This window comes from Bos indicus x Bos taurus, chromosome 14 (genome assembly GCF_003369695.1).
Source record: "Bos indicus x Bos taurus breed Angus x Brahman F1 hybrid chromosome 14, Bos_hybrid_MaternalHap_v2.0, whole genome shotgun sequence".
Classification (NCBI taxonomy): Eukaryota; Metazoa; Chordata; class Mammalia; order Artiodactyla; family Bovidae; genus Bos; species Bos indicus x Bos taurus.
Genome location: NC_040089.1, coordinates 41,999,297 through 42,252,138, shown reverse-complemented (window position 1 = coordinate 42,252,138; position 252,842 = coordinate 41,999,297). Strand labels below are relative to the sequence as shown.

At 37.2% G+C, this 252,842-nt stretch overlaps 2 protein-coding genes across 5 annotated transcripts; both read right to left on the bottom strand.

Moving 5' to 3' along the window:
* Window positions 1–9,416: 9,416 nt before the first annotated feature.
* Window positions 9,417–63,799, bottom strand: ZC2HC1A (zinc finger C2HC-type containing 1A). The gene is made up of 9 exons (XM_027561239.1): window positions 63,698–63,799; window positions 48,122–48,195; window positions 45,960–46,076; window positions 39,012–39,153; window positions 36,584–36,732; window positions 31,149–31,248; window positions 30,429–30,528; window positions 15,567–15,674; window positions 9,417–12,027 (listed from the first exon to the last, which is right to left on the bottom strand). Exons 1-9 carry the CDS (start codon window positions 63,711–63,713, stop codon window positions 11,862–11,864), a joined length of 972 nt encoding a protein of 323 aa, XP_027417040.1. The 5' UTR covers window positions 63,714–63,799; the 3' UTR covers window positions 9,417–11,861.
* A 48,750-nt stretch (window positions 63,800–112,549) lies between these two features.
* On the bottom strand, window positions 112,550–212,992 carry PKIA (cAMP-dependent protein kinase inhibitor alpha). Of its 4 annotated transcripts, XR_003514473.1 has the most exons (5): window positions 212,290–212,443; window positions 168,401–168,490; window positions 153,238–153,365; window positions 119,801–119,978; window positions 112,550–116,039 (listed from the first exon to the last, which is right to left on the bottom strand). XR_003514473.1 is itself a non-coding variant. In XM_027561238.1 (4 exons), exons 3-4 carry the CDS (start codon window positions 119,949–119,951, stop codon window positions 115,960–115,962), a joined length of 231 nt encoding a protein of 76 aa, XP_027417039.1. In that variant the 5' UTR covers window positions 119,952–119,978; window positions 153,238–153,365; window positions 212,290–212,482; the 3' UTR covers window positions 112,550–115,959. The 4 variants fall into 4 exon arrangements, 2 of the variants coding, with proteins under 2 accessions (XP_027417039.1, XP_027417038.1); XR_003514474.1 differs by lacking the exons at window positions 168,401–168,490; window positions 212,290–212,443 and adding an exon at window positions 212,599–212,992; XM_027561238.1 differs by lacking the exon at window positions 168,401–168,490 and having other exon boundaries at window positions 212,290–212,482.
* Window positions 212,993–252,842: the final 39,850 nt, after the last annotated feature.

Here is a 252,842-nt window from a genome sequence, read left to right as displayed (position 1 = left end):
CATAAAACATTTCACTTCAGTTTTCAAATTTGCTACTTTGAAGGCTATACAGTGGAATATTTCTCAGTCATAAAATGGAACAAATTTGAGTCAGTTGAACTGAGGTGGACAAACCTAGACCCTGTTACAAAGAGTGAAGTAAGTCCAAAAGAGAAAAACAAGTATTGTGTATTAATGCATATATATGGGATCTAGAAAAATGGTACTGATGAACCCATTTGCAGGGCAGGAAGAGTGTCGCAGATACAGAGATAGGACTTGAGGACACTGAGGGGAAAGGAAAGGGTGGGATGGGTTGAAAAACAGCACTGAAATTTATACATCACCATTTGTAAAGTGGGCTTTCCTTGTGGCTGGGCTTCCCTTGTGGCTCAGCTGGTAAAGAATCTGCCTGCCATGCAGGAGACCTGGGATCGATTCCTAGGTAGAGAAGATCCCCTGGAGAAGGGAAAGGCTACCCACTCCAGTATTCTGGCCTGGAGAATTCCATGGACTATATAGTTCACGGGGTCACAAAGATTGGACACGACTGAGCAACTTTCACTTTGACCTTCATATGTAAAATAGCTAGCTAGTGGGAAGTTACTGTGTAACTCAGGGAGCTCAGCCTGGTGCTCTGTGACGATTTAGAGAGGGTGTGCTGGGGGTGGGTTGGGAGGGAGGCTTAAGAGGAGGGGATATATGTATACTTATGGCTGATTCACACTGTTGTATAGCAGAAACCTACACAAAACAATTATCTTCCAATTAAAAAAATGTTTTAAATGAAGGCTATTACAAATATAATCAAATACTTTTTCTAAATATGTCAGCCATTCCCTGACATATCCACACCTGCTGTAAGGGAGTCTGTACCAGCCATGACTTCTGCTAAGTGTTCTTAGCCGTGTGAAGTCATGCCTCTCAACCCAACCAATGGGGCCCTCTAGGGCATCTGCCCAAAGTACAATTAATTGAGAGACTAACGATCTGTGATAAATGTCACACAGCTTGAGAAAATGAATTAGTTCAGGTACCCTGTTTCAAAAGTTTGAGCCACAATCTCAAATAAATTTACCCAAAGTAAGACTGAAATAGAATGTTTTAAGGTTTTATTAAGTTGAGCACTGGCAAATTGAAGGAATGGGGGAACAAACAGGTACACAGTAGTGAGTGAAGGAGATACACAATTAGAGAATGGACAGATGAGTAACAGAAGCATAGAGCCTGGCAGAGGTACCAACCCTTACAGCTTCCTCAGGACCTAAAGACGTTCCAGTTCTAATCCACATGCATCTTTTATTAATCCTCCATCCTTCTTTTCCTGGTGTCTTAGAAGGATCTCGTCTGTTATACTTGAAGGTTATATTGATGATGAATGAGAAAATAAGAATGAAAGGTAAGTTTATGAATATCAGGTACTATATTAGGAAGGGAAACTTAATGACTAGACCGTCCAGGTATGACTTAAATCAAATCCCTTATAATTATACAGTGGAAGTAACAAACAGATTCAAGGGATTATATCTGATAGAGTCCCTGGAAAACTATGGACAGAGGTTCATGACATTGTACAGGAGGCAGTGATCAAGACCATGCCCAAGAAAAAGAAATGCGAAAAGGCAAAATGGTTGTCAGAGGAGGCCTTACAAATAGCTGAGAAAAGAACAGAAGCAAAAGGCAAAGGAGAAAAGGAAACATATACCCATTTGAATGCAGAGTTCCAAAGAATAGCAAGGAGAGAAAAGAAAGCCTTCCTCAGTGATTAGTGCAAAAATATAGAGGAAAACAATAGAATGGGAAAGACGAGAGATCTCTTCAAGAAAATCAGAGATACCAAGGGAACATTTCATGCAAAGATGGGCACAATTATGGACAGAAATGGTATAGACTTAACAGAAGCAGAAGATTTTAAGAAGAGGTGGCAAGAATACACAGAAGAACTATAAAAAAAAGATCTTCATGACCCAGATAAACACAATGGTGTGATCACTCACCTAGATCACCTAGAGCCAGACAACCTGGAATGCGAAGTCAACTGGGCCCTAGGAAGCATCATTATGAACAGAGCCAGTGGAGATGATGGAATTCCAGTTGAGCTGTTTCAAATCCTAAAAGATGATGGATGCAGTGAAAGTGCTGCACTCAATATGCCAGCAAATCTGGAAAACCCAGCAGTGGCTGCAGGACTAGAAAAGGTCAGTTTTCATTCCAATCCCAAAAAAAGGCAATGTCAAAGAATGCTCAAACTACCACACAATTGCACTCATCTCACATGCTAGCAAAGTAATGCTCAAAATTCTCCAAGCCAGGCTTCAACAGTACGTGAACTGTGAACTTCCAGATTTCAAGCTGGATTTAGAAAAGGCAGAGGAACCAGAGATCAAATTGCCAACATCCGTTGGATGAAGAAAAAAAAAAAAAAAAGCAAGAGAGTTCCAGAAAACCATCTACTTCGGCTCTATTGACTACACAAAAGCCTTTGACTGTGTGGATCACAACAAGCTGTGGAAAATTCTTCAAGAGATGGGAATACCAGACCACCTGACCTGCCTCCTCAGAAATCTGTTTGCAGGTCAGGAAGCAACAGTTAGAACTGGACATGGAACAACAGACTGGCTCCAAATCAGGAAAGGAGTACATCAAGGCTGCATATTGTCACCCTGCTTATTTAACTTATATGCAGAGTACATCATGAGAAATGCCAGGCCAGATGAAGCACAAGCTGGAATTAAGACTGCCGGGAGAAATATGCAGATGACATCACCCTTATGGCAGAAAAGTGAAGAAGAACTAAAGAGCCTCTTGATGAAAGTGAAAGAGGAGAGTGAAAAAGTTGGCTTAAAACTCAACATTCAGAAAACTAAGATCATAGCATCCAGTCCCATCACTTCATGGCAAATAGATTAGGAAAAAATGGAAACAGTGACAGACTTTATTTTGGGGGGCTCCAAAATCAGTGCAGATGGTGACTGCAGACATGAAATTAAAAGACAGTTGTTCCTTGGAAGAAAAGCTATGATCAATCTAGACAGCATATGAAAAAGCAGAGACATTACTTTGATAAAGATTCATCTAGTCAAAGCTATGGTTTTTTCAGTAGTCATGTATGGATGTGACAGCTGGACTATAAAGCAAGCTGAGAGCCAAAGAATTGATATTTTTGAACTGTAGTGTTGGAGAAGAATCTTGAGAGTCCCTTGGACTGCAAGGAGATTCAACCAGTTTATCCTAAAGGAAGTCAGTCCTGAATATTCATTGGAGGGACTGATGTTGAAGCTGAAACTCCAATACTTTGGCCACCTGATGCAAAGAACTGACTCACTAGAAAAGACCCTGATGCTGGGAAAGATTGAAGGTGGAGCGAGATGGGGACGACAGAGGATAAGATGGTTGGATGGCATCACTGACTTGATGGATCTGAGTTTGAGTGAGCTCGGAGAGTTGGTGATGGACAAGGAAGCCTGGCGTGCTGAAGTCCATGGGGTCACAAAGAGTCTAATAAGACTGAGTGACTGAACTGTACTGAAACTTAATGACTAAGCTTTGCCTCCCCAAGTAGGAGAAAATAGTTGAGTCAATAAGGAAATCAGGCTTCAACTTTATAGGGAAGTCTTGCAAAATGAGGAAACTGCTCCTTCTGTGTTATACTCAGGTGGGGTTGGAAAGTTTCTGTTTGTTTCAACTGTAACTTGTATCAGGTAATTCTTTCCTGAAAGTGAAATGTTGCTGCTGCTGCTAAGTCGCTTCAGTCGTGTCCGACTCTGTGCGACCCCATAGACGGCAGCCCACCAGGCTTCCCGTCCCTGGGATTCTCCAGGCAAGAACACTAAGTGAACTTAAAAAAAGTTTATGTGACATTTTAGGGTAGAATGTGTAACAACTTTACCTTTTATTTCTAATTAACTTAAGGGCTGTGTGTACCTGCTGTTGCTTCAGTCTTGTTTGACTCTTTGCAACTCTATGGACTGTAGCCCACCAGGCTCTTATGTCCCTGGGATTCTCCAGGCAAGACTACTGGAGTGGATTGCCATGCCCTTCACCAGGGGATCTTCCCGACCCAGGGATCAAACTCACATCTGCCTGTGTCTCCTGCCCTGCAGGTGGATTCTTTACCCACTAAGCCCTCGGGAAAACCCACAGAACACCTATTCAGAGCCAAAGAACACACATTCAGATTATACGTTTAAGCCAGATCACATCACTCCCTATTCCTATAAGTAAGCCAAAACCATTTCTTAAAATTCAGTTTGTGATTATCTCACACCATAACTGGGATGAGGAAAGATGTCTTAACTCAATGTATTGAAGATTTCCTGCTGCAGAACATGGTTTTAAGCACTTTTCTGGATAAAAAATAAATAAATAAATAAAAGCATCATTCAACACTCATATTTTAATAATTCATTACCTTTACCAGAATTCAGTTTTCCACCCTTTCTTGCAGCTACAGAGTAGATATGTAACCTTGGAACTATGGGACAGACTGAGATTCTCAAACAAATAATGTGAGGAAGCAGATCCTGTAGTATGCATCTGTTTTGAGGATGGTGGTGAGACACTGGGCTTTGAAGGTAACTGTGACAGCGTCAAGAAGTGACACCCATTTTGCAAGACACGACCTGTTACTCTTTAACTCTGAACCAGTGACTATGCCAAGGGAAAAAGCAGGAAGAACACACTGATTCATGTGAAGAAGTCAAATGACATCAAATGGATTATTAAAATATGAGTGTTGAATGATGCTTTTTCAAAGGTAACTGGGATTCCTTCTTACTTTTTATGTTTATATACACAGTATCTGTGACAGCAGCCCTAGAGCCCAGAGCTTCTGATCTAAGTCCAAATGCTAAATGATTTAAAGTTGTTTTACTTTTAATTTTAAAGTCACATGTCCCCATGGTGGCTCTCTAGTTGACTGTTCTCCACTGAAGTAGTCTTTCATTATAATTTGGGCATTGTTTCTGGCTGAACAACTGCCTAACTTGATTAGCTGGCTCTTCCAGAAATTTCTGTGAATTATCCAGTAACTTTTAATAAATTCTTTTTTGCTTAAACTAAGTAGGCTGGGATCTGTTATTTGAACTCGAATCGTTTTCAATGGTAAAATTTAGTATGACTTTGTGCTTCCCCTTTACAATGCCAATACTAATGAGGAAAGTGCTTAAAACCAAATTCTGGCTAAGATTTGGAGGTAGTAGAATTCAGTAGAGAAAACTTACTAAACAGGGTTTTCAAAAGATGCTAGCCACAAACATGACAAATGACCCTTTGAGATAGTAAGAAAACTCAGATTTAAAATAGATCAAGACAATTTTTCACTACTAGATATGTTTTAAGCAGTGTTTAACTTCTAGTATTGTTCAAAGTTTAAAGTATCTAAGGCAGTAAGTGATAAGCCCCTCCTCACATAACAGCTTTCTGGTAACAGCATCAGTGACAAACAACCTTTCTAGTAACACCAGAGGGAGAACCATAACACTGTTTATCAAAACAAAGACCATGAGAAAACAGTGCCTCACCAAGAATACAGAGCTGATCTAGAACACATGTTGCTCATTCAAATGGTGCTTTGCTTTTGTCTATAATAAGAGACTGGAAAACAAACTTTTAGGTTTAAACTTTCACAGTGTTAATAGTTAATTGAATACCCATTTTTCAAAGGGAAATCACCCTTGAAGAATTAGTGTTCAAAATGAAAACTTTCTGATGTTTCCTGTATGGTCCATATGAGTTTTTTTTCCTTTTTAGAACTCCTAAGTTTGGGAAGATTAGTAAAAATGGAAATATATTATTAAAACTTTTTGTTTCTTAAACTATTCCTCTTGAATAAAATAACAAGAGGGAGAAATAAGATAACTTTGAAAAATCTTTAAAGTTTTACAGTATAATAAGTAAACATATATATATTTGCCCCTCAAAAATCAAAAGCAGAAAGACAAAAAAAAAAAACTCTAAAACATTTAGACCAAGTTTAATTCTTGTTTTAGCTCTAAATCAAAAATTCATTTGCATTTCTCAGACTTGTCAAAATTCTTCAAGTCATAGGTGGTAAACAGTTGAAGGGAGGGCTATATCAGAATATGAGTATTCAAGAAAATTCAAGAAAAATTATCTTATTAAAATTACATAGAGTTGACAGAAACCACTTTTAACAAAAGTATCACAGAAACTAGCTTAAATATATTATTAATAATTACTATTAATATAGGGCTGCCGCTGCTGCTGCTAAGTCACTTCAGTTGTGTCTGACTCCGTGTGACCCCATAGACGGCAGCCCACGAGGCTCCCCCGTCCCTGAATTTATTGAAAATCACTACCTCCTCTTCATTTGTTTTCTGACATTCACAAATGTAGTTAATATAGGGCTATCAACTACATTTCTGAATGTCAGAAAACAAATGAAGAGGAGGTAGTGATTTTCAATAAATTATCAAATGCGAGTGATTCTGAAAAACATAAACCTCTTCATTTTTTAAAGATTAAAAAGTATTAAAGTATTATATATTCATTTAAAAACTGGTAATACAAAAAATATAAAGAATATGTAACATAACTACTTAAGAGTAGAAATAAACATAATATAAAGAGGAATATAAATGCTTTAAAAGCCTTTTTATCTGTCTCATCTTCTATACAACTGCAATTGTATTTTACACACATTCACTATTTTAGGCTAGCTTTTTGTTCTAATAACAAAACATAACCTCACCATGCCATTAACAATTATTTGAAAAATGCTTTAACTTACTAAATTAATTTTTTTTCTAAATTAATTTTTATCACTACAAATAATAGTATTATTAAATGTGTTCTGCATAAATATTTTTCTTCAGATTATTTCTTCAAGAAGAAATACATTTTAGGAATAAAATTACTGGATTATGAGACATGTGTATTTTAAAGGCTTTTAAAGTAAATTTAGTCAACTTCTTCAAAAAGTATCATAAATTTGTATCTCCACCATCAGTGGATAAGGTCATTCATCTTAAAGCCCCAGGCAGTCTTCAAGTGTATTATAATTTAAGATTTTAAGACTGGTGATTCAATGAATGAAAATCAGTATTTCATTGTCAAATATACTCACCACTACTGGCAGCCTCCTATCCATAGTTGCAAATTCAAAACAGGCATAGAAACGGAGTCTTTGAGCAGAGAGACGTGAAACAAACAAACAACAACAAAAAAAAAAAACAGGACAGTGAAAGTGAAGAGTTCTATGAGATAAGACTGAACAATTGCAATTATCAGTGACTTTTACTCAATGATGATTTGTCCTCAGTCCTCAGGACAATCCAAGTAGTTCACTTTTCACAGCTCTGACAGCTCCCATTTTATAGACCCCACCATACACATATTCATTAGGACTGATGCGGAAGCTCCAATACTCTGGCCCCCTGATGCGACGAGCTAACTCATTAGAAAAGATCCTGATGCTGGGAAAGATTGAGAGCAGGAGAAGGGGATGAGATGGCTGGATGGCATCACTGACTCAATGGACATGAGTTTGAAGACTTAGAATGCACACTCATCATTCACATACCCTCTCTACCACTTCTCCCCACTAAAAGGTAGTGCAGCTCTTTATATTCCAGCAAGTTTTCTCCTAAGCACTGGGACAAGGTAAGGAGAAAAAAAATAGGAAATGGTGAACTGAATGACTTGTGATAAGAAACTTCAACACTTACAAATAATTTTGTTGGTATTTTTGTAATTAAGTTCTGTTAAATTCTTTCACAACATTGTAAGTCAACTATACTTCAATTAAAAATCCTTTGTTTTGTCCTAAACTGTAAGTATCTGTTTATATAATGACTTCTCCAAATAAATTATCAACTATAGGACAGGGACTAAATCACACCTTATGTACAACTCTTGATTCCCAGCATTTCATAGAATGAAGAATACAAAAATCATTCTTTAAAATGTTTATAAAGTTTTAGCTTTGTGCATCTAATATGATTCGGTCTAAGCACTTATTTAGCTCCTATATAAATTGATCTCATTTGCATTCATTAGATAAGGTTAGCTGATTGAAGGAAAACACCCACCTTAAGGATTATAACTTTAAGCTTCCCTGTCCTAGGATGAAATATTAAAGAAATAGTATAAGAATTATGTGGTAATGTGCATGAGTAATACGTTTGAGAAGCATAATTTTGCTAACAAAATTATGTGAGATGTTAATATGAAAGATTTTATCAAATATTGCCCAGCTGGTGCCCCAAAGGAGCTACACTATGTTTCTTAAAAACAAACAAAAAACACGTGGGCTATTAAAATCAGAGCAAAATATATAACAAAAAACTACATCTTATAAATCTCTGTCATTTCATGTCATCAAAAAAAACCTACTTATTACAGTTGTTCTTGTCGTTCAGTCGCTTAGTCTGTCCAATTCCCTGTGACGCCACGGACAGCAGCACACCAGGCTTCCCTGTCCTTCACCAAATCCCGGAGCTTGCTCAAACTCATGTCCACTGAGTTGGTGATGCCATCCAACCATCGCATTCTCTGTCATCCCCTTCTCCTCCTGCCTTCAATCTTTCTCAGCATCTTATTCCCGAGAGGCCATTACTAGAGGATAGCAATCTTAAATTATCTAAAAGCACCCTCTAGTGGCAAAAACGTAATTCACACGTAAAAGAAAAGTATAGAAATAAATGACTATTGTGACATTTAACTAAAATTTCTCTAAATGAAAATAAAAATGAATATGGCTCTTGTAAACTTTGTTTCAATGGTTCTCCACTACTATATTCAACAGAACAATCGTTGGACAAATCAATCTACTTTTAGTACTAAAAATACACTTAACCATTTTAAAACTAAAAATACACTTAACATATAAAATACATAGATGTGCAATGCTAATAAAGACATAAGAGCCCTGCTGACTTTCTGTAGCTATGTACGTATTCTATTATTTTCCATTCCCTGAGCTTCTACTCATGGTAGAAAGTATCCACCTTGAGCCTAAGGAAAATTGAGTACAAATTAAACATGTTTAATATTTTCACTACAGACAGCTATAGTTTAAAGCTTTTAATATGATGATCTAATTAAGTATTCATCACAAATACTTTTTGCCACTGAACTGTATATTACCTAATTAGAAATGTTCATAATGTTTCCTTATTAACCTCATTTCTCTAATGTTTTCAACTGCCAAATTTTATTGCCTAAAAAGAGAATTTCTATGCCTTAAAAATCTTGTGAAGAAACAGATTTATAATGCTTTGAAGTTATAAAACACTTCAAAATAAAACAGTAGTAACTCCTTTTAAAAGCTGACAGCACATAAAAAAACTGCCAGTGAAAACTCTTTCTCATTAAAAAAGTCTGTATTTTACTTTGAATATATTCTTATTATTTCAGTAGATTGCTATCTTTCTACCTGTGTCTGAAAAAAAGATACGACATCAATGAAAACCAAGTGGCATTTTTTTGCTTCATGTCTTTATTGAATAGGTTCAAAAATGAAGACATCATTTGTAATTTAAAAAAACAGAGTGAACAAGAGACAACAGCAGCCATACTACTCTTACTTTTCCAAGCTAATAACTTTCAGAATATTATATAAGCAATTTTTACAGTTTTAATTTAAGTTTAAATCATCTTTTCATTCTACCACACTGGAAAATACTTGTGAAAATAAATAAAAATAAAATAAATGATGCAGAGATCTAGGAAAATTTCTTAAAAACTGAACTATTGCACAACAAATCAACATGAAAATAATATATGCAAGTAATATAAAAATGCATTTAAATACACTGCATCGATATGTTTCATAATTCATTAATATATTTCACCTACTTACTGTTTGTAACAATCTCTGGGTTTTGGAATTAGATGATTTCTTACCAACTCATTTCCATATAGTACATTATAACATTTACTTGCTACAGTAAAATTCAGTGAGAAACAAACATGTGCCACTTTAAGATCACTTAGCTATTCCTTCCTTGGGCGGACAAAAATTACGTGATCTTTAAAAATATACTTGGAAGAAAATAGTGCTCAATTCTAGATAAAGCAAGAGTTTAAAGTTCTTTCTTTATATGGTTTCTAATAATTAGAACAGAAGAACATAAACAATTGAAATGGAACTCTGATATGTACATTATTCTCCTAAATTTATTAAAGCTATTCTAGTTGATGGAATAAGATGTAATATAGTTTTATTGAACTCTGACCCTTCCTTCTGGCCAATATGACTAAATAAAGGCAACCAGAAAAAAAATTATTGAAAGTCAGGAAAGGAACTATTATGTAAATCATAAATTTCCATTACCACTAAGTTATCCTCTGACCAAATGAAAAACACAAACAAAACAAAACAAAAAAACTAATGAATAAAATTATAAAGTTAAGTATAAATGAATTTCAGAGAAAGCTATAAGCCACAAATTTCTACCCTGATCCTCACAATTGATCAGAATCATAAACAAGAAGTTAGAAATTGCCTACAAATGATTTGCTGTACCTTTATAATAAGATCAAGGTTTGTTAGGTTTGATTCAACAGAAATAACTACTGAATTACTGAATTTGGCTGCACAAGCAACCAAAGGTATTTACTAGTAAATACAATGTTACACTGAAAGTGACAATGATTAAAAGCTGTATTTTAGTCAAAGTAAAGGTGAAAGTATAATTACATTTTTGTGAATGTTTAATTACATAATAAAGCAGCTATCCATTACAGCAATGCATTTTCAGAGGCTTTTTATTGTGAAGTAAATGGTGCTTCAGCACAAAACACTGGAAGAAAAACATGAGTAGGAAAAATTAAATATTAACATTCTCTTAACCTACCCATAAATACATATAACTATACTTCGAGTGACTAAAATTCAATTCTTTTTACCTGCATGCCCTGCACTAAGGATTAATTATCGAAGTTAATTGTTTATTAGGTGAGATGATCTGTTTTAAAATCCATTAATTTCTTCTAAATTCAAATACATAGATATAAATGCAAGACTTTGCAAGGAACTTTGTGCACCTTCTATTAAATAATTAACTTGCCAACTTTGCAAAAATGAAGTAGCAAACTACTCTTCAGACATGAGATAATGGGGAAAAAAGGACAAAAGTGAAATCTGAAGACAATCAGAAGTAGAAAGAATGTGTGGTAAACTAATACACACTGAGCAAAAAAAAAAAATCATTCAGTTATAACTAGAAAAAGAAACAGCTGTATTTTCAGATTTGTGTCTCTGAAAAGGGCACTGCATAATTATGTTTTAAAGAATTGAGTAAAAACCTCTATGGAATCAATAATACACTGAGTAAAGAGCAACATACACAATAGGGGTTTTTCCCTCTCTTTTTAAAAAATATTTATAAAATTAATTATTAAAGAGCTCTACAGGAAAACGACACAACTAATTGTAACTAAAATATTCTCTCAGTTTCAAAAGTTCAAGCATTCCATCCTACAATGATACTATCTGAAAATAGGTCAATAATAAAAATGTTTATTCTGATGTCCTGCTCAAAGTAATGATCATCTGAAAGCTTAGAGCGCTAACTAAGCATTAACGCTGGATTGTTTGTGGAAGTATAGTAATGGACTTTAACAACAGAAAAGGAATACCTAAGTTAAATGATTCCACCTAAAGTTATTTTCTGACTGATAAGTAGGTATGTCCTTGAATGGCACAGCTTAGGTTATCAGGTATTTATTATATACAGTATATGTACACTCACATATATACACACACATTACACAGCCAAAGAATTATGCTCCAAAAACTTGAAAAAAAGTATTTTGAGTAATTTTAGCACGAAATCACTAGAGGAAGTGCTCTAGATGTCCAAGCAGCAATAATCATAAAATTCAGGACTTAGCTTTTTCTTTTTTTTGGATTCTGTTCACAGAACCATTCTCCGAACACCACATTCACAGCAGAACTTTGCCCATTCTACAGGGTATTTAGTCCCACATTCATGGCAGAATTTTGGTAAGTGTCCCGCTGAATTTCCCTCAATGCCTTTAGTGTTTCCACCATTAAATGAAGAGATGTAGTCTCCATCTGGCCTGGAGAGGTACAGAGAGAAAGTAGAAACACAAAGTTCATGACAGTAATTTTCAATCTGTAAGCCTTGGGAAACAGAAAATAATACTATTAAGTATAACTAAAAGCTTCTTAATCTCATCATTAATGCTCTTGACGAACTGATGCTTTCGAACTGTGGTGCTACAGAAGCCTATTGAGAGTCCCTTGGGCAGCAAGGAGATCAAATCAGTCAATCCTAAAGGAAATCAACCCTAAATATTCATTTGAAGGATTGATGCTGAAGCTCAATACTTTGGCCACCTGATAAGAAGAGCTAACTCACTGGAAAAGACCCTGATGCTAGGAAAGACTGAGGGCAGAAGGCGAAAGGGGCAAAAGAGGATGAGATGTTTGGATGGCATCATCAACTCAATGGACATGAGTTTGAGCAAACTCCAGGAGAAACTAAACGACAGGGAAGTCTGGTGAGTTGCAGTGAATGGGGTCACAAAGAGTCGGACACGACTGAGCGATTGAATTGAACTTTTCCCTCTTGTATTGAGTTGTTTGGTTCTTCTGTAAAGATCTCTAATCTTTCTGTGATAATATACTGTCACTGTTAATGACTTCAATTCCCTGTCTTATTCCTTTATATACTTCAACCTGACTTATTTTATAAGTAATGTCTGAAGAATTTCAGTATCTTAAGTCTTGGGCACATGTGTTTGTTTTCTGCTGTCACTCATGACTGATTCCCTGTTTCTCTGTATGGCTTGAAATTTGTTTGTTTTGTTGTTCAGAATTGCAAGCTCATGTGTGTTCACCTGTGAGAATCAGGAGGCCTGGGTTTACAGCATTTCATAAGATGGTTCTTTCTGCTTTTGCTTTTCTAAGCTCCAAGGAAGCCCTTAAACCAAGAGTATCCAAGTTAAGAATTTATTAGAATATGCAGATGTTTTACTTTCAAACCTTAAACTCATATGAAGGCCCACCTATAGTTATGAATTATCAGTGGGAATTCACATCTCTCTGAGCCATGGCTAAGACAGACAAGTATCCTTGGACTCTCTTATTCCTGATTGTTTTTTTTTTCCCCCTAGTCCAGCTTTCACTCAAGAGATAACCCTCTGAATACTGTGAGAGAAGGGTTAACACAACCTTTCTCCTCTTCTGTGGACACAGTTGACCTTGGGATAACTTCTCAGCTCTGTTTAATAAAAACCCAACAGAGGCGAAATGCCAGCGGTGTTTCTAAGCAACAGTGTTTGCAAGCAGTTCACTGAAACTGGACATACCTGGAAGCTATGTCTATGATACTGCTATTATGAGATGCCGATTCCCTTTGGGAAAAAGGACTTCTACTTAAACTGACCCTATACCCACCTATGAGATCTTATTCTCTTACTGACCTGAGCTGTCAGTTGGATAGCTGAGGAAGACAAGCTTCAGGAATGCTGCAAAGCCTCCCATGAAAGAGAAAACACCCGATGCTGCCCTGCTATCCTCTCATATTTCTGAAAACAATCCCAGTGACAAATATAATATACAGTCATATAAGTGCCTCTGGCTGAGTCTAAGAAGAATCTTTGCTGAACCTCTCAAGAATCCTGGCTTAGAGCAAGAGGCATGGTGGGAAGGGTGAGGAAAAGTTGTTTTTAACACTATTTTGTATAAGTACCAGAAGTCAATTCCTCTCTCCCCAAATTACCTTAAAACCCAACTCTCTATATAGTGAAGACCACTGAAAACCTCAAAAGTAGCTGCAGTGTCACAGTTAATTTACCAAATTGATCTCTAACCTTCTTCGTATTTTTTTCTTTAGAAATTTCCTTTGTTTGTTGAGAACTAAGCTACATATTCAGAAATACATATATATTTTCTCTTTTATCCAGTATTTCCAGGTGTTCTATTTGGAAGGGTTGTCCAGGAAATGTAGTCTATCAGACTTTCAGAAAAATAAATCTCTGAGAATTCTCCATCTGTTTTGGTTATAAGTATTTTTGTCTAGGATGGAGGTTGAGTATTCAGGTGAGTAAGGCTTAGGGCTTCCTATCAGATATAAAGCTCTAAAAAAAAAAAAAAAAAAAAAAGAATATCCTAAACATTTTGTAATGTGATTTTTGCTCCTGCCTGTTAACACTTTGTCTATTCTTTGGAAAGATAAAATTATTCATTTATTCAAGCATATGTATTAAGTATTCCATTTTATAACAGAATGTTAATCTTATACTCAGCACTGATTCAAAGCACATGGTTCCACACATATAGAACACAGTATAGCCATAATCCAGGACTCTAAGAAACAGAGGTTCACTTCCTTATATGAATCAAAAATACGTATCAAAGCCTCAGGTGAGACAAACAATACTTATTAAAGAACCTAGCTGAAAAGACAGCAACTTATCAATTCCTCTATGGTTCTCGTCTTAAGCACAAGGATCACTCTTAAAACTTTCTAAATGGCAGACACCCAGACCCCACTCTCCATCTGGGAGAGACCTCCACCTGTTTGGTTTTGGAAAGCTCCATAGATGCTTCTTCTAATGGGCAAAACCAGGAGGGAGAGCTAGCATTTTAGATACTTAAAAATCTATTCCTGGATTAAATATGAATAATGAATGTCTGTACATATTATATACTTATAAAAAGCAGACAATATATATAGTTTCATATAACACAACCAATCACATTCAGTAGGATGTTAATTAATAAGTTAACCACTAAATTACACAGTGCTTCTATATGAGAAATCAGAGCAGAACTTCTAAGGTCTCAGGACTTGTTTTACTTTCTCAGAAAAAGTGAGTTATTTTTCTGTTTCAGACAACAAGAATCATGTAACTACTCTTCTATTCTCCTGTACTTTGGCTACTACAACAAAGTGTATACGCCACTTTGTGGCCCAGGGCTGGCCTATCTACAGGTCTCATGACACAAACTTTGTAAACTAACCCCACTCTTTTTCCACTTTATCTTTTAATTCTCATCTTTCTTTTTCCTATTTTTAATTTAAAAAACAATGTTGTATTTCACTATACATTCTGTACCTTTCCTTAAAACTTTATGGAATAAGTTGGGATACATATGAAAAATAAAATATTTATAACTGGAATGATTTCATTATATGTTGAAAAACAGAGCCAATGTCAAAGCTGTGCAAATACTGTGACATATTAGAAAGGGATGTACATGGATAATCACAATCTCATCAGAGGAATTTAAATGTAATAAAATGCTGCTGAAAATTATAGTAGCAGTAGTGTAAAAAGTCTATTATTCAATTTGAAGAGGTAAAAATAACCATGCTGCAGTTACAATTAAGACATAAAAAACACAAATGCATCCAGTGGTACTGAACAAACTGTATTTGAGTATTTACCATAAAAATTACATCTACAAGGTATAAGAAAATACTATTTACACTCAAAGCTAGGTCTTTATTGTATAACATTAAAGTCAAATTTAATCACACAGGAAAAATTAGATTTTCTATTAATAACCTGATAGAAATTTTTTACGTGGTCTTTGGAAAACAATGAATACCTATTTTTCGTTATTACAATATCAGAGCTAAACATACCTGGCCATGTAGCTATCACTGTATGTTTTTCTTTTGCTTGTAAGCACACCTGAGGCAGGATTTCGGGCCAAACTAGGTGGCGTGGAATTTCGAGGTTTGATGTTAGTCCTAGAAGACAGAAAAAGATGGCATGATGAAAAAAAACTACTGAATAGTAAGCATTTCTTTCACAAATTGTTTATTAGAATGATTAGAAAAATAATTAGAAGCTATAGAAAGGTAAACTCAAAAGATTAAAATCCAAATAATTATTTCACATCTGAAATCCTTAATATGAAGTATAAGCCAAAGCATTTTGCATTGACTAAGATTATCTTGATGGTACATAAAATCATTAAAAAATATATATATATATATATTCTTGACATGAAATTTATAAGTTAATATTTCAAATTTTTTAAAGTTTAAATATACAGTCCCCTCAAACTAGAGATAAGTCTTGTTGAGTGCCTAGAGTCAAATAATAATGTTAGATGTATAAGATGTGGTTAAAAATTTTGCTAACCATTTTTAAAGAATAATATTCCATTTATGAAAGCCTGTTCTTAGAAAAAGCAACTGGAATGAATTGGTTAATATACTCTTGCCTCTAAAGATTTTAATTTCACCAACTATACAACCTGGGCTATCTGTTACCAGTAAAGTGGCTGATCATACCTTTTTGAAAATTCCGGAATCAAAGAACGCTTATATATGAGGTAAAAATGGTAAAATGTATAGGCTTTGGAATTCAGATGAATCTGGATTCAAATCCCAACTGCCACTGAACAACTCTGGGTCTGGCAATCTGAGTCCAAGTACCCTCATGTATAACATGTGACCATCATCACTTATAGGAAGTCAGATATATAAAATGTAATTGATACTATATTTAGCATAGCGGAGGGTGATGATGGTATTACTACTATTAGTATTGCTACTACAAGTTAACACTTACATTAACAGTGCTTACTACATTTGATGTAGCTGCATTTTTTTTTTCCTGGCCACACCTCACAGCATGAGGGATCTTAGTTCTCCAACCAGGGATCGAATCCATGCCCCCTGCAGTGGAAGTGCAGAGTCCTAACCACTGGACCACGAGGGAATTCCTGTAGCTACATTTCTAATCACCTTCATATAAAATTTATTTAATCCTCATAATAATCCTATGAAGCAGTAAGGATTACTAATTCCATCTTGCAAAGGAGGCAACTGAGGCAAAGAGTAGTTAAGTAATTTCCCCATGGTGACAGATAAGTCATTGCAGAACTAGGTGTAAGATGTTCATTAGTGTTAGTTTCCTCCCTCTCTTTAGAAATTTAGTCAAATCTTTTCATTTCAGAGATAAGCAATACTGTGTTATATGATCAAGCAGAATCCTCTTTTCAAAAATGCCTTTGTATATTTTAAGTTCTCAAACTCTGGCAGAAATTCTTCCTTCTCTACTTATATAGCAAAGTTGGAGAGAGTCTCCCAAAATTTTAAACAGTTGTCTCCAAAATACATGCAGGGAGTAACAACATCTATTATTTTCCAAATGCCAGATATGATACCAGGTACTATACATACTTCACTTTCTTTAATCTTCACAAAAATCCCTGAAGATATTATTCCCATTTAAAGTTGAAAAAACTCACAGTCACAGAGATTAAGTGCAAAGCTATTACATGGCTGGGCTTCCCTGATAGCTCAGTTGGTAAAGAATGTGCCTGCAAAGCAGGAGACCCCAGTCTGATTTCTGGGTCAGGAACATCCACTTAAGAAGGGAGAGGCTACCCACTCCAGTATTCTTGGGGCTTCCCTTGTGGCTCAGTTGGTAAAGAATCCTCCTGTAATGCGGGAAACCTGGGTTCGATCCCTGCATTGGAAAGATCCTCTGAAGAAGGGAAAGGCAACCCACTTCAGTATTCTGGCCTGGAGAATTCCAAGGACTACAGTCCGTGGGGTCGCAAAGAGTCAGACATGACTGAGCAACTTTCACTCACAGTACATGGCCAGAGTGTTTGAATTTGAATTTATGTGGGTCTCATTCCAAATCTTATATTCAATATGCAATGATGTCATTCAAAGGGAGGCAACTTTGAATACTTAAACTATTTCTAAACTTTGACAAGAATCACCCTGGTGCATGTATGGGTTACCCTGCACCTCTTCAAATGGCCTTCAAACGCTCACTGCAAGTCCACCCACGAGGTGTATGCTACTCTACTTTCACATGGCCCCTCTAGGGATGTTGTAGAACTATCACATGCCTTTTTAGGAATTCAGTCTCTGAAAACTCCCTGCCAAATGGTGGCAATTCCTCCAAGTGAGAGTCACAGAGGAACAGGATGGACAGGGTTTTTGGTCAAGAACAAAAACTTGTTAGAAATACTATCACCTTCATATAATGTACACATGAGATATATACACAGTACAAACATACCCATGCATATACATATACAACTTCATATCAATAGTTATTCAAATAATTAGAAAATAATAAAAAAATAATAAAATATAAGTTATCAACAACAGCTGTCATTATTCAATGCCTATTGTGTATTTTTAGTAACATCTATAAGGTAGAACTGGAATGCCAAGAACCATTTTGATCAGTACTTAAAACGTGTTACTCCAGTCTCACACCGTCAACACATTTTTCTTCCTGGACAGAGTCTGAAAGTGCTACCTTATTATGTGTCCATTGATACAATCTGCCTGCTACAGTCCAATCCAATAATAAAAGAAGGTCTAACTTTGCAATTGCACTTCCTCTACCCCATTGCTAATCCCTGTTTCTCTGAGATCTGCTTTGGAGGGTACAGACAGCAGGAATAGTGCAAAGAAAAAAAGCTCAGTGCACAAATTCTTCCTTCTAGAATTTATCACTGTCTACTTAAAAACAACACATGATGGCTGCTAATGATGAAGACTTTTCCCATCTTTGTTTTATTATATATCTAGCTAAATGTATTATTATTTATGGATGAGAGACTGTTGTGGTAGACTTTGGTTTAAAGGTTAATTAGGTGAGCTCTATTAAGTAATTTAACTTATGAGACCCTCAGTTCATCATTTTAAGATGAGAGGGCAAGACCTGCTTTGGGGGCACAAACTTGTAAGCTTTGAAGACTTGTGCGGAGAGGTCCAAGACTGCCACTGCCACTCCTGCTTCTCCTCTCAGTCAGAGACGCCAGTACACAGAAGGGATGTGTTTACTTCCCTGTGTTATATATCTAACACAAAGACTGAGGATCCCTGGATTGAATGTTTTCTAAGATCTGTTCCCTGCTTTTTTATAATAATTTATCATCTACTTAACTAAAAGATATTCTAGCAATATTATATTTATATAATATATGATATAATATTCCCTATACATTTTTAAATAATATTACTCCTAAAAAATAGTTTCATAAAAATAACAATTATTAAGGTGACTCATTTCAACCCTCTGAAAATTAAAATTTAATTTAAAATTTAAATTTTATTCAATGAATGCTCTAAAAATAGACATAGAATAGAAATGCTCATCAAAAATCAGAGTGTTATAAATCCTAGAAGATTACTCAGCACTTCTTGGCTTAAAAATGATTAAAATAAAAAAATTTAAGTATAGAATATACAAATTTATAGTATTTCATTATATAAACCCTTTAAGGAAATAGCTGAAAAACAGTAACCAAACTGAGTTATACATACTTGCTTGTAAATGGGTAATAACTCATGTCTTCTGATGGCACTGATTTTGTATTGCTCTCATACAATCTTTGCATATGTCTTCTAGTTCCAAGTGGAGGGCCTAACTTGTCCATATTACTATTAAAATATATAAAGGTATACCCATAAGGAGAATGTTACTGTTTCTTTATATTCAAAAAAAATTTTAAGATATTATTCTGATTCATCAGAAATCCACCCCTCAAGCTCTTTCATAATTATCTAACTGCCAGGGTAAGGACTAATGTCAAAAAGAATCCTCAGATAGTTCATACAATATCCATTATTAAATATGAAAATCACATAGCAGGGCAATGGAATCAATTAAAAAAAAAAACTTAAGAAGGACAACAACTGTTTAAAATTTTTGAAGCTAGCAGTGAACTGGACATTATTATTCTAGTACATAAATACAGACAGGATGCTTGTTCTTAGGGAGCTCACAAATAATCTAATTGTCCCCTTCCCTGAATTCACAGAACTTTCCTATTTCTAAAATGTTTCAGAGAAACATTAAGCATGATCCTATGAAAACACTGATGGCAATTCTAAAAACTACATGAAAAAATTAGAAGTGGCCATGCCAACTAAAGCTAATATTTTCAACCAAAATTATAAAGGATTTTCAGCTACTGAATAACAAAAAACTGCAGGTTTACAGAGATTTCATTATTTTATATCAAACAAATGATATTATCGCCAATCAATATCCATTAAAAGTAGGGAGCAGGGAAAATTAAATTTGGAAACTAGGAGTACTACCTTCAGTGACTACTGAATGACACATCACTGCTTGATAACAAAGAGTTTTTTCAAGGGATTTTTGTTTACTCATTTAAATCCTGAGCACCCACTATGTATCAGGCACTGTGCTAAATTCTGGGAATACTGTGGTAAATAAGACAGACCTGATGCTTTGTTCTTATTACACAGTTTAGTGTCTCAAAACAATCTGGTCATCCCTCTAGATAATAAGGATCTCTACAGACAAACACATTTTATCCAGTTTCTCTTCCTTCAATATCCTATACACAGCAGGCATTTTGTTGTAAAAGTTGATATCAATACTCTGCGGACGGTGCTGCTTTACATTAGGTGTTTACATCACACTCAGTAAAACATTTTAAAGAATTTTTTAAATGCCTCCAATAAATATATTGTATATTTATTATATATAAAACAACAAAACTTCTAAAATTTGTAAGATTAACATTGTATGCATTTTATTTGTGAGCAATCAGTAGAAAATTAACCTATTTAGAATTTTAATTAATAAATCAGATTTTTCTTTAAATTATGTAAAAACAATCAAAGCACTATTGTTCCAAATAGTATTTTTCTTACAAAAGGTATCCGTGGATTTGGCAAAAGAAAAGATTTTACTTTCTTCCTCAGAAAAAAAAAGTTACTGAAATTAAAATTCAGAATTAAAATTTAGAAACATTTAAAACATGGATTCCTCTCATATGATAAGAACTACTAAAATCTAACAAATGATAAAACAAAGGAGGTGAGTGGAATCTAATAAAAATGTAAAGGGAATTCTCTACTGGGAATATTACATATCTTCTATACATGAAACGATTGCTAGTATTTTCAGATTTTAAAAATGTAATTTTGTAAAAGGCAGATTTCAATGATGATTTACTACCACATACCTGTGTTATGAAATTCAACTCAATCGGTTTGTCTACCCATGTATATGAATGTGTGTATATACACACCCAATTCAAATGCTACTTAGGCTGGTCTTCCCTGGTGGCTCAGATGGTAGAAGATCTGCCTGCAACGCAGGAGACCCAGGTCTAGGTCTACCTATGTACATGTATGTGTATCACAATTCAAATGTTACTGAGGCTAAATGTTAGTAAATGTTGTTATGAAGCTCAAATCACTTCATTCCACTGTAGATTTCTATTGTTATGCTATGTTATTTTTAAGGTCTAACTAAATAAATTTTAAATTCTCAGTGAAATCAAGGTTATATAAGTTTACACATAAATGTATTTTATATGATTTTAATAAATATAATCTTTATATAAATTAATTATAAGTGCTCTTACATATAAAATTTGGTTACATATTTGAAAAACCTTGAAATGATAGTCAATGTTAAGGTTTTACATAAATTTGAAATTTATCCTGAGACCTAATTAAAATGAAAGTAAACCATTTGGACATCAAAGTAAACCATGGACAAGACAACCAAATGAATGGGAGAAAATATTTGCAAATGTTATGACCAATAAGGGGTTAATATCCAAAATATATAAACAGATCATACAACTCAACATCAAAAGAGCAAAAGACCTGACTAGACATTTTTCCAAAGATGATATTTTCCAAAGCCAAAAGGCAAAGGAAAAGATGCTCATTGTAGTTAATCATCAGAGAAATGCAAATTAAAACCACAATGACCTACCAACTCACAACTGTCAAAAAGCTATCATCAAAAAGACCCAAATAACAAATGTTGGTGAGGATTTGGAGAAAAGGGAATCCTCTTATACTATTGGTGAAAATATAAATTGGTGCAATCATTGTGGAAAACTATATGGAGATTTCTCAAAAAACTAAAAATAAAATTACCACATGGCCCAGTAATTCCACTCCTAGTCATACATCTGAAAAAACATTAACTCAAAAAGATACACACATCCCAAGATTTATAGCAGCATCATTTACAATTGCCACGATAATGGAAGCAACCTAAGTGTCCATCAACAGATGAATGGATAAAGAAGATGAGGTATATATATATGTATGTACATACACACACGCATACAACCAAACAAATGGAAAGTGGAATACTACACAGCCATAAAAAGGGATGAAATTTTGCCATTTGCAACAACATGGATAGACATGAAGGGAAGTATGTCACTTAGAGAAAGACAAATACTATTACTAATAGTATTTGTATATAAATTACAAATACTAATACTATTACATCACATATGTGGAATCTAACAAATAAACTAATGAATGTAACAAAAAAGAAACTGACTGAAAGACAGTGGTTACCAGGGTAAAGAGGGAAGGAGAGAGAGGCAGTTTAGGGTGGGGCTTACAGAGGTTTAAACTACTATGTATAAAATAATTAGGCCATAAGTATATATTGTATAACACAAGAAATATATGCAAATATTCTAAGAATTATAAATGTATTATCACCTTTAAAAACTGTGAATACTGTACATCAACTATACATCAATAAAAAATTTAAAAAGTTAAAATTATCAGTTTACAACAAAAGATCTTTCAAATACTTAAATATTTTCCTTAACTGACTTGGATCCAGAACAGCTCTCATGTACCATTTTCACATTTATTTTAGTGAACAAGAATGCTTCTTTATCCACATTTCCTTTTCTATTAAACCATTTCTTTTCTGTCCCTTCCTTCCTCCCTTCAGTAGCATTAAAAATAAGTCAAAGTAGCAATAGGACTAAAGGGATATTTGGAAAGAAATTGAATTCTTTGCAAAAGTGGTGACATATTTTCAAAAGGAATTTAAAGTTTTAAACCCAACTGATTGCTCTTTGGTTGAAGTTTCTTCTCGATGTGTTTCTTGGTCTGCAAATCATCGATAACTGACTTACGGAAGTGAATAAAACAAGTAAAGGAAGCAGGAATTCTCTACTATACGTTTTGCCCTGCCCTCAGGGGTCTTCGATGTTTCAGATTATGAAAAACATCACCACTGGTGATTTTAATACTTAGTTTATACATCTATCTACATCTGGGGTTACTCTGATAATAAATTTTGGAAACGTACAATAAGAAATCTATTGTATTATGTGTTTTTATCTTATTTACAAAGTTTGACAATTGTAATTTCAGTGTGATAGTAATCATTACAGAACTATCAACATCAATGTTTTCAGAGTGCCTCTATGCTGTTTTTCTTTTAAAGGGTCCAATTCAGTAATGACAATGCTACACGAAAGGTAGCATTGTCTGAAAGATATTAAGGCAGGAATAAAGAAATCCATTTAGCAGTAGAATCACTGTTTCTGCTGTTCAAGAAAAGAAGGAACATATTTTAAAGCCAACCAAGCACATCTACACAGCATAAATTTGGTGTAGACTAGCAATCTGATATACAAAACAGAATTCCCATCTGATATACAAAACATAGAATTCCCATATGAAGTTCAAGAATCCATCCTTACATTGGTACTTAGATTTGGTCAGATTAACATGAAAGCATACTTCTAATCTGTTACTACTCTTTTAATTCAACCACAGAAATGTGTTTGAATGGATTAATGAAAGTTCAAAAAAATAAAAACCCTTTGGTTCACTGGACACTAATATACGGTCCAACTTCTTAGATAGTCCACATAACTTTAAAAATGGAATAAATGAAGAATCCTTAAAATCCCTACCTTCAAATTATAAATAAAATTCCTACTTACCCATTCTAAAACAGGGAGTGGCAAACTTTTCCTATAAAAAGCTAAAAAGTAAATATTTCAGACTTTGTAGGCTATACTCTCTGCCACACTTGACTCTGCCACTATAGCACGATTGCAGCCACAGACAATTCACCAGTGGCCATGTGCAGCCATGTTCCAATAAAAATAACTGTTGGGCAGGATTTGGCCCTCAGACCACAGTTCAAAAAGATCACCTGCTCTAAAACATCAAAATTCCATACTTGAGAGGATGCCAATTATTTTAAATTTTTAAAACTCTTAATGAAAGGCAGATTTCAATGATGATCTAAAATTTTACCATAAAGAGTTATGATCAAAATCACTATCTTATAGTCCAAGACAAAAAATACGTAACTTTTTGTCAAGCTGATACATTTATATAAATGATGGACCCAGGGTTTTTAAACGGACTATCTCTAGTTGTATGTAACTGCCATGATATGAATAGTATATCTAGAAAGGAAAAATGCTGTGGCAGACTTTCCAAATATTCATCGCTGAATGAGCGTTTTTGGCAACGCTGCAAATATTTGGCAACATATCCATCTATTTCTGAGTTGAGATAAACTTTAACCTAGGAAAGGTCCCTGTTTATTGTTGACACCATGAGAGTGAATTTTTAGGAAATAAATAAGCCACTCAGTCCTGTACACTATAACAGAGCAGAAGAGATAAAACAAAAAGATGACTTCTTAAATGATTTGGGGATAAATTTTACCAAGAGGTATTTTGTATCTATGTATACATCTATAGCTATGATGTTTCAAGGCACTCAAAGTTTCAAAGCCTTCCATACTTCTACTATTGGTTACACTCATTGATTAAATTCTATATAGATAACGTAGTATCTCAATTCCATGGCAAGCTGAGCTTCCTTAGTCTAATAGTTGAAATAATTTTTATCCACATAGGAAGCCAAACTGTGCAATTCTAGGTTGAGGCATTTCTAGACCAATAATGAAAGTCAGAGAAGTTCATAAAAATCTAAATAATGGTACACACAAACCACACACATCAAAAGACTGGCTTATAAGAAAAGCTTGTTTCCACTCATATAAATATATACTCAAAACCCAGGCATTCATTTCTCACTCCTGTTAACATAAAGCATGAGAAACCAATTTATTTTTTCACACACAAAAAAATGCTCCTTATCTGCATTGTTTCTCTAGTTTTACCACACATACTATATCCTATCTCCAAAGTAAACTTCTAGTTCTTAGAGTAATTGAACAGAAGTAAATCTCTGCAATTTGATACTTTAACTATTGAAAATTATCAGCTGAAATACCATTTGAGTTAGTAATTAACCATTAAGAAAACATAATTCTCTAGGTACAACTGTGTAAACTCTCTGACATAATTCAAGTATAGCAATATTTATTTAAAACTCTGGGTTTCATCATATTTCTAATATCTCTAGGAATAAAGAAAACTATTTTTGGCACAAGAAAAATTTTTCTATTAGGGTGTATTTTGCTTTAAAAAATTCTGTTAAAATCAGCTGACTCACAGGTTGTCTAGAATTAGCAAAAGAAAGTGAAAGTGAAAGTGAAGTCGTGTCTTTTTGCGACCCCATGGACTATAGTCTACCAGGCTCCTCTGTCCATGGGATTTTCCAGGCAAGAGTACTGGAATGGATTGCCATTTCCTTCTCCAGGGGATCTTCCCGACCCAGGGATTGAACCTGGGTCTCCTGCACTGTCGACAGATGCTTTATCATCTGAATTTTTCCAAGTAAAAAGATAAATTTTTCTATGGTGTGATTTTAATATATGCTAAATATTATAGATCACTGATAAATATGACTGCAGGCAAACACAACAAAGATTATACACAGCAGGCTTTAATAATTCCAAACCACTAAAATGACTCGTTTTACTAATCTCAAAAGACGCTCAACTTCTTGAACATTATAGCTAACCAGATGTCTTAATTCTGTCTTTACTCAATTTCGAATTATCTGTGTCAACAAAAATCATGATAATCATTTTTGTTGTTGTTCAGTCACTAAGTTATGTCTGACTCTTTGTGACCCCATGGACTGTAGCACACCAGGCTTCCCTGTCCTTCACTATCTTCTAGAGTTTGCTCAAATTCAGACCCACTGAGTCGGTGATGCCATCTAGCCATCTCATCCTCTGCTACCCTCTTCTCTTTTTGCCTTCAGTTTTTTAGTATGAAAAGACAAAAGAACAGTCATACAAACCTCAAGTAATTACAAGTACCAGAACCATGATTCTGTGATGTTGCAAAAAGTTGACAAATCAGGAACTGAACTTATTGATTCACTATTATTTCATATATTCACCAAAAATTTGTGTGTCTGTATGCCAAGTATTATACTACATTTTGTAGTTACATCTGTAAGCAAAGCAGACACAGAGCTTTGCCATCACAGATTTTATAATCTAGTAAGGGAAAGAGACAAACCATTACCTCAGTAATTCTAAAAAAGGAATGAGCTCTGTCACTAACTGGACAGCTATGAATGATTCTATTCAGTATAATAATCATATTACTATCAGTTAATACAGTAGTTATATTAACTTACAGTAATACAGTAATATATTGGTCAGAAGCATACATCACCACTCTCTTTCCAGCAGTTAGAAACAGTCCTTTAACACATAAGCATCATATATAGCATGGACAAATGAGATTTAAACAGTCATGCCTGACAGTTTAATATGGGACAAACAAAAATTTTTAAATCTTTATAGCATTACAGCAGTGCACAACTTGTAAAATTCTTGTGCCCAAAGTTTTTCATCATTAGTAAAAACATTTTCTCCTAAATATTAATAAATGTTCATCAGCTGTCAAGGTATAAGCGGAGTAAAAGTTGTCAGAGCAAGAAAGAGAAAACAGATAAGAACAAACTCAGGTAGCTACTAGTTAGGGGCAAAGTAGGATCTAGAAATATAGTATTTTAATCCAAAATCCAGTAACCCTTTTCATTTTACCAGCCAGCTTCACATGCCCTCTTAAAAAGAGTGTCAGTATAACTTAATACTGCCAACTGGTTAAGATTACCAGTATGATAGGAAAGGTACTAAAAAAATTACCAACCTATAATTCACAGTCAACCATAAATGAAACCTCCATTTATAAACTTAAAACATATTGATATTTCTATATTTACGTATCTAATGAGTCAACTCAGTAGAGCAGCTATAAAAAGAAAATCAGATCAGTTTTTTTTTAGCACTGGGAGATGAGAACCTTTTACTTTCAAACACCTGTTCTACTGATAACCTGTCTCTTTCTTAAGAATAAAGAGACACTGATGTATAGAACAGTCTTTTGGACTCTGTGGGAGAGGGAGAGGGTGGGATGATTTGGGAGAATGGCATTGAAATATGTATAATATCATATATGAAACGAGTCGCCAGTCCAGGTTTGATGCATTATACTGGATGCTTGGGGCTGGTGCACTGGGACGACCCAGAGGGATGGTATGGGGAGGGAGGAGGGAGGAGGGTTCAGGATGGGGAACACATGTATACCTGTGGCAGATTCATTTTGATATATGGCATAACCAATACAATATTGTAAAGTTAAATAAAATAAAATTAAAAAGAAAAAAAAAGAATAGCCTGTCTCTTCTTTTTGGAAGCATGACAAAAACAAAGAATTTAACTAATCAGATCTTGTTAGCTGATCTTGTTCTTTTTCTACAATGAAAATACAATAAATTATCTTTAGCTCTTAAACACTTTACATGTAGTCCAAATTAGGAAACAAAAGGCAATTACTCTCTATTGATAGATACCATCCTATATATTTCCTATATAAAAGCCAAACTAAGACTCTAGATCTGAAAATAACATGTGTCATGCTTCCTAAATCAACTTTATAAACACTATCTGTAAATACAAAGAATAAGGTTACATTCTAATAATCATATGGCCATCCCTTAGTTTTCTTGTTTATCAAAATGAAAAGTGAGTTTCTACTAGTATTCTATTGAAAGACTTCTATGAAAAACTGTAGTGTTATCAATGAATTTTCCCACATTAATTGCTGAAGGCTTAATAATGCTATTTTATTAAAAACTATAGAAACACACATAAAACTATAGAAACTACATAAAACTCTAATTTCTACATAAAATTATAGAAACATAAATAGCATTAAATTTTTATAGTTTGTATCAAAGTATACATGAAGTTTACACCAACCTCAGTTCAGTTTAGTTCAGTTACTCAGTCGTGTCTGACTCTGCGACCCCATGAATCACAGCACGCCAGGCCTCCCTGTCCATCACCAACTCCCGGAGTTCACTCAGACTCACGTCTATTGAGTCAGTGATGCCATCCAGCCATTTCATCCTCTGTTGTCCCCTTCTCCTCCTGCCCCCAATCCCTCCCAGCATCAGAGTCTCTTCCAATGAGTCAACTCTTCGCATGAGGTGGCCAAAGTACTGGAGTTTCAGCTTTAGCATTATTCCTTCCAAAGAAATCCCAGGACTGAACTCCTTTAGAATGGACTGGTTGGATCTCCTTGCAGTCCAAGGGACTCTCAAGAGTCTTCTCCAACACCACAATTCAAAAGCATCAATTCTTCGGCGCTCAGCTTTCTTCACAGTCCAACTCTCACATCCATACATGACCACTGGAAAAACCATAGCCTTGACTAGACAGACCTTTGTTGGGAAAGTAATGTCTCTGCTTTTCAATATGCTATCTAGGTTGGTCATAACTTTTCTTCCAAGGAGTAAGCGTCTTCTAATTTCATGGCTGCAGTCACCATCTGCAGTGATTTTGGAGCCCAGAAAAATAAAGTCTGACACTGTTTCCACTGTTTCCCCATCTATTTCCCATGAAGTGATGGGACCAGATGCCATGATCTTTGTTTTCTGAATGTTGAGCTTTAAGCCAATTTTTTCACTCTCCTCTTTCACTTTCATCAAGAGCCTTTTTAGTTCCTCTTCACTTTCTGCCATAAGGGTGGTGTCATCTGCATATCTGAGGTTACTGATATTTCTCCTGACAGTCTTGATTCCAGCTTGTGCTTCTTCCAGCCCAGCATTTCTCATGATGTACTCTGCATATAAGTGAAATAAGCAGGGTGACAATATACAGCCTTGACGTATTCCTTTTCCTATTTGGAACCAGTCTGTTGTTCCATGTCCAGTTCTAACTGTTGCTTCCTGACCTGCATACAGATTTCTCAAGAAGCAGGTCAGGTGGTCTGGTATTCCCATCTCTTGAAGAATTTTCCACAGTTTCTTGTGATCCACACAGTCAAAGGCTTTGGCATAGTCAATAAAGCAGAAAGAGATGGTTTTCTGGAACTCTCTTGCTTTTTCCATGATCCAGCGGATGTTGGCAATTTGATCTCTGGTTCCTCTGCCTTTTCTAAAACCAGCTTGAACATCTGGAAGTTCATGGTTCACGTATTGCTGAAGCCTGGCTTGGAGAATTTTGAGCATTACTTTACTAGCATGTGAGATGAATGCAATTGTGTGGTAGTTTGAGCATTTTTTGGCATTGCCTTTCTTTGGGATTGGAATGAAAACTGTCCTTTGCCAGTCCTGTGGCCACTGCTGAGTTTTCCAAATTTGCTGGCATATTGAGTGCAGCACTTTCACAGCATCATCTTTCAGGATTTGAAAGAGCTCAACTGGAATTCCATCACCTCCACTAGCTTTGTTCGTAGTGATGCTTTCTAAGGCCCACTTGACTTCACATTCTAGGATGTCTGGCTCTAGGTGAGTGATCACACCATCATGATTATCTTTGCCGTGAAAATCTTTTTTGTACAGTTCTTCTGTGTATTCCTGCCACCTCTTCTTAATATCTTCTGCTTCTGTTAGGTCCATACCATTTCTGTCCTTTATCGATCCCATCTTTGCATGAAATGTTCCCTTGGTATCTCTAATGTTCTTGAAGAGATCTCTAGTCTTTCCCATTCTGTTGTATTCCTCTATTTCTTTGCATTGATCGCTGAGGAAGGTTTTCTTGTCTCTTCGTGCTATTCTTTGGAACTCTGCATTCAGATGCTTACATCTTTCCTTTTCTCCTTTGCTTTACTTCTCCAATAACAGTAGGCTCATCTTTTTAAAATTTATATATATTTTATGACTGTATAGTATTGCTTTGTAGATTTTCACAATTTGATATTCAAACATAGCTACACATTATTTTTTTTTACATTATAATAAAACCATATGTAAAGAGACCGATGCTTATCACCAAAGAGAAGTCAATTTGTATCATGCTACCAACTCTTTGACAGCTGTGTGGCTTTGATCAAATTACTTTGCTTCTCTGATCCTCTCCTCCTATGGCAGCGGGGTGGTTTTAATAACAATAATGTTAAATATCTAGCACAGTGCCTGATACATGCTTAAAAAAAATTGTTAGTATAAAAGGTCTACTGTATTTTAAGCAATTTCCTTAGACTAGATTCTCAGAAGTAAAATTATGAAATGGAAAATATGAATGTTTAAGGCTCTTGATAAATGCCACCAGAACCTCTTCCAAATTGGTTATACTAATTTAGACTCTCAAGAGCATTATGTGAGCTCCTGATCAGCAATATATTAAAAGTCAAACTTAGAAAATTGAGATGAATGAAAAAGCCAACTGTGTGTGTGCTTGTGTGTACTAAGTCACTTCAGTTGTGTCCAACTCTGTGCGACCCCATGTTACCTAAACAAATAAAATCTTAGTATCAAGCATATATGAATATACATATCACTAAAAATATAAATTCTATGTAGACTTACCCTACATGAGGGGCTGGAATCCCTTTATGGGAGGGAGACAAGGTCTGAAGTTTGTTTCCCGAAGAGCTGCTAACTGAAGACACTTTACCTGAAGGAGCACCTTTTAATAAAAAAGGTATTAGTTTTAACAACACTCTGAAAAAGAAAAATCACATTAACCAGAGCATCTGACAAAACAATGCTTTCATGGCAATAAATCTTCATGGCAAAAAATCAAAATGAATTATCAAATCAAAAATTAAATAAAATTTTTATGGGACAACATACAGCATCCTTCATTTCTAATTTCTGTACTTCTTTCTTACAATTTACATACAAATGAAGGTACACTTCAGCAATCAAGATCTTCTTTAAACCATTAAATATTTGCCTATTAAAGATAATTATAAAGTTCAGACAGGTATAGGCAGAAACAAGGGAAAAAAATACTGTGGACAAAGAATCAAGAAAAGGACCTTGGTTGACTACTCTGAAGAGATGATATATCAGTAACTACCTTGAGGGCAGACATTTAGGCTAAAAAAGGACTACAGAACATCTAAAAGTAGAAGCTACTGAAAGTTACTCTATTTTTACCCAAAATAATTACTTATCTTCCACATCAACTCCTAATAAACCTAGTTTTAAATAATCCAAAACGGAATACTGTCTTCATTTTCTTCTCTACTGATTCTGATATTTAAAAAAAAAAAAATCAAGTTATTTGACAGATCTCATTACCTACAACAGTTTTGCTAGTGCCGCTTGGTTGGGGTAATCGTGATGATCCTGATGAGGTGGTCCCAGGAGAATTAAACTTCTTAAGTGCAGGCGGCTTATACTAAAATAATGAAAACACAATGTTTTATCAATATCACATTTTGATTATGGATTACAAACCAGTATTTCAAAAGCACACATTTCCTTCAATGAGTCAGATGTTTTACCACCTACTCAAATTACCCAAATTTAGAAAGAGCAGGTTAAAATATATCACCTTAAAGAGAAGTTTCCCAAGAAATGTTCCTTCTCTTAATTGGCATACTAAAATTTTGGCTCAGATGTCCTGCTGCTAAAATAGAGAGTAAGAGTAACTTTTCCCAGGTCAAAGAAAACAATAATGGATCAAATGGAAAAAAAATTCCTCAATGTTAAGATTTTAAATGCCAACCATATTATTAGAAAAAAGGTAAAACCGCCCAAAGATGCTCACTTGGTGGTACGGCTTTAAAGGTCAAGCTCTTTGTATGTTCCTTGGTATGGTTTTGTATTTCATATATATAATCCAGGCACATATCTTACTGATGAAAATTCCTAAGAGCACATAGAAACCTAAACAAGTTTGAAATAGCTGTCTAACGGATTACTGCCCCAATGTGAAAATAAAGAGCTAATTCTTCATTAACCTCACCAGAACATGTTCCATGAATGGGATATGGGCTGAGAAAAGATAACGGTATTTCAGCTTATCTCATTTATTCTCATTTTTTTCTCTATGGAGAAATATCACCATCAAGTTTGTTTTACTGTCTCTTATTTAAACAAAAATTGTCTCTGTTACTGAATATAAAAGCATCTCATTGATCACCCACTCCAATATCAAGAAGTAAACTTGCCCAGGGTTACACCCAACTTAACGGAACAGGAATTAAGACTCATACTGTCTTAGTACTAGCCCTGTACGCCAACTATAAGGTGATTATTGTGCTTGCCTGTGTACTTGAGCCCTACGCTTAGGACTTTATGAGAAAAACCGGTTTTAAGCCCAACTTTTAAAAATCAAATCATATTTATAACCTATTATCAGTATAAAATTTAAGATGCTCTGCTATTAAAAACTGCTGGCTAAGCACAAACATTAAAGTCACACATTGTAACTCTTCAAAATTCAGTACTTGACCTTTTACAAAAATAAATCTTGTAAAAGGGTCACACACACACACACAAATAACAAGCACATTTGACACTATAATGCCAGAAACTTCAATTTCTTAACCACTTGGCAACTAGAAAACCTTCAATAACTGTCCGTCAAATGAACAAAATGACTAGGAGACTTTGGAAATGTATATGGAGCCATATAAATATACTGTTTCTTGGAAAACCTGAGGTATTTCCTGTAGTATCAGTCTTTCTCATGAAAATATCAATACTACTGAATACATTAGGAAAGATTTTAAAACACTATGGAAAACAAGACCTAACAAAGACTTGTCAAAATATTAGAGGCATGCCTACTAAAAATATGGTCAATAAAATTGGATTAAGAAACAGGACTGGTGACTCATTTACATTTTGCTAATTATCAAAACAGAGAACAATATACAATGAGAGGTCAAGTATTAGGCAGGAAGAGCCCCAGCAGCATTATATACTGGGAATAAAGATTTTTATGTATATATTAGGAATCTCTATATTAACTTAATGGCTTATAAACAGAAAAAGGCAGAATCTCCTTCAAAAAGTGCTTTGTTTTTCTGCTCTGTATTAAACCGCCTATTATTTTACTCAGTTTTTTGGTCAGATTTTCTGAGATGATGAGAACCTAGCCCAACTGTATCTATCTCCTACAGTATTTCCTATTACTTTCAACCAGAACAAGTCAGGGTAGTTTCCTTACTGACTCCTCATACTACTCTGAATGCCTCTTGTTTAAAACATACTCATATATCTCTCAGTAACTGGCTGTTCCCCTGACCTAGATAATATGACTCCTTCCTTAATGAGCTGTATTTTATCTGTTCTACACATCAAGCTGAAATTCTACTGCTAGGCATTCAGGATGACTTTAGCAGCAACAGCAGCAGCAGCAGCAATGATTTCGCATAAATTCATTTTAATGATCAGAATAACAAAATCTATTTTTACAGTTATATCAATATGTGTTTCATTTACCATGTATTAAGGAGGTGATTATTTCATATGTTTTTATACAGATCACAAACCTAATACATTTCCTTGGTAAAATATTTATGTTCACAAAGACTTTTCATTTCTGATAAAATGGGAGAAGGTATATATTTATTTGGACCAGGGCAGCATTCAGCCCAAAGATGGGCACAATAAAGGATAAAAATGGTAGAGACCTAGTAGACGCTGAAGAGACCAAGAAGAGATGGAAAGAATACACGGAAGAACTGTATAAAAAAGATCTTAATGAACCAGATTACTATGATGGTGCGGTTAGTCACCCAGAGCCAGACATTCTGGAGTGTGAAGTCAAGTGGGCCTTTAGAACTGCTGTTAATAAAGCTAGTGGATACGATGAAATTCCAGCAGAACTATTCAAAACCGTAAAGGATGATACCATCAAGGTGTTGCATTCATTATGTCAGCAAATCTGGAAGACCCAGCAGTGGCCACAGAACTGGAAAAGGTTAATACTCATCCCACTTGGATGAGCTAACCACTGGACAATGACACTCATCTCCCATGCTAGTAAGGTCATGCTTAAAATCTTACACACTAAGCTTCAGCATTATATGAACCAAGAACTTCCAGATGTCCAGGCTGAGTTTAGGAAAGGAAGAAGAACTAGAGACCAAACTGCCAACATTCACTGGATTATCAAGAAAGCAAGGGAATTTCAGAAAAACATCTCTCTGTTCACTGACTACACTAAAGCCTTTGATTGTGTGAATCATGACAAACTGTGGAAAGCTCTTACAGATGGGAATACCAAACCATCTTATCTGTCTCCTGAGAAACCTGTATGCAGGTCAAGAAGCAACAGTTAGTACCCTGTGTGGATTGGTTCAAGATCGAGAAAGTACAACAGGGCTGTCTGCTGTCGCCCTGTTTGTTTAACCTACATCATGAAAAATGAGAAGTCATGAGAAATCCCAGGCTGGATGAGCTACAAGCTGGAAACCAACTAGACTTTAAGAAAAATATTTATAAAGCTATCACAGATAAAAATAACATCATGGTCTGGAGACTATAAATAAAGGCCAAAATTGATTTTATGTAAAATCAAAATAGTGACTACTTCATGGATGCTTGGGGCTGAGAGTGACAGAACATTGCATTCTGGGACTGAAATAGTGCAGTGAGGCTTTTGTAAGACTAAGAATAGTCTATTTCTCAATGTTCTTGTGGTTACACATGAATTTATGTGTTGTGCATTTTTTTCTGCATATAATTTACCAAAAAAAAAATAATGGGAAAACTATAAGAAAAAAGTCAGAATAAAAGTGTTGTAAAAGATAAGAGCTTAGAGACAAATATTTAAATATTAACTATGGTGATAATTTTTAAAATATATACATGTATACTTAATTTTCCATAGAGAATAGAAAGCCCTTTAATAATCAGAAAACATTATTAACAATTGAATGGCACATTTTCAGACTTAAAACTTCACTACTTTAAAAGTAGGGTAAGTAAGAATCAATCAGAATACTGAAAATTCCTAAACACAAAATATTTACTGTGTTGCTTGAAACTCATAAGGTAACTCAACCTAACCTAATCTGATACAGCATCTAAATTATGCATGGGTTATTTAATTTGTTCTTTTAAATAACAATATGTAATTTAGCATACATTAGATAACATTATTTGGTCTGCTATGTCTTCATGGGTCTATGTTAATACAACCATGCTTGAATTTGATAAAATTCCTAATGAAGAAGAATTATGAAAGCTTAAATGGTAGAACTTTTTCTTTACCTACAAGAACCTGATCTTTACTGTATTTGTAGTGGGCTGCAATAAGGCCAGATTACAGTTGATAAATATGATAAGGAAGCATTTAAGCATTTTTAGGAAAAGTATTCTACTTAGTTGACTAATATAGATCCAGTACTTGGTACAGTGTTACTCAAAAATGAGTGAACACAGATGAGAAAATATAGAATTAGACTGAAATAAATATATATGACTGAGCATGGAATCAGAACTGAAAATTTAAGGTGCAAACTAAAAACTACCTGGATTTTACATGTATGAATCATTTGGCACCACAGTGTTGAAATAAACTCATCTTATTATATGTCCTTTACTCTTCTATTTTATTCTTAAAGATCTTGTTGGGTGTTCTTAAACTGTTTAAAAGATATACTTTGTTTGCCATCTGTTTTGGAAATTCTTCAAAATGAGGTTTCCTTGCTGTTCTTTCCCCACAATGATGATGATAACAATCATATGCTCTATTTCCAAAAATATTTACAGAAATTCAATAGCAGGATTCTCTCAAGGAGGTCTCAATTGCAATGGGATCTTTTAATCCAATATTTTATTCATAAGTAACAAGATAAGTGAATTTGATTATTCCCATTTGCTAAATTTACAGTCCAAAAGAAAAGTTAACAAATGAAAGCTTTGTGAAACATAAAATTTGCTTACAGCAGAGTCTGGCAGGCTACAGTCCATGGGGTTGCAACACTCAGACACGACTTAGCGACTAAACCACCAGTAAACCACTACATAATACTGTCTAAGTTTTTATGTAACAATATACTTAAAGGAAAACAACAGTAGTGCAAAAATAAAGTACACATTACAAAATTCTCTTATGATTTATGGTTCTCTAACTGCTTTCACATACATCATTTCATTTGTTTCTCACAATAGTTACACAGATTACTTCACAGGTGAAGAAATAAAGGCTTACATATATATTAACGTCACTTTTGCCTAAAAGTTCAAAAGTAGAAGTCTGGATCTGAACCTATGCTTTCATTTCCTGAAATATGTTACTCACATATCACATGAAAATATTCATTATTCACATGATTTTCAAACATGAATTTTTACTGCCAATTTCTCACTCATCTAACCCCTCTGCTGCTGCTAAGTCACTTCAGTCACGTCCGACTCTGTGTGACCCCATAGACGGCAGCCCACCAGGCTCCCCCGTCCATGGGATTCTCCAGGCAAGAATACTGGAGTGGGTTGCCATTTCCTTCTCCATCTAACCCCTCTAGTTTCCTCTGAATCTGCCGTAGTGATTTTTAACCCTTTCTCCATTTTTCCCTAATACCTCTTTAAATCAAGTCTACTTCAAATTTTGTTCTCAAATAGCCATTCAAATTTCTTACTAAATCTTTGTAACATTAATATATAAATTTTAGCAGGTGAGAAAACTGTAGTTAAACGTTCTGTAAAGAACAAACACAAAACCGTGAACTTAAATCACCTTGTTATTTATTTGCAGGAATGATTACAAGGATTACCTGTGTCCGAGAGGTTGATTTTCCTTTGGTATCAGTAGAAAATTTGCCTTTATTACTAATACGTGCTGCCTGTTCTTTACAGAAATTTATATGTCTATCAGCTGCATTTTCATTAAATCTTCTCTGGCAATATGGACACTGAATATAGTCTAAAATAGAAAAAAGAAACAGATTAGTAACAAAATACTTGAAATTTCAGAGACATAAAGAATTATAAGTTTTATAAACAGTAACTTAAGACATATACACCCTGTTTGCGAAGCAAAAACTTTTTTCTTTATAACTACCCAACCTGACTTATCAGAACTTAGTAAAGACATTTAAGAAAAAAAGTCTGCTAGCACATGCTACATCACAATTTTCTTCCAGCTTAGAATCAAATTTGAGGGGTGAAAAACAATAAATCCTCACTACAAAAAAATAAGGAAAAATGTTAATTCATTTTTGCCTCTATAATACTATATGTTTTCATCATACATATCTTCATATCTTTTTTATATGGTAGACTAGGTTAAGTAGTAATAACACATTACATTAAAAATATACTTTAAAAATTGGGCTCATCTGTTAAAATCTTTAATTTTGGTTAGATGAAAGCTGTCAAGAAATAATGTAAAAGACTTTATACAGTTTTATTTTCTTTAGAGGTCCCAACAGATGGAACAAGTGATAAAAATATATCTCATTAACATAATTAATTCAAGTTTAAGAAACAGCAAATGCTTCAAAGATTAAATATGCTTCCCAAATGTAATGCACATTATAAACAAAATTTCTTATAAAATTAAATCTTAAAGTTATCCCAGAAAAAAACAAATTTTGTAGCAGTGTAAAAGATTTCAAATCTATGAGATATAGAGAAGAAATAAATATAACTTAGCAAGGTCACACAAAAAAAATCAATTTATTTCAAAAGGTTTACTTTTTGAGATGGAGTTTGCCTTTTAGAATTTACACTTATCTCAAGCTCAGAAATTTGTTCTGCTAACTATTGAAAGACATCTAAAACCTCTAATAACAAAGAAGTTGTTTTGTTAGGGCTAAGAGATAAAAAAATCTCTAAAGTTCAAATTATCCTGAAGAACTGCCACTCTCTCTCTCATTGACTTATGCAAACATGAGAAATATACCCATTTTGGTTCAATCAGATAAAATATACAAACACCTCTAAAACAAAGAGAGAATTCAGTTTCATGGGGAAAATTAAGGTAGAAATAGAAGAGACTCACACCCAGATAGAACATTTCAGAGTTACTCAAAGCATTAAAGTTAATTACTAAGACTCAAACAGGACTGGCCAACAAGGGCCCATGGGCCAAATCCAGCTTGCTTGCAACATGTTTTCATAAAATTTTATTGGAACACAGCCATTTACATATTTTCTGTGGCTGATTTCTACAAACAGTGGCAAAAAGGAGCAGCTGCAACAGAGACCTTATGGCTTTGGATTAACCTAAGCCCTTTATAGAAATTGCTTATCAACCTCTCTTCTACAATAAAATGTTATAAAGGATCATATCTAACTTTCCCTTTACTAACAAATTAATCCCAATCTAGAATACTAACACAATTTTAAAGCAGCTAACTTGCTATATTAAAATAAGTACTTCTTGAGGCTACTCTGTACCCAATGGCAATACGTCAATGGTGCTATTTTAAATCTTTCAGTATCTCAATTATCTCATATATGGTTGCCAGCATCTTGCCTTGCTTTTGGTAAGGATAAACAATCAACTTTTACCCACCAAATGAAGAAAATATAAAAATACATGAATTTAGGGCAAATTTAGTAGTATCTGTTTATATGGTGGTTATCCCACTAGAATAACACATTTTCAGAAGCAAATTATTTAATTCCCCTTTCTAGATGAGACAATACCAAAGAACTAAGCAATGTAACTATCTGAATCTTACTGAATGTCTACATTTCAATTGACAGTATGCATGATTGAAATGTTTTCCTGGAACATTTAATAGTTACTACAATAATTTTTAAATTATATTAAATACTAAATGGCCACCCACTCCTGTATTCTTGCCTGAAGAATCCAATGGACAGAGGAGCCTGGTGGGCTCTAGTTCATGTAGCTGGAAAGAGTTGGACACGACTAAGCGACTAACACTACACGACTACAATAATTCTTAAATTATATTAAATGCCTTACAAAAAGTACTGAGAGAAAAAGTTTAAATCAAAGTACTGACATAAAAATATAATGCATTTCATGTTGAATACTGCTATGTCTTCATAAGCCTAAATGCCTGGGCTATCACCATTATTTTATAGGAAACTTACCAAGATTATGTTTCATCAAGTTCAACTATTATAAATTAAATTCAATAATATCTTAAAATTTTTAAGAATTCTATCAATACTATCAATATTTTGTCCCCATATAAACACTTTCTGTCAAAATATGTCATATACCAGGATCATAAGACGGTGGAGGAGGTGGGGGAAGTTTGCCACCCTCTTTCAGCACTTGACCAAGGCCTTTAGCTGCTCTTATTGTGGCTATGAACTCTTCATGCTTTCTTCTCCAATTAGATGGCTTCTTTGGTGGTTCAGGCTGTAAACAAATTAAAAAAAAAAAAAAAAAAAAACTAGTTTTCAAAAACAGTTTTTAATATATTAAAACAAAACTCAAGAAAATATTTTAAATGTTCTCTTATCAGGAGTCCTTAAAATGATCTTCTTCCCAAAGTTATAATTTTAAAAAGAAACTTTAGGCAACTGTATTTATATGCAATTTTTAAATACAACTGTAAATTGTGTCAGCCACTGCTAAATTGCCTTCTGTCAGTGTTACAAACATTTAACCCACCACTCAGGATGTATTTCCCTATTTTCCCATAGTTTCTCCAACAATGTATGATAGTGAAATTTTGTTTTTTTTTTAACTGATGAGAGAAGTGAAAAACAGTTCTTTCTGTGGTTTTTAATTGGCTTTTTCCCTATAATGAGTGAAAACGAACATCTTTTTGTATCATCATGAATTATTTGTATTGCCTTTTCTGTGGTGTGTTTATAAAGCCTGGTCAACATATCTATTGGGTTACTGGCCTTTTTTCTGTTTTTAACAACTTCAAGTAGTTTTTTTTAATAGACTAGCCTCACCCTTCCGCCACAATATATCTCTTTTAACCTTGTCTAAGTGTCCTCTGATATGCAGAATTTTTATTTAAATGCAGTTTAACTTACTCTTTCTTTTACTGTCTTCATATCTGTAGTCACTTAGCAAGGTCCAACCTCACACCAAGGTAAAATAAAAATTTCCCATGTTTCTACCTAGTCCTTTCATGGTTTCATTTTTAAGATTTTTAAACTTTTTTTCATTTGGAATTTATCTTGATGTATGGAGTGACATATGGACTCAACTTTATTTTTTGTTTTCTAACATAGCTATGCAGCTGTCTCACCATCCTTTACTGACTTTTCTCCCTACTGAACGGAGACAACACCTTTATCATATTCTGTTTGGCATTTGGGCTTATTTCTGAACTGCCGCGTTCGAGATTCGCGGCAGTGTTCCACTGTTTCAACTGCATGTGTCAATACTCGTTTTTTAAATATTGAGATTTTATAATATTTTAATATGCAGTAAGGGCTTCCTTGGTGGCTCAGTGGTAAAGAACCCGCTTGCCAATGCAGGAGCCATAGGAGATGTGGGTTCAATCCCTGGATTGGGAAGATCCCCTGGAGAAGGAACAGAAACCCACTCCAGTATTCTTGCCTGGGAAATCCCATGGACAGAGAAGCCTGGCAGGCTACAGTTCATGAGGTTGCAGAAGAGCTGGACACAACTGAGCGACTAAACAACAAAGGTTAACTCTACTTTATTGTGCTTCTCTCTCAATCTTTTCTGGTTATTCTTACACGTGTATTTTTCCATTTGAGCTTTAGATTCAGCTTGTTTTTTTAAACTACATTTTAACTGGAAAAATTAAACATTACATTCATATACAACTTAAAATCTCTATTTAGCTGAGATTTACTTACCTAAGAATGTGATATATTTCCATTAGAAGACATGTTTGTTTGGGTCTTTCAGTAGTTTTTTAAAGTATTCTTTGTGAAAGTTTTCCACCTTTATTACTATAAGGTTTATTCCTAAACTGGAGAAGGAAATGGCAATCCACTCCAGTATTCTTGCCTGGAGGATTCCATGGACAGAGAAGCCTGGTGAGCCCCAGTCCTTGGGGTCACAAAGAGCCAGACACAGCTGAGTGACTAACACTAATTCCTAAATATTTTATATTTTGTGCTGTTCTTTCTTAAGAATCTTTTAATCATTTTTATATTTCAATGAGTTGTTTGTTGAAATATGAAACCTTTCTGCATATTAACATTACATCCCATTACAACAATAGCCTTTTACTTCTTTTTAATGACTCTATTATTAAAAGAACCACAAAGGAAACCCCTGGCCTAGATGCCTGCCTTTACTATTAAATACATGCGGACATTTAAGGAAGAAAAAGCATCAATCTTTTAAAAACTCTTTCAAAAAATAGAAAACAAGAAAATAACTTTCAAACTAGTCATTATGAAAGCAACGAAATTGATTACACAGACATTCCTGTTCTGCTTCTCTAAATCAACACGTGTCCAGGAGGCCTGCTGCTGCCATCTATACTCCCTCAATTCTTACACTAATCACTTCAAACACAGGACACTTTAAAGTGGCCCCCTCACCTTCAGAAAGAGTATTATCTTTTCCATTAGTGCTTTCTGAGAGCCTCTGCTCTGGACCTCTTCAAATCTCCGTGCCTCCTCCCTACTTCCTCCCTCCTGGCTTTTGTCCAATTTCAGACAGGCTCATTCCACTTTCAGCTCATTCCAAGTTCCTGCAGCTTACCCCAGTTCCTGCCTCTGCTGTGATAAACAAGGGATATGTACTTTCAGATAAGACCCTCATCTTTAAGGAGTCACCTTTCAGGGTGAGGAGACCCCCTCAACTGTAAGGTGGCAGGTTCTCAGATTCTAGGCCATGGGCTCCCCAGCAACTTCCTGCTCTTCTACTGTGGTAGTTTCTCCTGGATCTCAGTTTCTTTGGGCAGCTCTGAGATAACCTTGTGGCTCAGACAGTCAAGAAACTGCCTATAATGTGGGAGACCCAGGTTTGACCCCTGGGCTGTGAAGATCCCCTGGAGAAGGAATGGCTACAGACATGACAAAGCGACTTTGAGAGGAGAAAGAGACATACTTTGTTTGTAGTCCCTGGAGTCAGCCTGAATTTCTCCAAAAATGGGAGCACTGTGAGCACACCACGCGTGCTCAGTTGCAGCTAACTCTTGACCTCATGGACTGCTGCATGCCAAGCTGCTGTGTTCATGGGATTCTCCAGACAAAAATACTGGAGTGGGTTGCCACTTACTTCTCCAGGAGATCTTCCCAACCAGGGATGGAACCTACATCTCCTGCATCTATTGCACTGATAGGCGGACTCTTTACCACTGTGCCTGGGAAGCCCATACTATGATGTTTAAAATCTTCTAATACACTGTTTCTCCAATTAATATGCAGATGATTCATTCAAAGATTTTGTTAAAATGCAGATTCTAATTTATTATGTCTGGGAGGAACCTGAGATTCTGCATTTCTAACAAGTTTCCAAAACAGTGCTACTATTACTGCTCTATGGACAGCACTTTAAAGAGCAAGAAAATAAAACTACTTATCGTAAAGTAAGTTTTTACTTGGCTTTTTCTTAAAGATTAATTTTTTTAAGTATACAAACCTCCTCTTTAAAGAAATAACCTGGATGTCCATCTACAGATGGATGGATAAAGAAGCTGTGGTATATGTAAACAATGGAATATTACTCAGCCCCCCCAAAAAATAATGAATGTGAGTCAGTGGAATTGAGGTGGATGAACCTAAAGTCTGTTACACATGGAGTGAAGTCAGAAAAACAAACATCACTTATTAACACACATATGGGATCTAGAAAAATGGTTATTGATGAACGTACCTGCAGGGCAGGAACAGATAACAGACTTGTGGACACAGTAGGGGAAGAAGGGGGTGGGACGAATTGAGAGAGCAGCACTGACATATATACACTACCATGTGTAAACAGAGCTAGTGGGAAGCTGCTGTGTAACACAGGAAGCCCAGCCCTGTGGGGAGGGGAGACTCTAGAGTGAGGGGAGATATACACACACACACTATGCCTGATTTGTATTGTTGTATTGCAGAAACCAATACAACATTGTAAAGCAATTGTTCTCCAATTAAAAAACAAAATTACTGAGAGATCACGATGGATAAACTTAATGTAATTCCCTTAATAATTCCACAAGACAGATAACTACTATCACCATTTTACAGAAAACAGAAGCCAGGGGTAAATCTGGACAGTCTGACTGTTGAGCCAGCTTTCCAACTCACTACTTTATACTGCCTCCAAAGATTTAATTAGTTTATGTAGGCTAATTAAAGTTAACATAATCACATATCTGGCAGGTTACCAGGGAAAACTAAATAAAACCTTGTCCAAGCTTCTCCATCCTCCCCTTAAATATTCATAGACTGAAAAACAAAGATGAACTGACTTCTTTTTTATTATCAAAGGACTTTACTAGTATGATTAACTGTCCCATAGGGAAATGCTTTCCTGTATACAGTGGAAGTGAGAAATAGATTTAAGGGTCTAAATCTGATAGATAGAGTGCCTGATGAACTATGGAATGAGGTTCGTGACATTGTACAGGAGACAGGGATCAAGACCATTCCCATAGAAAAGAAATGCAAAAAGGAAAAATGGCTGTCGGGGGAGGCCGTACAAATAGCTGTGAAAAGAAGAGAAGCGAAAAGCAAAGGAGAAAAGGAAAGATATAAACATCTGAATGCAGAGTTCCAAAGAATAGCAAGAAGAGATAAGAAAGCCTTCTTCAGCGATCAATGCAAAGAAATAGAGGAAAACAACAGAATGGGAAAGACTAGGGATCTCTTAAAGAAAATCAGAGATACCAAAGGAATATTTCATGCAAAGATGAGCTCAATAAAGGACAGAAATGGTATGGACCTAACAGAAGCAGAAGATATTAAGAAGAGATGGCAAGAATACACAGAAGAACTGTACAAAAATGATCTTCACGACCCAGATAATCACGATGGTGTGATCACTGACCTAGAGCCAGACATCCTGGAATGTGAAGTCAAGTGGGCCTTAGAAAGCATCACTACGAACAAAGCTAGTGGAGGTGATGGAATTCCAGTTGAGCTCTTTCAAATCCTGAAAGATGATGCTGTGAAAGTGCTGCACTCAATATGCCAGCAAATTTAGAAAACTCAGCAGTGGCCACAGGGCTGGAAAAGGACAGTTTTCATTCCAATCCCAAAGAAAGGCAATGCCAAAGAATGCTCAAACTACAGCACAATTGCACTCATCTCACACTCTAGTAAAGTAATGCTCAAAATTCTCCAAGCCAGGCTTCAGCAATATGTGAACCGTGAACTTCCAGATGTTCAAGCTGGTTTTAGAAAAGGCAGAGGAACCAGAGATCAAATTGTGAACATCTGCTGGATCATGGAAAAAGCAAGAGAGTTCCAGAAAAACATCTATTTCTGCTTTATTGACTATGCCAAAGCCTTTGACTGTGTGGATCACAATAAACTGTGGAAGATTCTTCAAGAGATGGGAATACCAGACCACCTGATCTGCCTCTTGAGAAATTTGTATGCAGGTCAGGAAGCAACAGTTAGAACTGGACATGGAACAACAGACTGGTTCCAAATAGGAAAAGGAGTATGTCAAGGCTGTATATTGTCACCCTGTTTATTTAACTTATATGCAGAGTACATCATGAGAAACGCTGGACTGGAAGAAACACAAGCTGGAATCAAGATTGCCGGGAAAAATATCAATAACCTCAGATACGCAGATGACACCACCCTTACGGCAGAAAGTGAAGAGGAACTCAAAAGCCTCTTGATGAAAGTCAAAGTGGAGAGTGAAAAAGTTGGCTTAAAGCTCAACATTCAGAAAATGAAGATCATGGCATCCGGTCCCACCACTTCATGGGAAATAGATGGGGGAACAGTGGAAACAGTGTCAGACTTTATTTTTCTGGGCTCCAAAATCACTGCAGATGGTGACTGCAGCCATGAAATTAAGACGCTTACTCCTTGGAAGGAAAGTTATGACCAACCTAGATAGCATATTCAAAAGCAGAGACATTACTTTGCCAACAAAGGTCCGGCTAGTCAAGGCTATGGTTTTTCCAGTGGTCATGTATGGATGTGAGAGTTGGACTGTGAAGAAGGCTGAGCGCCGAAGAATTGATGCTTTTGAACTGTGGTGTTGGAGAAGACTCTTGAGAGTCCCTTGGACTGCAAGGAGATCCAACCAGTCCATTCTGAAGGAGTTCAGTCCTGGGATTTCTTTGGAAGGAATGATGCTAAAGCTGAAACTCCAGTACTTTGGCCACCTCATGCGAAGAGTTGACTCACTGGAAAAGACTCTGATGCTGGGAGGGATTGGGGGCAGGAGGAGAAGGGGACACCAGAGGATGAGATGGCTGGATGGCATCACTTACTCAATGGACGTGAGTCTGAGTGAACTCTGGGAGTTGGTGATGGATAGGGAGGCCTGGCGTGCTGCGATTCATGGGGTCGCAAAGAGTCAGACACGACTGAGTGACTGATCTGATCTGATCTGATCACTAGGAAAAGCTATTACTACTGAAAACAGTTTATTTCAAAAATATATAAATCAGGCCTCAAATTTTGACTACTACACTAAAATGACTCTCAAAAAAAAAGTCAAAGTATTTATGTGATTTATTCTTAGCAAATAAAATATCATGACAGGTGGTATTAAGGAGAGATTAGCTAACATAGGAGATCCCTTGCTTGGTTTCAAAGAAGTAAGCAAGCTGACAGTGGTCAATTTGTGGACAATTGAGCAATGGATAAAACTTCTCCCTGGAAGGCATACTAAGATCACAAATGCTGAAAAATCAATCAAGATAATACTTATTAGGCTAAAGCATTTGTAATTAACAGCTTTCCTTTTGTATACTATATGGATTATGCTACTAGTAACAGAGACATAAACTATAGCCAAAGTAATGAACAGTGAGTTACAATGAACATGTGTAGACTTTTCAATTATTTCCAGCCTATAGCTCAGGAACTGACTCTCCAATGCTACGAAAACCTCACTGTAGTTGGACAGTACTTTGGTACTTTTGGTACAGGAAAAGGGAGCTTTTGCTGAAATTCAAAATAAACAAGTTTATGATAACTTCTAAACTGAGAACATGACACAGAATTCTGCTTACTCTTCAATCTTAGCATAACAGATAATTATTTTTTTCATTACACATAGCAGCAAGGTTTATACTATTCAAAAGGTCATAGAATTACCCTAGGTTTAAGAGGTTTTACTGTTGGAATATCAGTTCCTTCAGCTCTTTGTCTGCTTGAATCAAAAGTCTTCCGTTTTTTAGTGGCAGTTTTCTGGCAAATAGGTCCATGTTTTTTCTGTTCAAATAAAGAAATACAACACATCATTTTCTTTTCTACAGAAAGACTATAAAATTTTAATTGTCATTAGAGACCAGTTTAAAACCTGAAGATAAATAATAATAAGGCATAAATAAGACATTGCTTAACTAAATAGCTAAATATATATATATATATATAAAACATGCTACAAGTCTTCTCACAACAAGAAAATATAAATATTCTCCCAAAATTTTATTGCAAGTTATTTCATATTCTCCTGGTTTTCACACTGCTAAGAATACGGAAGCTAATGCATGTAAGACACAGCCTTTTAAGTGGGGGCAAAAAAGTTATCTTTATTACTAAATACCTGAAAATAGATACTAGAAAAAGGAATGTAAATGGAAAATGTTTTAGCAATAGGATTACAAAAGCTAACATAATAATAATAGTTTGGCTTACTCTACTCAAGCTCACATAACAGTAGTTTGTTAAGACAGCACAAGACAAGGTGGTCGGTCATGTTTCTGTCTTTTCTCCACAATCATCTCTCCCCCTTTCTGAAACTCATTAAGGATTTTTCTTGTGCTATCTAGTCTATAGTCCATTCCTATAGTTCTTTTATATGTGTAATTTTTTAAAATTATGGTTTCCAACTCATTTAAAGCCATTACAATGGAAGCTCTCTTAATTGATCTCAAATTAACTGGATAAATCATAGTTCTCCTTCCCCTAAATAAAACATGTTGACTAACAACAGAGAGTATACTAAATGCACTTTTTTCTTTTCTGTTTTGATAAACAATGAACAAGTTGGAAATATTAAGCTTTATCTAGGAAAATAGGAAACAGAACCATTTGACTCCATGTTATAGAGCCTCTAATATTTTCAATACAAAATCAATACTCAATTGTTTTACATAGTTGTAAAACACACTTGTTTTCGGATTTCATTCTGACAAACGCAATAATTATAACTATTAGAACAAAATTTCTTATATATTGGAAAAAAAACATGGTTAACAGGCAACTTTCTAGAAATGGCTGTCCTCATATTGAGCAGTATATATCAAAAGAATGTAGCACCTACTCCAAAAACTGATATACAAACTGACAGTGATGATTTAAATATTAAATAAATGAGGGCCAAAAAAGATATACCACCCCCTACCCCCGTGAAAACTCAGCTTAAAGTTTTGAAAATGGTTTGAAAAACAGTGAATCAATGACAACAAAAAGTTACTTAAGTAAGTATGGAGAAGAAAGGATTAAAGAGCTGTTAAGAGAAGTCTGTAGTCAGGTGGCCATTTTGGATCAGTAATTCCTTCTCACTGCTTTAAAGAAAAACTGGAAATAGTAAGGATGTAAAATAAAATGTGACAGAACTCTAAACAGCAGAGCCATACTCAGAGAAAAATCTTCATTCTAAATGAAAATATTCATAAATACCTATTTATATTTGAAGTTAAAACAGAATATATGATATATTGATTTTTTTCTTATTCTCTATTTAGCTAGATATTTTATATTAACATAAGATGTGCTTCTATTTGTATTTGCATACAAATGTATTTGCATTCTAAAGAATGCATAATGTGTTTTAGGAACAGTTTTAATTAAAATACTTTTTCTTTGGGATATTTCAAAAATACATAAGAACTGATAAAATAGTATAATTAGCTCCATTTACTGATCCCCTGCCTCAATAATTACCAACATTTAAACAATCTTATTTCATCTATCTCAAGCCCCGGCTTTTTGTCCTGAGGTTTAAAGCAAATCCAAAACATCATATCCTTCTGCTTCTTTAAATACATTATTTTAAAGAGTATTTCTAAGAGTATTTTGTTTTGGTTTCATCAACAGCCACACAAGGGAAGGAATACTTTAATACCCTAACAGAGGAGTTTTAAAGACCAATCAATCTCTGAAGCAAAGAGAGTACTCTGCAAGAACGAATAGATGGAACTGGTACTCTTGAGCAAAGAACATTAGCCAGTATCTCTTTATATATCTTGCCACTGTTCTGAAGTATTAAACCACTAAAGCTCTATCAAACACCAAAGGAAAAAGGTACTCACCAATGCCACTGGAAAGAATGTTCTTCCACAAATCTTGCAAGGTAACAATTCTCCAACTTGGACACTTCCATTTTCTAGAACAGAAAAGAATGTAGTCAAAATATTCAATGGCTCTTACTGTTAAACGTCTAAATTTTAGTCTTTACTTAATTTCATATACAAGTGGTCTGCTGCTGCTTCCGAAAAACAGTTGTGTCCAACTTTGTGCGACCCCAGAGACGGCAGCCCACCAGGCTCCTCTGTCCCTGGGATTCTCCAGGCAAGAATACTGGAGTGGGCTGCCATTTCCTTCCCCAATGCATGCATGCAAAGTCGCTTCAGTTGTGTCCGACTCTGTGAGACCCTATGGACAGCAGCCCACCAGGCTCCTCCTCTGTCCACAGGATTCTCTAGGCAAGAATACTGGAGTGGGTTGCCAATTCCTTCTCCAATATAAGTAATCAGTTCTTGTGAAAATGTCTTTTGTTACTTTGAAATAAGCAACTTTACCAATTAAAATGCACAAGACTTAAAGTTATCAGTGGTCAAAAGGCAAATGCTGAACACAGAATTTGTAATTTAAAAATAAACAAACCGAAACTGCTGAAACTGGTTTTGTTCTACTTTAACCAAATCAATTTGTCATAGTCTCTTAATTAATTACAGGCTGTCTCTATTGTAAATTACTAAAGTTTAAAAACAAAATTTATCTGAAGATTAATGTATATTTATCTTCAAAGCATTAAAAAATAACATTGGTGGCTACAGTGGGCTAGAGAAGATGACTAGGAAAATCCTGAGTTTACCTCCTTCTGTGAGCACAACAAAATTTCAACTATTTACAGAGCGGCTATCATGAGAACCCGAAGACTAGCAGAAACAATCTTCCACAACTAAAGATAAAAGAAGGAACTCTAATGAGACGAGCAGGAGAGGTGGGGAACACGGTGCAGTCCAGACCCACACCCTCAGGTAGGCTACCCACCAACACAAGAATAATCACAACTGCAGAGGTTCTCCCCAGGGAGCAAGGGGTCCAAGCCCCACACTGGACTCCTCAATCCAGAGAGTCCTGCAATGGGAAGATGAGAGCCAATAATGTTTAGCTTTGAAGGTTGGGGGCTAACTTTCAAGGGATCTGAGGGCTGTAGGAAACAGAGACTCCATTGTTAAAGGACTCACACAAAATTTGCATGCTCCAAAACACAGGGCAGAAGCAGTCATTTTAAACTGTCTTGGGCAGGCACACATGCGCATCTTGGAGAGCCTCCCAGAGAGAAGCAGGCAATCAGGACTCAGTGGCAACCATATTTTAGAGCTCCCTCTAACAGGAGGAATGCTAATGCCAGCAAGAAACATTATGGAGTCCTGCTGCTGCTGCTGCTAAGTCACTTCAGTCATGTCCGAGGTGCCATTGCCTTCTCCCTTATGGAGTCCTACCTCTAGCTTATTAGTGCCAGGACCCAGCCCTGCCCACCTGTTACAGTCTGTTACAGTCCCAGGGACCCACAGGCCAAGCAGCTAACTGCAGGGACACAGCTTCACCCAACAGAAGGCTGACAGAGACCACCAGGTGCCTTGATTCCCCCAGCCTACCACGGACCCAGACCTATCACCAGAGAACCCAAGACCCAGCTCCACCCACCAGAGGGCTGGCACTAACTTCAGGACCTGGCCTGACCCACCAATGGGCAGGCATCAGCCACTGGACTCCCTTGGTCCCAAAGCTGCAGATCTGTGGGCTGACAGCATCTGTGAAAACCCTCCAGCCAGCCACATCAGGATCTACCCAGCTCTGCCCACCAGTGGACCAGCACTAGCCTTGTAAGCCCAGGGTACAGCCACCTCATAACCTGGGCCTACCACCGGCGGCAGTCTGCATCCACAAAGGCCAAGCCTACCAGTCAATTAGACCAGGGACCATCACTGCCAACTAGACCACTCAGAGCAATCAGCCCACCGTATCAGAAGGGCCTATGAGGGCACATAAGGGGCACTTCTGAAACATAAGGCTCTGGTGACTAGAATAGTGAGCTGCTGGGAGGCACAGAACCTTTCCTACAAAAGACCACTCCAACAAGATCAAGAAATGTAACCAACATACCAAATAAATAGAAATAAAAACAGCAAGTTAGGCAAAATGAGGAGACAGAGGAATATGTTTCAAACAAAGGAGGAAGATAAAACACCAGAAGAACTAAGGGAAGTAGAGCTAAGGAACTCATCCAGTAAAGAGTTTAACATAACAATCACAAAAATGCTCAAAGAACTTGGGAGAAGAATGGCAAAACACAGCAAGAAGTTTCAAAAAGAGTTAGAAAATACAAAGAAGAATGAAACAGAGCTGAAGATTGCAATTAAGTGACATAAAAACATACTGGAAGGAATCAACAGTAGATTAAGATGATATAGAGGACTGGAACAGCAAGATGAGAGACAGTAGTAGAAATCTCTCAAGCTGAACAGAAAGAATTTAAAAAATGAGAACAGTTTAAGATACTTTTGAGACAACATCAGGCACACTAACATTTGCATTATGGGAGTTCAAAAAGAAGTGAGGTGCAGAGAACATATCAGAAGACAAGATGGCTGAAAACTTTCCTAACCTGGGAAGGGAAACAGTCATCCAGGTTCAGGAGGCACAGAGAGTAGCCCCAAACAGAATCTACCCAAATGGACCACACCAGAAAACAGTGTAATTATAATGGCTAAAATTAAAGACAGAGTACTAAGAGCAGCAAGGGAAAAGTAAATAGTTACATACATGGGAATGTACATAAGATCATAAGTTGACTTTTCAGTAGAAATCCTGCAAAATAGAAGGGAATGTTCATGACACATTTAAAATGATGAAAGGAAAAAAAATCTACAACCAAAAATACTCTATTCAGCAAAGCTATCATTCAGGTTTGAAGAAAGATAAAAAGTTTTCCAGACAAGCAAAAGTTAAAAGGTTCAGTACCATGAAACTAGCTCCACAAGAAATGAAAATGGACTTCTCTAACCAAAAAACAAAAAGCCTCACCTAAAAATATTAAAGTCAGGGAAGGAAAAATCTCACTGGTAAAAGCAAATACACTGTAAAGGTGGCAGACCAACCACTAATAAAGCAAGTAGAAAGATTAAAAGACAGAATTAGTAATCTCTTCCATAGACAGAATAAGTAGTTGAGAAATATAAAAATCAAATTATCTAGAATATGATGTCAAAAACATTTAACATAGAAGGGGAATAAAAACGCAGGATTGTTAAAATACATTCAAACTAAAGAGGACATCACATCAACTTAAAATAGCCATAGACAGATTGCTATTGAAACCACAAACTGAAAAATCTATAACAGACAAAAACACAAAAAACTGACAGGAATCTAAACATAATACTCAAGTTATCAAATCACAAGGAAAGAGATCCAAAGAAGAAAACAAGACTAACAAACAAAACTACAAAATAAACCTGAAAACAATTTCAAAAATGTCAATGAATACATACCTATCAACAATTACTTTAAATGTACATAGACATAGAGTGCTATAATCAAAAGACACAGAGTAGCTCAATGGAAACAAAAACAAGACATTATATATGCTGCTTAAGAGACTCAATCAAGATCTAAAGGAAAACATAGACTGAAAGTGAAGGGATGGACAAAGGTATTCCACACATACAGAAATTTATTAAAAAAACCTAAGCAGTAGACTTATATCAGACAAAACATACTTTAAACCACTGTCTGTAACAAAAGACCAAGTAGGACATTATCTAACAAAGAGATCAATCCAAGAAGCTATAACAATTGTAAATATATATGCACTCAACAGATACACCTAAATGCATAAAGTAAATATTAACAAACAAACAAGCAAAAAAGAAATGGACAATAACACAAATAACAGTAGGGGACTTTAACAAAAACTAACCTACATCAATGAACGTATCATTCAGAGAAAATTCATAAGGAAACACTGGCCTTAAACCAAATGGTCTTAACATATATAGAATATTATATCCAAAAGCATCAGAATATACTTTTCAAGTGCGCATAAACATTCACAAACCACGTAACAAGTGGTTGTTTTGTGGTAGACCACAAACCAAGTCTCCATGAATTTAAGAAGACTGAAATCATATCAAGAAACTTCATGCTGAGACCAGGAATCAACTACAAGGGAAAAAACTGTCCCAAAACACCACAAATATATATAACTAAACAACTAATGGGTCACTGAAAAAATCCCAAAGTAAAAAAATATCTGGAGACAAATGAAAACAAAAAACACAATGATCCAAAATTTATACTTGCAGCAAAAGCAGTTCTAAGAGGGAAGTTTATAGCAATACAAACTTATCTCAGGAAATAGGAAAAATTTCAAATAAACAACATAATCTTACACCTAAAGGAACTAGAGAAAGAAAAACAAAACTCAAAAATTAGCTGAAAAGAAATCATAAAGAAAATAGAACTAAATAAGAGACTAAAAATGATTTAAAAAATCAATTAAAATACAAGCTGGTTCTTTTAAAAGATAAAAAAAAATTGATAAAACTTCAGCAAGTCTCATCAAGAAAAAAAGAGGGCTCAAATTTAAAAAAAAAATAGAAATGGAAGTGGAGACGTTATACTTAACACTGTCTCGACAAAAACTATGGAATCAATACCACCATGCTCTGTGGGAAAAAAAGAAAAACCTTCTGCTCCCTTAGCTCTGCTAGAAGCTGGAGGGTGCTAGGCCCCTGTGTAGTAGTGCATAGAATTCTAGCTTTTTTCCTCCTTTCTCTGTATATTGGGCTCAGAGATTACACTGTGTCTCTATGTGAATATGGACAGTTAGCATTTACCAACATGTATCTGTCTACTTTCTCTTGTTTAAAAAAAGAAAAAAAAACTTAAAAAAATGGGGTTATAGAAGGTCAGCAAAGGGTGGGTTTGAGATGTTTGGGTGGGTTAAGTGGGCATTTTGACAACATGGCTTCTTCTTTGGCATGTTTAATTGTGATGTTTAACGGACATCCTTGCAGTTTAAGATGACACTTTTAAAATAAAATTCTCTCCTAATGAAAAAAAAAAAAAAGAGAGAGAGAGATTACCATGAACAGTTAAATGCCAATAAAATGGACAACTTAGAATATATGGACAAATATAATATCCCAAGACTGAATCAGTGTTCATACTGAAATCTTGTCACCTGTGACAAAATGGATGAGCCTAGAGGGTACTATGCTAAGTAAAATAAGACAAAGACAAATTCTGTATACTTTCACTTAGATGCGGAATCTAAAAAACAAAACAAATGAACAAACTTACAAAACAAACATAGTCATAGACACAAAAAACAAATAGATGGTTTCGGGGGTGGGGGGTGGTGAGGTGGGGCGGGAAATAGGTGAGAGAAATTAAAGCATACAAACTCTTAAGTTACAAAATAAATCAGTCACAGGTATGAAATGTACAGTATGGGAGATACGGTCGGTAATACTGTAATATCTTGCATGATGACAGACGGTAACTAAACTTACCATGGTGATCATTTTGAAATGTAGAGAAGCATCAAATCACTATACTCTTGCACCAGGAACAGAAATAGTTTTATAGTCTTTATACTTCCCAGTACTTTATACTTCCCAAAGAAACTCATAGAAAAAGAGATCAGATGCATGGTTACCAGAACTGAGGACGAAGGAAGGTGGGAAGCTGGATGAAGGTCATCAGAAAGTATAAATCTCCAGTCATAAGTAAGTACTAGGGATGTAATGGATAATATGATAAAGATAATTAACAGTTCTATATTGTATACCAAATTTAAGAGATTGGATCCTGGGAGTTTCTCACCAGAAGAAAAAAAAAACTTGTTCTTTTCCTTTTATTTTGTATCTATGTAAGACGAGAGATGTTCACTAAATTTACTGTGGTAATCATTTTATGATGTATGTAAGTCAAATCATTATCCTGTATCCCTTATACAAGTGCTCTATGTCAATTACATAAACAAAACTGGAAGGAAAATAAGATGAAAACAGATGCTACAATTTGGATGATGAAGCCATTCTGGGGATGGATAGTGATGATGGCTGCACAGCAATGTGAATGTACTTAATACAACTCAGTTGTACACTTAAAAACGGTTAAAACTGTAAATTTTATGTTATGTCTAGTTTTCCACAATATAATGGTTTTAAACTAAAAAAAAAAAAAAAAAATAGGAAGAAATAATAGTGAAGATTAGTGAGGTGGCTTCCTAATATGATTAGGGAGTCTCGAATAAAAAGAATGTTGTCCCTACCAACCACAGAAGTATTATGCTTTAAGGAAAAGATCACCTAGTTACTATGCATTATGTGAATTGTTGATTTTTTCATACACATAATATTAAGATTCACTGGACCAGCAGATTGAGATAATCTGACATTAATGAATCTGACACAATTCATTAAATAAAGAAGTTTCTGCAATTTTCACAAAATCAAGTTACCCTAATGCATCTTTCATGAACTTTCACACTACAAATTTCATCATAGACACACATACACACTCACTGCATTCTTTGGAATCTACAAAACTAAGTCAATTTGTCATTTTATTTTCTAGCCAAATACCACACCTAAATTTACTTCTATACCTGTAATTTTCATTAAGATGACATAGTATCCTTATCATATTTTCTGCTGAATACATTGGGAAAGGAATACATCAAGGTTGTATATTGTCACCATGCTTATTTAACTTACATGCAGTCTACAGTCTACGTTTAACTTATATGTTTCGTATTTACATCATGCGAAACACCGGGCTGGATGAAGCACAAGCTGGAATCAAGATTGCCAGGAGAAATATCAATAACCTCAAATACACAGATGACACCACCCTTATGGCAGAAAGCAAAGAAGAACTAAAGAGCCTCTTGATGAAAGTGAAAGAGGAGAGTGAAAAAGCTGGGTTAAAACTCAACATTCAAAAAACTAAGATCATGGCATCTGCTTCCATCATTTCATGGCAAACAGATGGGCAAACAATGGAAACACTGATAGACTTTATTTTGGGGGGCTCCAAAACACTGCAGATGGTGACTATAGCCATGAAATTAAAAGATGCTTGCTCCTTGGAAGAAAAGCTATGGCCAACCTAGACAGCATATTAAAAAGCAGAGACATTACTTTGCCAACAAAGATCCATCTAGTCAAAGCTATGGTTTTTCCAGTAGTCAGGTATGGATGTGAAAGTTGGACCATAAAGAAAGCTGAGCGCTGAAGAACTGATGCTTTTGAACTGTAGTGTTGGAGAAGACTCTTGGAGATTCCCTTGGACAGCAAGGAAATTAAACCAGTCAATCATAAAGGAAATCAGTCCTGAATATTCATTGCAAGGACTGATGCTGAAGCTGAAACGCCAATACTCTAGCCACCTGATGCAAATAACTGACTCACTGGTAAAAAACCCTGATGCTGGGAAAGACTTGAAGGCGGGAGAAGAAGGGGACGGCAGGGGATAAGACAGTTGGATGGCATCACCAAGTCGATGGACGACATGAGTCTGAGCAAACTCCAAGAGCTGGTGATGGACAGGGAAGCCTGGTGTGCTGCAGTCCATGGGGTTGCAAAGAGTCAGGCATGACTGAGAGACTGAACTGATTTTACTGATGGTTAAAACTTTTATCAGAAAACTACTATCTTTTAGAAGTGACAAACTCATGATAAAATTACAGTTATTGACTTCATATATATGTTGTTGCAAGGCATTTATTGAGTCCACAGAAAACTTATCAGGAGAATCAAAACAGACATTGGTGGGAACACAATCAAACAGTAACAGAAGAATGCTTTGTTCTTGCATACTCCAGGTGTCCCTCTGCCCTATTTCAGTGGCAGAGAGTAACTATTTGTCATTTCAGGTGGAAGTCAATGCCTGGATGGTGGCAGTTAAGCTGTGAACAGTACAAAAGCATAGCTAAGCTTTGCCTGATTTGTCCTTTCCAATACCAAAGACTAGGTTATTTAGGGATATCAAAGCAACTTCATTTATCTGGATCACTTAATTCCATTAATTATCCAGAAAGCTGAGGCAGTTGCTGGCAGCTGAATCCATTAGATACATGAAGATCAGAATGTCTTCATAATGACTGTCAAAGTGATACCACATACTACTTGCCTATTTATAGTTTTCATGTCTTCCTTCAAATTCCAAACAGTGATTTAAAAAGGTATCAATATAAAATGCTGAATAGTACCACATGTTACTTGCTTCAAAGTATATTTTAGTATTTCCTTGTTAAATAGATAACAAAACAAAATCTTTTGAAAATTAACTGTTAAGAAAAATCAGTTAACACGTGGAAATAATGTGAGTGCCTACTTGAGTCCCTACTACTTGCCAAGCATGTACCAAGCAATAGTGACACAAGGGTAGAGACATACAATCACTGCTTGATAAAGCCAACAGTCTACACGCTTTACTTCTCTGGTTCTGTATCTAAGAACCAAATCCTCTTCCATTTTTTCTTTTTTTAATACAAAAGCTTAAAACTTAATATAACAGCAACAAGAATACTACCATAAAATCAACTCCTGGGATTAATTCCTACAAGTCATCAAACATGTTCAAATTGTATTTAAAGAAAAAGAAAATTATTATCACCAAAGGCATAAAAAAGAGGAAATACCATTACAGAGAAAACATTTTAAATTATTTCCAAAAACAAGAAAAAATTAAAAGTCATTACGTTATTCAAAATAAATAGATATATAAATTTAGTTTTCTCTTATACAGCATAGCCCTATAATCCACAAAGTATGTCACGTGTGTTGGCATCAACATCCCCTGGAAAGAATGTCTACAACAGGTCATGATAAGCAGCTTAGGCTTTAGTCATGAAGCCACTGCTGCTGCTGCTACTGCTAAGTCACTTCAGTCGTGTCTGACTCTGTGTGACCCCATAGATGGCAGCCCACCAGGCTCCCCTGTCCCTGGGATTCTCCAGGCAAGAACACTGGAGCAAGAACACGAAGCCACAATTTGTCCTAATGGCAATGTTCTAATATTCTTTACAACAGAAAAAGCACTGGACTCTGTCTCATATTATCTAAGTCAAGTCTCAGCTCTGTCACTTAGAACTATGACTTGCTGGGCAAGATAGTAAACCTCTCTAAGGTTCACAATTCCTCTTATATAAAATAAGGATATTAGATTAAATGACCTAGGAGCACCCCTTCTAACTCTAATACACCATAATAAATAAAGCATATTTAATAAAATCTACCTTAAAAGTATATGGATAATAAGACACCTCCCTTACTGATGTTATATTTAAAAAAGAAAGTTGGTCATAAATAAGAATGATTAAACCGACTGACCAACTGCAAGATGTCGAGGAAGTGACTTCCACTTGTCTATACACAGAATTGAGAATCTGCGAGGACCTTGAGCAAAGAACATGTCTCTCTCCTTGTTGGAAAAGTTTTCACTAAATGAACTATAAGAAAATGTATGAGTAGTCACATAGGTAGCCTCAAGTTTAATATCTGTTAAATGAAGATAATATCTGCTCAATCTACCTTAAAATTCAAGAGGATCAACTGAGATGTTATACATAAAAATGCTTCACAAGCAATAAAATAAAAAATACTACTCTCCAGGGCATGAGGCAAACTCTACTACTCTCTCCTGAGTGGCAAAAGCTGTATGGTTGAGGCTGTTTGCTATCCACTTGAAACTATCATAACACTGTTAATCAGCGATACTCCAATATAAATGTTAGGAAAAAAAGATCTCAATAAACCTCTCTTTTGAAGCACATGGCAGCTGTTTTCCTACTTTCCCCCTACAACCCTTTTTTAAAATTGAATTACTTCCAGGTCAATGATCTCTAATATCTCGTAAGCTATTCGTCTTTCAGCTCATCCTAGATTTCAATATTTCACAGTCACCCTTAACCTACTCAGCACACAGTCTTCACCCTTCCTTCACTTTAGTGACCTGCACTCCAGGAAAAACAACCACTGCTAAAACAACTTAGAAAGCTCCACCTCTGGACTCTTAAAATACACAAGAGCTCTAACGACAGGCTTCTACAATCTACCTCTTGGTCACTTTCTTGATCTCAGAGTGACTTGCATTTTCTTGATAAGCCATTCCTAGCGGTACTTCCATTCCTATCCATTCTGAACTTGACTAGTCATTTCCACTACTTCTACCAATCACCCTCAAATCCTTTGCTTATGGTTAAATGTTTGGAAAATGCTAAACAAATAGGTTTTCTTAGAGTAGAACTTACTCAGTCTTGAGAGAGAAGAGATTTAGTATGCGTTATTTCCCCAACAGAAATCCTTTCTGTGCCTAGAAGTTATTTAGGACCAATATCCTGAGTAGCATATTTTTTGAAACACTGGCTTACATTTACTAACTCCTCTCTACCTTTCATTCACTCCCAATCTGAAATACAGGCAAGCTTTATCAGGACTAAACACTGTATTAAAATAGACACGTATGTTGATTCAACAAGTACTTATTGAGCACCTACCATGAGACAGGAACTGTTCTAGCAATTAGGCAAACCAAATGAAATTCAGTATGAAATGGATGAAAACAGGATGAAATATGAAAATAGGATGAAAAGAGGGATGAAATTAGGCAAACAAGATGAATCAAAGACCCTGATCTTACCAAGCTTCTACTCTTTGGGGGGGGGGGGGGGAATCACTTTTTTTCACTACCTGACATTTTATATATTTACCTGTTTATACGGGCTTGGTTCAGATGGTAAAGAATCACCTGCAATGTGGGAGACACAGGTTCCATTCTTGGGTCAGGAAGATCCCCTGGAGAAGGGAATGGCTACCCACTCCAGTATTCTTGCCTGGAGAATCCCAAGAACAGAGGAGCCTGGCAGGCTACAGTCCATGAGGTCGCAAAGAGTCAGATACGACTGAGCCACTAACACTGTTTATAAAATGTTTTTTAGTGAAAAGCACAGTGCAACGACAGAAAAACAGAACAGAGTAAAGAGAGAGAAGACAGTCATAATATTATGTGCGTGTCTGGGAAGCAGATACGATCAGGTAGTTTCTTCAATAAGGAGACAAAGACCTTAAGAGACAGAAGCAACTGATTACCATTAATCTGTTAATTGTCAAACTGAAATGCCTCTTGAATCCTCACCTTACTTGACCTTCCTATATCATAAGACTCTGCTGACCAATCCCTTCTACCTTTAAAGCCCTTTCTCTCTTAGCGTCAGTGATATTTCTTTCTCCTAAGTCCAAGTGTTTCGGATTTCATAAGCCAGCAGGGTTGCAACTGGTTAGTACCTAGGTCTCTAAGAATACCAAGTGCTACAGGCTTTTTCCAGCATACTCAGTAAATATTCATTCTCCCCTCTTCCCTTTCTTGACAACTTTTAAGCCTTTTTAAAGACTGCCCCCTACTCTAGTTTCCTTTCCTGCTCAACCTTAAAGCATCAGTTCCCCCCAAGTTTTTTTCTTCATCTTGTTAAATATAGCTTCGCTGAGCAAACATACCTATTTTCTGTCACTAATAAGCTAATGACTACTAAAAACTCCAGATAGATATTTACAGGCAGCTATAAAACTTTTCCACCAGATATGCCCCGAGTACTATACAAATACAACATTTCTAAAGCCAAAATCATTACCTCATCTTCCAAACTTGTCCTTCTCTTGGTTAAAGATAGTATTACGTTTTAGTCCAAGCTACAAAACTGCTTTATCCTTGATTCCTCTTCCCTCCCACATCCAGCAGTTCTATTTCATCTCTCCATCACCGAAATTTCTCTACCTATCTCCCCTTTTTAATTTCTGCTGCTTTTGCCTTAGTTCAAATCTTTATCACATATACACATTTCCAGCCTCTCCCTTCTCCAGTCTATTCTGCTGCCACAATTATGTAGTGAGATTGCCCACAACCCCTTCCAAGTCTGCTATGTTTTACCTACACTGAACTACTCTTAAGGTTCTAGCACACTTCCTGGGATTTTTATCCATCCAATAAACAAACACTAAAGGGGGTCTCCTATGTACTAGGCAGTTTGCCAAATGCTTAATATATGTTACATCATTTAATACTTAATATAGTTCAGGTAGATTGGAGTGTATTAGCTCCAAAGCTAAAAAGAAACAAAGTAAGGATCCAAGCACACATCTGTCCAATACATTGGCTATTAAAATAATATGGCATCAAAGTCAGTACCCCCCCCCAAAAAAAATGAATCGAGATAAATTAGTAAAGATGATGAATTAATTATCAGTTAAACCAGTGCTTAGATTAGGGGAAAACGAACAAAAACCCCTAAAGGGACAGCGTGGCTTTCTTCAACTACATCAAGAGCTACATTAGAAAAGAGCAATCAAACTTTAATCAAGTTTTAGAGGGCAATACCCTAAGGCCTACTAATTTTAGCAGTCCAAAAGAGGACTAGGCAGGAAGATCTGTCACAATTGTTAATAATGACTTATCAACATATTATGAAAGGAATGACAATACATACGGATAAAACCTGCTTAGGGTTTGTCCTCTCTCCATTTTACAGATGAAAAGCTTAAAAGAGATTGAACTTTTCCAGGTCTAGAACTACTTTTATTTCCTTTAGACATACCTATAGTGCATGGTGGTGGTTTAGTCGCTAAGTTGTGTCAGACTCTTGAGACCCCATGGACTGTAGCCTGCCAGGCTCCTCTGTCTATGTAATTCTCCAAGCATAATACTGGAGTGAGTAGCTGTTCCCTTCCCCATGGGATCTTCCCAACCCAGGGATCAAACCCAGGTCTCCTTCATTGCATCTGGATTCTCTACCATCTGAACCACCCGGGAAGACCAAGAATACTGGAGTGGGTAGCCTATACCTTCTCCAGGGGATCTTCCCAACTCAGGGATCGGACTGGGGTCTTCTGCATTGCAGGCAGATTCTTTACTAGCTGAGTTACCAGGGAAGCCCCAAGAATATGATAATCTTCAATAAAATTTTTCAGGAGTCCATATGTTTTCTGATTTTACAATCAAGTTTAGTCTTCTAACTGGCTTCAATAAAAAACATGGGTTTAATTCCTTTTAATTTAATGCCAAGCAATAGTGTATTTGCTCAATTACTATGGTAAAGAATCCTTCTGCAATGCAGGAGACTGGGGTTTGATCCCTGGGTCGGGAAGATCCCCTGGAGAAGGCAATGGCAATCCACTCCAGTACTCTTGCCTGAAGAATTTCTTAGACAGAGCCTGGCAGGTTACGGTCCATGGGGTCGCAAAGAGTCAGACATGTCTGAGTAACTAACCACACAAGCACACATGGTATGTATTAAGCAAATTCTCAAAGATTTTCTACTGAATACTGCAATATGAGGTTCATTAGACACCTTTGATATGCTAGATTTTAATTTCCAACAGGGAAAAACTCTATCTTTCACTGTACCAATGTATCACTGTTTATTAAACAAAGTCACAGAGGAATGAATTAATGAATTCCTCATTAAGACTCAAAGTTCTTCTTTATAAAGTATGACTCAACAAGGGCTAAATTTTTAAAAGGAGGAGGAGAAAAAGAAAGGCACTAACTTCAAGAAAAGTCTCTGAGAGCTTTTATTTTATTAAAATAAAAATTTTTATTACCATTTGAAATTACCAATATTCAACTGTTTTGCCCTAGAAAAAGAATAATTTCATACATTGTAACCTAATTCATTATAATTAACACACAACATTGTTAATGACAGCAACTTAATTTTGTTAAAAAAAATTAAATGAGTAAAGAAGTACTGTTTAACATGAAACATCACAAGCTGGACTCCTAAAACAAACACCCATGATAACATAACATATTACAGCAGAATTCATGTTTTTCTTCACCCATGTAATTGAGTATCATAATAGGTTTTCATTGTATTTTAAAAGCATTCGTGGTAAGATTTCAAAAGTAATATCAGCACTGCTAAAACATAAGAATCACTAAAATGTAGGCTCAGTGAGAAGAGCGCTTTGACTTTTTATTTTTTCCTGCATCCCCAGGGCCTCTCATGGACAAAGTCATTTATCTAACAAATATTTAATGAACACCTACTTTGTGTCAGACATTGTTTTAGATGCTTAGCATAAACAAATGAAAAGTCAGATGAAGATCTTTGCCTCAATTACAAATGCTAAATAAAATAATAGAAAAATAAAGCTTCAGAAAAACCATTCTAAAGCACTGTATGTGTATTAAAATAACTTCATGAGAAATGCAGGACTCATGATCCTATGCTAAAATACCATATGTTTGAAAATTCATTAAAAAAAAAATAAGCTGTCTCCAGGAGTTCTCTAAACAAAAACACCTGAGTAAGGAATATCATTACAATTCCTACTTCATGGAAACTTTTGAGTGATCTGCCTAAAATAAATTAGCAAAGAACAAGAACTTCATTTGTTATAGTACACTGCAGCTGCACACAAATAGAAAATCATCACAGGTCTCGATTATCTATGATCCTCAAGGTGGTTAGTATGAGAGCATCACCTAGGAGCAAGAGCATGAAATAATATCATATTCATTACTGTATTTGCTTTTTGGTGAGACTAGGTCACTGCAGAAAGTTATCAGTTATTACTTTTCTTTTCATAACACAACTTAAAATAATTTACTCTCCAGCATACAACAATACACAGAGCTCAATGCCTCTGTTTATTAATTCCACCTGAATCTATGTAAATTAAGAGGAGGAAAAAAAGCTAAATCATTGCAACAGTATCCCTCCGTTGTGTTAGGGTTATTCTTCTTCAGAAGGATTAAGCACAATTTGAAAAGGAATCTTGAAACCGCTGTTGCTAATGCTGTTTTCTTTTTTTTCTTTGTTGTCTTTAAGCGAATGCTGTATTACACCAGGATAACACAGGTAAAGAGAACAGACAAGTGAAAAGAATTGGGAACAAAGCAAAACCTGGCGTCCTGCTACAGCACAAAGATAAACCCAAAGATAAAGAATCAATGTTGGCTTTTCCTTACAGAGTTCTCTTGAATAAACCCTTAAACCCTTCTGTTAACCTATTGTCCTGGCTCTAAAACTGGCCAGTGACACTTCCTCGGGAGATGCTCTCGGCACCCTTCCCATAAAAGATGCTGCAGAAATGGAAAAACGGTTACCTAGGGAAACCAAGGAAAGTGGCCAAGGAAAGTATCAGCAGTTCAAGGCTGGAGACACACCCCGGGGCTCCAGCAAAGGCTGGCGGTAGGGAGGCGGCAGACATGAATGGAGAGTCCACTTTGCAAGGAAAATAAAATTTGGTCAGAGGCTGTTATTACCAATAGGACACTCAGGTAGTGAGGCAGACCAGAAAATGGTAGGAAGGGATTTGCAGGCGTTTACCAGAGGCAGATCAGGCTCGTGGGGTAGGGCGGGGGAGCGCATCAGGTATAAACCGTTTGAGGAGGGGCAGCCTAAGGATCATCAGCTCGACAGTGTCTGGGGCTGCAGAGAGCCCAATCATCCCAGCCTCAGAAGGAGCGGCGGGGTCCACCGCTATGGAATCTGCCCTTGCCTCCCCGGTACGGAGGTCCAGGGTAGACCCTTCCCCCGCCACCCGACCCCCAGGCGCCCCGCCCACATCCTTTCTTCTCCTCACCTTCCAGTCCCTCCATTGCGCCAACGCTTCGAGACCCACCAGACTCCTTGAGCTGCACCCGCCACCGCCGCCGCCGCCCAGCTCCGGCTGTAGCAACCCGGCCGCGCCTCCCACCTGCTAATATTCCGAGCTCCCATTGGTCCGGCGCGGGAGGGGCGGGGAGTTACGAGGGGGCGGGGCCTCGAGGTGGCCCGCCTCCTGCCGCCGTTGCGCGGAGGCAGCCCACGTCCGCGCTTCAGTAGCGCTTCTCCGGTGAGTCTGCACCGCATTCGGTTGTATCTTGCCGCCGTACGGCGGCCTTTGTTCGACTCTCGCCTTGTTTTTCTCACGTCTTAGCCTTTTGTTTAGAATATCTCAGCACCTCAGGGTTCCCATCAGCAGTCCCTCAATCAAGTGCAATTCTGAATTGCCATCTATCCCTCTCTGAGGACTTGAAGCAAACACGCAAACAAACCCCGCGTCTTACACACTCTTGAGCAGCACCCTCTCCATTCCCCGCTGTGTAGTCACATTTCACCGGAGTGTATTTCCTAAACTTTTCTCTGCACACACGGATATGTGAGTCTTCGGACCGTTTTCCTACAGAAATCGTACTTTCTATCTGGAATTGTAGAACTGAGATTTCTCTCGGCCCTCAGAAACAATTTCCTCAGCAGAAAAGCTTGGGCGGAAAATTAAAGTGAAACCCAGAGCTGCCTTCCTCTTCGGCTACTTTTGGCCTTCCCGGGCCCCAGACTTGGAACTAAAGTAGTCGGTCGGCGCCCCAACTGAGGAGGTACATAAAACTAGGTTTGATCAGGGAGTTTAGGGGCGAAACTAATCTATATATGACAGATGGAAGCCTGTTTCTGTCAAAACCTCTTGGGATGAAGGTAACTGCAAAACTAGCTAAAACCTCTGCTTAACAATCTAACACATTTCCCCAGAACTAAATGTCTTTGAAAATTTGATTTAGCGGTAATAAGCCATCTCATTGGCTAACTCTAGTATAAGTCTTGGCAATTTGTCAGTATTAGTGTAATTTCCGTAACAAATCTTACATGCTGCTGCTGAGTCGCTTCAGTCGTATCTGACTCTGTGCGGCCCCATAGACGGCAGCCCACCAGGCTCCTCCGTCCCTGGGATTCTCCAGGCAAGAACACTGGAGTAGGTTGCCATTTCCTTCTCCAATGCATGAAAGTGAAGTCGCTCAGTCGTGTCTGACTCTTAGCGACCCCATGGACTGGAGGCTACCAGGCTTCTCCGTCCATGGGATTTTCCAGGCAAGAGTACTGGAGTTGGGTGCCATTGCCTTCTCCTTCTCCTATTACTCCGTTCAGTTGCAAAATGTTGACATCATATCTAAAGTTTGTCTGCTTATAAAAGTATGTAACTTACAAACCAGAAGCCTTTATGAAGCAAAAGTTCTATTCTCCATCCAAGAATGCCTTATAATGGAGTAATCTGAGTACATGGGGCTTCCCAGGTGGTGCTAGTGGTAAAGAACCCAACTGCCAAGCAGGAGACATAAGAGACTCTGATTCGATCCCTGGGTCTGGAAGATCTCTTGGAGCAGGGCACCGCAACCCACTCCAGTATTCATGCCTGGAGAATCCCATGGACAGAGGAGCCTGGCAGGCTACAGTCCATAGGGTGGTGTGGGAAATTAACAAGATGGTGCCAGTTAGGCTCTCTCGCCCCATGTTCTCAGGGCCTTCTCACCCATGTTCTATAAACAATGGTTTTGCATGATTATGTAACAGCCAAAATCACATATAGCACTGCGCGTTTGCTTCAGGAGGTACTCACTTTGGGCTACTTTGTGTGGTGGGCCTGTGCGAGCTTCAACATGAAAGCCCTGGTTGCTGCTGCACTGGGGCTACATTGGAGAAACGTCATGGTTATGTTACATGAGGTTATGTTATGACTCTGTTATGGCTTCATTATGGTTATGTTGTGGCTGTTGCTATGGCTGCTGAGTCAGCCAGCAGAGAGACTGTGATATGGCTACCATGCCAGACAGGCGAGAATAAACCTGTCTGCAGTTCCATGGCTCCTCGAGTCTCCTTCCAGCCTCAGCTGGCCCCTTGCCTACCCTGGGTTCAGCAAACAGTGCAAACAGTGTGAACAGAGAGACAACCAGTGCAGGAACAGGATCAGCAATACAGGTGGCAAAGAGTTGGACACAGCTGAAGCAACTTAGCACGCAGACACGGACAAGCACCTGAGGACTACACCATCTCTTTTGGGGAAGGTGATTTTAGTATGTGTGAATGTGGTGCAGTCTATCTCTGATATGGACTCTTGAGACATGCCTGTCTCAACTCCTCCCCTCCCCCTAGTTCTGCTCTGGTTCTTTGATTCCTCTGAGATTTGAGATCCTAGGCCTAATTGGCCAGCTCACAGCCTTGCCTGCCATTTAGTCACCGGGGAGTGAGTGGGGAAAGGTCCTTTGGCGCTGCTAAGACTAAAGTTAGAATCGGGAGGGGTGGGGGATGGGAGTGCTTTAAACGAGCACTAAAAAGGAAAAACCACCATTGGAAAAAGCCCCAAAATAGAGAAAAAACTTACTTACTTTACAAATCACAAGTTCTTGAACTGAAGTCAAGTCACAAATGGAATTGGCTGATACACACCCTATTGGGTATAACTGCTACAGTAACAACAATACAGTAACAACATCTGCTACAGTAAAAACAATAATAATGGTAATAGTAATGATTTTGAAAAATTATATCAGGCATGTTTTAGGTCCTTTTCATATAGACACTTATCTAATCTTCAAAACAACTCTACAAAGTAGATATAATTTTCATCTTTTAGAATCCTTGAATTTCTAGAAGTCTCAGAGATGAAATTTTTGCTAATATTTATGCTCTTAGTGAATGGTGAAAGTGAAAGTTGCTCAGTCGTGTCTGACTCTTTGTGACCCCATGGAATTCTCCAGACCAAAATACTGGAATGGGTAGCCATTACCTTCTCCACCAGATCCTCCCGACCCAGAAATAGAACCAGATTCTCCTGCATTGCAGGCAGATTCTTTACCAGCTGAGCTACATTAACTTGGATTTAAATTCTAGTCTGTCTGATTCCACCTGTAATGGATGATTTCATGACTCCTCACCTCCTCCTCATCTTGCTTTCTAATTACTTAAATGTAAATTCAGATAATTCAGATTGGTTATTCAAGGTGTATTTGTGTAGGTATAGCTACTGTGAATCTTAACTCTCTAAAATGTGCCTGCCAATCTTTAGGAGTAATGTTCTCTCAACACTCTTATCTACCCTGGCTTCTTCAGCTTTCCCTGGTTTTGACCCCTGGGTGAAGAAGACAATTTCTTATCTGCCTTTCCTTCCTCTGCCCCCTACGTGCCTGGCCCAAAATTCTCTTTGGTCTTAATGCACTCTTCTGGCTTTTCTTTTTCTTGATCTACTCCATTTTTCTGTGACATATTCATTTAACAAATATTTGTTGAGTACCTACTGTGCTTCAGGCCCTTTTCATTTCGAGCCAGTCATTAAAATGAACAAAGCTCAGTCTCTCCTCTATGTTCCAAATCTTTTATCATTCATAATTTTTTTTATCTTGCCAGTGATCTTTTAAGCTAATGATAACATTCATAGAGGAGTGTGAATTAAAGGTCTTCCCATATCCCTATCATAAAAAAAAGAAAACAAAGGTTCAGAGATGTTTACTGACTCTATCCAGATTACAAAACTACTAAGTAGCTGAAATAGATACTGCACCCTTGTCTGATTACATCATATCCCTGATTCTTTCCACTTCACATTACTTTCCCTTCAACCACCATTCCCCGGAGTCCATCCACATCTCATTTGCACCTTCCAAAGAGCTGAGCAAGCTACATATATCTTCTTGTTTCAAATCTCCAACTTCCTGTTGGATCTTACACAAAGATCAATTCCCCTTTCAGAGATATCCTTTGGCCCTCATTCAAATCCTTTTCAGAATACAGCTGAATGAGATTCTGAATCTCAATTTATATACCCACTGACCCACCACAATTTAATAAATAAAAATTTATTTATACATTTAGCAACCATAACAAAAATGATAATTTTCATCAAAAACAAAAGGGACGTATTTTTTCTTAAATCTGGGGAGAAATGACTAGATTAAAGAACCATATTCTGAGTTAGCTCTTATTAGTTTATTTAGTTTTATTTTTAGACTGAAGTAAAACAAAAAGTTTTATGTGTTCAGGGACATAGTTATAGTACTGAACAAGAAAACATTAAGAAAAGGAGAAAAGAAGATCCTAAGGCAGACTTTATTGCCTTCATTGATTGGAGGGTTACTCCATTCACAGTGTGAAAGTGATTATTCTACTTCTTTCTCCTCTAGTTCTATAAAGAACTCCATTTCTTTCAGGATTCTCTGCTCTCCTCCACTTTCAAAACTAATTCCTAGCTGCAAAAGAATGAATTTTTTTAAACCTTCAATTATGATCACATCTCTCCATCTCCGGCCACCATCATTCCAAATCTGAAATTAAAATCTATTAATTCAAATTCATATTGAGATACTCCTACATGTGTAACACTGTTCTAGGCACAACAGGGAGCTCCGAAGAAGTCTCTTTGGTTTCCAGGAAGATAACATCTAGTAGAGGAAGCCTAAGCAAGACATAATACAGAGCAATAGAGGACAATATATTCAATGGACTATTAAGTTGAGGTCCAACTTATAAAAGTAATTGGTTCTAAATAAACATTCATTTAGAGATTCGCCTATGCTACTATATAAAACACTAGTTTATTGCTTCCAAGTGCTGAAATGTATTTTACCGAATACATATACCACATTTTATTTATTCCTTCCAGCAGTGATAGGCACCCAGCTTCCTCTAACTTGCAGTTACAATGAACATCTTTGTGACTGTCCCCTTATGAACCTGGGATCAAGTTCCTCTGGGATGCATCCCTGGAATAGTGGATTGCTGGATCACCTTCATTTCCAGTAAGTATGCCCAGATTGTTCTTTGCAATGTCTGTACCCAGTGTATCCTGCCACCAGCACTGTTTAAAGAGTACCCATCTTCCTGTGTCTATTTAATACTGGCTTAGGTCTAATTTTTGCCAGTCTACTGAGAATCAAGAATTGGGAATCTCGTCATATATTTGTAATTCATATATTTGTAATTGTATTCATATATTTATAATTGTATTCATATATTTGTAATTGTATTCATATAGTTGTAACACAAATATTTGTCTTACAAATATATGAATATTATACAATTATATAAATATATGAATAATTTGTATTCATATATTTGTAATTCATATTTGATTTTCAAGGAATTGTCTAATTTAATCACTGTTTTATGAGGTTTCCCTGGTGGCTCAGTGGTAAGGAATCCACATGTCAATGCAGGAGACAAGGGTTCAAGTCCTGGTCAGGAAGATCCTCTGGAATGGGAAATGGCAACCCAGTCCAGTATTCTTGCCTGGGAAAGCCCATGGACAGAGGAGCCTGGTAGGTTACAGTGCATGAGCTCACAAAGAGTTGGACATGACTTATTCACTGAGCATGCACACATGCATCCCTATTTTATGTTGTGATTCTCATCTTTTTGTTACGGATTTGTAAGTTTCTTAGTATATTTTAGATTTTAAGCTCTTGCTAATTTTGATTAGTTCAAAAATATTTTTCTAGGTTGTCAAATATTGGATATCTTTGTCTATGATGCCTGTCATTTGAATAGAAATCCTTAACTTTAATTTTGTCAAGTCCATCAATATATTTGCTTTATGAAATGTGCGCTTGAGGTTTTATGCAAGTTCTCTTCACCTCTAGATTATGAGGGTATTTGTTTACATGATTTTCTGAGTGTAGCCAAACCTAATCCTAAGAAAATGGAGACAATTTAAATTCAGAGTAGAGACGACAACAACATTTTTTTCTAGTGTCTTAAGTTATGAGGTAACTCTAAAAATTCAAATAGGAACCAATGCCCAGAACATTTTGAGACTTTGTGAATTTCAGCTTTATCCAGTTTTGCCCTTTGTTGCCAGGAAAGCAAAGTATTTTTAGATGCTCCTTTTCCCACCTAAAGGAAGAAAAACAGAAGAAAAAGAAAAATATTGAGTCCTTTCCCCCTTGCTTTATTATTAATCATAGCAGCTTCTCACAACTTTTAAAGCAGTTTCCTTTAAGTGTTGTAAAGTATTACAAATAAATATTATATAATGATGATGATGATGTCAGAATATTTATACTAAGAACAAAGAAGGAAAATTTTTAAATCACCTAAATGAATACCTTGGCACTCCTTTACGATTTTAAAAGCTTTATGGCTCTGTTTCTTAAAACAATTATTAGATCCTCTAGTTTCCGCAGCTGCCTTTTAATAGAAACAACTATTTACGAATTCACCCTATAAAAACATGCTAATTATTAATATAATTGATCACTTGGTTTTGCCTTAAGAATTAACAGGTAAAAGTAAAAAACTAAAGCTCTAATTTTCATTAACAAGTGGATACACTTGTTATTAGAATTATCTGCCTTTAACTATTTATACAAATGCCCACTTGTGCAGACCTATCTTTCTAGAAAAGTTGCTTTTTACAGTTTTACAATGAAAGTACATTATTCTGTTTACTTACTTTTTCCTTAGAATGCATTTCAAAAGTATAAGTTGAGTATATTGTTGACCTAATTTTATCGTATAAATCCAACAATTGTTTGCTTGCTGTTTCCAAGAAACAGAATTGCTTAAGCCTATTCCGACAGAGGATGAGATGGCTGGATGGCATCACTGACTCGATGGACGTGAGTCTCAGTGAGCTCCGGGAGTTGGTGATGGACAGGGAGGCCTGGCGTGCTGCGATTCATGGGGTCGCAAAGAGTCGGACACGACTGAGCAACTGATCTGATCTGATTCACATTTATGTTTCTTAGCAGCTGACAGATAATCAACAAAACAGAAATAAGAATCTCTTCTGGTTCTGTTTTCAAAACATAATAAAACTTATATAAGAAAGAGAAATTCCATATAACAAGATATTAGTATTCATAGGAATTTAATTTTTATAGATTAAGGAGAAGCCGTTTTCAGAGCATTTGAATTATGTAAAAGACTATATAGATGTTAGTAAGTCTGACTTGAGGAGTCAGAAAGCCCTGAACACCTTTGCAGTGCTTCTGTTCTTTTTATGAACACCACTGGCCCTTTGTACTAAAGGTTATTGTTGCCCTGTTCTTAGATTCCCTTTATACCGGAAGGTATACCCAGCCCCACTTGTTAATTATGTTGGCTGATAACCCATGGCTACTTTCTTCCCCTGAGAGGCTATGGTCTCACCATTAGGGAGGCAGCCCACAGCCAGTGACTGACTGACTCTGGGGTAACACAAGTTAACCTTTGACTCAAGGTGGGCAGAGAGTATTTATTTAATACACAATGGTTATAGTTAATATGAAGACCATATGAAAACCATTTCCCATATAGTTTCATGTGATCCTCATAACCTGCCTTATCCTTTTGATTTTCATTTCAAAGAAATGGAGAGTCAACTAGAGTAAGTGACCTTTTAAAATTTATAGTGAGCAAGTGGCAGGTCATGGTGATTCTTGCTGTTTAGTCGTTGTCATGTCCGACTGTTTGAGACCCCATGGACTGCAGCCTACCAGGCTCCTCTATCCATAGGATTTTCCAGGCAAGAATACTGGAGTAGGTTGCCATTTCCTTCTCCAAGGGATCTCCCTGACCCATGGATTGAACCTGCATCTCCTGCATTGCAAGCAGATTCTTTACTACTGAGCCACCAGGTAAGTGTCAGGATTAGAATATGTAAATAGATTTTCTAACTTGAGATACATGACTGTAGCATAACTGCTTTTTCTAAGTAAGGACACTAAGTCTGATGAGAATGACAAAAGGGAAAGCACTAGATTTATGTTCTCTCTCAGATCACGAAAGAGAGGACTGATAAACTGTCCATGGAATGAAATAAGTGGAAGTCATCTGAATTATTCTTTATTTTCTTCAATGACAGGATCCATGTGTGATGGTTAGTTTAATGTGTCAATTTGGCGAGGTCAAGTATTATTCTAGATGTACTACGAAGGTGTTTTCTGGATGAAATTAACATTTAAATTGGTGATTTTTTAGTAAAGCAAATTGCCCTCCATAATTGCCCTCTGACTCAAAGAACATGAATTTGAGCAGACTCTGGGAAACAAAGAAGGACAGGGTAGCCTGGACTGCTGCAGTTCATGGGGTTGCAAAGAGTTGGACAGGACTTAGCAACAACAGCTCCATAATGAGGGTGGGCTTCAATCCCATCAGTTGAAAGTTTACCTTCCCTTAGAAGGAATCTGGCAGCAGAGTGCCGTTGGATCCAACCTGTAATTCTACCCTGGGTCTCCAGCCTAAAAGGACCTAAAAATTTTAAACTTGCCAAGCTTGTGCAATAAAGGACCTAAAAATTTTAAACTTGCCAAGCTTGTGCAATCACAGGAGCCAGTTACTTAAAATCAATCAGTCTCTATCTCTTTCTCCCTTTCTATAGATATAGATATAATCCTATTGGCTCTGTTCTCTGGAGAACCCTAATTAATATACTAGGCTTGCCCAAGTAGTTGAGTAATCAACACCTGGAAAGCAGCAAAGTAAAACCAAAAATACGCTCTGAAAGAATTCAAACCTTTATATAACCCTGACTCAATTCAGATATCCCACTGACAGCTTCCAAATGTCAGAGTTCTCCTTTGTTCCTATCCTCTTTTCAGAGGTAGATGCTTCTCTTTGTGTCTCAATTTGGACACCATAGAAAGAGGCAAACTGTGGCCCAAATATCAGAAAATAAATCTATAAAATATCTTAACAATCTCCCACAACAATCTTACTCTAAAAATAACCCAGAAAGGTTTATTAAAAGACTGCCCAACATGGATGGTTAGTTAACTAAACCATGGACTAGAACCCAGGTCTTCTGACTTCTGGTCCTTTGCCCTTTGTGTCTCTTTATATACAAATTTTTACATACTGCAGTTCTAGACATTGTAAGAATAAAAGCCTGTGACTTCAAGGAACTTAAATTCTATTTCACTGAGCAAGAACCTATGAAGGCTATAGTAATAATAATAATATATGGCAAATAGCAAATAACATATTGGATATAATCTAGGGATAAATGAAGTCTATAGAAAATAAGAACTAGTCAAAGTAGACAGCTTATTTCAGGCTGAGTTTCCAGGGAAAGATTAATGAAGAATTCTAGGTACTAAGATGATGCTGTGAAAGTGCTGCATTCAATATGCCAGCAAATTTGGAAAACTTAGCAATGGCCACAGGACTGGAAAAGATCAGTTTTTATTCCAATCCCAAAGAAAGGCAATGCCAAAGAACACTCAAACTGCTGCACAATTCTTCTCATCTCACATGCTAGTAAAGCGATGCTTAAAATTCTCCAGGCTTCAACAATACGTGAACTATGAACTTCTAGATGCTCAAGCTGGATTTAGAAAAGGCAGAGAAACCAGAGATCAAATTGTCAACATCCGTTGGATCATCAAAAAGGTAAGAGAGTTCCAGAGAAACATCTATTTCTGCTTTATTGACTATGCAAAAGCCTTTGACTGTGTGGATCACAACAAACTCTGGAAAATTGTTCAAGAGATGGGAATACCAGACCACCTGATCTGCCTCTTGAGAAATCTATATGCATGTCAGGAAGCAACAGTTAGAACTGGACATGGAACAACAGACTGGTTCCAAATAGGGAAAGGAGTATGTATATTGTCACCCTGCTTATTTAACTTATATGCAGAATACATCATGAGAAACGCTGGGCTGGAGGAAGCACAAGCTGAAATCAAGATTTCTGGGAGAAATAACAATAACCTCAGATATACAGATGACACCACCCGTTTGGCAGAAAGTGAAGAAGAACTAAAGAGTCTCTTGATGAAAGTGAAAGAGGAGAGTGAAAAAGCTGGCTTAAAACTCAACATTCAGAAAACTAAAATAATGGCATCTGGTCCCATCACTTCATGGCAAATAGATGGGGAAACAGTGGAAACAGTGACAGACTTTTATTTTCTTAGACTTCAAAATCACTGCAGATGGTGACTATAGCCATGAAATTAAAAAATGCTTGCTTGCTTGGAAGAAAAGTTATGACCAACCTAGACAGCATATTAAAAAGTGGAGACATTACTTTGCCAACAAAGTTCTGTCTAGTCAAAGCTATGGTTTTTCCAGTAGTCATGTATGGATCTGAGAGTTGGACTACAAAGAAAGCTGAGTGCTGAAGAATTGATGCTTTTGAACTGTGGTGTTGGAGAAGACTCTTGAAAGTCCCTTGGACCGAAAGGAGATCCAAGCAGTCCATCCTAAAGGAAATCACTCCTGAATATTCATTGGAAGGACTGATGCTGAAACTGCAATACTTTGGCCACCTGATGCAAAGAGCTGACTCATTGGAAAAGACCCTGATGCTGGGAAAGATTGAGGGCAGGAGGAGAAGGGGACAACAGAGGATGAGATGGTTGGATGGCATCACCGACTCAATATGAATTTGAGTAAACTCCAGGAGTTGGTGATGGAAGGGGAGGCCTGGCGTGCTGCAGTCCATGGGGTCACTAAGCGTCAGACACATCTGAGCGACTGAACTGAACTGAACTGAGGTACTAAGAATTAAAGTCCTACAGAAGTTTACAATCTAGATGAGGCAGTAATATATTTTTTTTAATGCTAGGGTTATATGCTTACATACAGAATATGTGCTATGCTAGAATTAAAAATTTAGGTCAAAAAGGCAGAGGAGTTATAGGAAGAGAATATTCCTATGGTTTGGAATTGGAAAATGGATCGTAGTAAATGTATTTTGTATTTGTTCTTTTAAGATGGGTAGGATTATGACAGGTATTTTGGGTAGGCAGTTGATTGCAGGATGAGCCAAGGTCATAAAAGCAGGAATGACAATACAAGTTCAGGGGAGAGTGAGAACCTGTTGAGGATGGAAAATTTATTAGACAAGTATTTACTGAGCATTTATTAATATTATATGTAGGAAACTTAAATTGAGCCCAGATTACAGAGGATCATGAGTGCTAGGGTCTCAGATTAAAATTTACTTCATAGACAGTGAAGAATCTTCAGCCTTGATGATTTTTGAGCAGGATTAAATATTTTTTAAAGTGTAATTTAAGATGACTATATCTGGTAAAGACAGTGAGCAAGATGATCTCTTGGAAGGACACTGAAATGACCTAAGCGTAATATGATAATGGTTCCACATATTGCTGGTAACAGTGTTGGTAGATTCAAGGATGTGGTTTTATGACATTTGATATTATCACTCTATAGGACACAAGTTTATGAATCTTCCCTCTTCCATTATTCCAGCCACCACTGGGCTACCTTAAGTAGACTATACATGAAAAATAGTAGCAAAATATAAAACAAAGTGTCACTTTATTATTACCTGGGCTAATGTCCAATAACTCCATTGTAGAGCTATAATAAAGCTTTGTGGGACTCTATAGTATAAGTATTATGTCAGTCATCTCAGGCTGCTGCAACCAAATACCATAATCTTCTCACAGTTTTGGAGGCTGGAGTTTGAGATTGGGATAGCTGGAGAATTCAGGTGAAGACACTTTTCATGGCTGACAAATGCCAGCTTCTTGCTGTGTAAGAACACAGCAGAAAGAAAAAGATCTCTCTATTCCTCTTCTTAGAAGGCCACCAATAATATTGGGGTAGGGCCCCACACTTAGGACTTCATTTAACCATAATTGCCTCCTACATCCAAAATATAGTTACACTGTGGGGTTCAGGCTCAATACATGAATTTGGGGATGAGAGAGAGACACAATTCAGTCTATAGCAGCATATTTTCCAACGTGCTACTTAATATTAAAAAATAAAATGTGACATACAGTATGTATGGCACTGTAAACTCCATGACTTTCTAATAGTAAAGGTTAATGCCAACTGAGAAGAAATAAACTGAATCACATGATCTCTTTATCAGATACTAAGATATATTTTGATCCTTCAGGAAACTTTCTCCTAAAATTGAATTATAAAAGCACTTTATAGTAGGACATGAGAACAAAACTCAAATCAGAAAATAAAGATAACTAGTTTGGAGGATTAGAAGAATAAAAATTCTAATGAAAGAAAAGGGAAATTGGCAAAGATGTTAATTGGAAACAAAAATATACATTTGTTAATTTATAATGATGAGAAGTTTTACAAAATGAAAAATAAAACTAAATATGACATTTTCTATAATATACAAGATGTATTTGTCAAAGTAAACTTCAGTTTGTATTGCTGTTTAGAAAGGAATTGTTAAAGTCATTGAATTTTTTGCAGATGTTTCTGTGGCAAGATATGAAATCGTAAAAGTGTTGGTACTTATTAACTAACAAGTCAAACCATGTGTATTTGGGAGTTTATAGAATAAAGATAATGAGGTCTTACTGAGTTAATTATCACAAGATTGGTGGGTAAATTTCATCACCTTTTTAAAACATAAGATTCAACCTTAACGCACATTAAAATGCAGACTTCCAAAAATACCCTAGTAGTAACAATGTAGCTAAGACATTTAAAGTAAAGTAAAATATATTTCAAAATTTAAAATGAAGTTTAAATACTTACAGATGAATCTTAGAAATGCAAAAATGAAAAGAGGAATTTAATTTTTTTATAATTTTTAAAATTTGTTTCCTTTACACATGATTTAACATCTTCACAGCAAATACTTTATAGCATTTCCTTAGAGATCAAAACAGGAAGAAATTTCAAAATTACTTCTTGTGCCCTAACTGAATAATGAGCACTTTGCTCAGGAATTCTGTGAAATCTGGCTAAAAACTGCAGCAGCATCACAGTGTTTACTACACAGCTTTAGAAAAGAATTGATTTATTCAAGGTCATTCTTTCCTTTGGAAGTTTACTTAAATTGAATTTTTTTTTTCTTTTTTTGTGGGAAGGCCAAGACTATTGCCAATTTATAGAATGTATATTTTCTTGGTCATATTGACTTTATGGACCTAGTTCTGCTGAAATTAACTTTATCCTTGGTACTTTGTGGAAGTCAGACTCTTTCCTTTAAATCGCTGTATTCCATTCCCATTCCAAACATCTGCACGTATAATATGGTAGATTTCGCACAGTGGTAAAGAATCTGCTTGCCAATGCAGAGGATGTGGGTTCAATCCCTGGGTCGGGAAGATTGCCTGGAGTAGGAAATGGCCACCCACTCCAGTATTCTTGCTTGGAAAATTCCATGGACAAAGGAGTCTGTCGGGCTACAGTCACAGATTCAGACATGACTGAGCACATATACATAGTCTTAAGAATAATGCACTGAATTTATCTCTAATTTATCCCTCTTCCCCCACTTGGTAATCTCGTTCATTTTCTACATCTATGAGTCTGTTTCTCTTTTGTAAATAAGTTCATTTGTATCCTTTTTTTTTTTTTTAGATTCCACAAATTTGTCTTTCTCTGGCTTTCTTAGTATAATAATTTGAGTTTGGCATTAAAATACACACATTACTATATATAAACTAGATAACCAAAATGGACCTACTGTGTAGCACAGGGAGATATACTCAACATCTTGTAATAATAACCTATAATAGAAGAGAATGTTTAAAAAATAAACATTTATATATATGAATAACTGAATTACTTTACTGTATACCTGAACTTCTTTACAACATTATAAATCAAGTATACTATAATAAATTCTTTTTAATTTTCATAAGCACTAAAAAAGAAAATAATACTGAAATCACAAGGTTTTGTTAGAAAATTTAGAAACTAAAATATTAAAGGTATAGTTGAAGAGTCTTCTCCAAGTCTCTCCAATTTAGATATACAGTAGCTATTAAAGTTTGGTTTTTAAATAACAGTTTTTAGCAAACTTACTAAACAAGCTGGAATCAAAATTTCTGGGATAAATAACAATAACCTCAGATATACAGATGACACCACCCTTATGGCAGAAAGTGAAGAGGAACTGAAGAGTCTCTTGATGAAAGTGAAAGAGGAGAGTGAAAAAGCTGGCTTAAAACTCAACATTCAGAAAACTAAGATCATGGCATCTGGTCCCATCACTTCATGGCAAATAGATGGGGAAACAATGGAAACAGTGACAAGCTTTATTTGGGGATAGGGGCTCCAAAATCACTGAAGATGGTGATTGCAGCCATGAAATTAAAAGACACTCGTTCCTTGGCAGAAAAGCTATGATCAACATAGACATCATATTAAAAAGCAGAGACATTACTTTACCAACAAAGGTCTGTCTAGTCAAAGCTATGGTTTTTCCAGTAGTCATGTATGGATGTGAGAGTTGGACTATAAGGAAAGCTAAGTGCAGAAGAATTGATGCTTTTGAACTGTGGTGTTGGAGAAGACTCTTGAAAGTCCCTTGGACTGCAAGGAGATCCAACCAGTCCATCCTAAAGGAGATCAGTCTTGGGTGTTCATTGGAAGGACTGATGCTGAAACTCCAGTACTTTGGCCACCTGATGCAAAGAACCGACTCATTGGAAAAGTCCCTGATGCTGGGAAAGATTGAAGGCAGGGCAAGAAGGGGACGACAGAGGATGAGATGGTTCGATGGCATTACTGATATGATGGACATGAGTTGAGCAAGCTCTAGGAGTTCCTGATGGACAGAAAAGCCTGGTGTGCTGTAATCCATGGGGTTGCAAGAGTCAGACACGATTGAGGGACTAAACTGAGTGACTAAACAAGTGAAATTAAAACAGATATCTGAGCCACATTGTAAATTAATAGCATTTTTATCATTGGAAATTTCTATTTTAAATAAAATAATTAATTTCTTCAAATTTTAAAAACAAAAGGATAAGTATCTACTCTTTATAGTTTAGATGTACATCTGGGTATAACCTTCAAAATATCCAAATGATCTATAAGACATTTTACCTTTCAGTGTAATTATTCACTCTTAAACAGCAGTGTCATCACCTACCTAGACATTTTACATTAACTTATAGGAATATGCAATATAAAATTGAATGAAATATAATACATTGTTTTCTAAGTAAAAGGATAAACACAGGAGAAGACACAATAATATGGCAAAGTTTAATATATTTTATGAGTTGCAGGACACTTAAAATGTATAAATTGATAGGATTAGATATGAATATTACTGAAATAATAGGACTTAGGAAAACTTATAAGAGAATTAGGTTAAATGTTTTCTCTATGGAAAGACAGGTTGAATTCACTTTTTTCTCTTCTTTACATTGTCTTTACTATTTCTCAGTTTCTTAAGGCAGAAATTTTATTTGGCTGCTCACTAGATACCAACTTTCAATGGAACTTTGTACTGATATTAAAGAGCATTATTTGAAAGCTCAGAAGGTAATAAAGTCAGTGACCGTTTATGGATAATATTTTCTGGCTGACACTCAACGTGTCAGAGTTGAGTATTTACAATAGAGATTACATGGCCTGACCAGCCTAAAATATTTACTACCTCGCTCTTGAAGAAAAAGTTTGCCTATCTACTCCTGCACCACAAACCTGGATTTGTACCTTTGTTTCCTTGAAAAATACATCAAGTTCCTCTAAGCCACTCATTTCACACTTACAAGATATGGATAATAGTAGCTAACTCATGAATTATCATGCAGATTGAATGTGGAAGTTTAGGTAAAGCACTTAGTACACAGTAAAGTGAAAGTGAAGTCACGAAGTCGCTCAGTCGTGTCCGACTCTTTGTGAGCCCATGGACTGTAGCCTACCAGGCTCCTCCGTTCCTGGGATTTTCCAGGGAAGGATAGTAGAGTGGGTTGCCATTTCCTTCTCCAGGGGATCTTCCCGACCCAGGGATCGAACCCCAGTCTCTTGTGTTGTAGACAGACGCTTTACTGTCTAAGCCACCACTTCCTAGTATCTTATTAATCCTAGTGTTAATAAGTGTTGGCTGAAATTATGAACTTGAATCAAGGCACACTTTGTTCTGTATTATCTCATAGATTTGTTTATAGATACTTCAGTTGTTAGCCAACACAGTTCATAATCTTCACTAATGTTTTAAGTAATAAGTTGTTAACTTAAATGGAATGTCTTAAAACAAAAAAATTCATATTCATTCATAAAATTTAATATATCATACATGGTCATCTCTCTTACCATGTAGCTTTATTCTGATTTAATACATTTTGAAGAGCCTCTAATACTGATTAAGATAGAGTAAGGATAGTCCACCCTGACTTTGTCACTGAATGCAACCAAAAGCTCTGGACTGAAGGCATGGAACATCTATCTGACGACTAAGAAAACTTTATGGCTGCCAGGAAGAGTAAAAAAGAAAGGTACTACTTGGAGTATGCTTGAAGTATGAACAACTTGGTGGTGGGTTTCCTGGTTTCATTTTTGTTTTTTCACTTTCTGACCTGAAGCTGAAGGAGCCCAAATATCAGCAGAGCATACCAGCATGGTCCAAAAAAATAGCAAAGAGAAGTATTATTTTTCTGGTTTGAGAGGTGAGAAGGGGAAACTATCATGAAATAGGATAGAGAGGGTAGGGACACTTTTTCTGTCTTAATCTTGCCTTCAGGTGAGCCCCAGTCCTAAAACTACAGCCCGTGGGGGCAGGGCAGTAGCAGGGGCCTGGAAAGCACTTATACCTCTCAAGGAGGAGAATTCTGATCTCTGACTAGAGGGACTGTGGTTGAAAGAGTGTGAAGAGAATCTTTATTGCTTTTGTGTTTTTTCCTCTCTATCCACCTGCCACCAGTTTAGCCACCAGAAATGGATGGTAGAATGGAGAGATTAAAGTTCAAAATTACTCAACATAAAAAACACAGGACATTTTGAGAAATTATAAGGAAAATGTCACTCAACAGACACCAACTCTGAAAGGAACTAGATGCTGAAAATAATTGAAGACTTTAAAGCAGCTAACCATGTCCCAAGAAATAAGGGAAAGTACTATTGAAAAAGAAACAATAGAAAATCACAGGAGAGAAATAGAAGCTATAAAAAAGAGTCAAATGGACATTTTAGAAGAGAGAAGCAAAATAAATCATAATGAAACCACTGAAAATCTTACAGGAAATCCACTTTAAATAGAATGATTGTTAGTTTAAAAGTAAAAGGATGGGAAAAGGTAAACCAGCAAACACTAATCACAAAAAACTTGAGTATTATATTGACAACAAGCAAAGTAGACTTCACAGCAAGGAAAAGTACAAGAAATTGAGTGTCATTACATAATTATTTAAAGGGTCAGTTCATCAAGAACACATGATAATTAGATTATGTAACTAATAGAAGCACTTCAAAATGCATGAAACAAATATTAATAAACTGAAAGGAAAATAGATATATTAAAAATTAGGGTTGGAGATTTCAACTTCTGTTAATTTCACAGACCAGATAGACAAAACAGTCATCAAGAATGCTAACGAGCAATCAGCTGGAACTAATTGACATTTGTAGATACTCCATTCAAGAATAGCTGCTGCTGCTGCTGCTAAGTCACTTCAGTCGTGTCCGACTCTGTGTGACCCCATAGATGGCAGCCCACCAGGCTCCCCAGTCCCTGGGATTCTCCAGGCAGGAACACCGGAGTGGGTTGCCATTTCCTTCTCCGATGCATGAATGTGAAAAGTGAAAGGGAAGTCGCTCAGTTGTGTCTGACCCTCAGTGACCCCATGGACTGTAGCCTTCCAGGCTCCTCTGTCCATGGGATTTTCCAGGCAAGAGTACTGGAGTGGGGTGCCATTGCCTTCTCTGTCAAGAATAGCAGATATAATAATTCTTTTCAGGATAAATGGAGTATTTACTATAATAGATGATAACATTAAAAATCTTGAAAGAATTAAAGAAATCAAAGCATATCTTTGCCTTAAAGAGATTAAAGTAGAAATTAACTTTTTAAAGTTATATGGAAAATCCCCCAATACCTGGAAATTAAATAATATATTTCTGAATAGCCCATGGGGCAAAAGCAAAATCAAGCCATGATGAAATACCACTACACAATCTTGCTGCTGCTGCTGCTGCTAAGTCGCTTCAGTCGTGTCCGACTCTGTGCAACCCCACAGATGGAAGCCCACCAGGCTTCCCCGTCCATGGGATTCTCCAGGCAAGAACAACTGGAGTGGGTTGCCATTGCCCTCTCCAATGCATGAAAGTGAAAAATGAAAGTGACGTTGCTCCATCATATCCGACTCTAGCGACCCCATGGACTGCAGCCTACCAGGCTCCTCTGTCCATGGGATTTTCCAGGCAAAAGTACTGGAGTGGGGTGCCATCGCCTTCTCCAACACAATCTTACATATTCCTTGGAATGGCTAAAACGTAAACTAACAGAAAGACAATACTAAGGACGGGAATGGAAACAGAGCAAGTGGAAAGTCTCCTATTTTGTTGATCTAAATGTAAAGTGCTCTAGTAACTCTGAAAAAGGTTAGGCAGTAACTTATAATATTGAATATGAATTTAACCATTTGACCCTAGCAATCCCACTCCTAAGTATTTGTTCTAGATAAATAAAAAACTTTGTTCATATAAAATCCTACACATGAATTTTCTAGCAGTTTTATTCATAATTTCCAAATGCTGGAAAGAAGTTTTTGACAGAATATATAAGCAAACTGCTCATACAACAATAAAATGGAATATTATTCAGCAATATAAAAGAACAACAATTGTTACAACATGAATAGCTCAACATTAACAACTCAATAACATGAACGCACTCAAAGGCATTATGCTGAGTGAAAGAAGTCAGTTTCAAAAGGTTTTATTCTATTTAGTTCATTTATATTACATAGAGGAGCTAATTCTACAGAAACAGAAAACATATTAGTGGTTGCTCTGCAGTAAGAGTGAGGGGGAAGAGTGTATAACTATAAAGGAGTGGCAAAAGGGAGTATTTTGTGGTGATGGAGATGTTCTGTATGGTGGTTACATGAATCTTTCAGTTCAGTTCAGTCGCTCAGTCGTGTCCGATTCTTTGCAACCCCATGAATGACAGCACGCCAGGCCTCCCTGTCCATCACCAACTCCCAGAGTTCACTCAAACTCACATCCATTGAGTCAGTGATGCCATCCAGCCATCTCATCCTCTGTCGTCCCCTTCTCCTCCTCCCCCCAATCCCTCCAGGCATCAGGGTCTTTTCAAATGAGTCAACTCTTCACATGAGGTGGCCAAAGTATTGGAGTTTCAGCTTCAGCATCAGTCCTTCCAATGAACACCCAGGACTGATCTCCTTTAGGATGGACTGGTCGGATCTCCTTGCAATCCAAGGGACTCTCAAGAGTCTTCTCCAACACCACAGTTCAAAAGCATCAATTCTTCGGTGCTCAGCTTTCTTCACAGTCCAACTCTCACATCCATACGTGACCACTGGAAAAACCATTGCCTTGACTAGATGGACCTTTGTTGGCAAAGTAATGTCTCTGCTTTTCAATATGCTATCTAGGTTGGTCATAATTTCCTTCCAAGGAGTAAGTGCCTTTTAATTGGCTGCAATCACCATCTGCAGTGATTTTGGAGCCCCAAAAATAAAGTCTGATGCTGTTTCCAGTTTCCCCATCTATTTCCCATGAAGTGATGGAACCAGATGCCATGATCTTAGCTTTCTGAATATTGAACTTTAAGCCAACTTTTTCAGTCTCCTCTTTCACTTTCATCAAGAGGCTTTTTAGTTCCTCTTCACTTTCTGCCATAAGGGTGGTGTCATCTGCATATCTGAGATTATTGATATTTCTCCTGGAAATCTTGATTCCAGCTTGTGCTTCTTCCAGCTCAGTGTTTCTCATGATGTACTCTGCATATAACTTAAATAAGCAGAGTGAAAATATACAGCCTTGATGTACTCCTTTTCCTACTTGGAACCAGTCTGTTGTTCCATGTCCAGTTCTAACTGTTGCTTCCTGACCTGAATATAAGTTTCTCAAGAGGCAGGTCAGGTGGTCTGGTATTCCCATCTCTTTCAGAATTTTCCACAGTTTATTGTGATCCACACAGTCAAAGGCTTTGGCATAGTCAATAAAGCAGAAATAGATGTTTTTCTGGAACTCTCTTGCTTTTTCCATGAATCTTTATGTGTGTTAAAAACCAAAGAACTGTACACTAAACAAAAAAGAAAAATGTTTGACTGCATGTATATTTTTAAAAATTGTGACAGTTGCAATTTCTTTATTTACTTCATTAATTAGAGAGTAACAATTAATAACTAGGAAGCAGGCAGAGGTTAGGTCCAAGATGAACTTGTTGCTTCTTCTAGCAGTGTAACAGACCTAGTTGTTGACCATTTGACAAAATGTTGGAATAAGAATTCATTTTTAAATGTTTGAAGGAACAAAATTATGTGAATAACTTCTTGATAATAACTTGATAACATTTTTATTTCTAGTGGTTACATTTGGGGTCTCTTGTTACTTAGGCTCTTCTATTACAACTCAAATATTTTATAAAAATTTTTAGTAAAAATTTTGTTATAAAAGCAAGATTCTTCTGGAGTAATCCAGACTTGACTTTTAAGAAGTGTTTGCCAAGATGTTCAACATCAGTGATCTTGTTCCTTTTGAATTCCAGTAAATCTAATCCAAGTTGAATTACTAATTAACTATGTAATTCTTGAGTAAATCGTTGAACAAACTCTGCCCTCAGTTTCTTCTTTCAAAAAACAAGAATTTTATGTTAAGTATAGGATCCACACCATCCAAAGACATCACATTTTGTGATCCTAGTAGTATTCTGTAGCCATTTATGAAAGGAATAACTCTGGGTAGGTTCTTGGTCCATCCAAAAACATCTTGTCAAAGGCTTACCTAGCCACAGTTTGATTTCTTGCTACACTGGGCAGTACAATGCTAAACTCAAGTATTATTAATAATACCTTAAGGCTGAGCCAAATTCCTAAGGTTGGGTTCAAGGAAGTGAAAAGTGAAAGTTACTCAGTCTTGTCTGATTCTTTGCAATCCATGGACTGTAACCCGCCAGGCTCCTCTGTCTATGGAATTCTCCAGGCAAGAATACTGGAGTGGGCAGCCATTCCCATCTCTCCCAAGTGTGGTGAAGAGTAAATCACATAATACGTGAACATATCTAACAGAATGCCTGGCCCATACTAATTTATAATTATTAGATTCATGTAAACATCAATTTCTATTTTTTCTTGAAGTTAATGAGAATTCAGAGTAGTTGTCTATATTTTTAGCACACAGGACTGAAAAGCATAACGTCGTAGGTTCATTAGGAAACACATTTACCACCATTTCTACACTTGTGAGAGGAGGGGACAGGACAAATATAAAAGAGACACTGATGTATAGAACAGTCTTATGGACTCTGTTGCAGAGGGAGAGGGTGGGAAGATTTGGGAGAATGGCATTGAAACATGTATAATATCATGTATGAAACGAGTTGCCAGTCCAGGTTCGATGCACGATACTGGATGCTTGGGGCTAGTGCACTGGGACGACCCGGAGGGATGGTATGGGGAGGGAGGAGGGAGGAGGGTTCAGGATGGAGAACACATGTATACCTGTGGCGGATTCATTTTGACATTTGGCAAAACTAATACAATTTGTAAAGTTTAAAAATAAAATAAAATTAAAAAAAAAGAAAAATTGAAAAAAAAAAGAAATGTGATAGAACTGAGAGAGAGAGAAAAAAAAAAACAGTTGAGGAAATCAATACCTTAAACTGTGAAAGTTAAATCACAATTTCACCTGTTGTGTGTCACCAACAGCAAACATAAAAATATAACCAAAGAAAATCTAGGAGCACCTTGAATACTCAACTGTCACTGACACTTCAATTAGATCATCTTTCAGTTGCAAAGATTATCACCCCTCATGTCACTGAGTCCAAGCTTGTATTGCTCACCACGAAACAGGCCAGTAAACTGAGCCAAGTTTCTGGAAAAAGGATTAGTGACTTTATTCCAAAATCCAGCAGAGGAGATGGTGGGTTAGGATCCAGAAGAACCACCTTATCAGGGTTAGAAATCTTTTATACTGAAAGGGGAGAGGCTGTAACTAGTTGTTGCAACTTTTTGGTGCTGGTCAAACCCTGGAGGAGATGTGGTCATACTTTGCAAGAGCAGCTGTCTGCATAGGCCTGGTCATGACGACATTCCTGTTAACAGAGAAAAATGTTATTCTCTCTTCTGCAGCTTCTTATCTCTGTAAGAATGAAGTGTTATACTTCAAAGGTCAAACTGGGAGGCAGAGCCTTGAGATAAGGCTGTATGTTTCAGGCTATAGGCAACATTCTTTTACAAAGGTATAGACCAGCATGACTAAGGACAGGCAATAGAGCACAGAGATTGGAGCTAAAGTATTCCATCCAATACGGGGTCAGATTTGTTCTTCTCTGCTACAGAGGGTACACACACTTCTTACCTAAATCATTCAGTTTTCCAGCTGTAATCATCTATATATTCTTTCTTGGTAACTATGGTGATTTGAAAGGAAGTCCTTCCATATCAATTTCCTATGGCTGCTGTAAGTATATTACAAACTAGCTGGCTTAAAAAACCAGAAATTTAATTTCCTCCCCGCTTTCCCCTCTCCTCCTGTCCTGTCTCCCCCCATCAGCTACTCTAATTCATTCTCATCTTCCAGGATAGAGACCATAGTTTTGTATTTTATTTTAATCTATCATTGACTGCAGCATAGAGCCAGAACTTAAGTGTAGGTTTATAATCATTACAATTCTATTTTATGATCCCAGAAATTTTGTTGAGTTCAGTTGTGCAAAGTCCTTGAAACGGTGTATTTTGAAGAACCTGAATGGGAGAATTTGAAAGCTAAGGGAGGAATAAATTATCTATATCAGCGGTCCCCAACCTTTTTGGCACCAGGGACCTGTTTTGTGGGAAACAGTTCTTCCGTGGACCAGGGAGTAGAGAATGGTTTTGTGATTTTTCAAACGTGTTACCTTTACTGTGCACTTTATTTCTATTACTATTACATCAGCTCCATCTCAGATTATCAGGCATTAGATCCTGGAAGTGGGGACCCCTGATCTATATGATATATAGGAGAGGAGGGATGATTTATAACAGGAATTAATCAGTCTGTGAGACAATACTAGGAACACTGAGAAAATGATGCATTTTGTCCAACTTGTTCATCAAGATGCAGAGCTTCTCACATAATAGTAATTCTACATTTATTGAGTCAGAGCTCTGTGCCAAGGATGGTGCTTAATGTGTCATACAGTGTGTCTCAGCTAATCCACTGAGCAATCCCATGAGAGAGAAACTCTTTATTCTCCCAACTGTGGTTTAAAGAAGTTAACTAGTTTTTCCAGGTCACACAATTAGCAAGTGGCAGAGCTTGATTTCAAAGCCCAGTGGTTTGACTCCAGAAGCATACCCTGTCTGGAAAATTAGAGGATAGCATTGGCTTGCTTATTTATAACAGCCTGTTTCCATGATTCAAAGACTGGGAGAATTGACTGATAAGTACTTTTATTTTTTTTAAACATTTCTCTTTCTGTTGTCCTTGATTTAAATATTCATTCTATTTCTGTAAATAAAAGGCTTTTTTATTGCATAGTTGCCTATTGTTTCAGAAATGTCAATAGATAATTTAATCTATATTTTCCCAAATTTCTTTTTAATAACTTTAGACCTTTGAGATTCAAAACTACTACAACTGCTTCTTTGTAAATAAAAGCATAATTTATCTATATGTGATTGCATGTGTGTTCAGTCACTAAGTCATGTCTGACGCTTTGCAACCCCATGGATGTAGCCTGCCAGCCTTCCCTGTCTATGGGGTTTTCCAGGCAAGAATATTGGAATGGTTTGCCATTTCCTTCTCCAGAGAATTTTCCCAACATAGGGATTGAGTCCATGTCTCCTGGGTCTCCTGCATTGGCAGGCTATTTCTTTACCACTGAGTCATGTGAAAAGCCCTCAATATGTGAATGTTAATATATAATTAAAGTTTCTCAAGATGAAATTCAGTCAAAATTAGAATAAAACAAAAATTCATTTGTGCACTGACCAGTTGATTTTCTTAAAGCAGACGGTTTATTATAGTTTATTATACTTAACATAGGGCTTTCTAGGTGGCTCAGTGGTAATGAGTACACCTACCAAGCTGGAGATGTGGGTTCGAATCCTGGCTTAGGAAGAGCCCCTGGAGAAGGAAATGCCAACCCACTCCAATATTCTTGCCTGGGAAATTCCATGAACAGAGGAGCCTGGTGGGCCACAGTCCATGGGGTTGCAGAGGACTTGAACATGACTTAGCGACTGAACAATAACAACAAAAATCTTCATGTTAGCACATAAATTTTGAAATGCTAGAAAATGTTCCTAAGCCTCATTGTTTTCATGTTAACATTTTTATTTCCAAACTTGTGGTTAATTTATGTAATGCATAAACCTAGAGTGAATGAAAAATCCACTTCTGGTGGAATAAACAATTCATGGTTCACATTTGACCCGATGCAGATTTTAAGATGATTGCAACTGTTTAATCAAATGCTTTAAGACTAAACAAAATAGGGTTTTGAAAGTATTTAAACTTCTTGTGACTAATTTTATTGGATTCAGCTTTGTTCAAACATTTCTAGTAGCTTGGAAGGAAAATCTTCAGGAACACCAATAAATTAATTCATAGTGAAACATTTATACGACGTTCAGTTCAGTTCAGTTGAGTCGCTCAGTTGTGTCCGACTCTTGTTATATAAATAATGTTAGCAACCAGAACAAGCAAAGAAAAGGAAATGATGTTTGATCTCCCTCTAGTGGTTTTGCATCAGAGTTTAGCTAGCAGAAAATGCACTAGCATATTGTTGTTAGTGGCTAAGTCCTATCTGACTCCTTGAGACCCCGGGACTGCAGCATGTCAGGCTCTGCTGTCCTTAACTATCTCCCAGAGTTTGCTCAAATTCATGTCCATTAAGTCAGTGATGCTATCTAGTCATGTCATCCTCTGTTGTTCCCTTCTCCTTTTGCTTTCAATCTTTCCCAGCATCAGGGTGTTTTCCAATGAATTGGCTCTTTGCCTCAGGTGGTCAAAGGACTGGAGTTTCAGCTTCAGCATCAGTCTTTCCAATGAATATTCAGTGTCGATTTCCTTTAGTATTGACTGGTTTGATCTCCTTGCAGTCCAAGGGATTCTTAAGAGTCTTCTCCAGCACCACAGTTCAAAAGCATCAGTTCTTTGGCACTCAGCCTTCTTTATAGTCCAGCTCTCATATCCATACATGACTACTGGAAAAACCATAGCTTTGGCCAAATGGATTTTTGTCATCAAAATGATATCTCTTCTTTTTAATATGCTTTATAGATGTTTCATAGCTTTTTATTTTTTAACTTTGTGGCTGTGGTCACCGTCCACAATGGTTTTGAAGCCCAAGAAAATAAAATCTGTCACTGTTTTCACTAATATGGGAACTACACAAAAAGAAATTATATTTATTTATATATATATATATATATATATATATATATGTATATATAGGCTTCCTTGGTGGCTCAGTGGTAAAGAGTCAGTTTGGCAATGCAGGAAATGTGGGTTGGATACTGCATTGATGCTTTTGAACTGTGGTGGTAGAGAAGACCCTTGAGAGTTCCTTGGACTGAAGGAGATCAAACCAGTCAATCCTAAAGGAAATCAGTCCTGAATATTCATTGGAAGGACTGATGATGAAACTCCAATGCTTTGGTCACCTGATGCGAAGACCTGACTCATTGGAAAAGTTCTTGAAGCTAAGAAAGATTGAAGGCAGGAGGAGAAGGGGACAACAGAGGATGAGATGGTTGGATGGCATCACCAACTCGATGGACATGAATTTGAGCAAGCTCTGGGAGTTGGTGATGGACAGGGAAGCCTGGCGTGCTTCAGTCCATAGGGTGGCAAAGAGTCAGACACGATTGAGTGACTGAACAACAACCACCATCATACACATGGGGCTTCCTAGGTGGTGCAGTGATACAGAACCAGCCTACCAATGCAGGAGACTTAGGAGACACAGGTTGGATCCCTGGGTTGGGAAGACCCCCTGGAGAAAGAAATGGCAACCGACTCCACTGTTCTTGCCTAAAAAATTCCATAGACAGAGGAGCCTGGTGGGCTACAGTCCATGAGGTTGCAAAGAGCCAGACACAACTGAGCAACTGAGCATGCATGCACAGGACAGGTATATATCTATATGTGTGTACATTTAAAATATATATATATATAGAGAGAGAGAGAGCACACAGTATGTTAAGAGATTTTTCTTTCCAGCAGAAAGAATACAAAATCAGATTTTACGGTTGCTGCCTTCAAAGGAACTTACAATTTGGAAGATGGATGTATACACAAATACACAAAGTAATAAACAAACTTTGTTTATGCTAACAGTGGGAAGATGTTTATGCTAAGCAAAAAATATGCTAACAGTGGGAAGATGAGGGAAGAGAGAAGAGTTTCAGTGGGGATGTTTTTTCCTAATTTGCTTTAAGCCATCAAAGAAAGATATATCTACTACAAAAATATGAATTGTTCACAAATAAGGAATAGATATCAATGGATATCATATTGGTTTCCTGTTGCCAAAACTATTGCACTAATATGGCATGTTTAACTGTCCTTCCTGGATTCCATCTAATAGGGCCTGAGTCTGTTGTGGAGACACAGTAGGGCATTGAGTTGAAGAAACGATAGCAACAGATGCTGCTAAATATAAACCTGATGCTTTAGCAACCATTATACCAAGGGTAGAAGTAGCTGTTTAATTCCTTTCTGTGGAGCATTTGAATGTGCAGGGGGCCATTCACAGTTGATAACTTTGGGAGAAAGAATTAATCTCTGTTCGTTTGTTCTCCTCTTAGATTCAATATTCAAGGCGGCTATGAGGACCAAGTACAGAGACATTTTAACGCATATTGGCCTCTCCTGCTTCCTTACTTTTAAAATTATCCACTTGTAACACTCTTATTTTTTTAAAGTTGTCCTTGATATTTCATTTTAGCCTAATTTTATCTGCATACTTGTGGAGACTAAGAAGGAGAACTCTCCCCATAATTGTCTAGCAATACTTGCTGTATGGATCTTTTTATAGTCTACTAAAATTTATAGTCTACATAACTTGCTAAATATTTAATCCATGATAGTTTCCGAGCAGTGTGACAGGGTACTTTCAACCATAATTGAAATCAAAATAATTGCCTCAAACCTTCAATATTATTTTATCCCATATCCTCAGAATCAGTAAATCTTTTGAGGCAACTGTAGATAAGAGTTTATTTCCTAGGGAGATTGTTCTCCATGGACATGTAACTGAAACTTTATAACTAAACCCTATATTATTCTCAATCATAAGCTTTTTGTTATTTTTTATGAAATAAATGTGGTCATTCTCAACCAAAATTAGGAAAGAATAATAATTCTGTTATTCTTTAAGTTGCTTTCTATCCCCAAAGCAAATAGCCTATTCTAATAGGCAAAGTGGGACTAAATGGGCCATTTGGTGTCTTGCTTCACAAAGACAATTGCAAGACAGCCAGGAGACAAATTTAAATGCTGTTAAGAATAGCAGGAAGTATTTTGGTTCTAAGCAGGATAGCACCACTTGGGGTTTTGTTAAGTACACAAGACTAGTCGGATCGAGTGTGTGGATTTTTTGTGTGAATGGAAACAACTCCTGTCTGTCCTAGTTCTTCACTGGAATGCTGACATGTGCAGTGCTTGAAAATGCAGATCATTTCATTGGAATCAGTCAGAGTTTACCCTGGCACTTGAAAAGAAGCTATTCAATAGTACAGGAGCGTCCATTTTCATTTTAACAGACGGCATATAATAACATTCAGAAATGTGAGATTTTCTGGTTCTGTCGCTTTTATGGTGACATAAGTACAGTGTGGTAGATAAAGAGAAAAAAGCATGGTTAGCTATTATATTTCTCAAACCTGACAGAAGTGGTAGACAGAATAATTAGGAAATGGAATCCTGTATTAAAATTCTAGAATGTAGAGGATTTATGAATCTTAGATTAAAACTCTGCATGTATTTCACTAGTACTCCACAAATTTGAACCTTTCAAAGTCTATGTGGATTTGGGTCTTTCAAGTACTTTTAATTCTCTTTATATTGGCTGTCATGGGCACAGTGAAAAATGCAGTGAAAAATGGAGGTATAATTGGCAGTTAAGAATAAAAATGTATTGAGCACTGTTGACTGAAGAAAAGGCACAACCTAAAAGTTGAGAATTAATGTTTTGTTCAGTGGACTTACTGAGCACTTAAGCCTCTCAGATAGCTTGGAAGGACTGTTCTGAAGAGGTAAGTGAGGAGCCAGGATATATAAGAGTTTTTGAAAAAAAGAAAACAGATGATTGCTAATTAGTACACTCTGACATAAATCACAGCAAGATTCTCTCTGACCGCCCCCCAGATTAATGGAAATAAAAGCAAAGTAAACAAATGGGACGTAATAAAACTTAAAAGCTTTTGCACAGCAAAGGAAACTATAAACAAGATGAAAAGACAATCCTCTGAATGGGAGAAAATAATTGCAAAGGAAGCAACTAACAAAGGATTAATCTCCAAAATATATAAGCAGCTCATACAGCTCAATATCAGAAAGACAAAATCCAGTCAAAAAAAATGGGAGGAGACCTGAACAAATATTTCTCCAAAGAAGACAGACAGATGGCCAAATAAACATGTTCAAATCAAAACTACAATGAGGCTTATCACCTCACACCAATCAGAATGGCCATCATCAAAAAAATCTGCAAACAATAAATGCTGGAGAGTGTGTGGAGATAAAAGAACCCTCCTGCACTGTTGGTGGGAATGTAAATGGATAGAGCCATTATAGAAAACAGTATGGGTGGGAGGGGGGTCCATGATAAGGAACACATGTAAACCCATGGCTGATTCATATCAATGTATGGCAAAAACCACTACAATACTGTAAAGTAATTAGCCTCCAACTAAAATAAATTAAAAAAAAAAAAAGAAAACAGTATGAAGATTCCATAAGAAAATAGGACTAAATCTACCATATGGCCCAGGTGGTGCTGGGGGTAAAGAACCTACCTGCCAAAGCAGGAGACGGAAGAGATGCCAGTTCCATCTCTGGGTTGGAAAGATCCCCTGGAGAAAGAAATTGCAACCCTCTCCAGCGTTCTTGCTTGGAGAATCTCACAAACAGAGGAACCTGGCAGGTTACAGTCCATGGGGTCCCAAGGAGTTGGACATGACAGAAGCAATTTAGCACACACGCACACACACACACACCATATGACCCAGGAATCCCACTATGGGAAAACCAAAATTCTAAAAGATGCATGTACCCCAGTGTTCATTGCTGCAATATTTACAATAGGACACAGAAGCAACCTAGATGTCTATTAACACATGAATGGATACAGAAGACATGGCACGCATATACAATAGAATATTACTCAGCCGTAAAAAGGAAGGGGTTTGAGTCAGTTGTAGTGAGTTGGATGAACCTGGAGCCTCTTACACAGAGTGAAGCATGTCAAAAGAGAAAAACGAGTATCCTATATTAATGCATATACATATGGAATCTAGAAAAATGGCACTGGTGAACCTAGTAGAGAACAAACTTGTGGACACAGCGAGGGAAGGAGAGGGTAGAATGAACTGAGAAAGTAGCGTTGACATATGTACACTATCATGTGTAAAATAGATAGCTAGTGGGATTGCTGTATAACACAGGGAGTCCAACCTGGTGCTCTGTGACGACCCAGAGGAGTGGGATGGGTGGGAGGGGGGAGGCTGCAGAAGGAGGGGCTATATATATAACTGTGACCTATTTTTATTGTTGTACAGCAGAAAACCAACACAACATTGTAAAGCAATTTTCCACCAATTAAAACATTAAAGAACAGATTACCACTAATTAAAGAAAACCATATGCATCAAGTTAATGAATTTAGTGCTTTTCTGTGTGAGATGGTGAGATGCAAGAGTCTGAGTTTATTGAAATTAATCTTCTGATATGCACCTTAACTTTCTCGGGCCAGGTTCCTGTTTTTCTCCATCCTGAATCCCCTCAGGGTGCACCTCTGGGGGTGGCTTCAGAGGCTGATGGCTTGGTGGCAGGCAGCCTGTTTTTCTCCATTCTCAATTCCCCCCAGGGTGTGCCACAAGGGGCAACTGGGTTGATGGCTTGATCATCCACAGTTTATTGAAATGGCTGGTGACATTCTTTGTTCACAACACACAGGAAGTGTCAAACAGTTTGTATTCAGTAGGTTAGGGTTAAAGTCAATGATACTAAGTAGAATTGTGCACTTGAGAATCCTGTTAGGGAAAGAAGTCGTTTGAACGTTGGAGTCATGGGTATTGGTGGTCAGAGCAGTCCTTTCAGTTTCACCATTCTATTTGGTTTTATCTGAATCTCTAGTTTGTTGTTTTTGTTTTGTTTTATTTAGATTTTGTATGTTTCACTTATGTCTCGGGCTAGCTTTCCAGGAAAGAAATACTGTATTTAATATGTTGAGAAAATGCATTCTTTCTGACCTCATATTAACTTTCAGAGGAACTTATTCAGAGGGCCTGTGTACAAGGAACATTGCCCAATGTATTCATCTGTGATTTTGGGTAAAAGCTGAGAAATATTTTTTCTTGTGGGTGATTTCTTATATTGTTCTCTCAGTGCTGAGAATTTAAAGACAAATCATAACTCTGAGAAGGTATGTTTTTTTTAATGGGAAATTGAGTAACTTGGTTTGAGTCTGTTGCATATTGAGTATTTAATTTCATACCCAGTCCAAGCTTTTTAGGTCACAATGAGGGACTATTTCAGGAAAGCCATGAAACAACCTTTCCTCTATGGCTTATTTTCAAGGAGGCCTTTATCAAATGTTAAATTGTAATTCATTATTATTTATGTCTTGTGAAATTGAAACACCAATATTCTTTAGAGCTTGAAATGGGATTTTTGGTTTTTCAGAACAAACACCCCTGAAAAATATTGAAAGTATTAGAAAAATAAATACTAACATAGAATTATGTATCTAATGAAATTATCCTTCAAAAAATCAATGACAAATTAAGACTTTCTCAGAAAAACAGTAGCTGAAGGAATTCAGAGGGAAGGAAAATGATAAAGGACAAAAACTTGGATCTACATAAAGAAAGGAAGAACATGAGAAAGAGAAGGAATAAATGATGGTAAAACAAAAGCTTTTCTTATTCTTAATAAGATTTATTTCCTTTTACTTATTTTTATTTATTTAACAAGTAAATGTATTTATATTATCTTTTACTTATATTCTTATTAAGAATTATTTTATTTTTCTTATTTTTAATGATAACTTCAAGTGATAATAGCAACAATTTTGGATATGAATAAATTTAGCATATGAATAAAAGAAATGAATGACAACAATATTATAAGGGAGAGAAGAATTATAAATACTCAGTTATACATAATTTAGACTTTATTAAAAATAAAAACTTCTGCTCTATGAAAGACACTGTTTAAAAAAGGAAAAGAAGCCACATATTGGGGAAAATATTTGCAAAACACCTATCTTACAAAGGACTTCTGTCCCAAATATAGAAAGGAGTCTTGAAAACAAAAAATAGGAAACAAACAACCCAACTAGAAAGGGGGCAATAAATCTGAATAGATACCTCACCAAAGAAGACATACAGATGTTAAATTAGCATATAAAATGTACTCAAAATTGTCATTAGGGAATTGCAACTTATAAGGAAGCTGAGAAAGTACTACACACCTATTAGAATGACAGCATTTCTAAAAACTTATAATACCAAATGCTGATGAGGACCCAGAACACCAGGAACTCTCATTCATTTCTGGTGGGAAGACAAAATGTTAACAACCACTTTGAAAGACAGCTTTCTTACAAAGCTAAATATAGTGTTTATATAATCTAGTGATTATGCTTTTAGTTGTCTACCAAAGGTGAAAATTTTTGTCCACACAAAGACCTTCATAAAAATATTTACAAGAGTTTCACTCATGATTGCCTAACCTGGAAGCCACCAAGATGACCTCTAATAAGTGAGTGGATGAACAAACTCTGGCTACAATGCCATATTACTCAGCTATAAAAAGAAATGAGCTATTAAGTCATGAAAAGACATGGATAACTGCAGAGTGCTTAAATGCATATTGCTAAATGAACACAGCCAGTCTGAAAAGGCTTTGAACTATAATATACAATTTCAGTTATATGTCATTCTGGAAAAGGCAAAATTATAGATATAGTAAAAACTTCAATGGCTGTTTGGAGTTCAGGGGCTGGGGACTTGAATAGGTGAAGCACAGGTGATTTTTAGAGTGGCTAAATTACTGTATACAATATTGCAATACTGAATATATAGCATTATACATTTGTAAAAACAGAACTTTACAGCCCGAAGATTGAAGTTTAATGTATGCAAATTTAAAAAATCATTACAAATTTAGGAGACTACAGTGGCAATGTGCATATTTAGCACCCAGATCTTAGTTTCTAATCCTCTTCTCCCATAAAACAGCCAGGGATTCTTGGAGAAATGACAGATTTTTGAGACGGGGCAGGAAATACACAAACTATCCCTAAATCATCTTGAAATTCCAGAAAGGAAGAAAGACCTCAAAAAAACTCCACATTGAGAAATTAAGTCAAAGAGGCACAGGAGACAATAGAGAGAATCCATGGTGACCAAAGCTGGAAACTGGCTTCCCAGGTGGCTCAAAGGTAAAGAATCCACATGCCAATGCAGGAGACCCTGGTTTGATCCCTGGGTCAGGAAGACCCCCAGGAGGAGGAAATGGCAACTCACTTCAGTATTCTTGCCTGGATAAACCCATGGACAGAGGAACCTGGCAGACTACAATCTATGTTATACAGTCCATAGTCGCAGAGCATTGGACACATCTGAGCACCCATACATGCGTGAATTACATATCAAATTATTTAGAATATAACCCAAAATATAAGATAAATATATATGACCCATGAATATGGAATAAATAAATGCATGAGGGAAAAGAGACAAATTTCCATGCAGAATCCCAAGTGAATTATAGACACTCCAGCCCTTAAAGGAGTGGATATATCACTCGCCACTCCTTCGCGTGGGCTTGTACATGATGATCACACATCTTCTTTCTAAATATCACACATCTTCTTTCTAAAGGGTACAGCATAGAGATGGGAAAGAATAAGAATAACTTTTCAAAGAAGAAACCTGACAGAACTTCTGCCTGGAAATCAAAGTCGACATCAACATGACATCAAATATGTGGCATATGTTGATACGATGTGATGAAAATGGCACTTCACCTTTATGATCTTCTCTCTCAAAACCCAGAACCTGAGTCTAACCCCGAGAAAAACGTCAGAGACAAATTTCAACTAAGGGATATTTTACAAAATACCTGACCAGTACTCATTAAAATTAAATCATTTAAAAGAAGGATAAGTCTAAAAAAATCTAGAAGTGCCTCAGGAGATCTGACAATGTGTATACATAATGTGATATCCTGAATAAAATCCCAGAATAGAGAAATGACATTAGGTAAAAACCAGGAAATCTGAATAAATATATAAACTGTAGTCCTTAATAATGTATCAATATTTGTTAATTTGAACAAATGTATCATAATAGTGTAAGATCCGACAGAAGATGAGATTGTTGGATGGCATCACTGACTCAATGGACATGAGTTTGAACAAGCTCTGCGAGGTGGTGAAGGACAGGGAAGCCTGGCATGCTGCAATCCATGGGGTCTCAAACAGTCAGACATGACTGAGTGACTGAACAACAACAATCGAAATAGTGTAAGATGTTAGTAATAGGGTTTGAAACTGTGCCGGTTTTGGACAGGGACTCTCTGTACTGTCAGCTCAATCTACAAATTTAAAGCTATTCTAAATAATTAAAAAGGAACTTTAAGAGACTTCTCAAAATTATAATATATGGACCTTTTATGAATTCAGATTCAAACTAACAATAGAGTCATTTTATGACTCCCCATGTTTCCCCAGGTACAGGGACCTCCATTGCTTGAGATTGTTCTTGCCATGGTCCTGCCCTGCCTCATGGGCTAGACCATGTGCAAGATGGTCTTTATTTTTCCCTTTTAAATAAAACACCAGTCAGATACCTTTTTATCCCCTTCTTATTCTTCTAGGCTTGGAAGACCCAGAGAGGTCAGGATCTCATCCTTAGGTAGAGGGAGGGGTGGTGGATAGCATCACAAGAAACTAGCCTGAAAATCAGGCTCAGCCAGTCCAAGCACGTGGCCTCCCATCTGGGGAGGGCCCACGTCCCACTCCCACATGTCTGGGCACCTGCCCTGGGCTGAGACCAGGCTGCTCCAGGGGCCTCTTGAGCCCTCACCTGCCATAAAGCAACCCAGGTTGACTACAGCCCACATATAAAGCCACAGGCTAAGGCCCGTGGAGTTCTTTTTAAGAAGCAGATTTAACCATTTTCATAGTTGGTCCCTGGAGGTATGCAGAGTGCCCGCTTGCCTTTTCTAGACCCACAGCTTATCTTAGTCGTTTGTGGTTTCCATGTCATCCTTCATAGAAACAGTCCAGTCCAGCATCCTCAACATTTGCCCTCTTCCAGCTGCCTCATCACAGCACTTCAGCCTCCCTGCTGCCCAGGCACGCCATTTCCAAGGAAGGGGCAGTCTCCTGCAGCCCATCTTCTCTGTGACTGTCTTAGGTGATGCGAAGCCCCCTCCACCTTTTGACCCCACAACTTCCTATCCCCATCCTGCTTCAGGGTCTGAAGTCTGGGAACTTCTTTGTTTCTTTGTTATTTATGACCTTGTTTAAAGAAAATAAATATCTCCCAACCATTTAAAAAAAAAAAAAGTGGAGTAGTGACAATTTGATAATAAGACATTATTCTTTTTCTTTAGTTGTAATAATGCTACAGTAATAATATATAAAACAATTTTTTGTTAGAAATGCAAACTGAAGTATTTAAAATGAAGTATTAAGTGAAGTATTTAAAATTTATTAAAATGAAAGTATTAAAATGAAGTATTTAAAATGAAGACAATATGATGTCTGAATCTTCCTCAAAGTAATCCCATTGGGTTTTAGAGTCTGGGAATGTAGATGAGACTAGATTCCCCAAGAACTGATAATGTTGAAGCTGGATAATGACTAGATAGGAGTTCATCATACTACTTCTTACTTGATATATGTTTAAATATTTCTATTAACATTTTTAAAATTAAAATGTGAGTTCAGTTCAGTCGCTCAGTCATGTCCAACTCTTTGCAACCCCATGGACTGCAGCACGCCAAGCCTCCCTGTCCATCACCAACTCCCTCATCTATACTCCCAGACTCTAAAATTAAAATGTATATTAAAGTATACTAAAGAGCTGTCATGATAAATGAAAGTTGTCCTTATATGTCAAGTGTATTATTTCTTCTCATGAATTCATTGTTTCTTTAACTGTATAAGAGGACGTTCTTCAATGGAAATGCAATCCTTTTATATTTCAAAACAATAGTTTAAAAGACAAACAAATTTCACTAGTGTTTAACAAAATATTTTACATACAGACTTCCCTGGTGGCTCAGATGGTAAAGCGTCTGCCTACAATGTGGGAGACCCAGGTTCGATCCCTGGGTCAGGAAGATCCCTTGGAGGATGAAATGGCAACCCACTCCAGTAGTCTTGCCTGGAAAATCCCATGGACGGAGAAGCATGGTAGGTTACAGTCCAGTCTTTTAAAACAGTAGTTTAAAAGACAAACAAATTTCACTAGTGTTTAACAAAATATTTTACATACAAGTAAGTTTAGTAATTTGGATTCAGTTAACTTATTATGTTTATTACTTATGCTTAAAATGATATGCATTCGATTCTTTCCCTTTTGCAGACCAGCACTAATCAAAGGAATACTGTGAGATATATAGAATAAATTATAAATATTTTCTTTACCAACTAAACCCTCATATTGCAAAAAAAAAAAAAAACATGATTTAGGAGTCTAATTGCTGCTACTGCTGCTAAGTCGCTTCAGTCGTGTCCGACTCTGTGCGACCCCATAGACGGCAGCCCACCAGGCTCCCCCATCCCTGGGATTCTCCAGGCAAGAACACTGGAGTGGGTTGCCATTTCCTTCTCCAATGCATGAAAGAGAAAAGTGAAAGTGAAGTCGCTCAGTCATGCCAACTCTTAGCGACCCCATGGGCTGCAGCCCACCAGGCTCCTCCATCCATGGGATTTTCTAGGCAAGACTACTGGAATGGGATACCATTGCCTTCTCCAAGGAGTCTAATTAGTCTTGAGTTAATTTATATAACAATTTCAAAGTTACAGAATTTTACAGATTAATTTTAGCTGCAAAGATTGTCAATTGAAACATGTTCCTTCTAGTCAAAAAACATTTTGTATCATAAGCTTATAAATATTTAAGTTAATTATTTATTAGTTAAATGTTAGTGACATGACATGCAACATATTTCACTATTATTTCTACTGAGGAAACACTTCAAAATTTGACTCAGCTTTTGATAAATCCTGGTTTTAAATCACCTCAGTAAATTTTTATTTTGACCAACCTCCTGCATTTCTTACATATAATTTTAGTAAGCAATGCTATGTTCCTGTCAAGGCATGTTTGATATTTCCCAAAGGTTTTATTTTATTGCCAAGTGAAGCAACTTAACCAAACAAAGAAGCATACCTTTCTGTGGCCATATCTGATTGACAAAAGAGACCTTACTGCAGGAAAATACATATAAAGAATACTCCATAAAGATTATTCCATTTGGCCAAAGGCAAACCATACTGTAACAGGGCTGTGAGGCTTAAGGGAAGATATTTGTGATAAATGTATTAGAATTACCTGGTAAACATTTCTGTTTGATCAAAACTGGTTTCCTGAGGACTTGAGTTTATGTGCATATGTTTATAACCTACAAGCCAATGGAGTGAAAAGGGGGAACTGTGTTTCACGGTGCCCTGGGAAGGCACTCATGTCCTTGGCTGCCACTGCTGACTTTTTCCCTTCTTGGTACCAAGCTGACCTACCATTGCTTTCCAGAATGAGTAGCCTTTTAAGCAAAATTCTAAAACAAAATCTCTTTGTTGTGTTTTAAGAAACACAGGCTATTTTTTCTTTTAGAACCGCAAATGGCCACCAGGAGGCAGAAATCTATTACTTATCATTTATCGATATTTACAGAAATATGATATAGACAGAAATAAAAATATAGTTGTTTTATTTTACACTTGAGATTTATGAGTGATGATTTAATTATTGTTAAATAACTTGATTTTCCTATCTGAGGAACATGCTTTATTTAACAAAAATATTTATTCAAGGACAATTATGGAAAATATTTGACTAATCAAAATGTCTATTATATAGAGTTTACTTAGGATAAAGAGGAGAATTCGTTTTATTTAAAAATTATTAACAGTGATAACATTTTAAAAGTCAGCTCTTCTGGTTTAGTAAATAGCTTCATAATCCCTATATATGCTAGCTGTGATTTTGAGGGCTTCAGGCCTATTTTGTTTTTAAATCAATGAAAAATACTTCTTTGGTATGTATGAATAAAACGTTGAGTATTAATCATGCAGAAAATACTGTATGCTGGAAATAGGTATGTATTAAAGATAGCTTTCATGACATATCTGACTAGAGGAAGAAGAGTCTCCAAGGGAGAATTTTTGGGGTAGTGTCTCATCTATCTTTAGGTCGGTGGTCCCCAATGTTTTTGGCACCAGGACTGGTCTCACAGAAGATGATTTTTCCACAGACCGGGGTGAGGGGAATGGTTTTAGGGTGACTCAAGTGCGTTATGTTTATTGATCATTTTATTCCTATCATTATTATCTTGTAAAATATAATGAAATAATTATACAACTCACATAATGCAGAATCAGTAGGAGCCCTAAGCTTGCTTTCCTGCAACTAGATGGTCCCATCTGGGGGTGATGGGAGAGTGATGGGGAGCAACTATAGACAGCAAGGACGCTTCCCTCACTTGCCCGTCACTTGCCTTCTGCTGTCAGGTTCATAACAGGTCACAGACCAGTGCCGGAGGTTGGTCACCTCTGCTTCAGAGGGTCTCATGAGTAATGGGTAGACCTGGAGATCTAGGATTGAAGTTAACCAGACTGAAAAGAAGAAACCTTCCTTTAATAAGCCAATTAATCTATACTCTCTCTGTTTTTCCTCTTTTTGATTTCCTTGGTGTTTATCAGACTCTTTGCCTGGCCTCAGCTTTACTAAGGGAAACAAAGAGAAAGGAATTTTGTCTGTACTTAAATTAGAAGGCAAAGAATAAAACATCTTTCAGAGGTGCCAATAAGAAATTAACATCATCAAATGACTGAGCCTGTCCAGTGATTCCCCCTGTCCTCCCAAGGCCATTCCCTGAGGGCTTTGTGCTTTATTGCATTATGAGTATGAATGTCCCCTATCTATGACACTGTGAAACTTCAAATGTATCAGTTATAAGAAAAAGTTAGAGCTGAACTTAAACTGACCCTAAGGCAGTCCTGAAGTGATTTTCCTCCCTCTTTTTCTCTTTCCTCCCAATTCAAATTTTGCTTCTCAAAATTTGACTTTCCTGCATTAGAGTACATATTCTAAGTATTTCATTTGCTAGGAAATGGCAACCCACTCCAGTACTCTTGCCTGGAAAATCCCATGGACGGAGGAGCCTGGCGGGCTGCAGTCCATGGGGTCACAAAGAGTCGGACACGACTGAGCAACTTCACTTCACTTCAAGCTTCATATGGTTGGAGATTATCCCTATGGTTGAACCATTGTATAGTTAGCATCCTGAAAGAATCTGATGTGTAGAAGGAACTTATTCATACTTGTTCAAATAGTAAATAAGTAAAACCTCTGTGCCATTGAGTAGGACTGCTTGTAAAGAAGTGTAAGCTGTTAGACTATTCTCTCTGAGTTATCTTAGACTATAAATACATATTTCATAAAACAACACAACAATGTTAATAGCTAATATTTATATTGAATTGAAGGCATTGTTTTCAGAACTTTAAGTGTATTAACTAATCTTTCAACTTTCCCATTATCTATTATTATTCGACATCCTTAAGAGATGCTATATCACTTCCTTTTGCTGACAAAAAACTGGTACTCAGAGTAGATAATTAAATTGGGCAAAATTATACATTTTGTCAATAAGAAGAAGCCTAAGTTCTGGGTACATGATATGAAAATCAATCTCTCCTAAGTATATTTGCCAACTGTTTCCTAGAATTATCAGTCATTTGGAGTCCAACTGAATGGATAGATGAAAAAAATCAAGGTATCTCTCTGATAGTTGGGCAACTTGTGAAATTTCTGATTTCTGGTGGTGATGGAAGTTGGTATCCTCTACTATCATCTCTCCCATAGTTGGTAAATGAGTCATTGGAAATCTGTAGTGATAGAGGTAAAAATTGGGGCTTTCCAGGTGGCTTAGACAGTGAAGAATCTGCCTGTAATGCAGGAGACCAGTTTCGATCCCTGGGTTGGGTAGATCCCCCGGAGGAGGGCATGGGAACCCACTCCATCCAGTATTCTTGCCTGGAGAATCCCCATGTACAAAGAAGTCCATGGGGTCACAAAGAGTCAGACACAACTGAGTGACTACGCACAGAGGTGAAAATTACTCTTGCCACCGGTGTCATTTATGCGTTCTTCCTCTCCACTTTCCATTATGCCCCTGTTCCTCCCCAGGGCTTGCGTTGGTGCGTGTGTGCTAAGTCCCTTCAGTCCTGTCTGACTCTTTGAGACACTGTGGACTGCCAGGCTCCTCTGTCCATGGGATTCTCCAGGCAAGAATGCTGGAGTGGGTTGCCACACCCTCCTCCAGGGGATCTTCCCCACCCCGGGATCGAACCCGCGTATCTTATGCCTCCTACATTAGCAGGCAGGTTCTATTACCACTAGAGCCACCTGGAAAGCCCCTGTCCCTCCCCAAAACGTAGGGCTTATTTCCATACTTCCGGCAAACTTCAGGTTGATCCTAGAAGCTTAGGTTTGGAGCTCTTTTCCTTTTTTTTTTTTTTTTTTTGTTTCTCCCATAAAAAGTTAGGTAGTAGCTGAGGAGTGCAGAAAGTGCTAGACAGAGGGATTGAGGGAAAGAAGTATCTGGAGTTGGAAGAATGGAAAATGGCAAGCAATTAACTTGGTATTCTTGAGGATTATAAGAATCATGAAGTGATAAAACAGAGGAAAGTAGTGATAGGTGAGTGGGAGGAGAGGAATGTGGAGAGACACAATGTAAGTGAAGAAGCTTAAGTGAGAAACTGGTGGAATGAGGCAGGTTGCCGAGTAGGATGGAGTCAAAGAGGAAGACAGTTGTATTAGGATATTGTCAGATTGAATATGAAGCGGGGAACAGATGGTCATGTTTTCCTATTTTCAGCTGCAAGTGCTGTCTTTGCAAAGTCAGACTCATTCAAAATATTCTTGTATGGGCTGGAAGTACAACAAGGCACTGTTCTGAGAACAGGGAGAAAAAAAACCCAACACTGTGAAGCAATTGTGATTCCAACAAGTGGCAGGCAGAATACTGTTGGGTGTTTAACACACTGAGAAGTTGTTTACTCAGAATTCACTGTAGCATGGGCCTCAGGGATGCAGTTTGCTTTCTTTGCTCAGGTTGGCTGGAGTTAGGAAATGTCTTAATTAATGTGTTTTCCTTGATTAAGCCAATGAAGGAACACCTGTGGAGGACACAAATTTTGGATTTTCTTAGAAATGTATTTTACATCTCTTGAATCTGCAAGAAGAGCAATGACTAGGAAAAACAAATGCAGTTTCCAAGGAATTGAATTTATTGGGCCAGAGACTGTGTTTGGTAATGAGAAGGGCTGGAGCAAAAGTCTGGGGAATTAAGTACCGAGGAAAAGGGTGTAAGCCTGGGTGGTGGTGGTTTAGTCATTAAATCATGTGACCCCATAGACTGTAGCCCTCCAGACTCCTCTGTCCATGGGATTCTCCAGGCAAGAATACTGGAGTGGGTTGCCAATTCCTTCTCCAGGGGATCTTCCCTGGATCGAACCCACATCTCCTGCATTGCAGGCAGATTCTTTACCAACTTAGCTATGAGGGAAGCCCTGTAAGCCTGGGACTTCTATTAAAACCTGTTCAGGAGGAAATTGAAATTAGTGTTACAGGCTTCACAGAATTTCCATTTGATCTGTTGATGATTAGGGTGGTGAAAGGTGAAGCTCAGGTGAGAAAATAGGTGGATCATCTTCATATATATATGCTGTTGGTTTAGTCACCAAGTCATATCTAACTCTTGCAACCCTGTGAACTGGAGCCTGCCAGGCTCCTCTGTCCATGGAGGTCTCCAGGCCAGAACACTGAAGTGGGTAGCCGTTCCCTTCTCCAGGGGATCTTCCCAACCCAGGGACTGAATCACGGTCTCCCACGTTGCAGGTAGATTCTTTACCAGCTGAGCCATCAGGGAAGCCCTTTATATGTATATACACCTATATTGGAGAAGGAAATGGCAATCCACTCCAGTATTCTTGCCTGGAGAATCCCATAGACAGAGGAACCTGGCTGGCTAAAGTCCACAGGGTGTCAAAGAGTCAGACACGACTGAAGCAACTTAGCATACCCCTATATATACATATAGCTATATACCCCTGTGTCCCCAAAGTGAACCCTTTCTCTTTTTAATCCTTGAAAAGGAAAATAGAGTATATGATTTGTGATGTGACAATATGGAAGTCAGACCACTTGAAATGTAGCTAGCCTGATTTGAGATATGTGTGTAAAGCAGACACTGGATTTTGAAGAATTGGCACCAAAACAAAGCAAAAAAAGAATGTATCACTGATTTTTATATTGACTAGATATTAATGGACATTTTAAAAATATTGATATATTGGGTCATTTTACTGCTTTCTTTTCATTTTAATTTGGCTACTAGAAAATGTAAAAAAATTGCATTTTGGCTTGCATTATTTTTCTACTAGACAGCACTTGTAGAGTTGGAAAAGCATGGGAAATGTCAGAGAAGATGGACATAGATTTCAGTCTTGGCTTTACAACACAAATGCTACGTGATCTTGGACAAGCCACCTGACTTCTCTGAGCCTTACGCTGGTCATTCGTAGGAGAGAGATTACTCACTTCAAAGAGGTCATGAGAAATGGGGTTCATGTAATCAAACATGCAGTGCATGTTCAGAACATGATAGTTATTATTGCCCTGAGAGAAGATCGAGTCTTCTTCCCCCATACATGATGCTAAAAGACATTTCTCCCTTGTACTTGCACCACATGTTGTCAGCTGAGAGGTATGGAGTCTATAAAACTGAAGGGTACTTCAGGGCACGAGCAGAAACATGGATAAAGGACAGTGGCAGCTGCTTTCCTGGGCGGGATCCTGTCTATGCCTGGTTGCACGCATCTCTCCTGCTTCTCATTTTTCCTCTGACGTCTGTTTCTTTCAGCTGTTGGATTCTTAACCTTGATGTAAGTCCTTGTGTCTGTTTTTATCTTGAAACTCTAAGCCTGCCTGTAAAAACTTAACTCTAACTTTCAGAATTCTTCTGTTTCTATGGTAGGCACTTCGGCATGGACCCCAGCTGTATCTTGGGGTCTTTGTGCCGGGGACACATGCTGATGCCCACACTCTTCCCTATGAGCGATTTCTTGGAGCTGGTCTGAGTTCTCTGTGACTTTCATCAGCTCCTGGGTTTCCCCGGTTTCCTTTCTGGGGGTCTCAGATTTCTACTCCTGCATCTGTCTAAATATGTCTCCTCAGAGTATGCTCTAGCTAATTTGGATAGTTTTTAAAAATACATATGATGGCATATTTTTTTACCTATGGACCTCTGTTTCTGTCATTTTGTTTCCTATGTAAAAGGTCTAATCTCTCTCTCTTCAATACATAGATATATTTTAAAAAATCATTCCAGTGCTTCACTTGATCTTTCCTGTTGAGTGACATTTCTCCCTAAGAATCTATATGGGATGTTCCATGTTCATCTACTATTTGCTCATTATACTTAGATATTTATTACAAATATATATGTACTTGTCTTACCATTACAATTAAATGAGTACATGTCAATAAAACTTAGGGTATCATGTGGCCCTCTCTTTGTGTGGAGGCACATTCAAAAGAAGTCTCATCTGAAACACAGAAATGATTAAAAGGTATTCCCAATATTTACATTTATCTCTTTGAAAATAGTAAAGGATAGCTAATTAATTGCTATTATAGCTAATAGCCTATAAAATTGCTTTTTTTCTGTCTTTTGTCCACATTACACTGATACAACTCTCTTTTTCTCTTCACTGAAGCCTCTTGTCAAACCCCCCAAACTTCTAGAAACCTAGTTTCACAGCTTTTTCTAATTCTCTATTTCTTAGCTTTTTATTATACAAATTGACTTAAACATGTTAGCTGGATAACTTAGTTGTTTGTTCTTTTCTTTGGTCTGCTTCAATCGTTAACTCAATAAAGAACAATTATGGTATGGATTCTTCATAAATTTTCTTTTTCCTCTTATCATCACTTTAACCTGTGTCTAGGTCTATTCTCCCACTTTTGTTACAAAGGCCTGAGAGTCAGCTGAGCAAAAAGCAGCTTCTCATTAGACAGTGGAAACAGAAGGAAAATTCTTCCAATGAGGAATGGAGTCATGATGGGGAAGTCTGGGAATGCTGATAGAAAAAAACATGGTCACCATTGTATATTCAGTTTCACTGATCAAGATTTTAAAAATTTCTTAAAAGTCTTTAAAAATTTTCACTCCTTACAGCATCAAATGCAGAGACTTAAACTTACTAAAAGCTCAATAAATATTTCCTAAATAAATTTGACGACTTACTGCATTTTATTTAGGGCCATCTGGGAAGGCAGGTTCTGTTTAAGTTGTCACTCCCTAGCTATAGCTATTTTTACATAGCTTTTATGCTCTTAAAATTCACAGTTATATATTGTTTTATGGATTTCAAAGAGCATGCAGAGTAAAAGAAAACTTAGAAATTTAATGGGACAGTCATAATAGTCACACCATCCTACTCAAGTGAAATGTGTAAAATGAATCATGGCAGCCAAAGTGCAAACATGTGTTCTGTTAAAAATTACCTACACCATTACCTTGGCCATTTTTATTTGTTTCACAGTCAAAAAAGTACAGGATACTTCTTTAGTCCTTTTAGGTTTCCAGTGTTAATTTGATTACTACTACTTTTCTGTTTTTTTTTCAAATGATACAATATTTGGGGAAAATAACTTAAGGTTATATATATGTGTATATATGGGCTTCCCAGGTGGCTCAGTTGTAATGAAGCCACCTGCCAGTACAAGATATGTGGGTTCCATCCCTGGGTGGGGAAGATCCCTTGAAGTAGGAAATGGCAACACACTCGAGTATTCTTGCTGGGAAATCCCATGGACAGAGGAGCCTGGTGGGCTACAGTCCCTGGAATTGCAAAGAGTCATACACAGTTGAGTGACTGAGCATGTACCCATATGCATATATATAAATATATGTATGTATCAATGTGCTTTTTTCTTGAGTATACACAAACATGTTTCTTATATTATTTCCCACTTTTTTCTATGGAGTTCTGCCATTAAAATTCATCATATTCTTATCAGAACTCCTATTTTGTTAGGCTATTAGTCTATATTAGAGTACACTTCTGTAAAGCATATTCTTAGAAATTCCAATGCACTCTTGTTCAAAGCCCACGAACATCTCCCCAGAGATCTTCCTCTCTGGCTAATGTGTTGCCTAGGTCTGGAGACTAAGATACAACCTCCTTTTCTGGGTAATCTCAATTCCACAAACTGAAGGAAATTCATACTACAGAATGCCAATAAATACCTTTACCAAGATAATTGCTTAGCTAAATGACACACTTTGACTTGCTCATTTATTTGTACATTGTACTATATTAAACAGCTCATCTATCTAAGTTATATCAAATCTCCGTGTGTATGTGTGTATGCAGCATAATTTGGGAATGAAATCTTAAAAGTTTATTGCACTGATTAGGTGATAGAAATCAAATGTTTATTTTCTGCAGTGCAATTTTATGCAACTTTTACTATTTTCAAACATTAACTTTATCTCTGAACTGAATTTTTCTCTCATAGATCTGTGTGGAAATGTGTCTCAACTATAGTGTGAGCTTCAGGAGGGCAGACATTTATTCTAATTATTTGTTGAGTATCTAATAGACAATGAAGATACAAACATTAATAAAAGAGGGCTGCTGCCCTCAAGGAGTTCATATTCTAGTTTGAGAGATACGTATGAAAACAAATAGCTGTGGTTTAGTGAGATATGTTTCCAGACCAAGTGTTAGGGGAGCAAAATACATAGAATAGTAAGTTTCCTAGGGCTTGGGAATGGGGAAGCAAGTCCAAAAGTCTCTTAAAAAAGGGTGAAGTTAGGCTAGTCTGAAAGATCAATGAGAATTTGCTAACAAGCATGAAGAACATCTTAGGGATAGGAAAAACAGCTAATATAGACCAAGGAGTTATATAAAGATAAAATATGGTACTTATACCAAAAAAAGTGTTGGGTGGCTAAATTGAAAGATTTGTCAAATTAGAGGAGGGAAACCGTGTGACTTTTTTATTAGAAAGATACTTCTGGTTGTAAGATGGTTAGAAAGAGTGTCAGACAAGGCAGGCCATTGCTTAGACATACTTGATAGGAAATGATTTAAAGCATTAAAGTGTAGACAAAAGGAAGTGGGCAGTTTCAAGAGGTAGTTAAAATTGGATGGACTGAAAAAAAAATTAGAGGAAGAAGAGTTAAGAGATGTTTTGAGAATTTTGATGTAAGGTTGATGGGAAACCAGTAGCACTATTATATGGGATCTGTAACACAGGAAGTCAGGTAAGGGAATGGTGTCATATCCTGGAGTTAGTGTTGTAATGTTGAATTTTAAGATGCTTTTGGAAAACCCATGTTAAGCTATCCAATAAGTCAGGTAATTAGGAGTGACCTCTGGGCCAGTGATGAGGACATGGGAATCATCATGGCTAATATGGTAACTAATGATGTTGGAGTGGAAGAGGAGTGTAGAGTGGGGTTCAGTTCAGTTCAGTTCAGTCGCTCAGTCGTGTCCGACTCTGCGACCCCATGAATTGCAGCACGCCAGGCCTCCCTGTCCATCACCAATTCCCGGAGTTCACCTAAACTCATGTCCATCCAGTGGGGTTAGGTAAGAGGAATAAAGATGGAATTCTAGGGAGGTAGTGGGGACATAGAAAATAAAAGAACTCATCAAGGAGAGTGTGGAGTTGCCAAAGAGAAAAGGACAAAAGATAACAAACTAAATACTCCTGGGGAAAAAAAGGAAGGCAAATGAGACATCTTAAAAAAAACACACACACACACAATGGTGAATAAGATTAAATTCCATAGGGTTGGCTAATAACATGTACATGAACTATCCATTATATTTAACCATTTGGATTGATATATTTGTTCAGGAGGTCTAATTCAGAGGACTAGGATGGGACTGGGTACAAAGATGTTAAGTGTTTTTGCATGTATGTGACTGCTGTTGGAGGAACTGGTAATATCACTGACAGTCATCCCAGGGTATAATGAAACAGAGAACTCCAAAACATCGCAGTGCCCATCTCTGGATGCGTGAGCCCCGGGTTAGTGCCTACAAGTAACAATCACCCCTATGAAGAAATGGACACCGTAGGATCAGAGGATGTAGCTGAGAAACATGGAGAGAATATTGTCAGAGAGAAAAGACACGTACATATGAAGATATGAACCTGGTGGACAAAACAGACTTTTTCTTGGGATATGTAGATTTTATCCTCAAGAAGACTTGTATTATATAGCTATACTGTACCATGCTAATATCAATCAAAATTATAAAATCATTAATTTTCATTTTAGGTGAAGCTTGAGACATCTATAACAACATCACTTTTTAATTTTCACTGTCCAGGGCTTCTTTGACCATTACCGAGAGGTCAGATGTCATTAGTAATGAAAAAAAAAAAATGAGCTGGAAGTCAAACTGCAGGAGAATAAGAAATGAGGAGAAGCATGAAAACAGGGAATGTAGATTGTTATTTTAGGAAGCAAGCAGTGAAGGAAAGAGAACTTGAGAACCTGAGCACATTTGTGGAAAAGGGTAAAGTCGGTGAAAAGGATAACTAACAGACCTCCTGTTAAGGTCGAAAGAAAGAAAATGGTTTTAAAACTTCAGATGAAGGAATAATCTTAGCAAATGGTAAACTTCCTCTGTTCCCAGGGACAGGAAAAAAGAGCTGTGCAGCACTCTGTCTAAACTGAGGTTGCAAACAATGAACAAACATTGTTATAAACTTTTCAGTCATCTAGAAGACAAGCAGAGAGAAGGGAGATGGTTTGGTTGTGGTGGATTGGACAGGAGAGAGAGACTAAGACAAGAAAGCAAGGGAAATTGAAAACATTGAAGAGAAAGATTGCCAGGGATTCCAGGCTAAGAGTTGCTGACAAAATATCTATCTTGATATGATCAGAAAGTAGATGTGGTACGAATTAGAAAGATAATGAGTGATAGTCAGATCCTTGTTAATTACAACTTTACAATGAGAGATGGCCAGGACCCCAAAACCCCATATCCTGGACTGCTGCTGCTGCTAAGTTGCTTCAGTCGTGTCCAACTCTGTGCGACCCCATAGACGGCAGCCCACCAGGCTCCTCTGTCCATGGGATTTTACAGGCAAGAGTACTGGAGTGGGGTGCCATTGCCTTCTCCGATATCCTGGACTATGCTATGCTATGCTAAGTCACTTCAGTCGTGTCCGACTGTGTGTGACCCCATAGATGGCAGCCACCAGACTACCCCGTCCCTGGGATTCTCCAGGCAAGAACACTGGAGTGGGTTGCCATTTCCTTCTCCAATGCATGAAAGTGAAAAGTGAAAGCGAAGTCGCTCAGTCATATCTGACTCTTAGCGACCCCATGGACTACAGCCTACCAGGCTCCTCTATCCATGGAATTTTCCAGGCAAAAGTACTGGACTAGACAGATGCAAAACATTTACAAGAGACACGAGAGACTAACACAAACCGGTTGCATTGTTTGCTAGTATTTTGTCCCAAATTCCTATGTAGTTATTTTATCCTGGTGACCTGAGTAAGAAGAACTTAAAGATACACACCCTTTACTGCCTTTGGCTTATATCTTTGCCTGAATTCAGGCTGAGTGCTATTTGGTGCTTGTTTTCTCCTAAGTCCTGCCCTGGTCTCTGTATGTGGGAAAAATACTTTGAAAAGAAAGCAACACTAAGATAAGAGTTATACTTTTTGCTCTTCTATCCTGTTATCCATAATATAGTAAAACCCTATGTGTCTGTGAGCATTCTTTCTTCCTTCTTGTTGATTCATTTTAGTTTTTCAGTGAACAGGGTGGGTTCATCAGAAAACCTTGAACTTCTTCTAGATAAGTGGTTCTTAAAGTGTGGAGGTGGGGGTGGGAGGGAAGGAAAAAGATACGAAACTCTCACAGGGAATGTTTCCAAGGAGAAGAAGGTATTTGTGCATAAATGTATCTGCATGTGTGCAGAGAGGAGGGAGCCCTGTAAAAACTTAAAGAAGATTCTGAAAAACATCTGTGTTTATTTTGATTGAAAACCACTGTCCTGCAGGTGAGCAAGTAAGAAGACAGCAGTGCTGTTGGAGTTCAGTATTTGGAGAGGTGGGATGTCTCTGATAGGTGATGAAGTCCAGGAAGTGGGCTACCAGCATGGGATGCAGGTGAACGTTATTGGCGTAGAGGCCAGGAAAAGTGGGGCTGGAATGCTGGGTACGTCCGCCATAGGATGACTGAGCTTTGGCCTTCTCCTCTGTCACCCGCAGCACTTTCCGGAGCATCGTGTACATAATGTGTGTTCAATAAATACTCTTAATAGACTGCGTACATTTCAGAAAAATGTATTATTTTTAATATCAAGTATGTGAGCATGCAACATCGCTAAATACAAAAGTCATACAAGCTCACAAATGACTTCAGAGACTGCCACTCATAATTAAAGAACAGTTTAGGGCCTATTAAGACATCATAAACATAGTTCCTTTCCTGTTTTCACTTGATGATTAGACATTTCCACCCTATTACTAGTGACTTCAGTCAGAAACCACTGCCTGCAGTTACATTTCTTTACCTCTTATTGCTTCTCCAGAGAGAACAATATCATTTATGTTCTAAACCAGTGCATTTCCACTGTGTCTGAGTAAGACACAGGTGTAGAGCATTTACTGTGCACAGCTCTAGGGGTGCTACCTAAAAATTGGAGGTTTCCTGCCTCTTATCTGCTGAAAAACATTTCTATGAATTTATGATATCAATATGTCAGCACAGGATGCTTAAAACTGACAAAGGGTAAATTTGAAAAGTTTACACCTGTTGCACATCAGTTGAAAACCTGAAATTTTCACATTTCTAGTTAAACAAAATGAGTAGCATGGAACATAAAAAATCTACACCATGCTAAGTTAGCAGACTTTATTTCAGAAAAAATGTCTTTTGGGAAGAATAACTCAAAAAATGTTTTAATTAAATTTATTATTATTTTTTAAAAATACAATTGCTATTCACATCTATGTTATTGCTCATCTAGGTAACCTTGAGAAAAACAAATGCCTTTTCAGGACTATTTCCTCTTCTAAAATATGAAGATGGATCTGGTCCACCCCTAAAAGTTCCCTTCCAGATAAATATGCTCTGTAACTGGCTTCAGATTTATGGCATGTGTAGTAGAAAACTCTCAGGAGTTAAACACAGATTCAATTTTTATTTCATCATTTATTAGCTTTTTAAGCTTGTAAAACTTATACCTTATTCAATCTTAATTTCCTGATTTGTGAAATGGAATAATAGTACCTCTTTAACTGAATTGTTTGAGGATTAAATGGGAGAATATGTGCTGTGAAGTGAATAGCATAAAATCAGTTGGTTAACAGGCATTCAATGTGTATTATCAGATCAATGTCTTAGTTTTCTACTCTTTCCTTCTTTCCCTATTCTTTCCTTAAAGTATCAATTCCATGTATATTATTGACTTTCAAGTAAAAGATATTATGGTAAAACTTGGAAGATCATATGAACTTTTGCTGAGCAACGTTTTAGGATGTGAATCTTTTGGTAATTTTATGGCTTGGGAATATAGGGGTTTTTTTCTGGGTTTGAATATAGCATACAAAGTAGCAGTAAGAGGTCAAAAATAATTCAAAAGCTCCATATGACTTCACAATTTAGCAACTATAGATATTCAAAGACAAGCATGATACCACATGCATTAATAATAATATATCACACAGGAATAGAAATCCTCCACATATACTCAGCACTAGTCCTAAACTCTACAAAATCACATGAAATCAATTTTGGAATTCCACAATTTTAAGGATGGAGAGAACTTTACCTACATTCACAAAAAATCTATGAGTATAATAAATAAGGATACTGTAAAAGTGATTGTATGGGTTGAATGTGTTAAATGGACTACCAGAAATTGTCTACAATAGCTTCAGGAGCTTCTTTTTCCACTTGTGAGTGTAAAATAGGTGGATGTGCTTGAATATTAACTGGATATTTTGGATCCTATTGGGTTAAGCAGAAGGAAGTACTCTAAAATTTAATCTTTCCTATTTTCTCAAAGACTTACACTGTTAATTTTTTTTTACTATATGCTTGAGGACCAAGTGATATCCATGTCCCTATCCCACTCATTCAGAAAGTACTGTAGAGAGAGATGAGGGCAAACTTACCTTGCATCCTTCATGTAACTACAAAGGAGGGCTGAGTTCCTGGTGTATCCAGGTAGATTACCCATTGAAAAGCTGCTTAAACTATTTCATATGGAATGGTATCTAAGACCTTGAGGACAGTTAAGTGGGTCTTTATTGTAAAGGTCTTCCTTTTGCCTGCTATGTGTCCAGTAATTCATGAGCCATTGGCATATCACTGGTGCCTTATTTATTACCACTGAGAAATGATTGCATAATACTGACCAGAGGGATTACACAGCTCATAGAAACTTTCCATTTAAGAAACACGATGTCAAAACACAGCAGAGGCCATCAACAGTATTAATAAGGATTTTGTCAGCTTCTAATGATGATTATTATTGTATCAGAATGCAATTCACACTAATTATTAGTAAAAGTTTACAAACATTAAAAAGTGCATAATAACATTTGGATCTGATAGGGCTGAAAAAAGACATGAAAAATACAACACAAGGGCTTTACTTTTGTGATTGGTGTCCACATGATTGCAAGGTCATTTTCTCCATGTTTTTCAGCTCCATGGAGATAAGCTGTCCTCCAAATGTTAGTAGTATCATACAGCACTGTAAGAAATTTGATTCCAGAGAAGAAAATATTTCCAGTGCTTAGTATTATTTTCTATTCTCGTTCCCATATCCCCAGTTCTCAAAAATTCTCACAATTTGAAATAAAAATATTAGTCAGAAAAAGTTCTCCATTTGGGAATAAGACAAAATTTGCAGACTGAACTCTGGTCTGTGCAGACACCAAACAGACTGAATTCAGGTAATATTCACATTAATGGATATTTTCAAATGCTGTATAATAAGCAAAGGAGTCCTGATGAATCTGTTAGACTTAATTCATCAGCAGTGAATTGAGGGGACAGATTGTTTTAAAAAAAAGTGTGTCCTATCTTGTGTACACCACCACGCTATGGAGCAGAATTTTTAGGCAGCCCTTTAAAAAATGAGTGGTATAAAAATTCACAGTAATGTGCATCATTTTTGTTTTTCATAAGCAATCGGAGAAGGGGGGCAGTGCTGAGCATCTATATTGTACAATACAAAACAGTGTAAATAACAAAGCAGGAACACACAGATACATAATGCTAAAAACAGTACTTTCTGGATGGTTCTTTTACTGGGTGAATACTCAGGCCAGAGATATTTAAACTCTGGGGTTCAACCAACCCTTTGCTATTAGACACAATTAAATCCTCTGACATTGTGAGGGGCCAGATGCTACAGGAAGAATCATCATCTAGATCACTGCTACTCTCTACAAGCATTTCATCATATGGTCAGGTGAAAGGATCCATACAAAAATGACATCCAAACACAAGCCACATGATTTCAACCATTGCTAATGCCAGAGGTAGAGAAAAGTCTGTCTGCAGCCACAGCCTCTGCCCCCACTTTTAACAGAACAAGCAGGTTCCTGCAAAGCAGTACAGCCATTTTCTTCTTCCCCTTTTCACTCTTGGACATAAATGCATTCCAGCCAGGCCTGGAGATTGGAGACATCGTCAGGTGTTGAAGAAGGTCAAAGTGGAGTGTTAACTTTCAGATTTTGCTGCTTCTCCCTGGGCTTCCCCACTTTGTTCTGTTGAATTTCGCTGTGCATCTTCTTCCCCTTCTGTTAGAGACATAAACAAGGATAAAGGCAAAATAAAAATGACTGCTTTTATTTACTGACTCTCAACATACCTTTTTGGAAATTTTAGAAATCCTCTATTCTGAAATCCTCATACAAAGTACATTTTCTTAGTAATCAACGCCCCATTAAGAAAACGGCTTATGACTTCCCATAGGACTTAGCCACTGGTGGCTCAGTGGCTAAGACTCCGTGCTCCCAATGCAGGGGGCTCGGGTTCAATTCCTGGTCCAATCCCTGGGCATGTGGCAACTAAAGATCCCACATGCCTCAATTAAGACCTGGCACAGCCAAAATATACAAATAAATAAATAAATATTAAAAAGAAAGAAAACAGCTTAAATGTTTTCAGTGCCAGTGCTAAGCCGCTTCAGTCATGTCCAACTGCGATCCCATGGACTGTAGTCCACAATCCTCCTCTGTCCATGGATTCTCCAGGCAAGAATACCGGAGTGGGTTGCCATACCCTCCTCCAGGGGATCTTCCCAACCCAGGGATTGAACCCATTTCTCTTAGGTCTCCTGGATTAGCAGGCAAGTTCTTTACCACTAGCGCCACCTCAGAACCCCTAAATGTTTCAAGGGCAGACTAATTCTGGTTCTGGGAGAGCGTGGCTCAAAAAGGCAAAAAATAACTGAGTTTTTAAAGTGATTAGTGATGCTCTATGCTTTTGATAAATAGCTGGGAAATCTCATGGCGAGGTCATGGCATGGCACTTGTAATTTCGCTGGTTACAGAAATCAAATGTGTCTTTAGGCAGAAATAAGAAGTGGGGAACAAGCTTACCTTTTGATGCTTGACTGTCTTATTTTAAGAAATATTTTAAAATTGTGTTTTATATTATTTTGAACACATGATGATAACCTAGCTGACTTTTCAGAGGTTTAATTAATTTAAATTAAAAACAACAGTGGAAGGACATCATGTCAGGTGGTTACCCCCTAGTTGCATAGTTATGATGGCCTCTGGCCTGCCCTGATGGAACTTATGTACAAATCCAATAAAACCACCTTCATAATTGCACCCTTAGCAACAATCTAAACACCAAAATGAAAAAATGCTTTCTCCTCATATTGGGTTACCTTAATGGGTGCAAGCTGCAGGCAATTCTTGATTCAAAGATTTAAATATTTACACGTGTTTACTAAGTAACCATGGCTTAGCAGACAAAATATTTGGAGGTCTTGCAAATTTTTACTAAGAATTTATTAGCCTAACTCAAATTCATAGAGGTAAGTAGGCTGTCCATTATTTAGCTGGAAACATTGAGGGCAATTTCTCCTTTATGCTTAACAAGTACATATAAGACACCTCACCATACACCATACTTTGTGCTGTGCCTAGTCACTCAGTCGTGTACGACTCTTTGCAACCTCATTAGCCCGCCATGCTCCTCTATTCATGGCATTCTCTGGACAAGAATACTGGAGTGGGTAACCATTCCCTTCTCCAAGGGATCTTCTGACCCAGGGATGGAACCCAGTCTTCTGAATTGCAGGTGGCTTCTCTCTACTGTCTGAGGCACCAGGGAAGCCCACACCATACTTTAGGGAAATTTAAAGCAGTTTTTCCACATAAAAATCATATTCTGTTCTAAAGGAGTTTCAAAAATATGACACATTATATAGAATGTTCATGTACTATTTTCATTATTAGAGCAATGAGGAAGCCCCCAAGGTATGCAGATAGCCGAACCTGAGATGTGTAGATTATCATATGAAATAAGAACTTGATAAACAGGAGAAGCTCTTGGCAACCAAAAGAAAGAAGTCATATTAGGGAGGATGCAAGACAGTAGAATATTAAAGATGAAAGTGACTGCATAAATACAAGAGGAGGATCTTGACTCCATGGGGCTTGGGGCTTTCTGGGTATCCAGGGACACTTCTCAGGGCTCAGCATAATGCTGCAGACACAGAGCTGTGGCTAAATAGATGCTTGTTAACAAATCAAGATAAACATGAGACAATAATATTGTTGAACACAAACTTAAAAAGAAGCCGAAATATTCAGGAACTACAGAGGAAGTCCCATACTATTCTCAGCTAGTGTTATTTAATTTGTCACCGTACAATTGTCATTTTTTAAATATTTTAGACTTTTGGTCATAGTTGTTATTTTTAGGTCTTTGTATTTAGAATAACAAAGTCAGTGCTATTTATACTTTGCCTTAATCTGGACTTTGTGATTTTTAAGAGAAACAAAATTCTTTCAGAGCCCACTGAATTGCAGTTAACATGTAGAAATATTTTAACATCTGGAAGCATAAAGATTTCTGAGTTATTTTAAATTATTAATATTCAATTATAGTATATTAACATCAAATACAAATGTATTTATGTATATAAAATTTCGATTTATTTAAATTTTAACATAATGTATATTGAGACTATAATCTCTGGTATAAGAAAGGTCTTGTGGCTAATGGGTCTTAATTTCAGTGAAAACAACAACAAAAATAAATTAAACTACACTATGAATAAAAATATCCTCATGTTAAGAGTGGCTAAATTAATGTAGATTATTTAAAATAGAATATTTATATAGAATACAAATTTAATGAAAAAGATTAACAAATTCTCAAAGATTGATGGAAAAAATATATCTACTTCTTTATGCCACCAAATTGGAATGATTCCTTACAGGCTTTCTCAGAGTTAGCAGTTACTTTTAAAAATTAACTCCCAGTAGTAAAGATAGAGAAACAATGAAAACTAAAATATACTTCAGTCTGTGTGCTCCATAGAAGTGATTGTTATGGTTTTATTTTCAACCTGAATTTGAAAAGACCAAGGTATAACTTGCTGACCTGTAATCACTGAATAAAGTTCTGTCCCTAAGCATTTTAAGATAATATTGCCGAGCTATTTCATTCATATGTGTATATTCTGACTCAGTTTTCCAATACTATAACTGGAAGGCTTTGCATAAAAATTCTAATAGCATAGAGGTTACAACAACAATATCAAGTTGTTATCATGAGTCAGAAATTGATCAGTGGTTCCCTAATCATGAACTGCATTTTACTTTAAAAGATTTTTTGCACATTTTTTTTTTTTCAGAGAAATACATTCAGCGTTGATACTTGCAAAAGCTATGGATGGAAGAACTATCAGGGGATTCAAAAGTATTTTGACATGTCAAACTTGTTTTACTTTTTCATTGGTAAAGTTAGATTTGGTGGGTAGGACTTTGGGGCCCGATAATATGACAGCTTTTCAAACTCAGTCTATGATTCAAGGAAAACTAAAAGAACTTCTTACCTAAAACTTGTTTATGTAACCAACTATTTTACTTCCATTCTCAACAAAAATGGTCCTGGAGACCCTTTTATTTTGAAATGGTTCTTGAAATTGAGGTCTGTCAGACTCACCTGTGAATCTTGTTAAACATCTATGTTGTTAAATGTTAGAGGTGGCCAGTATTGTCCTAGCTCCAGCTTTGTTAAATGTTCTTCATAAGATATTTAAGAGCTTTTATAGAGATGAGGATTTTTTTAAAAACTCATGTGTTTCATTGATTGCATTAGTAAAATCAGATTAAGGCCTCTGCATCTGTGTAAGAAACTGTATAGCAGAGTGGGCGTGATTAAGAGATTAGTACCTGCCTCTTACCTTACCTTATATATAAAACTGTTTATGACTCTATTAGGTTACTTCCAAAGGTGTTTTTTTTTCATGCCTTAATCCTGCTTAGTGAAATGCTGCAAATCACTCCATTTTCACAGACGTCAAACAACTCACCTGTCTTGTTGATATCAAGACCTGCTAATTTCAAGGCTAATTCATTGCTGTTGCCACTTGCAGAGGAAACCAGGATATCATGTATTGCATTTCTTCTACCCGTTCTTCCTGAAGCAATAAAATCTGCATATGTAGTTTCCACATCAGTCATTGCTAACAAATATCCACATAGCAGGGGCTACAAAAAGAGAAAAATTGATAGGTAAATGTAATGGTGGACAATGGTAAACACTTAATAAAAACACTTGTTAAATTATTGGCCTATAATATGAATGTGAAATAACTGTCTTGCTTACATGTCTACAAATCAAGTAATACTTTGGTTACTGATAGTCAGGGAACGTTTTCTGTGAAGAGCCTGATAGTAACTATTCTAGGTGTGGAGAGTACATAGTCTTTATCCAACTACTCAACTCTGTAGTTGTAATGCAAAAGCAGCCAGAAAGAATACATTAAATAAAAGTAATAAACAAACTGTATTTATATAAATAGGCATACGGCCAGATTTGGCCTGCATGCCATAGTTTGTGCCGCTGGAGTAGGAAACAGCAACCCACTCCAGTATTCTTGCCTGGAAAATCCCATGGAAAGTGGAACTTGGTGTGCTACAGTCCATGGGGTCACAAACAGTTGGATACACTGAGCAACTGAGCACACAGTTTGTGGACACCTGGTTTAGATCATAAAATTCTCCTTCTCTAACATCATTTTAGTCAGTCTTCAGCCCCAGAGAGGAGAACTTGAGATCAGTAGCATACTAAGGTGGTGGGAGTGGAAGGGAAGGGTTCCATCCTAGAGGTAAGTAGTAAGCAAGGGTGTTGCTTGCAGAGAATCTAAGAGCAATAACAAGACTGGCCAAAATCCAGTTTGCTTTTTATTATCACCAGGCACCAGCAATGCTAAACTACACCAATGATCAAATACTTCTCCCACTCAGTACAGGAGGATAGCTCCCTCGTTGCCCCCTTGGTAAGCCGTTCCTTGAGAAGAAGAATAATCTTTCTTGATCGAATCTTTGAAACAAAACCTTCAAATTTAAAAAGGAGTCAATGAAAGTGAGTTTTCCCAAACAGACATGGTAACACACATACTTAAATATTTAATGAAGGAATATTTTCAAAGTAGAATATGAGATACATGTAATTACAAAAGATCACCAATGTTAAGTCTTTAAGTTCATTTTCTATGTTAAAAACCCATATCTTTTCCTGAAGGTCAATGGCAGATGAATATTAAGATATGAATAATGAATTTCTGTTGGATTGATTTTGTTTAAACAGAATTTTAAAATAACACGATTTCTCTCCTACTCCTAGAGATTCAAAGTACATTTGATGACAGTTTAAAAATGCATAACCAATAATCAAGAGAAAGGAAATTTTTCAAAATATATGAAATGCAGAAGAAGCTAAAATTGTGGAACCCATCATGGACATGCTGAAATAAATAAATGTCACTTTGAAATAAATAGATGCCATTTACAGTGCAGTTCGGGATGGTAGTCAAGCACCTTCCTTAAGACTTAGTTCTTCTTCCGGTGTGTAACTAGAGAGCTATTAATTTAATCTGGGGAAATCTCTCCTGTAAGAGCAAGCTGAAAGAGGAAAAAGGGAAGAGCATAATGCAAGCTTTGAAATAGGCAATATATGAATACTGCACATTTTACTGTGACTATATTATGGATAACATTGGTTTCCAATCACTTGACTATATTTACCATTCTTCTTTATGCCAATGTGATTTAATGGAGATTTAATAAAATCTCCAAATGCTTCTCAGAAGATCCTAGGTTTAGTCCTGGCTTTGCCATTGGGTCATGGACTGATAGTAAAAAAAAAAAAATCACTTGACCTTCTGGCCTTCCATTTTCTAATAAGTAAAGCAGGACAGCTGGATGACATAATCATTAGTGACACTTGAAGTGAGAATTTAAAAAAAAATGATCATTCAAAACTCTATCATTTATAGAATCTTGAATTTGGAATTCCCTTCTGTGACCATTACCATGTTTTTTTTTTTCTTTTCCCCTTACTCTCAATGAAAGCGCAGTGTGGATCAACTGCCCGCCACTTCATGCAGTGTCTTATTAGCATCAAGAACTGCCTTTGCTCTACTGTCACCCTGACGTTCCTAAACATCACCCGGAAAACAGCACGGTGCACTTTCCTTGATCTCATTACTTGATGACTGAGTGTTACCAGAAAAAGCCACAAAATTGTGCCAATTGGCTCAACTAAACATTTTTTACTCAATTATTTGTATATGAGTTGTGCAGAAATTCTTTTGTTTCACTGTGGTTGACTCTTCACTATGCTGCTCTCTGTGGGAAGCATTTCAAACCCTTTCTACTCCACACAACCAGATACTACCTGCCTTAAGAGATGACTCTGAATCTTTCTTCTTGGAAAAGATTAGAATATCTGTTACAAGTTCTCTTAATTTTTTTCCTATCTCAAATATACTTCTCTGCAAATCACTATTTTTTTTTTCTAGATAAACTAGCTGCTTTCTTTTTTAAGGCATGCTACTGATTCTATGAGGAGAAGGCAATGGCACCCCACTCCAGTACTCTTGCCTGGAAAACCCCATGGATGGAGGAGCCTGGTAAGCTGCAGTCCATGGGGTCTAAGTCGGACACACCTGAGCAACTTCACTTTCACTTTTCACTTCCATGCTTTGGAGAAGGAAATGGCAACCCACTCCAGTGTTCTTGCCTGGAGAATCCCAGGGACGGGGGAACCTGGTGGGCTGCCGTCTATGGGGTCACACAGAGTCGGACACGACTAAAGTGACTTAGCAGCAACTGGTTCTATGAAAGTAAAAGATGTTTGCTCCTTGGAAGGAAAGCTATGACAAACCTAGACAGCATATCAAAAAGGAGAGACATCACTTTGCTGACAAAGATCTGTATAGTCAAGCTATGGTTTTTCTGGTAGTCATGTACAGATGTAAAAGTTGGAACATAAACAAGTTGAGCACTAAAGAATGGATACTTTCAAATGGTGATGCTGGAGAACTCTTGAGAGTCCCTTGAACTTCAGGGAGACAAAACAAGTCAATCCTAAAGGAAATCAAACCTGAATAGTCATTGGAAGGACTGATTCTGAAGCTAAAGCTCCAATACTTTGGCCACCTGATGTGAAAAACTGACTCATTGGAAAAGACCCTGATGCTGGGAAAGATTGAAGACAGGAGAGGAGGGCAACAGAGCATGACATGGCTGGATGGCATCACTGACTCGAGGCTCATGAATTTGAGTAAACTCCAGGAGACAGTGGAGGACAGAGGAACCTGGAGTGCTACGGTCCATGGAGTCACAGAGGCAGACACGACTTAGCGACTGAACAACAATGACAAATTGTTTCTATTTCTTATTACCTCCAATAGGACCTTGCTGAATCCATCCCCTACACCCCCACCCTCGGTAATTTGTGTCTTTTTTCTCCTCTGGATTTCTTCTTTGAGTTTATAAGCATGTTCAAGTGTTACCTTACTTAAAAAACTGAACCAACCATTCAACTCAATACCCTTTCCTCAACCTTCATACATCTCTGCACTACCTTCTCTTTCCTTCATCAAACTTATCAGAAGGGTTCGGCTACTTTTATTTTCTCATTTTTCTTGACCCAACCTTTAGAATTTTTCTGTTCCACTGGCCTTTGTATAGGATTATTATTATTATTTTTTTTTTTACAGAGACTACTTTCTTACAGATCACTAAATGATCTGTATTAACATTAAATAACTGCTTCAAGGTTCTTGTGAGGGTCCATCCTGTTTGAGCTCTCTGTGACATGATACTGCTAGTTACATTCTCCTCAAAACTCTCCCCTAGCACAAATTAAAAGGTATAGGGGCAAAATAGGAATCAGATGTATCTGTATTTGAGTCTAGAGTTTCCATTTACTTGTTATGTCATGTCTAATCCCTCTGTACTCAGTTCTTTATTTATAGATATGATAATATACTTAGTTCCCATGATGATCATGAAAATTTACTTGGATTATGTATCTCAAGAGCCTAACACAGTGTTTGGCACATGGTGGAAAAGTACTGATTAAAAAAGAAAAAAACAACAGCTGTCACTTACTTAGCTTTCATACTGTCCTGGTTCCATCCCATTTGACTTTTGTATTCTTTACAGATTTCCCTTTCTAGGGTCATCTTTAGAAATAAGGGCACATTTTGTGGAGATTTAGAATCAGTCATTGACCTTGTTTACTTACTGACTTGAATAACTCATCTAATTTCAATGCTTCTAATTTCTCACTATGGATAATACAAAAGTATGCATCTTAAAAAAAAAAAAAGTATGCATCTTCTATATAGAATGTTCTCCCAAGCTCCTCACACACATGAGGAACTGGCTGCTGAATAGGGACTTCCACTTGGTTTTGCAAACATTTCAAATTCAATAAGAAAAAGTTAGACAATAATAAAACACACAAATAGAGAAAATCTGCTTCATTAATACCCCATGTTGACCATGTGCTATGCTGTGCTTAGTTGCTCAGTCATGTCTGACTTTTTGCTACCCCAATTTTTTAGTTATTTCTTTACTTAATATCCATGTCTAATCATTTGCCAAGTCATGTTGGTTTTTATTTGATGTCACTTATAATTATTCTCTGTAAAACATAAGAAAAACTCTCACCAGGATTAGTGCTGAGTTTTCCCATAACCTGGGAAGAACCCACTTCTGGTGCATTAACTTTAACCACTCACTCTCACACTTTGTATGTTACAGAATAATACATTTATCTTCCCAGATCTTCTCTGATGGTGCATTTGTTCAAGTCTGTTAGTCTGCTTGTTTTTTGGGGTGGGGGAGAGGGCAGCATGCATGGTCTTAATCATCCTGACCAGGAATTGAACCCATGCCCCCTGCATTGGGAGCATAATCTTAACCACTGGACCACCAGGGAAATCCCCAAACTTGCCTATTGAAATGGATTTAGCCATCAAAATTCAGCCAAATCCCATCTTCTCTTTGTTTTCTTTCCCCTATCTCATCAGTTAGTATTCCCATGGGCCCTGATTTGTGCCTGTTTAAGAGCCATGAAATTAAAAGATGCTTACTCCTTGGAAGGAAAGTTATGACCAACCTAGACAGCATACTGAAAAGTAGAGATGTTACTTTGCCAAAAAAGGTCCGTCTAGTCAAGGCTATGGTTTTTCCAGTGGTCATGTATGGATGTGAGAGTTGGACTGTGAAGAAAGCTGAGCGCCAAAGAATTGATGCTTTTGAACTGTGGTGTTGGAGAAGACTCTTGAGAGTCTCTTGGACTGCAAGGAGATCCAACCAGTCCATTCTGAAGGAGATCAGCCCTGGGATTTCTTTGGAAGGAATGATGCTAAAGCTGAAACTCCAGTACTTTGGCCACCTCATGCGAAGAGTTGACTCATTGGAAAAGACTCTGATGTTGGGAAGGATTGGGGGCAGGAGGAGAAGGGGACGACAGAGGATGAGATGACTGGATGGCCTCACCGACTCAATGGACGTGAGTCTGAGTGAACTCTGGGAGTTGGTGATGGACAGGGAGGCCTGGTGTGCTGCGATTCATGGGGTCGCAAAGAGTCAGACACGACTGAACGACTGAACTGAACTGAAGAGCACTAAAATTCTAACTAGCATTATGGTTGATTCACCTTCTAGACATATCACAAGTTCTGACACGACAGGAACTGCATTTTGTTAATATTTTAACTGCAAAGTATTCCTAGTAGAGCCGTTAGCACATTATAAGTGCTGAATAAAAGTATGTTGAAAAGAACGAATAATGAAGAAGAAATATATTGATAACCTTTCATCAGTAGCCACAGAGCACATCCCTACTCCTGATGGAACCTAGGTCTTCTGCACTGCAGGCAGATTCTTTACTGTCTGAGCTACCAGGGAAGCCCTACACTAAATTACCAAATTCTAAAACTCTGGAAAGTTTTATAGATGAAAAATCTGAAGACCAGAGAGTTCAAGTTATCTGCCAATTTTCACATAATTAATTGTTTGGAATGAAGGTCTGCAAATTCCCAGTCCACTCTTTCTGTTCTACAAGGTTGCTTGTCTATGGGTAAGCTACGAATTTGGATAGTTTTTGACCTTGAAGTAATTCAGTACCATTAAATATAACAATATTTTCATTACTTACTTAACCACCATTAACAAACATAGTACTTAGTTTCTATGTTACTTTAAAGATGTATAATTGGATATCTTTACAGATATCTTTCTATGGTCGTGTTTTGAAATAAGGACACATGCTGTGGAAATTAAGAATCAGTCATTGATCTTCTTATATCCAGAAAATATATCTGATAAAAAGAGTTACAGGAATAAGTTAATCTCACATCCATTGTTATTGTCTTTCATTCTGAGTCTCCTTATGACTTTTTAAAACATAGGCTTTAAAAGTAGCACAACCGCTATTATTTCTCATCTAATAACAGTGCTATGAAACAGGCAAAAAATCTTTTTTTTAATTGATCAAAGTAAGTTTCAGGGATGTTAAGTGACTGCTAAATGGAGCACAGAACTATGGCTTAAACCTAGGTCTGTGAGTTTTGCATAAAAAGTATTGTATTCTGCAATAAAGTTCCTTGTTTTTTGTCATTATCATTTTTTCAAATATGCTGCTGCTGCTAAGTCGCTTCAGTCGTGTCCGACTCTGTGCGACCCCATAGATGGCAGCCCACCAGGCTCCCCCGTCCCTGGGATTCTCCAAGCAAGAATACTGGAGTGGGTTGCCATTTACTTCTCCAAAGCATGAAAGTGAAAGTGAAATTGAAGTCGCTCAGTCGTGTCCGACTCTTAGCGACCCCATGATGCACCCTACCAGGCTCCTCCATCCATGGGATTTAAATATAGACTGTCATAGTAATACTCATGTATGTAGGAGTTTACTTCTAATTCACATTTCTGGTAACAGATTTAACAAGATTTGAAATATCAGAGCGAGACACAAAAAAGTGGTGACATTTTCCATGAGAAGATATGAATTAAAAGGTGTACTATGCTATGATATATATATCTGGGGATGTTAATTCCTAGGGATGGTGGTAATTCTACTTGTAAAAGGGGAGCCAATGACTTAATTTGAATTTTCATTATGGTACTCCTAAAAAAAACGAGCTCATGGAAGAAGAAACAGGGTTATGAGAGATGTATTGATACATGTATATTGTGTTCACATTTGAAATGTGTATGCCTAGTTCTCAATTGGATTGAGTAAAGACAATAATGAGAATTTTAAGAGAGTACTTCTGTAAACTTTTCTTCTCCTTAAGCATTTATGAAATATATTTGCTAGACTGATGTGCATCCAATTATAAACCTCAGAAACTAAGTACTTGGGCATTCAATTATGGCACCCATTATAATCATTAATATAATAGTTATTATTGTAAAGTAGTATACCACTCTTCTTACATTTTCTTACTCTAGACAATAAACTTATTTTTCACTAAAAAAACAACAGCTGACAAATAATGCGTATGTAAATACATGAAGGAAGAATGTAATTACATTTTGAAATAAGCTATATAGATGCTAGAAACTAGATCTTTTTTTTCCTCTCTCCATGATTACACTTCCTTAGTGAGTTTCCATTAGGTGCTCAAAACAGTAATTTTTACATGCATAGCAGCTATCTTTCCACATCCAACTAAACATTTAGACACAGCTCTTAAATTTATTGAAATGACTACCAGAGACTGGAAATAACTTTTACAGCATTATAATCACTGTATAATGACTTCTTGCTTGCTTAGACATTCTGGGGAAACTGTTGCCAAATGTTTTGTCTGACAGATATTCACCCAAAAATGACAACAAAAAATATTTAATAAGTGTCTGCTGCTGGTAGAAGTTTAACAGAGTAGCAATGAGCACATATTCTGGCCTTATATAAAATAAACTTGGAAAAAAATTTGGAAAATTTACCAAAGGTGGGCCTTGATTCTTCATTAGACCTTCCTGTTTATGTTGCTATAATTAGAATTTTCTAGACATGACAAAATTGTAGTATTTTTGTCATGTCTAGAAAAGATAATATTCTTTTATTTAATATCTATAAAAATATAATATGCTTTTTTCTAGTTATACACAAGAGATATTTATACTAATATCCAAAGTCTGATTAGAGAAAGGAAAAGACATTTTATTATTTAAGTATTGTACTGTTTAAAATTAGATTAAATTTTAAAGCATGTCTCTAAATATTGATATCTAAAAATTCAATCAAAACTCATGACTAAAAAATAATCTTGTTTTCTTAAAAAAGTCTCACTCTCCCTTTTTAACAAAGCAAACAGTATATTGGTATTCTAAATTTTATTTTGTCTAATGGATTTCTAAAGTGAGATTATTCACATTGGACTTTCCCTTATTCATGCCCTTTATCCTTTTAAATATCATTTACACAAATTGAGAGAATAAACCAGAAGATTTCACCCTACTGGAATTTATAGATTTAAATAGATTGTACTTACGTCTCCTATATTAAACAAATTAAAGCGTCCACACAGATGTATCCTAAGAGAAGTTGGGTCTATGAAGCTGCTTAAATGATTTTTATAGTGACATTGAGTCATGAGCCAAATGGTGACTGGATAACATGCTAATTTTACTCCTGTAAATGGGGACACATGAAATGAGACTCACAGACTTGGAAGAAAGAATGGAGAGAATGTCATCACAGGCATTGAAGTCTTCTAATATAAATGGTATGATTGCTTTTAAAACAGAAGGAAAATACTTCCTATTTATCATTTATAAATGCAATTCCATGACTTCCCAATTGTTACTTTATAAAATAATGTTAAAATTGTTAAAAGTCCTTGAGTAGTTTACTATGTGCTTAGGGCTTGGGCTATACATTAGTGTTTCTGAAACATTTTGGCCTCAGATATCCATTATATTCTCAAAAATTATTGAGACTGCCAATGAGATTTTGTATATATGGTTACATCTATCAATATTTACTATATGAGAAATTAAGACTGAAAATTTTAAATATTTATTAATTGACTTAAAATATAAATAACAAGCCCATTACATGTTTCCACAAATAATATATTTTTAGTGAAATAAAATATATTTTCCAAAGCCAGAAAAAAAGTGAAAAGAATGGCATTATTTTACATTTTGAAATTCTCTGGCTTAGTTTCGCAAATGTCTGGCTTAATAAAAGACATCTGGTTTCTCATATCTGGTTCTGCATTCAATCTGTCTCAATATGTTGTTTTAGTTGAAGTATATGAAGAAAATCTGGCATCACACAGATTTCTTAGTTGGAAAAGTGAGGAGAACTTTAATAGCTTTTTCGGATAATTGTCGATATTTAAATTTTGAAATGGGGAATCTAAAAACCATATCAATATGCTTCCCATACTGCTTTATTAAAATCTATTGTCTACTTTGCACTTTAAATGGATCTTTTGACCACATATGTTTTAAAAAATATCATTTGGAAAAATATTGGTTCACTGGGTTACGCAAAATTTCCAAATGGTACCATAGATCATTATACAATATTTCATTTGTTAGTAATGCCATCTATCTCAGCAGAAAAGTTTTTAAGAATTGGGAAACTGACAAGTTCACAGGAGCAGCTAACACATTTTCTAAAATTGTAATTTTTGTTTGAAAGCTCAGCCTTTATCATTGGCAACAGATACAGTGGGATTTTGCCTCTTTTGAAGTGACAAGTTCACTCTGTTCATTTTCAAGAAAGTCTCTGCCAAATACCCAAGTTTGAAAATCCACAGTTTGCTTGTCAGGTCTTTCAAGTAAAAATGGTGATTCATGAGAAAAGTTGCAAATTCAGCTCTTGACCCAAGCAGTCATACAAATACGTAAGACAGCCATGTGGTTGGTACCTGCTTTAGTGATGCACCAGTTCATCACATGGAATATTAAGAAGACCTCTACTCAAGGGTGGCGATTGTATATATTTTTAATATATTAATATATCTTTACTGTTAGATCATGTACATTCTTAGGTAAATCTTGCATTTTAAAAATACTAACTCTTGAGTGTGTGGTGGTGAAGAATACCAGGCTTACTAGCAGAGTTTGCTGCTGCTGACTTGATTCATGCTAAGGTGTCAGCAGTTTTCCCCACTTTGGTTCTGCACCATTACTGCAAACGAACATCAGTTAGTTAAGTGAAAAAGGCAAATAGCATCAGTATTAGTATGAAAATTATTTTGAACTTGTGAATCCACTGGAAATATTTCAGGGAATGACCTAAAGGGTTTGTGGGACATGCAGGAGTTGGGGGACCAAATTTTGAGTACTGCTGATCTACACAGTCACAGAAAGCTGTCCAACCAACACTACAGAGAAGGGAACCCTTTAGTAAAGAACTTCACTAAGCAAGTTTTTTGATTCCTAAAACATTTTGGAAATATCAGCTATTTCCATGCTAAGCACTATCATTTTTTCTTTTCCTGTATAAGGTATTACTTATTTATCTAATTCATGCTTACGAAGAATCTAGTAACTTTTTCTAAAAACAACCGCCCAGTTTCACATATCAGAGGGTTTCAAAATAAGTCTCAGGAGCTTAGAACAGGGTGCCAGAACTTAAGGCTACTTTAATTCCCCCTTTTTCTTGAACTGGTTTATTTCCTGGTGACACTTTGGAGTGAGTGACAGTAAAGAAATCAAGAACAGCACTCTATTAATAGCAACAATTTGAAAATTTCCACAAAAGCCTCCTCTGCTAAAGCACAATTATAATTCCTGCACTAGATTATGATACTGCATGCTCTGGAATACCATTTACTATAATGGGACCCTTATTGTTATTAGAGTTTGGATAGTGTCCTATCAAAAGTACACTTTAAAAAAGTAATCTTGTATACTAAGTTATAACACACAATAATGCTGACACATATTAATGCTGCCAAGTCAAACCCTCTTTTATTCTAAATCCAAGGCACTGACTTTTTTTTAATGACAAAGTATTGGCAGAATGAATTTTGCCTAACATGAGGAAAAAACAGCTAGTCTTTGATGGTTTTTCACAGTAACTTTTTGATTAATACTACTAGAAATAATAACCCATCTACGTTTGTCGGGGGGAGTTCTTTATATTGTCCCTGATCTTCAGTGTATAATACAAATTCTCAAGTTCAAGAATTTCCAACATTTGATACTAATGATTATTCTGTTTTTCCTTTATTCATCATCTCTGATCTCCCAGTCATGTGATAATTGTGATCCTTATGCCTTCATTTAAGATTATATTTCCTTAAATGACATGGGCATATCTTCATATTGTTTTTGTAAATTCATGACCTAGTTCATTGTATTATTACTTCTCTCTTCCTTCAGCCAGATTCAAATCCTTTTTGTTTTCTTTCCACAGTACCTAACAAAAAAACTTTGTAATGAGAAATCCGAGCCTAAAAGTGTTACAAAGCCAGAAACACAGGCTACCTTGCTTGAGGAAACATTTACAGTATCTAATTAGGCAACAAGTGACCTCAAAGCTACTCATGAATTTCTTTGCTCCTTTCTAGCTGACCTGTTTACCATCCTTAAAAACAACAATTTATTGTTTTGCACTTCTTAAGTCTTATTTCATCTTCTTACTCTCCATAGAAAACCTTGCCTATTGACTTTATAGAGAATGTCAAGGTCATCCTACATAAATTCCTTCAGTTTCTCTTTCTATATCATCACAACTACCATCTCTTTATCTGAGTCCTTTTGCCAACATGAATACTCGACTAGTGCCCCTATTATTGTTCCTTCAATCCTCCCGTGCCCCCCTGCCTTTTCTCTCCTTCTCCAATGCCTATAAAATCACTTACATTTTACCTGTTATAAAATATATTTCATCTTTTAACTCTGTATGTTCTTACAACACTCACCTTTTACTTGCATTTATTCGCAAACTAATCTTCCTGCATCCTTTACATTAGCAGTACCCAACATGTTTGGCACCTTTTTGCTTTTGTGGAAGACAATTTTTCCACAGACCAGTTTGGGGTTTAGGGGGAGAGATGGTTTCGGATGATTCAAGCACATAACAATTACTATGCACTTTATTTCTATTATTATTACATTGTAATATATAATGAAAGAATTATAAAACTCATCATAATGCAGAATCAGTGGTAGCCCTGAGCTTGTTTTTCTACAGGTAGACTGTCCCATCTGTGGGTGACAGGAGACAGTGATACCTAAAGCATATTGCTTGTGTCCAGTCTACTCCATAATCTCGTTTTGGTTACCGTCACTTTGGTAACACGAGCCTTGGGGAGGGGCTGTGCAGCCTGGTTCCAAATAGGTCACAGACTGCTACTAGTTTGTGGCCTGGGGGTTGAGAATCTCTTCTTTACATTGCTTTATTTTAATTCCTCTGAAGTTTAACTTACATATCTATCAATTTACCAGAACTAATCACAAAATTACAGATTAATCACAAAATTCAATGGGCTTTTCATAATAATCATCTATATTAAATTACATATAACATTTTACATTGTTATTCCTCTCTCCTTGAAACCTCTTTCTCCCTTGGCTCTGATTGTGATTGCACTCTTGATTCCCTCATAGTCTCCTTATATTTCTTCTTGCTCTTTCCCTCCCTTATCTATTAAGTGAAAGTGAAGTCGCTCAGTTGTTTCCAACTCTTTGTGACCCCATGGACTATAGCCTACCAGGCTCCTCAGTCCCTGGGATTTTCCAGGCAAGAGTATTGGAGTGGGTTGCCCTTTTCCTTCTCCAAGGGATCTTCCCGACCCAGGGATAGAACCTGGGTCTCCCGCATTGTAGGCAGACGCTTTACTGTCTGAGCTACCAGGGAAGTTCTTCTCTTTTTTGTTCTTTATATTCTGTTTGGTAATTCCATTTGTCCCAATTGTCTTAATTTTCAACTGTGTATAGATGGCTATGAAATCTATAATTTGGGGGCAAGATAATTTTTTGAAGCGTAGCTTGGGAATTTTTACTGCCTATTGGATATTGACCCATGGATGTCCTTAAAAACTCAAATTCATTAAGTTCAAGTGGAATTGCTTTGCTACATCTCTACCTCTACTCCCAAAGCTATTTATTATGTTTATCATTTTGGCTCAGACTGTAAAGAATCTGCTTGCAATGCAGGAAACCCAGGTTCAGTCCCTGGGTTTGGGAAGATTCCCTGAAGAAGAGAATGTCAACCCACTCCAGTATTCTGGCTTAGAAAATTCCACAGACAGAGGAGCCTGGTGGGTTACAGTCCATAGTATCACAAAGAGTTGGACATGACTGAGCGACTGAATTGAACTGAACTTCCATCTCACTAGTTCTTCCCATTCAATCAATTCCCAAACCTCCTTAATTCTATCTATTCAGTGTTTCTTACATATTCTTCATTTCCATTCTTTCTCTGGTCACTCCCTTTATCTTCTCTCTCAACTACTGCAATTACAGGCTAACTACTTAGTTATCTAAACTTATTCTTCTCCAACTTACCCTTTACACTATCACCGGAATTAACTTTCTAAAACATAAAATACTCAAAAATCTTCAGCGGTTCCTATGCTATGCTATGCTAAGTCACTTCAGTTGTGTCCGACTCTGTGCGACCCCATAGACGGCAGCCCACCAGGCTCCCCTGTCCCTGGGATTCTCCAGGCAAGAACACTGGAGTGGGTTGCCGTTTCCTTCTCCAGTGCATGAAAGTGAAAAGTGAAAGCGAAGTCGCTCAGTCGTGTCCAACTCTTAGCGACCCCATGGACTGCAGCCTACCAGGCTCCTACATCCATGGGATTTTCCAGGCAAGAGTACTGGAGTGGAGTGCCATTGCTTTCTCCGTTAGTGGTTCCTAGGAACCCACAAAATATCGTTTTAGGTTTTTTGCATGGCCTTCTGAAATTTGAAGCCAGCCTAATTTACTTGCTTTGTTCTCCTATACTCTCTCTCCCAAGCATACAAAGTTAGATCGCAGTAAACACTTGCAATATCTCTGGTGTTCTCTTCCTGGTCTTCTCAAGCTATCTTCTCAACCTGGAGTGACCTTCTCTCCCAATGACAAAATCCTCCTCATCTTTCAAGCCTAGTTTATCAGCCACACCACCTCCCCATCTCCAGGTATTATGTAATGAATATTTTTATTATAATATTTATTTGCCTATGGACTGAAGTAACCACACACACATGGAAGCATTAATTTTCTTCATGGTGCTCTTCTTCTTATATATTCTTTGACCTCTGAGTCCTTTGAGTTCCTCAGAATGCTTGGCACAAGATTTTGTATATTGTTCTTACATCTGCCAAAAGTATATTGTAGATTTATTTTTAATTATCTTACTCTAGATCTTAATTGTTAAGGTAAATTTGTCAAGGTTATACCATTGTCAGTGGTAAAAGCAGCTCAGAAAGCACGTTTCTTTATTCGTATTTATTTCATTTTCTTGTCTCACAGTACTTTTCATCAATATAAAGAGATGAACTATTATTTCCTCTAATACACGTCTTCTTCTGTGTATCCTTAATTATGACAAGATTCTTAAAAATAAGAGTGGCAAAAAGCACTCCAGAATTCCAACTAATCTATTCTATTTCACTTTATGGAAGGCTACTTCTTTTTACATTATTTTATATAAAATATATGTGACTAAGTAAATTAATACATGGAATAATTTGTTCTGTCCTTTTGTTAAGGTTTTTGACATCATTTAATATTTCAATGGGTTTATAATTCATTTATTAGCTGATCTTTGAGACATCCCTGCTGAGACAGTCAATTAGCTGAAGAAGTACTGCCAGTTGGCAAGTGACAAGTAATATTACTTGTACATTACAGATGAAGAAACTAAAGCGGAGAGAGGTTAGTCGACTTGTCCGTATCTTAGACAGTGAGTGGTAGTACTGATGTCAGAACAGGGCCCTGGAGTTATTCACATCAAAACCACAAAAGCATCAACAGCCTGGTGCTGGTGCTGTTCTTTATTATATAATACTCTCTAAAGCCTTTGTTTAATCTCCTTTTCTGGCTCTTTATGAGTCCAAAGAGGAAATATACTTTTAAAATCTGTACCTTCTCATTAAACTAAGACTATTTTTCTCCATTAAATAAATATTTAGCTTTGGAAAGGATGTTTGAACATCAACATATTTCTTCTCAAAATAACTCATTATTAACTTTTCCATCTGATCAAATCACTCTCAGTAATATTGTCTGTTCTGTTCCAAGTTGTAACTATGACCATAACAAAACAGTTATTGTTTACTAATTATTTATCAATAATAATAACAAAAATATCAAGTATTTGCCAGAAAGGTCACAAGACATTTATGCAAATTGCATAAATTTATCAACAAGTATATCAAATAGGAATGCTCATTATCTCAGTTTTAAAGATAGAATAATAAAGGTTTAGAAACACTGTTATGAAACTGATAGGTGACTTAACCAGTTACAAAACCAACTGACATTTTCCAACATTCATTTTGGAACATACTGTACTTAATTTTTTATTGATGGCTTGCCATCAGCATTTATTTTAAATATGTAAGCAGTTCACATACTGTGTTGAGACTAACTATGTAGGGTGATATTTTATTGACATCCCTACAGAACCCGACTTTTTAATATTATGATTTCTTGATTTCTATATTTTTTCTGCAAACATTTTGCATTCCCACTTCCACATATCTGGTCTACTTATCCATGTGATGGTCTTTATCTTCAGACATCTTGCTGTCGTGGCTATTCAGCGCTGTGACAGTAAAAGCACATTCACTAGGGAACAGGAGTTTGAGAAGGACTTAGAAAATTGACACCTGAAAAATGGCTCTGAAATATGAATAAAAATCTACAAAACTGTGATAAAAACTTGTTTAATTGATATTTCCAACTAATATTACTACAACTCATCAATGGTAATGTTACTTAACTTTCATATAGTTATCTATAATTATACTGAATATGGGATTTGGTCACCTTTAATAGAAATAAGGATGATTTTTCGTTTGTGTTGGAGTATAGCAGATTGACAACGTTGTGATAGTTTCAGGTGAACAATGAAAGAACTCAGCGATACATACACAAGTATCCACTCTCCCTCAAACTCCTCTCCCACCCAGGTCGCTTCATAACCCTAAGCAGAGTTCCATGTGCTATATAGTATGTCCTTGCTGGTTATCCATTTAAAATACAGCAGTGTGTACATGTCCATCTGAGACTCCCTAACTATCCTTCCCCATACAGTACCCCACCCCCAGCAACCATAAGTTCATTCTCTTAAGTCTTTGAGTCTCTTAATGTTTTTAAAGTTCATTTGTATCATCTCTTTTTAGATTCCGGGATATCATATTGCTCCTTCTCTGTCTTACTTCACTCAGTATGATAGGCTCTAGATCTATCCATGTTGCTGCTAATGGCATTATTTCATTATATTCTTTTTAATGGCTAATATTACATTATGGCAATGGCACCCCACTCCAGTACTCTTGCCTGGAAAATTCCATGGATGGAGGAGCCTGGAAGGCTGCAGTCCATGGGGTCGCTGAGGGTCGGACACGACTGAGCGACTTCACTTTCACTTTCGTGCATTGGAGAAGGAAATGACAACCCACTCCAGTGTTCTTGCCTGGAGAATCCCAGGGACGGGGGGCCCTCGTGGGCTGCCGTCTATGGGGTTGCACAGAGTCGGACACGACTAAAGCGACTTAGCAGCAGCAGCAGTGTGTGTGCGCATGCGTGTGTGTGTGTGATATCTTCTTATCCATTCCTCTGTTGATGGGCATTTAGGTTGATTCCATGCCTTGGCTATTGTAAGCAGTGTGGCAATGAATACTGAGGTGCATTTATCCTTTGGGACCATGTTTTTCTCCAGCATATTTTAAATCATTTATAACATTTAGGGTGAAGCTTCTAAAAGTGCAATTACCTAGGACTGAGAAAGGTTTAAAAATGGCCCTGCACGCACTGAAATAGAAGTGACTTCACTAGGATGCTGAGGCAGAGATGCTGGCCCTTGAGAGTGACAGAGCAGGTATGCATTGGAGAGAGCGTTCCCATATAGGAAAGTCAGGGATTCTTATTGAGTGGGGAGCATGAAGGCAGGGAACTCTATAATGAGAATCCTAGGGTTGCTTCCAAATTTCTTATTTGATAAATGACAGTATAGTATTCTTTGGTGAATACTGAAGTTGCCTGCCAATGCAGGAGGCTCAAGAGACAAGGGTTTGATCCTTGGGTTGTGAAGATCCCTTGGAGTAGGAAATGGCAACCTGCTCCAGTATTCTTGCTTGGAAAATTCCACAGACTGAGGACCTGGTGGATTACAACCCATAGGGTTGCAAAGAGTCAGACAAGACTGAGCGATTGAACACACACAAAGGAACAGCAGTAAAAGTCTAAGAACGGAACTTCAGCTTATCGCAATGCCACATTTAAAATAAGTTTATCATTCTCTTCCTTTCTGAATGAATGAAAATGCATTAATTAAAAGCACACATATTCACACAAATGCTAATATCTGCTCTTTTACAATCATGTACGTTCTGCATAGTGTCTGTCTAATCCAGTTGAAGTAGTGCTTGAATACTTCAATATGCCTCTTTTCTGCCAAAAAGAAAACTGTTTTTATGACTGTGTTTCAACATATTTTGAATATATGCATAATCACTGCCAATTTATCTGCTTTGCAGATACTAGTTGCCTATACAATATTCAATAGCTCCCTTTACTGAAAGTGTCATTGCTCAGTATTATAATTAATGTTTTTCCTTTTTATTGTATGTCTGAATGTTAGGGTTATTGATTAATCTCTTTATTAACAGAATGATCTTCAGCACAATGTTTAATACTCTTCTTATCTACCATCATATATGTTATCTTGAAAATTTTCCATACATTTACTTTAAATGGGATTTTCAGATTTTTCAGGTATTTTGAGATCAGCAGGATAGGCTTCAGTGAGAAAAGGAAATGCTGAAGGACAATATAAATTAAACAAATTTAAGCAGTTAAAAAATCCATTTTTTATCTAGCCATTGAAAAATACATATTAATATTTATATAATATATATAAATCAACAGTTTCCAGAAAGATAACTGAGCAAAATACCTTAAAATATGAATTAAAGAATGTTGTCAAACTTGTATATGAATAAAGTAAGACAGTTTTTATAAGCTTAGACAATAAATAATAAGTGCATTTTTGCATAGGAGAGAAGTCGTTACCTGGGAAACCTCATGACATTTTGTAGATTATCGAAATCACTTTCCAGTCAATTTTGAGCATTTCTCCTATCAACTATATTATTAGCATTGGAAGTTACTATTATGACTGTATTTCATTAACAGGTACATTGAAGAAACTATTTAAAGTGATAAAGATTGGTTTTAACAAAGAAAACCAATGAAGATATTACAGTAAACTGAGGAATTAAAAAATCTCAAAGTAGAGAACTTTAATTGACTACAGTATAAATAACTTAACGGTAGAGAGCTTCTGTTTTTCTTGTTTGTCCTCCAAATTTCTGAAGTTTTATATGCACAGTGCAGGGAGGGTACTAGGCACATATTTAAGAAATGAAAAGTACTGAATTCATTACTTTGTGGTACAAATTAGGATTTCTTTTGTACTGATGTAAGTAGAAGATTTTAATTTCAGCATTATGATTTATTAATGTCTTTTTCTTGGCTTCCCTGGTGGCTCAGGGTTAAAGATTCTGCCTTCAATGTGGGAGCCGCAGGAGATGTGGGTTCAATTTCTGGGTTGGAAAGATGCCCTGAAGGAGGGCATGGCAATCCATTCCAGTATTCTTGCCTGGGAAATCCCAGGCACCCTGGTAGGCTACAGTGCATAGGATTGCAAAGAGTTGGACATGACTGAAGTGACTTAGCATGCATGTAATGTTTTTATCTAATTTCCAGTTTTGTGTCAACCAAACTTATTTGCATGACAATTAGAGGCCTTTATGTTTATCTTATCTTCCAGTATTTCACTTTTACATATCAGTTCATTAATTCACAATTCTGATATTTTTATAGCACAACAAAGACTACAGAAACAGAACAAGCCAAAGAACTCTAAATAAAGCAGATTTCAGATATGAAATTAGAGCCATGGTTAGTTATACTTGCATTTAAGTGCTTCATCTAAAGAGAGGCCTGTAGTCCTGCTACATGTATTAATCACCCAGGGTGACTTTTAAACTTACCAATGGCTGGCCCCTCTATCATATCTGATTTTAGTCTAGATGATAATAATTATTTGATCAAGAACTTTATTTTACTGTCTGTAAAGGTACGCACGCACTCACACACACACACTCACACAATCACCAGTACATTTAAAATCTGTGGGACAAAATTAATTATAGCTATTGAACTTAAACGTCATTTACCAACTTATTAAAGTGCAAGGAAGCAGGTAAAATAAGTGAAAGATAAGACTTCTGTTTTTTAAATTTATTTTTACAGTCTTATAGAAATCTTTATGAAATTATGGTACACAAAAATCTCTTTGCTTTGTTTTCTTGTCTGTGGCAATGCAAACAATGGAAGTTAACCTGGGATTTAAATTAAGGAAAATATATTGTATTAAGTTTAGACCCTGTCCAACTTGCCATTATATTTTTTTCAAACAAATAAATCTTTCTTCTCTTCCCCCTCTTCCCATCTCCCTTTAAGATATGTCAGCTCTAACCTCTGCCTGCCTCCCATCCTCTCCACACACACTTTGTTGCCTCATACTTATCTCCTTTACTATATGTGTTTTTGTACTTACTGCTACACAATATTTTGACAATAAAAGATGGTAAATGCAGGGAGAGGTGTTTCAAGAATGAAGGAAACTGTCCTCACACATTTTTAACACAGAAATACAATTTTTCAAAAATGAATTACAAAACAGCAAAATTAAAAAAAAATTGTAACTAAAGCTTGCTGATAATATTATCATCCCTCTTAAAGAAGCAAGAGGGATAAGGCACAGAAGGAATGTGGTGTTGAGGGCAATGAAAATAAGCAGTTATTGCAAACTATTATATGCTGCATTCAACGGATTCAGAAGATAGAGGCTTGAGTACTGTCATTATTTCTTGTCTGCTGTTTGATGCCGGGCGAAATATTTAATTTCATTGGACTTCAGTTTCTATGCCTCTAAAATGTGAGTTCCCAGGCTAAGAAAATATTTCAAATCTTTTTTATGACTAAAAGTCACTGACTTTAGTGTCCGTATCCTTCACAAAGGTAGCATTCTTGTAAAACGCCTTTGTGGAAAGGAAAAGCTATATTTAGAGAGTCCACTCTGTGTCCAGGGTGATCTCAAGTCATACTACTATTTATAACCAGGTGTAGGCCAGTAGGACAACACATCTGCTTTAACTAATAACTGCCCAGGTTTCTTAGAGTGAAAGATAAGTTTTTCATTATTCTAAGTGTTGACCTTAGGAAGTATTGAAAGCAAGAACTGTTTTAATTTACTTCCTGAATTGTCCAGTTACATGGACTGATAAGAAATGTGATTTAAAAAGTTGCATTTAAATTTGAACATATAGCTACTGTTTCATCATAGACCTCTTAACAGATAAACATATGCAACCATATTGAGTTTCTGCAAGGGAGTGCTCTGTATAGTTTCTTTCCCTTATAAATTTCATGCCAATTTACTCCATTTCTAAAGGCAGGTAGACATTCATAAATTTCTCTAAGAACTTATTTTCATTTCTATGAATCTTTATTTTATTTTGATACTGAAAACTTTACCAAATTCATAGACATTGGTAGAGTGAAAAATAAAATGCATAATTAGGGAAAAATAAATCTTGAATAGAAAATAAGATGTTATGCTGTTAATAACATAAATCAACACAAATAGACTGAAAAGTTGACCACAATTTTTTACAATGGTATAAATGAGTTTTTAACTTTGCGATTCTCCAAGAAAAAGAGGATTACCTAACTTAGGGATCTTTTCCTCTTATTTTGTACTTTTTTTAGCAGTCTCAAAAATTATAGAAGTTAAAATGACAATAAAAACAATTTATTTTCCAAACCATTTGAGAATAGCTGCCAACACAATGCAATGTCTCCCCCAATCCTCTAGTATTTCCTACAAACATATACTCAATATATTCAAATATAATCATAAAAATCAGGAAATTAACACTGACTCATTACTACATGGCTATCTAATATTGAGTCCCCTTTCCATTTTATCAATTGTCCCAGTCAAGCCATTCATAATAAAATGACCAGCCCAGAATCATATATTGCATTTAGTTGACCGTCTCTTTAGCATTAATCTAAAAAATTTTCTCAGGCTTCCACTAAATTTCATTAACTAGAAAATTTTAATGACTATAAATCAGTTATTTGGTAGGATTTAGTTTGTATTTGTCTCATTAGATTCAGGATATGTGTAATTAGCAGGAATGACACAGTGGTGAAGCTCTTATTCTTCTTACTGCATCCTACAAATCATTTTGGCAAATTTTAACTTGTAACCTTACTGGAATATTATTTTACTCACTTGAGTAAGGAGTATCAGTCAGTCTTCTCCATTGTAGTTATTTTTTCTCCTTTAATATTAATAATTTTGTGGTAAACTACTTTGCAGTTATCTAAATATACTGTTCCTCATCAAACATAATTTGATCCTCTTTCTCTTTTGTCACTTGAAGCTCAGTTGCATCTCATTGGTGAGTTGCATGATAATTAGTACTGAATCTGATCTCCTCATATCTCAGCAAATACACCAGCCTGTTGTACAGTCACTAAGTCGTGTCCAACTCTTTGCAACCCCATGAACTAGAGCCTGCCAGACTTCTCTGTCTTTGGGATTTCCCAGGCAAGAATATTGGACTGGGTTGCTATTTCCTTCTCAAGGGGATATTCACACCCAGGAATAAAACCTGCGTCTCCAGCATTGGCAGGTTATTCTTTACTGCTGTGCCCCCAGCTTGGTGTCTCTTAAAGGACTGAATACCATCTGCAACAGAATCAACTGAGGTACTCGCTAAAATTCAGATCCATGGACCCTGTCATGATATCTGTTCAGAAGTTCTGTAGTGGGTAATGGGTATTTAGAAGACTTTAGCTAATTCTCATGAATTAAATATTGATACTGAAACTATGTCTAGTCACTCAAAGTTCACGGTTTAAAACACATCAGAGATCAGATCAGTCGCTCAGTCATGTCCGACTCTTTGCGACCACATGAATTGCAGCACGCCAGGCCTCCCTGTCCATCACCAACTCCCAGAGTTCACTCAGACTCACGTCCATCGAGACAGTGATGCCATCCAGCCATCTCATCCTCTGTCGTCCCCTTCTTCTCCTGCCCCCAATCCCTCCCAGCATCAGAGTCTTTTCCAATGAGTCAACTCTTCGCATGAGGTGGCCAAAGTACTGGAGTTTCAGCTTTAACATCATTCCTTCCAAAGAAATCCCAGGGCTGATCTCCTTCAGAATGGACTGGTTGGATCTCCTTGCAGTCCAAGGGACTCTCGAGAGTCTTCTCCAACACCACAGTTCAAAAGCATCAATTCTTCAGCGCTCAGCCTTCTTCACAGTCCAACTCTCACATCCATACATGACCACAGGAAAAACCATAGCCTTGACTAGATGGACCTTTGCTGGCAAAGTAATGTCTCTGCTTTTGAACATGCTATCTAAGTTGGTCATAAATTTCCTTCCAAGGAGTAAGCGTCTTTTAATTTCATGGCTGCAGTCACCATCTGCAGTGATTTTGGAGCCCAGAAAAATAAAGTCTGACACTGTTTCCCCATCTATTTCCCACGAAGTGATGGGACTGGATGCCATGATCTTCGTTTTCTGAATGTTGAGGTTTAAGCCAACTTTTCACTCTCCACTTTCACTTTCATCAAGAGGCTTTTGAGTTCCTCTTCACTTTCTGCCATAAGGGTGGTGTCATCTGCATATCTGAGGTTATTGATATTTCTCCTGGCAATCTTGATTCCAGCTTGTGTTTCTTCCAGTCCAGCGTTTCTCATGATGTACTCTGCATATAAGTTAAATAAGCAAGGTGACAATATACAGCCTTGACGTACTTCTTTTCCTATTTGGAACCAGTCTGTTGTTCCATGTCCAGTTCTAACTGTTGCTTCCTGACCTGCATACAGATTTCTCAAGAGGCAGGTCAGGTGGTCTGGTATTCCCATCTCTTGAAGAATCTTCCACAGTTTATTGTGATCCACACAGTCAAAGGCTTTGGCATAGTCAATAAAGCAGAAATAGATGTTTTTCTGGAACTCTCTTGCTTTTTCCATGATCCAGCAGATGTTGGAAATTTGATCTCTGGTTCCTCTGCCTTTTCTAAAACCAGCTTGAACATCAGGAAGTTCATGGTTCACATATTGCTGAAGCCTGGCTTGGAGAATTTTGAGCATTACTTTACTAGTGTGTGAGATGAGTGCAATTGTGCTGTAGTTTGAGCATTCTTTGGCATTGCCTTTCTTTGGGATTGGAATGAAAACAGAACTTTTCCAGTCCTGCAGCCACTGCTGAGTTTTCCAGATTTGCTGGCATATTGAGTGCAGCACTTTCACAGCATCATTTTTCAGGATTTGAAATAGCTCAACTGGAATTCCATCACCTCCACTAGCTTTGTTCATAGTGATGCTTTCTAAGGCCCACTTGACTTCACATTCCAGGATGTCTGGCTCTAGGTCAGTGATCACACCATCGTGATTATTTGGGTCGTGAAGATCTTTTTTGTACAGTTCTTCTATGTATTTCTTGCCACCTCTTCTTAACATCTTCTGCTTCTGTTAGGTCCATACCATTTCTGTCCTTTATTGAGCCCATCTTTGCATGAAATGTTCCTTTGGTATCTCTGATTTTCTTGAAGAGATCCCTAGTCTTTCCCATTCTGTTGTTTTCCTCTATTTCTTTGCATTGATCGCTGAAGAAGGCTTTCTTATCTCTTCTTGCTATTCTTTGGAACTCTGCATTCAGATGTTTATATCTTTCCCTTTCTCCTTTGCTTTTCACTTCTCTTCTTTTCACAGCTATTTGTAAGGCCTCCCCAGACAGCCATTTTGCTTTTTTGCATTTCTTTTCCATGGGGATGGTCTTGATCCCTGTCTCCTGTACAATGTCACGAACCTCATTCCATAGTTCATCAGGCACTCTATCAGATCTAGGCCCTTAAATCTATTTCTCACTTCCACTGTATAATCATAAGGGATTTGATTTAGGTCATCCCTGAATGGTCTAGTGGTTTTCCCTACTTTCTTCAATTTAAGTCTGAATTTGGCAATAAGGAGTTCATGGTCTGAGCCACGGTCAGCTCCTGGTCTTGTTTTTGCTGACTGTATAGAGCTTCTTCATCTTTGGCTGCAAAGAATATAATCAATCTGATTTCGGTGTCGACCATCTGGTGAGGTCCATATATAGAGTCTTCTCTTGTGTTGTTGGAAGAGGGTGTTTGTTATGACTAGTGCATTTTCTTGGCAAAAACTCTATTAGTCTTTGCCCTGCTTCATTCCGTATTCCAAGGCCAAATTTGCCTGTTACTCCAGGTGTTTCCATCCTTAAACTCTCATTTTCCCACAATTCCTACATCCAGTCTATTAGAAATACTTGTCAGCTCTAACTTGAAAATACCTTCTGAATCTATCTACCTCTCACCTTACTGTTGCCATCTTCACTTTACTCGAAACCATCACTACTAGCCTCATCTAATCCAATAGGCAGCCTCTTCAACAATCTCCCTGCTTCCTGCTTCCCCCAATCCTTATAGTCTTTAACCAGTACAATAGCCAGAATAATCTTAAAAAAGCATAAATCATATCACATTATTTCTCAAAACCGGTTACCATCACTCTTAGAATAGAAACTTTACTATTTTTACCTATTTATATGCTTTATTCAGTATTTCTCCTGCCCTCCCCAGCAAACTCATCTACTGCTACCATTGTCTCACATAACCACACCCAGAATTTCTTTCTGCAATGGCCTTCCCAGTATCAGGGCTTTTGCACTTGCTATTCCCTAAAACCTGGAAGATTTTGCAAATCGGTAAGAATCCTTCCAACAGAGATCTTAGGTGGCGTTTACATGTCATTTTGTAGAGTTGTTTGGTAGAAGATACTTTGCTTTGGAGACTGTTCACACATGTAGCAGTTTACAGGTTGGTTAAATAGCAAATGAGACTTATGTGCAGTTCTTTTTTGTTTTAGCTTTATCAATTCACATTTGGCCTGATACTGGGAAGGCCATTGCAGAAAGAAATTCTGGGTGTGGTTATGTGAGACAATGGTAGCAGTAGATGAGTTTGCTGGGGAGGGCAGGAGAAATACTGAATAAAGCATATAAATAGGTAAAAATAGTAAAGTTTCTATTCTAAGAGTGTTGGTAACCGGTTTTGAGAAATAATGTGATATGATTTATGCTTTTTTAAGATTATTCTGGCTATTGTACTGGTTAAAGACTATAAGGATTGGGGGAAGCGGGAAGCAGGGAGATTGTTGAAGAGGCTGCCTATTGGATTAGATGAGGCTAGTAGTGATGGCTTTGAGTAAAGTGAAGATGGCAACAGTAAGGTGAGAGGTAGATAGATTCAGAATGTATTTTCAAGTTAGAGCTGACAAGTATTTCTAATAGACTGGATGTAGGAATTGCGGGGAAATGAGAGTTTCAGGATGGATTTAATATTTTTGGCCTGAACAACTGGATGAGTTATGAGGAGAAACTAGAGTGCAATGGGTGGATCAAACCAAAATATTTTGCTTTATTTGCTAAATTTGAAATGTCTACTGTGCATAGATTGTAGATACTTAGTGGGAAACTGGAATTAGGAGTCTGGAGGCATGGTGAATGGTTAGGCCTAGAAGTATGAATTTGGGATTCACAGACATCTTCTCATTAATGTAATGGAACTAGAGTAAAACTTACAAATAGTGACAGTAGGTGGAGAGTGATAAGGGCTGGGAATGATCATTAGGGCATTCTAACAGACATTGAGGGGTAGGATGTTCAGTCACTAAGTCATGTCCAACTCTTTATGACTCCATGAACTGCAGCTTGCCAGGCTTCCCAGTCCTCCACTATCTCCTCGAATATGCTCAAACTCACATCTGTTGAGTTGGTGATTATCTAACAATCTCATCCTCTGTCACCCCTTTCTCCTTTTGCCCTCAATCTTTCCCAGCATCAGGGTTTTTTTCCAATGAGTCAGCTCTTTGCATCAGGTGGTCAAAGTATTGGAGCTTCAACTTTAGCATCAGTCCTTCCAGTGAATATTCAGGGTTGATTTTCTTTACGATTGACTGGTTTGACTTCTTTTAGGACTGGCTGGTTTGGTCTCCTTGCTGTCCAAGGGATCTTTAAGCCTTTTCAGCACCACAGTGCAAAAGCATCAATTATTTGGGCTCAGCCTTACTTATGGACCAACTCTCACATCCGCACACGACTACCAGAAAAACCTTAGCTTCGACTATACCAACCTTTGTTGGCAAAGTGATGTATGACTCTGCTTTTGAAGATGCTGTCTAGGTTTATCATAGCTTTTCTTCCAAGGAGCAAGTGTCTTTGAATTTTGTGAGGGGTAGGAGGCATTACAAAGGAGACTGCGAATGGCAAATGAGGAGGGGAGACATCTAGGAAAGAATGATGTCCTGATAGCCAATGAAACAAAACATTAATGCTGGGAATTCTGAGGCTCATTTTCCAATGTTTCCTGAACTGATGATAGTTTGAAACATATTTTTAAAAAAGAATTAGCAAACAAAAAAAAAGGAATAATCAATCATGTGATTGATTGCAGTAGCATGGAGGATAGAAAAAGTTGTGAAAGGGGAATCAAGAATTTAGGTTATAACAATTTTAAACAAAAGTATTCATTAAAAAAATGTACAGAATATTTAGACATTATATTTTGTCTTTGTGTTAACTGCAGCTACAGCATGCTGTAAGTGAAAGATGAAGGAGTACAGGTTAATGTCAAATAAGGGAAAAAGGTAAAATACTTGAATTCTTTATAGATTCTTTAAATAGATTTAAAACCTTTATTGGCTTTGAATCTTATCATATTTCAAACATGATTTTCTAAATAATCATAACAATTTTAGAATCAGAATAAATCCTATGTACCTTATATAAACCGTACTTGAATACATACAGAGTTCATTTTTATGGGTGAAATTATGACTTGAGTCTTTTGATTACCAAGGATTATTTCTTACTGCAACACATTATTTAAATGTCTAGATGATTGAGAATAAAAGAGCTTACCAGTGATCTCATTTTTTTTTTTTTACAAACTATTTATAGTAAGTATTTAAAGTTCGGGGAAAATTAGGACTGTAGCCTGCCAGGCTCCTCTGTCCATGGAATTCTCCAGGCCAGAATACTGGAGTGGGTAGCTCTTCCCTTCTCCAGGGGATCTTCCCAACCCAGGGATCCAACCCAGGCCTCTCGCATTGCAGGTGGATTCTTTACCATCTGAGCCACAGGGAAGCCTAAGAATATTGGAATCGGTAGCCTATCCCTTCTCTAGAGGATCTTCTCAACCCAGGAATCGAACGGGGTTTTCCTGCATTGCAGGCAGATTCTTTACCAGCTGAGCTACCAGGGAAGCCCAAATAATCATAACAATTTTAGAATGAGAATAAATCTTATATACCTTATATAAACCTTACTCGAATGCATATAAAGTTCATTTTTATGGGTAAAACTATGACTTGTGTCTTTTTATTACTAAGTATTATTTCTTATTGCAACACACTGTTTAAATGTATGGATGATTGAAAAAAAGCTTACCAATGATCTCTTAAATTTTTTTACAAGCTACTGCTATTAAGTATTTAACATTAGGGGATATAAGCTTGTGAGGATTAAAATACAGGAAGAGCTTACAAGAGGGCAAAAAGATAGGAAATGCATTTCCACATGGTTATACAAATATGAGATTTCAGGGAAAAATGATCAAAATTGCATTTATAAGGTCATGAATCAAATGAACACTTGATTTAAGAAGTAGTTTAGAAACATAAATATGGTTCAAGAAATTCATGGGTGGTGAAAGCTGTATGTTGGATTATTTCAAAAAGTTAGAGATGACTGTTAAGTAACTTCTCTTTTGAATAACAGAATAATAGGCATGTGAAAAGATCTCATTATGCACTGACAAAGATAAAATCCCAGGACTGCATGGCTCCACAGTCTAATAGTCTAGAGCCAAATGTCCAGTATAGCGTCCCTTATTAACAAGTGGCTAGTAAATACCTGAAATGTGGGCAAGTGTGACTCAAGAACTGAATTTTTAATTTTATTGAATTTTATTTAATTTGTGTTAAAAAATTTTTTTAAACATATGTGACTAATGGTTATAGATTTGATAGCACTAAGAACCTGCAGTGCAGGAGACATGGGTTCAATCCCTGGGTTGGGAAGATCCTCTGGAGCAGGGCCTGGCAACCCACTCTAGTATTCTTGCCTAGAGAATCCCATGGACAGAGGAGGGTGGGCTACAGTCCATGGGATCGCAAAGACTCAGACATGACTGAGTGACTAAGCACAAGCACAGCATAAGAACATTTCCATTATCACAGATAGTTCTATTATTGACCAGAGCTGACCTATAATATTTTTATTCAATTTTACATTTATTCCTTTTTGCTAAGAGACTTCTCTCTCATACTAAGAGCGGTATTAGCGAGATGGATAGATGTAAGCTCAAGAAACAAAAACCTATTGGATTCTCTAATCCAGCAAAAAGGAAGAGCTTAAAAATTATTTAAAATAGAAAAAAAAAGTTGCCTAGGAATAAATCCAAATAAAGATGTGCAAGACATTGAAACATAAATAAATGGAGAAATACATTTTATTTATGAATAAAGAGACCATCATAATGATGTAAAATTTCCCCAACTTCATTTAAACATTCAATATATTTACAATAAAAATATTTAACAGAGGTTTTGCATACCAGCTAATTCTGAAATTCATATGAATGGTCAAATGTCCAAGAATAGCTCAGACACACCTAAAAAAAATCATTCCAAAGTGATCCTGGAAAACTTAATTATTCATAAGAAAACAAAGAAATTGGGAAGTATATATACAAGTCAATTCTAAATACATTAATGGCTTGAATATAGAACACAGATATACCAGAACTTTCAGAAGAAAATCTACTATAAAAGTAAGACAAAAAAGGCCACTAGGCTAAAAGATAAATTTGATTTCATTAAAATTGAGAGCTGCTATTTATCACCAGATAACATTAAAAAAGTAAGAAGGCAAGACATAACTTATTTGTGTCAGATATAGCCGACAAAGGATTATTTGCTTGTATTTAAAGAACAACACCAGGGCTTCCCTGGTGGCTCAGCTGGTAAGGAATCTGCCCGCAATGCGGGAGACCCGGGTTCAATCCTTGGGTTGAGAAGATCCCCTGGAGGAGGGCATGGCAACCTACTCCAGGATTCTTGCCTGGAGAATCCCCATGGACAGAGAAGCCTGGCAGGCTACAGTCCATAGGGTCTCGGAGTCGGACACAACTGAGTGACTAAGCACAAAGAACAATAAGAAATAAGTAAGAAAAAGATAAACAACAGAATAATGGAGAAAAGATATTTTCTGGAATTTCACAGAATAGGAAACACAGGCAACTATTTAAACAAATGAAGGATTCTCAACCTAATTATGACCAGTGTCATAAGAAGAGGAAGAGAGACCAAAGATGCACACACACAGGGAAAAGGACATGTGAAGACACAGCCAGAAGGCAGGGGCCATCTGCAACTCAAGGAGAGAGACCTCAGAAGGACCCCAAACTGCCACCACCTTGATCCTGAATTCCAGCCTCCAGAACCGGGAGAAGATAAAACTTTTTTTTAAGCCATTAAGTCTGTGGTATCTTTTTTTTAGGGGAAACCGAGCAAAGTAATACAAAAACCAGAAGAGAATTTATACTGACTAGATTGTCCATTCTTACTGGTGAGGCTATAGAACAGAAAGACTAAAAACAGACTCTAAAGCTTTGGAAAACACTTGGCATAATATTTTAAAGTTGAATATTTGAATTTTCAGCAATTCTATTCTTAGTGGTGTGCTCTTTTACTTATATTAAATAAACTCTTGCACATGTGTACTAGGAAACATTAAAATAAATGTTCATGGAAGTACTGTTCATAATAGGTCCCAATATCACTAATAGACTAATAAATACATTTTATTATATTTATACAATATGGAATTTTATCCTCTGGCCATGTGATTCTCCAGGCAAGAATACTGGAGTGGGTTGCCATTCCCTTCTCCAGTAAAATGAATGAACATGAGTTAAAACAAAATGTATGAACCTTAGAAACATGATGTTGAGTAAAAAAGCAAGCACAGAAGACTAAAGTATGATATCAATTTTTATAAATCTCAATAACAAGCAAAATCATAAAGATTAAATGAATCAAAAACATAAAGATTAAATGAATGCTGAATAGAAAGCCAAGATGAGAGTGGTTTCTTTGATGAAAGGAAGGTGAAACCGGGGTGGAGAACAGAGAGAAGGTTCAACAATTTTGATTCTAGTTCTTAATTTTGGTGGTGTGTTTGAAGGAGTTTATTTTATAGTTTCTCATAATTTACGTCCAATTTAATACATTCTTTGGTACATTACCTAATAATACTTTAAAATCAAAATCCATTAGATACCAAAGATAAGTCCCAGACATTAATTATAGAAGAGAGTCCACTTTGAAACAACATACATATTTACTCACAAATCTTCTGCAACTGAAGCCTTTTAGCTATGAAATTCTTCCCCTTTACTACAAGGACTTTATGTTCCATAACAAAGCCACCTACTTTGGGATAATTTGCCTTCTTTATTTAAGTGATATTAGTCTTCTGGCTATCTAGAAATTTTAAAAACAACTGATAACTACATCTCTTGCCCATAAGATATTACAGGAAAAGGATGGAGCAGAGAGGCAATCTCATACATTATCGATAACACAGACAAAGACAATATTGGTACAAAGTTATTTTTCCATATAGCAACTCTGAATGTTATTAATATATATCTATATAAATATCAAACATAAATCAAAGAAAATCATCAAATATTAGTACATCTGCTATTTTGCAATGAGTTCCAGGGTCCTATTTTAGATTATTACTTCATATCTGAGAGAGTTTGTATATGTGTGTATGTATATCTGTATATCTGTGTGTTTGGTTTTGTGGAAATGGCATTGTGCTAAATTTTACATTTCTTTCTTGAATTACATGGCTTTTTGTTATCCCTTGGGAAAAAAGAAGCTAGCAACAGCAGTTTACTACCTACCTGTGGAGACGTATAAATAGCAATTTTAGCTGCTAGTGATTCTGAAATTGCCCTTAACTTTGTAAAAATGCTCCAAGAATCATGTTTTGCACATCCGGGGATGTGCTATCCATATTCAAGTCATTTATGTGGACAAAGATGTCACCTGTCATATCAGTAACAAAGGATGTTATAGTCATCAAGCTGCCAGCCACTACAGCCACCCTCAAAGCTGTACCCTGGGGGCACTCAAGATGGAGAAAACAGAATACTGGCCCTAGATATTTCAAGTCCATATCAATGGAATGATTCCAATGAGCCCAGATTCTTGCATCTTACCAGATATTGAGAGGTGCTAAATTCATTAACTTGAGATGTCTAGTTTCTTTAATTAACAGTGATCTTTTGATGTTCCGACTACCTGTTTTTCTTGCAAAATGTCCTGAATATCCTGGCTCCTCCCTTACCTCTTCAGAACAGTCCCTCAGAGCTATCTGAGAAGCTGTGTCCTGACTTAAGTCTTCAGTATGTCTGCTGAATAAAACAGAATTCTCAACTTTTAGGTTGTGCATTTTTTTCCAGTCAACATTTAATTGTATGGCTCATGTAGCTAAATGCCTAAATGTAATAGGATGAACTGTAAATTATTAAAACCTGATAGATTCTGTTAACTCTATCAGTAGCTGAGATCCAGGCTTTCATCTCTGGATACTTCTATCATAGACCGTGACAAATATGAGGTCTGTATTGGTCTTAAAATTATTCTTAGAATTGTGAGGTTTCATTCTTTCAATCAATTGTTCTATGTGTCAGTAAGAGTGCTAGGTCCTGAAATACAAAAGTCAACACACAAGAAAATACAAGGATAAAACAGTTTCTACTATATTAACTTTTTTTCATTCATTAATTCATCCTTAAGTCATTCAACATGGTTTTCTTATTGAATATTGATAAGGAGTCAAATATACTCAGCTAAACACTGAGTCTTTAACTGTAGATGAGACAGATAGGCCCTGATTTTTATGTCACTACTATCTTTTGTCCTGCCATATAATGGGACATCTTCATTATTCCTTTTACTGTAAGATTTTATCACAAACTCTGAAAAATGGAAAATGTCTTGCACATCAGTAAACAAAAGATGTGACAGTCATCAGTGATTGCAGGCATCACTGATGGTAAACTGGTGAGCCCTGAGGGAACTCAGGAAAGAAAGACTATCTACCATCTAGCAGAGATCAGACTGCAGCCACTCTCTATGGTCATCCCTGAGGCAGCTCAAGGTATGAAAACACAGGATACTGGTTCCATATAGCTGAGGTGCATATCAAAGCAATGATTTCACTGAGCCCAGACTCTTGCATCCTCCCATACATAGAAAAGTGCTAAACTACTTAACTTGAAAGATCTGATTTTTCTTTAACTAACAATGATCTTCTGATGTTTGGTCGGTCTACCTGCCCTTTGTTGCAAAACTTCTATAAAACCTGGCTCCCTGTCTCACCTCCTAGGAGCAGTTCTCTCAGGGTTACTTGGGATGCTGCCTCCTGATCTTGAAGTCTTAAAAATTCCCACCAAATAAAACATAACTCTCAACCTTTAGGTTGTGAATATGTTTTAAGTTGACATTGCTAATGAAAACACAATTGTCAGAGGAGTTCTGGTGTGCCCAGGGAACAATGAACTCCTCTTTCCCATGTCCCCTTCTTCTCCTTGTAAATCCTTATGTGAACTCACTTTGTGCCAAGACCAAGATGTGTCCCAATAAGAATCAAGCTAATTTCCTTAGAATGACTGGAACTATACCTCATTCAGGAGACTTGATGCTTAATTGTGATAAGCAACTAGATCATGGAAAAAAAACCCATAAAAACGATTTGTCTTGGGAGAAAATACTAAAAAGGGTTAACTGCTGTTCCACGTACCTAAGCTCATGGGACTAAATCACAGGCACCATGATCACCAAGGGTACATGGCAACAATGAGCTAAAAATGGAAAAAAGCATCATACTGTTATTGTACTCATTTTCCCCCAAGGTACTCTCTGATAAACACTACAACCTCCAAGGGAACTGGGGATAGTTTCCTTGTAGGGTAGGTTATAAATCCATCTTTTCCAAGCAGTTGTATCATATCCAGCTAACAACACACTTTATTTAAGGTGATTGTATGAGATTAAGTGTTCCTACCTGATTGGAAACCTTCTTGTCCTCAATTCATTGGCTGTCCTTGATTATTTTTTCTTGAATCAGACCTCCAAACTTCTATCAGAAACTGTTCCTTTGGAGATACCAGGCCTTTCCAGAAACTCAGAAAACTGAAATGGATACAAAAAGAGAAATTATTTGTACATATAGACCTCATTTTTTAGTTTTAAGTAAACATCCAAGCATACATCTTCTAAACTGTATAATAGCTTTCGGAAACTTCATGCTTCCTAAGTTTGCATGGGCTTCCCAGGTAGCACTAGTGGTAAAGAACCTGCCAGTGCAGGAGATGAAGAAGTTTACACACTCATAAACTTAACATGGTAAGAGTACAGTCTTCAACCCAAGCAAAGACTTCCAAAAGAGTCCCTGTTATCCTTTGTTCATTAAGGCACAAAGTGAGGGCAAAAAGGCAGGTTTCTAAGTTGTTTTCTTCAGAATTTTCTTTCTTCAGTTTTCATCAAGATCTTAAGGAAATTATTAATTTTACTAAACTTAATTATTCATGAAACCTGCAGAAGAGTATTTCATGGAGACCTGTAATTTACAGTATCCATTGCATACATGCACCATGAGCTTGTCTTCTCTAGCACTGGCATACACAAAAGTGTGTGTGTGTGTGTGTGTGTGTGCACATGTATGTCTCTTTGTGATGAAGTCGTGGGAAAAGGATGAATCTGTTGGCTGCTATACTAGAGTTAAGAAAAAGGCTACAAGTGAAGCAATAAAGTGAGATTGTGTTTCCACAATAATAATAGCAGTTTCCTTAGTAACCAAGGGGGCAGTCTCCTCAAATTATAGTCACACCTGTTAGACCATCTGCGTGTAAATTTCATACTATCATCAATGGAAAACAAATGGTACTCTCTCTCCTTTCCCTTATCCATTGGCCATTCTCATATAAGCTATTTTTCTCTTCAAGGTCATGCTCTTTCCAATCTGTTTAAAAGTATTAGGATGCAGGCAGGGTGACACAAAATGAGCCATGCCTTCATACTTGTGGCAGTGATGGCTCTTAAGGAGCACTGGATTGGTAGGATGCTATAATTTGAATTCCCCTAGAAGCAGAACCTGAGGCAAGAATTTGAATGCAAACTATTCATCTGGGAGGTTCTTCCAGAAAACTCAGGAGTGGAGTGGGATTTGAGAGCAGAGACATGGAAATAAATCAATAGAGGTACATTACTGAACAGATTTCTCCTGCAGGAAACTGCTGTCAGTCCTCCAGGGGAGTTCTCTAAAACTCTATAGAACATGTCTCAGAGTTATTCCAAGACTGAGTGAGAAACTTGAAGTACTTATCTTCCAGTCCCCCTCTGTCTTTGGTTGAGAGCTACACCCAGATATATTAACTCCTGTACACTTCTGACCTGTCCTAGAGTGGCTAATTGCAGATGTTAGATGATTCTATCAGTATATACTGGAATGATGAGGCTGGGGAGTTATGAGTCGAGCACTGATACCATCTGATACAGTGGGGGCAGGACGTATTAGTAACTGGCTTGCAAGTCTAAATGGATAACCTTAAATTCCTGGGTTAATTGTTTTACCTGGAGGTATTTAAAGATAATGTGTCAGTAAAAATTTCCTCTATCAAATGAAGTTTAGGATCCTAAGTCCTTATTTTTTTGAAAAACTATGTCTTTGAACAGATTTTTAAAAGGTAAAATGATTAAGATTTCAAGCTGACGATTCATGCATTCATTCATTCATTCACTCATTCAACAAACACTTATTGAACAGCTAGAGTATATCATGGGTTAAGCTAACACTAGTGTTATTGTTACTAAAATCATTATCTTGCCATCTAGAATTAAATGTAATGTGACATCCAAATAAAATTCATAATTACAGTAAAAATTATTACAGAATGCTATAGGAAGACACAGTAAGATCTTAATTCTTGCTGTGGACAGTATATGGGAGATATCAGCAGGGCTTCTTGTAGAAGTCAGTGGAAATGGATATGTAACAGGAAGGAGGGGTGCATTTTTAAGGAAAAGAGAAGATAAATTCACGGTTGCAAGAAAATGAATGGTTACGAATCAGAGCAGAAAGGAGATCCATTTAGAATCAATTTAAGAAATGCTCATTGGAGTATAAGAAACGAAGACAATGGAGAGGGTGTCAGAAGCAAGTCATGACTGGTCCATGTATGTATAGTAAGTGCTACGGTTGAATCTCTGTGTGCCCCTCCAAATTCATATGTTGAAATCTTAATTTCCCATTGTAGGTGTGGTCTTTGAGAAAGATTAGATCATGAGGGCACAGCCCTCAGGAGTGGTATTAGTGCTCCTGCAAACAAAAAGACCCCATAGAGCTCCCTAGCCTCTTCTGCCATGCGAAAGTAGAAGTCGTCTGACTCAGAAGGCCCTCATCTGACATGCAATGCATGAGTGCGAAGTCATTTCAGTCGTGTCCAACTCTTTGTGACCCTATGGACTGCAGCCCACTAGGCTCCTCTGTCCATGGGATTCTCCAGGCAAGTATACTAGAGTGGGTTGCCATACCTTCCTCCAGGGGATCTTCCCGACCCAGAGATCTAAGCCACGTCTCCTACTGTTCCTGCATTGCAGGCAATTTTTTACCACTGAGCCACCAGGGAAGCCTCATCTGACCATACTGGCACCCTGTTCTTGCACTTTCAGTCTCCAGAACTGCTAGAAATAAATGTCTGTTGTTTATGAGCCACCCAACCCGTAGTGTATTCTTACAGCAGCCCAATGGACAAAAAGAGTTAGGATGTGAGATTTTTACTCCAAGGATATCGGAATCCATTGAAAGATTTTAATTGAAAACTTAGAAGAGAAGACAGAAAAGTTCCACAACAAAATCAGGTATTTTCATAAGATAAATTTGCTTAGTTTAGTTTTAGAAAGATCATTCTGGAACTACTGTGGCTGGATTGCTAGAGAAGGGTGATAATAATCCTGGCTATAGAAAGATGAGTACACTTAGACACTGTTGGTAGGAATGTAAATTGATACAACCACTATGGAGAACAGTATGGAGGTTCCTTAAAAAATTAAAAATAAAACTACCATATGATCCAGAAAACTGGGAATAAACCCTGAGAAAACCACAATTCTAAAAGACACATATACCACAGTGTTCATTACAGCACTATTTACAGTAACCAGGACATGGAAGCAAGCTAAATATCCATCAAAAGAGGAATGGATAAAGAAGATGTGTGTACAAACACACACACATACACACAATGGAATAGTGTGTGTGCATGCTAAGTTGCACACACACTATTTTCTAGTAGTCATGTAAGGATGTGAGAGTTGGACTATAAAGAAAGCTGAGTGTCAAAGAATTGATGGTTTTTAACTGTGGTGGTGGAGAAGACTCTTGAGATTCCCTTGAACTGCAAGGAGATCAAACCAGTCAATCTTAAAGGAAATCAGTCCTGAATATCCATCGGAAGGACTGATGCTGAAGCTGAAACTCCAATACTCTGGCCACCTGATGCGAAGAACTGACTCACTGGAAAAGGCTTGGATGCTGGGAAAGATTGAGGGCGGGTGGAGAAGGGGAAGACAGAGGATGAGATGGTTAGATGGCATCACCGACTTGAGGACATGAGTTTGAGCAATCTCCGGGAGTTGGTGATGGACAGGGAAGTCTGGCGTGCTTCACTCTATGGGGTCGCAAAGAGTCAGACACAGCTGAGCGACTGAACTGAACTGATGCTAAGTTGCTTCAATCATGTCCAGCTTCTTGCAACCTTATGGATGGTAGCTCTCCAGGTTCCTCTCTCCATGGGATTCTCTAGGCAAGAATACTAGAGTGGGTTGCCATGCTCTCCTCCAGGTGATCTTCCCAGCCCAGGGATCAAAATCCATGTCTCTTATGTCTCCTGCACTGGCAGGGAAGTTCTTTGCCACTAGCTCCACCTGGGAACCCCCAATGGACTATTACTCAGCCATAAAAAAGAATAAAATTGGGTCATTTGCAGAGATGTGCATGGACCTAGAGACTGTCATACAGAGTAAAGTAAGTCAGAAAAAGAAAAACAAATATCATATGTTAATGTATATATATGAAATCTAGAAAAATGGTATAGATGATCCATTTGCAAAGCAGAAATACAGACACAGACATAGAGAAAAATTTATGGATACCAAGAGGAAGAGGGATGGTGATTGGGATTGATATACACTCTGTGGATGCGTGTGTGCATGCTTTGTCACTCAGCTGTGTCTGACTAGGTCCTCTGTCCATGGGATTTTTTCCCAGCAATAATACTAGAGTGGGTTGCAAACCTGGTGGGGAATCAAAGTGCTACCTTTTCTGGAGGGCAGGAGTGGGGTGGCATGGAAGATGATAGCCTCACTTGGCCCAACCAAAATCACAGGAAGTAGGGAATGGGTGCAATATTTCCATTGGCATTTGGCTTGAATAGTGTGAAAAGTTGTCGGGAACAGGAGCTCCCCCCCGTGGCAAAGGTCATGAGGAAGGAGGCTTGGCATACGCAAAGGCGGGATCGAGCCTCAGGAGTCCCCCTGGAAATTCTCGAGCATCTACCCCCAAAACCAGAGTCTGCCTACTTTCTGCTTTGTGCTCTCACCTACACCTCTGACTTTACGGGGGGCTGTCCCCCACTACCTCTCTCTGAAGAAAGAGTTAACTTAGAGCTCCAGTTAATAAAGTTCCTGGGTGTGATAGTGTTTCAACCTACAAAACTCCTTTGGAAGTCCTCTAGCCTGCCTGAATAGGTTTTTCCGGCCACATGTGATTGCTCAGAGCCTCCCAACTGCGAGAGGCAGGAGATGTTCTAAACTGTCTAAATACAAATTCCTTTGAGCAGTTAAAAGATTGATTAGAAACTGTATTGGTGAAGGGTTTTTCACTTGTTGGGCCATTGTTTGCTGCTAAGTCTCCATATCCCTTACCTGCTGTGTCCCTGGCAGTGTATTGATTAATATAATTGGTGTAAGTAGTACCTTTAATGTTTGTAACCTTGGACCCTTGAGTTAATTCTTTTTCTTGTTACAGCCCACCACACCTTTGCTCTGTAGGAATGCAACTTTAATGCTTTTGGAGGGTGGCGCCTGACTAATCACCTTTAGAGAAAAATAAGTTTTCTGAAGAAAGGGTCTTAAAATGTTAACAGGCCTCCGGGCCAGAAGATAATGCAAATCACTTAAACTTTTGCATATGATCAGTTTGCAGGAAGAAAGCCTGGCTTACTGCATGACTCTACCCCTTCCCCCATTATCCTCTATGCATAACTTAAGGTATAAAAACTACTTTGGAAAATAAAGTGCGGGCCTTGTTCACCGAAACTTGGTCTCCCCATGTCGTTCTCTCTCACCTTCTGGCTGAATTATTCAGCCTCTTTTCTCCACTGAATTTCCTCACTGAGCTATCCTTATTTAACCACTCTTTATATCCTTAATTAACGTTTAATTAAGCAATTGTTTCCTGATTGCCGATGCCGTCTCCCCTTCGAATTCCCTGGATCCACCGGGGCTGGACCCCGGCAAAAAGTCAAAGTGTTAGTTGCTCAGTCACGTCTGCTTTGTGACCCCATGGACTAGAGCCCGCCAGGCTCCTTTGTCCATGGGATTTCCCAGGTGAGGAATGGCTGGAGTGGGTTGCCATTTCCTTTTCCTGGGGATCTTCCCTACCCAGGGATCAAACCCAGGTGTCCCGCATTACAGGCAGATTCTTAACCTGAAGCACCAGGTACCCTCCACTGAAGGGTGTGTGTATTGCCCAAAAAGTTTTCTGTTTTTAGCAACCCCTTTCTTCATACTTAGGCTTGGGAGAACAGGTTCTCTCTCTTTTTTTTTTGAAGCTTTTTGTCTGTTCTGTTGGTGGTTATGGATTGGAGACTCCTGTAAATTAAAATTTGATGACGCACACCTTGCCCTTTAAGAATTATTCTGCTAGATAACGTGGCTTCCCAAAGTTGCTACAATTTGATTTTCTCACTTCTAAAAGTCAAGTGTTTTGCTGGAGTCACAATTTAAAGATAAGCAAGAAATGGGGCTAAAATGATCTATGTGATAACAGATTAGAGTTGGAAACCTCGATATACATTCATATTTAGTTTAATATTTATATTAGCTTAATACACAGTTACGTAGAGAGATAGTTATAGATATGTGTATATATATATATATGGTTAATATACACACATATTATCTCTTTGCTCTGTCAGCTGAGAAGACCTGGAAGCAACGACATTTGCGTTACAATTAGCATACTCCAAACCCAGATCCTCGTGTCTAATACCATTCTCCAATAAGAAGATCTAGTTATCCTTGAAGAAATAGCTGATTTTAGGACTGGGGCAGTAAATATACAAGATGAGCTCAGACCATCATATAGGGTATGGAAGTGTAAAAACAAACAAACCATCCAAATGGGGATACATCAAAGTGGCACAAAAGCCAACTGAAAGAATTGATAAGGTTCAGGACTAAAGCAATTTGAGCAACAAATAAAGTAGAGTTAGAGGATTACCCAAAATATAAAATAAAAACCCATGAGTTCTTCTGATGTAAATAATTTGATTCATAAATAAATAAATGAGAATAGACAAAACTCTGTGAAAAAGAATTCCAAATAGTTTGTGTAGATACTCCATCTTAAGCATAACTTCCTATTCCTTAGCTGTGGGCTGAGGACACTAACTTCCTTCCGAAAAGTACAAGAGAAGAGGGGGGAAAGAGTAACTCTACAATGAAGAACTCTGAAAAGCACTACCTTAGCCAGGTGATCAAGATCAACCTCAGCATTCATAATGCACACTGATAATATGCACACTTATGATCCGACACTTCTACGCTGTGGTCTTCCTCCCCACAACACATAATTCTAATCTTATCATGAAAAATGCGTCAAACAAATCCCAATAATGGGCATCCTACAAAATTCTGACTAACTCAAAATTGTTCACGTCATCCAAACCACGGAGTCTGAGAAACCATCAATCCCAAGAGGAGCCTAAGGAAACACGACAAACGTGACAACTAAATGTAGTGTGATGTCTTGAATGAAATTCTGAAACAGAAGAAGGGAATTTGAAGAAGGGAAACTAAGGAATTTGACTAATGTATGGACTTTAGTAAATGATAGTGTTTCAAAGGGCAGAAATTATTACAATTTATAGGTAGGCAATTGATTGTAGGCAATGCCTAAAGTACAGTGAAATATTAACGCACGATGCTCTACCAACTGTAATGTATTTTATGTTTTCAAAATGATGAAATGTTATTTCAGTCAATAAATGATTGACCTTTATACATTTCCTGCCCATCTTTTCCCGAAACACTCACAAGGAAATGACATTATCATTTGACAGTAGCTTCACCTAAACTGGAGTTTTGGTACTTGTGGTTGCCAATGGTACTGCAAAGTGTGTTACTTCTACAAATCCTCTCCATGGCAAAACCTTATCTTCACAGGGCAAATCACAATAGGTGTCTAAAGCCAAATGACATATAGCTATGCAGCAAGATTATGAAGCATTTTACTTAAAGGCACAGTAGAATGTAGAAAAAGCCATTTCTCTCTATCTTTTCTGCTCAAAGTTACTCAACCATCATTTTATCAGCCATCTCAAAAGTTCTCCATAAATTTAGACTATATAATGTCACTCAGGGGCTTCCGAAGTGGCTCAGTGATAAAAGGATCCATAAAAGAATCCAGCTGCCAAGGTGGGAGACACAGGAAAGGCAGGTTCGATTCCTGGGAAAATCCTTAGAGGAGGAAATGGCAACCGACTCCAGTATTCTTGCCAGGAATATCCCACGAACAGAGGAGTGTGGGCTGCAGAGTCGGGCACAACTTATTGAATGAGTGCTGGCACAATGCCACTTAATGGAACTGTAGCTCAATGTTCTATTTTAGTATGGTTGATATGACATTATTTTTATTAGTGCTAAATAAGTTATTTGACACATTTTTTTCCTTAAAAAAAAAAAAAAGCAATTTTTCCTAGACTGGCCCTGGGCACGTATGTGAGTTTGCCATTTTTCTCCATAGGCTATTTTATTTGTTCCACTGTGTTATATTTTTTCTACCTCGTCAAAAATAAGCATTTAATCATTCATCTACACATTCATGCATTCATACATTTATTAACTTAATCTGTTGAACACCTACATATGGCACAGAAAAAAGGCAGAACACTAATCTGAGTTACATAGAAAATAATGAACTCAGTTAAAATTTTTGCTGATAACAGGTGTTACTTGATTTACTGGAAATTGCATTTTATTATAGGAACTCACTGACTCAGTTAAAATTAAACACAGAAATAATAATAAATTAATAAAAGCACTAGTTATTTACTGAGTGCCTGCTTTGTACCTGACTCTGAAAAAGAAGCTCTGAAATCACTACGGATGTTTTGAGGACTGTCTGATGTAATTGTAATCTCCATTTCAGAGATGAAAATAACAAGATTCAGAGACATTAGGTTACTTGCCTAAAGAGAAGTGGCCCAGATACTATAGAACTGGAAATAGAATCTTAAACTTTATAATGACAAAATCTGTGTTTTTAATCAAAATGTGTGTGTGTGTGTGTGTGTGTGAGAGAGAGAGAGAGAGAGAGAATGTTTAATAGAAAACTTTTGGAAAATGGCAAGAAAACTGCCAGGTATTCATCAAAGCATGATTTAGGAGCTTCTTACTGTACAAACAATTGTGAATCAGATGGCTGAATTAAGGATCTCTTACTTTTGAACTAAGAAATCGAAAGCTTCCAGAAGTTGAATCCAAGTTTTGCACTTATATAAGATACATCCTACAGAATGCTGAAGCATAAAAACTAAAGAGCTCTGAAAATAATGGAAGCATTCTTACTAGTATGATTTTGTAATGCAGATAATAGGGATTTAAGAAACTGGCAGATGTGCCTGCAGACTCATTTGTTATCATTTCTGTGAAGGGCAAGATAAATGAATAACAAGGAGAAAAATGAAAAAAAAAAAAAAAGTGCCCAGCAGTTTTAGGTAGTTTGCTTAATCTCCAGCCTAGGCAAGATAAAGCACAAAAAATGTCTTGAAATTATATTTTTAAAGAACTTACAAGTGCATGTGGTCTTTTTATACCAAATAACTTGGAATTATGAAATGTCAAATTAAGTCTAATCTTCTCTGATGATAAAATCACAGATTTTATTTGAAACTATGAAATGGAAAAATGAAGTAATAATCAGAAATTCTTAAGAAAGGGAGTAGAAAAAACCTATTATGCCTATAAAAAAAATTTATAAAGAATAGCCATGTTAAAAACATTTTGAAACAAACATAAAATCCTTATTACTGTTACAGAGCTTTCAAAACCTTGTTTTAATTTTTAATAAATATTATGTTTATATAATTACTGTCACAAGGGAGACAAAATTTTAAGTCAGCTTTCTTCATTCTTTCCTCATTAAGCATTATTCTCTTTTGCTTCACAGTCTTGTAATTATAACAACCGTGTAATTTTCTAATAAGTGGGTATAATTTACTAAATTATTTTCCTATTAACAATTAAAGGTGTTTCCAATTTTTGTTATTAAAAATGATGTGATAATGAGCACTTTTATTTATATAATAGTTTTATGGATGTAAATTATTTATTGGCATAAGGGTCCAGAATTAGAATGAATGTGTAATACACTATTAACATTTTTATCTTGCTAGACATTGACAAATTACTTGTTAAAAGATCAAACTAAATTATACTGCAAAAATTTTTGCCAACTGAAGATATTATGTATAATATATGAGTTTGCTAAATTAACAACGTGGAAATCTATGCTCCATTTCTTTGAATTTTTTGATAATGGAGTGCTGCCTTGTTGGGTTACGTGTGACTGGGAGGGCAGCTGTGTCTGTGAAGGCTCCCCAGAAGGGGAGTGGGGTAAGCAGAAAAAGTTTTTAAAAACACTAATTGAATTTTCTGTCGATTGTTATCTCTCATTCTTTTCTACTTCTTTATAACATAGCCAGGCATGTGAAAAGTATCTTTTGGCAGGGCAAATTGGTATTTCAATAAATTAACGACCAAACCACCTTCAAATGGGTTTTTAAGACTGGAAATACTGCTCAGACTTACCAGTAAGTTCTTCCTAATTCCTCTTAAGGACCATTTTCTTAGAAGCTTTACCCACTCTCCTCAAATTTTCCTCCATCCTCTCTGCTTCCCTCAGACTCAGCTGGTAAGTTGATTCATATCTCATTAAGAAAATAGAGGTCAGTAAATAGTTCACTGCCAAACCCATTAATTCATTAGCATTGATCTTTGTATTGCCTTTGAAAGTGAAAGAAAAGTGAATGTGAAAGTCACTGTCCTATGGACTATACAGTCCATGGAATTCTCTAGGCCAGAATACTGGAGTGGGTAGCCTTTCCCTTCTCCAGGGGATCTTACCAAACCAGGGATCTAGCCCATGTCTCCCACATCACAGGTGGATTCTTTACCAGCTAAGCTACAAGGGAAGCCCAAGAACACTGGAGTGGGTAGCCTATCCCTTCTGCAGGAGATCTTCCTGACCCAGGAATCAAACCAGGGTATCCTGCATTTTAGGCAGATTCTTTACCAACTGAGATATCAGGGAAGCCCTGATAATTAATTATGTTCAGTAGGTCAGGTGTATTAAATGCATTTTCAACTTACAATATTTTCAACTTAACAATCGGTCTATCAGGACATAACCCCATCCTAAGTCAAGGAAAATCTCTCTCTTTGTGTGCTTATGTGTGTGTGTGTGTGTGTGTGTGTGTGTGTGTGTGTGTGTGTGTGTGTGTGTAGAAAGAGAGAGAGCAGACAACCAGATATACATATACTCGGGCAAACTGATCGCAAAGAGTTGGACACGACTTAAATTGATTTTAAAGAGAATGCCAATAAGTCTCATGGATATGGTAATATAGAGACTAAGACCTAACCCACAAACCCTCCAAAATGAAGGTGCTGGCTATTGAGAAACCAGGCTCCTCTCTTAGCTACTCAGGCACTGCACTGAACAGAGAAGGAATGTAAAAGGAAAATCTAGTTCAGGGCCAGACTTCGGTCTCCTGCATTGCAGGCACATGCTTTACCATCTGAGCTACCAGGAAAACCATTAATTAATAACTTGTAAAATATCAGAAAAAAATGGAGTGGAACATTTTGTATTGAATAGGAACTACTAAGTCATCTATCAGTACTAAGAATGATTCTTATTGAATGAAATTTTTTCATTATTTTTTGGAAAGAAAAATATTCTTGTGTTAGTGTTTCACAGTTCCTATTCATTCACATATTTACTCATTTATTCAACAAACATTTCCTAAATACCTTCCACGTGCCAGTGTCTGTTGTAACCCTTGGAAGACTCAGAGGTGAACAAAGCAGTTTGCAGGTGGTAAATTTTAAAAGACACAAATGAGTTCATAAGCAGTTTATGAACTATAATCATTTATCTTAACTAGACTGCATTAATATACACCTGGTGACCTTGAGGTCCTGGGACATAAAGTGGGTTGCCATTTCCTACTCCAGGGAATCTTCCCAACCCAGGAATCGAACCTGCATCTCTGGCGGGCATTGGCAGTTGGATTCTTTACCACTAGCACCACCTGAGAAGTCCATTATTAGATCAGGGAAGCCCGACCATTTTCAAATAGTGTGATTTGAAAAATTCTCTAATTTGTTAGGGTTCAGGAATATTATTTCATTACTGGGGCTGGATGGGAAATTTAGAGTGAGAAAGGAGATTATGATGACTGGTTTGTCTCTATTCTCTCTTTCTGAGGACAAAGTGATAAGTAGGGGCGTCTACTCTGCTGTTGGCCCATTGCTTAAGTATCAGAACTAGTTTTATCTAGTAAATATGTGTTGAACAACTATTATATATTAGGCACTGGGTTGAAACCGGGAATATAAAGTGAATAACTGACAATAAGAGCAGGTACGACTAACAAGAGCCAGGCCCTGTGCTAATGCTTAACATGCACTCTCTCACATTCCATTAATGTTCACATTAACCATATGGGGCAGATGCATTTATTATACCATTTTCTGCATGAGGACTCTCATCTTTTATGACTTCTCCACGTTTACACAGCCAATTAGGGGCATAGGCAGTATTTGGACTCTGGTCTGGTTGTTGTTATTGTTGTTCAGCCGCTAAGTCGTGTGCGACTTTTTTGCAAATCAGTGCCAATTCTCTTAACCATTACGCTCTATTGACTTTAAGTTGTAGACAAGTTCAGAATTACACATACAAGGGATCAACCAACCCTAAGACCATTTTGCAAAAATTGGCTGATTGAGAAGGTTTATGTAAGATGCACTCGGAGTGGAGCAGACTGAGGGAGAGGCCCCAAAACACATTCTCTGTATTAAGGGGCAATGGAAGAGAGTAAGAATTAGCCTACAGCAACATGATGTTGAGGATCAAGAAAAAGTGTTTCTCTCCTTTGTGAATAGTTATCAGATTATTTCTACTTCAAAATATCAAGAAGAAATCATAGAGAAATGAACAGTTTGTGGAGGCACCTTATTTAAGTTTGAATCTTGGCAGATGTAGAGTTCATAATACCTACCCTGACAGGAATTATGAGGTGTAGTTAAGTAAGCTCTCATTTTTCTTTAGCCTTCAAGCAAAACATTTTCCGATAGTTATAATTTAGAAAAGCCTCCAGAGAAAATATTTAAAGTCCACCATCTCAGAGGAAAGCAATTTTGCAAAAAGATCTATCAGTGAAAGCAAGACCAAACAGACACTAATGGTTTAGTGAGATTACTGTTTTATCATTGCTCATGTTGTTTCTCCACGCATATTTCTGGAAGAAAGCTCTTAATGTTCATCAGTTTTCAAAGAGATAAAGACCCACGCTGATGTGTCAGAAAGAGCTTTGCCCTGGAATTAGATCAGTTTAGGTTTTGCTACTTACTAGGATTAGTTATCATTCTCAATCTTTCTGAACCTGTTTCCCATCTGCAAACAGGATAATGCTATCAATTACAGAGGGATGTAGTTAAATTAAATGACATATATAAAGGAAACATATACCTACAGACTGAGAACATGCTTCATAAATGTTAAGTGATCTACAAGTATTTTGCTTCCCTGAAGTGGAAGAAACCTGTTCTCATGTTTTAACCAATGGTCTAAATATCAATGCGATATTTAGTTGAAAATTAAATTTGTTCTTTCACTATCTGCATTTTAATATATTCTAATATATTCTCCTTAGTAAATTGTATCAATATTAGTAATATTTGTCATTTAAGCTATTACTGTTCATTTGTTTAAAGGTATTTCAATGGCCTGTCAATATAGGAGATACAGGAGATGAGATGAGAGTTCAATTCCTGGGTCAGGAAGATTCCCTAGAAGAGGAAATGGCAATTCACTCTAGTAGTCTTTCCTGGAGAATCCCATGGACAGAGGAGCCTGGTGGGCTACACCCATGGGTTCACAAAGAGCTGGACATGACCAAGCACACATGCATAGTGTGATACGTCATTACTCAAAGGGATGCCAAGGTTTTGCCAAAGATTTCAATGAGATATAAATACATCTTCATCAGAATTAACTTTCAAAGAAGAGGAGAAAAATGATTCAATATGTGGAGAGAAAAAAACTTTTCTACAAATTCTATTTTTATTTGCTCTGGTGGGAAAAAAGATAGCTTATAATTAGTCTAATTTACATTAGCTTAAAAGAAAGTGCCATATAAATTTAGAATGCAAAATAAATCAGTTTTCTTTCATCAGTAATTCAGATTTATAAATATTCTTTCCAAAAAGTGCCAAAAGGAAGCACTATTTTCCCTTCTAATTTCCAGCCGCTGTTGTATTGCAAAGGTTAATAACTCAAAAATACAAATAGAATCATATGGCAATCAGGAAATGATTTGTGTACCAGCTATTTTAACAAAAGGCTTGCAAATATAATAAATAAATAGTGAAAGTCAAAAGAATGCCACATGTGTATGAAAGCAGAGCATACAGAATTATAAACTATCTTTGGAGATTAATTATAATATTCTTTCAGAAATATTTGTGTGATTTACTGTTATTTAAATGGAGAACACAGAATTAGCTGATCTAGGTTATCATGTTGATACTATGATATGACCAAAAATCTTTATGTGATAATACATATAGAAATGAATAAAATTCTATAGGAAGAACTAATTAAATTAACTAAATGCCACCCCACAGATGTTAGAATGGCTAGTATCAAAAACACAAGTGATAACAAGTGTTGGGTGAGCATGTTGAGAAAAGAGAAAGACTTATGCACTGTTGGTGAGAATGTAAATTGGTGCAGCCACTATAGAAAATAGTGTGGAGTTTCTTCAAAAAAAATTAAAATACAACTAACATATGATCCAGCAATTTTCCTTCTAGCTATATATCCAGAGGAAATGAAATTACTACCCCCAAAAGATATCTGTACCTCCGTGTTCATTGTAGGATTTATGACAGTCAAGATACGGAAACAATCTTACTGTTTTTTGACGGATGAATGGATAAATAAAATGGGGTGTAAAACAACCTACTATTATTCAGCCATTAGAAAGAAGGAAATATGGCTATTTGTAGCTACATGGGTGGACTTGGGGCATTATGCTAAATGAAATAAATCAGACAAAGATAAATACTTTATGATCTCATTTATATGTAAAATCTAAAAAACTGAATTTATAATAGAAAGAATGGATTGATGGTTGCTAGAGCGGGAAGCTGGAGATAGGGAAAATGAGTAAAGATGATCACAAGATAAAAACTTCCACTTATAAGATAAATGAGCAATGGGGATATAATGTGCAGCTTGGTCACAATAACCATATTAACAACACCATATTGTATGTTTGAAAGTTGCTAAGGATCTTAGAAGTTCTTGTTACAAAAACAGAATTTATAATTATATGAATTGAGCTTAACTAAATTTATTGTGGTAATCATTTCACAATATATACATATACCAAATCATCACATTCTATTTCTTGGACAAATACAATATTATAAATCAATTAAATCCCAAGAAAACTGGGAAAAAAGATTTCACTTATACTTTGGCATAAATATATCAAATTGGGTTTCTTCACAACATTATTAATAATTATAGATAAAAGAAAATACTACAAGTTTGTTGTTGCTGTTGTTTGCTTTGCAAGTCCACAGATACTCACCTCCCACACTAAGAAAGAAGGAGTTAAGTTTGGACTTGCAAATGCTGCCCCATGGGCCCTGATGCTGTGATATAAACATTTAGTCCAGACCTGAAAGAGAGCTTAAGTCATTTCAACACATTTACGAAACAGTCATGTTCAAACATGAACAAATGAGCAGATACTGGTTATTAATTTTTTTCACACTACAAAAAATATGCCTTCAGTTTTCACCAGAACCTCAGTTTTCAAGTAATCAGGTCACAGTTCTTAAGCAAGCAGTACAAGGCTTACCATCAAGTGCTTTCTCCCTACAATGAATAACTTTCCAGTCTCCCCACTAAAGCTCATCCCTTCTCTCCTTAATGTCTTGGCCAAAATTTAACTATCAGCCCAGAAAACTCTTTCTCAGTTTCATTGCCTGTACATGAACATGCTATCTTAATCACCTGGGCACATTTATACTATCTATAGGGCTCAAACCTAGGCCTCCCGCATCGCAGGCAGATTCTTTACCATCTGAGTCACCAAGAAAGCCCAAGAATATTGGAATGATTAGCCTGTCCCTTCTCCAGGGGATCTTCCTGACCCAGGCATCTAACCAGGGTCTCCTGCATTGCAGGTGGATTCTTTACCAACTGAGCTACCAGGGAAGCCCTTTAGATTAAAGAATGCTTGTAAAGCACTTAATGCTCAGCTCAGCTCAGTTCAGTTCAGTCGCTCAGTCGTGTCTGACTCTTTGCGACCCCATAAATTGCATCATGCCAGACCTCCCTGTCCATCACCAACTCCCGGAGTTCACCCAAACTCATATCCATCGAGTCAGTGATACCATCCAGCCATCTCACCCTCTGTCGTCCCCTTCTCCTCCTGCCCCCAATCCCTCCCAGCATCAGAGTCTTTTCCAATGAGTCAACTTTTTGCATGAGGTGGCCAAAGTATTGGAGTTTCAGCTTTAGTGTCATTCCTTCCAAAGAAATCCCAGGGCTAATCTCCTTCAGAATGGACTGGTTGGATCTCCTTGCAGTCCAAGGGACTCTCAAGAGTCTCCTCCAACACCACAGTTCAAAAGCATCAATTCTTTGGTGCTCAGCTTTCTTCACAGTCCAACTCTCACATCCATACATGACCACAGGAAAAACCATAGCTTTCACTAGACGAACCTTTGTTGGCAAAGTAATGTCTCTGCTTTTGAATATGCTATCTAGGTTGGTCATAACTTTCCTTCCAAGGAGTAAGCGTCTTTTAATTTCATGGCTGCAATCACGATCTGCAGTGATTTTGGAGGCCCCCCAAAATAAAGTCTGACACTGTTTCCACTGTTTCCCCATCTATTTGCCATGAAGTGATGGGACCAGACGCCATGATTTTAGTTTTCTGAATGTTGAGCTTTAAGCCAACTTTTTCACTCTCCACTTTCACTTTCATCAAGAGGCTTTTTAGTTCCTCTTCACTTTCTGCCATAAAGGTGGTCATCTGCATATCTGAGGTTACTGATATTTCTCCCAGCAATCTTGATTCCAGCTTGTGCTTCTTCCATCCCAGCGTTTCTCATGATGTACTCTATATAAGTTAAATAAGGAGGGTGACAATATACAGCCTTGACATACTCCTTTTCCTATTTGGAACCAGTCTGTTGTTCCATCTCCAGTTCTAAGTGTTGCTTCCTGACCTGCATACACATTTCTCCAGAGGCAGGTCAGGTGGTCTGGTATTCCCATCTCTTTCAGAATTCTCCACAGTTTATTGTGATCCACACAGTCAAAGGCTTTGGCATAGTCAATAAAGCAGAAATAGATGTTTTTCTGGAACTCTCTTCCTTTTTCCATGCTCAGCTCAGCACAATATAAATTATTCAGTAACTGCTGAGTAGCATTATTGTTATATCATTTACATTAAAACTAATCTGTACTGGTTTAGGAACTGCTTCTACATTATTTTTACATACCTGTGTTCTTTGTCCCCAACTGGGGTAAAGGAAATAAATGAACATTTACTGATTATCTACAGTGAGAGTATAGAATGCAGTGTAGGGTATAAAATTCATCATGTTCAAGACTGAAACTGACCTGGATTTGAATTCCAGCCCTCTCCCTTGCTTAGACTTCTCTACTTCTCAGTTCCCTTACTGATAATTAGTGATTATAGCTATTTCAGGGACCATAGTAAGGATTAAAAATAATTATAATGCTTGAATCCAGAAGGGGAATTAGTTACCTCATTTAATGTCAACTATTAGATAGTTCACTGCAGATGGTGACTGCAGCCATGAAATTAAAAGACGCTTACTCCTTGGAAGGAAAGTTATGACGAACTTAGATAGCATATTCAAAAGCAGATACATTACTTTGCCAACAAAGGTTCATCTAGTCAAGGCTATGGTTTTTCCTGTGGTCACGTATGGATGTGAGAGTTGGACTGTGAAGAAAGCTGAGCGCCGAAGAATTGATGCTTTTGAACTGTGGTGTTGGAGAAGACTCTTGAGAGTCCCTTGGTCTGCAAGGAGATCCAACCAGTCCATTCTGAAGATCAGCCCTGGGATTTCTTTGGAAGGAATGTTGCTAAAGCTGAAACTCCAGTACTTTGGCCACCTCATGCGAAGAGTTGACTCATTGGAAAAGACTCTGATGCTGGGAGGGATTGGGGGCAAGAGGAGAAGGGGACGACAGAGGATGAGATGGATGGATGGCATCATTGACTCGATGGACGTGAGTCTGGGTGAACTCCGGGAGTTGGTGATGGACAGGGAGGGAGGCCTGGCGTGCTGCGATTCATGGGGTCGCAGAGAGTCGGACACGACTGAGCGACTGAACTGAACTGAACTGATTAGATAGTTCAAGTTCTGAGAATCTGATAATAGCTCTGCATCCCTTCTCTAAAGATAACTAGATAGGTAGATAACTAGTCATATTCATGTAATTCCAGGGCTTTGCTAATATGAAAATCAATCAAAGTCTTTAGTTGGCACAAACAACTCAGAGAAATTGTTACAGGGGCAAGAATGATCATTCCTCTTGAAACATAGGCTATCATCCTGTAGAAGAACAAACACTTTAATGTGGTCAGATGTGAGTCTAAGCTATGTGATTCCATGATGGTGTCTCTACTAGGTCTTGATTTGACTGGGATTGAAATTTCGGACTTTACTGTCCCCATCACAGACTTGAAAACCTGGCAGACAATCAAGTGCAATCTATGGTTAAAGGTCACTGGTATAAAAAATGGGTATGTTAATATCATTCTGATAAGAGCATTATGAAGATTAAAAGAAAGCAAAATGAACTCTCCTAGCACCTGACAGCCAAGTAATACATCTTTGAGCTCTTTCATTTCTTTTTCCTTCTTACTTATGCATTTCCTTTCCTGCCTTCAGTTCTTACTGTGTTCTTGTCCCACAATGCTGAAGTCATTGTAAAGCTTTTACTCAGATAATCTCGTGTAACCTCCAGGAGAATCAACAAAGAATGCCTAAGAAATTATTGAGGTAAATAGTGCCATTATTACATCTTTTAGGTAACCTGAAATGTAACTATGTGATTCTCTTTTACTACTAGTTGCTCACCATCCATAGGCACATATTGGATGTATATAAAATACATTAAATTCCTGGAAAATTATCTGTGGTGTCTCTTTGTGTTCTATTTGTATACTACAGTTTTCCTAAAATTAAACTATTATCATTTCTACCCCTCTTTTGTTTAAAACCCTCAAAACATAATTTCTAATTAATAGTTACACTAGTTGGCATTATGTTAGTTCTTCTTTGTTTTTTCTCTGATTATAAGTATCATCTGACTCAAGTCAATGAACTGGGTTCTCTACATGTGAGGAAGTTTGAAGAGGAAAATAGGATGAGTAGGGTAAGAAGATACTCACATATAGAAATAGTAGAAGCCTTAGCAGTAACAAAACTAGTGAAATTAGAGCTAATTAATTAGTAGTCAGGAAAATTTTGCCACTTTGTTGCCATTAATTGGTCAACGAGAGTAATTAGGCTCACAAAAAATAGAAAGAGTGGAAAATCTATCATCCCTGCCAGCCTCTCCTGCTTATTATCAGAACAATTTTCTCCTAGTTTATGAAACAATAATAGTTTAGTATTAGAATTTAACCTAGAGCCTGTTATACAGAGCAAAGTAAGTCAGAAGGCAAAATCAAATATCATATATTAATGCATATATATGGAATCTAGATAAATGGTACGATGAGCCATTTAAAGGCCAGGAATAGAGACACAGATGTCGATGATGGTCTTGTGGACACAGAAGGGGAAGGAGAGGGTGAGAAGAACTGAAAAAGTAGCACTGACATATATACTACCATGTGTAAAACGGCTAGTGGGAAGCTGTTACATAACACAGGGAGCCCAGTCTGGTGCTGGTGCCATGTGACAACCTAAAGGGGTAGAAAGCAGTGGGTGGGAGGGAGGCTCAAGAGGGAGGTGATAGATGCCTGATTAGTGTTGTTGTACAGCAGAAACCAACACAACATTGTAAAGCAATTATCCTGCATTAAAAATAAATTTAATTTAAAAATGCCGTCAACATGAGATATGGAGATATGTGAATTCTACTATACTTTCTTTATAAATTCAGTAGTATAAATTCACCTAGATCATACATCATAAATTCGAGAGTAGAATGATTTAGTTGAAAGATAAAATTCATGCAGAGTACACTAATTGTTTAAACTTCAAAAATATTTAAAAGGATTGCTATATCTTGTCACACTTTTCTTTGTAAAATATGTCAGAGCCAGACTTCTCTTTGGTTTAGAGCTACTGTTCTATAGAGAACACTCCTATTCATATTCACAATCATCAGGCAAATCAGGAAACTGACTTCTTTAGATCAGTGCTGTTTTCCTCACTTCTAACAAAGAAAAGAACATCTGATAAGAAAAACAAAATCCCTCTTTTCTACTGAAGTATAGACGATTTACAAAAGATTCAGGAGTACAACTTAGTGATTTGATATTTTTATAGATTATACTATGTTTCAGTTCAGTTCAGTTCAGTTCAGTCGCTCAGTTGTGTCCGACTCTTTGCGACCACATGAATCGCAGCACGCCAGGCCTCCCTGTCCATCACCATCTCCCGGAGTTCACTCAAACTCACGTCCACTGAGTCAGTGATGCCATCCAGCCATCTCATTCTCTGTCATCCCCTTCTCCTCCTGCCCCCAATCCCACCCAGCATCAGAGTCTTTTCCAATGAGTCAACTCTTCACATGAGGTGGCCAAAGTACCGAGTTTCAGCTTTAACATCATTCCTTCCAAAGAATACCCAGGGCTGATCTCCTTTAAATGGACTGGTTGGATCTCCTTGCAGTCCAAGGGACTCTCAAGAGTCTCCTCCAACACCACAGTTCAAAAGCATCAATTCTTCGGTGCTCAGCTTTCTTCACAGTCCAACTCTCACATCCATACGTGACTACTGGAAAAACCATAGCCTTGACTAGACAGACCTTTGTTGGCAAAGTAATGTCTCTGCTTTTGAATATGCTATCTAGGTTGGTCACAACTTTCCTTCCAAGGAGTAAGCGTCTTTTAATTTCATGGCTGCAATTACCATCTGCAGTGATTTTGGAGCCCAAAAAAATAAAGTCTGACACTGTTTCCACTGTTTCCTCATCTATTTCCCATGCAGTGATGGGACCAGATGCCATGATCTTCGTTTTCTGAATGTTGAGCTTTAAGCCAATTTTTTCACTCTCCTCTTTCACTTTCATCAAGAGGCTTTTTAGTTCCTCTTCACTTTCTGCCATACTATGTTTAATTATTATTAAATAATGGCTATAGTTCCTTGCACTAAGCAATAAAATCCCTCTTTTGTTAAAAAGTGGAAAATGATGAAATGTTAGAAAATTAGTTGGCTTTCCCTCATTAATGATCAATAACTATGGGATTCACCCACATAAGTTAAACGGAGGCTTCTTTTTCCCCATGATTCTGAATACAAAATGTATCCATATTTAGGAATCATTTTCAAAGTAAATTTTTTTTGGGGTAACTGAATAACCATAATGGGAAGTATGATCAGTTTGTTTTAATTTACATAACTACTAAATATAAAATAATTAAATGTAGGGTTTTTCTACCTTTTAACTTTGTATACAAGACAAAACTAACTGTGCTTTTTATCATATTGTAGTTTTTGCTCAATTACTACTGCCAAAATTGTTGAAAGATAGTATTACCTGTTATGTTCTTTCAGAGCAACCCCATTTCATACCAGTGCCATAAAAAAATCAATAGCCTTAAGAGACCTTTCAAGGATATCATTGTTATTGATTCATACTTCAAATATGACCCAATTTAGCAATAAAATGATGTTGAAGCTAATTGTTTCTCCTCAATGAATTAATAACTTTGGAAGGTTTAAATGGCTTTTCCTAGATGACAGAAGTGGCTTCCATATACATACGCAATGGATGCATATGCAAATAACATCCCTATATCTGCTTCAGCATTCCACACTGAATTTTCTCTGCCATTAACCAATACGAATGCCACATTGTTCAACTCCTTTGCCCTGCTGGCTGGTTTCTGGGCTCAGGAAACGGCAATTTTAATGTTCTCTTCAGTAACCTATAGCCTATTTATGAACTAAGAAACAGTTTTGTTTCTCTTTTCTGGTATATTGAGACTTTCCTATGATTGCAGCTCTCCAACTGTATAGCTTGCAGAATTAATTATTATGACTGGAGAGGCAGAAAAGTTCTGATGCCTAAAAATGCCTTCCCATCTACTAACTGATGGTCTGCAGTCAACTCTCATCCCTTTATTTCTGAATCTCATCCTTTTACCCTCAATCTTTCTTTCCCATTGAAATTCAAATACTGGTGGTGCTTTTAGACCTTAGTCACTTTTATCTCAACCTGAATGATTCAAAAGCAAATTTTGATGCTGTGGAGGAGGAATGAGAACCTGAGGGCATAAGAGTTCCACAGAGGGTATTAGGAAACAAAGAGGACGGAGCAACAAATAGACTCACAGGGGAAACGTGGAAAGTGGAGCATGATGAAACAAGCAAACGTCAGTTTTGCTTAAGGTCTATTCTAATTAGGTGGAAAAGAAAGTTCTGAAGGTGACTGTTATTCCTGTGTATAAGTTTGCCTGAAAAGCGTAAAAATGAGTGATTTGTACCCCTGCCTATTATAGATGTATTGATATAAAATTAAAACAGTGCAAGGAATGCACAGATTAGCACATGGCCTCCGCCATTCTCCATTTAGTAGCCTGCTCACTTTGAGCATCTGAAAATGGACTGTAGAAATCTGGTTCATCTTATTTTAAACTTCTTGTTCCCCAAATTTGAAACAATGTTTATTTAAAGTGAGTCTCTTTAAAAAGACTGCAAAAAGACTATACAGTATTCATTGAAAAGAACCTAACATTTACTACTGTAATATATTATGTACAACTTATTGACTATTTCTCCTGAATATACATTTAATATTTAAAAATCTAATACTAAGTATAACTATAATATGATTCTGGTGTCAACCAGGTCAAAGCTGTGAAATCCTTTGCTACAAATACTTCTCTGGCTTATACTATGGCTTCAGTGTTAGTTTCCACATTTGCCAGCAAGTTACTTTTCATCCTAGTAAACTTCTAATGAATCATGGATAAAATACAAATGGCAGAGAATTCTCCATTTCTGTTCATAATTTTAAAAACATCAACTAAAAGTGTAAAACTTTAATCATTTTCTGTAGCTTTCCTCTTCCTAAACCTACTTGCTTCTTTCATCAATATTAAGTTTCTGGTTTTAAGTATCTGCGACTCTCCTTTAATGTGTTCTCTGTTAAAGGCTTTCTCTCCCTTTTGGAATTGTTAGTAGAAGTGGTATTTTTGTGGGAAGAAAACAGCTCTTCTCTACTACTTGTCTGTCAGGGCTATAGGGCTACATCCTTCGTTGCATAATCAAAAACCTGGCCTGACATCAACTAGTGGGATTAAAAAGCCACCTTTTCCCTTCCTTGCAATTAAAATATTTACATTAACTTTTCTTTGTTTTAACAATAGCATACAGCACCCAGTGTGGGTTGTGGCTCATGATTCTGCTTCTCTGACTCATGATCTTAGACTTCTTGCTTCCAACTTCCTGATGAATGAGCCCTTTACAAATTGCTAGGGGCCAGGTCTGTTTGCTGCTACTGGTTCCCAAGGGTTCAATGCCATGAGGCATCTCTTGAAAGTATTTCTTTGCTGTGCCTACAAAGTATTTTTCTCCCCTACTCTCCTTCCACTCTAGGGTTCTACTGCTTATTTATAGTTAGCATCTGTAAATAGTACTTTGGGTTTGTTTCCTTGGTGGGCTGGCTGTTTTCCAAGATTTTGTTGTTGATCTTGTCTGACATTTTAAGGATGACCTTTTGGTGCTGTTACAAAACTTCTCAAGAAAAGGAAAACAGATCTGCTCATCTAACCCTCTTCTGAAAGCTGTGCAAAAAAGCCAGTTGTTTTAAAAACAGAATGGCTGGTGATACAAAGGGCTGCTCATGTGATATCTGCACCTGCCTGCTTTTAGCTTCCAGAAACTAAAAAGCAGTTCAGCAACATGTAATCAGGCATGAAGAGAAAAACAACAAAAGAAAGCCAGTATTGAAAATCTTCTGAAACTTGAATGTATTGGTGAACAAGCCTGCTACTTCTAATACTTACATAAAGACAGTAGTCCAATAGCCGATTCAGTAAAACAACCAATTTCACCATGAGTAAAATGAATGATGCTACTTAGAGTTGATGGCCATGAGCTTTAGGAGTTTTACTGTGGAAATAATCTGGAGGTCTCCTTTTATACATGAGGAACATGAGGTCTATGGTAGTTAAGTGAATTGTCCAAGCCAGAGATGAGACTAGGGTCAGAGTAGAGGTTTCTGCCAGGATGTCGAGCTGCTTCTTTGACCGAGCTTCTTAGGTGTTTACGTTTTACACCAAGAGAACCCATATGTGCTGGATTTGTTTCCATTTACTAACAGAAGCAAGGCAGTGCTTTTTCAGGTATTGTGGTACAAAATAGACGATTCAGTCAAACTAGTCAAAAATTAGTCAGTCTTGGAATCCCAAAGAGATAATGCTTTGTAGGATTTTTCTTTAATTCTTTTTTTTTTTTTTTTTACTAGAAATGGAACTAGATAGACAATGCATGTTTGTGTGTATGTATGTATACATATATACACACATATATATTTATATGTTGTTCAAATGTAAAAGAATATAGCTTTGCTTTTTATAGTTGAATTATGTATGATGACATAAAATACAATACACCATTAATCAAATGTATTTGAAGTCTATATTTTGTAAGTGTCTTTGTTTCTTTATGTTCTACAGCTTTAAAGAAAATGGGACAGCATAGAAATATTTTGCATTTTTAAGCTAACACTGATAAATACTGTTTTGTAAGTGCCCTAAATTACATAAAGACTAAAAGTACCATTGTTCTAACTAGTCTGTGGAACGTGGTTAATGTTTAGCTATGAAATAATGTTGTACCAATCTCAGGAAACAATTCCTAGGTTAAAAAACTCATTCTTCCCATGATATCTTTTCATGAAGATTTAATTCAAAGAATTTGCCTTTATAAGATCTCGATCACTTTTCTCCATTGTTTCCACCCACGTTCCTGTTAAGCGTGCCTGATTCTGTTGCTAAGCAACCTTGCAGTCTTGTCGGGGCATGATGATGAACTAATCATTTTAAATATGCCTTTTGGATATGGTCTCTTTAAGAATATCCGGATACGTTTGTCTCAGAATCTGTGAAAGAGGGTTCCTCATTTCAGCTGACAGTTCTATAAGAATATGTGATAGAATGATGTTTTCCAGAAGAGTTGGAAGAATACCAAGAATGCACTGGAAAAGCACTAAGTCTTACTTCCTCACAGTAAGCTTTTTCTGGAAAAGGGTAAAAATCAGTCAGATGACAAGTCAAGAAATTTACCAAAGCATTTCAAAGAAATATGAGGATCATCAGTATTTCTTTTACTGACTAAATTATTTTTTCCTTTTCATCCCAAATTCTTACGAAAAATAGACAGGCCATATTATGTTGAAAAATAAGTTCCATATAAGCCAGACATGGGTATTTGAATTTTTATCAGACTTCCAGATAAGACTAAATGGTTGATTAAATTGTCTCCATCTGGCTTGCTCTTGTCCCAGACATCCCTCCCCAGTTCAGGAATATCCTCCTTTAAACAGTTTATTTAACCAGATGGGACCAATATCAGGAGTCTTAACATTTCCTGTCTGATACATAGGGATATATAAGAGGACTGTCAGCATAACTCTAGCACATAGTGAGAGTTAATAAATAGCATTCCCTGTGTGTATCTGAAAAAAACAAAAAGGATGTTCCTGTACATAGTCATTTTGGTGATAAAGCACAGAAACAAAGATATTTCAGAGAATGTCCTAAGTATAAGAGAAGAGCCCTTCTGATGTTATCTCAGTATCCAGCCAACTGTGATGTGCAGAGCTGATGGTGCTACAAGAGACAGTCTCCTTGTGTTGACACCGCCTTCAAGTTTTAGAAGGTTCTCCAGGTACTCCTTGAGTGCTTTTATTTCAGCAGAGTTCAGTTCAATCTCTCCAATTTCAATAGTTTTGAATAAACGTCCCTTTTGCCTGGTTACTTCTGTCCTTTGAGAAGATGCATCCAGGTTTTGTACAAAGAGAAAGAAATAATTTTTGCCCAGTAACTTACTCACTTCTGCCTAGCACTTGGGTCAACTTTTGTAACTGCTGATTAAAATAAGTTCATCATATCAATGTCTAGAGGGAAATGTTTTCAATGGCTCTAAACTCTTTCACCAGTAATAAAAGAAACTTCAGAGTTCACCAACTTCTAACTGTAACTAGAATTATTTTTCCAAAAATATATTTCTTTACACTTCTGCACAGAATGTGCCTTTGCCTCAAAGAGACTGTGAGAGTAGGCTCAAGTATTGACTCTTACTAATAGTTTTATACTCATTCTTTTGATATTTCAATGATTTCAAGGGTTCAGAATCATGAATAAAATTGGGAGCAATTCCTAATGATGTTAACCATCTATAAATTACTCAACAAGAGCTCTCCTTACTATACTCTCCATGAAGCTCTCTAGAGGATCAACTCAAGGCACTGGCCTCATGGGCAGTCTAGATTGAGAGAGGATTTAAAATAATTGACTATTGTTTTGTTTAGTTGCTAAGTTGTGTCTGATTCTTTTGTGACCCCATGGACTATAACCCACCAGGCTCCTCTGTCCATGGGATTTCCCAGGCAAGATATCTCTGAAAGATATTTCAGAGAATGTCCTAAGTATAAGAGAAGAGCCCTTCTGATGTTATCTCAGTATCCATCCAACTGTGATGTGCAGAGCCATCTGCACAACCACTGGAGTAGGTTGCCATTTCCTTCTCCACGGGATCTTCCTGACCCAGGGTCAAACCACATTTCCTAAATTGACAGGCAGATTCTTTACCACTGAGCCACCAGGGAAGCCATAGATAATTGGATTTAGCCAAAATATTGAATTTCAAAAATGAATGGAAATCTGGAAATTTCTAAATCACTCATAGTAAATTACAAATTTCTTCAAAAAAGATTGCATAACAAGGTTCCCTGGTGGTTCAGATGGTAAAGAATCTGCCTGCAATGCAGGAGACCCAGGTTCATTCAACTGCCGAGTTGGGAAGATCTCCTGGAGAAGGAAATGGCTACCCACTCCATTATTCTTGCCTGGAGAACACTTCATGGACAAGGGACCATGGAGGGCTACCATCCATAGGATTGCAAACAGTTGGATACAACTGAGTGACTAACACACACATCGTAGAAATTAATCTTAAATTCAAATTTAATTCTAAGGTAAAAAAATGTATTCCATCTTCATATTTCTTTTTCATTATAAAATTTAAAAGACTAGAATCTTCCTTCTAATGTACACAGTTGCTATACTTGCTTTTTCTCTTTCCAAAAGCAGTTTTACTAACTTAAGGACATATACAACATATGGCACCTCAGAATTAAGGAAATATGGGAGAATGATTTTGATTACCTCCTCATGGTACATGAAAATTCATTACTTTAAACTTTCTTGGACAGTTTTTAAAAAGATGTCAGTCATTTAACTCACACAAACACCCATATACATATGTAGATCTTTCCTGTCGGGGAACAGACTTCTATTAGTGTAAATAAGTGGTAATTAAAGTTAATGTGTTCATTTTATGTAGCTATACTTTATGATATACTAGAAATATGGTTTGAACATAATGATATATGCCTTTTTAAAATAAACTAGAGACACAATCACCTCACACTTCATATATTTGTCTATTATGAGGTTTAGAATATATTTTACTATTTAAATGAGTAAATAATAATAGTAGATAATAATCACACCTTTGCTTTTATCATGTATTATGGATGTAGAGTCTTTGGTCAGAAATATACCCTCTGTTATAATAATATCATTATAGGAAAATGCAGTATTTTAATATAAAATTTAACATGGAACTAGGACAGATTTTCAGCAAAAGAAAGCAGTTGCATATGTTTGACCTTTATTGGCAGCCCTGTTTCTGCCCAGTAATTACCCAGTCTTTACATACACATTACAGTTCGGTGTTTTTAAGAAAATCTAGCTTTCTTTGCTCTTTTCTCCTCACAAAATACTTAGCAAACACACAGCTATTAGCTCAATGTGAAGTGACTCTACACATGAAATATTTTTCAAAAGCTCACTTAACCAAGGTACCAAGTAATTTGCCCAGAATCCAAAACAAATTAGTGTAAGAGCTTCCAGGCTCCTCTGTTCATGGAATTCTCCAGGCAAGAATACTGGAGTGGGCAGGCATTCCCTTCTCCAAGGGAATTTTCCCAACCCAGGGATCAAACCCGGGTCTCCTGCATCGCAAGCTGATTCTTTACCATCTGAGCCACCTGGAAGCCCTTAGTTTAAGAGCTAAGTGTGCAAAAAAGGGCTTCCCAAGTGGTGCTACTGGTAAAGAACCCATCTGCCAATCAGGAGACATAAGAGACACAGGTTCGATCCCTGGTAGGGAAGATCCCATGGAGGTGGGCATGGCAACCAACTCCAGGATTTTTACCAGGAGAATCCCATGGACAGAGGAGCCTGGTGCGCTAATGTCCATAGGGTGCAAAAAGTTGGACACAACTGAAGTGACTTAGCACTGTGCAAAAAATTCCTATAACACACTAGATTCCAATGAGACAAGGTTTTAATAACACTGCAAACTCAGCAAACTCAGACGGGGTCCTTGTGTCTTTATATTGAGTTTCTTTAATTGGCAAATGCTTAAGAGCACACTTTAAATGATATACAATGAGGTCATGATAACAAATCCAACAGGAATATAGTGAAAAAAAAAAATCATTCACATACGCCCTGATCATTTTCTGCTGAGAAAAATCTGAATTCCATTATGAAGGTATTAATATATTACAGGTTCCTGATATTAAGTTCATATCATTTGAGAAAGTTTAGTAAATATTGTATCTGTGCAGCTTAATTCTTCTTGAGATATACATTTAGAAAAAATACTTTATCGGTTTGAGAAAATTCAGCTATTACATATATATCTAAATATTTATTTACAGTTATTTATCATAATATTTATCATAATATTTTCACGATTATGAAAACATTTTATCAATAATTTTATGAAGTCACTGTAAAACAGTTTAGTCTTAGAATTTTAGAAAACAAACAGACCAGTGAAGGTACTTCTTCTGGTTCAATCTGTACAAATGAAAATTCTGAAGCTAAGTAAATTCGACAAAGTATGTTGCTATTTCATAAGTTGAAGAAATTTATTTAACGATTATGTTTTATTGGTTTATGACACGTTTCATGTGTACAGTATTAAATTTTGACATTCACATACACAATACTGTGCTCACTATACTGTTTTATTGGTTTATGACACGTTTCATGTGTACAATATTAAATTTTGACATTCATATACACTATACTGTGCTCACTATACTGTTTTATTGGTTTATGACACGTTTCATGTGTACAGTATTAAATTTTGACATTCATATACACTATACTGTGCTCACTATTAAAGTCTACTTTTCGTCTGTCATATTTTTACGCCCTTTGCCCATCTGGCCCTCGCTCCACTCTCTTCCCTTCTGGTAATCACTACTCTGTTATCTGTATCTACTTGTTTGTCTCAATTTGGCTTGTTCATTTGTTTCGTTTGTTTGTTTCATTTGTTTTTATATGCCACACATAAGTGAAATAATAAGGTATTGGTCTTTTTTCATCTGAGATGCATTCTAGTTAACATATACGGTCCATCCATGCTGTCTCAAATGCCAAGATTTCATCTTTTTATGGCTAAGCAGTATTCTATTGTGTGTATGTGTGTGTCTTCTTTATCCATTCATCTATCAGTGGACACTTAGGTTGTCTCCATATATTGTCTATTGTAAACAATGCTGTGACGAACACAGAGGTGCATATAACTTTTCAGATTAGTGTTCCTGTATTCTTTAGGTAAATACAAGTGGATAGCTGAATCATGATAGTTTTAATTTTTTGAGGAATCTCCATTATCATTTACCATAGTAGCTACACTAATTTACATTCTCATCAAAAGGACATGAGAGTTCCCTTTTCTTCATTTTCTCTCCAACACCTGCTATTTTTGTCTTTTTGATAACAGCCATTCTAATGAGTTTGAAGTGATCTCCCTCTGTGGTCCTGATCTACATTTTCCTGATGATTAGTGATGTTGAACATTTTTCACATGCTTGTTGGCCATATATATGCCTTCTTTGGAAAAACAGCTACTCAGCTTCTCTAATCATTTTTTAATCTATTTGCTTTTTTGTTTTTGAGCTGTATGAATTCTTTATATACTTTGGATATTTAGAAAAAATGATTTGTAAATATCTCCTCCCATTTGATAAGTTTTCATTTTGTTAATGTCTCCTTTGTTGTATAGAAGCTTTGCAGTTTGATAACAGTCCCATTTGTTTAGTTTTTCTTTCATCCCCTGGCTTGAGGAGACATATTCAGAAAGATATTGCTAAAACCAAAGTCAAAGTAAGTACTGCCTATATTTTCTTCTAGGAGTTTTACGGTTTCAGGTCTACCCTGGAGTCTTTAATCCATTTTGAGTTGATATCTATGTATGGTGTATGACAGTGGTCTAATATCATTCTTTTGTATGCGGCTGTACAGAGACTGAGTTTCGGTGATCTCCATCCTTGCATCATGTTTGAAACCAATTCAGGTTAACTTGGAAAACTTCATGATGAGGTTTGAAAGTAGAGGGCTTTTTACTGTCTAGCTGAGTTTTCCAAGTGATTAGGGCAGAGTTATAAATCAAATTAGTGCAAACAACTTCCTAGGTAGTCCATGTCAGTCAGTTTCCTAAATTTCAAGGTTATTAATTGCTCAACTTAGCATATGACTTTAAAAAGGGAAAGCCTCAAATTAGCAACAAATTTTTGTATGCCTCAAAGCAGTAGGGGTTCACAGAAAAAAATCTGTTAAACTTTCCCCTCTTTTGAAATATAAATGATTAAGATATATATTAATTTATTCAGAAAAGTCATTTTTTTTCCAATGGAAAAAGTCGTCTTTTCTTCTATGCTCTCTAGGACTATTTATGTGCAAAACTTATCAAATATTGGTTCAACTCTTTTTTTCTGATTCAAAACTTCAGTATGAGTGAAGATCAGCTGTATGACTAACCAGACAGTAATTTCCTCAAATATTTTTAACCCACTCCTTCAGTCTTTTATATGAAGTATCAGCTCAGTAAATGTTGCATGAATGAGTGGACAGATCCCATTCACATAGAAGACAGAGTTCTTTAAGAATCTGAGGTTTAATTCGCAGTCAAATGCCTAGAAATGGAAATAGAAATCAAAGTTCCATTTGATTTATAACATGATCTCTGTCCTTAGCAGATGGTTAAAAACGGTTAGTTTTACCATTAGCTTCAGAAGAACATACTAAGTGGGTTACTTATAAAGATGATCAGGTGCCAGTTTCCATGATGAGTCCTGAACTGTAGGGGTTTCAAATCTGGCCCTGCTCCTTGTTCATATGGCTTAACTCATTACACTGATGCTGCTGCACAGCTCCTTATTTTGAGGTAATAGGTGATTTGACTGTGCTTTGTTGGTTTTGTTTTTAATGTTACACGGAAAGTTAGAGTCAAAAATGTGTATGTGTTATGAGCAATAGTATATTTTGGAGATATTGCTCTTTATAATAAACCCTTATTTATAAAAATCTACCTTGAACTGGAAAAAAATGACTAGAAGTTTCCTCTTAAATGTAATTACTGACAATGTCTTCCTCCTTAACCATGCGGCCCTATATCAGGACTGCTTATTTGTGCAAGATAACAAAGTTGATACCACAGGATTATGTTATCAGAAGCAGATTTTCTGAATGCAGTCAAGAAACCACTCAAAGTTTTAGCATGATCAAAAGAATTAGCTTTAGAACATTAGTTGCTATATTATACAAAGCCACATATTTGATTTGCTTCAGGAAACTTTCATTGTATAAAGAGAGCAATTGCACGGCCAGTGGGCTGGACCAGCTTTTGAAAACTATAGGAAACTTCCTGGGATTTATAAAATATCTAAGGGACACTTCTGATCTAAACTCAGAGAGAATAGGGTTAACATAAATTCTTGCAGGAATTTTGGACACTGAAAAGATTTGTAACTTAGGATGGCAATTCAGCTTAACAAATGAGGCAATGAGACTGATGGAATATGCCCTTTCCAAGGAAGAAGTTACAATAATTTCCCCATTAATGCTACCTCAATTTCTACAGGCATCTGTTTCCAGGAGGTTATACATATTATCCCAGAAAAACGCTTAGAACAGAAAACTGAGTCTTTATAAAGAATCAGAAGGGCTTTCCTGGCAGCTTAGCGGTAAAGAATCTGCCTGCCAATACAGGAGACAGAGGTTCAATTCCTGAGTTGGTGAAATCTCCTGGAGAAGGGAATGGCAACCCACTCCAGTATTCTTGCCTGGAGAATCCCATGGACAGAGGAGCCTGGCGGGCTACAGTCCATGGGGTCAAAAAGAGTCGGACACAGGTTAGTGACTAAACAACAACAACAAAGAATCCGAAAAATACATTAAATGTCTCTGGATAAGGAGAATTGAACTCTCTAACTTACAAAAACAATCATTATCATTATAGAATTATTATATTATTAAAAGTTTGCTGCTGCTAAGTCACTTCAGTCATGTCCGACTCTGTGTGACCCCATAGACGGCAGCCCACCAGGCTCCCCCATCCCTGGGATTCTCCAGGCAAGAACACTGGAGTGGGTTGCCATTTCCTTCTCCAATGCATGAAAGTGAAAAGTGAAGGGAAGTCGCTCAGTCGTGCCCAACTCTTTGCGACCCCATGGACTGCAGCCCACAAGGCTCCTCCGTCCATGGGATTTGCCAGGCAAGAGTACTGGAGTGGGGTGCCATTGCCTTCTCCAATTAAAAGTTTATTATTAAATAAATACTGTTATGTGCAGGGAAGGCAGATTGGCATCACATTAAGTGTTAAATCACTAAACATTAATCAACAAATAAAATGTGCTAAGCCTACACTAGGGAGTCTCACTTTTGATCTCAAGGTTAGTCACTATATCCCAATCTCAACAAAACTCTTTATCAAACTTATTGTATCTTATCCCTCACTACATCAGAACTGTTTCAAAAGCAATCTTGTTAGTCACACTCCTTAAAAAAAAGAAATCCAAGCCATGTTTTTCCTATGAAATCTTTGGAGGTTGCTATGACAATGTTATTTCTAGCTCAGCCCACAATTCATATTCTTCAGCTCTTACCCAAAGTAACCTGGTTCTGCTTGCTAGGAGCCATCTTCTAAGACTCAAAAAGATATTGCCAAAGTTTTCTCCAGAGATTGGGATTGGAAAATGATGGCATTATTAAATGCTGAACTTAAAAAAAAAATCATTTCTATTTTGAGCACCCTAACATAGCTGTCTTCATTTTGCATAATCCTTTTTTTTTAAAACAAGGATGCACATTTTTGCATGGCTGCAGTTACAGCAAACATAGGGTTTGACATTATTCCTTCACCACTTCTAACAACAAATGCAGTTTACATATATTACAGTTTGGGGGATTATTTCATATTAAAGAATATATGACATTTAGTGGATATGATCTATATGTAATTTAGTCAGTTCCCTATTTTAGTTATTAGATTTGTGTTCTTTTTTTCCTTATTATAGTTATATTCACAAATAACATTACTACAAATTATTTTTTAATTTTTTTCCCTACAGAATTATTTCTCTAGAATGACTCAGAGGTTACGATTTTTTTGGCTTGTGGATCTGAATGTGTTTAAGTGAGGCAAGTACAGTAACCTATATTCTCCATTGCCTTCCCCCAGGCCAACAATGCACATTTAGATTACCTGTCTGACCCTTAAATCATTTGAGTTTTTGACTCTTGGATTACTGGATCAAAAGCATAAATATCTTTATGGATTTCAATGACAATTATCATTTAACCCCTCTAAACCAGTTATATGTATATTTCAATGTCACCAACTTTCATTCATTCGAGTGTTTTCCATATGCCAGGTGCTGTACAGGCACTGGCGACACAGTGATGAACTAAGACGATAAACAAGGAGTTACAACGCATTGTGAATAGACAGAGCTTAGAACAGGGAGCTGGGGACCCATAAGAGGGGCGGGAAAAAGTTTTCTCCAAATAGGGTTATTACATGGGCAAGTTGTGGCAAGTAGAAGTATCGAGAAAAGAGAATTGTAGGCAAAGAGGGTACCACATGCAATGGCCTGGAAAATAAAAAGCAAAGCACATTTTAAGTCATGAGAACGTAGAGGGTGAGGTTAGTGTTGAAAGAATGAATATATATGAAAAAACACACATATATGTACTTAGATGTTGGTTTTATAGCCACTATTAGGTGTCATGTAATACTGCTCTTGGTCTAACATTAATTATATAATCGTGTTACACATGTAAAGTAGATTTAATATGCATCACATCTGAAAAAGTCAAATCCTGGCATAATCTTGGCATAATCAACAGAACGCAAACTGCCTCAGAGATTAGAAAAAACTCCCCAGCACCGGAGCAAAGAGAGGTTTGTGCAGGTTGAAGATAGCATAGGCTTATATGTAGGAGAAGGGGAGATGATAAAGCTGTAGTGATAGGTTAAATAGCTGAAGGGTCTAGAGAGCCAGGCAGAGGAGTTTACTCTGGATTTATTCAGTGGTCAATGGAATTAAATAGGAATTTTAGATGAAACATAATAGCAATTGAAGGAAACACTAACTCCTTTCAGGACAGCAAAATTCAGAACATCCCAGTTTTAGCACTGGAAAACAACCCCCAGATAATTGAAGTCGGAAAACCACACCCGCTTAGGGATTCTCTCGTTTTGATTATCACTTCTGCCACCATGGCCACCACTCTTAGCCTCCATTCTAACAATTCTGTCCAAGTATGGAGAAAACAAAAACATCCTGCCTTATTTCACTTCAGTACAAATGGTACAGAAGAGACATCAAAACAATTTATGAAATGGTGAGAGAGAATAACTGAAACAGAGAGCATTGAGAAATACATAAACAGTCTAGTTTTCAAAGAACTATTTTATCCTTTATAGAAATAGTTAGCCTGTAGTCCATGAAACTCTATACTGGACACCAGGTATCTATTAACCCTAAGAAATAATATGCAAGACATTACATGCATTTATATAGTCTTTGTATAAAGAATGCAATGGGAGATGGAAAAATTCTTGTTATGCAAGAATTTTATTTTATGCAAGCCAAAAGAAGATGGGGCAACTTGGAAGAAATAATACTATAAGGGATATAAGTCATTTGGTCTGAGTGCACAGCTCTCTGGATTGCATTATTGCAAATTTTGCATTATTATAAATTTTAGAATGTCTGGAAATGGAGTTCTTACCCAGTGTTCAAGACATACAGGGTCTCTGAGAATCTCTTTGAAACCACACTGGACGTCTTGTGCAGGGAGGGGTATGTGTGTACGCATATTTTCTGAGAAGTCATTAAAAGGCCCATAAGCTCTTCTGTGGCACTTCCTCATTTCACTTCCGTGCTGGGCCTCCCCGTTTCTGAAAGAAGTTTCATCCTCTGAGACGCTGGGCTCAAGTCAGCAGGTGGTGATTGCATTCCCCCTCTAAGACCCTGCATCATTTAAATGTTTTAAATGTTTCTAAGAAAGCCATCAGTAGTGAACATCATTCAGATGATGTTCTGTGTGTATGAACTGTGTTTGAGGAAATTAACAAACGGAGAAGAGATGGGAAGTGGAGACTTCCCATAATAGGAGACTAGTATAAGGGCTGAAGTGAAAAGTGACAGAATCTAAACGATGACAGGGGACTTTCCTGGTGGTCCAGTGGCTAAGACTCCATGCTCCCAGTGCAGCAGGTCCAGGTTCCATCCCTGGTCAGAGAACTAGATCCCACATGCCACAACGAAGATTGAATATCCAGTGTGCTCCAGCTAAGACCTGACACAGCCAAATAAATTAAATAAATATTTAAACTATGATGGGATAAATGCAAACAGAAAAGTGAGGATGGAAAGAATGCACATCTTAGTATTTGGTGCATACCACAGCATGCTTTTAGACCAAGTTATCATTCTGTGTTTGGAAAACAAAATTTTCGAAACTTGTCACCAATTGGGACAAAGATGAAATCAAAGAGTCAGTCAGTGCTTGGCATATAATAGGAATGTAATAAATGTTCGAAAGAAGCACACTACCATTGTGAAATTACAAATTTTAGTATTAACTATCTATTAATTTGCAGAACAGACAGTAGTTGGACTTTTATATTGCTAATGGTTACAGTACTTTAACTTTTGGTTATCTTTTACAAGTTCATTTGACCACCACTGATCATTGTTGCAATGGAGTTCTGAAAGTTTAATTTTGAAATGTGAATGAGAAATAAGGTCATAGTATAGGTGAAGATAGGTGATAAAACTATAAAAACCAGAGAGCTTGGTGAACTATAGTTGACGTCGTTTACAAATGTATACGTAGACACTGGTTCCGGAAGCTACAGGACTGACTTGACTAGAGAAAGGGCCAACATTAGTTTCTAACATTAAATTAAAAATTAGGGGAATACAGAGATTATAAAATAATAATCAGAAAGTGACATAAATGTATGAAGCAGACAGGCTCTTCTTACACTAGAGAAAGATAAAGCTAAATTTCTGGTGGAGTTGGAAGAAGAATCATTTGAAACAATCCAAATTTTGAATGGTCAGAAGATATTAATAATAAAAAAATCTTAGTTTATTCATTAGGAACATGGGAGTTAAAGTCAGTAAAAACTAGTCTCAAAATGATAATTCTCTAATTTGATAATTCTGGACTAATCGGAAAAAATATAAACAATAGTGAACATTTAAGCCAATGTTAAGGAAAATTATATTTGAGTACAATTTAGCTGTTATTTCACAAAGCTTTTACAAAAGTACACATTTAAAATATATATATATATATACTTCTATATACAGTATAGTATATAGATAGGGCTTCCCTGATGGCTCAGATGGTAAAGAATCTGCCTGCAATGCAGGAGACCCAGGTTCAGTCCCTGGGTCAGCAAGATTCCCCTGGAGAAAGGAATGGCAACCCACTCCAGTATTCTTGCCTGGAGAATTTCACGGACAGAGGAGCCTGACTGGCCACCGTCCACAGAGTCGCAAAAGTTAGACACAACCAAACGACTAATAGTGATTATACATTTTAATGCACTGAGAGACAGTAAGTACTATGACAAGAAGATGCTTATCAATTCCGAACAGATTTGAGGAATGAAGGTAAGTTGTGTAAAACGAAAATCAAAATTGAGTTGCTATTGCTGGGAGAGTTCTCTCAAATGGAGCCTCTGAGGAGGCCACTGAGCAAGTGTGACTTAGCACATCTCAGCTGACGTGGACGCTGAACTTTGATCACTTATTGTTTTGACGTAAGCATCCAGAGCAGGTTCCAGAAACTCAAGATACTTATCAAACACTTACCCTAAAAACTTGTGACAGAGAATCCCTTAAGGACAAATACTTCCTTTCCTGCGTCAATCATAATTCCTGCCAGATAGCTTTAACAACCTTGTACCTTTTATCTTTATAAGCAATGACTCGTTCTTTTCTACAGAGCGCTCTTTAGATTTTACCTGAATCTGTGTCTCCAGAAGTACAATTCTTGTTGTTGTTTAATCACTAAGTTATGTCTGACTCTTTGTGACCCCAGGGACTCTAGCCCAACAGACTCCTCTGTCCATGGCGATTTCCCAGGCAAGAATAGTGGAATGGGTTGCTGTTTCCTTATCCAGAGGATCTTCCCAACCCAGGGATTGAACCCACGTCTCCTGCACTGCTCTTTACCACAGAGCCATCAGGGAAGACCAGCTCCCAAATAAAAGTTTGTTCTCTGCAACCTCCATACTGATTATTGTTTGACAGTTGTGCACCATAGTTTATGAATATGGGATGCAAGTTCTTATCTTTGGATCATGCCTGAATATCCTTGTTCAATTTAAATGCTATTTCCTAACAATGATTCCCTCCATACATTGAGATAGAGTTCTAATTTTCACCTTAGATCTAGGCATATGACAAAGGAATTATTACACTCATTTTCTCAGTCCTTTATGTGCTGCTTTTTATTCATACTTTTATACAGCAAAAATGTTACTGTTGAGGAAACTGTTTATTTTGCCTATTAATTTGATCTCACCAACTTTTTCTTGTACATTTTCTGTGTTACATTTAATCAACTTAAAGTTCTCACAGTTGATTTCCAGACCTACCGGTACACCACTTCTGCCTTTCAATACTCACTCACTGCATTTCTATGCACTTCCTTATTATTTTTGCTTCCAATTGCTCATATTTTAAAGTCCTCTTGTAATATCATGCATAATTCACTAACAGATGTAGGAAGAACAGATGTAACATCTTTCTGCCAAGGCGTACACTCATTCACAATGCCCAGTGGTTTTTTTTCCTCAGTTGCGTGTAGGATCTTTCTGCTGGGATGGGTCTTTATCATCTTCAAACATGCAAATCTCAGGCACATACACTACCTTAAACATCTCCAAATTCTACCAGTCTCCATGGCTATATAAAGTTAAGAACAAGCTTTGACTCCTAAAGATCTGCTGTGTTCTGAATGTTTCATATGTTGAATTCCTATGTTGAAATTCTTCTGTTGAAACCGTAATGTCTGTTGGGGGCAGGGGGGCAGTTAGTCGCTAAGTCGTTTCTGACTCTTGCAACCCCATAGACTGTAGCCTGCCAGGCTCCTCTGTCTGTGGGATTCTCCCGGGAAGATTACTGGAGTGGGTTGCCATTTCCTTCTCCGGGGGATCTTCCCAACCCAGGAATCGAACCTGGGTCTCCTGCACTGCAGGCAAAGTCTCTACCAACTGAGCTATAAGGGAAGCCTGTGAGTGTGTAATGCCTGTGAGTGTGTGTGTTAATCGCTCAGTCATGTCTGACTCTTTGCGATTCCATGGACTATAGCCCACCAGGCTCCTCTGTCCATGGGATTCTCCAGGAAAGAATACTGGAGTGGGTTGCCATTCCCTCCTCCAGGGGACCTTCTCCACCCAGGGATAGTCGGGAGAACTATTCCAGTTTTTACTAGGCTAATCTTCAAGTTAGTTATCATAAGTGCCCATCCTCTTGATTTTTATTATTTTTATTTAATATTTTATTATTATTTTATTGTCTTTTATTTCATATTATTAAATATTTTTATTACCATTACTCTCATATCCCTCAGGGAAATTTTAGAAGTTTAGAGAAATGAAGAGTAGCTTCTTATGATAAGAAAAAGATTAAGGTGGATTACTGTCCATTTACTGAACATTTACGAGGAGCTGTCATATGCCAGGCATTCGAGCTTGTGCTTTTGACGTCAGAAACCATCTCTGCTTTCAAGTGGTTTGTGGTAAACTGGAAAGAGTTTCAACTGGACTGAATAGTATAACATAACCACTAGATAAGTACCAGGAGAGGGAACCAGGGTGGGAAGGAGGACACAGAGAAAAAATGAGTTTATCATGAAATACTTTTGAAGAACAGGACACCTGATATGTGTTTTGGAGGAAATGCATAAATGTGAAAGACAAAAAAAGGTTTAGAAATGAGTATTATAGGCAGAGGCTACAGCATGATTTAAAGAGCATAAATAGCAATAGTTCTAAAGAACTGCCAGTAGTTAAGTATGACTGGAGTATAAAATCCTTTGAGTAAGTAACGCAAAGAATGCCAAAATTTTCATGGATACTCTATGGTAAGGATATACCACCTTTCTTTTTTTCATCCTAGAAATATTTACTGAGTGACTCTTACTTATCGATGATTACTGTAGGTTCTGCAATGAAAAAATTCAAGACTCCACCCTCCTGAAATCTGCATTCTACCTAGGAAAGAGACAGAAAATAAACCAACACCAAAATATACTGTTTGGCAGTTGGGACCAAACATACGGAGAAAACAAATCAGGGATGGAATGGAGCATGTAAAGGTTAATATGTGCAACTGCACGGAGATGCACAGAAGTTATTTTTATAGGATGATCAAGGCCTCACTGATGTGGTGACATCTGAGCAGAGACGTCAAGGTAGTCATAACCTATTATCATACCCTCTAGTATCATAATCTATGTATGTGTATATGGATTACTTTCTTAAACATTTCCAGAAGATGAAATTATAAACGTCTTGGGACGAGAGGATGTTGAGTGTTCAAAGCACAAACAGGCTGGTGTTCCTGGTGTGGAAAGAGTGAGAAGAGCAGTGGACTGAATGGAGAGCTGGCGGCGATGAAAGTGGCGTGGATTCGACAGGGATTTTTATGAGTCTCTTTCAGTACTTATTCCCGTGTGGCTCCCCAAGTCTTAGTCAAGAAAATAGCTAGCCCCAGGCAGCGGAGAATAGGTATTTGGTAACTTTTGCTAAAGAGTTAAACTTAAAAGCCTAAAACTTTATAGAGTGAGAGAAATTTTGCTACATTTCTTCCTTCCTACATCAGAGTGAGTAATAGACGGATTAATCTGAAGAAATTTTTCACATAGGGAAGGAACCATTGAGATTTTTGTTTTGTCTTGTTTTTTAATCACAGGGAAAAGAAATTACCATTACCACTTTGAATCTGAGAAAGAATGGAGCAGGAGAGGTTAAACGGTCATTAACTGGTAACCTGGGTTTAAGAGAGGGAAGGAAGGTCAGGAGTGTTCTATCTTGCCGCCCTCAGCCTCCACTCAGAGGAAGGCCATTAACTTTCAATGAGCTCCCTGCGGCAGTCCTGGTGATCTTCCCCAGAGTTAGGACAGCTTGGTGACCCAGATTAGAGGCTGCCGGCAGCTTTTCACAGCTCTCAATCTTTCTGCTTCCTAAATTCCCATTCCTTTTACTTGAGCAATGGTTCATCAAATACTTAACAACAGCGGAAGTTTCTCCTAGAAACTTGTTATAAATGCAAATTCCCAGCTGATTCTTCGGAAGTCATTGTTTTGACAAGCCTTCTGATTCTCACTAAAGCTTGAGACCCACATTGCTCTTCGTCTGGGTCTAAGAGAGGAAGAGAGGGAGAGATAGAGAATGCCCAGGAAACTACACTGGAAAGTAAATTCTGATAGCTTTTTATATGGCATTTTTCTGTGGTAATTTACAAATGATTGAAGAAAAACCACAAATGTAAATGTGTAGTTACTTTAAGGTCTCTTTAGCAGAAATCAATCTTATTTCATGGCAGGTATCCTATACTTGGATCTATTACTTAATAGGTCACTTCCTCATAGAGATGACTAATAGCAAGTCAGTAAAAACTGCTGTTTATATTTAAATAGCACTTTCTGTTCCAATATGTCAGAATGCTTGACAAGTAGTCAAAATGCAGCCCACCAAGCCCATGGCCATAAATAACACTCATCTACCATCACGGCTGTTTACTGGTAGATTTCTTGTCTGGGAAACTTGAAGTGCCTCCGCTATCTCTGTAGAAAGTCAATGACTAAAGGAGAAAACATCATTCAACTTAGTTCCCAGGGAACCAAACTGATAAATTACTCACTGGCTTCTATCATTGTAACTCAAGGATAGATAATGATGTCATCAAGGAAAAATTCCAAAGAACATCATTCTTGCACTACCTCTGATTCAACCTGATTTTGATAATCACCAGGCTCAATCTACATGAAATTATGACATGAATGCTCTGTAATTCCCTCTTACTTCTGATTGCACAGGATCAACGCCACCTGAAGAATAAAGAGCAAAGGGTCACTACACTGACAGCCTTGGTGTTTAGTTGCTAAGTCATGTCCAACTCTTTGCGACCCCATGGACTGTAGCCCATTAATTATTTACAAGATTAATGACATTACTATTTATTATTAATCTTATAAAACTCCTTGTGATAGATGTCTTTTACCCCCAAAATGCCAACCATATTAAACCGACATCTTTTTGTTGGTTTTGTGTATGATTTCTATATATCTTCCTTGTTTCAATTTTAATGTTAAGCACCCTTTAGAGACTGTTGATTATAAGTGCTCAGTTTAACACTTTATCAAGAGTACCTAGAACAGTGCCTGCCACATAAGAAATGTTTAATAAAATTTCTAAATTATCTTGTTTAAAATCTACAGTCATCCTAGCTTGAAGCACATAAACACAGATATAGGTTCCAGTTACATGAGCAGTGTAAAAGCGTCATGTCTGACTCTTTGCGACCCCACAAGGCTCCCCTGTCCATGGGATTTTCTGTGCAAGAATACTGGAATGGGTTGCCATGCCCTCCTCCAGGGAATCTTATCAATTCAGGTATCGAACCTGGGTCTCCTTCGTCTCCTGCAATGCAGGTGGATTCTTTACCCACTGAGCCACAACTGCATGGGAGTATGTACAAATTATCTGTTGATTAAGATACAGAACATGTCAGAGATTTGGAATTCCTGATAACCTTGAGTCAGAGCTGAGGTAAAAGCTTACCCGGGGCATGTTACCATTTTCTGAGTATATACTGAAAGAAGAAGTTGATGAGAGAGCATGCAAGATTTTCCAGGCTCCAAATGGAGCTTGACTCATCTGCATGGAAATGGCCGGTGAAACATAGAGGAGCTCACTGTTCTGCTGGATTAAGCCCACCCTAGTGCATGAAACGAAACAGAAACAAGAGGCTGAGGCCTCGGTTCTGAGGATCTTCACTCCACTTACCTGCTGTAATAGAACCAGGCAACAGACAAGAGAGAAATGTGGGAACTGCTGTTGTGCACCTTTAAATAAACACAGTGACCCTATGTAACAGAACACGGTTCAGTGAATGCTTAAATAAATCTGACCAATCAGAATAAGTCCTCCTTTCTTGGTGGAATAGCTCTGATAGAAATGGACATAGCTGGACTTGGGAGTGCGAAATGGGTGCTTTCCCTCTTTTACAGGCTCTAAACTTCTTCAATTTTCCTATGATTTAAGCCTAATTAGAATTTATGTACTTTTGAAAAAGGGTAGGTATTAAAATTAAGTAAGCTGAGAGTGTTAAGTGTGGAAAAAAGATAATAAACTTAAGGTAGAATTATTACCATGAGAATTACCAGAACTGTTTTTGTTCCAACACTGCACCTGCCATAGCATTTTAATTAGAATTAGAATTAGATAGAAATTGACTTGCTGTCTCCATTTGATAATATTACCAGAAACTTCCCTTGAGGAAATTTAAAATTATTTATTCTATGTAAATCTCTTCAAGTCCTTAATTTGAACCTTATTATAAGATATAACACACCGTATCTACAAGCTGGCAAAATTCTGACAATTCTGCCACCCTTTATTCTTTCTCCTTTTCCTCTTTCCCTCCCCCTTCCCTTCCCTCCCCCCAACCTCTTTCCACAAAGCTAGTTAATGGGCGTATGACAAATAGTAGGTATCAAACTCTTATATTCGTTATAGGGGTTGGGAATGTGGAATCTCACAAAAATAGAGACTTGATTTTAAACACATCTGCACCATACTAGCTGTATGACTATGAATAATTTAATCTTTCTGTGCCTCAGTTTGTGCATACGTAAAATATGTAATAATAGTGCCTGCCACTTAGGATTATTTTGAGGGGAAATTACAATTTATTTTTTTAACACGGACCAGTTTTTTTTTGAATTTGGTGTAATACTGCTTCTGTTTTATGTTTGGGTTTTCTGGCTGCGAGGCAGATGGGATTCTAGCTCATCTATCAGGAATTGAACCTACGTTGGAAGGTGAAGTCTTACTGGACTGCCAGGGAAGTCTTAATTGGTTGTAAAACAGTTGTTTAGTATAGATAAATCATAATAAGTATTATTTTTCACTTCTTTGTATATATAACATTTAGTATTGGGATTCATAGTCTCAGAATCTAAAAAATATGTTTAGCTAAATGGAGAAAAAACAATTGTTACAGTAATCATTTCTTTACTTCCTCATTTTTTTTAACTGAATACAAGAATCACAATTTCTTAACATTATCTGTTGTCAATGAACAGTATAAGACTATAATACTATTTTTGAAAAGACATTGAATATTTGAAATGAAGAAAACTAAGAAATAGTAGTAAATAAACTTTTTATTTTACCAATCCCAAGTGAAAGATGAAGTTAATGATGATATATGTGAAAACTCTGGAGAAGTCATACAGAAAGAACCCCAACTACTTACAGCACACTTGAAATTCAAATGACAGTAAATGACTAATTCTTAAATCAAGAACCTTTCACTGAAATTAAAAACATAAATGCTTTCTTTTTCTTGCTTTCTGTAGGAGGTGAAAGTATTCAGTAGGTGTCAAGACTATTTTAAAAAGCAGGTTATAGTGATGATATTTCAGGAGCATAAAAATGCTAAGGCAGATCTCATAAAGATCTGTTTAAACTATGCTTAATAGAAACTTAGTGACTGAATGACTAACAAACACAGAAACTTAGTGAATTACATTTCAATTGACCAACGTCGTTATAGGAGAGAATTTTCTGTGAATTTTAGATTTTGTTGCTGTTTAGTTGCTCACTCGTGTCCAACTCTTTTTAGGACTTCGTGGGCTATAGCCTACCAGGCTCCTCCATCTATGGGTTTCCCAAGAAAGAATAATGGAGCAGGTTGCCATTTCCTTCTCTAGGAAATCTTCCAAACTCAGGGAAGACCCAGGAAACCTGGGTTTCCTGCTTTGCAGGCAAATTATTTACCATCTGAGCCATTAGGAAAGATACCAATGTCAACATTACGTCCATGCAAACTAGACTGGTATGTTACTTAACTCAGCATCAGCACTGTCATGTTTGTTCATTAAGCAATGCAGTCCTTTAGGTAAGAGGCATGGTTCTCTGTAGAAACTTACAGACACAAGATACACAAATGGGAACAGGGTGAAAAACAACATAGATTTTTTTAAAAAATTAAACCTAGGAACGTATCTAATACAGCCATTTCTTTAGACTGAACAAAGAAATTCATGTAAGTTTTCCTGGTTCAGGCTCCAGTGAGGTCTCTGGGCAAACTGGTAACTAGAACAAAAGTCAGGTCTATTTCCACTTTCTCTGAAACGAGTCCAGTTCCTACAGCACAGAGGAAAGCACTAGATTGGCCATGGCATGAAACAGGTTTGAAATCTGGCTGATAATAACTGTGCACTTCTTAAACGGGCGATTTGCTAAATTTTATGAACTTTAACTCCCTCCCATACCCTCTGCTAAATGAGTATAATCCCTTTTCTACCAATTCTAGAGAATTAGGGTGGTCTGAAGAGACTATGTATGTAAAAAATGCTTTGAAAATTATTTAATGCTTTAAAAATATTATCATTATTATTTCAGGATGAGGGAAATCTCCCCCTCCTCTAATACATTCAGTGTTTTTATGACCAACTTAGGTCTTCCAGAGAGCTATGTAAAACTTGAACATTTTAACAGTACCTGACAATGTTTAGGAGAAGGCAATGGCACCCACTCCAGTACTCTTGCCTGGAAAATCCCATGGATGGAGGAGCCTGGAAGGCTGCAGTCCATGGGGTCGCTGAGAGTCGGACACGATTGAGTGACTTCACTTTCACTTTTCACTTTCATGCATTGGAGAAGGAAATGGCAACCCACTCCAGTGTTCTTGCCTGGAGAATCCCAGGGAAGGGGGAGCCTAGTGAGCTGCCGTCTATGGGGTCGCACAGAGTCGGACATGACTGAAGCGACTTAGCAGCAGCGGCAGCAGACAATGTTTAAATATTAAAAAAAAAAAATTATCCAAGCTGGCACATTTCTTCTTAAACAGTTCCAAAAGTAATGCATATATATTGCAATGAATTTGGAAATACAGAAAGAGATTAAAAGGCAGTAAGAGTCACCCTGACTCTGTTTCTTGAGTTAACCATTGATAAATGACTTTTAAAATTTTCTTTAGGTCTTTTTTCTCTATGTATATGACACTGAAAACCAAGCTGTAAATATGCATTGTGTATTATTTAACATTCTCTTCTCACTTAACATACTACAAAAAACAATTTTATTAGTTTCTGTATTGTTTCCTATTCTAAGCATTTAAAAATACGTAATAGTGAAGGTTACCTGTGAGCTATTATATAAAGTTCAGCATATACTATAAATATATTAGGATTCATATGCTTTATCCCTATGTTTATAAGTTCCATAGACAATTCCAATATTTATAGTTAAAGACCATGAAAAAAATTTAGTATTTTTAAACAAAAAATAGTTAAATGGAGGGGATCTTCCTGACCCAGGGATCGAGCACGTGTCTCCTGCATTGCAGGCAGATTCTTTACCATCTGAGCCACCAGGGAAGCCCCAAATAAAGACTACTTTATTTGAAAGCTGACATGAAACCTCTAGAAAACTTCCTTCTACTTAAGTGAGGTGGTAGATATATTACCAAAACACCACTGAAATATAGATTACAATTGAGTTTAAATAAAAATATGAATACATACCACAGAATTGTTGTCTACCCGTTATACTATTAATAACTGGTAACAGGAATATTATAGAGAATGATTGAACGTTAATAGTCATATGTCAATTACTAAGATCATACTTATGTGATACAATGATTTTGCAAAGGTAGAGTAGCAAGCATCTGTGCATTTTTATTGTCAAAGGCTGCCTGCCAACCGGCAATTCATTTCATAGGCTATGGTCTAAAATATATCATTTACTGATAGCCAAGAGACATCTCAGTATGTCATTAATAGTGCAGAAGCTCTAAACCAGGGATAGTTTTGTCTCTATAATTTATTTGCAACAGAAGCTATTAGAAACCAGAATAATAACACTAATAACTTTCCAGTTAATTTTGACCCTACATCGTAGCAATTTCAACGGAAGTTAATATATTCATATATGGAATCAAAAGTCCTAAACTATATAGTATTACAATTGATGCAGTGTGTTTTTATGAAATATTACATGTATAATACTTCATTAAAATGATTAAATGAAAACAATATAGAAATGTCATATTTGTGTCCTAGAAAGGATGTAGAAGGCATTTCTGATAGTATAAGTTAATACATGATTAATCATACTACTTTTATTTATAAAGCATCCAAACATTAGACATCTATAAGATATTTCTTTACCATCAAGAGAATATATCCCAGAATTAATTTTAAAGTTTGCTTTTATTATGCTTATATTTTCTAATTGAGAAGTCTGCTCTTTAAGCATCTTTAAATCACAGAACTAATCAGAAATCAAGAGGAAACCAATAATCCAACTCACAGATTTGTTAAAACTTTGTATAAAACTGTTATGAGTCTAAGAATGGAAAAAGCGAAATTATTAATCAACAAGTGGCTATTTTAAAAAATCTGGGTAATAGTAAACTACCTGGGTTAGGGTGGTGAGGAAGATCAAAATGAATGTCAGACCAAATTTGCTTCTTTTACTTGAAAAAACTACAGTATTTTGGGTTGTCCTAATCTGGGACTATGTAACTGCCAATCTCATGTTTCTAGCTTTACTATGAGAGTGAATTTTTTTAGGTACAAGTATAGAAAGAAAACTAGAAAGTTCCTAAGTGCAGTTTCCTTCCTCCCTTTCTCCAACAAAATAAATGAGAAATACCTAACCAACAGATCTGATGGTTCTAAAAGGGGCAAGTCTCTATTCTGAAACACAATTCAAGTGAGAACATTCCAAATTAGGATTCTGTGAGATGCTAAAAATTATGGCGTGAAATATAGAAGAATACATTTCTAATGCACCATAAAATGTATTCCTCAAAACAAAAGAGATAATGGAAGCCCAAAGCATTTAATGGATAAAATATAATCAAATGAAAGAGAAACATGTTCCAAGCTGAAAAGCAGCAATACTACTATTCTCACGTAAGTGTACAGTAGTTATAACCCAGTAAGATCAGGTTTAAAAACACTTAAATATGTATAAATCTATATATATATAGAAATAACATATGTAGTACCTGAAATATATTGTATTCATATAGTAAAGAATCACTTTAAAATTTCAAAAATATTCTTTTAAGTTTTGAAAAATACACGGTGAAAACATAAATTTTCTTTGCAAAACTTGACTCTGGAAACAAAAGATTATTCAAATGCTTCTCCAATAATTTGTTTATCTTTAATATAATCTTATATTTGAAACAGAAGACAGATGTTCATGAAAACAGACATGTATAATCCATACATATGTATATATATTAATAGACACATAAGTGATTAAATATAATTAACATACAATACACATAAAATACTTAACTTACTATATAGCATTACATCCTGATAAGCCCATTGCTAACTGAAAATATTATAAATTGCAAACACTTATACGACACCCAGGGCTTCCCTGGTTGCTCAGATGGTAAAGAATCTGCCTGCACTGCGGCAGACTGGGGTTCAACCCCTTGGTCCGGAAGATCTCCTGGAGAAGAGAATGGCTACCCACTCCAGTATTCTTGCCTGGAGAATTCCATGGACAGAGGAGCCTGGTGGGTTTCAGCCCGTGGGTTCACAAAGAGTCAGACATGACTGAGCAACTGACACTAACGATAGTATACCCACAATCTACCAACCATCATAGTTTAGCATAGCGTACCTTCAACATACTCGGAACACTCGCATTAGCCTACAGTTGGGCAAAATCAACTAATACAAGCCTACTTTATAACATATTGAACATCTCACTTGTTTTATTGAACACTACTGAATGTGAAAAACAGAATGGTTGTAAAGTGTGTCAGTTGTGACGCATGGCTGACTGGGAGCGGAAGCTAGCTGCTGCTGCTGAGCATCACCAGAAAGCATCAAGCTGCATATTGCAAGCCTGGGAAAATATCAAAATTCAAAAAATATTTTTTCCACTAAGTCAGTAGCACTTTTGCACCATCGTAAATCTGAAGAATCGTTAAGTTGAACCATTATAAATTGGGGAATGTCTATATGTATAATTTCTGTATAATATTTGCATATACATGTATGCCCACATATATTTAAAAGGAATTTTCACTGTGTGCAACATCATCTGAAGATCAGATTATACACAAAATCTATGCATCAAGCCTTTGGTGACTGACTAATGAATTCAGCATTCGAACGGGGATTAAAAATATTGGTTTAGGAAGTAAGGACAAACTTTTTAAAATGTCTTATACTTTTTACTTACAAGAATAAGGTTAGGTTAGGTACACATGATTTGTGGCTTCCCAAGTGGCACAGTGGTAAAGAATCCACCTGCCAAATCAGGAGATACGGGTTCAATCCCTGGGTCAGGAAGAACTCCTGGGAAATGGCAACCCACCCACTCCAGTATTCTTGCCTGGAGAATTTCCATAGACAGAGGAGCCTGGTGGGCTATACAGTCCATGGGGTTGCAAAGAGCTGGACACACTGAGCGTGCACGCATGTACATGCTCACATGCACACACACACAGGATTAGACTCCTCCAACAGAAACAAATTACTGCCAATTTGGCAAGAGCTATTTATCACCACAAAATGCTCACTTGTTGAACAACTACAGCTCATATATTAAATGGAAGGTTTTAGGCACTTTTTGTACTTGTTTGCTTAAACCAAAATGGTTCATACAAAAGTCATATAAAAATATAAAATTATGTGTTTTTTAAGCTAAACAAAATTGTTATCACACTAAAGCATGTCTTTGTACTAAAAGTAAAGTTGTTATAGGCAGGTGTTTCTGGTACTAGTTTTCATATTAACTAAGGCTTTATTTTTTTAATTCTGTTTAAAGGTGTTGCTAGTGATTGAATCTACTCAGTAGCACATAGCAATGAACAGTACTCCATTAAAATTCTTACATGTACGCTCTAAATTCTTTGAGATTCAGTAAAACAGAAAGATACCATATACCAAGATTTCTTTGTATATGATGTACAGTAGAGTTACAGGTTAATTTTCCTTTTTGGACAACTTAATGATATTGATTAACATTTTAAAAAACTTCAATAGTTACACATTTTAAAAAAGGGTTGGGGAACAAGGCAAATAGTGGGATTATCTTCAAAGGCTTTTGTTAGAGGAAGTGAATGTTAACAAGACGTTAGTTGCCCTCTCTCCAGAGTTTCAACACTGTATTACCAAAAAATTAAATTGCCAACTATTGCTTTTAAGACAGAGAACAATTCCCACTTTCTATAACATTAGCTTCTGAAGTCAACACCCATACTCAACAACCTTGATATCATGTCTGATCATGAGTCAGTGAAAAGAGTGACTAGACATATGGTACGATTCAGAAAGAAAGTAAGATGCCAACTGAGTTTTCCCAACTCATCCAATCAACTACTTGCAGAATTAAAAATAGAAGCTAAGTCTAATTCCCACAGCCTCTGCCAGATCAGAGCCTGACAACTTTGCATTGCAGTAGCTCCAACCTCTCCTGCCACTTGGATTACCATTATTGAGACACCTTCCCATGAAGTTCAGTCATTTCAAGGCTTAGTTTAAAATAGAGCAGTAGGAAGAGGTTCACAAAGTTGGGGAACAATTGTGGTAATGAGATCTCATTGTAAATTGCTCAGAAAAATTAAAAAAGATAAAAGCTGGAAACATTTATTAACCCTTACTATGTTATAAATTCTTCTTTATGTTACCTTCTTTAATCTTCATGACAACCCTATGATTTTCCTGTTTAAATGTCAAGAAACAACTCACAGTGGTTAAGTACCTTATCCTAAGTCATAAAGATAGAAAACAGTAGGGGTAGGATTCAAACTAGATGGGGTTCAAGGTCCAAATTCACTTCCTGAAAGACATGATTGGGACATAAACGGTAGCCCAAACTCCCCAAAATAAATAAAAAATTAAAGAGAGAAAGGGAAGAGGAGGGCCTAGTAGCAAACCTTAAAGACAATGTTTAGAACTTTTTGATTGATCTTAAAAGTGACCAAAAGCTAGCTGCCTGAGAGTTTCAAGAATAAAATTGTTATTAAATCAGACAAACAAAAAAACTCTTTTATTTACAGTCACACACTTTGAAATCAACCAGATTGCTTTCCTTCCATTAACACTATACTGCCATTTTATTTCATTTTCCATTTCATTTATTAAGAGGTAATTCAAACACAAGTATTTTACCTGAACAGTTTATTGATTTTTTTTTTTACTATGATCAAGATGCCAATCTTCCTCCCCTTATTAAATGGACTTTTTAATATCAGCTTATTTTAGTGTCAGATTTTAATTTCTGTAGTGAAATAGTGACTTCACAAATACAGAAATCTTTATAATCTTTAAAATTTGACCGGCTTTAAATCTGAATTTGGATTTGGTGAGTCTGGTGGATTATTCTCAGTGCCTACTGGGTACAACCAATTCAAATTCAACATTATTTCTGCAAGTCCCAGAAGCATTAAATTTTGTGAATGGAGAGAGAGCATTAGCACCCTGGTTGTTTTTCACTACACTTTGATTACCGGAGAACCCAAGTGTGAAACCTCGTGGACAGAACTGTCAAAAATGGCCTCAAGACATCACTGACTTCTCTCTATTATTCACATTCTGCAGTATACAACAAAAGGAATAAAGCAGGTTTTGCTGCTGTTACTATTGCAATGACCAAGAATCCTCAGTCTCATGCTCATCGCAGTGCATTAAGATATGGGCTTGTTGATTACCTAGGCCAAAGTTAGAATGCTTGGTTTAATGAGTGCTTGATTAGACAGCAATAAGGACAAAAGTACATAGGGGAAATGTTTGTTAACAGGTTCCTCCCTCCCAATCAACTAAAGAAACAGCATACTTTAAATATTGCTGTGAAATGTCTAGGGTGTGTCTGCCTGTATTCTTGCAACCCTTCACCTTTATGTAGCTTTTCAAAAATATGTTATAACATGTTGCTTCATCCTTGTCCTTTTAGCATGTTAATGTCTAATTAAGTAAAGCATGATGCAATCCCCAGCAAGCTCTGTTTCTCCTTTCTGAGACTGCAAATCAAGACAGCTTTCTTCTAAGGAAGGTAGTTAAAAGTTTTGCCAATTGTGTTCACACTTCAGATATTCCAACATTATGTAGTTTAGCTTAAATAAGACACTCGCATCTTTGGGATTTCATTATTTTGTTTCAAAATAAAGTTTAAAAGATACTGTAAAGAGAAACTAAGAAAAAAACAGCAAAAGATATACCATAATGTAGGTACTTAAATATGAAATAAGGTAGTTTTAGATTAAAAATTCATCTTTTTAGTTTTAAAATTAATCTAATTAAAATCTTAGATTTCATTTAAAATTGGCTAAAATGGTAAACTTTATGTTATGGGACATTTTACCAAAATAAAAATAAATTATAAAATAAAGTAAAAATTTACCTCATATTAGGTATATTATGAAGTTTCCATAAACTTGCATTTATTTTAGGAACTTATACAGCTATTATCATATTTTGGGACATATAAAGAAAGCAAAGTTTCAATAATTTGGTCATCTGGTGCAAAGAGCCGACTCATTTGAAAAGACACTGATGCTGGGAAAGATTGAAGGCAGGAGAAGGGGATGACAGAGGATGAGATGGTTGGATGACATCACCGACTTAATGGACATGGGTTTGAGCAAGCTCTGGGAGATGGTGGAGGACAGGGAAGCCTGGTGTGCTGCAGTACATGGGTCATAAAGAGTCGGTCAGACACGACTAAGTGACTGAACAACAACAAAGAAAGCAACAGTTTAAGTAGCCTTTTTTTGAGTATTTTCTCTCCATCTTTCCATCTCTCTCTGTTTTTTCTAGGTTAATGATCTTCTCACACCTGTCTGAATACTAGCATCAGTAGGAAGCAGTTAGCTCATACTGGTTTCCTTAAGTATCAGCTAAAAACCTTAATGTACTTTTATACTGGTAATTGTTTTAGAACCTGAGGGGTATGTAATTTCTTGGAAAAAGCAAATATATTACTGTAGTATAGCATTATTAGAAAGAAATACTAACTTTCAGGCAGACATACATCCATCCTAAGGAAAATTAATATATTTCAGAGTAGACTACATCACTCAATTGCTGGCAATGCTCTTCCACATATTTGGCAGTATAGTACTCCAAGTCTGAGGGCTGTTTCTTTTTCGTAAAAATGATTTTGATTGGAAAATCCTAAATAAATCATTTGGTATGTATAACATTTAGAACTCCTTCTGGGATTCCTTTTCTATGAATCAAGGTTCTTTGACTCACTGTCCTCCTTGGCACTTGCTTCCTAGTCTTCTCAGCTGCCTTTGTGCCAGTGCTAGTGAAGAGTTCTGATTTCAGGTCCTAAAGCTGGGATAACAATAAAAGGAGAACCTCATCTCATGTACCAGAAATATCATGTTGTGAAAGTAAGCCCAGAGTGTGGTGACATCACCAAGGTCATTCCTGGCTCTACTCGCCCTCACAGGAGGAACAACCAAAAATTATTTGGAAACAGTACACTATTTGAGAGAATCCTAGAACACAGAGGTAAGGCTGAAGCACCTTTGCACCACAGAGACCATGACAGACTGTATTAGACTATACTGTTCCTCCCCCAGGCCAGTGGAGCACCACTGAAGGTCTGGTTCTTCTAGTAGGAGAAGAGAACTGGGGGACAGCAAGCACTGCCCCTAGCATTGGGGTAGCTTTGTGGGAGCCACTACTCTGATCTGCTCCACTGGGTTTGCAGGGGAATCTGCAGGGCTTGACTACTGAAAGCTGGACTGTGATGAAGGGGTAAGGGGCATGCAACAGCCAGCACACGGACTGTGACAGACAGAATTCATACCTGCAGTGCCCAAGTAATGATCACAACTAGTGTCTTTGTTCATCTCTAGAGCCAGGTTAAGGTGCACTACAACCAGGGAAATCAGAGGGGTACAGATCCACCTGATTTTCATATAGCCCTAGAGCCTGGTTTGCCTACCCCCAGGGAAAGAGCACAGTCACAGCCTAGCAATGTGGACAGTGTCTTCCGGCCATCTGAACAAAAGGGCTGGCAATAAATCATTGAAGCTGTGTGGTCCAATGGCACGCTAACCAAGAGGCAGGCAGACAGAGCTATCACCCCAAAGCAAAGAGTCCCAGGTGTGGAGGGTTCCTATACTATGCTTAGGCAGGGAGATTAACTCTTAGCCAAGGCTGAGAGTAGCTCCCAGCTCCTCCCAACTGGGGCAACTGTTTAAGAAATTAAGCGTAGCTGGAGTGGCCCTTCCCCATCTCCACCCATCCCCCCATCTCCAATCTGTGAAGGGAGTCTTCCTGCCCCGAATGACTAGAAGGGTTGGTGACAACTCCTAGAAATTGTGTGGCCCAGCAGTGAGCAAACCTAGAGAAGGCACAGCTGATAGTCTGCAAAAAAAAGCCAGTGGCCTTGTTCAGTCAGAACCTGATGCGTGGGTCAGGTTGAATTAAGACAACACAAGAGCTTTACTGGCTTTAAAGTTACTTCTCCTGCTGCTGTGCCTGGGCAGGGAATTTAATTCATAGCCCTACTCATCACTGGAAAAAAAGACTTCAGTCTGACCAACCAAGAGTCTAACCAGAGCACATGGGAAGCTATATAGCCCATTCAACAGCCCAAGATACAGTGGCACTTAACCCCCATCTGCAAAGCAAAACCAGTGTCTTCATCTGACCAGGGAATTCAGTGCACACTCTTGCCTGACTTGGGTCCCCAGACAGTGAGCTATATATATATAGGTTCTGTGTGCTGTCCTGGTGTCCTGCCAAGAAACGAATTCATACCCCATATACTACTGAACATAATTACCAGTAAAGTCTGGAGGAGGAGCCAAATTAATCAATATCCATATACCAATGTAAGGAATCAAGGATCACAAAAAATTAGGCAAATATGACACCACCAAAGGAAACTAATAACGCTCCAATAAATGACCTTAAAAAAGTAAAGATCTAGGAACTGTCAAAGAATTCAGAATAATCCTCTTAAGGAAGTTAGGTGAACTACAAAAAAAAAAAAAAAAAAAACACAGACAGCTAACCGAAATTAGAAAAATAATAGTGAACAAGACAAGATGTTAAACAAGGAAATAGAAATATTAAAAACAAACAAACAAGAATACTAGAATTAAAAAGTACAATAACAATAACTGAACTGAAGAATTCAATAGAGTATCAAAGGTAGATTCAACCATGCAGAAGAAAGGATCAGCAGACTAGAGGATAAGACACTAGAAATTACCCAATGAAAGGACAAAAGAAAAAGAATAAATGATATACATGTTATGGGAATTCCAGGAGAAAAGAGAAGAAGGAACACAAAGTATATTTAAAGCAATAATGGTTGAAAACTTCCCAAACCTGGGATGACAAATGGATACCAGATCCATGAGGTCCAAAGAACCCAAACAGGTTGGACTCAAATATGGCTACATTGAGACACAATTGTAATTAAATTGTCAAAATCAAAGACAAAGAAAGAATTTTAAGAGCAGCAAGAGAAAAGAGAAAAGGTACATATAAGGGAACTCTGGGATAATTGGATATTCACATGTAAAAGAAAGAAACTGGACCAATAAATCTTATAACACTCACAAAATTAACTTGAATTGGATTAAAGACTCAGGTTTAAGACCAGAAACTATGAAACTGCTAGAAGAAAGTATAAGCATAAGGCTCATTGTATATTACAGGGGTCTTGGTAATGACTTTTTAGATAAGTGGAAGTTTTGTTTTATGATGCTTACTATGCTTTTTAATATGGATGAGCCAATATACATTTAAGGGCATGTAAGTTCACAATAACTTTTGCTGAATATGACTATTTGAATGTACTTTCACTATTTATTCATTATATAAGGATTTTAAACAAGTAAAGTGGTACTTGCAGACATTATTTAGAGCCTAACTTGGCTTTTGACTTCCAAGGTAGCACAGTAGCAAAGAATCTGCTTGCCAATGCAGGAGACGCCAGAGATGCAGGTTTGATCCCTGGGTTGGGAAGATCCCCTGAAGAAGGAAATGGCAACCCACTCCAGTATTCTTGCCTGAAAAAAATTTCATGGATAGAGGAGCCTGGTGGGCTACAGTCCATAGTGTTGCAAAGAGTCAGCAGAGCTGAGTGACTAAACACACACACACACACACACCCAACTTGGCTATGAGAGTAGGTGGATATACACCCCTGGAAAATAATAACTAATTTCTTCACTAAAATCAAATTGCTGAGCATCTAGTTTGCATATATATAGCTAAGCACTGTATTATGAGTTGCAGGTAATAAAAAGTTGTTAGTCACAGACTCTGCTCTCTATGGCTGTTTTACAAGAGCAGATCATGTTCAAACTAAAGGGCAGACCAAAATGGAAAATGCCATAGGAGTTCAAACAAGGGAGAAACACATCTGAGACACAAAGGAAGGTGGGTAGGCTTATGGAGAAGGCTTCATGGAAGAAGCAGTATAAGATGTGAGTAAGTTTTCAACATGCGAGTGAATGGAACAAAGACGACATAGGGGTGTTATGTCATGGGGCACATACTGGAATAAAGACTACTTGGTCTAGGCTGGTCATGGGGTAATTTAAGGGGATTTGTAAAAAACTAAAAAAAAAATTCCATGGTCAGAGGAGCCTGGTGGCTACAGTCCAAGGTGTCACAGAGTCAGACATGACTGAGCATGCATGCATAATGACAACAAAGTTACTGATAACACTGACCACCCACCAGACTAAATACATTTTTTACTTGATTGGAAAGCAACAGACTGATTTCAAATCTATCTTGTCAAAACTACAAAACATTCCTACAGTTCATTTAACATGTAATAGTGCACACCCTTCTATTTGATGTTCCTCCTCCTTAATACCAGGCGATTATTTTTTCCTTTCTCTGGGAAACATTTTTTAAAAAAAGAAATAAAGTCATAAATCAGTTTCAGTCAGGATATCACACAACTGTTTCTTCCCAAGGCTTTGAATTTAGAAACTTTCCTCAGAAATTGTTTAAATGTAACAAGGTCTAAGTTCAGAAACCCCTTAAATTTATTTATCTTACTTAGTTGCACTACAATAGGAAATTCTATTTTCTATCTGTTTTCTTTCTTCCCTAAAGGCTTCTCCAACCGTAATCTATAACTTAGTGCCTCATCTCACCTCTAAAATCACTGGCAGGTAAGATGATTTTAGGCAGCACCAGTGCCCTAGTCCTGACCCACTTCTTGGCAAACAATTCAGATTCTTCAGAAACCAAGTAAAAGACACTTTCAATTTCTAACCATCATTAGCATATTTTCATGTGCTATCTTCAACATAAATATGCCTCTTAAAATTACAGAAATTTTTATTGTACTTAAGATCAACTGCACTAACCTGTATTTCATAGACCATGGGCTATTATTTTAAAAATGAAATATTATTTACTATGCTTTTCACTTATTATTCAGAATAATTATTCATATGGTTAAATATTTTACAATTAGGTATGAAAGGTCGTAAAAGAAAGGGTTTTGCTGTTTTTGTTCTTTGTTTCCCTGTCTAGTTGATGTGCCTGTGTCAAAATTTCAGAATCTTGAAAATTTAATATCTCAAACCCAAATCACATTCAACGGATAATAATAACAACAACAAGACAAAAAATTTTCCGGTCCAAAGGTTTTCATGATTCAGAGGAACAGTTCCTGGAGTGGACCACTTGGAGTGAAATTCCACCCCCCATCCCTACTCCTTCTGCCTCATATACTGAAGGTAGGAACAAAGAAACCAACTCAAATCTTTCCACAGTGTATTTATAAATAGAGAATCTGTAAACAGAAAAACAATAATGATATATAATAGAGGTAACATGATTTTGCAGAACCAGTATCTTTGTCTAAAAGCCGTATTAAAAAAAAAAAAAAAGGTAAGCAGAGGTCAGTTTTTTAGCTATAAAACCCTGGTCCTCTTTTTCATTGATCTCCTCTCTCAATGTGTTAAAATTGCAGGGCTTCAAAGTCAAACTGTCTCTATAATTTCAAATGTAAAGAGAATAAATGTCTTTCTAAATAGAATATTATTAACACAGACACCACAGTTCGGCTTATTTCAACTGTTCTCCATCGGGGAAGTGGCACATTTGCAATTCCCATCACAGCCATCTTAACCATTTAACAGAATATCATTCAAATGCACGTCCTTAGGTGGGCCACAGGAATGGGCACTTGAGCTCAGTAGCAAGGCGTCTGTGGGGAAATCCGAGGTCGGAACCCCTAAAAACTTGAGGATGCCCCAATAACCCGAGGCTTAGACTGGCCAGCTCCCCTGGCTTTCTCACTGCCTGTGGGGAAAGCCTCCGGAAACTCTTTTGAGGTATTGGGGGAATCCTAGGACAAACGCAGTGCTTGCTTTGTCCGGAGGACTTGCTTCATATCCTACCCAGCTAGGTGTCTCACAACCTTCTAAAAAGGCTTCAAGAAAAACGGGATAGGCTGGCATTCACATCCCTACTTCCCACCTATTCTTAGGCACAGGAGCAAAATACGTTAGGTATAGCTAGCTCTCTTTCTCACAGCCCAACGGATTCTGCTGTCCTCGAAACCCGTCTAGGGTAGCTGCAGTGACTCCAATGAAGCGAGTTATCGGGAACCATGTTGGTACTGGACTGAAAGGATTATTTTCATGCCCTGTATTTGGGGGAAGGACACAAGTAACAATCCAAACGTGGTGGAGGGCAATGCCCTTTCTGAGTCCTTGACAAAATCAGTCATGGAAAAGAGGTGGTGGACAGGGGCTGACAAGAGCTGGCCGGTGGATAGCTACAGCATCCACGGGGGGAAAAAAATCAACTAAATGATTGACAAGAGAAATGAAGGGAAAAGTGGAGACAAGTGCTGCACAACCCAACCTGAACTCCAGAAGGCAAGTTTCACCTCTAATCTGAGACTCTTTCTAAGGGTTAGGTGTTGAAGCGGGCGTTTGACGTCGAAATGTACATGGAACCCATTCTGAGCACTGGAAAGGGGGAAGACGGAGGAAGGCAAAAGAAGAGGGAAGATTTTCTATGACTTCTCCAGGCTCCTGCCAAGGACCTGCTGCTCACAAACCAGAAAACACCCAAGCGAAGGTTGAAGGCACCAACGTTAAAAGTGCAACTCAAAATTATTTTACATTTTGAATATTCTTTCAATATCTAAGTGAGTCTGGCATTGCAACGGTCGATTATCTTTAATAAGAATATAGAGACTGACCGCCTTCTTTGTCTGCCCGAAAACACCGCTCCTCCGATCCCAAGCACTTGATTAACATTTCCAATTGTTGCTCCTTCACCCCAATACAGAACGCAGCAGGGACAATCGCCTTCTTCCCAGGGTATCACAAACCCCATCATTAACCGAGCGCAGAGCACCGCGCAGCGGGGCCGAGGCTAATGATAGCCCGGCAGCTTACCTTCTGGGGTGCGATCGAGGCAGCGCACGTCCCAGGCGTCCGCTGCCCCGGGTTGCAGTGCCGCCGCGCCGGGCGCTGCGTGGTCAGCTCGGCCGGCCCCCACCCCACCTGCCAGCTGCTGCAGCCGCTCCCGCCGCCGAGCTCCGGCCGCATGAAGTCATCCCCCGCCCCGGGCCGGATCGCCACACTCCGCGCCAGCCGCGGGGGGAGAGGGACCTCTCCCGGTTGCGGGCACCCGCGCCCAGAAACTGCGCCCGACAATCTCCCGGGTTCCCGGCTTTCGGATTATTTGCTATGAATGCTTTTTACCGAAGAAGGGTCGCCGGAAGGTGGACCGAGAGAGAAGAAGCCGAGAGACTCTCTCTGCAGAGCGCCTCTCCCCCGAGCGCTCCCCTGTCACTGCCGCCTCATGGACAGCTCCATTCCGGCGTGTGGGTTTCCCACCCTCTTCATCTTCCTTATCAGTATTGTTCATTTTGCTGAATTTGAGAGTGGGATTCGCTTTGGAGCTAGCATTCAAGCACTCCGAAAATATTTTAAATTGGCAACTAGATTTCTAAGCCCTTTGTAGCAGGCTCCACTTTCCTCCAACACACACACACACACACACGCCCACACACACCTACTCGCGCACGTACACACACAGTCAAACCACTCACAATTATGAAAGCCAGGACTTCTTGCTCTCTCACCTACGTAATGCAAAAGGAAACTCCCAGAGGAGTGGAGAAGTAGGACCAGCTAGAGAAAGCACTCAAGCAAAGACAGGGAGGCCCAGGATTTTGTTGCTGTTCAGTAGAGTACTTAGCGAACAGATGTTTCCCCTCTAATACCTCCCTTACCAGCCCTGCCTCACGTGGGATGGCTGCTCTGGTGAGAGCTATAACATTTGGAAACAAAGAAGCCGAATCCCCATTAACAGATGGCTGCATCTCTTTCTTTCCTAAAGGATTTTTATCAGAATTGCTTTGGGAATAATATAAGCATCTATGCATATAAGCCCTTCTCTCTTTAAATTGGCAGGTATCTCTGTCTCTCTCTTAGTCTTCCATTCTCCCTCCCACTCCTAAGCTGTTTAGATCAACAATTTGAGGATTTAGAAGAAAAAAAAAAATGCCAAAGAGATGTCCTCTGTACAGCTAAACCAGGGTTTCTTTTCCCAATGTTGAGTTAGTCCCAATGAGAAAGGCTCTTGGACACGGGTTCTGTGAGTGAAGTTCTTATACTCACCTTCCTTTTGGAATTGCCCATCACTGTAAGGAGATCAAGTAAGTCAAGAGAATCAATCCTGAATATTCATTGGAAGGACTGATGCTGAAGCTGAAGCTCCAATACTCTGGCCACCTGATGTGAAGAGCAAGCAGACTCATTAGAAAAGACCCTATTGTTGGGAAAGATTGAAAGCAAAAGATGTCAGGAGAGGATGAGACGGTTAAATAGCGCCAAGACTCAGTGGACGTGAATTTGAGCAAACTCGGGGAGATAATGGGGAATAGAGGAGTCTGGCATGCCAGAGTCGCTCCATGGGTTCGTAAAGAGTCAGACTCAACTTAGTGAATGGACAACAATAACAGGTCTAGGCCAGTCTTAGGCTTGAATTTGTCCAGAAACCTAAAGAGTGTAATTGCACAAGGCCAAGGCTTGATCTAGGGAGAATCCCCAAACCTCTGTTTAGCGGCTCCAAAATTAGGAGATAGTGTAGCAAACAGAATCCAGTGAGACTCAGGATTCTGGATCCTAGAATGCAAGCTAAAACAACCTAATTCATTTCTCTGAGCTTCACTTTCATAAAATTACACCATGAATACCACCAAAGAGCAGGGGATATGTATCAAAAGGTGTCTGTAGCCTGGGTGGGAATATTACATCTTTGATTTCACTAATCTCTAGCTGAAACAATGTTTAGCATTTCTTTTAACTATAAATGCAGACATCAAACCACAAAAGTATTGGGATGCCTGTGACTTTGTCACTAGTATATGTCACAGATAATTTCTTATTGCAGTTTTTATAACTATCTCAAAGTATCCTGAAGGAGGAAACACAACAGGCTCTATCCTGAAAACAGGACTCCATCTTGGGCCGAACTGTGGACTTTGAGCTCTATGATCAGTACCTATGGAAACGACATACCAACTGGAAAACCAGGCCCCCGGAAGGAAGAGCCCCGGGGCTCTCAATCACCTAAAAGAATACCCTAATTATTTTTATTTTGGGGGGCTCCAAAATCACTGCAGATGGTGATTGCAGCCATGAACTTAAAAGACACTTACTCCTTGGAAGGAAAGTTATGACCAACCTAGATAGCATATTAAAAAGCAGAGATATTACTTTGCCAACAAAGGTCCGTCTAGTCAAGGCTATGGTTTTTCTAGTGGTCATGTATGGATGTGAGAGTTGGACTGTGAAGAAAGCTGAGCGCCAAAGGATTGATGCTCTTGAACTATGGTGTTGGAGAAGACTCTTGAGAGTCCCCTGGACTGCAAGGAGATCCAACCGGTCCATTCTAAAGGAGACCAGTCCTGGGTGTTCATTGGAAGGACTGATGCTAAAGCTAAAACTCCAGTACTTTGGCCACCTCATGCGAAGAGTTGACTCATTGGAAAAGACCCTGATGCTGGAAGGGATGGAGGGCAGGAGAAGAAGGGGACGACAGAGGAAGAGATGGCTGGATGGCATCACCGACTCAATGCACATTAGTTTGGGTGAACTCTGGGAGTTAGTGATGGACAGGGAGGCCTGGCGTGCTGCGATTCATGGGGTCGCAAAGAGTTGGACACGACTGAGTGACTGAACTGAACAGAACTGAATTATCTGTGTAACTGAATAGAATCATACATTCTATTATGCGTATTGGGGTATGACCACAGGCCTATTAATTATCCACTATTAACTATCTAGGCTTAAGCCGTATGAATCACAGGTTAACTTTGATTGTATCTTTCTTTTTCCTTTGTTCAAGCTAGTTTCAGGGAATTTGGGGAGGCAGGTTTGTGCACACACACTTAGGGTATATAAGGTTTTCACAAAAACTGGTCCGGGTCCTTGGCTAAAAGGAGACTGTGCCTCGGGCCTGCCGGTATAATAAACTGCACTCCACTATCTGCATTGTCCTTCTGAGTGAGTTTATTTCCAGGAACGCATGGCTATATCACTCCTGATGTTACACTCAAATCATCATTATGTTTTTTATTTTAATAAATAGACTGTATATTTTTAGAATGGTTTTAGATATACAGAAAAAATTAAGATAGTGCTACTGAGTCCAAGGTCAGACTGTTCACTACACAGCGGATCAATAAGTTGGGAGACGAAATGTTGAGGAAAGGAGTAACAACTTTATTCAGAAAGCTGGCAGACCAAGAAAATGGCAGGCTAATGTCTCAAAATACCTATCTTACCAGGGTCTGGATTCCAGGTTCTTTTATAGAACACAAAAAGTGAGGAAGTAAAGTAAAAAGGCCATTTATCTCACAAATATCTCCTGGAATGACCAGCCTCAGGGTAGAGATGTGTTAATTTCTTATTTCTTGCAGCTGTTCTCATTTGGGCTTCCCTTTTAGCTCAGTTGGTAAAAGATTCTTCTTGCAATGCAGGAGTCCTGGGTTCGATTCTTGGGTCTGGGGGATTACCTGGAGAGAAAATGGCAATCCATTCCAGTATTCTTGCCTGGAGAATCCCATGGACAGAGCAGTCTGGTGGGCTACAGTCCGTCGGGTCCCGAGTTGGACATAGCAACCAAGCCACCATTCTCCTGTGGACACAGTCAAGGTGTTTCCCTGAACAAAGACACTTTGGTTTAACATTCAGGTAGAAGGGCAGGGTTCCCTGAGGCAGGCTATTATGTATAAATAGTAGCCTTTTAGTAAATAAAAGAGATGGGAAACAGAGGTAAAGTAAAAGAAACAGATTCTTCCCTGTAACAATAGTTTGGAATTCTCCTGTAGTCCATTCCCAGTTTCCTCTATTATTAACACTTTCCACTATAAAAGTAGTTTAGTTACAAGTAACTAGCCAATATTAATACAATAATATTAACCTGAGTTTGTACTTTATTCAGATTTCTTCGGCTTTTGCCTGTCGTCCTTCATTCTGTTTCAGGCGTCCATCCAGGACACCACGGTACCTTTAGTTATCAAGTCCCTTAGGCGCCTCCAGGCTGTGACAGTTTCTCAGGCTTTTCTTGTCTTTGATAACCTTGACAGGTTTGAGAAGTAGTGATCAAGGATTTTGTAGCATACCTCACTAATGTAATCTGTCTAATGCTTTTCCATGATCAGACTGGGATTATGGTTTATTGGGAGAACACTCAGATAAAGTGCCATTTTTATAACATCAGATCAAGGGTACATACTATCATTGTGATTTGACTGCTGATGTTGACCTTGATAACCTGGCTGAGGTAGTGTCTCAGATTTCTCCTCGGTAAAGTTACTCCTTCACCCCTCCATACTTCACTTGTTAGAAGGAAGTCACTATTTGAAGCCCACACCCAAGGAGTGGAGAGTTTAGCTTCACCTCCTTGAGAACAGAGTATGTACATACACTATTTGGAATTCTTCTGCATAGCAGATTTGTCTGTGTGCTAAGGCACTTCAGTTGTGTACGACCCTTTGTAATGTACTACTGATGCACTGTAGCCCATCAGTCTCCTCTGTCCATGAGATTCTCTAGGCAAGAATACTGGAGTGGGTTGTCATTTTCTCCTCAAGGGTATCTTTCCAATCCAGAGTTCGAACCCACATTTCTTATGTCTCCTAAATTAACAGGTGGGTTCTTTACCACTTGAAGCACCTAGGAAGTTCTATTTTCCCCTAAATATTAATTAATTCAATTGTTTATTTATATCAGTATAGATACATGAATATTTATTTTATACTTTGGGTTATAATCCAGTAGTATTTTATTTTGTTGTTTAAATTGTTCCAGCTCTCACCATTGGGAGCTTTCTCTACTGGTGCCTATCTTTTTTTGACATACACCTTTTGGATGTGTGTGTGTGTATGTGTATGTGTATGTACTAGTGTTTATCGTGTGTGTGTATGGGTGTGTTTAACACTTTCTGACTTTCTGGTACCAGAAGATGCTCCAGGCTCATTTTGTGTATTTCCTGCCCCAGTTCTTTAAGGAACACTGGTTCCTTTTATTGGAGAGTGGTAATAGAAACCAAAATCTGGGCTCTAGATGTGCTGATTGTTAATGGGATATTATTTCTTTAGGTTCTCTTAACTGAGAGAGCAAAGAAATATATGTCTATACTAACCCATGGATATACACATATCAATAAATATTTCTGTATATAGCTATTAATATATCTGCTTCCCTGTGGCTCAGTGGTAAAGAATCTGACTTTTAATGCAGGTGATGCAGGTTCAGTCTCTGGGCTGGGAAGATCCCCTGGAGAAGGAAATGGCAATCCACTCCAGTATCCTTGCCTGGAAAATCTCATGCACAGTGGAGCCTAGTGGGTATAGTCCATGGGGTCACAAAGAGTCAGACACAACTTAGTGACTAAATAACAAATTGATACACCTATATTGAGCTGAGTATATACTGATATCTGCACTATAATCCATTAACAGATTATTTTAGCTTTCTCTTCTTATTTATCCATAAATTCATATTTTAGTATTGAGAAATGTGGCTTCCACCATCCACCATCTATTTAATTATTCGATTCCCATGCACATGTATCAGAATTGTTAACCTATGCCCACAACAACTATTTTTAAGTATAGTAGTTAATAGAATCTCTGTTACATCTTGTTATTTAATGAGTTTAAATGCCGATACATTTCCAAATCACAAATTTTGTTTGTAAGTTATTCTAATAACTGCATTAAAAAATTAGTAATTAGGGACTTCCCTTGTAGCCCAGTGGTTAAGAATCTGGCTGTCAATGAAGATGACAAGAGTTTGATCCCTGGTCTGGGAAGATTCCACATGCAGCTGAGCAGTTGAGTCCAAGGACCCCAACAACTGAAGCCCACATGCCCTAGAGCCCATCCTCTGCAACGAGAGAAGTCATCACAATGAGAAGCCTGTGCACTTCAACTAGCATAGCCCCCTGCTCACTGCAACTAGAGCCAGCAACAGAGACCTAGTGCAGCCAAAGTAAATAAAATTTTAAAATATTTTAAACAGTAGCATTTAGTTTTATTTGAAATTTATATATTACATTTTATAAGTTTAAAAGTGTTATTTTAAGAAGATTTAGATGGGCTTCTCTAGATTGTCAAAGGGATTCACAGTAAAAAGAAGGTTAGAATCTCAACTGCAGGAAGATTATTGTGAGGTTATAATCAGATGATGTGAAGTTATCTGGTACAGATGTTAAGAAATAATAATAAATACCTTGAAAGAGAGAACATGCTAAGCCTTAATAATTTATAATTAGTTGAAGGACTTGCTAGGTATCAGGTATTGGAGGTAAAAGTTCATGTAATGTTAAGAGGAGTATGAGAAGATGAGGAAAGCCAGAAGACCAGGATGACTGTGAAGGCAAGGGGTTTTGTGGTTGAAGAGACTGGGCGTGGGATCCTACCATTCATAGCCTGGTGTTTTCTCTTTTTGAAATAAGGAGAACAATGGCTATTACATAGGCTTGTCCATAAGAGCCAAAGTAGATGTTTAATTATGTCTTTTAATTTGTGTGTGGAAGTGGGGATTAAGTGTGGTAATTTGGGACAATCCCATAACATACCATATTGTCCTTCCTACTATAGTTTTAATTCTATGAAGTTGTACTTACTGGAGTTTCTTATAATAGTTTAGTTTCCTTCATCCTTCAAAGTACTCTTGCCAGGTGCTTTTCTTTGTTTTTTAATTGTAGGACAATTGCTTTATATTATTGTGTTGGTTTCTGCCATACATCAACATGAATCAGCCACAGGTATGTCCCCTCCCTCTAGAACCCCCCTCCCATCTCCCACCCTCACCTCACCCCTCAGTGTTGTCACAGAGCACTGAGTTGAGCTCCTTGTGTCACACAGCAAATTCCCACTTGCTCTCTATTTTGCATATGGTAATGTATATGTTTCCATACTATTCTTTCAATTCTTCCCCCCCGCCCCACCACGCCCACAAAGCTGTTCTCTATGTCTGCGTCTCCATTGCTGCCCTGAAAATGGATTCATCAGTACCATCTTTCTAGATTCTATATACATGTGTTAATATACAATATTTGTCTTTCTGTTTCCAACTTACTTCACTCTGTATGATAGGCTCTGGTTTCATCCACCTTATTAGGACTGACTTGAATGCATACTTTTTTATAGCTGAGTAATATTCCATTGTATATATGTACCACAATTTCTGTATCCACTCATCTGTTGATGTACATCTAGGTTGCTTCCATGTCCTAGCTATTGTAGAAAGTGCTGTAATGAACACTGGGGTACACTTTTTGACATACATCACAGCAAGATCCTCTTTGACCCACTTCCTACAGTAATAGAAATAACAAAGGTAAGCAAATGGGGCTTAATTTAACTTAAAATCTTTTGCACAGGAAATGAAACAATAAACAAGATTAAAAGACAACCCTTAGAATGGAATAAAATAATTGCAAATGAAACAACTGACATAGGATTAATTTCCAAAATATACAATCAACTCATGCAGCTCAATACCAGAAAAACAAACAACCCAAAATCAAAACATGGGTGGAAGACATAAATATACATTTCTCCAAAGAGGATATACAGATGGCCAACAAACACATGAAAAGATGCTCAATTTTGCTCATTATTAGAGAAATACAAATCAAAAGTACAGTAAGGTATCACCTTGCACCAGTCAGAATGGCCGTCATTAAAAAACCTGCAAACAATAAATGCTGGAGACGATGTGGAGAAATGGGAACTCTCTTGCACTGTTAGTGAGAATATAAATTGATACAGTCACTCTGGAGAACAGTATGGAGATTCCTTAAAAAACTAGAAATAGAACTGCCATATGACCCAACAATCCCACTACTGGGCATATACCCTGAGAAAACCATAATTGAAAGAGACATATGTATGCCTGGTTCTTTTTATTCATAGAAGTCAGTAAGTATTGAGGGTGCTAGGGGAAAAGCAAAAATTAAAGCTATCAAATGGCAGGAATTAACTGCTTCAGATACTGTACCATGGCAAGAGACATAGGGGTAAACAGAAAATTACAAAGTGAACTGATAAATGTCTTACATCAACATGTAGGGTTTGCATCTGTGTGCTTGCAACTTGACATGCAGCAATATGCCAGATAAGTTAATGAGTAATGGCTAAGGTGAGGTGAAATAGATCAATTTTTTAATCTATGACTTTTCATTGCACAATCCTTTTTGTTTTGTTTTGTTTTTTGAAAAAACAAAACAAAACAAAACAATCTTCAGATTGTGACTTTGAGGTCTGCAATGCTTCCCATTTGATATCCTGAAGTTAGAGGTGGAATAGTGAAAGATACCATGAGTTTCCACAATGGACAGACAATATGAAACCTGAGCCAGAGGCTCTCCCTGCCTGAAGCTGTCAGCATTAGAACCACTGCTTTGGGTTAAGGAGTCCTTCCAGAAAAGACTCATTAAAATGCAAATATGCTATCTGAAGGAGTAACCCTGTATCCAGTATCTCATTAGCAGGCATTAACAATTTAGTAGAGATTAGCTCCTCAGATTTATTATGGAGAGGAGTTGCCAGGGTGATTTGGCCCATGCATCTGTCACCCACTGACTGCCAGGTCTCCTGCCCTCATCACTGCATAGGGGTCTGCCCTAACTAAGCTAGAAACTTAGTTAACTAGGAAAGAATCGAGCGCTTAGTCCAAGACAATCAATTTTGTTTTATGCAATTGATTTATGAGAAAGGATAGGAAGAGGATTTCTATAATAATAGTACTTTTATGTGTGTTGAGGGGAATAGCTGCTCAGCTTAAGTTGATTAAATATGTTCTACAGAATTCTAAAAATTTAATGACAAACATCTGCCTTTTCAATGAGGTCAGAAAGTATATCATGTAAATTATGCACAAATGTAGTTCAGGGATAGCAAATCTATAGTAACAGAAATAGAACTGTTTTCGGGTAATTATAGGTAGGTTTAATTTTCTGCATTAATATGAAAGCACTGATATAGGAGTATTAGAAAATGATCACTGTCTGAAGATTGGTATTTGATATTGAATATCTATAGCAGAAATAGGAAAATGAGAGAAGGAAAGTGGTTACAGACAGAATAGAAACTGTTTCTTTAGACATTGCTAAAAATTCACCTTGTTTTTATTGGTGAGGAATTGCCAGATAATACCATATCTATATGATACAGGTAGTATTCTGTAGGTGGAACTCTAGATTCAATTGTAAAATGCATATATTTACTTAAGTGAGATGCTTGGTAAATGGCGTATGATATATTCAATAGTGTGGTGTAACTAATTCTCAAATAAACTCTTTTTAAAAAAAATTATCTTGTGAAGTCATGAAATAAAACAATCAGGCCAATGATTTTTAAATTTCTTAACCTCAAGTTTTTAAAGAATCTGACAAAACTAAAACCAAAATCTCTCCTGGAGAAACATACGCTTTGAAAAAACTTTTCTATTGTAATAAATAGATTCTGTGTGTGTGTATGCTCAGTCACTTCAGTCGTGTCCAATTCTTTGTGACCCTATAGGCTGAAACCCACTAGGCTCCTCTGTTCATGGGATTCTCCAGGCAAGAATACTGGAGTGGGTTGCCGTTTCCTTCTCCAGGGGAGCTTCCGCACCCAGGGATTGAACCCACATCTCTTGCAGATCTCCTGCACTGCGGGCAGATTCTTTACCACTGAGCCACTGGGAAGTCCCAATAAATATATTATTGAATAGTTTTTATAAATAATTGTCTCTATTTTTCAAATCAAATTTAAGCTAATAAAAAGAAGAAGTTTAAATTTAATTAAAAAGCAAGTTTCGATGAAATGCGCTTGGTCATCAGTCAAGTTGATATCCATTTATTCAGCAGATATTGAAGGAGTGTCTAATTTGTGCCACTGTTTTAGACACAAGAGATACAGGAGTGAACAAATAGATCTCTTCTTCATGGAGCTTACTTTTCAGTAGGAGGAAATGACCATAAATGCATAAATACAGCCTGCTATTTGGTAGAAAGGACCATGAAGGAGCAGCATAGTGATGCAAGGGTTGGGTCAACTATACAGGGTGTTTAGGGAACATGTGAGTAGAGATTTGAAAAAAGTGTGAGAACAAGCCATATGAATAACATTGGAAAAAGAGGCTTGGCATATGTAGATGGTTGTGCTAATACTACCTGTGTTTCAGAGACTGGTGGGATAGTTTGTCTAAGTGAAATGAGCTGGTTATGGCATCACTGACTCAATAGACATAAATTTGAGCAAGCTCTGGGAGATGGCAAAGGACAGGGAAGCCTGGTGTGCTGCAGCCCATGGGGTCGCAAAGAGTTAGGCATGACTGAGGGACTGAACAACAACAAAATCAAAGGGGAAATTGCTAAGAAGATGGGATTAGAAAGTTAAGTGAGTAAAAAAATAATTTAGGGCCTTTAAGGCAGTGGTCATAAGAGAATTTTAGAGGATTAAGGGTCTACTTTTGAGCAAACTAGATTTGTGATACCTATCAGATCTTAGTGAATATGTGAAGTAGACAACTGGATATACTCGTCTGAAATTCAGTAGCAAGAGACATCATGGCTCTAGACGAAAATTTGTAAATCATCATGGTATGTAAATAGAGAAGTTTCGAAATGGCAACCCACTCCAGTATTCTTGCCTGGAGAATCCTATAAACAGAGGAGCCTGGTGGGCTACTGTTCATGGGTTCACAAGCAGTCGGACACGACTGAGTGATTAAGCCCATGGTATGTAAAGTCTTTAGATTTAAAGATAAAATCACTTTATAAGTAGGTGTAGGCAGAGAATAGATGATGTTGAAGGACTGAACCACGAGACAGTCTAATATCTAGAGGATTCACCAGAGGATATAAGAAGTGAGAAGAGAAGTGAGAAGTAGCAGGATCCCATGAGCCAAGTGGTAGGTGTTAGAAGGAAGAGAAAGTGAAAGAAAGTGAAAGTGAAATCGCTCAGTCATGTCGGACTGTTTGAGACCCTGTGGACTATAGCCCTCCAGGCTCCTCTGTCCATGGGATTCTCCAGGCAAGAATACTGGAGTGGGTTGCCATTTCCTTTTCCAGGGGATCATCCCAACCCAGGGATCGAACCTGGATCTCCTTCATTGCAGGCAGATGCTTTATCCTCTGAGCCACCAGGGAAGCCCCAGAAGGAAGAGAAGTGACTATTAATCCTACTAGTGGATTAAAATGAGAACTGATTATTTAATACAGGACGTGGAAACATCAGATCAGATCAGATCAGTCGCTCAGTCATGTCCGACTCTTTGCGACCCCATGAATCGCAGCACGCCAGGCCTCCCTGTCCATCACCAACTCCCGGAGTTCACTCAGACTCACGTCCATTGAGTCAGTGATGCCATCCAGCCATCTCATCCTTTTTCTTCCCTTTCTCCTCTTGCCCCCAATCCCTCCCAGCATCAGAGTCTTTTCCAATGTGTCAACTCTTCTCATGAGGTGGCCAAAGTACTGGAGTTTCAGCTTTAACATCATTCCTTCCAAAGAAATCCCAGGGCTGATCTCCTTCAGAATGGACTGGTTGGATCTCCTTACATAGATATCACTAATAACCTTGAGAAGAAAATAGTTTCTTTATAGTGGAGAGAACAAAAACAGATAAGTGGGAGAAACAGTTAAGTGAGAAAAAGAGCTACATTTTTTTGAATAGTTTGCTATAAAGAGGAGTGGAGCCATGGGGCAATGATTAGAACTGATATGGGAACAAAGAAAGAATTCTTTTCCCTTTAAGACAGAAGGTATTAGATCTTTGTATATTAATGAGAACATCTGGTAGAGAACAACTAATGGAAGATTCGGGGAAGAGGAGATACGATAGAAGAAAAATCCCAGATTAAGCCAGAGATGAGAGATCCAGTGCAAAAGAGAGGGTTTTGCCTTAGAACAGAAGACATACATGTCTTGTGCTAAAGGGGGAGGGAAGGCAAAACATGAAGTTTCAGATAGACCCAGGTAGGGAGGCAGACTGGATGTTTGGAGTTCATAGACGTTCTATTCTGATCCCTCCTGTGGTCTCAGTGAAACAAGAAGCAGCTAAGAATTTAGAGACAGGAAGACATGTTATAGACGTAAAGAAAGAGGAGTTACAAAATTGTTGTCTAGCACAGAAGAAAAGAGAACTGAGTAAGCAGTCAGTTTTCTAATAAGTACTAAGAGTTCACATGGGATAAATGAATGTGAATTTAAATGAGACCAATTAGCAAGGTTGCTGGGGTTTGTTTTTTTTTTTTGTCTCTAGTCATGTTTAGGTGTTTGGCACAGATGCTGAATTGGCATCAAGTTCCATTTCACTGGGGTTGGCATTTTGCACAGCCAATACGAACTGAGAGTGAGGGCCAAGGGACCTCAGAGAGTCTACATGGACGTGTGATTCTAACGGCGGACCATGTGTTCTAACCATGGAGAGCAGAGAACTTGGGAATTAGGCCTTGAGCGCTACACTTGTTTTATTTGCTTCTTTTTCTATACTTGATTTTAACTGCATGTTGGATCACAAGAGCCGAAAATGTGGACTGATAGTGGGATTGTAAGAACAAACATGGTTAGAACCTCCACAGTTCACTCTGTTACACAGGAATTCTCTGTGTTTCTTTCTGCTAAATTCCTGACTGCAATTTCTTGACCTTTATGTCAGTGACATTATCTGAGGTGAGGTATGCATTTTTGATAAAGTCTGTTAGAAACGCATTTTGCAAGACTACTTTTAATCTTAAAGGTGTTCGAATAGAAGTAAGTATAATAGAGCTTTCAGTGTTTTCAAGTACTTTGCTTATCTCTAAAGAGACATTTGTCCACTGTTACACCTAACTCTAATCTCCAGGTGTTCTTCTGGCACTGAAAATAAGAGTAAAATGTAAAAGCTCAACAAATATATTATCTTCAAAGAGATATGTAACATCTTTTCTTTCTAATATGGGTCAAATCTCTCTATTGATACCATTTTCATTTTTTCTCAATATAGCAAGTTTATTATTCGCCTCCTGGGTCTCCAGCATTGCAGGCAGATTCTTTACTGTCTGAGTCACCAAAGAAGCTAGTTTATTACTCGTTTTCGCTTCATTGTGTGTATGTGAGGCATATTTGCCCCCTCGTGGATGATTCTGGAACTGTCCCTGTTAATTTTTTCTTGTTTTTATTAGAGAAAAAGGGCTGAAAGAGTAGATATTGTTAATGGGAATTATTTTTGAAGAAATGTTGAGGTTCACCAAAAGAGGCTGAAATCACTAGATGTTTAACCTTATTTCATTAGTTTTAAAACTTGGGGTTATGTTAAGAACCACGTTGTAACTGAATCTGGAAGATGATAGTAAAAAATGTTTAAAATTTGAGAACACAGAATTGTGAAGAAAGCTGGTCTTACTCTTAGTTAAATATTTAAGAAGCTTAATGTTTTTAACTTAACTCAGTAAGATGAGATGCCTTTTCTTAAATTAGTTTAAGATTATATACATGTAAATAAAGGAAAGTCTGCCATCGATTAATCTTCACTTTCTACATACAGAATTATACAAGTTATAAGAAGGTCCATTCTTAGGACTGTGTGAACACGGAGTCTGATTTTCCCTAAAGTGTTTTCTTTAACATATTAGGAAAAAATAACTTCAATGTGCTGAACTTGACATTTATGACTTACATGATTGGCACTGTTTTAGTTTCAAGGAATAAGTCCAGTTTCTTTCCTCAAAAGAGCTGCAAGTTGGTTCAGAGACAAAGACTGAAATTACATTCCACTGCAGAAGTTAGTACTTGATGTAAATTGATGTAAGTGGAAGCAACATATTTTAAGTTCATTCTAGAGGAGTAGTTCAGAATAACTTCATAGAAGAGAAGACCTGAGCTACCCTGGGAGATCTTTAAATAGATGAGGAGTGGAGCCAGAGAGAAGGCAAAGGCCGTGAGGCTTTAGAAAGCAAATGTACACAGACATGATCTTGTGCCTTACTCACTATTCTTACAGGCCTAATAAGAACACCTGCTGGTAGCTTCATCAACATCATCATCATTAGCACATCATGTTAATAGTGAATGGATATTTCTCCAGGTAGTCAAATAAACTTTTTGTATGTAGCACCTAGATGTTTTCTGTCATCTGCCTTATGAGTTCAATGTTGTAATTATTCTGATTTTACACGTACAAAAATGAAGACTTAGAAGGATTACTAATTTGTTCAAATCTAAGTGTGTGCACTTTCAACTCCATACTCTGTCCTTTTGTGCTTAACAGGTTAGATGATTTGCTCATGTTAAGAGCTCAAATATTGGTTGATAAGCATAATAATCTCATATAGGGTAAAGTGAAATAATCTACTTTGAGTTTATGATGCAGTTTAGTGAATGCACTTAAGTGCCAATAGATGAATAATAAGACTGAGAAACACAAAAATAGAGAGCAAAGCGAAAATTTGTATATATATGTCTTTTGAGAACAAAGAATTCTTTTGAATGTCTAATTTCTTCGTAAATATCAGGATATCTCGCACACATCATTAGGCAGCATCAGTGAAGCTTCTCCTGCACCCTGCAACAGGGCAATACTCAGTTCAGTTCAGTTGAGTCGCTCAGTCGTGTCCGACTCTTTGTGACCCCATGAATTGCAGCACGCCAGGCCTCCCTGTCCATCACCATCTCCCAGAGTTCACTCAAACTCACGTCCATCGAGTTAGTGATGCCATCCAGCCATCTCATCCTCTCTCATCCCCTTTTCCTCCTGCCCCCAATCCCTCCCAGCATCAGAGTCTTTTCCAATGAGTCAACTCTTCGCATGAGGTGGCCGAAGTACTGGAGTTTCAGCTTTAGCATCATTCCTTCCAAAGAAATCCCAGGACTGATCTCCTTCAGAATGGACTGGTTGGATCTCCTTGCAGTCCAAGGGACTCTCAAGAGTCTTCTCCAACACCACAGTTCAAAAGCATCAATTCTTTGGTGCTCAGCCTTCTTCACAGTCCAACTCTCACAGCCATACATGACCACTGGAAAAACCATAGCCTTGACTAGACAGACCTTTGCTGGCAAAGTAATGTCTCTGCTTTTGAATATGCTATCTAGCTTGGTCGTAACTTTCCTTCCAAGGAGTGAGCATCTTTTAATTTCATGGCTGCAATCATCATCTGCAGTGATTTTGGAGCCCCCCAAAATAAAGTCTGACACTGTTTCCACTGTTTCCCCATCTATTTTCCATGAAGTGATGGGACCTGATGCCATGATCTTAGTTTTATGAATGTTGAGCTTTAAGCCAACTTTTTCACTCTCCACTTTCACTTTAGATGCCTCCCCCCAAAAATTCACAATTCCTGTGCATTATAGGTAAGTGCATACTCTAATCACTCTTTAAAATGAGTAATTTGGGGACTTCTCTGTTGGTCCAGTGGTTAGGACTCCAGGCTTCCACTGCAAAGGGCATGGATGTGATCCCTGGTTGGGGAACTTGGATCCCACATGCTGCATGGCACAGCCAAAAGAAAAAAGAAAAAATGAGATAATTTGAATTTTTAATTTCCCTTATCAATTAGTACATATGAATCATGTTAAGTAAAGAATTATTGGTTGATTGGACCTTTTACATTTGAATTCTCTAGAGAGAATAGTAAACAACTCCTTTTAGGCTTGAAATACCACATTTCCAGTGGTCATGTATGGCTGTGAGAGTTGGACTGTGAAGAAAGCTGAGCACCAAAGAACTGATGCTTTTGAACTGTGGTGTTGGAGAAGACTCTTGAGAGTCCCTTGGACTGCAAGGAGATCCAACCAGTCCATTCTAAAGGAGATCAGTCCTGGGTGTTCTTTGGAAGGAAGATGCTAAAGCTGAAACTCCAGTACTTTGGCCACCTCATGCGAAGAGTTGACTCACTGGAAAAGACTCTGATGCTGGGAGGGATTGGGGGCAGGAGGAAAAGGGGACGACAGAGGATAAGATGGCTGGATGGCATCACCGACTCGATGGACATGAGTTTGCGTTAAGTCCAGGAGATGGTGATGGACAAGGAGGCCTGGTGTGTTGTGATTCATGGGGTCGCAAAGAGTTGGACATGACTGAGCTACTGAAACTAAACTGAACCACATTCAGCGAATGAATGATAATATTATGCTGAATAAAGCAATCAATTCAGTAAGCTGTCTGAAATCTAAAATATATAAGAAGTAACTGAAGGAACTGGGAATAGAAGAGATGAAGAAGTGAATGTGACCATGGCTCTAAACTATTACAGGAGTTGTCCTATGAAAAAGAAGTTAGACTGTCCTACACTGAAGACTTTAGACCAATTAGACAGATTTAGGTTAATAAAAGGATGAACATTTTGATAACTAGAACCCTTCAACAATAAAGTAAACTGTATTTTAAGAACGTGAACTCCCTGTCACTGAAGTGTTGTAACAGAACTTGATGTTAAGAAGTTGGAAATGTAAGAAAGAAATTTTACAGTGAGAAAATTCTATGATTCTATGATTTTTCAAAGCCTCATAAATGTGTATAGCTCATGCATTTCATTCATTGTGATACTTAAGTATATGATGCCTTGAAATGGCCATTCAAAGATGTCTCCTTTGCCACACTCCATGGATTTTTTTTTTTCCATGAATGTTAAGACTTCTTGTTGTTGTTTTGTTGCTAAATTGTGTCTGACCCTTTTGCAACCCCTTGGGCTGTAGCCCTCCAGACTTCTTTCCATGGAATTTCCCAGGCAAGAATATTAGAGGGTTGCCATTCCCTTCTCCAGGGGATCTTCCAACCCAGAGATCGAACCCGTGTCTCCTGCTTTGGCAGGTGGATTCTTTACCACTGAGCCACCAGGGAAGTCCTGTGATTGGTCCAGTATAAATCTTATCCCCACTGAATTAATATTATTCCTAAACAAGCAGCTTTATTCCACAAGGAAACAGAAAAAAGGTTCAGAAATGTTCAAACCAAGTTTTTATGTGTTTTCATATAGTTTACCAAAAAACTTCAAACATTACAGTATAAGTTCCCATGTACCCTTTATTCAACTTCCCCAAATGTTAACACTTAATATTACTATAGTGGGGCTTCCCTGGTGGCTCAGAGGGTAAAGTGTCTGCCTGCAATGCAGGAGACCCGGGTTTGATCCCTGGGTCAGGAAGAGCCGCTGGAGAAGGAAATAGCAACCCACTCCAGTACTCTTGCCTGGAAAATCCCATGGATGGAGGAGCCTGATAGACTACAGTCCATGGTGTTGCAAAGAGTCGGACACGACTATAGTATGATTGTTAAAACCAGGAACTTTACATTGTCACAATGCTACTAACAAATTTATAGAATCACATTCAGAGATTGCCTATTGCCTTGTAGTACTGATTAAAATCCAGGACCCCATATTGCATTTGCTTGTCATATCTCCTCTTTCTTCTCTAAATCTAGGCTAGTTCCTCAGTCTTTGTCTTTTATGACCTTGAAATAATGGAAAATCCTAGTCAATTATTTCAGAGAATTTTTCTCAAATTGGATTGGTTTGATATTTTCTCTTGGTTAGACTGAGGGTACGTATTTCTTAATGCAAACACTTCAGGAGAGATGTTTGCCCTTTTCAGTGTACTACATTAGAGGTACCAGAAATCTGAAAGTCTCATTACTACTGGTGGTGTGAATTTTGAAGACTTGGCTATAATAATAGCTGCAAAGTTGCTTACTCCTATATATATATATATATATATATACACACACACTGAGATGTATATATATTTCAGTGTGAACTTGTGGATATTAATTTTAGTCAATGTGTTACAATCCATCATTATCATTAATTATTTTGTTTCTCAAAGTGTTCCATATTTGATTATTGGTACTCCTTCAAGCTGTCTCATTTTTCCTACAATTTTTGGAGTAATATCTTACTTTCTGGCATTATAAAATTCTTCAAATCCATCTTTTACTTTTCTCTGTCTAAGCCTTGAATTAGTCATTTCTCCATGGAGTTCTTGTTCCTTGCATTAATAATGGTATTTAGAAACCAGAATCTTAGTATGAGGTGTACTTATTGCTGCCTAAGCTACCCCATTGCCCCTTCATTATACAGAGCTAAGAACATACATATGAATACATAAACATATACAAATATCTCTGTTTTCATATTATCTATGTGGGTATGTGTATACATACACACATATCTATCTACCTACCTACCTATCTGCAGATAGGGCTTTCCTGGTGTCTTAGCAGTAAAGAATCTGCCTGCAATGCAGGAGTCACAGGAGATGCAGGATCGATCCCTGGGTCAGGAAGATCCCCTGGAGAAGGGAATGGCAACCTGCTCCATTATTCTTGCCTGAAGAATCCCATGGATAGAGGATCCTGGCAAGCTACAATGGGTTGCAAGAGTTGGGCAGGACTGAAGAGACTTAGCACACACACACCTGTAGATATTTGTATCTATCTATCTATCTATATATAATCAAATTGGTACCTTTATTCCAATGCAACACCACAGGGTTTATTCTATCCTCCATTACCCTTTCATTATTTGTACATCTTTTCTTACATCTTTCCTTTAATAATTAGAAACCTGATTATCATCATCCACAATCTATTTATTTGCTGAATTCTAGAATTCACGGCTGTTGTTCAGTCATTCTCAGTCATGTCCAACTCTTTGCAACCCCATGGGCTGCAACACGTCAGGCTTCCTTGTCCTTCACCGTTTCCCAGGGTTTGCTCATACTCATGTCCTTTGAATTGGTGATGTCATCCAACCATCTCATCCTCTGTCATCCCTTCTCCTCCTGCCTTCCATCTTTCCCAGCATCAGGGTCTTTTCCAATGAGTCCACTCTTTGCATTAGGTGGCCAAAGGATTGGAGCTTCTGCATTAGGTGGCCAATGGATTGGAGCTTCAGCATTAGGTGGCCAATGGATTGGAGCTTCAGCTTCAGCATCAGTGTTTCCAATGAATGAATATTTAGGGTTGATTTCCTTTAGGACTGACTGGTTTGATCTCCTTGCATTCCATGGGACTGTCAAGAGTCTCCTCCAACACCACATTCAAAAGTATCAGTTCTTCAACACTCGGCCTTTTTTTATTATCCAGCTCATACAAAACTAGTCGAAAAACCATAGGCTTGACTATACAACCTTTGTTGGCAAAGTAATATCTCTGTTGTTTAAAATGCTGTTTAGGTTTGTCATAGATTTTCTTCCAAGGAGCAAGCGTCTTTTAATTTCATGGCTGCAGTCACCATTTGCAGTGATTTTGGGTCCCAAGAAAATAGTTTGTTACTGTTTCCATTGTTTCCACTTTATTTGTCATAAAGTGATGGGACCAGATACCATGATCTTTGTTTCTTGAATGTTGAGTTTTAAGCCAGCTTTTTCATTCTTCTCTTTTACCTTCATCAAGAGGCTTCTTAGTTCCTCTTCACTTTCTGCCATAAGGGTGGTTTATCTGCCTATCTAACATTATTGATATTTCTCCCTGCAATCTTGATTCCAGCTTGTGCTTCATCCAGCCCAGTATTTTGCATGATACACTCTGTGCATAAGTTAAATAAGTAGGGTGACATTATACAGCTTTGAAAATGATCAACCTGTATACCTCTGAAAAATAAATTTGCAAAAAATTCCAATATTGCTATATAGTTCTTTTTGCCTTTTGTTTTCCAATATGCATTAAATGTATGTCTAAATACAGAATATTAAAATATTATTTTCCAAAGTTACTTAGGTTAGTTCTTTCCTACCCCCTTTAGTGTGCTTTGGTTGTTTGTAGTAAAATTAATTTCATTTGATACTATTTGTGTTCCCTTTTAGGCTATTTCAAAATTTTGGATGATTTTCATTATTTATTTACTTGGATATTTAAAAATATGTTCATTGTTTTAATCATAATTATACAAAAAGGTGGGACTTCCAAGGTGGTGCTAGCAGTAGACAACCCACCTGCCAATGCACGACACATAAGAGACTTGGGTTTGACCCCTGGGTCCAGGAGATTCCCTGGAGAAGGGAATGGCTAACCTCTTCAGTTTTCTTGCCTAGAGAAATCCATGGACAGAGAAGCCTGGCGGGCTACAGTCCATGGAGTCTCAAATAGTCCAACATGACTGAAGCTACTTAGCCGGGGCACGGGCATACAAAAAGGTATACATCTCCTCCTCATCCTTTCTATTAAATATCCCATTCACATTCTTCCTTTCATTTTGTCCAGTTTCCATCTACTTCCTGAACACAATCAGTTAGTTACACTAGCCTCTGGTTTATAGTTTCGGCAATTCCTTTTGAACAAATGAGCAGATACATGGCAATTTCTTATAGTCCCTTCTTCCTTACATTAAAAATAGCATACTATAGATACTGTTTTGAACTTAGTCTTTAATATATGTAGGAAGTCACTCTGTATCAGTTTATGGGGATTGTCAATTCTTTTTTTTCTTCTGTAGTGTGAAAAATCCAGTACTTTATGCTCAACTCAGACTAGTGAACCAGAATTTCATGCAGAAAAGCTGATAATTCATATATTCAATAAGCTCGCCAAGTGATTCTTTTCAATGGAGAAATGTGAGGAACCCTGCTCGACATCTCTACAATTAAGATGTCTAAAATTAAATTTCAATTATTTCTTCCTCCAAACTGTCCCACGCTGCAAGTCTTTTCTTCTTCAGTGAATGGTGCCATGATTCACATAATAGTTAACTCAATGTAAAAGCCTAGGATTTTTGAAACTGATCCTCAGTTTCTTACTTTTCTTCATTTTCTGCATAGATTGTATCATTAGGTTCTCTGGAATCTCAACTCATCTTATCCCATCTCCTCCTATCTCATTTCTCTCTCTCAATACATGTATAATGTTCCTCTTCATCTTCATTACCACCATCTTAGCCACTGCCACTTCTCCTTCATTCTACTTGAGCAGACTAGTATCTACAAATTTTGATTATTTCAAATATCTTTCCACTTAATTGCTTTCTCTTTCATCTATGATAAAGTCAAAATCCTTAGCCTTACAGATTCTGGCCTTGCCTTTACTTGTAAGTTGCACTTTAATACTTATAAGCACATACACACTCACACACATGTGCACACACGTACGTGTATAGTTGGTATTTTTAGTTAAGGCTTTGTTTTCCCTCTCATCCTAGCATGAGAAAATTAAGAATCAAAGTCAAACTAAAGACAAAGAAACAACTTTAAAAATAAATTCGAACTATTTCTTTTCCCTCCAGAACATTTATCTAAAGTGCTCATGTGCTCAGTCATGTCCTACTCTCTGCAACAAGGTAAGAATAATGGAGTGGGTTGCCATTTTCTCCTCCAGGGGATCTTCCTGACCCAGGGATCAAATTCAAGTCCTTTTTGCCTCCTGTATTGGCAAGCAAATTCTTTACCAGTTAGTGCCGCCTGGGAAGCCCAAGTAGTATTATCATTAATGGCAGTATAAACCTTGTTTTTTTTTTTTCCTCTTAGACATCAAGGCATGGTGAAGAAGTCTCATTAGAAACTGGAATCTAAGCTTTCAAAGCTAAATCTCTCTCTACTCTTCTGCAGTATGCCGTAATGATTAAAGTATAGGAATCTGAATCACAGGTCTGGGTTGAGTCTAATCTTGTTTCATTTAAGCTTTGTAACTTAGACAAGTCATTTATCTCTCTGTCTTAATTTGTTCAGCTATAAATGGAGATATTAATAATATTGATACTCAAGGTTAGTGAAAGAAGAATGCATGTAAACACAGTATCAAACACCCTAAAAAGTGACTAGTTCAAGTTTTCTGTTGTTGTTTAATCACTAAGTCATGTCCAACTCTTTGCAACACCATGAACTGCAGCATATCAGTCTTCCCTGTTATTCACTATCTTCCTGAATTTGCTCAAACTCATGTTCATTGAGTTAGTCGTGCCATCCAAGCACCTCATCCTCTGTCGCACCAAATGGTGCTAGTGGTAAAAAATCCACCTGCCAATGCAGGAGGAAAAAACAAGAGACTCTGGTTCAATTCCTGGGTCGGGAAGATCCCCTGGAGAAGGAAATGACCACACACTCCAGTATTCTTGCCTGGGAAATCCCATGGACAGAGGAGCCTGGCAGGCTACTGCCCATGGAGCTGCCAAGAGCCAGATTCTCTGCCCATTTTAAAATCAGAATGTTTGGAGATTTTTGATATTAAATTATATGATTTCTTTACAATATTTGTATATTAATCCCTTATCAGATATATCATTTGCAAAAATCTCCTATTCAGTAAGCTATGTTTTCATTTTGTGATGGTTTTCTCCACTCTACCAAAGTTTTTCTATTTGATATAGTCACATTCATTTAATTTTACTTTTCTTGGTCTTGCCTAAGTAGATAAATCCAAAAATATATTTCTAAGACTGATGTCAGTGTTTATTTCTAGGGATTTTTTGCTTTTAGGTCTTAAATTTAAGCTATTAATCCATTTTGCACTAGTTTCATGTATGGTATAAGAAACGAATTCTTTGCAAGTAGTTGTCCAGTTTTCCCAACACCATGTATTGAAGAGATTGTCGTTTTTTTTCATGGTACATTCTTGTGTCCCTTGTTGTAGATTAATTGGTCACAGAACCATGGGTTTACTTCTGGGTTTTCTATTCTGTGTCTGTTGTTGTTTTAATATACTATACTCTTTTGAATACTGTAGCTTTGTAGTATAGTCTGAAATCCATGCGGTGATACTGCCAGCTTTGTTTTTCTTCCTCAATATTGTTTTGGCTATCTGAGGATTGTTTTATTTTGATCATTCTATTAAAAAATTTAGGATTATTTGTTCTCATTCTGTTAAAAATACCACTGGTATTTTGATAGGGGTTGCATTGCTATAGGAATATATACAGTAGCCAAAAGAGACATGAAAAGATGCTCAATATCACATATTACCTGGGAAATGCAAATAAAAATCACAATGAGATGTCACCTCATACCTATCAGAAGGGCTATCGTCAAAAGGAAATAAATAACAAGTGTTGACAAGGATGTGGAGAAAAAAGAACCCCTACTGTTACTGTTAGTAGGAATGTAAGCTGATGTACCACAATGGAAAACAGTATGGAGGGTCCCCCAAAAGTTAAAAATAGAATTAACATATGATTCAACAATTTAACTTCTGAGTATCTTTCCAAAGAAAAGAAAAACTCTAATTAGAAAAGATATATGCACCCCTCTGTTCCTTACAGCATTATTTATAATAGCCAAGATATGGAAGAAGCTAGTGTCCCTAAATAGATGAATTGATAAAGAGGATATGGTATATGCATACATGTAAATATATACATATACATATATATACATATATATATATATATACACATATGTAATGAACTACTACTCAGTTACAAAAAAGAATGAAACTTTTTCACTTGCAGCGATGTGGACTTACTTAGAAGGTATTGTGCTAAGTGAAACAAGCCTGAAAGAGAAGAACAAATACTGTATGATTTCACTTTAGTGACATCTAAAACAAAACAAAGCAGAAACAAACTTACAGATCCAGAGAACAAAATGATGATTACTTGAGGTGAGGGAGATAGGGGACTGGGAAAAATAAATTAAGGGAATTAAGAAGTAAAAATTTCCAGTTATAAAATAAATGCCATGGAGATGCAATATACACTTTAAGGAATATGATCAATAATACTGTGATAATTTTGTATGGTGATATATGGTTACTAGAATGATGGTGATTAATTAAAATGTATCTAAATGTTGAATTACTATGTTAAACACTTGAAACTATCATAATATTTTATGTCAACTATACTTCAGTAAAATAGTGACAGTTAACATTAGTTGGTATTATAATTAATTTTACATTTTTCTCTCCATAAGGGCACATTTTGCTGACTTTTTCATTATAAAATATAAAAGTACATTTTACTTTAAAGATGAGTTCTAAGATTAATTGATAATATTAACAAGGCAATTTTAAATATGCCCAGATATAATTTAACTTCCTAGCACAAATATATGTCTGATATTTACCATTATGAATGAAAATCTATCAGTAAAGATGTCAAATGAGTCACCAAAAACATGATTGTTTATTGCCTTTCATTGAACCCTAGGTCATAAGTAGTTTTTTTGATGGAATGAGAGATTGAATTAATGCCATAGCAGTTTTAATTTTTTATAAATAAAGCTAACTATTTTCATTCACTCTGTAGTGTACAATTTTTGAATGGCCTGGAATAAGACAGATAATCCTTTGGACTGAGAAAATGATAAAGAGGCTCAATGCTGATGAAGGGAGGAAGTCAAAGAAGAATAAGGAAAGCAAGATTTGTTTTTCTTTCCAAAGAGAGGCAAGATAGACCTTTCTATAAGGAAACTGAAGCACACCTTTCTTTCTGAGATTTGAAAGAAAGAGATGCCCCACATTTAAATATCTAGAGTATATCTTATAGGTTTAAAAATGAACCTCGCTAATCATCTGGTGAGGAATGAGAGAGTAAAATAGCCTATGAATAAGTCCTTTTTTGTGGTGTTAAATAAAGCTAATTATAATGAATATTACATATCTAATGAATTCAAGAATTCCCCTTGGAAAAATTGGTTTGTCCTCTACAGAAAAGAGCAGAGAATCCAAGTGAGTTATTTCTACTTGGTAGGGAAATTCTAGTGTCTAAATCATACTCACTTAAGATTTAGTTCAAAGTCTACTATAATTCTTATTTTATATATATAATTATTTAAATATAATATACAGTTTCATATGTACATAACCAGTCAGTCCTAAAGGAAATCAATCCTGAATATTCATTGGAAGGACTGATGATGAAGCTGAGGCTCCAATACTTTGGCCTATTCTGATTCATTAGAAAAGACCCTGATGCTGGGAAAAATTGAAGGCAAGAGAAGGGGACAACAGAGGATGAGATGGTTGGATGGCATCACCGACTCAGTGGGCATGATTCTGAGCAAATTCTGTGAAATGTGAAGGACAGGGAAGCCTGGCGTGCTGCAGTCAGTCCATAGGGTTGCAAAGAGTCGGACAGGACTGAACGACTGAACCACAATATGTATATAATATCAATAAGAAATTATATACTTCTTTGATTAGACTCTCTGTAGTTACATGTTTCTTCTTCCTTTTTAAGTACTGAGTAGTGATAGTAATTTTTAATTGAAGTGAAATAAATGACTATGCATATCACAATACTCTTCAGGAACTTAGAGGAATATTAGAAACTTAGAATTTAGGATACTGATTACTTATTGACTGTTTTCATGAAGTTATCAATATTACTTATTACTAAAATTCCTATTTTCTGAGTATTGACAAGGTTCTTATGACTTTTAAGTAGATTTAATAATTTTAAGAGTTAGAAGTGATGCTCTTTCCCATCATTGGCAGATAATATTTAAAAAAAAACAGTTCAGTAAACAATAGTTTTATTTTAAATATATGAAACTTCTGAAATTAGATTCCAAGTAAAGCCATTAGGTTTGAGGATTGACCTATTTTTAACTTATCAGTTAGTGCTGTTTGTTGCAAATCATCCACATTACGCTAAAAGTAGGGACTCTTTCCCTCCTATTTTTAGGAGACTGTGTAGTAAGTTTCCATGGAATGAATGGATATTCTCTGAAAAACAAGAAATCTAGAAAACTATTTTCAGAAGAATCATTTATCATCACTGTCTCTCATGTTCATCTCATTGCTGAACCCAGTCTCTTCTCAGAAATTTATTTTACAATCTGTTATGAGCATTTGACACAATCACTCCCTGCTTTAAGCACTTGCTATCTATGGCTTCACTACATCCCCCCCATTCCTAGTTTTCCTTTGGCCTCACTAACCTTTCTTCTGGGTCTAATGTATTGGACATTCTTCCTATTCCAGGTGCTAAGATTTCATCTCTTTACACAGTGGTCTTGCTCTCTGTAACCCATAGGGTCTTCTGGAGAGTTGGTGGTATTTGCTATGCTGAGGCAAAATTGTTGGTAAAACTATTGCTACCCATATTTTGAAGGGCTGCCACGGGCAGACCTAACCCACATCCTATATGGAAGGAAATATTCGGAATGTTGTATTGCTGTTTCTTGCTGCTATCAGTATATTCTAAAGAAGAGAAATGAACTCAGGCTAGAGTTAGCTAACCTTTAAGTCTAATCAGGGGTTAGATCTGACAGAGTTCTTGAAGAACTATAGCCAGAGGTTCATAGTATTGTACAAGAGATGGTGATCAAAACCATCCCCAAGAAAAAGAAATGCAAAAAGGCAAAATGGTTGCCTGAGGAAGCCTTACATATAGCTGAGAAAAGAAGAGAAGCAAAAGGCAAAAGAGAAAAGGAAAAATATACCAATCTGAATGCAGAGTTCAAATGAATAGCAAAAAGAGAGCTAAGAAAGCCTTCCCCAGTGATCAGTGCAAATAAATAGAGGAAAACAATAAAATGGGAAAGACTAGAGATCTCTCCAAGAAAATTAGAGATACCAAGGGAGCACTTCATGCAAAGATGGGCAAATTAAGGACAGAACTAACAGAAACATAAGATATGAAGAAGAGGTGGCAATAATACACAGAAGAACTATAAGAAAAAGATCTTAATAAACCAGATAACCATGATGGTGTGATCACTCACCTAGAGACAGACATCCTGGAGTGAGAAGTCAAGTGGGCCTTAGGAAGCATCAATATGAACAAAGCTAGTGGAGGTGATGGAATTCAAGAGCTATTTCAAATCCTAAAAGGTGATGCTGTGAAAGTGTTACACTCAAAATATCAGCAAATTTGGAAAACTCAGCAGTGGCCACAGGACTGGAAAAGGTCAGTTTTCATTCCAATCCCAAAGAAATGCAGTGCCAAAGAATGCTCAAACTACTGTGCAATGGCACTCATTTCACATGCTAGCAAAGTAATGCTCAAAATTCTCCAAACTAGGCTTCAGCAGTATGTGAACCAAGAAATTCCAGGTGTTCAAGCTGGATTTGGAAAAGGCAGAGAATCCAGAGATCAAATTGCCAACATCCGTTGGATCATAGAAAAGACAAGAAAATTCCAGAAAAACATCTACTTCTGCTTCATTGACTATACTAAAGCCTTTGACTGTGTGGATCACCACAAACTGTGGAAAATTCTTCAAGAGATACGAATACCAGACCACCTTACCTGTCTCCTGCAAAACAGGTCAAGAAGCAACAGTTAGAACTGGACATGGAACAACAGACTGGTTCCAAATAGGAAAAGGAGTACATCAAGGCTGTATATTGTCACCGTGCTTATTTAACTTCTATGCAGAGTACATCATGCAAAATGCTGGGCTGGATGATGCACAAGCTGGATGCACAAGTACAAGATTGCTGAGAGAAACATCAATAACCTCAGATATGCAGATGATATCACTATTATGGCAGAAAGTGAAGAGGAACTAAAGAGACTCTTGATGAAAGTGAAAGAGGAGAGTGAAAAAGCTAGCTTAAAACTCAACATTCAAGAAACAAAGATCATGGAATCTGGTCTCATCACTTCATGGCAAATAGATGGGGAAACAATGAAAACAGTGACAGATTTTATTTTCTTGGGCTCCAGAATCACTGCAGATGGTGACTGCAGCCATGAAATCAAAAGACGCTTGCTCCTTGGAACAAAATCTATGACAAACCTAGACAGCATTTTAAACAACAGAGATATTACTTTGCCAACAAAGGTTGTATAGTCAAGCCCATGGTTTTCCCAGTAGTCATGTATGGATGTGAGAGTTGGACCGTAAAGAAGGCTGAGCACCAAAGAATTGATGCTTTTGAACTGTGGTGTTAGAGAAGACTCTTGATGGTCCCTTGGACTGCAAGGATATGAAAGCAGTCAATCCTAAAGGAAATCAATCCTGAATATTAATTGGAGGGACTGATGCTGAAGCTGAAGTTCTAATACTTTGGCCTCCTGATGTGAAGAGCTGACTCATTGGAAAAGACCCTGATGCTGGGAAAGATTGAAGGCAGGAGGAGAAGGGGACAACAGAGGATGAGTTGGTTGGTTGGCATCATTGACTCAATGGACATGAGTCTGAGCAAGCTCCAGGAAATGGTGAAGGACAAGGAAGCCTGGGGTATTAGAGTCCATGGGTTCACAAGGAGCTGGACATGACTAAGTGACTGAACAACATCAATAGCAACGACAACAGCAATAACCTGCAAACAGAGGTGGGATGAAATTTTGCTTTAATAATGGAGGTGCTATTTCCTTATGGCCTTATGGCTAAAGTGATTGAGACTATGGTGAATTAGGACCATGCATAGTAGAAAACTCCAGATGTTTCTCTGCTTAAAATGGAAGTGGTTATAAAACAGGACTGCAAAGCAGCAACCTTTGCAGGAGATATAACTGTGGCTGCAAATCTTTTCCCAACATCTTGTTTCAAAATGTAAAGAAAGGCAGCAGAAGCCATTCCAGCATCAAAGACTAGGTTGATGGCAATACATTCCCAAGTGCATAGTAATCTCCTATACTTTGCTTCACCTTCTCTCAACTTCACCTCTGACTCAAGCCAAATCTATAGTGTAAAATGCTGTACAACTTTAACTTTCTTTGCCCACAAGTACCCCACCTCAAAGCATGTTCTGTATACTTTTCTTTTCCTGCCCCTGGACATTTCTAACTCTTGGGCATGAAACTTCAGTCTCAGCCCCCTCAGACTTGTAACTTGGAGAAATTTGGGTGACCTTAAAACTAACAGGGGTGTTTCTAAGGTGGCTCAGTGGGTAAAGAACCTGCCTGCAATGCAGGACACGTGGGTTTCATCCCTCACTTGGAAAGATCCCCTGGAGGGGGACATGAAAACCCACTCCAGTATTCTTGCCTGGAGAATCCCATGGACGGAGGAGCCTTGTGGGCTATAGTACATGGGGTTGCAAAGAGTCGGACACGACTGAAGTGCCTGGGCACACATGCAAACTAATAGGAGATGTGAGAGAGTTAGTGAATGCCTTCCCAGTTCTCCTTAGATGGAAAAGTTTTGGGAATCATTTCGTAAGTTTCTTTAGAAAGTCACACATAAAGCCAGTCATCAGCCTTGTCTCTACTGAAGCCACTTTCTTTTGTCCCCATTCAGTGTCCAAACCTCATGTCTGCTCCCTGACGACAGACTCCCAAATAAACTACCTGCGTACAAGAAGAACCTTGTGCTCTGTGTTAAGTATGAGAGAGACCTCAGCTAATGTGTGTGCATGCTAAGTTACTTCAGTCATGTCTGACTCTGTGTGACCCTATAGACTGCAGCTTATCAGCCTCCTTCATCCAGGGGATTCTTTGGGCAAGAATACTGGAGTGGGTTGCTATGGCTTCCTCCAGGGGAACTTCCTGACCCAGGGATCGAACCTGTATCTCATATCTCCTGGATTGGTAGGCAGGTTCTTTACCACTAGGACCACCTAGGAAGCCCCAGACCTCAGCTAAAACACCACCCAAATGCATACCCTGAGAGAGCTTCCTGAGAGCTGAGATAGGATGGAATGACCATAACACAGAGATCAGTAAGTGCAAAACCACAGATGTGAGGTGAATAGTTATTACTAGATGAAAACTTTGGCTGTGATAACTCATACATGGAATTAGCAGGAAGCAAACCTCAAATCTACCAAGTTTTTGATGGGCTTGTTTAACAAAAAAAACCCCAGCCTGACTTGAAATCATGTCTGGTTCCTAAATTTGCATCAGTAGGGAATGGGCTATAAAAGTTTTTAGGATACCCTTCTCTTTCAAGTTCCAATCATACAAATGAACCTATTTGCAAAGCAGAGATAGAGACACGGATATAGAGAACAAACCTATGGACACCAAGGTGGGGAAGAGGACAGGGATGAATTGGGAGATGGGGATTGACATACATACATACATATATACATATACACACACACACACACACACACACACACACACACACACACACTACTATGGCCTTTCCTGGTGACTCAGACAGTAAAGAATTTCCCTGCAATGCAAGAGACCTGGGTTTGATCTGTGGGTCAGGAAGATCCCCTGGAGAAGGGAATGGCTATCCACTCTAGTCTTGCCTGGAGAATTGCATGGACAGAGGAGCCTGGTAGGCTACAGTCCATGGGCTTGCAAAGAGTTGGACACAATTGAATGACTGACACTTTCATGTATAAAATAGACAAATAATGAGAACCAAATGTGTAACACAGGGAACTCTACTCAGTGCTTTGTAGTGACCTAAATGGGAAAGAAATCCAAAAAAGAGGGGATGTATGTATAGCTGATTCCCTTTGCTGTACAGCAGAAACTAACACAACAATATAATGCAACTATATTCTAGTAAAATTTATGAAAGATACAAAATAAAGTTCCTGCCAAATAAGACTATGGAAGATAACGAACAAAAAGTTCTTTGCAAAAGAAAAAAAAAAGGTCTTTGCCGTGAAGAGAATCAATGAAGAATTGATTCTACTTAGAAAGAACATGTTTGTTATCAGTGCCCAGTAGGATGTTAAAATTGCCGTGGAACTTTTCCAAATGTGAGCTCTTACTGTGTATTATTTGTTTTGGCTTCAGACAGCTTTAGTTTATAGATTGCTGGCCCACGAGGAATTACATTTGCACATGGTACAGAGGACTGAATCACTAAGGGAGCCTAGATTTCTTGGTGAGTGCTCTACTGTAATAGGGCTTGGTGCTTGTATCTCTCAGAAGAAAAGTGCAAATGTTTTTGTTTCAATAGAAAGAAAGATGCTTATTAATATTTGAAAGGCTAAAGACTGGCTAAAACCTAATAGTTTTCCTATAATATCTATTCTTTTCTCATACCTTAATAGAATTCCCAATTTTACACAGACACAAAAATACAATAAGGAAATCTTCCATTGCCACTCTTCTTAAAGTGACCGTGTGCCTATGTTCTGACCATCTCTGCATAAGCATAAATGATTTGTACAACTGCTGGGATGTGTCCTTAAAGTGGGGGCTTCCCTGGTGGCTCAGTGTTAAAGAATCCACTTGTAATACAGGCGCCATGCTGCAGGTTCCATTTCTGGGTGGAGAAGGTCCCCTGAAAAAGGGCATGGCAACTGACTCCAGTATTCCTGCCTGGAGAATGCCCGTGGACAGAGGACCCTGGTGGGCTACAGTCAATAGGGTCGCAAAGAGTTGGACACAACTGAAGTGACTTAGTACACAGGCATGCACATCCTTAAAATGAGCTGATGCTTGTTCCACTTTCACAATCCTCTGACTATATGGTTATGAAAGCTGGAGTGTTGTCTCAAATTATGAGGATTAGAGCCACATCCCAGGTATAGGGAAGTAGAAAGCTGGACTAGACTTTGTTTTGTACAACACCAGAGCCACTGTACTCCTTCTGAACTGTCCACATCTGAATGCTTAAGTGAAAAAAGAGAGGAAAAAAAAAAGTCTGTTTTTAGAGATAATATTATTTGGGGTCTATGAAGGGCTATCTGGTGTGAGTTTTCTGGGGAAAATGTCTTCACTCCTAAGAGAGCTGCAGGAAGAGAGAAATTATTATTATTTTTGTGAGCATTGTCATATCTGGAGTGATGCCGGGGACTGCTCCTGTCATCTTGCTCCAGCCTACCAGCCTAAAGACAAAGTCATCATTGAAGCTGGCTCAATTAATTAGAGTCCAGTCAGGAAAACAGAAGCGACTTAAGGTGTTCAAACAGGAGAGGATTTAATGCAGGAAACTTATTAGCAAGTCTTTGGAAGAGTTGGAAGAGCAAAGAAAGAGCAAGGATGGAGGAGCAGAGAGAAAGTGTGAACACATACCACAGTGCTGCTCTCATCCTCCGGCTGGAGCCCTTGACCTTACACTTGCCGGCCACTAGCTGAAGGCAGGGCTCTTGCCACAAGAGCACTGTGCCATTGACCTGGCTGTTGAAAACCCCGTGATTGCCAATAGAGGCTCCAATTCTCTGTACGGGTCAGCTGTCTTCAAATCACACTCACAGATGTTGCAACTGCAAAAAGCATCATCAGAAGACACATAAGTTTCTTTCTCTTCCAATTTTACAGTCTCCCACCAGGGTCTTTATTGACATAGGAATCTTAGAAATGTGGTTTGTGGCCTCCAGCCTCCTGCAAAGACAGTAGAGTACAGAGGTAGTACAGAAGTCTACTGGCAGTCAACAAGTAACAACTGACTGAATGGCAGAGTCAAAAAATGGAAAGGACTGCAGTCTTTGACCACATTGTTCCTTCACTTGTTCAGTCACTAAGTCATGTCTGACTTTTGCGACCCCATGGAGTGCAGCACGACAGGCTTCCCTGTCCTTCACTATCTCCCAGAGTTTTCTCAGACTCACGTCCGTTGAGTTGATGATGCCATCCAACCATCTCATCCTCCATTGTCCTCTTCTCCTCCTGCCTCAATATTCCCCAGCATCAGGGTCTTTTTCAACGAGTGGGCTCTTCACATCGGGTAGTCAAAGTTAATTCACTATGTCAATCAGATTAGAAACCTGCCATATTTCTAGACTTACTCTTAGGTAAAATAATTTATTTTCTTATAATTTAAGATAACTGAAGTTGAGGTTTCTAGAGTTTCTGGCTGAATCTATATTAAATTTTATACAAAGAAATATTAAAATAGATGAGATTGTGTTTCTTCTGTAGTTTCCATAATATTTTCAGCTGATATTATGCATTTTCCACATAAAAATTATTTGTACCATTTTATTATATTTTAAAGAGGTTTGATATATTTTGGAGACAAATATTTTTTAAAAACACATTATATGAATCTCACTTATTAACATACAGATTTATCTGAAAAATTTTATTACCTGTTTCCTCTTTTTGGTTCTAGAGGGGTACCACAAAATGGTTTTACGACATGCTAGGATATGTCAGCAAATTTTATATTGAATACATTTCCACACTGCAGTGTTCCATAATGTCTTTCACAGGACTTGATACATAATAGACACTCTATAAACATCTATGAATGAATGAATGAATATATGGATTGATGATAAAAAGAATGACTATGACTAAAAGAAAGAATGGCTCTCAATTTTAAAATATTTGGGTGATGTTGTATTCTCATTAGTGAAATGAAACTGTAAATGCGCACTAGTTGACTACTATCAATCAGGTGTTTAATATCATTATTTATTTTAGCCACCAGTCTTTTAAGATTGAAGTGATTAATGACACTGTATGGATGATGAAAATAAATAAAGTTAAGAGTTTATTGTTCTGCCCAAGTGATGCTTAACAATATGCCCTGATGGATTCAGATTCATGTATATTCAGTTTCCAATCATTAAAATAAAATGGTATATAACATACTCTTTATGATTGATTTGTACAATGTTAAATTTTTATGAGGCTTATATTATGCTTTGTTTATATTCTTATTTATGTTTGCATCATTTATATTATCATACTAGTGTCTATATTGCTTTCCTGTGTTTATTTGCTTTCTTTTTTTTTAATTTGCTTTCTTAATAAGCACTGAAAATCTTTCCTAGTCAATATGAAATAATTAATGGAAGATAAAACTCATAGTATAATTTTAGACAATTTTTACCATCTTTTGTGTATATTTCTCTTATTGTGCTGTTTCAAACTATGTTTATCTATATAAAATGTATATTATTTAATTGTGAATATCTGCATAAGACATATTTTATTCCTACCTATTCTAATGGGCAAGCAGTATATTATTTCTATGAATAGTTGCACTGGTCTTAAGAGCATTGAAAATAAGTTTAAATTTTAATCTGAAGTAGCTTATTTTTCTTTGTCAATTCAAAATATAAATTTTAGAGAACAATTCTTACATTTAGAAGCTTGTCAATAGAGCAGAAAAGCGTACATGCATTTGTCAATGAATCCTTCACAGGAATTTGCTTTACATTCTAAAGCCATAAAGGAACTCATTACTGTCAATAAATAGATGAATAAAAATCTCTTGTTTATTGTTTATTTTCCAAATTCTCTCTACCAGCAAAGTAAAAAACTACAACAAATAATTACACAAATCAAGAGTGATTCAAAAGAAAACAGAGTTTAGAATTTTTACCAAATTTCTTATCATGCCCTTTGATTGTCTAATAGTTTTACTGTAATTTAATTACTTCTTGGTGACTGTGTGAAATAAGTTTGCAAAAATTTTTGGCCTCTGATATAAATACAAGTCCTCTGAAGATGCATGGAGGAATGTAATATATCCACAAAGAGTGAGTCATTCACTAATAATATGATTTTGCTGCTTTGATTTTCCTCAAATATGCTATAGTTTATAGATATGTATTATCCACTGTTTAGCTACAAGTTCTTTCAAGAGGAATATTTTAAAAATATATATTTCACAAATATATTAAAAAGTATTCCTAGGATTGAAAAGAGAAAAAACAGTGGAAAGAATTAAGAAGATATAATATCAGAGATTCTTTTTTAAAATTATATGTAAAGTTTTTAGTGTGCAGATAAGTTATTGCAGCATATAACAAAGGTATATAACAAAAGAATAAATAACTATATACGCAAATTTCTTATAAGTGCCATTTTATGGGAAAAATTTGGCCAAGAATAATTTTGGAAGCATTTACGTGATTAATCTCGCTATAGTTTTTCACTGCATTATTTCAAGATGAATACTTAGATATTGATACATTTTTTAAAAAGCAGCAACAATATTGAAACCTGAAATATTGCATTGTGTCCTGACAACTCTGAGACAACATTATTGTCAATGTTCTCAGAAACCTAGATACTTTCCAGCATGTTTTATTTAGCTATCAATTTCTATTGGATAAGTAGCTCTGTCATGCTTTTTATAATTTTTCAAGTATATACATGTGATAGTTATTTTGATAGGTCTGCAGAATGCCCAAGTAGCTCATATAATATTATTTCTGAGTATGTCTTTGAGGGTATTTCCAGAAGGGACTGTAATTTAAACTAGTAGATGGAGTAAAGAAGATCTCCCTCGCATATGTGGGTGCCATAATCCAATTCATTGAGGGCTTGAATAGAATGAAAATGCAGAGAAATTGAAAATTTGCTGTCTGCTTGAATTAGGATATCCATCTTCTCCTGCTCTCACACATTCGTGCCTGGTTTTGGGGGGCTTCCCTTGTGGTTCAGACGGTAAAAAATCTGCCTGCAAGGCAGGAGACCTGGGTTCAGTCCCTGGATCAGGAAGATATCCTGGAGAAGGGAATGGCAACCCCTCTACCATTCTTGCCTGGAGGATCCACTGGACAGAGGAGCCTGGCAGGCTACACAGTCCATGGGGTAGCAGAGTCAGACATGGCTGAAGTGAGTCACACTTTCACTTTCATCCGGGCATTCATACTTGGAATGAGACTTACCCAAGGGCTCCCCTGTTTCTTGGGCTTTCAATTGGGCTAGAGCTACACTGTTGGCTTTCCTGGCCTCTAGCTTGCAGGTTACAGTTTGTGGGACCACTCAGCCTCCATAATCACATGAGCTAATCCCTTATATTCTGACAAAGCATGGTCCACTGGAGAAGGGAATGGCAAACCACTTCAGTATTTTTGCCATGAGAATCCCATGAACAGCATGCAAAGGCAAAAACAATAAGACACTGAAAGATGAACTCCTCAGATTGCAGGTTGCAATATGCTACTGGAGAAGAGTGGAGAAATAACTCCAGAGAGAGTGAAGAAATGGAGCCTAAGGGAAAAAAAGTCCAGTTGTGGTTGTGACTGGTGATGGAAATAAAGTCTGATTCTATAAAGAACAATATTGCATAGGAACCTGGAATGTTAGGTCCATGAATCAAAGTAAATTGAAAGTGGGCAAACCAGAGATGGCAAGAGTTAACACCAACATTTTAGAAATCAGTGACTATAATGGACTGGAATGGGTGAATTTAACTCAGATGACCACTATATCTACTACTATGGGCAAGAATCCCTTAGAAGAAATGGAGTAGCCATCATAGTCAACCAAAGAGTCTGAAATGCAGTACTTGGGTGCAATCTCAAAAATGACAGAATGATCTCTGTTTGTTTCCAAGGAAAACCATTCAGTATCACAGTAATCCTAGCCTATGCCCCAAACACTAAAGCCAAAGAAGCTGAAGTTGAACAGTTCTGTGATGACCTACAAGACCTTCTAGAACTATCACCAATAAAGATATCCTTTCATCACAGGGGACTGGAATGCAAAAGTAGGAAGTCAGGAGATACCTGGAGAAACAGGCAGGTTTGGCCTTGGAGTACAAAATGAAGCAGAGCAAAGGCTAACACAGTTTTGTCAAGAGAATGCACTGGTCATAACAAACACCCTCTTCCAACAACACAAGAGATGACTCTACACATGGACATCACTAGATGGTCAATACTGAAATAAAATTGATTATATTATTTGCAGCCAAAGATGGAGAAACTCTATAGAGTCAGCAAAAACAAGACTGGGAGCTGACTGTGGCTCAGATCATGAACTCCATATTACAAAATTCAGACTTAAATTGCAAAAGTACAGAAAACCACTAGACCATTCAGGTATGACCTACATCAAATTCCTTACAATTATACAGTGAAAGTGACAAATAGATTCAAGGAATTAGATTTAATAGACAGAGTGCCTGAAGAACTATGAATGGAGGTTCGTGACATTGTACAGGAGACAGTGATCAAACCATCCCCAAGAAAAAGAAATGCAAAAAGGCAAAATGGTTGTCAGAGGAGACCTTACAAATAGCTGAGGAAAGAAGAGAAGCTAAAGGCAAAGGAGAAAAGGAAAAATATACCGATCTGAATGCAGAGTTCCAAAAGGAAGCCTTCCTCAGTGATAACTGCAAAGAAATAGAGGAAACCAGTAGAATGGGAAAGAGTAGAGATCTCTTCAAGAAAATTAGAGTTACCAAGGGAACACTTCATGCAAAGATGGGCACAGTAAAGAACAGAAATGGTATGGACCTGACAGAAACAGAAGATATTAAGAAGAGGTGGCAAGAATACACATAAGAACCATACAAAAAAGATCTTCATGACCCAGATAACCACGATGGTGTGATCACTCACCTAGAGGCAGACATTCTGGAATGTGAAGTCAAGTGGGCCTTAGAAAGCATCACTACGAACAAAGCTAGTGGAGGTGATGGAATTCTAGCTGAACTATTTCAAATCCTAAACGATGATGCTGTGAAAGTGCTTCACTCAATATGTCAGCAAATTTGGAAAACTCTGCAGTGGCCACAGGACTGGAAAAGGTCAATTTCCATTCCAATCCCAAAGAAAGGCAATGTCAAAGAATGTTCAAACTACCACACAATTGCACTCATCTCACACGCTAGCAAAGTATTGATCAAAATTCTCCAAGCCAGGCTTCAACAGTACATGAACCAAGAACTTGCAGGTGTTCAATCTGGAGAAAATGCAGAGGGACCAGAGATCAAATTGCCAACATCTGTTGGATCATAGAAAAAGCAAGACAGTTCCAGAAAAACATCTACTTCTGCTTTGTTGACCACACCAAAGCCTTTGACTGTATAGCTCACAACAAACTGTGGAAATCCTTAAAGAGATGGGAATGCCAGACCATCTTATCTGCTTCCTGAGCAATCTGTATGCAGGTCAAGAAGCCACAGTTCGAACTGGTTCCAAATTGGGAAAGGAGTACATCAACACTCTGTACTGTCACCCTGCTTATTTAACTTATATGCAAACTGAAAGTGAAAGTTGCTCAGTCTTATCTGATTCTTTGCAACCCCATGGGCTATACAGTCCATAGAATTCTCCAGGCCAGAATACTGGAGTGGGTAGCCTTTCTCTTCTCCAGGGGATTTTCCCAATCCAGGGGTTAAACCCAGGTCTCCCGCATTGCAGGCTAATTTTTTACCAGCTGAGCAACAAGGGAAGCCCAAGAATAGTGGAATGGGTAGCAGATCCCTTCTCCAGGGGATCTTCCCAACCCAGGAATCTAACCAGGGTCTCCTGCATTGCAGGTGGATTCTTTACCAACAGAACTATGAGGGAAGCCGAGTACATCATGAGAAATGCCAGAAATGCCCAAGCTGGACTCAAGATTGCAGGGAGAAATATCAATAATCTCAGATATGCAGATGATACCACTATTATGGCAGAAAGCGAAGAAGACTGTGGAACTGAAGATCCTCTTGATGAAAGTGAAGGAGGAGAGTGAAAAAGCTGGCCTAAAACTCAACATTAAAAAAACTAAGATCATGGCAGCTGGTCCCATCACTTCATGACAAATAGATGGGCAAATAATGGAAACAGTGACAGACTTTCTTTTCTTGGGCTCCAAAATCACTGCAGATGGTGACTGCAGCCATGAAATTAAAAGATGCTTGCTGCTTGGAAAAAAAGTTATGACCAACTTGGCAGCATATTAAAAAGCAGAGAGACATTACTTTACCAACAAAGGTCCATCTAGTCAAAAATATGGTTTTTCCAGTAATCATGTATGGATGTGAGAGTTGGACTGTAAGGAAAGCTGAGCACCAAAGAATTGATGTGTTTGAACTGTGGTGTTGGAGAAGACTCTTGAGAGTCCCTTGGACTGCAAAGAGATCCAACCAGTCCATCCTAAAGGAAATCAGTCCTGAGTATTCATCAGAAGGACTGATGCTGAAGCTGAAACTCCATTACTTTGGCCACCTGATGTGAAGAACCGACTCATTGGAAAAGACCCTGATGCTGGGAAAGATTGAAGGCAGGAGGAGAAGGGGACGTCAGAGGATGAGATGGTTGGATGGCATCATTGACTCAATGGACATGAGTTTGAGTAGGCTCTGAGCATTGGTAATGGATAGGGAAGCCTGGCATGCTGTAACTCATGGGGTTGCAAACAGCTGGACATGACTGAGTGACTGAACTGAAATGAACTGTATCTGTTATAATAAATCTCTCTCTCAATATACATTTGTTCCACTCTTCTGGAGAACTCTGACTAATACAGATTTTGGTACCAAGAATGGTTTTAGAAGACATAGTTTTAATGATGAGTTTTCTGAACTGGTATTGGAGTTTCTGGAACTGATTCACTTATCTGATTAGGTGCTATTGACTGTCTCCAGAAGCAGAGAGCACTGAGCTTACTGGTGTGAACTGTTCAGTGATATGCAAAATATCTGCTTTGATTACTCCTAATCCACCACTGATAAGAAGCAAGGAACAAAGCAACTCCATATATGATACTTTTGAGCATTTTGGAAAGCTAAGTGATATGGTGACATTAGCTGGTTTCTTCTAATGCCACTGGACAAATGGTGAAATCAAAGAATGAGTTCAGGTATTTCATTTCCCAGCTCAAGCCACAGAAATGACCTAAGAGCTTCCATAAGTACTCTGAGGGAGACCCTTATCTCTTACAACCACATGGCTGAAATTGCTGAAAATCAAGTTGAGCTCTCAGCCTCCTAGGCCACCTACTGATAATGTGAGGGCATTGATTGATTGGGAAAAAACTGGATTCTTCAAGTTGTGCTGGGGATCTGTATGAAGATGAGGACATTAAGCCCTAAATTATGATCAGTCTTCTGTGCCAGTGAAAGAGGTCTCTCCATCCTCAATGTCAGGGGAGGGGCATCTCCACCCCAGTGGTTTGCATTTTTCCATCTCTGTCTGAAAGGATTAATTCTGCATTGCCCAAATTGTTTCCGTCAAAAACAATGCTGGTTCTAATCAGAACTACCCCACCACCACCCCCGTTTTGCTTTTAGACCTATAAATAGACTTGAGTCCCAACAGACCCCTAATGGTGAGGTACAGAGTGAGACCCATGAGGAGGTAGCTACCCTCCAAAAGGACTACTTGTGTTTTCTAATTTATACAAGCAGAAATCTGGGGAACATATGTGAATGGGTATAAGGGTAAGGGCCACATCTGTCTTGTTTATGGTTTAATTACAGATATCTAGTACTATCTCTAGCACATAAATGTTACTTGGTAAATATTCTGGAATAATTGAATGGTTGCTAAAAATAAAATCTATTTATTTCTCTTTTTGACAATTTTCATTTGTATAATATATAAATATTTATAAACAATATAAAAACCTTTCTAGAGTCATATTTATGTATATATTTTTCACTGGTTCACATACACATCGACACCAAGGAAAGGAGGAAATATTGGCACTTTCATTTATGCCTGTTCAGATTCAGGGCATAAAGAGAAGAGTGGTCAGTCTTGAAAGTTGTCAGTGATCAAATATCAAAAATAGAATCTTTATTACACATATTTATTTTTATGATAATTACTTTATTATCTGTCTCCATCACTTGACCTACATTACTAGAAGGGTAAATACCATTTCTCTGTTTCTGTATGAACACCAAGCACCAATTGTAGTGTGTAGCGTAGACTAGTTTCTCAGTAACATCAAATAGATAAACTATTTAGTAGTCAGAGATTTACACCTTCTAACAGCGGATATGGCTTTAAAACAATTTTAGAGGAGTTTTTTGAAGGATAATTAATAAGATAGTTCCATTGGAAGGGAAGCTTTTTATCACTGGTGAGGAAATTGTTGTGAATATG

Coding starts and splice junctions, on each gene's coding strand:
- ZC2HC1A (XM_027561239.1), bottom strand. Junction 36,733..39,011: donor TCCACCGTCTTATGATCCTG/GTATATGACATA, acceptor TTTCTATTTTAG/ACTATATTCAGTGTCCATAT. Junction 12,028..15,566: donor AGTGATAGCTACATGGCCAG/GTATGTTTAGCT, acceptor GTACCTCTCCAG/GCCAGATGGAGACTACATCT.
- PKIA (XM_027561237.1), bottom strand. CDS start 128,389: ATGACTCAATGTCACTATAAAAATCATTTAAGCAGCTTCATAGACCCA. Junction 119,979..128,287: donor ATTTGTTTAATATAGGAGAC/GTAAGTACAATC, acceptor CTCTTTTTGTAG/CCCCTGCTATGTGGATATTT. Junction 116,040..119,800: donor TCTTGATATCAACAAGACAG/GTGAGTTGTTTG, acceptor TGTCTCTAACAG/AAGGGGAAGAAGATGCACAG.